Source organism: Sminthopsis crassicaudata, chromosome 2, assembly GCF_048593235.1.
Source record: "Sminthopsis crassicaudata isolate SCR6 chromosome 2, ASM4859323v1, whole genome shotgun sequence".
NCBI classification, from domain to species: Eukaryota; Metazoa; Chordata; class Mammalia; order Dasyuromorphia; family Dasyuridae; genus Sminthopsis; species Sminthopsis crassicaudata.
The window spans coordinates 574,159,723-574,448,080 of record NC_133618.1 but is presented as its reverse complement, the minus strand read 5'-3'; the positions used below and the strand labels follow the sequence as shown (position 1 = coordinate 574,448,080).

General features: G+C 35.9%; 1 protein-coding gene and 2 long non-coding RNA genes across 5 annotated transcripts; 2 read left to right on the top strand and 1 right to left on the bottom strand.

The window, feature by feature from the left end:
- Window positions 1–47,739: 47,739 nt before the first annotated feature.
- Window positions 47,740–56,349, top strand: LOC141553731 (uncharacterized). Its single transcript, XR_012485612.1, has 2 exons — window positions 47,740–48,093; window positions 54,678–56,349. It is a non-coding gene; the product is annotated as an uncharacterized LOC141553731 (long non-coding RNA).
- A 21,532-nt stretch (window positions 56,350–77,881) lies between these two features.
- On the bottom strand, window positions 77,882–241,203 carry BNC1 (basonuclin zinc finger protein 1). Of its 3 annotated transcripts, none has more exons than XM_074295278.1 (5): window positions 241,144–241,203; window positions 87,244–87,343; window positions 86,525–86,760; window positions 83,661–85,573; window positions 77,882–78,636 (listed from the first exon to the last, which is right to left on the bottom strand). In XM_074295278.1, exons 1-5 carry the CDS (start codon window positions 241,186–241,188, stop codon window positions 77,952–77,954), a joined length of 2,979 nt encoding a protein of 992 aa, XP_074151379.1. In that variant the 5' UTR covers window positions 241,189–241,203; the 3' UTR covers window positions 77,882–77,951. The 3 variants fall into 3 exon arrangements, with proteins under 3 accessions (XP_074151379.1, XP_074151378.1, XP_074151380.1); XM_074295277.1 differs by lacking the exon at window positions 241,144–241,203 and adding an exon at window positions 239,727–239,986; XM_074295279.1 differs by lacking the exon at window positions 241,144–241,203 and adding an exon at window positions 101,565–102,460.
- LOC141553730 (uncharacterized) lies at window positions 112,522–122,716 on the top strand. The gene is made up of 3 exons (XR_012485611.1): window positions 112,522–112,609; window positions 113,568–113,686; window positions 122,544–122,716. It is a non-coding gene; the product is annotated as an uncharacterized LOC141553730 (long non-coding RNA).
- Window positions 241,204–288,358: the final 47,155 nt, after the last annotated feature.

The following is a 288,358-nucleotide window of genomic DNA, read 5'->3' as shown; positions in this document are numbered from 1 at the left end:
AGATGTCTTGCTGGGGAGGGAAGAATAAAGGCATATATTCAGAAATGAGGGTGATATGAAAATAAAAGATAGCAATAAAAATTTCAAATAAAAAAGTGAATCTGCTCCTGGCTTAATCAGAATAAAAATAGATCAACTTTTTTTGTTTCTACTTGTGTAACTTTGGATAAATCATTTAAGCCTTCTGGGCTCAAGTTTTTCTCATCTGTAAAATGATGATATTGGACTAGATGATATTTGAGGATTATTTTTAAAATTTCTAAATTCTGTGATACTGTTATTCTGCATACTCTCATAAAAATGAAACTTTTTGTTATTGGAATTTTATTGGAATTTTTTTTGAATTGGAATGTTATTGGAATGTTTTTTGGAATTGGAATGTTATTGGAATTTTCATTGCACTAGTTTTCAAAGAGGCCATACATCTGTTGCTTATAGAATGTAGGCTAATGCATGAATGGATAAATAAATTGTTTCTGACTGATTGCATTATCTTTTTGTACCTTCACTGACAGATCATTTTGGAGTTTGAAAAGAGTAAAGCTACTGTACTCCTTGACAACCATAGAACTCATTTTCAAGAAGCAAGGTTAGTGTCTAGGAATATTTAACCATTTTCCTGTTCCATAAGTATACCTCACTTTCAATCTATGAATCACAGTATTATTCAGAATATGAAATGCCATGGAGGAGATTTAATGAGCTAATTGATGCATTGATCAATTGGTATTGTCAGAGGCACTGAACCTCTGAAACAAGCACACCCTTAGAGAAAAAGAGATAACTAAAACAGTAGGAAATATTAGGTCAGTTTGTTCTCATCTTCTGATCATTGACCAATTTCCATCTGGGTGTTTTTATACAAAATTTTCTGAGCTGTTTGACTTTTCAGCCTGAGATATATACAACTTGATTTGGAAGACATATACAAGACTACCCCTTTAGATAAAAAATGCTGTAATAAAGCTCCAAAACAGACACAGAAGAAAAGACACTTCAGGGAGCCTGGACCACCAAAGACAGCTTTCCATTCCAAAAAGTCTTTTCCAGTCATTGTCTTGTACACAATCCCAGCATGCTGCTGCTGAATAATAGGCCAATTTTAGAAACACAAGGAGCTAGTCATTGCTCACTTTTCCTTAAGTAGTTAATTATACCTTCATAGGCAGAGAAACAAAGATAAACTACCTAGAGCAAGTTTGACTACTTATTCTCAGGTATTTGTGACATTGATTCTCTTGTGTATCTTGATACTAATGATAGGGAATTGTCAATCCTATATAACTCTTATGACATTGTAGACGGAAAACTTAATATTACTAGTTCATTTAATTTTATTCAGAGGCAAACATTAAGGAAAGCTTAAAGAAAAGTGTAGCTTGGTGTCACATTGAAATGATTTCTTTCTTCTTGTGATGAAGACTTTCTAAACTTTAATCCTCCACTAAACACCTTAACACTAGTTTTGAAATAGTATTCTTCATATTCCATCCACAAAAAGAATACATATGAGATAAATGAGTGTACACAAGCTAACAAGGAGGTGACTTTCATCCATTGTATTAATGATATAGAAGTCATAGATGTTTTGAATGTTGCTGACAAGAAAGAAAACATCAGTGGCAGTTTTTCCAGTTCTCCCTGCCTCTAAAACAGATATCAAAGGTATCAAATCAGAGAGAATAGCGAATGACATATCCAATCCTCAGCCCCAGATGAAAGTCATCTATTGTTCCTCAAATTTTAATCATCCTTTCCTTTCTCCCCACCCCTCTTTCCTCCCTTCCTTTCTCCCTCCTTTCCTCCCTCCCTTCCTTACTTCCTCCCTCCCTCCCTTCCTCCTTCCTTCCTTCTTTCCTTCCTTCTCTCCCTCTCTCCCTCCTTCTCCCCCTTCTTCTTTCCCTCTCTCCCTCACTCCCTTCTTTCCTTCTACTTCCCTTTGTCTATATAGGGTATTATACTCTTATCAGCAGATGCTCTTAAGAATTACTCATTTGTATCCAAAAGAGATCAAAGAAAAGAGGGGAAAAATCTATTTATATAAAAGCATTTATAGCAGCTCTTTCTGTGGTAGCAAAGAATGGGAAATTGAAGAGATGTCTATCAATTGGGGAATGGCTGAACAAGTTTTTTATTTTTTAATATATATGATTGTGATGAAATACTATTATGCTATAAGCAATGATGAGCTGATGGATCTCAGAAAACTCTAGAAAAAAATGTACACAAACTAATAATGCAAAGTGAAATGAGAAGAGGCAGGAGAGTATTGTACACAGTAATAGCAATGTTGTTTGATGACCAACAGAGAATAATTTTGCTATTCTCACCAATACAATAAACTAAGACAATTCTAAAGGACTCATGAAGAAAAAATGCTATCAAACTCCAGAGAAAGAACTTAGGGAGTCTGAATGCAGAAAAAACATACTTTTTTAAGCTTTATTTTTCTTGGCAGGGAGAGGGGGTTTAGGGTGAGGAATGTCTGTATTTTGTTTCACAACATGACTAATATGCAAATACGTTTTGCATGACTGCACTTGTAAAATCTAGATCAAATTGCTTCTCTTATCAATGACAAAGGAAGAGAGATAGGGGGAGAATTTTAGACTCACAATTTTTTTTAAATAAATGTTAAAAATTGTCTTTACATGTAATTACAAAAAACAAAATATTTGAAAACAAAAATTAAAATAAAAGAATCTAGAATTTTGAAATAGAGACCTGGGTTTGAATCCTAGCTATATAGTACAGTGGATAGAGTGCTCAATCTATAGTCAAGAAGACCTAAGTTCAAGTCTGACATCACCTATATACTAGTTTATGACCCTGGGTAAATCATTTCACCTATTTCTTTATCTGTAAGAGGGATAATGTCTTCCTCCTAAGATTATTGCGAGGCTAAAATGTGACAATGTTTGTCAAATACTTTGCAAATATTAAAACACAATAGAAATGCTAGCTAGGTACAACACTTACTAAATATGAGATCCTTTTTGAGTCTCCATAATTAATCAGATGTGCATTATTATATCTGTACTACCTACTTCATAAAGTGATTGTGAGAAATGTGCTTTATAAATTTTTAAATGTGAAATATCATAATAAAATTCTGTCTACTCATAACATTCCTCTCCTTTCATCTACCCTTCTCCTTTTCCATTTTATTATTTCTATTTAATAAGCCAGGTAAATTCTACTTAATAAGCCATGTACAATTCCATAACTCACTATCACTTCCTGTCTTCTTACTCCTATCTAATTCAGCCCACTGCCTTCTTATAGGCCTTTCTTTTAACTCCTTCTATTATTCTCTTTGTAAGGGTTCTCTTATAACGAATTACTCCAAATCCATTTAAAATGACTGGAGATAATATAAAATATTTGGGAGTCTGCCTTTTAAGACAAAGCCAGAAACTATATGAACACAATTACAATTACTTTTCACTTCTAACTAAAGTTAGGCCAAAGAATTGGAAGATTATCAAGTGCTCATAGGTAGGCCAAACTAATATAAAAATGAAATTCTATCTAAATTAATCTACTTATTCAGTGTTATACCAATCAAACTGCCAAGAAATTACTAGATAAAATAGAAAAAATAATTTTAAGATATCAGTTAGAGAAATTGTTTAAAACAATCACTCCATATCACTGGAATTCTTTTTGGTTACTCCTTAACTGGAACATATATTTCCCTTGATAATATCACATCACTGGCATCCTTTCTTTCCAATAGTTACTGTCCACTTTCCCAATCAGTTAAATTGGAAGAGATCTCAGGAATGTATCCATTCCATAATTGAGACACTGAAGCCTGCCACACTGCTTTACCACCTTGAATAGTAGGAGACAACCCAGGAACTGAAAAATGGTCACCTTTATCCCAAAGACCATTGGAATGGAATACTCTCTCTTTTGTTAGAAATGAATGCCATGCCCTGAATGAAAGAAAGAAAAACTGGTAGAAGGGAAAGATGGGAAGATGAGTTAGGCAATGCTATTTTAGGTTGTGGAAAGAAGATTTTGGGAAGTCAACATAAATTAAGCTGGAAGTGTCTATCATGTCCCTATCTCCAGCTTGCTGTACTAGAGACTTAGGGATCTTCCCTTTTCAGTTGAGCTGAATTATCTCACTTGCAATATATATTCTCCTATATAGACCTAACCTGATTTCTGTTTGCTACCAATTTGGATAAATGTTTTTTCTTTGCTATTAAAAATTGATTGGGATAAATCAATCAAGCAACAAATAGTTATGAAGCAATTACTTTTTGCCAGACAATGGGTTAGGTATTGAGGATACAAGGATATAAATGAAAGTCTCTCTCCTCAAAGAACTTCTCTCTATTAGGGGAAACAATTCCCCTAATAGAGAATAAAATATATGCAAAATAATAAGTGATCATTTCAAGGGATGAGATATGAGTCAGAAAGTAAAACCAGCAGGCTCCTTGCATCCTAGTGCTTCTTCTAGGTAATTTTTTTTCTGCTACAACATACCTCACAGTGCTTGACACAGTAAATATTTTCTAAATGTTTCTGGATTGATTGATGTCCAGGCCATATGAATATATCACCCTCTCTTCATCTTCTTTACTATTGTCTTTTGATTATCAGGCATCTCCCCAGTTCTCTTCATGTTTTTATGATTTTTTTTCATGATTTTCCTTTTCAATTTGACATAATCTTTAATGGTATTAGGATATTGTGAATATCCCATACAAACATCACAGTTTTTCAACTTTCTCAGTTTTTGGTAACCTGTGTCTACTTCCACTTCCACTATTCACATAGATGTTCCAAATGACCAATCTTCATCTGGAATTACTCTGCTCCTAAGATTTTTAACTCTTAAAATATCTGTCCTTTGTGACTTGAATTCCTTGCCTTCCATATATCCCACTTCTTTGCTATTACTGAACTTGATTTTTAACCTTATCACAATCTCAGTACTGTAATCTTTCCCTAATCTTTCAGTTATTCACAGAATAATTGCTGGCATTTACATAGAATTTTCATGTTTTTCACAAATTACTACAGTTGAGCCTCCCAACATTTCCATGAGTTAGATACTACAAGTCTTAACTTCATTTTACAGATAAGATAACTAAAAGTCCGGAGAGAAAAATTATTTGTTCATGGCCACACAGCTGACAAGTATCAGAGGCAGATTTGAACCTAGCTCTTACTCCAAAAGCAATACTTTATCCACTATAGCATGATGTGCTCTAAACCTGGAAGAGACCTTAGAGTTTACCTTGTTCATTTCAAGCCATTATCACAGTTCTGATTTCCTTTACTTCCCTTCCAACTCTGGTTAAGTATTTCAACTGTGCAGATCTTACAAAAATGAATGTTGAAAACTATATGTAACTGGAAAAATATACTTTTAAATTTTTTAAAAATTAAAATGAAATCCACATTTCCACATTATGAATTTTGACAATGGTAATGAGGAGAAGGTCTCAAAAAACAAAAACAAAAACAACTAGGTGGCATAGTGGATAGAACACTGGGATTAGAATCAGGAAGACCTGAATTCAAATCCAATCTCTGACACTTATTACTTGTGTGACCCTAGCAAGTCACTTAATCTCTGTTTGCCTTAATCCACTGGAGTAGAAAATGGCATTCACTCCAGTACTTTTGCTAAAAAAGATCTCCAGACAGTATGATTCACAGTACCACAAAGAGTTGGAAAGAACTAAATAAGAACAATAAGAGCAAGGCCTCCAAAATACACTCTCAGACATCTTCATCAAGTCTGCCTCACATTTATGGATTCATGAGCAGCTGCAGTGAATTCCTCAATGCTACTTTTTACCTATAGAAGCATGCCAACTAAGCTCCTCCAACCAAAGGAATTAGGTCCCTTCTAGGTACACATGTGCAGGGTTATTTGTCCCAGATCCCAGCTGGCAATGACATGAGCCCATAGGGAGTTACATAAAATTCACACAAATGAAAATCTAGGAAAGATGCTCCCAAATTGCTATAGTTAATAAGGATTCCCTAGAGTTTTAGCTCTGAACAGCTCTCAGGCTGGGCAAATGCACAGCAACAATGCTGCAAATAATTCCCTCTAGCATACAAAGGAGTACATCTGTTATTAATGAATAGTTCATCAGCAAAACAACTAACTCTTCTGGTGACTTTTCGTGTATGTATGCATGTATGTCAATGAATGGGTGCCAGGGAGAGAAACATTGAAAGAAGAGGACAACAGTTGCTAAAAAGAAATGCTATATATAAAAGATAGTTCAAAATACATTTCATGTATTGAAGAAGAAATAAACATTAAATTATTTTTAAATAATAAAATACATTAGTATACTAAATCATATATTTAGAACTGGAACTTGATATCTAGTCTGTAATGTTCTGATTAGTTTTCTGGAGGTTTTTCTGGAGGTCTTGGGACCAGCCTTCATTTCAGCAGAGTAATCACCATGAGAATAGTCAGGGATAAAGTCTAAATTTTTATTATCTCCTTCACAGTCTGTCTCCCTCACCTAGGACTTGGCTAGCTTTCTGGAGATCCTTCAGATGGGACTTGGTCTCAGTGGAGAAATGAAGGAGGACAGGCCAGCCACCATGATGATGGGAAATGGAATATCTCCCTCCCAGTCCTTGTTGAATCTTATATACTCTATTCTAAGTACATCATCATAGGTGTCAATCTTGTAGAATAGGTGTCAATATTGTAGAACTATATTAAGTATTAAGTATATGTAAACTAGAAAATCATATCTTAATTCCACTGAGTTAATACCTTGTTTCAAGTACACTTCTCCAGAGTTCTGCTCTTTACACTAGTCCAATCTGCTAATTTCTTTAATGAGGAAACTGAGGCACAGAGAAACAATGCAATTTCCCTACAGTCACACATATAGTACATAGCTACATCTTCTTACTCAAATACATAGCTACATCTTCTTACTCAAAACTGAACTCTTTTATACCATTTTACTTGTTTTCTGCATATACTTTTCCATTCTCTCTCAGCTTTTTCTAATTTCAGTTCTGTGTAATTCCTGCTATTTTCTCTGCTCCAGCTCTCAGGTTACTGAGAAAGTCACAGCACCATGCTGATTTAGTCTACTAAAAATTCATGCTCTGTAAGCTAAGGTAGGTCCTCACTTCTATTTATCAATCTTTTGATTTGTTCTCATCTCCTTATCACATCCCTCACAGTAATTTTTTCAAAACTTTTCTAACACTCCAAGCCCTGAACCCAACCTTCATCTCCTCTCATAGAAAATTACCCAATTTTCTACTTTAACAAGAAAATCAAGGCCATCTAACATGAGTTATGGTCAAATAGAATTGTGACCAGAATATTATCCTTAGGCTGTGGGATTTTTTTTTGAGTCTATAACTTTACTTATGTTATTTTTTTGTGCTCTCCCAATCTCACTCTATTCTATCTTGTTTTTTATGAAATCCTGCTCATCCTGCAAAGTTCAGTGCAGATGCTATGTTTTTCAGAAAGCCTTCCAATTAGCAAATTTTATTGAATTATTTTTCAAACCTATGTTATAATCTTAGTGCATTCTGCATTATAGTTATGGTACAGTGTATATATTTGCTTATGTGTCAAGTTCCCTCTTCTAAAATGTAAAATCCATGAAAGCTAATCACATGATTTGATGATCTTTGTATCTCTTCCTAATGCCTAGCACAGTGCTATAGTGTATCAGATATTATGTTAAACACTGGGTATACAAAAACAAAAAAGGAAAGAGTTCTTGTCCTCAGGTACTTTCCATCTTGTCAGGGGAGGTGATATGAACACACATAAGTCCATAAAATGCAAACAAGAATATTTTTGTGGAGAGAGGCATGATGGGGATGTTGGGGAATATTTGTTATTCACTTGCATTTTGAACATTTCAAATTAGTTATCCCATGACTATCTTAATGTCAACATGAATTTATTTCCCCCAATCCCACACTTCCAAATGAACTTCCCTATTTTTGTTAAGAACACCATGATCCTCCCAGGTAACCAGATTCATAATTTCATTGTCATTCTCAACTCCTCACCCTCACTGGTCCTACATATCTCACCAATTGTCCAATTATATAAGTTCTTTCTCCACAACATCTCTCAGAATTATTTCCTTTATTCTAATCACAGGGCTTTTCTACCACTCTATTTTAGGACCTTATTTTCTCACTTCTGAATTACTGTGATAACCTTCAAATCTGACTCCTTTTTTCCAGTTTATCCCTACTCCAAGCCATTCTCCACACACCTGACAAAGTGATTTTCTTAAAATATAGGTCTGACCATATCACCTCCTATTCAATACATTCCAAATGGCTCTTTATTGACTTAGGATCAAATGCAAAATTTGGCATTTAAAAGTCTTCATGATTTGACCCCTTCCTATCTTTCCAAACTTTTCATACATTAATTTCTTCCATTATATGATCCAGCCATGCTGTTTATGTTATTTATTTATTGCTATTCTTTACACATGCCACTCTAGCTCTCATCTTCTTGAATTTGTATTAATTTTCTTCCCTGTCTGGAATGCTGTTCTTACTGTTTCCTAGAAACCCTGGTTCTTGTCAAGAAACAGATTTTTATCACTATCTTCTACTGATCCACAAACCTACTTGCCAATGCCTTTCTTGCCTAAGAGTAGCATCTACTACTTTTGTACCTATCTTGTAATTTTCTATTGATATACATTATGTCTCTTCCTTTGGAATGTAAGCTCAAGTGATTGCTTTTTCTTTCCATCTCAAAATCTTGGAACAATGTCTGGCACATAGTAAGTGCTTAAGAAATTTGTTCATTGGTTAATTGATTGATTCATACTCTTTGTCATAATCATTTTAAAATAATAATTTTCAAAATAAAATGTATCAATAAATTTGAAAAAGAAAGATTGGGTGATAAATTTTGATGTGTAAAGAAAGATCAGTATAGGAGCTCATTCATTTTCTCTCTCATACAAAAATAATCTGTTAAATTTCTTTGCCTGGCATTCAAAGCCCCCCTCCACAATCTAGTGCCATCTTATATTTTACAGGCCTACTCTAATTCTATTCCATGAAATGTATATTCCAGACAACTGAATGATTCATTGTTCCCTGAATATAGTTCTCATTTTTCATTCTTTCTTCTCTTTGCCTATGATCTTTGTTCCTGGGTATTTCTACTTTCCCCTTTGCATAGTTAATTCTTACCTATCCTCTAAGGACAAATTCACATTCAACCCTATTCATTCCCCTGTTTGGTAATAAATGACCCCCTTCTCCTTCCCTCTCCCAAAACACTCAAAGTTCATGTAATACTTGCTTATATTTGGTTATAGTTTCTAGGTGATATTTCTCCAGTGATTACTTTTGTGAGATACTCCCCAGAATGAACAAAGTGCAGCCAGTGATGATGATGGATCCCTCAGCATGGCCTAATTAGAGGGAATGATTTGTGGGGTGTCAGTGACACAGGATACCATAGTCTCTAGTGTATGAGGCATGAAGGTTAATTTGGAAAATAAAAGGGAAGGGGAACAAAGGGCCATGGAGCAAAATGGCAGCTGTTGTTCATGTCACCTCCAGTCCAGCCTGTAGATAGTAAGGTTCATTTTTTCTCCTTTCCGAATTATGGCAGTGTGGTGAAATCAGGAGGATAGCTCAGCTGAGCGCAGCCAAGAAAGTGATTCTGAGATCTCTGCTGGCCAATTCTGTGTTGAGTCATGGCCCAAAGCTTCAGGGATTATCAACGAGTCAAGCTCAGCATTCTCCAGTTAGGTTTTGTCTTTAGCAAGTGCCACGATTGACTAAGACAAGCCTTCATTTGAGAACCTAATAAGGAACCAATGAGTTTTATAATTTCTGGGTAAGAGGCAAGAGAATGAGCCAAGAGAAGAAGCTTCACTGTAGGAGACAGAGATTGAACTGTGTTGCTATTTCTACTCTTGTGCTTGCTGTCCCCATTATCGTGCTTTTCCTAATTAAACTGTTTTGCTTTCATCACCATTAAGAGATCTAGGTCCTTTGTCTACAATAGTTGGAATAGGAAGGAAAAATTTCCTAGTGAATGACATTAGAGCCAATAAGAGTATTCTGGATTTAAGAATAATAATAAAAGTGAAATTTCCTATATTATATTTTTAAAATTGTAGATTTTATTTTTTAAAACCTTGTTGAGTACTTCAAATATCTTTCAGTATTCTGAGGTAGTGGTCAGAGTCCTGGACTCTGAATCAGGAAAACCAAAATTCAAATCCAGCCTCAGGTACTTATTAGTTGTGTCATCCTGGACAAATCATTAAATCTCTCCGTCTCAGTTTCCTTATCAGTAAAATGAGGGTAATAATAAAGTATCTACCATATAGGGTTGTTGTGAAGATCAAACTAGATGTCCTCTCTAAAGGCATTTTTCATATTTTAAGGAGTGCAAAGTGGGATCATAGGAGTAGATTCCAAGGTTGTTGAAGGATAAAATGAGATATTTGGAAAGTACTTTTCAAACTTAAAGCATTACATAAATACTATTATTATCATTATTATTGGTGTTATAGTCCTTCCAACTTGAAGATATTTCCCTTTGACACTGCAAGATCCACTGAAGATTTTTCCATTCCCCCATTTTCTCTAGGCTGCAATTGTCAGCTTAAAATTTTTTGTTTCCCACTGCAGCCCTTTCTAGAATGAACCAGTTGCTGTTTTACTAGATCCCATTATGTAAACTTCCAATCTGATAGGCCTAGTGTTTTATATGTTATTGCATGGTGTGACTAAGTATTCACCATGTTGCATAGTCATGTGATTAAAGATTGACATTGTGGAATTGGAACTCTAATTATGATTGGAATTAAAAGCACCAGGACTGTATTGTCCTTGGAAAGATGATACTCAGTATTGGGACTGTGTTCCATTTACTTATGGGAACTTTTAGTTTGTGAAGACAGTTTCCCGTTGATAATGAAGAGAAACTGATGATCTTGTGGACAGTTTGAAGAGATGTCAATATAAAGTATACAAGACAGAAAAACAAAGTACCATTCATATTATGGAAATTCTCTGAAACTAATACGGCCCATCATTGAGGAAAACAAATTCTGAGTAAAGTGTTTGGAAACTAGTTAGAGAGCAGCTTGGTGGTAAAGTAGATGGAGATCTGGACTTTGAAACAGGTTGACCTGTGTTCAGATCCTACCTTAGACACTTAGTTAGGTGACATTTGGTAAGTCCAACTCAGCCCCAGGTTCCTCAAGGACATACTTCACAAATTTTGTGATGATCAAATGAGACCCCTCTATAAAGCTTTTTTTTTAAATCTGAAAGTACTACATATAGGCTAACTATTAATATAATAATGTTTTCCCCTCACTATTCCTTTCCAGCCCACCATGGACATAAAAATAACAAGAAGGATTAAAACTTTGAATTTAGCCTAAATAGGTACATATGCATAAAGTATGAACCAAAGCTAGGTTGAAGCACACATCAGGAAGCAAGATGACACATGCCCTGACTAAGCAGGGATAAGGATCAGCGAGTAACCTGCTAATGAAAATAAAAGAAACTTATTATATAAAATTATGAAAACTCAGAGAGAAAAATCCACACTTCACTGGAAAGAACAGTTCAAGTTCAGGATAGGACATATATGCCAATGAAGTAATAAAATAGAAACATAGGATTGATGTAAGACAAATAGTAAATAGCTTCAGGAAAACTATTTTATCTTATATCCTCATCAATTTGGAAAATAATAATATCTACCTTGCAGGGATGTTGAATAGATTAACATAATATTTGTAAAATACTTTGTAAACTTATTTCTATTATATTTGTTATTATTTTAGTTTGTAATTAGAAAATGCAGAATTCTGAGGTCACAGGTTAAAAATGCTTGCCAAGACCGGATAGGTAAATTGCCCAAGCAGAGACTGCCTCAGCAGGCCTATGTCCAGTTTGTTAATACCAACAAGCTCAGGCAACAAAAGTTGCATTTAGAAATAAAGGGTAAGTGTCAAGATTTAGTCTCTAAATTCTTAAATGAAAGAACTTTAGAATTTTTACCGTAATGTTTCATAATGGAATGAAAGTAGGGAGATACATATTTATTTTGCTTCTTCAGGGCCAACCTTGGTCATTAGCATTTAATTTCCATTTTTATTATTGTTGTTCTTTCCATTAACACTCTTATAGTCATTGCAAATATTTTTTCCTATTTTTGCTTATTTTACTTTACATGAATTCATATAAGTATTCATATCCTTCTCTGAATTCTTCTTATTCATTTTTTCTTACAACACAATAATATTCCATTATTCTTTTGTACTACCACTTAATCACTTCTTTGTTACTACAAAAAATGCTGCTGTGAATACTTTGATATTTATGGGACCTCTTTTTTTCTGGTTTTGAGATTCTTGAGAGTATAAAACTGATAATGAGTTCCCTGGGTCAAAAATATGAACATTTTAGTCAAGTGAAATAATTCCAAACATATAACGGAGCCAAGTCATGTATTACTATATAAATTCTCTAAAGCACAGTTCTGGTCATTTCTATCCTTCCCTCACCATCAGAAACTCAAATTCAAATATCTTTGGTAGTTTACCACTATGTCCTGAATTAAGTTCATATTTCTTAGTGGGTATTCCTAGGTTTCTATGATCTACTCCCAATCTACTTTCCCAGCCTAATGTGTTACTCCTCTAAAACTTTGAACATATTGACTTTTATGTTCCCTGCTTTCCCTGATCCTTGTCTTTGGTTTTGTATTGTTATTTTTTAAATTCTGACTTTATATTATTGTTAGCTTTTCTTTTTTCCTTCAGTCCTCCCAAATTAAGAAGAAAAAGTAAAATAGAATCCTTGTTATAAAAATATAATCATGCAAAACAAATTCATAATTTGCCATCTTGAAAAAATGATGTCCCATTCTGCACTCTGTGTCCAATATTCCTCTATCAGAAGATGGGTAAGATGCTTCAACAATGGTTTTCTGGAGTCATAGTTGGCCATTGCATTAACTAAGAGTTACATTTTTCAAAGCTGTTTTTCTTTATAATGTTGGATTCATGTAAGTTATCCTATTTCTACTCATTTCATTGTGCATCATTTATACATGTCTTCTCAGGCTTCTCTGAAACTCATTTTTACAATGAAGTAATATTAATTACATTTACATACCATAATCTGCTCAGCTATCCCCCAAAACATGGATACCCATTCTGTTTCTAGTTTTTTGCTATAAAAGTTGTTATGAATATTTTTCTTTTTTTTTAGGTGTCTTTAAGGATATAGATTCACACTTAGGAATGGGATTGCTTTATCAAAGGATATGTCCAGTTCAGTAATCTTTTCAGCCGTATTTCAAAATTGATTTGGAGAATAATTGGACCTACTATAGTTCATCAGTGGTATACTAACATCCTTGCCTTCCTGGACCACCTCAGACAATTGTCATTTTCTTCATTTTTTTCCCTAATCTGATAAATGTATAGCACCTCAGAGTAATTATGTGGAGCATTTTTTTCATATGTTAGTGGATAGTTTGGATTTCTTCCTTTGCTTACTCATATCTTTTGATCATTGAGGAATGGTAATCATGTTTATTACTTGAATCAGTACCTTATTTATGTTGGATATCAGACCTTTATCAGTGAAACTTGCTGTAAAGATTCTTCCCAGTTAATTGCTTCCCTTCTAATTTTAACTGCAATGATTTTTTGGTGCTAAAACATCAATTTTATATAATAAAATTATATATTTTATCTTCTGTCATGTTCTCTCCCTTCTCTGGTCATGAAATTTTCCCCTATTTATAGTTGTAAAAGATATTTTCTTCCTTGCTTCTCTATTTTGTTTACAATGCAACCTTTTTATATGTAGGCCAGGTATCCATTTGGATATTGTTGTGGCGTATTGTATTATATACTGGTCTAGGTTTAATTTCTTCCAATCTCTTTTCTAGTTTTCCTAGCAGGTTTTGTCAAATAGTGAATCTTACTACAGGAGCTGCAGTCTTTGGGTTTATTGAACACTAACTTACTATGCTTGTTTTCTTCCTTATGTTTATACAAAAATCTATTTCTTTGTATGACTTCTCTATTTTTTAGTTATTCCAAATCATTTTGATGATTACTGCTTGTAGCAGAGTTTGAAATCAAGTACATTTAATCCCCCTTTCTTCTCTTTTTTTTCATTGTTTCCTTCAAATTCTTGACCTTTTTTGCCTTCCAGGTGAATTTTGTGTTTTTCCCCCCTTAATATTTTATGGCATTGAATAAGCAAGTTAATTTAGGTAGAATGGCCATTTTTAATTATGTTGGTAAGGCCAGACCATGAGTAATTTATAAATCACACTTATTTGTATATTTATTTCTGTTTTGGCAGATGTACATATATATTTTTTTTCTTTGTGTGTCTTGGTAGGTAAACTTCCAATTTTTAAAAATATTCCGTAGTTATTTTGAATGAAAATTCTATTTCTATCTTTTTCTGCTGAATTTTGTTGGCAGTATGTAGGAAAAACATATGATTTGAGTGGGCTTATTTTATATCCTGCTACTTTGCTAAAGTTATTATAGAGGGAGCTGGTAGCACAATGTATAGAGTGTTGCATCTAGAGTCAGGAAGCCGAATTCAGATATAGCCTCAGAAACTTTATAGCTATGTAACTCTGAACCAATTACTTAATCTCTAGTTGCCTCAATTTCTTCAAAAGCAAGATTGTTGTGAGGATCAAATATAATATTTATAAAAAGCACTTAGGAGAGTGTCTAGCACATAGTAGCCACTATGTAAATCTTTATTTCCTCTCCCCTCCCCCTTTCCTTTATTATTTGTTTTGATTTTTTTAGTTGATTCTTGGGTACTCTGTATAGACTTTACTTATGCAAAAAAATTGGTAATTTTGTTTTTTATTGTCTATACTTATTTCCTTGATTTCTTTTTCTTAATGCTATAGTTAGCATTTTTAATATTACTTGTGATAATAATGTAACAATAAACATTTTTACACTTGATCTTATTATAAAGACTTTAATTTTTCTCCACTTCATATATTAGTTTTCCATAAATAATATTTAACACATGAGAGGAAAGGTCCATTTATCTCTGTGCCTTTTAATGATTTTTTTTTAAAAAACAGAAATAGATGTATTTGGTCAAAATCTTCTCTGCTTTTATTTGTTGATATGTTATTTTGATTATTTTTTTTAATATTGTCCATTATGATTATGGTTTTCCTAAAAATGAAGTAATTTTCTATTCTGGTATAAATATTACTTGGTCATAATGTACAATGTTTTTGATGTATTATGATAGTCTTTTTGTCACTATTTTATTTAAAATTTTACATTAATAGTAATTATGTTGGTCTAAAATTTTCTTTCTAGGATTTGTAGGTTTCTGATTTAGACATAAAAACTATGTTTTTATCAAAGGAAGAATTTGTCAGAATATCTTCTCCAAATTAGGAGAAGAATTATTACAGATAGTTTATATAACATCAGAATTAAATTTTGTTTAAATTCACATCAATCTATTCAATATTGAGGTTTCTTTCTTGGTGAATTTCTTTATGGTTTCTTTAATTTCTTTTTCTAAGAATGGATTATAAATTTTCTGTAAATCTTATATTTATTTGAATTTTTTATATTTTTGTAGATATTCATCCATTTCATTTCCATTGACAATTTTGTTGGCATGTAATTGGGCAAAATAGTTTCTAATTTCCTTTATATCTTATTCATTTTTGTTATTTCTCCTTTTTTTCTTTTGATATTAGCGATTTGGATTTTTTTCTCTTTTTTTAAATCAGACTAGGTAATGGTTTATGTATTTTATTTTTTATAATACCAGTATCTCATTTTGTTTATTAATTCAATTGATTTCTTTGCTTTCAATTTTATTAATTTCATCTTTGATTTTTAGAATTTCTATTTTGGTGTTTAGTTAGATTTGTTGATTAACTAATTTAGTTGCATATCCAATTCATTGAACTGTTTTCAAACCTTATTATTCATTTAAGTGTTTAAAACGATAAATTCCCTTCTGGGATACTTGGTTTTTTATGTCTTGTTGCCATGATCTTTGATGAAAATTTCTATTGTTTCTATTATTTGTTCTTTGACACATGAATGCATTATGATATTATTTGGTCTCCAAATAATTTTTCTTTCTTCAAAGTTTCTTTATCGAATATGATATTTACTAAATTTTGGTTAGTAGAGGATTGCTTAATATTTCCTTGTTTCCATATTTGTGAGTTTTCTGTGCCCCAGCTTATGATTAGTAATTGCCAGAATTCTATTATATGCAACTTATCTAAAATTGTATATAGGCTCTTTTGTTTCTCTTTATTTCATAGTTGTCTGAGTCTGAAAGACATAGGCTGAGGCCCCCACATTTATAGTTTTATTGTCATTTCCTGCTATAGACCAATGAACACATCTGTGAGTGTATGGATAGTATTGGTATTAATTCATTGTCTACAGTATCTTTAGGCATAATGTAATTTCTCTGTTTATATCTTTAAATCATGATAGTTTTTACTGTTGCCTTGCCTGAGATCATGATGATTATTCTCTAATCTTTGGAGTTCACCTAAAGCACAATAAATTTTACTCTATTTCTTTGTCCTCTCTTTTCATTCTCTCTGCCCTCTTCATATTACCTGCTTCCCTGTTCAGTTCAATTTTTAAAAATCAAGCTCTGTGAATGTCAACAGATTTTATTCAGTTTAGATGAAAGTGAGGTTCATGTGACCGATGTACATGTCTCCTTATCACTTCTTTATCATTGTGTGAAACAGTAAATTCTGTTCATTTCTTTACCATTCTTCTCTAATACATTTTTCCTCCTTCCTTTTTTTCTTCACCTAAGATCATTAAAAGAGAAAAAAAATCTATAGGCTCTCTGTCTTTAACTTCAACCATGATTTTTGAAGACACTAGGGCCATGAAGTCACATGTTTAAATTCTCCCCATTAGAATGTAAATATATCATTATTATATGGTCAAGATATTTCATATCTTTCTAGCTTTCTCTTGTGTTTGCACTTAAAATCTCTATTCCTCTGTATCTCTCTTTCTCCACTCTGTCTCTGCCTCTGTCTCTTTTTGTCTTTGTCTCTGCCTGCTTCTGTCTCTGTTTCTCTGTCTCTGCTCTCCTCTCTGCTCTCCTTCCCCTCCTTTCTACTCTCCTCCACTCCCTCCCTCTATGTCTCTTTCCCCCTTACTTCCCCCTTCTCCACCCTACTCTCTATTTGCTCTGATCTTTTGTGTCAAGAATATTTGGAAGCCTCTGTTTCATTAATTATCAATTTTTTTCATGTAGGATTATACTCTGTTTTGCTGAGGTTTTAGGGGGTTGTAAGGCCTTACATTTTGCCTTTTGGGATATCATTTTTACTCTCCAGTCCTATAAAGTCATAGCTTCCAAGTGTTGTGTGATCCATTTACTGTGGATCCTTTATACTTGAATTCCCCCCACCCCACCCAGCTGCTTACACTATTTTTGTTTCAGCTGGACTCTAGATTATGGCATTATGGCTCTGACAATTCTGGTAGTTTTCACTTCAGGCATATGCTATGTTTGGGACTCCTGCAAAGAGTGGACTGTACTTTCCCTCTTTTTATAATGGGGGGCTTTTGGTGAAGGGGCCCGTGGGTGAAGTCCCATGTTTTCTCCTGGCTGGTTTGGGCCAGGGTTAGACTTGAATAGAATTCAATGGGTTTTTAGATAAGGAACTGTTTGTGCTGGGGGTGGGGGTTGGGGAAACCTGAGCAGATCATTAGAGTGGGGGCTGGGACAGCCCAAGTTAGCTCAGATCCGGTGGGGGCCGGGAAAGCCCAGATGTCTCCCATTGGGATTCATGGGGGCTGGGAATTAGAAAAGAATCTTTAACCCATATAACTTTCAGTAAGGTAACTGCTGAATTCTTTCCTTTTGTATTTCTTTCTCTGATAACTAATATATCTGGACAGATTTTATTTTTTTTAATATAGTATCCAGAATATTTTTGGTGCTAATTTTATGTTGGTCCAATGATTCTTAGCTTTTCTCCTCTTGACATTTTTTCTAGGTCAGTTATTTGTTCACATGAGATCGCTTATATTTTCTTCAGTTTTCTCAGCCTTTTGATTTTAATATTTCCTGTTATATTATTGAGTCATTTATTACCATTTAGTCCATATTGATTTTCAAAGAGAATGTCATTTGGTTAAAATTTTACATCTTCTGTGTGAAACTATTTAGATCTTTTCCTCTTAAGTTCTCATTTCATTTATATAAAATCCTTTTAAACTTATTTTTCATCTTTTTCATGAATTCTTGTGGGCAAGCCAAATGTTTACCTGAGAGTCTGCTCATAGTAATTGTGCTATCTTCTTCCTTTAGATCTGTGAGAAGCCTCTTTATATATTTCTTTATTATTAGCATCTTTTGTTTGTGCATATTTCAAGACTTCTTTCCTGAATTGGGATTTTCCCCCAAGGGCCATGCTGAGACTTCTACACACTTGGATAGGATGATAGGCCCCTGTTTAGATTCAGTCTGTATTTCCTGAAACTCTGGCTCTGACCCTCCCTTCCTCTGCTGACTGATATAAGCAAAAAGCTGCCTGGTACCAGGCTCATCTGTATCCTGAGCTCTTTAAAGCTGTCAAACATGGATCAGTTCTGGGGCTGCAAACTTTCAGGATGAGTGGATTGATTGTTGCCTTCTCACTAGCTTTGCTGGCTCTCAGGATGCTTAAGCAGCATGAGGCCTTCTCCCTGGAGCATTCTGATGGTAGGGGTGCACTTGATTGCTCTGAGATTCTCTGGCTTTCTAGTCTGTTCCAAGAGCAGGCTAGTTAAGCTACCCCAGGGCTTCCTGACTGGCACATAGTAAAGCTGCAAAAGCTGGAGAGCTTCTTACTGCCTGGTTTGCCTCACCCTAGCTCCTCTGCCTGGATGTTCCTTCTTCAAGCCTGTATGCTCCTAGGTGTCCACGTTCAGGACACAGGTTGGAAGAAGATATTCACTAGAGTTTCTGTTTCCTAATTATTATTCAGTCTGTTCAGTTTGTTTTCTCTTTTTTTCTCAGATACATATGTTTAGACTGTTCTGTTTTTGCTTTCTTGTTTTCCCCTATCATCTTGACTGGAAGCCATTCTTAGCTTTATTCATGCTCTTTCGATCTCAGCCCTATGCCATATTCCTACTGCTTGAAGAAAAGAATGTCCTAGCCATCTTTATTTGTTGAAATTCATGTACCCCAGTTCTAGATGAATCTACTCATTGAAGGCCAGAGTATATCAGAAGAAATGGTTCAGCTGGCCCTGTAGCCCCTCTGATGCGTTCCCAAGTTATTAAATAAAAAGTTGGACATTAAAGATTTGGCATGACAGTAGTCTTGATTGTCATCACCATCCAGGATAAATATCCCTCACTTGATACTTATGGATCAATTGGCTACAGTAGTAATATTCAGCTATGCCATCTGGTCTAGAAACAAAGGAGCAGTAAATAAAGGATGGATTTAAAATTTTTTAGTAAGGCCTGTTTGAATGTTATGTTCTTTGGGCTATGTGATATACCTGTAGTTTTCCAAAGGTTCATGAATTCTGTTTTAAGACCTACTGGTTCACAAGGTGGTGGTTTGTCTTGATTATATCCTCATTTAATCCTGGGATCCTGTCCAATACATTAAATTGGTCTAAGCTGTCCATGCCAGCAACAGTTATTTGCCAAATGAGAATAATACAAATTAGCAAAGATGGAGAGTTCCTGATATAGTTGTTAATGTGCAGTCCATATAAAAAGAAGCATGTAAGGGGGAGTCTACACTATAGCAAGTAAATACCCTCTTCATGAAAACCCTGTAGTGATTCCATGGTTTCCTAGGGTATTGCCAACATTTACTTAATGGTGCCTCCCACCAATTTGTGAAAGTATTTCCAGGCTTTTCACAATTGGATCAAGCTTTTGACTAAAAAACCAGTTCACCTTAACCTTTATTTTGGTAATCCAGAATCATAGTTGGGTGTAGGGACATGTTCAATGTTGCTGTGGGAACTGTCCTCTCATAGAACATTTTCTCCTCTTCCATACCTTGGTTCTTCATATACTATCCCTAAATGCTGATCAAGACAAGATGCTATTTATAGTTAAAGCTATAACTTTAACTTATCACTCAACAAGTTCTTATATAGTCTACAAATTTTATGATCATTATATCTGTATAGTCTTAAATCTCAATCAGAATCTATTAGATATAACTTGCCAATAACAGACTCAGAAGTCCTATACTTAAAACAGTCAATTGCCCTCATCAGTCATTATCTCAGGAAGCATGATTCTCACATCTGAAGGATCAGTTCCCCTTATATTTGTTTATATCTCTTGGTAAGATTCAACAGTCAATATTTTTTTCCTTGGCCTAAATAGCTCAGTTACATGCCATAGGGCTTGATTTTTTAAAAATATAATTGTAAAAAAATTTTTTGTTTTGTTTTCCTGAACTTGAAAAACACCAGTGAACATGAGCATCTCCATATACAAAACAACAAAGGGGAAAGAATGCATATGAAGCCACAAATATTCATTATATACAACTTACCTTTCCTTTCAAAATTATACAATAAAATAAATTCAGTAGTTTCAAAATTATTTTGCTTATTGTCTGTATCCCCCTCCAAGTCTCCTTGGTTTTTTTTTTTCTGGGTATTTAAAATTTTTGTAGGTTTTATTTTTTAAATTCTGAAATTAGTCACATGCACACACAAAAAATTCTTTGCACCTATCATAAAAGTGGCTTCCATTTCATATCATTTGCCTTTTAAAAAGTTTATACCACATGTATATGTTATTTTCTTATCTATACATCCTTCTAAATTTGCTTCTCTTCTCTTCTGTGCATTTTAAATGGATGAGGTTTTTAGAAGTGGAATAGAGAAATGGTAAAGGCCACTGGCAGAAATTGGGGTTTAAATTAAATTTTGAAGAAATGCAGGAAAATTGCAGTGGTAGAGATGAGAAGAATTCATTATCTTTACTTCAAGCTTCTCTATTATTGTTGAAGATAACACCATTCTTTCATCTGCCTTGGGGAGCCATTGTTAATCGTCCTAACCTATCTCTTGCCACTGGACTCTGATGAGTCTGGAGTAGAGAATGAGAATGACTTTACACAGCCTTCTCTCACTTAAACCCAATGGATTTGCAAGTCAAGACATCACCCTCCCAAGGTCATTGTCCTCTTTGAGGATAAAGAACCCTCAACATCAGTTCTTAACTCCTCATTCTCATTGACCCACACTCAAAAACCCATAGTTAAATCTTTTTTTTTCTGGTTTCATATATAATATTTCTCATGTAAATCCCTTTCTCTACAGCCACCATTCTGATTCAGGTTCCTATCACCTCTTATCTAGACTATTGCAATAGCCTTCTAATTGGCCACCTCACCTCAAGCCTTTCCCCACTCTATCATACTACTCAGCTGTCAAAGTAATTCTGCTCTCCTTTTTCCTTACTCCCCTATCTCCTCTCCCATGTTCCAGACTAGGTCCAAGGTTATTTTGTTCAAGCAGTTACTTGATTAGCATAGAAGCTTTAACTGCTTCTAAAACTGGATTTTTCCCCCAAATGGGTCATTTCACCCATCTCTTAGGCAACCTAGTGACTCTTTACTCACTATATTGGTGCATCACTTAATGCAGATACTCAACAGCTTTAGCCCCATTGCCTGAAGTCAAGTACGTTGGCAGTAAACACTGTAGGCATATGCTATCACTTTCAGACCAGGGTGATCTTTCTAAAGTACAACTCTGATCACATCATCCTTACCCCCCTATTCAATAATCTCCAGTGGTTCTTTATGACCTCCAAGATAAAATAGAAAATCTCCTTTTTGGCATTTAACCTGGTCCCTTCCTGGATTCCAGACTTCCTACACTTTATTATTCTTTCAGCATTCTATAATCCAAATACAGTGTCCTTTCAGATGTTTCTCAACTTCATCTTTTGTCTGTATCTTTGCACTGTCTCTTCCCCATAACTTGAGTGCTGTTCTTTTGACTCTTAGTTTCCCTAGCTTTTTTCTAGACTTAGATTTAGACTTATTTAGGTCTAGAAAGAAGTCAAGGAAGCAGAATCAAGAGAATCTTACTTCTTTAGGAGATTTTTCTTGATCTTTCCAGTTGTTAATGCATTTTCCTTTCAGATTGCAGTTCATTCAAAATACTCTGAATATATTTATATATAACTAGTTATTTACATCCTGTTTTCACCATTAAAATATGAGCTCCCTGAGGGCAGAGATAATATATATTTTTAAAATTTTTATTGCATCTCCACTGTTTAGCACATAGCTTAGCATAGAGTAAGAATTTAATAAATTTTTATTGACTGACTGAAAACACAATACATTCCTGCCATGGTGATTGAACTGAAATTTCAGAAAATGTCTCCAGGTCCAAGAACCAGTAATGCTAGATTTATTTTTTTTTCAATTTTAATGATTTTTTTTGTTTTTCTAAATATATTCAACATTCACCTTTGCAAAATCTTGTGTCCAAATTTTTCTCCTTCTCCTCACTCCCAGCAGCATTTCCCCAAGACAGCAAATAATCTGATATAATCTAAATATTTCCATATTTGTCATGCTGTGCAAAAAGAAAAAAAAACACAAAAAGGAAAAAAATGTTAGATATTTTTCAAAGACTTACCTGTGTCCAGGGCCTATGACATCATTTTGTTGGTAGCAGATTCCTTAACTGAGAGACAGTCTAGTTCCTTTCCTGGCTTCGATACTCTACTTTGAATAGTTATCTTCCATTTCCAAAGAAAAATTTTAGACTCCATATCACATCTGATATGGACTTCCAGTTTTATAGCCTTTCAGGTAAATATGCATTTGCCTTTCCACAGCTTATTACCATTAGTCAAATGAAGTTACATAATGCATGAACTGAGACCTGGAACAATATCTTCAGAGCCATGTTTCTATTAGGATAAGTAGGCTACCTGATTATGCACTGTGAAGTTTTAAAAATCTCTATTACCCATTCACATAGAACAGACCCTTCTGTGAAAGGTATGATTTCTACCCACAATTTTTTCTGATGTTCACCCACTCATTGCATTTCCTGTAGTCAATGATTATCTGGGAGGACTGTAGCTCACTTAGATTGACTTGTAGCATAGCCTAGAAATTGTCAAAGCAGTATATAATTAGGGCCTTTGATATTATTATGATAGAGCCCTTGAATATTAGGTATTATCTCTCTCACAAGATAAGCTCTTAATATTTCTTTGTTAAAGGTTGAATCCTCCTGAAGCGTTTGTACCAGTAGACTTCACCATAAATTGATGTAAAACCTAGAACATCCTTCCCTATCATTCAGATGGTTGATCTTGGTGGGGTTACCAACTTTACTTCATATCCATTTATGATTAATTTTTACAATAGGCTTAGCTTTCCCCTAAAATAAAACACATGAGTCATTGTTCACTACTATTGTCTTTTTTAAAATAAGTTTTTTTTTTTACATAGCAAAACTATTCCTCTCTAATATTCCCTCTCCTTTTTCTGAAAGAATCATTCTATGTATCACAGAAAATTTTTTAAAAAGAGGAAGAGGAAAAAAAAAGATAATCAAGGTCAATCAATGTGTAGGGAAAAAAATCTGACAATGTATAAATTATGTTCCATAGTCATAGATCTGCCACATCTATCAAAGCATAGGGGGAAATGTCTTCTCACATCTCTCCTTTGGGGCCAAGCTTGTTCTTTGTAACTTTGTGACATTCATTTTTTTTTAATATTTTGTGATGATTTTTTTCATTTATATGTTGTATGTATTCTTTTCTTGGCTCTCCTTACTTCATGTTTCATTAGTCCATCTAGCTTTTGTTATACTTCTCCATATTTGTTATATTCATGATCTCTTATAGCACAGGAGTATTCTGTGACATTAATGTACTATAGTTTGTTTAACCATTCTCCAATACATGGGAATCTCTGTTATCATAAAAAGTGTTGCTATCCAAGTTATGCGATGTGTGGGACCTTTCTTTTCATCAATGACTTCCTTAGAAGTATGTTCCTACTAGTAAAATCTCTAGGTCAAAGGGCAAAAGCCTTTTAACTAGTTTATTAGTATAATTTTAACTTGCTTTTTAAAATATTTGTACAAATTCATAGCTCTAAGGCATCATGAGTGTGCTTTTCTTGGCACATATCCCTCAACATTTCCCTAAAATAAAACATTTGAGTCATTGTCCATCACCATTAGTTATTAATCCAATTATAAAATCAAATTTTCAATGGTAAGGAACAATATACTGCTCAGAACATCCATGGCACACAGAAGTGGGAGGGTAAATTCTAGTACTAAGTAGACTTGTAAATAAATAGACCCAAAGAAAGGACACAAGACCCAGTACATGGTATGTTGCCATGAGATTTATAGATTCCTTTTATCAACAGCACCCCACAAAATCACAGCTTCAAAGTTCAAGGAAATATCTTGGGGACTGAGATGATATATGATTTCATCATCTACTGAAGGATACAACAAAGCCAGGAGGAACTTTCTGACCCCTGACTATTCCCATGTCAGCCAGAGTAGTAGAAAGGGCTAGAGAACATAATCACTGTAATAAAAGATAGGTGCCTTAGTGAATTGGATTGTATCAGATAATTGATCATCTTTACAAGGTCATAGGATTAAAATCTGGAGGAAACCTGAAAGATCTCCTTTAATCCTTCATTTTAAAAATAAGGAAATATGAAGGGGGCGGAACCAAGATGGTGGAGAAGGCATACTCGACTTTCTAAACTCCTCTCATGCCCTCACCACCAATCTTTGAATTCAGCCTCGAAAATAACACTTGACTGGTGAAATTCATGAAGATTAAAGGTACAACGATTTACCAGCCGAAGATAATTGAGTAAAAAAATCAAAAGGACGATAGATAGCTTATATACAGAAAGAGAGCATGTTTTCAACCCCGAGGAGACTAATAGCAGACAGTCTCCAAACAATTGTTAGTCCCCAACACAAAAGGTTCTCCTAGAAGAGACTATTAAAAATCTTAAAAGAGAGCGAGAAGAAAAATGGGGAAAGGAAAGAGAAGCTATGCAAGACAGTAATAACTCCCTGAAATGTGAATTGAAAAAGGTAAAAAAAAACTCCCAGGAAGTGTAATTTGTGAATTGGAAAAGGTAAAGAACTCCCAGGAAAGCAGGATTTGTGAATTGAAAAAAGAAAATAACTCACTAAAAAAAAATTAGTGAAATGAAAAAAAAAAGACAGCAAAACTATAATAGTGGGAGATCTCAACCTTGCACTCTCAGAATTAGATAAATCAAACCACAAAATAAGAAAGAAATTAAAGAGGTAAATAGAATATTAGAAAAATTAGGTATGATAGATCTTTGGAGAAAACTGAATGGTGATAAAAAAGAGTATACTTTCTTCTCAGCACTTCATGGAACATATACAAAAATTGACCATATATTATGACATAAAAACCTCAAAATTAAATGCAAAAAGGCAGAAATAGTGAATGCTTTCTTTTCAGATCACAATGCAATAAAAACTACATTCAATAAAAAGTTAGGGATAAATAGACCAAAATGTAATTGGAAATTAAATAATCTCATCTTAAAGAATGATGGGGTGAAACATCAAATTATAGACACAATTAATAATTTCACTCAAGATAATGACAATGATGAGATATCATACTAAAATCTGTGGGATACAGCCAAAGCAGTAATAAGGGGAAATTTTATATCTTTAGAGGCTTACTTAAATAAATAGAGAAAGAGAAGATCAATGAATTGGGCTTGCAACTTAAAAAGCTAGAAAAAGACCAAATTAAAAACCCCCAATTAAATACTAAACTTGAAATTCTAAAATTAAAAGGAAAAATTAATAATATTGAAAGTAAAAAAAAAAACTATTGAATTAATGAATAAAACTAAGAGTTGGTTTTATGAAAAAAAAACAATAAAATAGATAAACCTTTGGTAAATCTGATCAGAAAAAGGAAAGAGGAAAATCAAATTGTTAGTCTTAAAAATGAAAAGGGGAAACTTTACACCAATGAAGAGAAAATTAGAGCAATAATAGGAGTTACTTTGCCCAACTTTATGCCAATAAATTTGATAACCTAAGTGAAATGGATGATGACCTCAAAAAATATAGGCTTCCCAGATTAGCAGAGAAGGAAGTAAATTGCTTAAATAATCCCATTTCAGAAAAAGAAATAGAACAAGCTATTAATCAGCTCCCTAAGAAAAAATCCCCAGGACCAGCTGGATTTACATGTGAATTCTACCAAACATTTAAAGAACAATTAGCCCCAATGTTATATAAACTATTTGAAAAAATAGAGAATGAAGGAGTCCTACCAAATTCCTTTTATGACACAGACATGATACTGATACCTAAACCAGTTAGGTTGAAAACTGAGAAAGAAAACTATAGATCAATCTTCTTAATGAATATTGAGGCTAAAATCTTAAATAAGATATTAGCAAAAAAAAAAAAACTACAGAAAATCATCCCCAGCATAATACATCATGACCAAGTAGGATTTATACCAGGAATGTAGGACTGGTTCAATATTAGGAAAACTATTAGTATAATTGGCCATATTAACAACCAAATTAACAAAAAACATATAATCATCTTAATAGATGCAGAAAAAACATTTGATAAAATCCAACATCCATTCCTATTAAAACACTTGAGAGTATAGGAATAAATGGACTTTCCCTTAAAATAATTAGTAGCATCTATCTAAAACCATCAGTAAGCATCATATGTAATGGGGATAAACTTGAACCATTCCCAATAAGATCAGGAGTGAAACAAGGTTGCCCACTTATCACCATTACCATTCAATATTGTATTAGAAATGCTAGCTTTGGCAATAAGAGATGAGAAAGAAATTAAAGGAATTAGAATAGGTAATGAGGAAACCAAACTATCACTCTTTGATGATATGATGGTATACTTAGAGAACCCCATGGATTCTACTAAAAAGCTATTAGAAATAATCCACATCTTTAGCAAAGTTGCAGGATACAAAATAAATGCACATAAATCATCAGCATTCTTATATATTACTAACAAAATCCAACAGTTAGAACTACAAAGAGAAATTCCATTTAAAGTAACTACTGATAATATAAAATATTTAGGAATCTATCTGGCAAAGGAAAATCAGAAACTATATGAGCAAAACTACAAAACACTTTCCATACAAATTAAGTCAGATCTAACCAATTGGAAACATATTAAATGTTCTTGGATTGGGCGAGCAAATATAATAAAGATGACAATAAACTAATCTGTTTATTTAGCGCTATACCAAACTGACTCCCAAAAAACTATTTTAATGACCTAGAAAAAATAACAACAAAGTTCATATGGAAAAACAAAATGTCAAGAATTTCAAGGGAATTAATGAAAAAAAAATCAAATGAAGTTGGCCTAGCTGTACCAGATGTAAAATTATATTATAAAGCAGTGATTACTAAAACCATTTGGTATTGTCTAAGAAATAGACTAGTTGTGTTGATCAATGGAATAGGTTAGGTTCAAAGGTGAAAAACAGCCAATAACTTCAATAATCTAGTGTTTGACAAACCCAGAGACCCCAGCTTTTGGGATAAGAACTCACTGTTTGACAAAAATTGCTGGGAAAATTGGAAATTAGTATGGCAGAAATTAGGCATTGGCCCACACTTAACACCATACACCAAGCTCAGGTCAAAATGGGTTCATGACCTAGGCATAAAAAATGAGATTACAAATAAATTATTAGAAGAGCATAGGATAGTTTACCTCTCAGACCTGTGGAAAAGGAAGAAATTCATGACCAAAGAAGAACTAGAAGTCATTATTGATCACAAAATAGAAAAATTTGATTATATCAAATTTAAAAGTTTTTGTACAAACAAAACTAATGCAGACAAGATTAGAAGGGAAATAATAAACTGGGAAAATATTTTTTACAGTCAAAGGTTCTGATAAAGGCCTTATTTCCAAAATATATAGAGAAGTGACTCTAATTTATAAGAAATCAAGCCAATCTCCAATTGATAAATGGTCAAAGGATATGAACAGACAATTCTCAGATGAAGACATTGAAACTATTTCTAGCCATATGAAAAGATGCTCCAAGTCATTATCAGAGAAATGAAAATTAAGACAACTCTGAGATAGTACTATACACCTGTCAGATTGGCTAGAATGACAGGGAAAGATAATACAGAATGTTGGAGGGGATGTGGGAAAATTGGGGCACTGATGGAGTTGGTGGAGCCATTCTGGAGAGCGATTTGGAACTATGCTCAAACAGTTATCAAACTGTGCATACCCTTTGATCCAGCAGTGTTACTACTGGGCTTATATCCCAAAGAGATTTTAAAGAAGGGAAAGGGACCTGTATATGCCAGAATGTTTGTGGCAGACCTCTTTGTAGTGGCCAGAAACTGGAAACTGAGTGGATGCCCATCAATTGGAGAATGGCTGAATAAATTGTGGTATATGAATATTATGGAATATTATTGTTCTGTAAGAAATGACCAGCAGGATGATTTCAGAAAGGCCTGGAGAGACTTACATGAACTGATGCTGAGTGAAATGAGCAGGACCAGGAGATCATTATATACTTCAACAACAATACTATATGATGATCAATTCTGATGGACAAAGCCCTCTCCAACAATGAGATGAACCAAATCAATTCCAAGAGAGCAGTAATGAACTGAACCAGCTACACCCAGTGAAAGAATTCTGGGAGTTGACTATGAACCACTACATAGAATTCCCAATCCCTCTATTTTTGTCTGCCTACATTTTTGACATCCTTTACAGGCTAATTGTACACTGTTTCAAAGTCCGATTATTTTTGTACAGCAAAATAACTGTTTGGACATGTATTCATATATTGTATTTAACTTATACTTTCACATATTTAACATGTATTGGTTAATCTGCCATCTGGGGGAAGGGGTGGAGGGAAGAAGGGGAAAAGTTGAAACAAAAGGTTTTGCAATTGTCAATGCTGGAAAATTACCTATGCATAAAATTTTTGTAAAAATAAAAAATAAAATAAAATGTTGTTGAAAAAAATAAAGAAATATGAAATATGAGAGCCAAGTCAAAATTTGAATCTAGGTCTTCTGACTCTAAAATCCAAAGCTCTTTCCAGTATTGCCTCTCTAGTACTCTTTTAATTTTGACTCTTAATCTTTGTATTTTCAGCTCCTGAAATTTTGCTTTAGCAACCAATTTTCCCTTCATCTATTAGATTTGTATGCTCTGAACTTACCAACACAGCCATATTTTTTCCCTTGTAAATTGAATCCTGTCTTCTCTATCCTGTGTGAAATTATTCTTCCCCAATGTTCAGGGATTTGTCTAATCAAGCAGGACACAAAAGTGGTACCATATTGTGGCCCATTTAGTTAATTCAAGAAAATACTTGTTTGCAACATCCTTTTAAGAATTCAGGTCTCTTAAAAAATAACAAGGAATTCAGTTCTCTGAATTGCAAAAGTATGGTTCAATTATGGCTGAGTTTTCACAGATTGTACTAATGTCTATGAAATATCTTGTTAGTTTCACAGATCAAACTGTGTAATATAAGTCAATTTGTGACAGTTTTCAGATGGCTACAATATTTGGTAATTAGGATCTAAAGAAAGTGGTATGATCTATACTTTGGTTACAAATTTAATTTTCAGTTTTCATTTTCATTACTTTTGCTTGAAGCTTCATGTGTGGGATTTTAAAAAACAACATGTAGTTGTCAAATATTAAGAAAGAACCTATTTTTTACATACTTATTAATTTCATTTTTAATTTATAGACCCAAACAAGCACTTTTCATAACATAGTATAATCAAAAGATGATTGTACATTAAACTGCAAATCTATTGTATGCCACTTATACTATTCCTTTTAAATATATATAATAAATATGTAGCAAACATATATTTATTATAAATATATATTACATACAATAAAGTTATCATGTAAATAATAATATATTTATTACATATTTAATAAAATATATAATATGTATTAAATATTATTATATATTATAAACATATATAATAAAGTTAACATGTAGATAATAAATATAATAAATATATAAAAATATATAATAAAATTATCATGTAAATTTCTTTCCCTGGCCTTACCCTAGAGATCGCTACTAATAAACGCAATTAGATATATGTGTAAAATTATTCAATATATAAATCTATATATCAGTTCTTTTTCTGGATATGCAGATAGTTTTCTTATCCTTTATCATTTTTTTATCATTAATTTGGATTTTTATAAGTCAAAATAACATATTTGCTCAAAGTTATTCTTAAAATAGTTTTATTACATATCTAATAAATAATGTTAAATTGAGGGATGCCCAAAAAGTAGGGGTTCCTGTCTTTGGGAAGTTTTTATCCTACTTTGGAGAGACAAGACTAAAAATATCTAAACATACTAATCCAATCTAAAGCATTAAGTGCTGCAGATATAGAATGGGGGAAATAATCTTTGTTCTCATGGAGCTTCTCTATTGGAATATACAATATGCACACAGATAATACTATACATGGCAATTTGAAGTTAGAGGAAATAGTAACAGCTGAAGGACCTTCCCAAAGGAGGTTACACATGAGCTAGGCTTTGAAGAAAGCAAAGGATTCTGAGAGATAAAGGTGAGAAAGGAGAATATTCCAAAGAAAGGAGATAAACCATGCAAAGATAAATAGACTAGTGAGTAGAAGATAGAATATTTAAAAACTAGTTACATATAATAAGCCTAGAACACTAAATTGTAGCAAACTGTAAGTCTAAAAATTATAAGCTAAGTAAGGCAGGTATACTTTAATTCTAGCAGTGTCATCCATTGGAATTTCTTGAATAGAGGAAAAAATATGGTCAGACTTGGGCTTTAGGAAGATTGTTTTAATAGCTGCGTGGATGATGAACTGGTGAAAGGAGAGAATAGAAACCAAAAATCTAATTAGAGACTATTGTATTATCCCCGGAAAGAGGTGATCAGGGTCTGAACTAGTGTGGGGCTAGGATTGGAGAGAAAAGGGATAGATTAGGGATAGATCATGGATGTGCAATTGATAAAACCTGGTAATTTCTGATTTATATAATATGGGAGGGCAGTAGGGAGAAGGCCATATCAAGGTGTAACTCCAAGTTTATTAACTTTTAGAAGGATGAGAATACCCTCAATAGAAACAGAAACTTGGAAGAAGAGTAGCTTTATGAAAGAGTAAATACTAAATTATATTTGGGCCTGCTTGGATTTGAGATACTTTCAGAAAATATTGAGATATCTAATAAGCATTTGGTAATGTGTTAAAGAATAGCCTGTATGGTACTTACTGTATAAGTAGTAGAGAAGAAAGAATCAATTGCTCAGAGAAGATATCATAGGAAGAGAGGTAGAACTTTAATTGATCCTTGAAGGATAGATAGGATTTAAATAGGTAAAGGATGAAAATCAGTCATAAGTAAAGGCATCAAGATAAGAATGAACATGGTTACCCCAATAAATGCCCATGGTTGATTGAGGGGAGGGGAGGGGATGAACAAAGTGTTCATAGAAAATACTGAGGAAACTACCCTGAGAGGGAAAGAGGATACATGATGGCAAATAGTAGAACATTAGAATCTTGGTGGCTATGTTTCAGAGAAAAATCTATGCTGTTTGACCACCAAACATTTCCTTATATACTTATCCTTTTTTTCAATAGCCTCCAAACCATCCATCAGAGTATAATTCTCTTATATTTGAATGTCATGTAGACAAAATGGTTCCTAATATCATCAAATTCTAGACTACATGATAAACATTATCTCTTTAGATGGAGAACAACCCTGCTGAGAAAAGAAAAACTTTGCTTCTTTTCATATTTTCTCTGAGGGAATTTTGTAAAGGCATCATCTAAAAGCAAAGCAAAGTAATAGTGAGAGAAACATATTGAGAATTTACAAAAACATAATTTTCTTGTGATAGAGTTCCAAAAAAATTTCATCTCAAAAATACTAAGGAAAAGTATTTTCTCCTTTGTCTTGTATTATATTAATAGAAAAAACTTCTTAGATCAAATTTAATGGAAATATACCTTGAAGTAGACAGCAGAACATATTTATTAAGGAAGCTTTTTAAAATTCATGTTAACTTTTAGTGAATGAGTTAGAAACGAGTTAGGAAAGTAAGTATTGTTTCACATATCTCCTTCTAGTTAGGCATTGCTACTACACTTCTTTGGAAATTTTTCTCTCAAATGTCAGTTTGGGGATTTGAAGTAAGGATGGCTCATCCTTGGAAACAAAGGATAATTCTCCATTTACTAAATGTATTAGAAGAAAGAAGGAAGTAATCCCATAAGCACATTCAAACTCCTTTTTCTTACTTGGAAATGATGTTGAAATGTAACCATGAGTATAAATAGATGCCCATTTTAATGAATTTTTCAGAAAATTTATTATAAAACTGAATTAAAACATTTACTAGGGAAATTATCACCTTAGTTTTTTCACTGGACTGACAGTGGTTGTTAAAGGTACTACTCTGAGGTTGGCAGTAAATGGTCTGAATGCTTTTTTTCTTAATATGATTAAGCAGATTTCTGCCTATCAAAAAAGAAATTGAATTCTGTAATGGAATTAAAAACCCAACATTGAGTACTCATATTTTGCATATGCATGATCTCAAAGGAATCAGTTTCCTTCTTTGTGTTCTAGATGGTGAAAAGAGGGCTTCTGTTTCAAGATTTTTGTACCTGGTCAGAATTGCAATTAAACTCACAACTAATTAAATGATAAAAGGATACTGAAAGAAATGTAAAGATAGGTAGGGCTAGAATAACCTACTGTTTCTGACTCACCAAGCTTCCCTTGGCAAAGGAAGTGAGACTTAGGAGATAACATGGGTTCATTATGCATTAAACATGTCAAATTGACTTCTTTCCCTTTTTGAAAGGATTACCAGATTGCTCCTAGAAACAAAAACTTATCCTTTTAACACTAATATTCCTCTTGTGGTTCTGCTTGACTATGAATCATAATATATCAATTTCCAATAAATCAGAATTGCACGTGACCCAAACTCAGTGCATTGTAGAGTGTGTGGAGGTTGGAGAATATTGCTAGGGAAAACATGTTCAAGAAATATCACAAACAATATCACCCAGGAAATAAGTGATTGGAAAAAAGATGTGGGCAGGTGAAGTGGATAGAGAAAAGGATAAGAGATAGAGACTTCACATGATACATTTGCAATCACAGAACATCATGGATCATTTGGTCACATCTTGAGAAAAACCTCCAGGTTTGAGTGGAAAACTCTAGGAAAAAGTAAAATATCTATCTCCCATACCCCACCCCAAATGCTCGAATCCCAAAATAGAACCCAGGAGGAACTCAGATATGCAAGATTCAAATACATTCCCCAGAACAGAATCTGATACTGGTAAATGGTGTATACATGTAGGTCTAGAGAATAGGCTACAAGCCCTTGCACATATTTGGATGCCTCAGCAGAGGAAAGAGATTTGGAACAAAATCTTAACTCATCAAGGCTTTGTACCCAATCTCTGCACCCACCCCCTCACACTTTCATCTGTCAGGGCACACCCACACCATCTATTTCTCTCTAGCCAATTCCAAACATACAACCACAGAAAAACATCTCTTTCCGACTCACTCTATGTTCTCAGGTGAATGCCCGAGTTTCATGCTCACACCCACCTGTTCTGACTCATATACAAACACACACCCACTACAATACACTTTCTTTGCAACTACTGGCTTTTCTTCCATTCAATTCACAGTTGACAGGCTGGTCTCCCAAACCAGTAGCTGACTTTCTCCAGCAATCAAGCCATTTCTTGGTGTTCCTAAAGACTTGTCCAGTATTCCCATAGGACCATTTCTTGTTTGTAGGGAAGAAAATCTCCATTCCTGGTACACATCTGTATCTTTCTTCCCTCTATGCACATAGCTGCTAAAGTTCCCAATAAATATACTTGGATCTCACGAAGACATCTGACAATCTGTGATGGTATTTTATAGGTGGTTGAATAACTATACCCAAAGAAAACTAATGAATGGAAATCAACATAAAGGGAAGTCTGAAGTACTATGCTAAAGAGCAAAATAAGACTAGATCGCTTTAGGCTTCATATTGACTTACAAAACTACAAATTAACATTATCTATGATTTATTGCATTTTTATTTTGTTAAACATTTCCCAATTACATTTTAATCTGAATTGGGCTGAATTCAGGGAGTTTTGCTGACTACTACACATCTACTGCTGTAAGGTGCTACTTTATTCCTGTCCTGTTTAATATTTTTAGCCTGGCCTTGGTTTAAAAGGTGAAAGTATGTTTATTTAATTTTCAAATAACCCAACATTTGGAGAATGCCTAAAACATTAAATGACAGAATCAGGAATAGAATTGGAGGAGATGTGGGAGAAGCCATGGGGGGCGGGGAAAAACTTGGGAATTTTAGTGAAATTTAGTGAAATTAATTAGGGACAGCTAGGTGGTTCAGTGGGTAAAGTACCAGGAATAGAGTCAGGAAGACCTGAGTTCAAATATGGCCTCAGATACTCATTAGCTTTGTATGACTCTCGGCAAGTCACTTAATTCTGTTTACCTCAGTTTCCTCATTTGTAAATGAGCTGGAGAAGGAAATGGCAAATCACTTTAGTATCTTTGCCAAGAAAACACTAAGTGGAGTCACAAAGAGTCAGACACAACTGAATGACCAAACAACATCAAAATGTTCAGCGAATCAACAGTGGGGTACAGTGACTAAAAACATTACCCCCCAAAACAGAAGTGTCCAGAAAAAGAGACCTCTTATTTCATCATACTCTATGCCTATTGGACTACATTGATAGCAATGTATTTAATTCTGGCTACTTAGGAATTTAATATATTTAGAGGATGACTTGGACAGGATGGATTATGACAGAACTGCATGTTGTCAAATTTGGATACAAAAATTATACTCCAGAGTCACCATGGTGCAATAGACTTGATGTTTTGTTTTGTTTTTTTCTAATGTTGCTGAGAAATTTTAATTAATATCCATCCTTGACATGTTTAGAACAAGAAATGACATTATGGATTATCTGACCAAATTCATTCATTTTACAAATGAGCAAACTGGGGCTCAAAGTAGTCCAGTAATTTGCTCAAATGACACACAGAAAATAGTAGTTGACATAGGGCTGCAACCTAGATCTCTGGGCTTCAAATCCAATGAGATAATATTTGTAAAGCTCTTAGCACAGTGCCTAACAAGTGCTTAATAGATGCTTATTCCCAGTACCCATTCCCTTTTTCCCCCTTCAGAACCAGTGCTCTATCCATCCTGCCATCCTTATCAAAGTTTCTTTAATAACCTTTCTGATTAATGGTAGATATATGACAACATAATGAGTTAAGGTTAGTTATCAGCCATAGAAGAGAAAGACTCTAACTGTTTATATAAATTTTATGTTTATGTTTATGTTCTTCCCCTTCCCAAGTTCACTTTTACTTACTTTGTATAGTCTTTCCCAATAGATCATAAACTACTTGTGAATAGAGATTTTCTTTTTGGTTTTTTTTTTTTCTTTGGAACTCAGTGCTTAGTAAAGTGATTTGCATTTCATAGACACTTAATGAATATCTGTGTAACTTAATTGAAATAATCCACACGGGACTCATGGTGGCAAGGTGAGTTTAATGTAACCCATGGCCTTAGACGTAGGTTTACATGAGCCAAGTTTCATCTTGGGAGTTCTCCTGAAAATCGCATTTCTTTTGTATCCCAAGTAAACAAGAGAAAAATCTCAGAAAATAACTTGTTTAGTTGTCCACAGTGTGGATAAAAGAGCCCTAAATGATAATAATGTATACATAATACAAGGTAGCCTTTGTTGCATCCCATAGAAAATGTAAAATAACAGGAGAAATTTATGGTTGCCAGTAAATAACATAATTCTCAGTCAAATAGTGAGTTTGCGGTGAGTCTTACTTTTACCCAATGAGTTATATAGATTTTAAGACCTGTAGTATATCCTAAAGGTTTGCACCTAAGGTAAAAAAATACCCTTAAGGAAGTGAGAGAAGAACAGTCCCTTCAACACACACACATTCTTTGCCCTCATATACTGGTGAACCCTAAGGTCCTCCATAGTACTATCCTGAGGGTTTCAATTTCCCAAGGAAGGAAAAAGAACTTGGCAATCCTATAGGAAGAAAACCTTGCCTTTGCATTTTCAGGATTTGGGCTTCTCTTGGAATGGAAACAAATAGGCTTGCTAAATAAGTTTTAGTGAGAGAACATCGGCCATTCCCTCTGTGATATAAACAACACCATTTCCGTGGGATCTGTACTATCGGAATAACTCATTGAAATGGTGGAGGTCAAAGGCAGATTTTGTTCCTCTATATCATGATCCAATCCCCGTTTCTCCAACTCCAAATGCTTAAAAATTATTCAAAGAATTTTTCCCACTCCTTCAGAAATTATATATTGAACACCTTTGTTAAAGACTGGGGCTCAATCTCTGCCACTACTCAGATATGTGCTTCCCCTATCTACAGCTTCCAATTCCTGGGCCAAGGAACTCTGCAATTACCTCTAGATAGATGAAAAATGATTGTTGTTCCCAGAGAGGCTATGTTAATAGGCATACTTCATCCTTCCTCTGCACCAATGAACAAAGTTTGCTCTCAGTTCTCTGGTCCTAGCTCTCTGTGGATCTCGCTTTCTGATCCTGGCAGATTTGCTTCTCCCCTTTCATAGATCAATTACAAAGGGGTCTCTGAACCCCAATACTTTGAGTCAACCCAATTATCTCCATGCTGAAATGTAACCGCATCTTTTTTTTTAATTATAGCTTTTTATTTACAAGATATATGCAAGGGTAATTTTATAGCATTGACAATTGCCAAACCTTTTGTTCCAATTTTTCCCCTCCTCCCCATCCCCTCTCCCAGATTGCAGGTTGACCTATATTAAATATGTTAAAGTATAAATTAAATACCATATATGTATACATGTCCAAACAGTTATTTTGCTGTACAAAAAGAGTTGGATTTTGGAACGGTGTACAATTAGCCTGTGAAGGAATCAAAAATGCAGGTGGACAAAAGAGAGGGACTGGGAATTCTATGTAGTGGTTCATAATCATTTCCCAGAGTTCTTTCACTGGGTGTAGCTGGTTCAATTCATTACTGCTCTATTGGAGCTGATTTGGTTCATCTCATTGTTGAAGAGGGCCATGTGCATCAGAATTGATCATCATATAGTATTTGTAACCACATCTTTAATGAAATGTGAATGGATGGCAAGTACTTAAGCCTAAAATGTTTCTCTTCAATATAGTGTTCTCCTTCATTTCAATGTGTAATCATTAGATACGTTCATACCTTTCATAAGATATTTCCAACACTCTTTTATGTACCCAATAAATCTTTTCCTATATAATCAAAGTTTTCATATATATTCTCTCTCTCTCTCTCTCTCTCTCTCTCTCTCTCTCTCTCTCTCTCTCTCTCTCTCTTCTCTCTCTCTCACACATACACACACACACACACGAGACATAAACACACAAAATGGCATTATTCTTCTGATTTATTTAAATTATAAACTCCTCTGATCAATTCTTTTTATTAATTACACAATCTTTGTAGCTGTTCAACTCCAGTGTGCGTAGCAGAGGAGCAAAATAACTCTTTTGAAGCTGTGGCCAATGAAGACTATCAATAAATGAGAGAATTATGTTTTTCTATTGTTTGCTTCCAGACTTTCATGTTGATGACCGTGTATATCAGTATGAATTGCAAACTATTTCTGTTCATTGATATATTAATAGTCATTTCTTAGGTTAAGCCAAATATTTCAGTTCACTATTAAATTACTGACATTATATTATCATATGAACTTGTTTTAAAGTCTGATTTGAATTTAGTACCATTATAAAAATATATTCGTCTGAAAATGCCTGTTTAGATCCTTCATTATGATGTGGAAATGATCCTCCACCCCAGTTTCCTAACAGTAATATATACCAATGAAGAGTAAATTCTATCAGACTCTTCTTATAATGGAAATACTTTTTCCCCCTCCAAGCTGTATTGATTCCATTGGATTTTATATCACATTCATTTCCAAATATCTTCTAGCTTCTCTTACCCAGCAAATCTTCTCTTGAAATAAAGATTAAATAAAAAGCAAAATCAAACAGCACATTTACTGTGTCTGACAATGTATTATATTTCATATCCATAGTGCCTCAAATCTTCAATGAAAGAAATTTAAGTGCATTTTTTCATCTTTTCTCTATCTTGATCATTATAATTATACAACATTCATTTTAGTTTCATTGTTCTTATCATTTACATAGTTGTAGTGATGGTGTATATAATTTTCCCAGTTTTGCTTTCTTCATTCTTCATAATTTGCATGTCATAATAATCTGCTTTCTTCCTATTTACAATTTCTAATAGTGTTACAATAATATTCCATCAAAAGAACTTCAACATAGGCTTGTGACAAACTGAATCTACATCCAAAGACCAACCTAATAAAATATACAGTGGTCTATCATCCTTAGGATATTCTAATACAATGAATTATTTGGCCATGATAACCATGAAACAAAAAAAAATAAAAATATAATCCTATTGATCTTCTCCTGTGTTTACAGTGCTAATGGTAAAATTTTATATATATATATATATAGATATAGATATAGATACAGATATAGATATAGATATAGATATAGATATAGATATAGATATAGATATAGATATATCCAACAGCAACATTATGTGATGATCAACTATGATCCAAGACATTTCCCAAAGATTTATGGTGGAAAATGCATTCATATCTAGAGAAAAAATTATGGAGTCTGAATGCAGGTATAAGCATACTGTTTTCACTTTTTAAAAATTTTGTTTTTTGTTTTTTCTTTCTCACAGGTTTTTTCTATTGTTCTTATTCTTCTTTCACAGCACGACTAATATGGAAATGTGCTTAATATGAGTGTACATGTATAACATATATCAGATTGTTGCTGTCTTAGGGAATGGGGAGGGATGAAGGATGGATGAAAAATGTGGAACTCAGAATCTTACAAAAATGGATCTTTATTGCACAAGTTTAACATATATTGGATTACTTGCTGTCTAGGGGAGTGGATGGGAGAAGGAAGAGAAAAAATTTGGAACACAAGCTTTTTCAAGGTTAAATTTTGAAAAGTATTTGCACATATTTTGAAAATAAAAAGCTATTATTAAAATGGTTCTTTACTTGTAATTGGAAAAAATAAAACACTATTAAGAAAAGAAAAGGATATCTAGACATATGAATTTAGATATTTATTTAGATGAGTCTTCCTAGGAGATTAGACCTGAAAGTGTGAAGAGGTGGTATTTTGATAAAATGGCAGAATCAAGTGAAGGTTTTTAAGGAAATCTTGTAGGTGGCAGGAAAGAGACAATGCATTGGATAAAGAGAGATTGAAGACGAAAGAAAGAAAGAAAGAAAGGGAATGATTGAAGATGGAAACTCCTGAAAGACAGGGAAAGGGATGAGATGAAGAGAACAAATAGAAGGGATAACTTAGTAAAAGAGAAGGGGTTCTTTTTCAGCGCCTGGGACAAATAGAATGGGGAAGATGTGTAGATGAGTATTTGAGAAGAAGAGTGGGAGAGAAGGAGGAGCTCTATATATTCTCAGCAAACAAAGTTATCTTCTGAGGAGTTATAGAAAAGAGCAGGAAAATAGTAAAATAATAAGTTTGTGGTGATAGCTACCGTAAAGAGTGCAACAGAGGCAAGGAACTAGAAATTGACTGGATGTCTGTCAGTTGGGGAATGGTTGAATAAATTATGGTATATGGATGTAATGGAATATTATTGTTCTATAAGAAATGAGCAGGCTGAGTTCAGGAAAGCTTGGGAAGACTTATATGAATTGATGCTAAATGAAGTGAGTAGAACCAAGAGAACACTGTATACATCAACAAGATTATGTGATGATCAACTATAAGGGACTTAGCTCTTTTCAATAATGAGGTTATTTAAGGCAATTCCAATAGAGTTGTGATGGAAAGTGGCATCTGTATCCAGAGAGAGAACTATGGAAACTGAATATAGATAAAAACATAGCATTTTCACCTTTTGTTATTGTTGCTTGCTTGTTTGTTTTTTTCTGGTGTTTTTTTCTTGTCAAATGTGGAAATATGTTTAGAAGAATTGCATGTTTAACCTATATTGGATTACTTGCTGTCTAGGGTAGGGGAAAGGAGGAAGGATGGGGAAAAAATTGAAACATGAGGTTTTGCAAGGTTGAATGTTAAGAGCTATCTTTGCATGTATTTTGAAAAAATTTTAAAAAAACTATTTAAAAGAAAAAGTGTGTGTAGCAGAGGAGCAAAATAACCCCTTTGAAGCTGTGGCCAATGAAGACTATCAATAAACGAGAGAATTATAATGTTTTTCTATTGTTTGCTTCCAGACTTTCATGTCAATGACCATGTATATCAGTATGAATGACACAGAGTCAATCACAAAATATATGTTGTTGTTTTTTCTGTACAGAGAGTTCAGTCAAGCTTAGATTCTCCCCTCCATCATCAGCAGTGACATCTTGTAGAAGAGCGACTCTCCCATTAGAAGATATCACTAAACCCAGCAGAGTTTAGGCCCAGAGAGTCCAGATAAGGAATCATATTGAATTCTAGGGAAACCTCCCCAGAAGAGAGGGGCAAGAGCGTGGAGACACCAAGAGAAAAGTCAGCAGGACCCTAAAACTTCGGAGTTATGATTTGTCTTTCATACTTTCCATAAGTACGCCCATTCTTCTCACAGATGACGTATGCACGTATGGGAGAACTGAGGTACAGAACCGAAGACTCCTCCTAGGTCCAGATCTATGATCCTGCAGTGTGTCACAGGTTTATGTACACGCTACAGCCACTAGATGGTTCCCATGAAGGCAAGTCACCTTCAGGGCTAACCAATCATGTACTTAGCTGATTTAGACATCACTGGGAGGCAACAGGTGGTAACAGGTGTCATCTGAGCTGGGGGAGTGCGCCATCTAGAGTTTAAATGCAGGAAATGTCTTCAAGTAGACCAGCTGATAAGGATTTATCTGTAGGTCCACAAGATCTTCCCTAGTAGTAATATTCATTCCTACAGCATCATCTATGCTCTAATCCCTTCTCCATGGATTTCTAAGATTCCAAACTGAAATGGGACAGGGGAGGAAAAAGACAGAGTTTTGTCTTGGATTGGACAAAGACGCTTAACTCACTAATATCACTGTTGCTTTTGCTGCTGTCTACTGCTACAACAACTACTACCACCATCACCACTACTACTATTACTACTATTACTCCCACCACTACCACCACCACCACCACCACTACTACTACTACTACCATCACCACCACTACCACTACTACTATTACTACTATTCCCACCATTACCACTACTACTACTACAACTACTATTACTACCACCACCACTACGACTACCATCACCACTACAACTATTACTACTACTATACTACTACTACTCCACCACTACTAGCACCACCACCACTACTACTACGACTATTACTACTACGACTATTACTATCACTACTACTACTATCACTACTACTACTACCATCACCACTACTACTATTACCACTACTATACTACTACTACTCCACCACTACCAGCACCACCACCATTACTACTATGACTATTACTACTACCACTATTACTACCACTACTACTACTATTACTACTACTACTACCATCACCACTACTACTATTACTACTACTATACTATTACTACTCCACCACTACCAGCACCACCACCACTACTACTATGACTATTACTACCACTACTACTACTACCACCACCACCACTATCACTACTACTAGTACTACCATCCCTGCCATCTTCAAACTAGTATCACAGCCCCTTCTCATACCAATCCACAAGAAATATGAGATTGGAGATTGCTTGAGAACTCTCTCTGCTCCCTTTTATAATGCAGACCATTAGCCAAACCTCTTATGATCTTTATGCCTCCATTTGGCTATTTGTTAAGTGGAGACAGTGTTTCTGCTTAATAATAGGCTAGATTTTAATCTTACAGACCGTGATAATTACTACGTTGTTATTTACCTCCCTCCAAAAAAAAGGACCTTGCAAAAATAACAGATGCACTTTGGATTTATATAATTGTAGTCATGAAGAATATTTACAAATATTTCTTTCCTGGACAGTTCCTTGGAATTTTCTCTGCATTTAACATGCTAAGATGACTTCTTGGCATAAGGCACTGAGTTAATATAATATAGTCTTAACTACTAACAGCATATCCTCTGCCATGCTATCTACCAGTTACTAGCTAGACTCACTTTTTTAAAAATATGCCATAATTTTAAAAAATGACCATAGGTCTGGATTTTATAGTATGAACAAATGACTGGAAATACTGTGATGCCTAATGCTATTGTGAACTTGAACAGTATCTTACTTCAGAAGACCCCAAAATGCTAATTATACTTGGAAGAAAAGCCTATCAGCATTTAATGAAGAAATCTGTGCATTTCTCCTGCATCTGATCATTTACAACATATTGTTCAATACATCCTGATTACAAACAATATCAATTGTTCCTAAGCAGTACTCCTGAAGACTGGTGATGTTACCCAAAGGTATCAGAATGAGTAGAATACAGGACTAATAACAGAAGCCCTCTTACTCACACACTGGAAATAAAACATTTCCTAAAAAAGGAAACATTTTAGAATGGAAAATGAAATTCTGCCACCATGACTAATTGAAAAAAGTTCTTAGGTGATCAATGTGGCTGATCTGCAAAGATAAGTTTAATGTACAACATGATCATCACTCAACAATATGAAGAGGAAAACTGAATCAATAAATCAATATCTGCTCATTCATTTCTTGGAAGGCAGGATTGCAGAGAAGAATAACTTACTACTTTGGTGATGAGGTAAAAAACAGTGTTTAAAAATACACATGTAGTAAAAGGACCTAAAACAAATTTTACCTCCAATCCTTAATGTATTCCCTACATGACTTTAAGCACGTCATTTTATTTCTCTGGTTCTGTTTCATCAATAAAATAAGATTAACCTGCAGAGCCTTTGAGCTTCCTTCTGCCTTTAGATCTAGGTTGCTACAATACTACCAACCAGAAGTGCTCAGCTGTGCAGTTGAGAGTCCTTCCTTTCCTTTCCTTTCTCTGTTCCAGTCTACCCAAAGCCCAGATCCCACTTGGCATAGAGGGCTCAATGGAACAGAGAGGTATCTGGGAATTCTTCCCTTCAAATTTCCTACCAAATTTTCTTTTCATTTTCCATTTTCAGTAGCACTCTTGAGTCTCATCTCCACCCCTACAGCAAATTACCTAGAGCTCCTACTCCACTCCAATCCTCAAAGTTCCAGCTTTTCCACTAAATATTGAAAAAATGAAAATTTTATTATTTATAAAGAAAAAATAATAATGATGAAAGGATTGTTGAAAGGAAGATCCACACATACATTTACAGATATATTTTGTAAAATGATATTTTGTGGGATGTATTTGTCTTCTAAGTGTTTTTGTCTTACTATGATGAGAATATTTGATAACCCTATAATATTAATTTATAAATTTCAAATATGCAACTTTCACTGCACAGTGTAGTGGATAACTTGACTAAACCTAGATTAAAACCTAGATTATGCAGCACTTAACTGTGTGCATAACCTCAGGCAAGTCACTTCAGTTCTTTGATGAAAATGCTTTGACTTCTCCATCTTTAAAATAAGGGCTCTGACCTAGAACATGGATGTCAAACTCAAATAGAAAGCAAATGGAATCTACATAAGGATACCTGCAGGTTGTATATTGACATAACTTTAAAATCTATTATCTATGTTTATTGTTTTAAAATTTATTTTGTTAAATATTTCTCAATTACATTTTAACTTGGTTCTGGCCACACCTGGGAGTGTTGTGGGCTGCCACCCAATGCATAAATTGAATGTTTGATATCTCTGCTCTAAGGTCTTTTTTTTAGCTATAAACTTATGATCTCAATTCTTAATCCATTTCTTTCTTTCTTTTGTCAAAAATCAAATGATATAATGTATGCAAAAATTTTTGCAAGTCTTATAGAATCCTATAAATGCTAGCTACTATTATTATTGATGCTGGTCCATAAATAAAAACAAATGGCATAGGATTAAAATGAGAAATCATTGGTCCAATCCACCCCACCCCCAATGCCATTTTATAGAAGAAGAAAGGGAAGTCCAGAAAGGGTGAATGGTCCTAGGTAAAAGAGGTACTTAGTGTTAGTGACCATATTCAGCATCCATTAAGCACTTGCTATGTGCTAGGGATATAAAAGGGCAAAAAATAGTTAAAGAGCTTACAATCGAATGGGGGGGGATAACATGCAAGTATGTGTATACATATATTTGCATATGTGTGTATGTACACACACACAAATACACATATGTATATACTTATACATATATATATATATATCTCAAGGTATATACAGGATAAATAGGAAATAATTAACAGAGGAAAGACATTAGAATTAAGAAGGGTTGAGGGATTTTAATAGGAATTTAAAGGAAGCCAGGGAAATTAATAGTCTGAGAGGAGGAGGGAAAGTATTCCAGGAATGGGGTCAACCAGAGAAAGGTATGTTCTAGTCATTAGGGCCAGCTTGTGCAAGGCACAAAGATGGGAGATGGCATATCATGTATGAGGAACAGGAAGTAGGTAGTTTGGTTGAGTAGAATGTGGAGAAAGTTTGTAGACTAACATATCAATGTAATACAGAATAAAGGATGAGAATTAACTTAGTTGTAGACTCCTGTGCGACTCTTTATGACCCCATTTGGGGTTTTCTTGGCAAAGATCCTGGAATGGTTTGCCATTTTCTTCTCTAGCTCATTTTTCAGATACAGAAACTGAGACCAAACAGGGTTAAAATGATTTGCCCAGAATCACATGGCTAATAAGTATCTAAGGCCAGACTTGAACTCAGGAAGATGAATCTTTTTGACTTCAAGCCTGATGCTCTCTATTCACTATGACACATAGCTCACCTATAAATTTTTATTTGTGTTTTTTGGTATATTAATGCCAAATTCTTATTTCTACGCACTCCAGTCATACAGCACCATTTTTCAAGTATGGCATAATTTCTAATTAACAAGTACACTTTCACAATACTACCAAAAACTATAAATTACTTGCCTCTAGTATTTCTCCCCAAAAAATACCAGTTGAAAAACAATGAATGAGTGTCTCCACTCACAAAAATGTTAAAACCTCATTTACTGATTAGAATTTATACCATGAAATCCAAGAATTTGTAAAGACCACCAAAGATGTAAATGTTTAGGAAAAACTTTTGTTTTTTGTTTCCAACCCATGACTTCAACAATGGGGTTAACTCCTAGTAGGTAAACTCTCCATCAACACAGATGAGAATTTCTTCTGTAATATAAAAACTAGGTGAGTTTCCTTCAATACTGAATGGTTAAGTGACATGACCAATGACAAAATTGGTATGTGTGTGAAGTAAGACTTGAACCAAGACAAATCAAATGTCTCTGTCTTCAAAGCAGGCTCATTATTAACTTGCCAACCTGCTTTAGAAGTGATATAGGTATTTAAAATATGCATTGATGAAATGATTATCTTTGTCAATTGGTTGTACTAACAATAGAAAAAAGAAGAAAAAGAGGGGCAAGAACAACAACAAGAAGAAGAAGGACAAGAAGAAGAACAACAACAATAAGGAAGAGGAAATGGGGGGAGGAGAAGAAAAAGAAGAAGAAGATGATGATGATGACAACAAAAATGAAGGTCAAAAGCAAGAGCAAGAAAAAAAGAGGAGGAAGAGGAGGAGGAGAAGAAGGAGGAAGAAAAGGAGGAGGAAGAGGAAGAGAAGAAGAGCAAGAACAACAAGGAAGAGGAGGAGAAAAAGAAAAGAAGGATGAACAGGAGGAGGAGGAGAAGATCAAGAACAAGGAGGAGGAGGAAGAAGAAAAATGATGAGGAAGAAGAGGAAAAGGAGGAGGAGGATGAGGAGAAGAAGAAAAAAATGATGATGATGACAATGAAGGACAAGAGCAAGGCAAGAACAAGGAGGAGGAAGAGGAGAAGGAGGAAGAAAATGGGGAGAAGGAGGAGGAAGAGAAGAAGAGCAAGAACAACAAGGAAGAGGAAGAGGAGGAGAAAGAAAAGAAGGATAAGAAAGAGGAGAAGGAAAAAAAGGAGGAAGAAGAACAAGAATAACAACAAGAACAAGAACAAGAAGGGGAGGAAGAGAAGCATAAAGAGGAAAAAGAAGAGGAGGAGAAGCATTTATATAGTGCTTTAAGGTTTGCAAGATATATATCTTGACTTATCCACAGTGATATAACTAATAAGTATCTGAGTCATGATTTGAACTCAGTTTTTCCTCACCCCAAGGCCAATATTCTAGCAGCCATAAGTAAATAAAGGTGAGGGACTGAGATGGAAATGATAAGACATCCAGACATAGAGGAGTCCCCCTGGGTTCCCCAGCTCAGACAAATTATTTGGTGAATGTTAACACAACTGAAATGATAGATGGGCAGCTTCATTGCACTCCACTATATTCTCTTTTTCCTTGAAGGAAGGATTGTAGCCACAGCATGTTTAGACTCCTTAACCATAGTGATTTTGCAAGAGCAGTAGCCTGTATTCTGCTCATCTCTGTTCATTCTTCCACCTCTCAGCTTGAAATGAAAACAATGAATTGTGTGCATAGGTAGAAAAGAGAGCTGGGCTTGGAGTTAAGAGAACCTGCATTCAAATATGACCTCAAATACTTAATGATTATGTGACCATAAGAAAATCACTTACCCTCTTCCTGCCTCAGTTTTCTTAGCTGTAAAATATGCATAATAATAGCTCCTACCTTGCATAGTTCTTGTGAGGATCAAATGAGATAATTTATAAAGCACTTAACACAATGCTAGTAGGCACTAAATAAATGCTTTTTTTCCTTTCTTCTTAGCCACCTTTATCACAACATTAGATATAGAAATCATTAAAAAAAAAAAAAAAAAAAAAGGAACATGGAATAGTAGAAACCAATAACTTCCTGGGGGTTCAAATCTGATTTCTGATACTTACTACCTGGGGGCCTCAGTTCTCTCATCTATAAAATGAAGAGGGTGGACCAGATGGTTTTTGAAGTCTCCCAACTCAGCATCTGTAAATTATATAGTTCCTTCTTCCCTGCCTCCCAAAGTCTTCCAGAAGTGATCACCATGGACACATTTTTACAAAAATATATTTGGGAAGAAGATATTGCCATCACAAAAAATAATTTACAGAATGTCTGTTGTGGACTACAGGGAGTCAGATTGTATTCAAACCTTCGAAAAATAAAAGGCCAGTGGAGAGTAATCACAAAGCTTTAGAGACTTTGGAGGGAAATGGAAATGCGATGAGAGATTTGGTTCTGGTCTCAGCTCTGCTACTAATGACTTTGTGTGACCATGAGCAAATCATTTAATGTTCCAAGCCCTAGCTGTGAACTCGGCTTGGACTATAAGACCTCTAAGGTCTTTGCAGGCGCTAACATTCTGTGTCAGTTGGTCAGGCCCAGCAGATATAACAGCTACAATAGGAGTGATATTTTAAAAGGCATAAGTTGTTTTTCTTGTTCCCTCAAAAAATTGAAATAATTTCAAGATCCTTCAATCCTTCCATAGACCTTCCTCAATCTCCATTGTCAACTTTGTTTTCTTCCTATTTGAAAGCAAAATGTATGGCCAAGATATGTCTAACAGTGTCCAGAAATAGCAAAGCTAATATATTTACCAGCAGGGGAGGGTTATGGGATTTCAGAGACTCTTGTATTCATTTGAAGAGTTAAACCTCCTGGAGAAGATTCTGATCACCAAGCATTTGACCAACAATTGCCAGTGAGACCAGATTTGGATTTTATGAGATAATTAACAGTTATTTCAAGGTAAAATTGGACTAATTGGCTTAGGGTTAGGTAACTCTGAGTTTGAGTCTTGGTTCTTTGGTATGTGTTTTCCTATATATAAAATGGAAGGGAAATGGAAACGGGAAAATGTAATGATATGGCCTGAGTGATCATTAAGGTCCCAATGATATAATGGATTTTGGGGGGAAGGGAAATCCATCATATAAGTTTTAATTGGCCATTGTGAACATGTCCCTGAGCATGATCAAAATTTCTATTCCTGGTTCAGGTAAATCATGAGGAAGCCTTGGAGCTTGTGTCTGGTCATGTGAGATTTAAGCAGTTCAGCCTATTTTGAGATGATGAAAAATTCCCTTGTTCATAGTAGAACTAGAAGTATTGATGACTTCATGGATGACAACAGAGAGCTATTGACCCCTTTTTTGCTCTTTTCTCTCTGCCTGCCAATTGCATTGGAACTCTTTGAACTATTTCTCATAGGAAGAAGAATGACAGTTTTCCTAAAATTCAGACTCCTTGTTTCTATGCAGACAAGTGAGCCTGAGTCTAGGACTGGGCTACCTCTTTGTCAGCTCTTTCTTGAAGTTAGAGGAAGGGGTACCTCTCCTTGAGTAGAAGATATCCAAGCTCAGAAATTATCTAATGAGTTAAGAGATCTAGAGATTCTATTAGGTTGGGGGGGAATCCTTAACAAGTGCTCCATCACTTTTATAGGATAATCAGGGACAAGAAATGACCCCTGTCTGGCTAATTTACCAGCAAATTGTTTGGTTAGTGCAAAACTGAGTTGAAATATAAAAGGCCTAATTATGTGTTCTACAAACTACTTTATGCTTTGATAAAGTTAAGTACAAGTCTCCCAGAATATTATAACCATAGTTATGTTAATTGAATCTTGTTCAAGTTATTCAAATAATGTGAAATGCATGTCTTTTATGTTTAGCATACCACTTTTGCGTATAGAAATAAATAGCTCTCCCATAGCTAAGGCTAGCTAGCTGATACAATGGATAGAATTGTTGGCCCTAGAATAAGGAAGGCCTGAGTTAAAAATCTTGCCTAACTACTAACTATGTGGCTCTGGGCAGGTCATTTAACCTCTCAATCTCAGTTTCTTCATCTGTAAAATGAAGGTGACAGCACCCCCCAAAATTGTTGTAAAGATAAAATATTTGTAAAGTGCTTTGTAAATTTTAAGAGACTATATAAAGCTAGTGATTATCATTATCATTATTACCTGATTTTTTTTGGTACGTTGAATATTTTTCTGCTCTCCCTTTTGGAGGGAAATGTTGAATATGTCATAAGCTAAGCTATAAATAATTTGTTTCTGCTGTACCAGAGTAACAAGTTTAATGAAGGCCAACCCCTTTCAGGAAAAGTAGGCTCCTCCAGGACAGAATCTGCATGATCTGGAGAAGAGGAGCCCCTCAATAGGAAAGTAGAGAGCATAGTGCCCTAGATCCTCAGGCTAACTATAGGTATAATTATAAATTAGCAGGTAGTTCCTATTATGAAAGACTGTTTTTCCTTTTTCTGTTTCCTCAGCACTTTACATATAGAATCTGTTAAATGGGGAAAGGCAGGGTTGAACTGATGAGCAGGCTGGTTCTAAATCTCTGATCCTAAAACTTAGATGGCCCTTAAAGTCCTAGTCAACTTAAAGTACTTAGGAAGTATTCTGCTCCTAAGAAAAGCACTTTCATTTTAGAGGAAAGAGGGATGGATTTCTTTTGGCCAATGAGATTGAGAATCATTAAGCTACTTCTTTTTAAACTTCCCATATGAAAGAATCATTATCATCCCAAAACATTTGCTGAGCATCCCCACAGGTGGTGTACTGCTACAGGGCTATGTTGTTGTCAAATAACGAGGAGATATAGATCTGGTCCTTGAAAAGTGAACATCTAAGTGCAAGAAATAAGACTTATCAGGCATCCAAATATAGATCCTCACATAGAGCAATGCTCAGGGCATTTGTGTGGGCTCAAAGGTCCCATCACAGTGGTAGAGAAAATAGAAATTGTTGAGGAAAGACTTTGTATTGTTAGAGGGCTGGTAGTGCATGGGGATGATCCTGCTCTGGATCAGGAAAAGGTTTCTGAAGAGTGAGATTTGTCTAAGCTTAATGAACAAGCACCTTCAGACTAGCTCATTAGGATGACTGAAAGGTTTGAGGAGGGAAAAGCAGGAAACCTATAAAATTGATTTTAAAACAAACTTGAGCTTCAAGCATGGGTTCAACAGGTGGATTTTCCAGTTAAAGCTCTTTCCTAATTATTAGCAAGTCCTTAAGGCAGTATAGTAGCTAGTGGAAAGTATACTAAGTCTGAGAGGAAGTTAGGGGAATGTAATGTTAAAGCAGTATAGTAAATAGTGGTGAGTGTACGAGTCTGAGAGGAAATTCATATAATACATTGAACTAAAGAGGTCGGAAGTTAGGGGTCTGATTCCTGTCTCAGCTACTTACTAGATCATATGACCATGAGCATATCATTTAATAAGACCCATGTCTCTTCATCTGTAAAATGGTGACTAATAATAATAGCTGCCTCACAAGATTTTTATGAGGATCATATGAAATAAAGTATATTACATAAGGTGCTTTGCAAATCTTCTAGTTCTAGGTAAAGGTACCTCAGCTCAAAGATTGACTTTCCTTCTTAATTCGTGTGTGACATTAGGCAAATCGCTTCCCCTCTATGGACCTCAGTTTATCACCTATAGAATACAGATGTTATATTAGATGATTTCCAAGGCCTTTTTCTTCCATTAATTTTATGAGCCTAAAAGGTCCAAGTTGAACACCTGTAATATCCAGTGGGATCCAGCAGAGGTCTCTATGCCCTAATAATTAGGCATATAGGTCAGTGTTAATGAGGTCTAGTGAGCTTTTTTTTTTTTTTTTTTTTTAAGAGAAATATTCCAAATTCTCTGAAGATTGTAAAGAAAGTACACAATTAATTTTTCTTAATTCCATAATTACATGATGATTGGGGATGTGGCTTTTGGATCAGCAGGCAGCTGCGGGATGTTTGGTTCCTTTTATGGAGCAGTTTACATTGAAACCATATATCAAGAACTCAGTTGTCATGACAAACCTAGGTATATGAATCATCAAGTTTCTGAATAGTTCCTTTTTAATTTTCCACCAGGTAAGACCAAATTTGTGTGTGTTATAACAGAGAGCCCTATGTAAGGGATTTACCTAATCTCCCAGAATACACCAGACTTCTCCAGCTGATGTCACAGGGAACGTTGTGAATTTGTGATTTGCCCTTGCTGGATGGTGAGGTACATCTTGAAGGTAGTGGACAATAAAGAGAGAAGAATAGGAACCATGACAGGTTCCTCATCTGTGAAAGGAGAAGACTGCACTGAAGGTACTTCCAGCCTAAAACTTATGTGAAAAAAGGGATTGTGAAGAGATGGCTCCACCAGGAGAAGAGACAAATTATCTTCTTTAAATATGTGAAAAGTTGTGATTTGGAAGAAGTGGGGTTGTGGAGGAAGTGGGGGAGCAGTAGAACTGTCCGACGATCAAATGGGCTTGCTTGTAAATGTGGGGTTCTCCAGAAGGGGCTGGGGCAAATGAAGAATAGCACCCTTTCCAACTCTGATCAGCCACCCAAGTCTTCAGCTTGATACACAGACTCTTCTGCCATACTCAAACCCTAACTGGGGACTCGTTCCAAGAGGCCCCAACTGACCCGGGGGCTGTGGCTCTGCTCCAAATGTGGTACAACGAATAGAAATGTTATTAGATTGGTCATTTTAATTGTTTCCCCAAATCTGGAGCAGGGAGCTCTGTTCATTCAATTTCATCAGTAGTTCAGGCTGTGAAAATAGCACAGATATGGGATATGGTAACATTCCCTCTGTAGCTGGGTTCAGAGTAACAAGGCAATTCTCTCTACTTTGACTAATTATAAAGGATTTCTTAGACATTTAATTCAATATCATGCGCCTGACTGTAAAATAAATGCTGTAATGAACAAATTCAAATGTTATTAGAATTAGAAGCTTTAATTCGTTTAAAATAAACATAGCTTACTTTCTCTTAATTCTGTGCCATCAGGCAATGCTTTTATCCTAATGATCTCTAATCTTTACTTCCCATAATTCAGCAGGACCCAGGGATCATTTGGGATTCTCATGGTTATTACCAGGAGAGAGGCAATGTGATTCAGAGGAAAGAGTGCTGCTCTAAGCATCGGATGATTTTGGTTCAAATATTGTCTCTGATGCTCTTACCTATGTAACCATGGACAATTTAACATTTCTGAGTCTGTCTTCTCATCTGAAAAATGGGGATGTTAAAACTTGCTGTGTGGTTTAAAGCTCCCTATAAATGTGAGTTGCTACTATGATTCCTTAATTCTCCATGGTTCATAAGGTCACAGATTTAGAGTTGAAAAGACCTTAGAAGTCAGTGGGTCCAATTCACTTTTTTAACAGCTGAGGCGTACTTGCCAGAGTGACACAGCTAATAAGTGTCCAAAATAGAAACTGAGTCCCGGTCTTCTTAAATCCAGGTCCCATACTTTCTACACTATACTGCCCCTGAATCATCATCATGACAGGGAAAAGACCTTAGTTTCTCAAAGGCAATGCCAACAGAGCACAAGCTCTGGCAGGTCACAGCAAGCTGGAAAGGCTTTGAATATTGGTCTGATGATGTTTGTTGTCCAAAAACTAGCCTAGGTAAGTTTGGACAGGCTCACTGCCAGGCTGGCTAGGAGATGAGGGATTTTTTTTTTTTTTTTGGCTTCAACCCTTCACAACCATTTAATGAAGGGGTTGTAATCTGCATCCGTGAAGAACCTAATCACACCAATGAAACTACAAATCCTTGAAGCAATAAGTTGCTCTTATTATTACCAGTGGCACAGTAGAAAAATATATAGAATTAAATCCAAAATTAATATTATTAATACTGTAAAATCATCAGGTCAAGTTATGTGTAATGTGCTGAGTTAAGGCCAAGTAACAGAAATATATATATATATATATAATATTACTTGATTCTTGCCTTTCTAAATCTACCCTTCCAGGATACCATAGTTCCTCCTGCTTATGTGAAAGTAAAATGTTTAGATTAAGTATGGAATGTTGATCCAGAAAATTTAAACGACAAGTCCCACTTGGTGATGCAAAGAGATGGAACTGGGAGCGGAATTTTTCCAGTGGGAAATTCAAATCATATTTATATCAAAATTTACCCATCCAACGAGAAAGCTCCTCCTAGAAAAGGCTACCATGTTCCCAACTATTAATCCCCCTTCTGCAAGGGAAAAATTGCTTCCTGACTCTAAGGTCCTTTCCTCATTATGAAGCCCCTAAGCAATCTTGCTGTAGGACTGGATTAAGAGGCCCCTCCTTCTGTCTGGGAACTCTAAGGCTGATTCTATGTTGTACAAACCAATGTTTTTGTCTAAATGTAGCTTTGTAATGGAACCCTGAGGGGAAAGGAAGAACTGTTTCTTTTATTAGTTTGAATGCATTAGTCAAGCTCTTGGCTTTCACTTCCTGCAGTAGCTCACTCAAATTGTTTCCTTGATTTTTTTCAATGAAATCAGGATGTTTCCTAACATAGCCAGTCTTGCCTTTAGTTTGGGGTTTGAGTTCTGGTTTAAGATGCTTATGGAAATTGAAATGTCTGAAGGAATAATCAAGTAGAATGTAAGCTCCATAAGGGCAGGAAGTGCCTTTTTTTTCTTGTCTGCCAGAGGCAGAATGATTTGATAGAGAGCCTGTTTCTATGTAGATCAGGACCTCTTAGGTTTCAATGTCATCTGAGAAAAATCTATTGGCTTTGTGAGCATGAGCATAGTTAGTGCCATACGATAGATTGCAGAACAGTTGCCAATCGGCATTAGTTGAGGGAGTTTTCCCTCCTTCCTAAGAGATCCCTACACAGATAAAATCATCGGTCAAGACCCCCCCCAAAAAAATTTCCCAATACCTAATACAGTAGCTGACCCATACGTAGCACAATACAGATTAAATTGAATATAGAGGTTAAGTACTTATCATTAAGATGGTAACCAGTGAGTTCACTGGACAGAGAGAAGAGTCCAGGGCAGCAGGCTGATTTGTCAATAGGTACCAGCATCTCTCCTGGGCCACCCCAAGATATATTATCTATAATAATTTAATGAATTTGGAGCTAGGAGAGATATTAGAGGTTATCTAATCTAACTCACACATTTTACAGATGAATAAAATAAGGCCCAAGGTCACACAAATAGTATACTACATAGTCTAAATTTAATCCTAGGTCCTCAGGTTCTGTAGTGAAAACGCTTTCTACCTCACCATTCACACACTCCATCCTTTTGAGACCTTCCTAGAGTAGTGGCAAAGGAGCCTAATCTCAGATTTCTAGTAAGATTTTGTTAAGGAATCTCTTTGCTTATTTCTTCTTCATTCAATTTTCCACACTTGAGAGGAATTAATTTTTTTTTTTTTAGAATTTCAGCACTGATATGAAAACACTTTTGAAATCTGGTTTATTAATATTGTAGCGTAGAGTTATTATCATAAGTGAAATATAAATATTTCAAATATTTGATTATTTACAACGATACATTTATTTTCAGGATTGCTCAACTATATTTTGCAAAGGAAAAGAGGCAATCTGCACAGCATCTGTTGGAAGGAGGTTGTATGTAAGTAATTCTTTTCTTACTTAGCTATAGAATCAGCCTGAAATTGTGATTTAGCTAGTGCCTTTTAGGTGTGTAATCATCACTGTCAGTAGAATAAACATATTCTCATAAAGCAGAAACGTCCAAAAATTTCCTGCATGGATAGTAACTCACATAATAACTATCTTTTCTATAGACTTATTTGATACTAACTTTTCTAAGAGAGAATAGGGTTTGTTTTCAGAAGGTTTAGAAGTAGGTCTGTGCCAATAGTTGTATTTCAAGTGTTAGCATTTACACCTTAAAAATTGACAAGCTATACAACTCGGGGTTTGATTTGTTGTTTATTGATTATCTAGACTGGTAGTCTCAAGCTCAAGTAGAAAAGGGCAATAAACTAAACCATACTTAAGGATCCCTACTGACTGAATATTGACTTCCAATTAAAACAACTTATTATCTATATTTTATTGGTCACACAAGAGAGTGTTAAGGGCACCTCTGCTCTAGATTTAAGAAAATGTTAAGGAAAATATTAACCATACAAATGAAATTTTAACATGGGTCTTGGGTATATTTGAAGAGCTGATTGTTAAACATTTATCAGCACATTGCTATATAGAAGATAATCTCTACAATGCTTTTCCTATTTTGTTTTGTGAAAAAAAATGATGGATATTATGCTTTAAAAAATCACAAAAGCATTTTACTCTTGACAAATTGCTTTATCTTTCTGGGCCTCAGTTTTCTCCACTAAGTGACATGTAACATTGCTTCTAGCTTTAAATTCTTTGTTCATGAGAACAAAATTTTTTCAGTTATAAGCATATTTTGAGAGGCTGAGCTGGGTAGGGGCTTTGCAAAAGTAAATATAATGGACTCTTTTCTGTATATCTTATTTCCAGAGCAACATTTTCCATATGTGACCTTTGAATTAGGGCATTTGGGTGGCTAAACAGAAACTCAACATCTAGTGAGGTGTTCAGTCATTGTCCAGTCAACATCCTGTCACTGTCCTCACTGCCTTGCCAAAGCTAATTTCATTCTGGATGAAAAAAAAAAATTCAGGGATTTCTCTGCTCTCTTTCTCTGGAACTAAAAGATTTGGTTCCCTCCCTTTCCTCTCATACTTATCCTTCTGGATCTGTGGAAGACAAGATTTGTTCTCTGCCTAAGATACTAGACTTTGGAAAACATAATGGAGAAATGGGGCCAAAATCAGCTGATTCATCATTTATTAAGCATTTATATAGGGCCACTCACTTTGTTAAGTTTTGGGGAAACCAACAAAGATAAAAATAGTCCCTGCTTTCAAGGAGCTCACATTGTAAAGAGAAAGACATACGTGTAAATAACTTGGTAGATACAAGATATATAGAAAGTCATCTTACATCAGAAGGCATCAGCATCTGGGAAAAACAAAAAAGATCACCCACAGGTGGAAAATGAGCTAAAATCTTGAAGAATAGCGGAAATAAAGAGTCAAAAGTGAGGAAGGATAACGCTTTAGGCATGGGAACCAGACAGGGCAAAGGCATAGAGATGGGAAATGCTATGTTCAGTATGAGGAAGAGCAAGTAGGATTGGATTGGAGAGAATAGTTTAACTAAAGAATTAAATAAAATTAAATAAAGAATAAGAAGATGAGAAAATTAGAAGACTATGGGGGTAACAGAAGACTAGAAGGGTAGGAAGGGACCAAGTTATAAAGCACTTTAAATGCCAGATGACTTTACACTTGATCTTGGAGATAATAGGAAGCCATGGGAGTTTATGGAGCTGCCATGGTCAGACATGTATTTTATGAAAATCACTTTGGCATTTGAGTGGGTAGATTGGAGTAGAGAGAGACTTGAGGCAGAGAGAGCCACTGGAAAGCCACTGTAAAAATCTGGGAGAAAGGTAATTGGGACTTGAACCAGGCTGGTGACTGTGTAACTGGGGAGCATTGAGTTAGATGGGAGATAAGTTGTGGAAGTAGAAAGGACAAGTCCACCTCTGTGCCTTCTGCAGAGCAATAATCTGTACTATTCTTGTGGGGACGATGGAAGCATAGCATGTCTTTGGAATTTTCAGAACTGGGGATGACCTGGAAACCAGTCTCTTCTGGCTGAGCAGTGCTGTTGGGGGTGTATGTCTTGGAATGCCTCAGGGCTAGACTGATCTCATCCTGACTACTGAATTGGTCTTGGGAAAACAGTCAATTAAATGTTGTTTGACAGGTTTGTTCTTTGACATATTAAAGCTGCCAAAATTCTTTAGAGTTACATTTAGGGCCAACATTTATTTACTCTGAGCTTTTTTTGTTTTTTTTTACTTCTCCAAATCAAATTCTTGAGGTGTGTGGCCAGTGTGTCCCCTAATGGGGGACATAAAATGAAATCAAAAATTCCTTAACTTGAATTCACAATTCATAATCAGCTTTTATCAATTTAGTGGAATGAAAGCTCCCTGGGGATAGGGATTATTTCATTTTTGTCTTTGTCTCTAGTACTTACCATAGTCTTGTACACATTCAGTGTTTGGTAATTATTTACTGGATTTAATCAACTCTTTGGAAGCTCTGCTCTGAGTGGGATAGCTATGTTAGTTCATGTAGAGTGGCAATTATTTTTTGCTTTGTTAAGCAGATTGGTCAGAGAGAATAATGTGATCTTGTAGTTTCTTCCAGTGACAAGCATTTAGAGCATTTCAGATAGCTGGCTGACTTTTTTTCCCTAAGGCAATTGGGTTAAGTGACTTGCCTAGGGTCACACAGTCAGGAAATGTTAAGTGTCTGAGGCCAAATTTGTTTTTTATTTTTATTATTTTTTTCCTTTTCCTGAGGCTGGGGTTAAGTGACTTGCCCAGGGTCACACAGCTAGGAAGTGTAAAGTGTCTGAGATCAGATTTGAACTCGGGTCCTCCTGAATTCAGGGCTGGTGCTCTATCCACTGTACCCACCTAGCTGCCCTTTTCTAAAGATTTTTTGAGAAGATAGAACTGTGCTAGAACCAGCTCTAAAGGGTTTACCAGAATAGATTGTTATATTTTCAGTTTGAGGATTTACGTCTTATAGGTCATCAAAGCTTAAATTATTGTTTTGTTGGTTATATAGGCTTTAATAAGAAAGTGATAGAGAAAATTTCAATAATGCATCCTTCCTTCACCTGGTTGTTAAGTAATTATTAGCACACCATTGCTTTTTAAAACTTTTCAGACTTCTCTCCCTCTCCCTCTCTCTCCTTCTCTCTCCCTCTCCACCTCTCCCCCCTCCTCCCCCTCTCTCTCTCTCTCTCTCTCTGTCTCTCTCTCTCTCTGTCTCTCTGTCTCTCTCTCTCTCTCTCTCTCTCTCTCTCTCTCTCTCTCTGTCTCTCTCTCTCTCTCTCTCTCTCTCTCTGTCTCTCTCTCTCTCTCTCTCCTCTCTCTCTCTCTGTCTCTCTCTCTGTCTCTGTCTCTCTCTCTGTCTCTCTCTCTCTCTCTCTCTCTCTCTCTCTCTGTCTCTCTCTCTCTCTCTCTCTCTGTCTCTCTCTCTGTCTCTCTCTCTCTCTCTGTCTCTCTCTCTCTCTCTCTCTCTCTCTCTCTCTCTCTCTCTCTCTCTCTCTCTCTCTCTCTGTCTCTCTCTGTCTCTCTCTCTCTCTCTCTCTCTCTCTCTCTCTCTCTCTCTCTCACACACACACACACACACACACACACGTTGTTTTTGGTTAAAATTGAATCAATAACGAATAAATTATTTGATTTCTATTGGACTTCATTTTTCATTAATATAGTTGCTCACATTTATACAGTCCTTTAAGCTTTCTAAAACACTTGACATATGTTATTATCTCATTTGATCCACACAACAACCCTATAAAGTTGCTGCTATTTTTAGTCCCATTTTATAGATGGAAAAAATGGAGATGAAAGAAAAAAATTAAGCGACATCCAGGGTCATATAGCTGGCAAGTTTCTGAGGCAGGATTCAAACTCAGGTTTTCTTGATTATAAGTGTTGGCACAGATTAATTTTCTCACCTAGATGTATAAAATGTAGGGAAAGAGGTAGGCTAAATATTTCTAATTACTTTTCCAGATTTAAAATTCTATTATTCTAAATATCTTTTGAAAAATGTCAAAAAACCACTCTGATAATTTGAAATTTCTAAGATTCCATTCAACTATAAACATGTACTTTTATAGTGGGACTGTTGTAAAAGTGATAGGTGAATTCTACCCTTGCTTCTTTCTACCTAGTAGTTTATTGCTTCTAGCAGTACACTTTTCAAACATCAAATCAAAACATTAAGCACTTTCTGTTTTAAGAGCACTGTGCTGAGGTGGGGGTGGGGTGGGGGTGCATGGGGGTTAAGGCTTACAGGTCTGGTTGCTTGATAACCCACAGATAATATCATTATAATAAAATTACATAAAAACATTCAAGTGGTGCAAAGTGAACTTCATCCCTCACACTCCTGTGCAAAGCACAGCAGATAATGATGCTCTCCCAATACAGATTCCCGTTGCACAGGAGAATTTGCAGTATGTCAGGTAAGAAGTTGAGTGCAGTCACATCAGGGAGAGAATATGAAAGATTTAAATGAAGCAGAGGAGAGAGAAAGAAAAATGGGAAGCAAGACTAGTAGAGCCTTACCCTGGATTGCTTCTAAAATATTATCAAGAATTTTCTCTATTCGTGCTGGTGTTAGATTTCAGCACTGGTTATCTCCTTCTGCTACTAATAGGAGTTCCTCTATATCATGCTGGTATTAGACTTTTGGACAGTGATATGACAGGATTATGTAAAAACTGAGTTTTTATCCCCTTCCATTCAGGACTTGGGGGATCTTAGCAATCTGGTGACAATTCTGTGCCAGGCATCAATCTGTTAGCATTTGTCACTAGGCAAATCATTACATCTTTTCTGTTCCATTGTTTGCACTGCTGAGCTAAGAGATGTTTGGGGTTTGGATATATAAAGGGACACCCACCTAGGACTCAGGGAGAGATAGGATAGTTTGGGGAATTGTATGTTAAGAATGTTGGCAGCTTGAATCATAGATTTAATTCCTTGTTATGTATCTTACAGTTTACTTTATATAAATATTCTGGGTATTACCAGGATGACTCAGGATTTATGTTGGGTGGGTGGGTGGGAGGGTAGGGGAGCAGTATAGATAAATGGAGTCAGTGATTAGTGGTTTAATAAGTGGAAAACTTGGAACAGATTGTAAAAACCTGAATGTAACATTTGAAAATTATAAATATGCCAAGCAAGATTCAATGGAAAAGCTCATTACTGACAGAACAATCAGGTGAAGCTTCCTGGAGGAGATGGTATTTTAATTTGGCTTTAAATTATATTTTGGGATTTGACAAACAAAAGGAAAAAGAGAGGCCTTTCCAAATATGAGCAGTTAGAGCTATAGCTTAGAAAGAACAAAAATGCAGATCTGTTCTGAAGGCCCACAACAAGAATATTGCATTTATATACTGATTTAAGGTTTGCTTAATACTTTGTATACATTATCTCATTTGACTCTCACAACATACTTTTGAGGTACATGCTATTCTGATCCCTATCTTAGAGATGGAGAACTGAGAATCAAGAAAGTTAACGATTAATTTATAGAAAGTTCCATCACTAGGGGTGAGGGAAGGATTCAGGCAGAGAATTTTTAATTTGTTTAGAAGGGATTAATATGAGAGAGGGCTTAGAGAAAAGAACATGCTGCCAAATCCTGGTGAATCTTAAATACCAGGCAAAGCCTTTTGAATTTTATCTGGCAATAAGGAAACTTTGAAGGTTTTTTTCCCCCTGAGGCAATTAGGGTTAAGTGACTTGCCCAGGGTCCCACAGCTACAGTGTTAAGTGTTTGAGGTCAGATTTGAACTCAGGTCTTCCTGACTTCAGGGCCGGTGCTCTACCTACTGCACCACCTAGCTGCCCCAACATTGAAGATTTTGATCATCAGAGTAACATGACAAAATCTAAATATTAAGAAATTAATATAGGAGCAGAATAAAGAATGGATTAGAGATGGAAAGTGAAAGGAGAAAAATTTATAAGAAAACTTTCCACCATATAACCACATGGTAATGACGGACCTATTCTAGGATGTTTATAGTGAGAACAGAGAGGTGGAGAGGGATCAAAAGGTATTATGGAGATGGAATTAAGTCAGTGTCTTCTTGGATATGAGAGATTATATAAAGGAGTCAAAGATAACCTCAACTTTTCCATATTGGGATAGTGATCAAATAATGCTAAATAATTGTAAATGATGAGAGAAGTCAGAAAAAAGCAGATTTCAGGGAAAATATGGTAAGCTTGCCTTTGAGTATTTTGAATTTGATATACTAATAGAATACCTAGCTGAAGATGCCTTGTAGACATTGGAGGATGTGGTTTTGGAACTCAGAAAAATAGACTTGAAGAATGGAGATAAGAAATAGAAGTCACCTGAATGGAGGTGGCAGTTGAGTGTGTGAAAATGAATAAATTTGTCAAGAAAGAATGTAAAAAAAACTGATGATGAGTGAAGTGAGCAGAACCAGGAAAACATTATACAGTATAATGATCAACTATAATAGACTCAAGTTCTTCTCAGCATTACAATGATCCAAAATAATTCCAAAAGACTCATGATAGAAAATACTATCCACATCCAGAGAAAGAAGTCTGGAGCCCAATTAAAGCAGCCATTTTTCACTTTTTGTTTTGTTTTGTTTTCGTGGTTTTCCTCCTTTTGTTCTGTTTTCTTCTTTCACAACATGACTAACGTAGAAATATGTTTAACATGATTGCATATATATAACCTCTATCAGATTGCTTGCCACCTTAGGGAGGAGGGAGTGAACAGAGGGAGGGAGGAAAATTTGGAACTCAGAATCTTGTTTAAAAAGTGAATGTTGAAAATGTAGTTACATGTAGTTGGAAAAAAATAAAATGCTATTTACAGAAAAAAGTTATCTTAAAAAAAGAATGTATAGATATATATATAGAGAGAGAGAAAGAGAGAAAGAGAAGGAGAGAGAGAGAGAGAGAGAGAGAGAGAGAGAGAGAGAGAGAGAGAGAGAGAGAGAGAGAGAGAGAGAGAATCAAGGACAAAGATTCTTAGTTAACACCTATATAAAGGGATAAAGACATGGATGAAGAGCCAGTGGAGACAGACATTGGAGAGATTGCAGAATTGGAAGAATCAGGAAAGTATTATGTTTCTAAAATCAAGAAACAAAAAGCATATTTAGTAGGATGAGGTAGGTCAATGTTGACCAGATTTTAGATTTGTGCAGTGATATAAGATTTGCTTACCTATAACAACCCTGTAGGTAATTCATGTATTAATTTTCCCATTTCATTGAAAAAACATGTCTCAGGTTCAGTGACCTGCCTGTGGTTACATAGCTCATTAATGTTGGAGCCAAGAACCCATGTCTCCCATTTAAATACAGCAAACTTTACTCTAGATATTAAAGTGACTCTGAACTTTGTCAGATGGCTCAGAGAAGTCAAGAAAGATGAACTTTCTTAGCCTAGTAAGGGCCGATGGAATTGATGATTAGGAAGTCATTGATTTGACATAGCAGTTTCAGTGGAGCAGCGTAGTCAAAAGCTATAGTGTAAGAATTTGATGATAGAATTGGAAGTGATGTATCAGAGGCATTAGTTGTAGAGCATTTTAGCAGTTTTGATCCTGAGCAGCATTATTAAATACTAATAAATTATATTGAAATAAGTGTGGCTTATCAGAACAAACATATCATTTGTTGTGGTTTTTTATTAATCCATCCTTCTGTCCTCTGCTGTCTAAATTGAGCAGTATACTACTGTCATCTGTTTTCCTACAGTCCCTCCAACATTTATCACTTTCCTATTTTGTCATCTTTGCTAGTCTGATAGGTATGAATGGGACCCTGAATTGATTTGTTTCCATTTTATATTAGCAATTTAAAGCATTTTTTTTCTTGTAGTTGGTGATAATTTGGATTTCTTTCAGTGAAAATTGTCTATTCATGTCTAAACATTAATCTTTTGGGAATGGCTTAATAATTTTCTTAAGTACTTTGGAGATGAGGTCTATATCAGAGAAACTTGCTGCAATTTTTTTCCTTTGCTGCTTGCTTTCTTTTTAAAAATTTTACATTAAATTCATATTTGCAAAATAATTTTTAATTTTACATAGTGTCAATTTTATTTTGTGTGATTCTATCCCTTCTTTAGTCATGAACTCCAGCTATTTAATGATTTGAAAGGGAATTTTTAACTTGCCCTTATAATTTGAGTATGATAAACTTCTAAATCATATATATATTTTTTTTAACTTATCTTGTTATATTGTGTGATGTTCTGTACTTAGTTTCTATCAGACTTCCTTCATTTTTTTCAGCAGTTTTTATCAAATAGTGAATCCTTCTCTTAGTAACTGGAATCTTTGAGTTTATTGAATGTTATGCTACAGTGTTTGCTTCCTTATGTTCTGCACCTTAACTGTTCCACTGATCAACTAAAATTTGTTTCAACCAGTGCAAAATGATTCTATTTACTTATTTATTTATTATTGGACTGAGGCAATTGGGATTAAGTGACTTGCCCAGGGTCACACAGTTAGGAAGTCTTAAGTGTCTGAGTTTAGATTTGAACTCAGGTCCTCCTGACTTCAAGGCTGGTGCTCTATCCACTGCACCAAGTAGCTACCCTGACAAATGATTTTTAACAATTACTGCTTAATATTCAAGTTAAATCTGATACTGATAGTTCCCCTTTATTTTCTGCCCTTTTTAAAATCATTATCACTGAGATTCCTGATTTTTTGTTTTTCCATATTAATCTCATTCTTTATTCTTGGCCTATGCAATATTTTTTTGGGAATTTGACATAGCAATGAATAAGCAATTTCTATAAATAGTATTGTCTTTTAAAAATTCTATTGTCTTGACCTACCCATGTGTAACAACTATTTCTCTAATTTCTTAAGTCCCTCTTTATTTCTACAAAGTTGGATTCATATAGTCCCTGAATGATTTTTGTCAGATATATTACTGAATATTATGTAGCTTCTGTAGTTATTTTTAGATGAAATATAAACTCAGTTACTGAACCACACTAGCAAAGAGGAATGGGGAAAAATACAATTCATCATTTTATTACCAAAAAAGCATTTTAATTAACTGACTTGAATGGGTAGGACTTTATTAATAATATCATTACTAATAATATATGGAGAATATGTATTGGGAAAATGTGTTAAATGCACAGGATTTAAAGGAGATACATTTGACTTTTTAAATCATTGTATTGCTAAGATATATGCTATGTAAAAATTCAAATCATGTAAAAATGAAATAAAAAATAAAACTTACAGTTCAACCTATGGAAATTAAAACATTATATCTTCATATACACATTCACATAAACATTTTACCATTAAAAAAGAAGAAAAAGAGGAAGATGAAATAGAAGTTGGCTGAAACAGAAGGGTCAAGAAAAAGTACAAAGGAAAGCTTAAAATTTATTGGAGACATTCCGAGATATTTGGAGTTAGAGGAGGAACCAGTGCTAAGAGAGATGAGAGGAGGTGTATGTGGGGAAGGGTGAGGGCAGGGGAAGATGGGGTAGAGAATAGTGACTCTAGAGAAGAGAAGACAGAATAAAAATCTTAGTGAGGAGTAGAGATAACATCTTTTTTTCTATGACAATATGGAAGGAGGGATCTAATGAGGCTTCTCAAACATTTTGGGAAATGTAAGATGGGAGGAAAGGGAGCTTATGTCAGAAAACCTCAATCTTCTGAATGAAATGAGGTTGTCATCTTCTGTCTGGAGAAGATTTCAGTTGAGGGATGAAAAGAAGTAAAATATTGTAAAAGCCACTGTGGGAGGAAAAGATAGGCTTAGAAGGATGATGGAGCAGTAGTGAGCACAATCATAGTGTGTAAAATGAACTTGTTTTCATGATTTTGTCCAAATTTGAACAACTTGGGTTGTGATGGTTGTTCTCAGGAATGAGAAATTGCAGCCTGAACATGATAGAGGAGCAAGAGATTCTCAAGTAGCAGTAGCTAAAGAAACTTTAAGTACCAAACTATCACCTCAAAATTGGATCTGGAGGCAAAAGAAGGCAGAGTGGGAAAGACAAACCTTAGTCTCTTAAGAATAGGAATAAGCAAAGAGACTGGAGGTCACGCCAAAAAATGAGGAGAAGTAGGTTTCATATGAGTGAGAGTAGGCTAACTGAAGGAATAAGAGGTTGTGGTCTTTACAAGTTCCAGATCATGGAGATCATGTGATTTTGAAAGAGGAGAAGGTCAAAGGAAAGGTCTCATTGATGTGAAAATCAAAGTCCCTTAGAATGATGGCTGGGAATAATAAGAAGAAGACTGTGAGCCAGGTGTTAGACATTAAGAATGTGGGGATGTGCCTCAAAGGCTTGTAAATGGCAATCACAAAGATGAGGAAAAGTTGGCAGAAACAGATACTATGCTTAGATCTACATTGTCTCCATAGTTTCCTCTCTGGATGTGGACAGCATTTTCTATCCCAAGTTTATTGAAATTGTCTTTGGTCACAGTACTGCTGAGGAGAGCTAAGTCTATCATAACTGATCATTGTATAATTATGCAGTAATTGTATACAATGTTCTCTAGGTTCTGCTTTATTTATTCAGCATCGGTACATGTGACTTTTTCCATGCTTTTCTGAAATCAATCTGCTCATCATCTTATAGAACAGTAATATTCCCTTACATTCCTATACCATAGCTTATTTAGTCATTCGCCAATCGATAGACACCATTCAATTTTTAATTCTTTACCACCATCAAAAAAAGCTACCACAAACATTTTTTGCACATGTGGATCCTTTTTCTTCTTTTATGATCTCTTTGGAATACAGACCCAGTAGAGACATTGATGGATCAAAGAGCAAACACAGTTTGATACTTGCTCTTAAATTGCTCTAAAAAATGGCTGGATCAGTTCACACTCCCACCAACAATGCCTTAGTGTCCCAGTTTTCCCATTTCCCCTCCATCATTTATCATGATCAAAAATTGGTGTCTTAATATTTGCTATAGTTTAACACATTTAATATGTATGGGAATGCCTGCCATCTAGGGGAGGAGGTGGAGGGAAAGAGGGGAAAATTTGGAACAGAAGGGAGTACAAGGGATAATGTTGTAAAAAATTACCTATGCATATGTACTGTCAAAAAATGTTATAATTATAAAATTAATTAACTTTTCAATAAAATAATTTAAGTTGAAAAATAAAAAAATGGAAAATTCAGTTTTGACCTGGATCACAGATAAGACATTTTAGCACATAAACATACCAAATCATGGCATTCTGCAGCTGGAAGAAACCTTAAAATGTCTCATTCCTAGCCTTTCATTCTAGAGATGAGGATATTAAGGTCAAATCAAATATTTTATTTGCTCAAATCTTGCTCAAGACTGCACAATATTACTTAAAGAACTGCATGATGGCCAAATGGATTACTGTTTAAGTAGTAACTAGAGGAGATATGACATCTCTTCTTAAATAACATCTATTTGGTGACAGGGAAAAAACTTCCATAACTTATTAAGATGAGTAGAATATGTCTACTTCCAGAGATGGTGTTATATTATTATTGTAGCCTATTATTGCTTATTGCCTATCTTACAAAAATAAAACCAGCAAGAAGATGCTTGTCCTCACTTGTATCATTCTAGATACTACTTGAAATAATTACTACTAAAAAAACAATGAAACTACCAACACTGGAACAGAAATTGAAAGATGCATTTGTGTTATGCAAAAAATTAAAGCATTTATTCTCTGCTGATAATGCACTGTCATGGTTGTGATTGAACAAAATCAGAAATTTTTTTCCCCACTTACTCAAGAAGTGCATGAGAAGTGCATGAAGCCGTTTCCAATCCAGGAAGTAAGGGATTTGGTGACAATAGTCTAGACCTGGAGTGTGACATAAAAGAAAGTTCAGAAGAACAGGGCAGATAAATGATCATTGGATATATCTTGTACATTCTATCTGCACAAATGGGTGGACTGGAGGAAATGAGTATGTTCCAGGCAGTGTGTTAAACCCTTTAAAATATTATCTGACATGATCCTCACAACAATCTTGTGATCTATCAGAAGGGATGCTATTATTTCTCCATTTTACAGATGAAGAAAAGGAGGCATACAGAGGTTGTGACACAGCTATCATAGTTGGGAGGCCACATTTGAACTTGGATCCTTGTGATTCCAGGTCCAATACTCTCCTGTGTCATCTAGCTGCTGGATTAGAAAACAAAAAGTAAGTGAAAGGAGTCAAACTTAGATGTAGAAAAGGACCTAGAATTTGAGAGGATAGTTCCTGATATTTATGTTGAAAGAAACTCTCAGAAATTCAGTTGAAATGATCAAAGTAACAGCGAAACTAGGGCTTTGCATATGTTGGTCAGAATTGAATGAAGCACTTAATAAATGTTTACTAAAGACTGGCCTAAGAGATTTGGCTTCCAATTCAGACTCTACTACTACTACATAGATGTCTAAATATGTTGTTTCTGTGCCTTTTTCTTCCTTGAAAAAAGTCTGAGTCTGATCTGGAGCCATTTCTTAAGGTCTTCTTCTAGCTCTAATATTCCGTGCCTCTCAAGATCCATCAGGAAATGATTGAGGACTGGACTAAGGTTGAAACTATAGGAAAAAGAGTGAAAGACAATGCAATTCTCTGGAGTGGGGAAAAGGGATGGATTTGGGATAAGGAGAGATGTGTTTGAATCCTCCCTATGCAAATGTACCTTACATTGTCCCCTTGGGTCTGAGGGCAGTCCTCTAGGAGCCAGAAAACAGGGGTTTTTAATCTTGTTATTTCACTCCTCTGCTTCATGTGACCTTTGAGCTAATCATTTAACCTGAGTCTCAGGTTTCACAGGCTTATTAAGATCCGATAAGCTAAATGTAGGTCAAAGTGGTCTCAAAATGGCAAAAGTACAACATACATGTATATGTATATATCTATATTTACATCCTAAATCAAAGGATATTCTTTGGATTCCTACCATCACCATATCTGAAGGTATCTGAGTGAATAAAGGAAAATGAGGGATCCATATATACACATCTATGTATCTGTCTATACAAATATATATCCTTTGGATCCCCTGCCACCGTCATATTTGGGGTTATCTGAATGAGTTTTTTCCTCTTTTACACACATACACACACACACACAGATACATATTTGTAGATTAAGTACATAGTTATACCTATACTATGTTTTATAAATACTTGTATACACAAGTGTGCATGTATGTATGCATGAGTGTATTGTCCTAAATAAAACCGGCTTCCAGTTCTGCCTCAGACACTTATGGCTGTGTGACTCTTGGACAAGTCACAGGGCATTTTAATACCCCAGACAGCTCTTTGAAATGAATTTGCCTTGCTAAATGAAGTTCCTCACTGGGAGGACATGTGAGATCTATTCTCAGACCTGGGAATGTCTCTGTGTAGGGGATAGCCAGGGAGAAAATTCCCTCTTCAGAGCACTGAGAGTAAAGTAGTACTCTGATAGTCACTGATCCTGGGGGATTGCTTTTCCTTAAGTTTTAATTTGACCAGTGGGAGCTTAATTAATACATGCTATGCTTCTTTCCATAACAGTGAAAAAATTTCAGTTTGTTAAAAAATGTTTTAAAATCTCTTAAAAATTCTCCTCAGATGTCTCCAGGGGACATAGTGGTAACTTTGAGTTCTGGAAGGCTGTCCCAAAGCCGCCAGGTCCTAGCAGGCCCTACTATGCTGGAGAAGCTTTAAGTAGGAGTTAGATAACAAACTGTAGGTTGAAGATTGGCCTAGATAATTTAGGAATTTCATCACAAGGGTGCCTGCTGCTTAATTAGTTATTCTCCCACAGAATCTCACAAAGTCTTGGCTGGGGTTATGGTCTGTTTCAGTGGAGGGACAATCCACACTGATGAAATCACAGCTCTTGGACATTTTGAAGTAAAACTGATAAGTTGGTTTTAATATATTACATGAAAAGAAGAAAAATAAATTCTAATCATTTGGATATTTGTGAAGTAAGATGATTACAATTATATATATTAGTTTCACATGAATATTTATGCTACTTTATATATCAATATAGCCTGGCACATAGTAGGAGCTTGGTAAATGTTGATTGATTGATCATTATCCTAGGACCTTAAAGAAGTCTGAAGATCAATGAGTGAGGATAGTTTTTATTTTCCTAGCCCGCTTATTCCATTAAATGATCTTGTCCACAGAATTAAATATTCAAATAGTTTTATGTAAATCATGTATGTAGTCATTTTCAATGATCAGTCTCATATGATGTAGGAGAAGAGAAATATTTAATCTTGCCTTAGTCCAGAACTTAGTACAGAGTCTGTAGTGCTTAGTGCTATAGTGGCACATAGGTGTCAATAAACGCCAATTGAGGCTAAGATGACAGGAACAAATAATGATGAATGTTGGAGAGGATGTGGGGAAACTGGGACACTAATACATTGCTGGTGGAGTTGCGAAAGAATCCAGCCATTCTGGAGAGCAATCTGGAATTATGCCCCAAAAGTTATCAAACTGTGCATACCCTTTGACCCAGCAGCGCTACTACTGGGATTATATCCCAAAGAAATACTAAAGAGCAAAAAGGGACCTGTATGTGCCAAAATGTTTGTGGCAGCTCTTTTTGTTGTAGCTAGAAACTGGAAGATGAATGGATGTCCATCAGTTGGAGAATGGTTGGGTAAATTATGGTATATGAATGTTATGGAATATTATTGTTCTGTAAGAAATGACCAACAGGAGGAATACAGAGAGGCTTGGAGAGACTTACATGAACTGATGCTGAGTGAAATGAGCAGAACCAGAATATCACTGTACACTTCAACAACAATACTGTATGAGGATGTATTCTGATGGAAGTGGAAATCTTCAACATAAAGAAAAACCAACTCACTTCCAGTTGATCAATGATGGACAGAGGAAGCTACACCCAGAGAAGAAACACTGGGAAGTGAATGTAAATTGTTAGCACTAATATCTGTCTGCCCAGGTTGCATGTACCTTCGGATTCTAATGTTTATTGTGCAACAAGAAAATGATATTCACACACATGTATTGTACCTAGACTATATTGTAACACATGTAAAATGTATGGGATTGCCTGTCATCAGGGGGAGGGAATAGAGGGAGGGGGGGATAATTTGGAAAAATGAATACAAGGGATAATATTATAAAATATATATATATATAATAAAAAAAAAATAAATGCCAATTGACTAAGTAAGACAGTGGTACTTAATCTTTTGGCCATCATAGATTCCTTTTGTATCCTGGGGGTACTATCATCAACCGTTTTTGAGAAAAAAATATTTTAAATACATCAAATAAAGAAACCACTTATTTTGAAATGCAGTTTTCAAAGTATTTTAAAACACAAGTTCACAAACTCCAAGGTAATAACTCCTGGGAAGATACTTTTCTTTCCTTCCTCCTTCCTTCCTTCTTTAAAATTATGTGAGATACCTAACATTTGTGAGCATCAGAAAGTTCAGATATGCCATTAACTGGATCTGACAAAGTCTCATCCCTTGGGATAAGCACTACACTCTTGGGGGAAGAATTTGAAAGTGGGCTACAAGACAGTTTCAGTTGGATAAGGAGAGACTGAATATACAAAGGAAAGGGGCGGGGAAACAGGAACTTCCTAAAGAGTATAGTTTAAATTAAGGATCTGGTACACTAAATGGCAAAGAGGCCATCCCTGGAGGAGAAACAGGTAGGTGCTTAATTGAGTTCACCTTGCCTATGTTCACTATGGACTAATAATTCATGCTAATCTAAGTTGTGAAATAATTAAAGCACTGTCAGTACTCTCTAAATTTTGGCACCCTGAGGCAAAGCCCCAGTCACCTAATACTAGTTATGGCATATAGCTCTGAAGAGATGTAATAATAGTAGAGAGAGTCTTGGCTTTGTAGTTAGAGGACCTGGAGTCAAATACTGGCTCTGTCCTTGCTCCCTGCAAACCCTTGAACAAATCATTCATCTCTCTGGATTTAGCTTCCTTATCTGGAAAAAAATAAAGTTGGACTAGATCAGGTACATGAATTTTAAAAAATAACTTTAATAATTGCATATCAAAACAATTGTTTTCCCTTTATATTTCTTTGTAATTAAAAACATTATTCAAGAAGAAGTCTATAGGCTTTATCAGACTGCAAAAGGGGTCCATGACCCAAAAAGATTAAGAACTCCATTCAAAACCACAACTTTGTACAAAAATTCAACTTGTTTGGGCTCGTCTATTAAATAGCATAATATAAACCTAAGAAAGGTAAACTTTAAAGCAAATATGGAAAAAAGGAGTCTCCCATTTGCCAATGGGATTTTGATCTGAAAGGGACTTTAATACCCTCATTTTATAGAAAAGAAACTGAAATCCAGAGAATGATAATAATAGTTAATATTTACATAGCACTTGCCAAGATCTTTACAATTATTATCTTATTTGATCTTCACAACAATTCTGGGAGAAGTAGGTGTTATTATCATTCCCATTTTACAGAGGAGGAAACTGAAGCAAACAGATTAAATGATTTGTTGAGGATCACTCAGGTAGTTTCTGAGGTAGAATTTGAACTCGGGTTTTCTTGACTCTAGGCCCAAAAACTCTATCCACTGAGCTGTCTGGAATTTCTCAAGATGATATAGGAGGTCACAAATAAGAAATCCAGCTCCTCCATCCCCCTACATCATCTTAACACAGAATGAGAACCTGTTGGATATCATCACAAGACTTCCATTCTCTTGATTAGAAACAGAATTTATATCTGAGACCATCTTCACTCTCATTTAACATATTAAGAAGCTGAGAGACTTTTGTTCAAGGTCACAGAGCTAAGGAGAAGCTAGGTGGCCCAGTGAATAGACTACTAAGTCTGAAGCCAAGAAAACTCATCTCTTCTTCCAACTTCAAATACGGCCTCAGATGCTTACCAGCTCGGTGATACTGGGCAAGTCACTTAACCCTGCTTGCCTCAGTTTGCTCGTATATAAAGTGAATTGGAGAACTCCTCTGGCATTATTGCCAAGAAAATCTCAAAGTGGGTCATGAAGAGTCAGACACAACTTGTCTGATCCAACAATAATAACACGAGTCAGAAAATAGATAAGCTGGATTAGAATCCTTTGTCTTCTGGCTCCCACCCCAATGACTTTTTCTAATACTAAAAATTACTTCTATTTGCAACTCCATACTGCAATTGTGAGCCCTCGATTTCTGCTGGTTCAAGGCATATCTTCCTTTTTCTTCATCTTTATTCCTTTTCTGGTCAACTCTCCCTATTAACCGGGTATTTTAGAAAGTGAGTCATTTAAGAGTTTAAACTTTAATGTTCAAACCTAAAATTTATATTGACAGGCTCTCTTAAAATAGGAACAACTCATAGTGTTCACTTTGACACATCTCTCATATAAGTTGCCATCATTTGCATGGCCACGATCTCAGTATCATCTCTTGTCTGGACTATTGCAAGTCTTCTCTAATCGAAAATCTCTCCCTGCTCCAAACTATCCTTTACATCAGGGGTGGGAAATGTCCAGCCCAGGAGTTGTGAAAGTCCTGAAAAATCATTTAATCTGGTCCTGCCAAGGCAACTGTAGGCAGTGAGTGGAAAGCTAGCTATAATAACCTCCCACTGCTTGAGTTTTTAAGTTGATAATTTTGTATGGCTCAGAAATGATATTATAAATATCCAAATGGCTGTTGGCAAAAAAAAATGTTCCTCATGCCTATTTTACATAGATGCCAAAGTGATTTTCTGAAAGGTCTGACCCTTATCCCTCTCCCTGCTCAATTAACTTATGGTTCCTCCTTAGCTGCAAGATGAGTATGAAGGCTTGTATTTAGCTTTTAAGGCTCCTCATAACCTGATTCCTTCCTACCCTTTTTTGGTCTTCTCACACCTTACTTTTTCTCTAATACATTCTATAGTTCATTTAATACTGATCTGTTTGCAGTTTCTCACATGCAACATTCTATCCATGGGCCTCTGAACAGCTGCTTTTCTTTTAGGTCTTTTTTTTTTGGGGGGGGGGAGGTGGGAAGGGGTGGGTAACCTGACACCTAACATGGTACCTAACATATAGTAAGAACTTAACATCCATTGATAGTAAAAAATTGAACAGTTGGCTAACTAGTTAGACAATAAAAATTATGGGAAGAAAATGTGGAGCAAAAATCCATCATATTTTTACTTGAGTTTAGTGTTTAGTTTTAATTGGATATTGAGAGGCAAAACTTGATAAATGGCTTATTTAGCAGGCAGGAACATCCCATGGAGTTATATTAGAGACTTGGCTAATTCTAATTAGGTTGTAGATATTGCCCACCTGCAATCAATATAAGATCAGCAGAGCAAATGCTGAAGCTAAAGATTGTTAGGCATTCTATGAGCTCTAGGCTTTTCCAAGAGTTCTAGATGTAAAAACAAAATGGTAGCATTAGATTAGATGGGTTATATCTATTCTTATCAATTTATCTCCCTCAAAGTAGACATACTCCTATATTTTTCTCCCTCACCCCTATAAGAATATACTCTTTGAAAGCAAATTTTTTCATTGTATTCCTAACACCTAGAAATAATTGTTTGGCATATAGAATGCACTTGGTAAATGCTTTTTATCCCCTCCTTTCTCAACTCTAATAATCTCATTCACTCATACAGTAAAACTATTCTCTTTAGGCAGAAGAACCTCACATCTATTGATCTATTTATCTATATAGATATCTGCATATAGACCTATACCTATATTTATTGAGTCTCCAGGACCTGATTTCTCAGAGTCCACAGGATATCTGCACTGTTTTCCCACTGAAACCTAAAAGTCCACATCCAAAGCTGAGTATATCATCTACCTCATTAAATCCAGCTCTTTTTCTAGGAACTACACTGTTTCTGTCAGAGGGCAGCAGCATCTATAGTCTCATGTTCAGAACCTAGGTATTCTTCCCTCCCTCCACCCCCGAACACAAATCTGTTATTAAAATCTGATGGATGCTATCTCTGTATTCTCACCATACTCACAGGTCTTTATTACCACCTGTTGGACTATTGCAATAACCTAACAGTTCTTCTCACCTACAGTCCCTTCCCACTCATATTCATCCTTACATCTCTGAGACTCAATCTATAAAAAGAATAAATCTGATCATTTCATTTTCCTATTCAAAAAATCTTGAATGGCTCTTTATTGACCAGGAAGTATATTTCAAACATCTCTGCTTGTTATATATGAGACCATTACAATCTAGCCTCATCCTACAATTTCAGCTTCAACTATTATTCTTTTTTTGTATTCTATGTTCTGATTAAGTTGTACTATTTTGTCCTCTAAACTCACTGTGCCTGCTCTCTCTGAGCTTATGCTAATGCTGTTCCCAATGTCTAGACATTTTAGTCACTTCATCCTCACCATCTGTTTCATTTGTCCATTCTTTAAAGCTTTAAATTACTCAAAAAGCACTTCTTCCAAAATCTTTCCTAAGCTTTCCTACCCCAGGTGGGAAGAACTCTTTCTTCCTATTTGGATCTTATGACGTACTTAGTTTGGGACTAGTATATTTACCATACATTATTTTGTATTATCTTTATTCATATTAACTACTAGAATAGTAAGTTCCAAGATAATAGATGTCTTGACTAAATTTTTTTCTCACCCATTGTCTATTCCAGTGCTCTGTTATATATTTATTTGATAAGTTCATTGATATAAAACTAGGAGGGACATATTTCAGAGGGCATGCCTCACCATTTCAACTTTCCTTTTAATTTTACAAATAATTTATAACCTATGTCTAAATTTGATAGAATACTAAATAGTGGGAACTAAAAAAATCTCAAATACCAAGTAATATTTTATGATGTTCTTTCCTTTATTATATTTTTTCCCTGAGGCAATTGGGGTTAAGTGACTTGCCCAGGATCACACAGCTAGAAAGTGTTAAGTGTCTGAGGTCAGATAAGTCCTCCTAACTTCAAGGTTGGTGCTCTATCCACTGCATCACCTATTTGCCTCCCTTATTACATTTTTTAAAAGCTTCTTTTAAGAATAAAGGTGTCAAAATTCTACATACAATAAGGAAATAAAAGAGCATCTATCTGACACACTACCATCCTCCTTTTGATTCTTCCTCATTTATAATAACTGATTTGAGTAAATCTAGAAGAAGGGTTTGTGAAGCAAATAGCTCTTAGGACCGATTCAGATCACTGTAAAGGAGGAACACATTGGGTAATGAATAGGGCAGGAAAGCAGAAGAATCAAGGGAAATGGCATTTAAGAAAAATGGGCAATAAAATTTGGGAATGAAAATGAAAACAAAAAAGAATTAGTTTCTTTTGTTAGCTGGTCAGGATTTGTGATCCTGGAAAGTAGCATTGTTGCATTTGGAAGCAGAAGACCTGGATATAAATCTTGGTTTTGACACCTAGTACATTGTATAATCTTGGGCAAATATAATTTAACTAAGGCTCTAGGTTTTAGTTTCCTTATCTGTCAAATAAGGGGATAAACTAAGTATCCTACCAAATTCCGTGGCACTAAATCTGTGATCTTGTAGTTACATATAGATGTACCTGATTATTTGTTCACAATCTCACATTTAATTGCTTGGACAGCAGAAATCATCAAAGTCCTGAGTTATTATATTTGGTTTTATACTTATTCTTAAGCACTTGGCTAAAGCTTAACAATCCTTTAAGGCTTTTATTTGATTACTCTAGGAATAAAAGTAGGACCAGAAGAGATAGATTTATGTAGATATGTTTATGGATTAATAAATGGAAGCATGAAGGTAAAGGAAAATAGGAAGTTTCCTGAATTTCCAAGCTCTACAACTAAAAGTTTCCTTTAAAAAAATTCATCTAAAAAATCTTCCACAAAATAAGTGATTGTTTTTAGTATCTGAAATAAAACAAAATGATATGAACTAAAATTACTCTGTATTCATTATGTACCATGATAATATGTAATAGTTGAAAAAATCATTTCAGCTCAAATCTACCTGGGTCAAAAGTCAATATATTAATAAAAATTACATTATTTATATTATAATTAATTTTCATAATTATGTTCTTGCTGTGGTAGCAGTTAACTCTGACAGTATCTGATTCACCATAAACCCAGTGGGCATGCAATGGGATAATCTTAATTGAAAAATGTAGTGTCTAAAACTAAGCTGCAAAATAAGTTTTCTAAAAATGTATTAATTTTGAAGCAAAAGATGTGTCATATATTTTTATTAACTCATAAAAAAATGCAAAGGGTATACAAATTTTGCTCCTTTTTTGAAAAACAGTGAAAAAACAAAATGGTTGTGTATAACAAATATTTGAAAGATAACATCACATTTATCTTGTAAACAGAACCTTAAAGCTTAAGCAATCACACTTTAAAAAAAAAAAAAAAGATTGAAATAGTTGGTAACAAGTTATTGACTTTTTCACCAAAAGGCCAGAGTAATATATTCTTCTTTGGACCAAATGTTCTCTTAATGACGTTTTAATATTACTTTAGTCTTCTGTAAATATGAAAGATTGGTTCAGTTACACTCAGAATATGAAGTTCATTTCTGCCAGACTTGTATAATACTGCCAATCCCAAATTTCATAAGGTCTCATTTCATTGATCTAATTTAGCTTCCTTTCTAAGAATATGAAATGGATAGTATATGGTACTGAATATATCTTAGAATAAGTTAAGCATTTAAACACACAAAATGGCAATAACTTTGCACTATTCTTTCTACCAACTAAATTCAAAAGGTTCAACCTAATCTTAATACATCCAAAAAATGTATCAAGATTAAGAGATACAGTTATGGTGAAAATTCAAACAAATCTTTGAAACCACATACTCTAGAACACTTAAATATATACAAACTGTGCTGTAAGAATCATGCTTGTATACCACAGGTGACCAAAACAAATTGAAATTCAAAAGTTTACAAAGTGAAAATAAGCAGTGGTTTTGCAGAGTCTAGTTTTAGCATTTTTCCTGTTCTCCAGGAAGGCCTCAGTCAAGTATACTGTTGCACAACATATATACACATACAATACTCATAAAACATAACCACAAATTAAATATTATCAAAATGCTTTTAAATAAAATGCAACACCAGTAAGTGCACAGAACACAATGCAGAATACTGTCAATTACAGTGACCAGAAAGAACAAGGTGAATCATCTGTTTTAGAACCAAAAATAAGAAATGCAATGTTTTCCTTAACCATTATTAAGCAAAATTTACCCATTTCCTACCTGGATAACCAAACTGTAAACATCTACCACTGCTCCGTGAGCACATCTTTTGGGTGTCTATATTCTCCATGTGTAGAATTTAAAACTTAAATAACTACCAAGTTGGGAGTGCTTTTTGGGGGGAGGGGAAGAAAAAGTAGGCAGGAAAAAAATGATGATTGCTTCCCAAAAGTAGTTTACAGAAAGTGCACTTTAAAATAGTAATTTTTTTTTCCCATCCTTTTCTAGGATGTGTTTTGCTACAAATCAGGAACCCAAAAGGGGTATTTTATATGTCAACACTTTATGCTCCGAGATCGTTTTCTAAAGCAAAATAGGAAGCCACTCTAGAATAGAAAAAGACCATTCCGCTCACCTAATAGTCTCCAAGTCATTTTCCTAAACCCACATTCTGGCTTTTAAAATTATTCAGGAATTAAGTTCAACGTAGGACTCTTGATAAGGACAGGTCCACTTTCCCCCAGAACATACAAATCTGGTCCTATTTTAATACTGCAAGTCTATCTTACTCTACGAACCTCGGCTGTGAGCCCGAGTTGGGGATCCCCATCTGCCCACTGGTCCCGGCGCTTCACCAAGGTAATATGTAAACAAAACTGGGACCAGCTGGGCCATCTCCAGGCTTCTCTGTTCTCCACAAATAATACTTTAGGCTTAGAGAAATAATACTAGATGGTACCACCACAATACCATCCTTCCATATGGCACACTGTTACTTTTGTGTGTGTCTTTTTAATTTCCATCTGTTTTAACACTACCCAGCCTCTAGGAAAAGTCAAACGAAAGAGTGGTTTAAAGCCAGCTCCCCCTGCGGGCTTGGCCAAAATGCAGGAAAAGAAAATGAGAGACATTTCATTTTACTATTTTTATTATCTGAAATAATTAAAGCCTATCAAAAGAAAACTCAGTCGCCCATCTTGTTACTGGAGATTGCTTGGAGACGCGGTCAAACTTTTGTGCAAGTTGGGATTCTGGCTATGCCTATTTCGACTGCGGACTGATGAAAACATCGTGTTGCAACCGGGCACTTTGCACTTGTGGAGCTGGCGGAGGTGCACAGTTTTGTAGTGGGCCCTGAAGGTTCCTTTATTACTGTATATCTTTTGGCAGAGGTGGCAAGTTATTGGCAAACCAGAGGGAAGGTTTGAAAAGCTGTGATGGGCCTTTTCCATGAGGGCGCAGATGGGGTAGCCGTCTTCCCCGGGGATCAGGCTGGGTCCCTCACAGCTCTCGTCACTGTCCTCCAGAGCGACATTGCCCTCCTCGCTCCCGCCGTCGGAGTCCCAGGAAGAAGGCGTGCTGCTCTCGGACTTCATGCTGGAGGTAGTGCTCAGGTCGAGGACGGTCGCCTCGCTGGTGGGGCCGCAGCCGTAGCTCTCCAAGCAGGACTCGCGGATCTTGGTGATGGGGTAGACCACGCTCCCGGTGCGGTTGGTTCCTTTGAAGATGACAGAAGTCTGGGGAGCGTGCTGTTTGAAAGCTGCGTCCTGATAAACCTCCTTAGCCACATCTTTCAGAAGGTAAGTTGCGCCCAAAGGATTATCGGTGCTTTCCAAGGTATCTTTGGTGATAACTTTCTGATGGAGGTTTAGGTTTGAACTGTGTCTGAAAGAGAGAGAAGGTTAGCGGTTAAACGTTAAATCACTTGGGAAGCCGCCGCTGTGGGTGAAGAATCTCCCAGGGAGGAAGACTACCAGCCCTTCGCAGCCCTAACTGTGCGGAGAGAGGCACACGATAAAAGCACGGGCCTATTACCGGCCGACTGCTTCTTTCGAGACTCTGGCATCTTCATCTAACAGAGGTGGGCTGGAAGGCCCCGTGCAGCTTTAAGACTCCGGACGATGGCAGTCTATGATACTTTGAAGCTTACCAGACTGCCAGTCCCCTTATTGCCTCAGATTTCACTGGACCCAGAAATAAAATGAATGCTAAAAAGGGCTAAAAATTTAAATTTTTCTATTTTACTTCTCTATAAATGGCCCTTCTTTCTATGACCACACATGAAAATGGAAATTACTCATTTTGCAAGTATTTTAATTGCAGCTGTGCTAAATTTTTTCCCATCAAATTTCCAAGCCGAAAGAGGCATATTTCATTGCAAAAAAAGTGGACAGTAGTCTTACACACAGATACAGACTACATACAAGTTGCTCAGCAAGTAGACTGCAACTACTTTAAAAATACCCATGTAGAGAATGTAAACAATAAGTATTCATGATATAACCATTTGACTTCTGAACATCTTGTACGGATTAAAACTAAGACTACCTTGGCTTTTACCCAGAAACCCAAAAATGTTTCCTTAGCCACCACATTTCCTTTTTTCCCCCTTCTAAATATCTTATACATAATGATGTTACACCTATTTCCCTACTGACCCAAAAATGTTTCCTTGATCACCACATTTCCCCCCTCATTGTAACAGAAGTAGAAAGGGAAATGGGTAGAAAATTGGGGGAAGACTGGAAGAGAAATTCCTTTCTCCCTTTTTCTCTAGTCTGATCTCCCTCACCTTATACATGAGAAACTTAGCATTGGAGATATTAAATGATTTTGCCCAAGATCACCCAAGTAGATTCTATTCCCAGGTCCCCTGATTCAAGAGCTTGTGGCCCAAGTACAGACACTCCTGAAAACTGAAGCAAAGGAAAGATGGATTCCAACTTTTAAAGGTGGGGAAAACAGTTAATTTATTTTTAGGTGGGGAAACTTTTGCTAATTTACTGTAACAATTTCACGTAACATATGAAGAAAGTACTATGTGGTATGAGAGAGAGGGTCAGGAAAACTTGGGTTCAAATCCTATACTATATATACTATCTGTGTTGACCTTGCACAATTTAACATTCTCAGATTCCTTATGACTATAATGGGGTTAAAAATACTTTGGTTGTAAGGTTCAACAGAGACAAGGTAAGTAAAACACTTTGAAAACCTAAATGGGCTACATTTATGCCCAATCACTACTCTTTTTTTTGTAATGGGTTGTGTCATGGGTTGAGGATGACACTCATGTGCCTGGAGCATCACTATGTTCCCTTTTCCAATCTCTATGGATTTCATTGTCCATAGAAATAATGTCATATATCATCAATATTACTAGCATAGATCACAGAAGTGGATTTAAGCCAGCGTGTGGCTGATTTAGTAGTTGAAGAAGCTGTTATTGTTCATTCCTTCTTCTTGAAATGGACCATGACATCAGGTTGGTGAAGCCATGACAGGAAAGTGAGTTGGATTTAAGTGAGGGAGGCTGGGCAAGGTCACCTGCCTTGCTTTCCCCTCCAGAGCCATCTGGGTCCAGTGGCCAGAAGAGATCCAAGATGAATGGAGGTGGTCCTGGATGCAGGGGGAGACCTGGGCCCTTAGAAGCTAAAGGGCTGCACTCATTCACTGATTAAGGTGAGGCAGCAATTGAGGCAAAGAATCTTTTCTTTCAGCTAGTTCAAAAAGACAATAATGAATAAATGAATGAATCTGGGAGGGAATACCCTTAGGGTTTCTGGCCAAGGCTACTGCCATTTACATTCAATCTGAGTCAATCAAGACTCAAATAATAATCAAATGGAGTTTGGCCTGGAACCTATTGGTGCCCAATGAGAAGCAGATTGGATTTGGTTTATGGCCTGGTTCTTAAGAGAGAAATCTAGCCAGAAAGCCCCAAGATATCTTGGGAGGATTCAGAGGTACAAAAATAAAGGGGAAAAATGCCTTTAAAAGCATTTGTAGGTAAGGGTATGATACCCTATGTGCACTGGTGGGAGCAGTCTGGAAGACATGGGTTCTATTCTACTTCAGATAGAATACATGGGCCTGGGGGCCACTTCTCCTATCTCAATGTCTCAGTAGGGGCTTCACTATAGTCACCTCACAAGAGTTGTGAGGATTAGATAAAGAAACACACTACCTTAGATACAGCATTATAAGAATGGTCATTATTACTATTATCAATAATAGTCAATCATCATTAAAAAGAGCATTTCGATAGAATAATGTATCCCAAATTCATGTAATCAATGAAGTTGATTAGAGTTGGAGGGACTCCTAAGAGCCACCTTGTCCAGCCAGCTCATTTTATAGGGATGGAAGGTGGACTTGTCTAAGACAAGTGATAACATTGAACATTAATCGAGGTCCTCTGCCTCTAAATCACTCTTTCCACTGCAACACACTTTTGAAACTAGTTCTAATAGAAAATAGTTAATATTTATCTAATGCTAAGGTTATTACTAAAGTGCTTTAAAAATTTTATCTCATTTGAACCCTTCAACAATTCTGGGAGGGAGGTACTATTTATTATTTCTATTTGCATATTTCTATTTGCAAAATCTGTATGATTTGCCCACATTCACATAGCCAGAAGTGTCTGAGGCAGAATTCAAACTCAGATCTTCCCAACTCCATGACGTCCCATCTACATTATAACTATATTAAAAAAGAACTTTCAGAATATATCCTACTTCCAAGAGGGGGTCTGATTATTTTTATAATGAAGCCAAAGCATAAACACATCAAACAAATGAAAATTTTTTAAAAAAGTGAAAAATCAAAAAAAATTGAATGAAGTAGCTATTAAGTTAGCATATATTACCCAAAATAATAATAATGATAGGTAATATGGATTTGAGGCCCCCACAGCACTGTAAGTTACATATGAATAGATACTCAAAGATCTTTATTGAATGATCAAAAGAACCCTTTTCATTTTCTCACTACCTTCTCTATTTTCTTTGTTCTAATTCCACAGTACTTATCCATGAGAATACTTTTGTTTCTACTATCTAAAAATGGAGGGGCTGTGTTGGTGGGAGGGAGCGGGGGTTATCATTAAATCCTATAGTTGGGTTTGTCACAGAGGGAAGATTCAATTTGATACGGACTGGACTAGGTGGTCTTAAGGTCCATTTTAAAACTGAGATCTGGGCATAAGTTTTTTCAACTACTGAAACTCATAAATACAGTACACTTGGATTTGGTGGGGACAGTCATGCTTATGAAATCACAGATTCTTGAATAAAGCATGTGTTTTATTCTTAATAATATATTCTTATATGATCCATTCAAGAGTTTCTTTATGAAATATTTTTAGAGCTTGAACATTTTCCCCTTTAATTTCTCCTTTTAGAAAGCTTTTGTGAAATTCATTTTGAAATCAAATTAAAAGAGGTATCTGGAAATATCATTCTCATTTTATAGATAAGGAAAGTGACATGTTAGTGTATTGTTGGACTGACACTCAAGGTCTGCTAGATTTTGGCCTCAACCTTTCCAATCTTGCCTTTTATTATTGCATGTACTCCATTGCTTCAAATCAAATAGGCAAACTTTGCATTTTCTCACCTTTTCCCCCCCATACTAATCTTTCTGTCTAGAATGTCCTCCTTTTGCCAGCCATTCTTTGAGCCACTAATCAAATGTCTCATTCCTTCATTCAGCCTTCCTCAATTCTCTCAGTCAGATGTGATCTGTTTCTTTTCTCAACACCCATAACATTCAGTTTGTAGTTCTCTTGCAGCACTTACTATGCCATGTCTTTCTTTAGTGTTATCTATATATACTTCTTTCTCTGATTAGACTATACTTGACTTGAGGGCAGGGCCCAGTATCAAAGACAAATAAAACAAAGCTCATCTTTGTATTTCCCATTGTACTTAGAGGTGTTCATTAAAATTTGTTTGTTGAATTAATGGACAAGCTACAACACGGTATAATGATCAGAAAGAAATGTATTTCAAAATCTTCTGATCTTCTCTGAGTTCTCTTAAGGACAATACTTCAGAGCCTAGGAATAGGATCTGAAGACTTGTCAAGTAACTCAACTTTACTGAAAACAAAAAGAACAAGATTATATCTTAGGACACATGACCCTATTAGATTGGTCAGAAATGGTTTATACTGCTTAGTAAAAGGATGATTACATTAAACCTCAGAATCACAAAATATCAGCATGAGATAAGACCTTAAGAGATGATATTATAATACATACAACAATATATATTATACTACAGTCCCTGCATTCTATAAATGAGCAAGTTGATATGTTCATGTATCAGAAATCAAAACTTAAACCTCACAGTCATCAATAGGTTTGCTTTCTTTTAATTGTGACCATAAACCATAAATTAAATTAAAAAAAAAAAATCAACCCTTAGCATCTACTCCATTATTCTCATATTATAGTCTTTTATCAATTAAAATTATTGTTTCTTTTAAAAAAATCTGATCGATTAGAGGAAAATCAGTTTCTATCAATGACAAATCTGTTTCTTCAAGGCTCAGCTTCCTTCATTCTCCTTTCCCTGACTGAAAATAATCTCTCCCTTTTAAAGTTTCACGGGATATCTTTCACAGTGTATTTTCACATTCTACTGTGCACATTGCACATTACATTTTTAGTTCACATGGGACACTAGAGAGAGTAAGCTTCTTTGTGGAAAGATGGTGGACCCTTCAAATAAAGCAGATGTTTATAAAACATTTGGCAAAGTAAATTCAATAATTATATTTCATAAAGGGTATTTGCATGATCCATAGAAAATTAGCTCCTTGGATCCTTTCCTCATGTAATGCAATTTTAAATGAGTTGTTACCATGATTGCATTAAATCAAACCTTTTACAAATGTCTTACCTGTCTCGACTTCTGCGGGAGGGAAAGGTTGCACTGCAGCCCTCGATTGTACAGATATGCATTTCTTTGGCATGCACATTTTTGAAATGAATTTTCACACTATAAGTGTTTTTAAAGGTCTTCTTACAGATATCACAATGAAAGCGAGTTTCTTCCTTCTGTCTTCCTAGCGCATGCTGACTGACCTGCTCTATCTCTCTAGGATCCTCAAAACAAGGTAGTGCCATCCCCCTGTTGGACAAAGCATTCAAAAACCCCCCAGTCAGTAAGTGGTGCTGCAGTTCCACACAGTCAGAATTGGGAAGCTGGTGTCTGGACTGTTCTTTTGCATACATCGGCAGAGGCTCAATCACTGGTTTTAAGACATTGGTGTGTTGTTTGGGATCGCTGAAGGAAGCTTCCCTAGGCACGATGGCCAACCCCGGGCTTTGATCGGTCTCTTTCTTGGAGTTGTTCAAATCCTGCTCGGATATTTTTTTTAAGTGTTTGGTCTCAATCACCGACTCTGTCTTGGGAAGCCTCCCTCCCTCGGAGAGAGATTTCCATAAGTTAGCCGAGGGCAGCTGCTGCTCCACCTGGTCAATGACCTCTTGCTCCATCCTGAGCTCGCACGTCTCTAGCTCTCCATCACTGACAACCTGCAAGGGCATCTCTTCATCTGAACTGAGGGCGTCATTGTTCTCGTTAGCGATTTCCACCGCTTCCTTCTCAATTTTGATGGGCATGCTGGATTTCCGAGATTTTTTCTTGGGAAGAGCATCAAAGGGCAATTCATTGGAGGCCAGCTGCTCAGGTATGGAGGAGGACACCAGAGGCAGGGAGGGGAGCGTTCCTGGGGTGTTAGCGAGCTCAGCAGGTGTGACTGGGTTGCGGTAGAAGGGAAGAACTGGCTGAACTGTCTTTAAGTTGGGAAAAAGCACACCATTTTGCCCAATGCTGGAAAAGGCTGACTGTACTTTGGAGTCGGTGCACGGTCCGAGATAGCTGGGGATGGGCCGGCTGTCTGGGGATGTCACAGGAAAGCCTGTTCTTTTGCTGTCCTCTGGGATGGCCATGTTCAAACTGTTCCTCAGATCTTTATCTCGGTTGTTCCTGTTCATGGGCATGTGAAGCCGTGGGTTTGGGTTGGCACTGTGTCGGTTTCGGCTCCTCAGGGAGCTGAACACCATATTGCATCCTTCGATTGTGCATTTGTGCTTGATCTTCAGGTGGACAGCATTGTAGTGGATTTTCAGCGTCCCTTTATCGTAGAAGGTCTTTTCGCACGCGGTGCAGAAAACCCGGCCTTTCTTGGGCCCAATACCATTTCTCTCAGTAGTTTTCCCTTTGGGTTCTGGGGATAGCCGGGTCATTTCAAGCTTGGCCACTTGGTGTGAACCAGAATCACTGAAATGAGCATCATCTTCACTTTTGGGTAGAATATCCGGACAGTTTATACACTGCTCATTTTCGACTTGAAATGAAGCAGAAGTAGGAGTTAGGAAGCCATTTTCAGAAAAGGGTATCTGGACATCGTGTTTAGTGTCATTATTTCTGTCTTGACCTTGCTCGATCACATGTCTCTCGGGTGGTGAACCTATCAATGGGGGAGGCACTGGGCTGAAAAACTGAAAAGGCAGCATGAAAGCCATGTTATTTATGAGGTTTTCAAAATGATGAAGGTTGCCAGGATTCACCTTGTCCACTGGAACAGAAAGGCTAGGACTCCTCTGATTGCAACTTTCTATAAAGGCCCTAATATCCAAATTAGTTGTTGTAGATGGGATGATAATGGATTGTCCTTCTTTCTCCTGAATTGCCATGAGCTCTACAATGGACTTGGTCTCTCCAAAACGAAGAAATTGCTGCAGGGTGGCCAATTCTTCTTCACTGGTCATAATACTCCAGTGGTCCAAAACCTTTCCTGATGCATCCTAAGTACAAAATTGGAAAAAAAAAAAAAAAATCAGTTGATCATTTTTCCCTTGATTCACCATAGTTACTTAATAAATCGAACTCAGGATAACTCAAGCATCTGGTTTTCCTCTTTGTTCCAACCCAGGGATAAACTACTCGGCTGTCATGACCCAAAGAATAATTACTTATTAGTAACTCTTGTATAATTTCATTACCAAAAGTAAAATATGTACAATCTGAACAACAGTAGCATCTAAAACTGAGGAGAAAAGAGAGCAATCAGCCTAGATATATAACTCGAGTATTATTTCACTGAAAGCTTAATAATCTTCCAAGCAACTAACATCAGAAAACAAATGAACCTGTATTGATCTGCTGCCAGTGTTCACAAAGCACAGCTGTAATTACACTAGAGTGTTGGAGTTCTTTCAAACTCTAGCTATGCCTAACTTTTCCCAATAACTATAATAAATATTTTATCACAGAACATGTATTTGATGGCCTACTGAGATTTTTCACAGTGCATGTAAGAGTTTCTAAGATGATAAGGAATGTAACATCATAAATTTTTCATGTGATAGAAGTTCAAGGTAATTGATTCCATATTTTTAATCTGAACACTAAAAAGCAAGATTATCAAGATCATTAAATATTGATCTATGTCATAATGTAAGATCATAATACTACTTTACATAAAAGGTCATTTCCAGGCAGTTGTAGGTTCTAGTCTATGTGAAGCACATGCTTTTTTTTTTTTTTTTTTTTAATGTCCATACAGGTTAACTTGGGGAGGTTTATTAGTCTGGCAAATGTAGGCCACACCCAGATAAAATTTAATTTTAATTTAAGATCACTATCAAAAGGAAGCTAAATTTATTGCTAGTTAGACTGCAACCAAGTACAAGTGACTTTCCATGAGATGCATTTTCCCCAACATTTCTTAATCTACCTTGTCAGTTCTACAGTACCTGGAGCACATATCCACGAATATAATCCTGAAGAGTCCAGTCCAAGGCATGAAGAATCTGGATTACCTCCTCTTGTTTCAATACACTGAACAGCCGATCTAAAAGAATTTTAAGGCGAATGGGAATAGCTTGGGTCCCGTAGAGCATGAGACTGCTGATATCAAAAACCACATTGGACTGGACTATCTCCACTTGGCTAGTTGGGTACACATTTGGGATCCTTAATTTGCTTAGTGCTGAAAAACAGACATAAGAAGCAATATAAAGAGATATAATTTCAGTTCATACATGCAGTCAAACTATAATCCATACTATAATGCCAACCAAAACAAAGTTATTAATAGTTTTATAATTATTAGACTAATGACTTCCTGTTCATTTCCAATTTTTAAAAAACATAACTATGTTTATATATGTGTATATATAAAACATTATATAATATTAAACATATAACATGTCAAACATAGAAACATTTTTAAACATATAAAATTATATAAAAAGTAGAAGGTCTCAGATTCTTTTCTCCCTTCTTTTCCTCATTTAACTACTGAAGTTCATGAACAGTCAAACTGCCACATACAGGAAGGGAGGGAAACAAACAAAGGACAGAAATAATTCCCCAAATTAGATAACTTGTTACTGAGTAACAGAGTGGATTATACATCATAAGCAAAAAGTCATACAACAAATATTTATTGGGTTTAAAAGAAAATTTTTACCATGTGCCACCCATCCATGTCTGCACTGTTCACACTGACGGTGGTGTATTTTTCCTGGTTTGAAACCTTGACAACTACAGTTGAGAGTGCATCCAATAGCCTGCAAAGTAACAAGCACAATAGTGTATGGCATTTGGAATAAGAACAACAGCCCAAGCAGAAAGACTATGATAATTTCAGAAGCCTAGGAAAATAAACAGTTAATTTGGTGCCTGAAGCCATTAAAGTATCAAAGGAATATTCTCTGCACTCCAAAAAGAAAAAAAGAAAAAGAAAAAGCAGCTCATACATATGACTGTAATAGAAATAAATTTCTTTATTAATAACCTTAGGTTTACATGCAATAAAGAACCTAAAGAGTAAACCTTTCACAATAACTGTTACAGACGCTCCATTAGAGTGAAATGGATAAAGGATTAAAATTGTTGCTTTTAAATGCTAATGCATTTAAGCAGACTGGTTGGATATGATAATTCCCTATCTTTTAGCTGGAGAAAGAGAGGAAGCTGTTTGGCAGGCAGCTGTGTGTAGTTTATGGTAAAGCATCCCTGTGAGAGGTTATGAATCTCCATTTGAATCTGCATTGCAAATCTTGCAGTGATACTTTACCATAAACTACAGCTTTTGGGGGAGTAAACAACATCATTTACATCAATTTACCTGTTTAATTTCACACACCCCACTTTCTATCTTTGCCTGTAATCCCTGTAACTCTCCTTACAGGCCACTCCTGAGAACTATTTTCCTGCAGCCCCTCTTGTTGCAAGCAAGTCTAGTTGTTGTGAATACTTTCCATCATGCTGAGGTGTAATGAAAAAGATCAAGGGAATAGAGATTTTTGTGCGAGGGCAGACAAAAAAAAAAAAAAAAATCAGTCTCTTTTAGTCTAGAAAGACAAAGGTAGGTAAGAAGGGGGTCAGGAAATATGATCAAAGACTATAAAATCGTGAAGGGTACTGATAGGGTAAAGCCCAGACTTGTTTGCCACATCCCAGAATATTAGAGCTAGAGAACATCTAGCTTGAAGCTTTAAGAGAGGTAGTTTTAGAACAAACACAAGGAAATACTACTTAAACAGCGGGTAGTAAACATGTGGAACTCATTACTCAAAGAGGTGGCAAAGGCTGAATACAAATTGTTTCAAGAAGGAGAGATCTATTAAGGGAACCAGGGAAGTTTGGAGGTACAGCCCTTATCTCTTCAGTTAACTTCATGGAGGGTAGGTCTATGATCTTTACTACAACTCAAAAGGAAAACAGTTTTGGGCAGGAGGGAGCCCCAAGAAGATCCACTGTGATTCTGTAACATTCTGTTAATAGTGAGGAATTCGGAGCTTATAAATTTGCTATCAGTAAGAAACATAACAAACTAGCAATAACACTGCTATCTTACAGTAATGACATAAATCTCTTTCTACACATGAGGAAACTGAGGCTTGGAATGGGATCTGTCCAAGGCCTAACCGGTGGTGCTGGAGCTGAGATTTCAAGGATGGTCTTTTGCCATACATCTGGTACACTGCAGTGCAGGGGGCTGGGAGCTCTATAAGAATAAAAGAATGTTTAAGATACAAATCTTGGGGGTCATATCATCCAATCTCCTTGTTTTATGAAGAAAAATAAAATAATCTGGCAAAGGTCACCCAGTTAGAGCTAATGAATGACTGAGCAGTCGTTCCCAGTTCATTGTTCTTTCCAATCCACAATCTACAATGCTTTTTCCACATACAAAAATGTAAAAGAGAGGTATGAGACCAAATTACCTTAGGTAGAGTTCTCATTGACAAAGTTCTAGAAATGTTTGAGTTTAGCTGAATTTCTCAGACCTTCCCTTCATCTCCAATCCTCTAGTGAGGGATAAAGGTCTAAAGAATGAAATGAATTATTAAATAGCCAAAGCCCTCACATGAGACCTGCCTGTCAAATATGAAACAGTATCAGGAACGTTTTTAAAAAGCAAGACGTGGTCTGTTTGGACCCCAGAAAAAAGCATCAATTTGGGAGAATCTCATTCTGTTTGAGTCAAGGATAGAATTAAGGCACTGCTATACAAAACCACTGGGTTCACTTGTGGTACTGGTTAACAGAATGACTAGTTAATTACCTTCTGGGGCCTTTAGTTCTTCCCTCCAGAAATAAGGGGATAGTGCTGATTTCAAAAGTGTTTTGAGATCTTCTGAACATAAAGGAAGAAAGGAATCTGTTATCGGGAATAGGGAAACCTGCCCTTAGAGGATGTATCGGGAGCCACAGCAGTGATAATTAGTGACTCTTTCACTTTAGAAATTCACTTCTCTATGGCTTGCTCATTTCCAGGATTTATTCTGAATGAGGATGACATATTAGCACGCCTGGAGATACAAAGATGGCAGGAACTAGGCAGACATCGGTTTTCATCTGAAGGACTGGAACAAGGGGTAACAGGGTATGCAGCTGACTGGAGTATTTTTGCATAATCCCTCAAAGAAGTCATCCTCAAATGATAAAACTGGCACACACACAAAAAAAGCTTTTAGCTTTTTGTAAAAAGAGGAGAGTCCAAGAGCATGTGGGGTAGTATTAATTAATCACTTTTGCTCCTGTAACATATCTATTTTTAACTTTGCTAAGGAAACATATGGAGAATAGACAAACACATTTAACTCAAAGGTTAAAAAATAATGAACAATGATTGCCTCTACTTAACAAGATGTCAAAACAGAAATATAGTTCAATTAGTTAATATCCTTTTACATTTGATGGATGTTCCAAGAGTTCAGACTTCCATGAAAAGGTTTTGATGTAAGCTGCTAGAGAATCAGAAATCATGCCCTCTGGCTGTTCTGAACAGCACCTAGTGTCCAGTGGTCATTTACAAATAAAAACAGAAGTATTTCACAACTTGCTTCAATTTCAAAGCTCTGGGATTGAGGATATCAGAGGGTATTCCCCTCACCAACACAGATTGTAACCCTGATACAATTTAGTAGACTGTCCTCACAACTTGTCATGATCCACATATTCCATCTTTATAGACCATTTGGGTCTTGTGACCAAACCCAAGCTAAACTGATTCTCAAATGAGAAGGATGTAGTCTATCTAGGTTTATACTTGTTTTGTTTTGTTTTGTTTTCCCCAATTGTTGAGAGCTTGCCAGACCCTATGCTCTATTAGTATGTTACTATGAAGACTAGATCATTCTCGGTTTATAGTTAATAAATTAACCTTTCTGGGATTTCTTCCTTTTTGTAGTCCTTTTTAGAGAAAAAAAAATATAGAAAAACAAGAGATTCAATATTTCAATATTTCCTTTTCCTCTTGCACTCATTTCTCTCAGAATATAATTGACACTTAAAGCAAGATTACAGTTAATTCAAATTTCAATTATTTGCAACTTGGAAAATTATAGTAATGGTAATACTAATGATAACAATAATAATCCTTTGTATTCATATCACACTTTATAAAATACTTTCTGGCACATTTCTCACTTAAAGGGCAGAAATAGAAAGCTATACTTTGAAGCCAGGAAAATCTGGATTCAAATCTTATTAATACTATTGCTTTGTGGCACATTAGGGAAGTCATACAATTTCTCAAGGCTCACTTTCTTCATTTCTGAAATGAGAGGTCTATGACTTTTAATGGTCCTTATCAGTTTTAAGTCTATGCTTTTATGATGTTCATCTGTAAGGTAGGCAAATATTTTATAGATCAGACTGTATCTCAGAAAGGTTAAGGTCAAGGTCAACTGGCCTAGCAAGGGGAAAAAGTCAGAGGAGTATAACTTAGATTATACACGGAGGTAGGCAGATACATGGATTCAGAAAAGAAGGTATGTGTGTACTTTATGTGTACTTCAGCCTTTATACACAAACTTCTCGAGAATAAGGATTGTTCCATTTTTTTGTGTGTGTGAACCCCAGCATCTAGGATAATGCTTGGCACTTACCTGGAAAATATCTTATAAATGCCTATTGATCGATTTAACAACTCTTAGGGATCTTCAAGGGGAACTTTCCATGTATAGAATTCTATGCTATAAAAGAATGGCTCCTATCAACAAATGGAAGGCTTTTATTCACCCCAACCTAAGAGATTCATGTATTCATCTTCAATCATGTACGACTCTTTGTGATTCCATTTGGGATTTTCTAAAGAGACTGGAGTAATTTGCCATTTCCTCCTCTAGTTCTTTGGACAGATGAGGAACTGAGACAAAGAGGGTTAAAGGGACTTGCCCAGGATCTCACAGGTAGTTAAGTGTCTGAGACGAGATTTTAACTCAGGAGAGACCTGACTCCAGACCCAGCGTTCCATTCACTGTGTCACTAAGCTGCCCCAAGATTCATAATTATGAGTGATTAATTCTACTTTTCTTTATGAATATCTTGAATATCATATAATCTGGTCACTTCATTTTTAGAAACTTTCAATTCTCATTCAGGATTTCCAAGAAATTTATCAACAATTCTAATTTCCAAAAGTGTGTTTTATAAGCTATACTCAGATCAATTCTAACTTAAATCATTTTAACAAGAGGTAATACAGCTAATTAAGCATCTAGGGAAATAATCTAATCTGAATCATTTATAAAAATGAATGCTAATTACAGTGGCTAAGAAAGCTTCTAATGTCAGAGTGTTTTTTCAACAAGCAAGAGAGTCACAGACTCCTGCCAGGTGGAAGAACAATAGCATTACATTCGAAAGTAAAACTACAATATCGAAAGCCAGTAAAACTTCAAAATTCTTATTCAAGAACTAGAGGTTCATGTGCAAATTAAGATAATAAACTCTTGAAAGTCAAATCTTTTCATTCAGCATCTTAATATGTGTTCTATTCTTTAAAAACAGAAAGCAGCTATTTAAAACATTCTGGACCTATCAAAGTTATAGTCATTATTGCTTTTTCATCACTCCTCTTCTTAAACTGACAATTTCCAGAATTAATATTAGTCATTCTTATATGATTTAAATTAGTATTAAAACTTTTGGTGTCTATAATGATCCAGTCTTTCTTCATGACAGAACTGGAAGCATCTTTGGGCTACTCAAAAGCCATGCAAGAATATTGATTAGCCTTTGCCTGACAGGAGTGTTTGGACTGTCCGTTAGAATGTAGTGGATGCATCCATTGTTAGGGGGGCATGTACCTAATTTTTTCCCCAGGCTTCACGAATGAGTTTGTGCTGATTGCATGCATATCCATAGCTAACCGGTCATGATGTGCTTCCTTGCAGAAAGGGCCTTCAAGATAGCATTTCTATCTCAAATTTAATTCTGTGACAGGATTTGGATTGTGTTCAAGAAGCAAAAGTACTTGTTTAAAGCAACTACAATCCTTAGCATATGTAACTAGGATCATATTACAAAAAAAGAAATTTAAGAAGATCCTGAATGACTGAAGGCAATGGGGAGAGAGACTTGAGTCCTGTCTACTTCTCTGGGATAGATACTGGACTAAAGGTTCTAACCTGAGTTCTATCATTGATCTGCCACAGAGCCTTGGGCCAGTTAATTAACAGTTCAGATTCCTCATCTATAAAATGGGAATAATACCTGCCACCTATCTATCTCAAAGACATGTTTAAAAGAATTAATGAGGTAATATATATGCAAAGCTTCAGAGAATAATTAACTACAACATGTGGTTGCTATTATTCTTAGTTTATAAATAAACCATGATTTCAGGGTTTTTTTCTAGTACTATCAACTAACTTCTCACCACCAACAGAACTACCAAGAAAAAACAAAAACACAAACAAACCATTAATAAAACATCAATTCATTACGCAAATATTTATCTAGTAACCATGTGAAACATTTGTATTTGAACCTTCAGGGGCCTAATAAAAATGAATTAGAAACTATCCCTGCCCTTCAGCAGCTTACAATTAAGTGAGGTTATTACTTAACACACACACACACTCTTAATTAGACTACAAGGTAGACTGTCAAAAGCCTAAAAAGGGAAATTAAAGATTATTCAGAAGAGACAGAAAAAATCGCCTAGTTTGAGAAGGCAAAGACAAGGAGAAAAGGGACCACAGAAATTTCATGAAGGATCTGGGCCTTGAAAGATGGACAAGTATGTGTTTGAAACCAATTCTAATCCCTCAGTCAACAGTCATTGAATGAAATAATAAGAAGATAATAAAATGGTGCATTTTGTTGTCATTGTTATTATGGTTATCACATGAACCTGGAGTCTGCAAGATCACAGGATCTAAATCTACAGATTTAGAGCAAAGAAGGAGCCAAAAGGCTGCAGAATTATCTCTTTACTGCCAAATCTGATGTTTCCTTGTTGGCTTTTTTTGTTCCAGTTCTCATCCTACTTGATCACTCTCTGCAACATCTGACATTGTTAGAGACTCTTTCCTTTTGGACAGTTTGTCTTGAGTTTTTTGTGTCACTGTTTTCTCCTCCTGTCTTGACCATACCTTCTCAGTCTCCTGGACCATCACTGATCAATAATCCATAACCAAGCCCCCTAAATGGTGACAGTAGCAGAGGAGTGTGGCAATAAATGTTTGACAATCTGCTCTCTGGTCTCTGCTACCCCAAATGTTCACAAGATAGCTTAAAAGCTTAACAATCATACCTCTGTCTCTGTCTCTGTTCCTCCACCCCCAATGTAGAAAGGACATCCTTTTAAGTTAAATCTGCATTTTTAACATTTTTCTCCATCACTTTCTGCAGTCTAAATGATCAAGAAAACAATACATAAAGTCCTGATCTGAAGCATTTGCCAATTTCTGAGATATAAATACAATGAAAATTTAATGATCAGCCCTTGTGAGCCCCTTCAGGCTGTCTCCAGCACACATCTAGAATGGTCCAAGTCACTTTCCCTTGCCTTCTTTTCCCCCTCTCTGCTCTGGTGATCTCATCAACTTCCATGATTTTAATTATCATTTCTATGCAGATGGCTCTCAACCCAAATTTTCCTCTGATCTCCAGGAGTCATTCACTGCTTTACTGAATTTTCTAAACTGGTTATCAAATAGACAGCTCAAATTCAATATGTCCAAACAGAACTTATATCATTCCCACACCTGCATACTCACCTTTCTGAATACCCCTATTTCTTTTGAGGGCCTTTTTTAGACTCCCACTTTTGCAATCTCATCATTATACTCAACTGCTCCCTCATATCTACTTCCACAATCTATCTCGAATCCATTGTTTCAGACCCTGCCTGACTCTTGGCTATCCTACTACAGTGGCCTTGTAAATGATCCTCCTGCCTTAATTCTCTCCTCCAATTCATCTTACACAGCGATTTTCCTCCAACACCAAAGTGACAAAACTACTCCCCTATTCAATAAATTTCAGTGACTCCCTATTGCCCCTAGCTCATCTTTAAAGCAGGAATGTTTTCCTTTTTTGTCTTCGTGTTCTCAATGCCTCACACAGGGCTGGTAAGTAATAAGCTCACTGATAAATCTAGTCCAATCCCTTAAATTTTACCAATTTGGAAAGTGAAGCCCAGAGAGATTAGATCACTTGCATGGAGTAAATACAGACATATTTCAAAATATTAGTAGCCTCCATTCATCTCCTTACATAAAGAGCTGACTAAAAAGTTTGAACTTTCCTATTTTTGTTTTTAAAATATTCATTCATAACTACACCCAGCGAAGGAACACTGGGAAGCAAATGTAAATTGTTAGAACTACTGTCTATCTACCCAGGTTACTTATACCTTCGGAATCTAATACTTAATGTGCAACAAGAAAATGTATTTACACACATATATTGTATCTAGGTTATATTGTAACACATGTAAAATGTATGGGATTACCTGTCACCTAGGGGAGGGAGTAGAGGGAGGGAAGGGAAAATTTGGAAAAATGAATACAAGGGATAATATTATTTAAAAAAATTACTCATGCATATATACTGTGGGAAAAAAATTCTAAATAAAATAAAAAATAAATAAATAAAATATTCATTCATTCTTGGAAGTATTTTCAAGCCCCTAATATATAAAGGTTACAAAGGAAGCATAAAAGATGGTCCCTCCCCTTTGAGGTGTCTACAACTTCACTATAAAGACAAGCAATATGGGTGTAGAGTGAAAAAACAAGGCAGTACCAAACATACCCTACATGTCCAGCAATGAATTCTAAAATGACTTTATGACCAGAGTTCATGGAAGGGATTCATGAAAAGGTATTGCAGAGGTTAGGACTTTTTTTGGATACAATCAATAAGAGAATTTGTTTTGCTTGACTATACGTTTTAACAGAGGTTTTTGATTTTTTTTTTTTTTTTGGTTTCTCAACTGGGGGTGGGAAAGAAGTCAGATCCCAAAACATAATGTAATTCAATAAAAAGAAAAAAAGGGGGGTGGAGTGGGGAAAACACAACATGAGAAAAGGCACAGAAGTGAAAATTAGGATGAAATGGATGAAGGGAAGGGGAAGAAGACTGGCCTGACTAATTGACAGATTTACCCAGAAGCTCTGATTGGTTAGGCACTATGGGATCTGATAAATACCTGAATGAAAAGTTTGGATTTAAACCTATTAGTAATAGGAAAACTTGAAGTTTTTTGTTTTTGTTTTTTTAAATCAAGGAAGTGATGATATAATTTACTAGGAAACAAGATAACTAATTAGAAGGTAATAATCAAGATGTGAAGTGATGATGGCCTACAATAGATTGGTAGCACTAGGCAGAAAAAAAAAAAAAAAAAAAAGATGGCTTGATACAAGAGACATTAAAAAAAAAAAAAAGAAAAAAAAAACTCTTGGAAAGCAACAGAATAAATGTCAAAGAAGGATGAAGAGAAAAGTGGGGTGAGGGGGAAAGGGAATGACATAAGAGATGGTGGTGGAATCAATAATAGCTTGAAGATTCCAATCTGGATTACTGGAGGGCATGGTGGTACCACTAAGAAAGGCAGTTGTTGTGAGACATGATAATTTGACAGAGTTGTGGGTGATATGTTTGTGTGAATCTCCGAGTAGCTACTTCTATAGCGGTCTAGTTCAAAGACAGGTGACTAGTAAAATCTTTGTTCTTTGATCTCTCTATAAATACAGGTACAAACATCCCACCCCCCCCCCCCCATCACATCCATGTCTTCTTTTTATTTTCAAAGTTAATAACTTCAGTGGCAAAGAAGAAAAGAAATATAAAGAAAATCAGTTTTAAATAGGGTATTTAAAACAAATCAAAGCAAAACACAACATTCCTGTATCTTTTCAAAACATACTACATAGAGCTTAAAATGTTTTCACCAAAGTCCTCCATTTGATAAAGTAAAATTAGGAATCTAAAGTAGCACTCTTCAGGCAACTTGGAAAAGTCAATGGGCAGGAACTAACTGCACTTTTGGATTAATAATTTGAATTTTACTCAGTTCAGAAGAGAGAATTAAGGCTCAATTCTTGCACTTTGAGATGTCTTCATTTGTATGCCATTGTCCATCACCCAAAGAGGCAGGAACTTAGCAACACTATAAACGACTACTTTGGGATCTGAACTTTGCTGAGGAAGATCCAAAAACAACTTTCTGCCAATTAAAAAGAAAACCAAAAGCAACAGCATGAGCTGTGCCGTCCTGTGTTAAATTCTCTTTAAGCTCCGTTTCAGTTTAATTCCCCAAATGCCCCCTAAGTGAAAGAGGAATGCCATTTCAAACAAACTATTCATGCACCAGTATGTATATCACAAGATGTCAAAAGCACCAGAGTAAGAATTTATCCTTCAATGAAAAATGGAAGTGACAAGGCAGAATCTCTGGTTCTCTGGAATTAGACGCTTATCTCTGAAAGCATAGGGGAAATGATTCTGAAATATGGTGGACTTTTTTTTTCTGTGTTTTGTTTTTCTTTTTTAAGCTGCTGGTATGAAGCAGAAAAATCACCAGATGCTTATTTTCTTACACAGCTGGATAGCAAAAACAATCCACATGGGATAAAGAATTAGAATCGTTATAACTATCCTCTTTAAAAAAACAAAACAAAACAAAAAAACACCTATTGTTAGATCTAGTTGAGCCAAAACATACATGTGACAACCGTTTTCCACATGGTGTTATTTTGACAGGGTTTTCTCTGTCTGCTGTGGACAGAGTTCTCTTTCTTCATTTGTGTTGTGGCCCACATTGATTGAACAAGACTATTACCACCCTGAGGCGATGTTAGCACAGTTTACAATAATTAGTCCATGTGTGGACCCGAATGGCGTTGCATGTTTGACTATAACTGTGAAGAGTTTGGGGAGGTCAGACATTGGACACTAAAAAGGTATTTATTTTTTTAAAAGACTTTCTTGTTTTGGCTAAAATGGGAGTATATCTTGGGTGGAGAAGTACCACCACACTCCAACTGCAATAATCTCCCGGAAAAAAAGAAAACGGAATTAGGAAAGCTACAAAGATTAACAGAGTAATGGGAAATAACTGCTTTTAAGTCAATCTCCATTTGTAAAAACTTTAAGAGGACTAGTTCCAACGATACTAGCTCCATACAGTGGCCTGACAGTTCTTTTAAACTGCTAAATAATCTCTCAAAAAACCCAGGTTATCTGCCATGTAGAATTCGCAAAAATTTCCCAACTTAAAAAAAAAAAAAAAAATTAAAAAAAAAAAAGAATCTTCTCCCTAAAAACAATGACCTGCGGCACTGAAAAGAAGGGAGTTCTGGACGTTAAAGACAATAGGAAAATTTAAGATAAAAAAAAAACGATATTTTTAAAGAAGCTAGCTTATTATAAAAACCATCTCTAAATGAAAATGTTTACTTGGGGTGGGGGGAAGATTAAAGAAAAAAACAACATCTCACCACCACTACTGTTCTTCTGGCAAGTCATTTACCCTACAGGGCCCCTCAGGGCAACTTTTGTTAATGAGCACTGTCAAAATAATTACTAAGGCCATAGACAACTGCTGAGTTTTTTTGTTTTTGTTTTTTTAACATCAGCAAATACTGTAGTTCAATTTTACATCAAACTATGTGGTAGACCCATTATATCATGTATGTTTAATTCCACGCATTTATAAATTACAAGCATGTTGAGGCTCAGTTACATACTTCCCTGGATCACGGGGTTATGACTTCTTGCACCTCTAAGTAAGAAATCAGGAAGGAATCCTTCCTTTCACTGGACATTTTACAACTGCTGGGCTATCCAGCTTAGACCAACCTCAATAACAAGCTGCCAATCCTCACCGGACTGAAACACATGCAAGGCTGGAATGTATCTTCTACTACAGAGAGAAAGAAATGTTTTGGGAGCTTATCTGCAAGTCATTTCGGTGCAGAACTTCTCAAAATTTACAAGGAAAGCCATTTCTAAAGGAGATTACAACAGATCATGGTTGGCTATCTATTGAGCACTAATTAGTCACTTCAAGGTACTAGCTTTCTGTTCAAGATTTAAAAGGCGGTTTGTCCCTGAATCCTTATCAGTTTAAATATACTAAATGCTTCCAGATGATATTACCAATTACTTAACGGATGATGCCTCATCACAATTACATGATGATTACACGTATGAACTATACATGCTACTGTCTATTTTCTTGTCTACATGTTCAATACTTTAGATCATTTAGCTTCTTGAATGAAGGGATAATATCCATTATTCAACAACAGCTTGGATGAATTATTCGCCTTTATTAGTGAAATCAGACTTACCAGACTTTCCCAGTCTTTCATTTAACATTAGGTAGCAAAAGTAATGGTAATCAGCATCCTTTGTGATTATTTTTAAGAAACTTAGTCGTATGTTGTTTTTTTTTTTTTCATAGAGAATCCAATTTTTAAAAACCAAACTTCTTAATAGTAAAGATTTGTAGTTTTTCTTTTCTTTAAAAATCTACACTTATGAATCCATTTAAGTGACACACATTCCTACAATGTGCAAAAATTATTTTAACATTTAAAATATGTGGGATTTGTTTTTTTGTTTTTGTTTTGGTCAAATACATTGTAATGCTTAGACATTCTTTTGGTTAATTCCCCCCAAAATTCTCAGTTTGTTGCTGTTTTAAGATTCCTTTCACTTTAAATATAAGAGTGTATGGGTTCTTTTTCGATGCATGTTCACTAACCCTTGAGCTAAAACTTTCCCAGAAAACTTTGTAATTACTCTGCAAAAATCTAATAAGTGAAAATAGTAAGACTCAACATTTGTTATGGGGAAAGGGCTTACATGGTATACTAGGGAGGAAAAATGACAATCTTTTACACTATTCCAATCCATTGAATAATTTACAAATTTAACTGTGGTTAAATATACAAAAATCCATTTCAAAAAAATCCATGCTATCCTCCTTTGTCCACCAAATGGCAGTCATTCTTACATAAACACACACATATGCACACACAAATAACTCGGAAATGTCCCTTCTGCAACCCACCTCCAACAGTCTCCCAGAAAACTAGTGGGCCCCTCCTTCTTAGGATTCCTAAATAACTAATAGGAAAGCTGGTTCTGACCATGAATTGAAGAGAGATATTCTAGGAGCCTGGTCTTATTTAAAGTGTTCCCATCCTCAGAGGACTCTAGTGCATATAACTATAAAATCTGGAGGAAATATAAAAAAAATACAAAGTGTGATTCCCACCTTCTCCCCTCCCCCCACCCCCCAGTAGAATTTTATTCATACAATTAAAGGCTGTTAGTTGGCATCCCATTTAACCGTCAAACTTAGACCAGTGGCAGCTCCAGAGCCACAAAGAGAGGCACTAAATGAGAAGAACATGTTACTACACAGCATTTGAGAAAGTTTGGCTCGGAGCTATGCACTGATTAATATCAGATCTCCTCCTTTACTTGCCTCTTGACAATCTTGTCACATCTGGCTGACAAATCCTTACAAGCTTATCCAAACCAAGGCAGTCCGGATCATGCTCCAGGACTAGCTGGAAGGAAATGGCAACACCAGCCATGCATGGGATGTGCCATCGTGAGACTAATGAAGCTGACTCCGTTTGCAGGCTGCAGGAACACTAAGAAACCCAGCCCGCCTCCAGGTTTTGCAACACAGAGCAGAGTCAGCTCACCCAAAGATAAGACAAACACTCAGCTCCCCAGGTTTGAGAAGTCAAGCAATTATATGAATTTAAAAGGGAAGGGGGGGATTTATTACAAACTTGAGCAGCTCTCACAACCCAATGAATATAGTATAACAAGTAGTGTCACTGTCTGGCCAATTTATTAAGCTACTTTCCTATAAATTCCAAATCTGTGGGTTTGTTTTTTGTTTTTTTTTAAAGTGACAAGTGACCATTTTATCAGGCTTTCACTCAACGTTAATGCTCAGCTTTAACTAACCTCAAGGAGATTTTTCAAAAACACAGTCCAGCTTTTTCAAACTATTCTGAAACCTGACAATCCAGATGGAAAGTAATTGTACATTTTCCTTCCCGGAAACTCTAAAAAGACACTTCTCTCTTTCCTCCCCTCTGCGTTCCAGAAACTATTTGGGAACCAGTGGGTACATGGTGGGGGTGTAGGGGTAGGGGGAAAGACAGTAATTGCCACTCTGTTTTCTGTAGAATTCTGCCGAGCAAAATGATAATGGATTTAAGTTTACATTTGAGTCCATGTTTAGTTTTCCACAGACAACCAAATCTAGCCAGAAAAAATAGCCTGTCTTAAATGTCAGCTATTTAGCTGCTTAATTACTTCAAAGAAAAACACTCCACGGAACCAAACAACGCTAAGTAGATGCCTACCTCATTTGGAAAAAAAGTATTACTGGCTTTAGTTTTCGAGAGGCAAGGGAGAATCAGCAATGAAACGCGTCTAAAATGCAGACATGGGGCTTCGATTGCTGCACACTTAGATGTGCATTCCCAGAGAATTCCAGAGAGAAAGCTGTATGTAGGGTTTTCTGGTCTCCCGGTGCATTTATAGATCACAATAACTCTAATGTATTTGCTTAAAGCACTTGGCCTTGGAATACATTTAGGTCACAAATGAGAGATTTTTATTGTGATTAATGTATATCCCAGACTTGTACAATTAGACACCATCAAGTTCTCTGGGTTTGCAGAGCCTGACCACTTATTTCAGTCTGAAAACAATTACCCAACTGGTGTTTATACCTGGGTGCAGTAAGCTAACATTTCAGCTCTTCCCTCTGTGCCGACAGCTAAGGAGCACACAGACTATACCTAGCAGCCCAGGTATGGCAGCTCTTTGGAAATTAACTCGTCAAATGCCTCAACACGCAGCATTGGAGCCCATTAAAGCCCAAACCCACAAGAGTCCTCTCATCCTTCCAGCCACAAGACACACACACAGTCCCCCAGAGAGAGAAAAGTTGGCCACTGCACTCAGGCTTCCAGTGTCCAGAAGGGGAACTTTTCTTACCTCAGCCATGGTGTGGGCGCTTAGGTTTCCTGAGCTTTAAAAGAATTTCCCATTCCTCGGTGAGCTCTTAGAAGAAGTGCTGGAAACACTCGTGTCTGTACAAGTACTGAGAAGGCAGGACCATCACCCACCCCTTTCCTCTCGTCTGAATCCAAGCACCTCAAGGTCTGATGTACACTCAGCCCGCAGACGGGAATGAAATAGGATCCTCCCCCTCGGTGCTCTCCAGTGCGAAGTTGTGTCTGCCTCTCTCACCTTTGTAGCGAGCTCGTCTCTGTGCCCGGTGCGCTGTGTTCCGGCATGCCCCACGAGTCCCAGAGCAGTCCCTCTCACAGCTGGCTCGGAGAGGCCGTGACACTCATCATTCACAGAAATTTGATCAAAAGGAGTCAGAGAGGCTCGAGGCACTTCTAATGCGCTCAGAGAAGATTCTCCCCCTGCTCGGGCAGCCTGAGTAATGCATTAAATCAATGCAGCTGACCCGAGGCCCATTACACTTTCCCGGAGAACACAGACCTATCTGCAAATAAGCTGAAGACTTTAAGTCCCTCTTCTTCTTCTTCTTTTTTTTTTTTTAAAGCACAAATGCACTCCTTTTAATCTCCAGTTTAAAACAGCAAACGCTGTGGAGTTTCTCTTGCACACTTGTACTTTAGTAGAGGGATGCACATGCAATCATGCTTCTGTCTGAGGGTGCATTCTACTGTCCCACACACTCATCTGCAAAAGGCGAATTTTCTGGGTGTCAGAGGAGAGGAAAGATGATGAAGGAAATATTGTTAAGATTATAACTAAAATAATGTGGTCAGATTGCTGAAGGGCATAATAAGGGCCTCCTGGAGCAGAAGGAGGTTAAGGGAGAGGTTATGTGGGGGGAAAAGTCCAACCTGTGCTTAACAAAGGGAGGGGAAAGGGAGAAGCTGGGGTCGGGTCCAGGGGGAGGGGGTGGGCTAGGCCAGCGGCAGGCTAGCTCAAGGTCTTAAAAGAAGTAAGAAACATTGTTAAGTCAGATTGTAGCCTAAACCTAACCAGACCCAGCTTGTTGATCCCAGTGGAGCTGGAGGCCACAGAGGGAAAGCCAGCGCCAGCAGAACTGGAGGAGGGGGCAGGGAGAGAAAGGGGGAGACAGCCCATTCATCTCTTAAGATGCATCTACAGTCATCCTGTATCCCAAATCCTAAAAAAAGATCTAGTTCTGGAAGGCACCTTAGAGATCTGGTCCAAAGCCTTTACTTGTGAGGATGCTGAAGACCAGAAAGACCACACAGATAGTAAATAGGATAAGTTGGGGGTTATTTTATTCAGGGATGTACCTGAAGTATGACTTTGGACCTCCCCTATCCAAAAACACGTCTCCTCATCTGTTAGCCAATGCCTAAAATTCCTTTAAGGAGAGACAAAGCCTTTTATAAGATGATGAGAGATAAGGGACTTAAAAGGTAAATGCCTCCTTGACAGAAAACATTATAACTACAGTTCAAATGAGTGTCAATCAAGCAACAAGTGCACATGGCATCGGATCATTTTAGTTCTAAGAGGAAGAAGAGGCTTGGGGAGCAGAAGGGCATTGAGTGGCCAAAGGTGGGGGAAAGAAGAAAGGGGAAGATGAGTTGCCCTGGAAGAAGTAGTTCACACAAAGGGTAGGCCAGGGTGTCTCCCAAGAAAACCTTTGTTAACCTCAATGTTTTATGGAAGGCTGGGCTGTCTGCATTCAACTATAATCATCATTCTCATCTTCATTACTATCACTGTATATTCTTATACTGCTTTAACCTGACACAAATTGGGCATAAAAGTTTGGCTTTGTTCAGTGCTGCTGCTATTCCACCTGAAGAAAAAATACATTTGAGCAGTAATGATGTAGGTTGATTCAACTTTGTATGCTGCTATGAAAAATGTTTAAAAATGTTCATATGTCTAACTTTAATATGGCCAGCAAAAGAACTCAATTACCAGAGAAACCGTTGTATCCCCACACACCATGGGCTATTTGTAGAGATGTGTTCAATTCCTTTAAATATCATCCTGGTAGGAACATACACATAGTGTCTAAGCCCCAAACAAGGATCCATTTAAATCAGATAATATTCAATTTGACAAGAGTTCAACTTAACTAAAAGAAACTGGACAAATGTCTAGAATGCGCTAGAACTGAATTGTACTTGTATGTTTGCTTTAGTTAAATGTCTTACTTCCCACAAATTAAACCTTAATTAAAATCAAGGTTTAACTAATTAATAGAACTAATCTAAATCAAGTTTTGTTAACTTATCTGTACTAGGTTTTAAAAGATTTGGGTGATGCACGACATTGGGAACTTCCTGTGGATTAAAGCAAATAGGAGTGACATAACTTTAGCAGTTGTGCTCTCCAGCAGCCTCCTTCCAGGAGGAGGACTCAAAGATAATCTTTTTGAAAGTGAGATCTCAACATCTTATATGAGTTGTCCAGGGCTATGCAGTCAGGCCTTAAGTCTTCTCTACTTAAGCTCTTTCTAACACACTACACTGGGTACTAATCATCTCACATATGATTCCACATGAGAGATAAGAGCAAAAGGAGTGGCTAGTACTTTAACCATGTATGTGCAGAGCCTTAAAGTGGCTTTAAACAGAAAAACCAAATTTATAGTGCATTTGTGTTTTTCAAATAAACAAGCCTAATTCTTTGTACATCTGGGACCTATTTTGCCCCTTCACCACCTAAAAGAGACTTCAAGAAGGTATTCAATGAATTGTTTGAAAAAGAGGAAAAGATGAGTTTAAGATTAGGAGTCAAGAGGGATGATCAGTGGAATTCTATGACATTTTCTTCCTATTTGGCTTCAAATCTGAAATATTCAGCTTATGATAAAAAGAGAAACTGACTTCTCCTCCCATTGTATTACCCCCAAGGATGCTTTAGGAAAACAGATGATTTTTTTATTCACTCACCATCCAGGAAGTTCCCTTTCTCCTGGTACTCTGGTAGTTTTTCTGGCTTACAGTGATGTAACTTTGTTCACCATAAGGAAGCAGCGATGCCTCAGTTTGTTAGGCAAATCATTTTTAGTTGGGGTCAAATACAAATACCTGCTGAAACCTTCTGCTGCAGCATGTTATATCTGCACCCTCTAACTAGACAAAGGCAGAAAGTTGGGGCAGCTAGGTGGTGCAGTGGATAGAGCACCAGAAGACTTGAATTCAGGAGGACCCGAGTTCAAATGTGGTCTCAGACACAACACTTCCTAGCTGTGTGACCCTGGGCAAGTCACTTAACCCCAGCCTGGGGGGTGGGGGTGGGGAATAAAGTCAGGAAGTGCCAATGTTAAGAATTCCTACAGTTATAAGAACTCAACCAAAGCAGAACATTCCAAACAAAAATCCAAAATGTAAAGTCAATTTATGCTGTACTGAGAACCTAACTCTTCTTGCATCTTCTCAGCTGGGGGATTTTGAATTTCCACTTGCATTATTATTGCATTATCAATTTCTTTTTTAAAAGGGGGGAGGGAAGAATAGACTTAACAGGGAAACAAAAAAGCCAACAATAAATAAACCCACTAAGGGACCACTGCAATGAAGACTTTAGAATCAGAGAAAATTAAGACTAGAAAGGACCTTAGAGGTCATTTAATCCAATTTGTTATTTTATAGATGAGGAAATGATGATCCAGAGAAGGAAAATGACTTGCTTCAAGTCAAACAGCTGGTTAGTACCACAGCTAAGACTTGAATAAGAATCAACTATCCCATGCACTAATGTCTTTAGGAAAACAGCATTTTCCAAGCAGCATTTCTCTCTCTTCTTGGAGTAATATAGAGAAAAGAGTATAAAAGCAAGAGTTTACAACCTTTTTTGAATCTGTATGTATGTTTTGCATCTGCCACAGAAGCCAAATGTCATGAATGTCAGTAAACTTTACTGTTCACATGCCCCAAATAAAATAATCAATTAAACTATCAAGTACTGATTAGGCACTTAATATGTCTCAGATTTCTAAGCACTGAGAATACAAATAGCAAAAATAGGACTTACCCTCAAAGAACGTTCTAATGGGAAGACAACATACACAAATCAGAATATACAAAAGACAAATAGAGAAAATTTACAGAGTAATTTCAACAGGATCATATATTTGACAAGGATCCTCATACTCCTCAATAAACCTCTTGTATCCATCCCCTAGGGGTTCATATATTCCAGGTTGAGAACTTCTGGAGAGAAGAAACAAAATCTTCAAAATCTACACACTGACATAATAACATACTCAACTCTTTTTTTTTTTTTAATTAAACAACTTGGGTAAAAACTGTCCCATGTCCATGGTAACAGGTTGCAAAATGGTAGTTTCCAAAGGAAAAATGGGTTTTGTGGTTTTGTTTTCTGTTTTTAAAATAGATTAACACTCTCATTCAGGAGTGTAAATGGTTTCCCCCCCCAAAAAAAAGAGAAAAAAAGGCCACAGACTTTTGGAAGAGAAATCACTAAGCAGTAGAAATGGCATCAAGGACTGAATTTCTGGGCATGTATACTTTTTGACTAATAATTCCCAAAAACCAGGAGGGAAGCTTTTCTGCTTTAGTCAGAGGAGGCTCTGCTACCTGAACACTTTGACAGTGTGGTAGAAAGTAACTCAACTATTTGTTGATAGCTGGCAGGAAGCACTATGCCAGCAATGGGTCTGCTGATATTGGGTAAAAACCAAAACCAAATCTCTTATGAGATGAAAGAATGCGTAGAATAACTTGTCTCTCCTTCAGAGAGTTTCTGAGGATCAATACAAGGAGACTATGCACATTCCTCAGAAGACTGTGTGTCAGGAAACACCAAGAGAGAGGATGAACCCTTCTACCTTCACCCCACTGCCAAGAGACATCTATCCAGGGGCAGCAGGTCTGGGCACATCTGGGGCATGAAATGGTGTCAGGACCTGACTAAGAGCAAGAAGTAGGAGCCAAAGCTCCCCCCTACGCAACAAACACCCTGGGTACAGATCATACTGCCACAGAGGCCAAATGTTGCAATTTCTATAGACTAGCCCAGAAACAGACTTCTGTTGAGAGAGAAGGATGATAACGTCTAGCCAAGAGGTTGGCTGCAAGTTCTGCTGCCAAAATACTATCTTGTCTGTGATTCCCTTCTTGCTGGTCCATTCCACTTTCCACTCTTCTACTTTACCTTGCATGTTAGAGAAAACTAAATTTCCACGACTAAAGAAGCTCCATTCAGTGTTTTCAGGTTTCAAAAAGGAGGGATCAAAGTGCCCATTGGGCATGTGTAATTCTACCTAGAGTGAATGCATAGATGACTGGACTTTAAACAAAAAGAAAAGAATAAGAGAAATGGGAGAGAAGTCTAAGGAATCTAATGTTCAAAGAAAAAAAAAAAAAAAAGACAAAATGTAAGTCCTAGTGTGGTTCCTAAATCATCTTCTCTCATTTATCTGTGTTCAGCAGACACAGAAGTTGGAAGATTTTGCCCCAATGTAATAAAAATAAAACAGGCATAAACAATGAAATGAAATCCCTACAGACTTGGGAAGAACATTTAGTAGTGGCTTTTAAGGTATGTTTTGTTTGAGGCAAAGACACATTTTGATTGGGGTGGGGGGGGGGGGAAAGATTGCATCAATGGTTATCACCATTCAGATCTGCTTAGTATGTGAAACTGACCTTTCTTTTTGCCAGTTATTTCATGTGAACCTTTATATCAGTTGCCAGCTCTAGTCTTGGTTTTGCCACTGGCTTGCTACGTAACCTTTGGAAAGTCACGGGAACTCTCATAGCCTTAGTTTCTTCATTAAAATCAGCCTCTATTAGACTGATGCCTCAAGGTCCCTTCTAGCTTCAACATATGACAATCTCTTGCATCATACTAACCTCACAATGTGAGCAAAGGAACCAAAAATGTACATAAATTAGGCTCACCTCTCGGAACTTTTGGCTCTAGAGTAGTTGTTGCTTGACTCAAGACTTTTTAACTCAAGAAACCAGAGGAATGGAGTGAGAATTAGTTGTACAGAAATCAGGAGCAAATAAATAAATAAATACTTAATATAATCTATGTAAGTTGTTCAAATTTTGCCTCATTTCCCCCCATCCCTTCCCAGTTTCTTGGTCTATTTGCCTTCAAAGAGAACTCCTTTTGCCAGTCTCTTAAGGTGACACTGGTTTGTGGTCTGTGCACCTATGACAAAAAAGCTATTTATTCTTAATAGTAACTTAGACAAATATCACAAAAATGGAAACAGTTAATACTGGAGAAGCTATGGGAAGATGGACACACTAGTACATTATTGGTGGAGCTGGTAATCGGTACAACCATTTTGAAAACCAATTTGAAATTCCACCAAGTGACTCAAATGTCAATTTGAACCTTCTGAACCAGAGATACTATTACTATATACATAAATCCCAAGAAGTCACTGATAAAGAAAGCAAGCCCTCGTACCAAAAATATTTCTCTAGGCACTTTTTGTAGTAACACAGAACTGGAAACAAAGTAGATGTTCAATGAATGAGTAATAGCTAAACAAATCGTGGTACATGAAGATAATGGAATATTGGAATGAAATAAACTGAGTCATGAAAACAGTATACATAGTGACTACAACAATGTAAATGGAAAGAACCACAAAACAATCCAAAGTGAATGTTGTGAATTTACAAACAAAAAAGCAAAATTACAAAAGAGAGAGAGAGAGAGAGAAATATGAGAAGACACACCTTTTCACTTCATAGAGATGAGAGGTTCATAGAATGAAATTGTTGTTTATATTGTTGGACATTCTCAATGTATATTGGCTTTTGCTTGTGTGGGGGGGTGTTCTTAAATCTTTTGGGAGATATGAGATGGTTCTGGGAAATGGAAGGCGACTAACACTAGGAAAAATATTGGCCATATAAAAATGAGATAAATAAAAACAATTTTAAAATAGGATTACCTGCTTTTCTTCACATACTGAAAAAAATACATAATACTTTGTAGTAAATAATTGTGACGTTTATGAATTTCTGCCCCCAGTAAAATGGAAAACTAGCTTTTGGCTCCAAGAGCATCTTGCTTCATGTCAAAATAGGCAAATTACTGAAATACAAGAAGGTAGTGCTGGTCCTGGCTGGGATATAATTCTGAATACAAAGCCATTATCATCATGAATATAGGTGATACAGAGGCAGCTGAGTGGCCCAAAGGATAGAGCAATGGCCCTGGAGTCAGGAGAACCTGAGTTCAAATCTAACCTCAGACACTTAACACTTACTAGCTGTGTGACCTTGGGTAAGTCACTTAACACCCCCCCAAAAAAGGAAGATTGCCAAGAAATAAAAAATCAATTCCTTCATGAAAATTTATAACCACAACCACTTCATGTCTACCAGATATATGAGAACATTTCATTGGACATATCCTTCCATGTGTCAGTACTAAAATAAAATGTAAGGCTCAGAGGGAAGTCAAAGTCAAGTTTAGGGAGAGGTACAAGAAAGGCTTAAAAACGAGTGGTTTTTCCAGAAGCTACAGTAAGAGAATTACCCAGCTGTTCAACAAATAAAATGTTTACTTTTTAAAAATGAAAAACTGTCCCTAATCTTCTACCATCGCATCTTCAAAAGAAGAAATATAACCTATGTTTAGAGTATCACTTCTATCCAGTGATTTTCTCTAAGTGCTTTTTAGGGCAATCTTGATGTTTTTTATGAAGGAAAATAGCTTAGCACAAGGGTGAAATGAGACCTCCAAAGGCTGGTCTTTATTTGGGTCTATTTCTCTCAGACATGGGGGATGATGAGGGTCTCCTTTCTGAAAGATCTCTAGCTAAGGAAATTTCATAACTTTAGTTGTAACAATAAATCTTATAGCCATGGCCAAATTTTCCAAATTATGTCTTCTGGTGCTGTCTAAATCTGCTTGTGCTTTCCTTATTCTTAATGTTTTCTTCAGTAACAATCCCCTTCACTATCTTTTAGTCCTGCTCCTATTTTCTGGATCTCCCCATCAATTTTGCTGCTTCTCCATGAACAATTGTTAAATTTCTTCATGTACCTTTGAAACATAAGACTTCCATATGTAATAGAATATTACTGTGCCATAAAAATGATGAATATATGGAATTCATGAGAAGACAATGAATTGAAGCAAAGTATAAAGAAGAAAACAAAATATACACCAACTTCAACAACATAAAAGGAAAAGAACAATAACAACAACAAAAACAGGAACCAAACACCATCTATTTATTATGACCAAGGCTGGCCCCTAAGGAGAGATGAGAAAATTAATCTCCCTTCCCCCCCCCCTTTTTTTTGAAGTTAAATGACCAGGGGGTATTGAATACAGCATATTGTCAAACTCTATCAATGTGTATTGGATTTGCTGAACTGATTCTCTGCTTCTTTCTATTAAAAAAAATGTTATAAGAATTTTTTTAAATAAGGAGGAAGATATAGTCGAAAATGAGGGTGATTTAGACACAAAAGATAACAAGAATACTTTTTTGAAAAGCAAGAAGAATAAAAAGCCCCCAACTAGGTGGAATATACTAGAATTGATATGTTCACTACATTGGGAGAATTATTTTTTAGAAAAACTTTACGTACCGTTTGAAAGAACATATTGCTAGATTACTTTAAATATAATCAAATACTACTGACACACAGATGCTTTTCAGTATACTCTTATCTCAAACTCTTGATCACCTTACCTCTTTTTATCCTTCACTTTTTTCAAATAGGCTTTGTCTGGGGCAGCTAGGTGGTGCAGTGGATAGAGCATCAGCCTTAAATTCAGGAGGACCCGAGTTCAAATTTGGTCTCAGACACTTAACACTTCCTAGCTGTGTGACCCTGGGCAAATCACTTAACCCCAGCCTCAGAAAGAAAAAAAAATAGGCCTTGTCTTATTTGATACAAGTCACATTTCTAGCTCATAAGAGCCATTAAGTAGTAGGTCTAAAATAAATTCAAGTGCTACATTTTCTTTTTTTCCCCCCAATAGACTGCCACTAACATTTGGTTTAGTAGGGTTTAGTATTGACGCTCATTATAATATCAGCTATGACTATCAGGAAATAGGACTGATCTCTAAAATAAATTATACCATCCAAATGAGAAATGTTCTTCTCAGAGTAATTACTTTGGAAAAAACATCTGTATAATCCAGAAAAACATTCACTGGTCAGCATGCACATGGAAACCTGTTATTAGCTGACTCCCATACTTGTGATAGTTTTCTAAATAGCTTCACAGGTAGCCAGTCTTCAGATTTTTTGGGAGTAGGCTTGATTTTTTTTTTAAACTACTCAAGAGTTTTGGCTGATGAATATAATAAGTTATTAAGCTGGTTAATACTATTTGGGTGAAAATATAGGTGTGGTAATAAAACAATGAGACTAGATTTCCTGAGTGGCTCATCTATTATTTCTGAAAACAATTCCAAACTGGAATCCTGAGCATTGGTAGCATAGTTGAAATCAAGATCTCATCTCCTAAGGTGACTTCTTTGAAATGCTTCTCATTTGGAAGTAAAAGTTTTCATATGTTTGCTAACTTGACTTTTAAATTTCTTTTCTGTCATGTATATTTCTTAGGATAATTCAACATTCAACAAACATTAGGAAATGAGCAGCTGGTTAATAAAGTAATGGTTGAGAATCAGATTTGGATTTCTTGAATATAACTTACAATATTAAGAATGACCTGATTTCTGGATTGGAAGTGTTAGATATAGTAGTAATAGGAGGTCTTCAATTATGCAGACATCTGTATAAGTGTGCACTCTGCCTAAAGCACAGAAATGAATAATTTCCTGATTTGCTTTGATAATTTTATCCTCTGAAAAGTAGTAGAAGCAGTGAGAAATTCTATTTTGGATGCTAATGTCAACAATAAGAAGGAATGAGCTGCTGCAGTGGGAATGATGAGAAATTTCAGTGAAGAGAGTGTTCTATCTAAAAGAGAAAGTCTGACATGCTCTCCAGATTTTGAGAGATCAGATTTCAAAGTATCCAAAGAAAAGATGGGTGGGATCATATGGCCTGAAATTCTACAGGGGAACCAGTGCAGGAGGATTTAGAAGCTCTCAGTAAAGAAATTCTGAAAAACACAAAGAAAATCCTTTTGATAAATAAAAGGAGAAGCTGTCTAATGACACTAGTGTGGATACACAGGGAACTCCCCCCTCCAAAGTAAAAGACACAAACTAGAATTGGAAGCTAGAACAAATAACAAAGGATGAATGTTAAAAACATGCCATGGTCTTCTAAGACTCACGGCAGGATTTCTAAAACTGAATCAGCTGCACCTGGGGTTTCCTTCTTACCTACATAGGGAAAAGATAAGAAGGTCAAAGAAAAGAGAGGACTACTGCTAGAGATGAATGGCATGACGATAACTGATGAGGTGGAAAATTGTAGAGCTGCTCAACTTAATTTTGTCAGTCTTCTCTCCCAGGGAAAATGTTGTGTTGTAGTGTTTGTTTGTTTTTTGAAGTGGAAACATCAGGAAAAAAATGGCTATGGGGAAGGTGATAACTCAGAAAAGTCAGCAGATAGTAAGAGAACATGTCACTATACTTGCTAATATTTCCAGTGTAGATCACCAGAAGAGGGTGACCCGAACTGAGAACTGGAATAGTGAAGGAACTGGTAGATGTAAAACATGGGCAATGGAAGAATCATTTTAAGTCTAGGGAGCACCCCTGATTTCTGACTTTTTCTACCAAAGGTGTATCCTCCCCTCCCCCAAAAGTTTTCAGCTTTTTAAGTGCTGTCCTCCTCCATTAGAATCCCAGTTCCTTGAGGGCAGGGACAAATTTTCTTCTTGATTGTATTTGCATGCCCAGCCCACTGCACTGTATGGCACAAGTTCTTTGTTTTTGTTGTTCAGTAGTTTCAGTCATTTCTGATTATCTGTGATCCTATTTCTTGGCTAAGATACTGGAGTGATTTGCCGTTTCCTTCTCCAACTCATTTTTACAGATGAGGAAACTGAGGCAAACAGTGTGAAGTGACTTGCCCAGGGTCACACAGCTAGTAAGTGTCTGAGGCAAGATTTTAACTCAGCAAGGTAAGTCTTCCTGACTTCAGGTCCAGTGCTCTATTCACTGTGCCACCTCACTGCCCCTGAAGCTTAATAAATGCTTGCTGACTTGACTTGAAGAACTACTACTAAGGATTTGGGAAGAATAAATGCTGTACTGGTTTTCAAAAAGAAAAAAAAAAAGGATAGAAATAAAATTTACAAAGTGAAGGCCAATGAGTCTGAATTCACTTCTTGGAAAAATTCTGGAATGTATCAGCAAGTGATGACTAGTAACACATGGGAAAAAAAATTAGTGATCACAATGACTTAGTATGGTTTCTTCAGTATCAGTTTAAACTGGACTGATCTCCAGTCCTTTTGACTGGTACACCAAGAAGAGGATATAATGAATGAATAAATAAATGAATGAAAAAGTATGCTGTAGTATCAAGGACTTTTACACTGTGTTAAGAACTGGACAAAAAACAAAACAAACAAACAACAAAAAAAACAAACAAACAAGGAGCTTACTCTAATTAAGGGAGAAAACCCATAAAAGAAAATTTAGTTCAGGGTAGATGCAAAGTCTCAAAAAGTCTTAAGAGCTCACTAGAAGGGACAAGTGGCAAGACCCAGGGATTCTTAGGTTGTCAGCATGTAAGACATATGATATAGGGAAAATTATAAGGCCTTGTAGTTTAATACATCTCACCAGGAAAAGCAGAATTAGTGATTCTCATTTCATCTGAGTTTTGTGAGTAGTTAGATAGCCCATAGGCTTTGACTAAGGGATTGAAAGGAAGGGAAAGCTTAAGGGGAAAGGGGAGGGTCTTTTTGGTTGGGGGTGGCTGGTCTTTCAACTACACAGTGAAAAGGAACTAATGATAGACAAATGAAGTAGCAACTGCCTCTCCTTGACTGGAATCATTCCTATGGTTGTTAATAATCTGTATTTCTTTTTTTTTTTTTTTTTTTTTTTGGTTCCTTTAAAATTTTTACCTAGATTTTACTGGAGAGGTGATAGTGGATTTTGACGGATTAGGATCTAGCTGAATGACCCAAAGAGTAGTCAGCAATGATTTGACATCAATTTCTAGGCGGTCTATGATAAAAGTGCCACAGGTATCTATCTGTACTCAATTTTGTTCTTATTTAACATTTTTTATGAAGGCTGACACATATGGCATAAAATTTGGAGGTGTGAGAAAGCTGAACGAATTCAGCTTTATATGCTGAATAAATCTAATAAGAAATTTAAAACATAAATAAAAACACGGGTTTAAAAAATCAACTTCAAACATACAAGCTGGGGATGAGGTGACAGAATAACAAATTGTCTGAAAATATCTGGGGCTTTTTTTTTTTTTTTTCTTAAAGCAGACTACAAGTACAACATGAGTCAACAGTGTGATGTGGCAGCCAAAGAAATGCTTATATGATGTTTGATTGCATTAAGAGAAGAACACAGTCAAGTCCCAATTAGCATAAACAAATGAATTCATATTGTTTATTTCCATTGGGTCAAAACCAGCTACCATACATATCTTACATAATTATAACTTCAAATATTTGTATAAATCTGAATACATGCAAGCAGAACTCATTCACAAGATTCAGTACCTAGCTATGATAGTAGTCATGCTATATTTTGCCCCTGTATCTGAAATACTATGTCAGTTCTTGTTATTACAGTATAGGCAGGAAACTAATAAGCTAGAGAGTGTCCAAAAGAGGATAAAAAAAGATGAGGATGTTGGGATGCACTGGGATGAACCACAGGTGGATGTAAATGAAGATGTTTCACCTATATGAGAGAAAACCTGGGGAGGGAGAATCAACATGATGACTACCTTCAAATATCTCAAGGTCATCCCGGGGAAATAGAATTCAATTTGTTTTGTTTGGCTGTAGAAGCTAGAACTAATAAGTTGCAGAGAGGCAAATTTAAGCTTGGTATAAAACAAACCAACAAATTGGTAAACTGTGGGAAACTGTCCCAGTGTAGAATGACCTGCATTGAGAGATAATGGCTCTCCCTCATTAGAGGACTTCAAACAATGGAGAGAGGGCAGTGAGGATTCTTATTCAGGTCTAGGCTGGGCTTTATATATGATGTACTGTGAAATGTTTATTAAAATCCTTACTAGGTGCAATGTAGTGAACTAAGTAAACTTTAAAAGACTTCTTCCCTTGTGTTGAATGTATATAAAAGAACTTGGAAGGAAGAGTTATAATGAGTAAGATTTGGTGAATATACACAACAAAATAAAAATCTTATGGCTCTAGTTTTTTTTTTAACTATGACAACATAACTATACATAATTATAACATGGGCTTTGTTTTTTATTTTCTGGAGGGGGTAGGAGGTAGGAGAGGGAGAAGGCTGATCTTGAAAATAAAACAAAATAGTGGCCTTTTTTAAGTTTAGAAAAGCAAAACTAAAAGAAAAAACCCAACATCAGTAATATAGTATAGTAGATATAGGATTAGGAAGACCAAGATTCAAATTCTGCCTCTGACACTAGCCATATAGTCTTAGAAAAGTCACCCAATATTCACAAGCCAGAAGTTGTCATAACGCACAGATAGGTTTCAATCTGCACTGGGAGAAGAAGTTTCCCTTCTTTGGAAAAGTACACTTCCCGTATCACAAAGCTTCCTTTTCAAATTTAGTATCATTTGCAAATTTAAAGGCCATTTAGTTCTTCAAGTCTCAAAAATGTGGAGCTTTTGCCTTCATAAACAACATGAGTGGTATAATGACCAGTGAATATATATAATTGAGAATTTGGAATGTGACTACTACATTAATCTAGTAATATTTCAAAAGTAAGGAAAAAAGATTTCCAAGAAAATGAAAGAGAAGGCTAAGGTAATAGGCAGACCTGAAGTCTGGAGGGGACCAAATCCAAATCCCCTACTTTATAGAATACTGAGGTTATCCTTTTCAAAAAGGAAAGAAAATAAAGACGATTAACTACAATTCTAAACCTTTGAAAACACTTCTTAAGGACTATATACCCCAAGGGAAGAAGGAACTATAAAAATCATATGGCAGTTTGAATTACTTATTATTTTGTTGTCTACAAAGCCACATGACCCTGAACAAGTCTAAACTTCTCTGAACCTCAGTTTCCTTACCTGAAAGATGAAGGGGTTGAACCTAATCTATAAAAAAGAGGAGTTGGATTTAGAGTGGTTTTCAAACTATATGCTGTAGGAAAACCCTTGAAGTAAAACCTTTCAAAGGATGTTTTTTAAAGATGCCTTCTAATAATGATACCAAAAAACTACAAGGTTTATCTTACCTAGTTTTTGATAATTTTACCCCCCAATTTGTCTTACTCAACAAAAGCTTTATAACTGGGAACATCATTAGATATGCCAGTTTTGCTTTTTTAAGATGCTTCACAATTTTCACTTCCCCTTTCCTTTTATAAGTCAGCATTTTGAGGTGATGTTTTGTTTTTTGGGTTATTTTAAAACATAGGATTTTTTGTTTTTTAAGTTCTTTGTAGTTTGTTAATAAATGCCTCTGGTAATTTTCATGACATTTTACTAACACTAACACATACATTAAGATCACCAGAAATGAATCCTAATTCCCTATTGTTATAATCATATATGTGTTTAGGGATTTGTTACTTAATTTATAAATTATTGGGTTTTTTAAAAAATGCTTTTGCCTTCTTGCATCTTCCAATTACTCAAAATGCGTATTTTGTACAAAAACAATGAGAAATACATATCTATATGTATACATTTATATATAAAAAGGGAAAGAGGGAAGGGGGAGGAGACAGAAAGTTTGAGAGTTGGAAGAGAGAGAGAGAAGGGAGGCAGGGAAAGGAAGAAGAGTAGGAGAATAGAGAAGGGAAAGGAAGAGAAAATACCCTTAGGCTAGAATGCTACAGACATTCAGGCTACAGGAATTTTGGTATGAGGCTTCCAGTGGTCTTGAAGAAGTAACTTCTGCCAAAGTTTTGGGTCATCACATAGGGAAGCAGACAGACAAAAAGAAGTTGCTCAAGGGTAAGAAACAGAAGAAAAAGAACTGAAGCTGACACCAGCCTCATATACCAATTGTGATGGTTGAAGGTGAAGTCCAGTGAACAACTCTTCTCATTAACTTATTTTCCTAGAGCACAGTGTAAGGGAAATATCTCAGTCCCTCTCTTTGCCATAAACTCCTCTGAAGCTTGTTCCAGATACAAACATTTATTTGTTTCTTTTTTACTTTATATTCATTAATATCCATTAATTATGATTTTTTTTCTATAAGTTCTTGGTTTAAGACAGAGAGGAGAAGCTAAATTAGGGAAGACAAGATTTGTCTAATATGCTTTAAGCAAGAGGATCAAGCTAATTAGACAGAATTTCTGAGATTCTGGAAATTTTTGGAAATATTCCAGAGCATATCAGTAAATTATTTTTGAACCCTGAGAAAAAGAGAGGAAGGATAAGGAGACAGAAACTGCTGATTTCATGTATTGCCTCCTCACACCTTACAATGTTCCAAAGACGTAGGTATGGTTGAATAAAGTGATTATCTTACATAATAAAATGCTAAAACAATGACAAATGACTGGTTATTCATTACTGGACACAATCAGTTATTAATTCAAGAGCAATAAGAAAACACCTTTCAATTAATTTCTACTAGTCAATAAATAGTTCTCTATCCTAAGTGAATGCAGTTGTCCATGAGATACCACAGAACACAAAACAAATAGATGTATGCTTGCCTACCATTGCAACATTTTTTCTTTGTATCCCTCTCATTTATCACAGTGCCTAAATCAACAATTGTTGACTGACAGATTCTCTTAGACTACTTCACATTAAGATATAGTTTAATAAATGAAGAACAAGATAATCTCTGTACCATTTTAAGTCTCTAAAATGATACATCCAAATGTATTATTTTATAATTTAAGGTTTTATTAGGGAATGCTTGCAATCAACAGTTTTATTGTACTCATAACTGATTTGGGGACTTTCAGATGATGGATCAGATTAGTGACCAACTAAAGGAAGCAGTGTATTTAAAGTTTTCTGTTAATTTTATTGGCTAATCATCTGGGTAAAAGAAGGGAAAAATTAATTGAATAAAGGCTTCTTTAAAAGACAGGCTTCAAAGTTAAAGGACATTTATGCACAAGTGTATGTATGTGCAAAAAATAATACTAATTATAAGTCATCTTAGTCATATATAGTCGTCATCTTAGATTTTATACAAAAGAGTTGGGAGAATCCTATCTATATTTAGATTGATGCACAATAAAATATATCAGTCACATACTTGCATTAGCTAAGTGCCATCTAAAAAAGGCATATTTGTATCCCAGGTTTTAAAACCTAAAATCACTGTTAATGACTTTACCATGCAGGGAAAAAAAATTATTTTTTGGCAAAAAACCTGTATAGTTTACTTTTACATTTGAAGAAAAATAAATGAGATTTGACTCATAGCTTCTGAAAAAAGTCCCATGTTAGAAATGTTATAGTTGAAGCTATAGTTGAAGAAGGAAGAAAGGAAAGGAGGGAAGGAGAGAAGGAGGAAGGAAAGGGAGAGAGGGAGAAAGGAAGGGAGGGAGGGAGGGAAGAAGAGAAGAAAGGAAAGAGGAAGGGAGTAAGGGAGGAAAGAAGAAAAGAAAAAAAGGGAAGGAAAAGAAAAAAGGAAAGGAAAGAAAGAGAAGAGAAAGGAAGAGAGAAAGAAAGAAGAAAAAGAGAAAGAAAGAAAGAGAAAGAAAGAGAGAGAGAGAGAGAGAGACAGAGAGAGAGAGAGAGAGAGAGAGAGAGAGAGAGAGAGAGAGAGAGAGAGAGAGAGAGAGAGAGAGAGAGAGAGAGAGAGAGAAGAAAAGAATAATTGCTAACTATGCTAACTGCTTTTAGGAATCTCCTTTGTCAAACTGTGGCTTCCAACAACATATGTCTCCTGTAACCAGATCAGTTGTGATAGTGATGCATCCCAGAGGTGTGCTTTTAATCCTCAAATTATAATGCAAGTTGAAACAAGCAAGTTTTGTCTATCACCAGGAGTTTAGTAATTAACCAAAGATCCCCAACTAATGGTTTATCAAAACGCTAGCAAGTGAGTTAAAAGACTGCGCAGTAAATCAGACCGGCAGCTCCTAGGTAACCTAGGACAAAAGTGATGGACCCCATGTGTCACATCCGTAAGAGGGCTGGTAAGGAGAATTTGTCTTCGAGGTCCTCTCTGTTACAGAAATCAAAGGCAGACCTTTCAGACAGAGCCAGCAACAATCCAGAAGAAACTGTCCACCCACAGCCCACCCCTCCTGGAGTTCGTGGCTTTTCTCCCTCACTTTCTTCCCCTCTCAGAGAGAGTCATAAGCTTTGCAGTCATCCTCACAGCCCCCGGCATCAGTGTGCAGGAATCCCTGCTTGATCTTTAATAAAAGCTAGTGGTTTTCTCAGGAGTTGAAAGATAAAACATAACAGCCCATGAGTAACCTGGAAGTAATGCCCAAGTACTCCGAAAAATTGCCAGTGGTGACAATTTTCCTTTGTTTGTTCCATGGGAGTGTAAGCAGCAGAGGTATTAGCTGGGGTGACTCTCACCAAGTAGTAGGGAAGGCTGGCACACTGAAAGAAAGGTGTATTCTATTTACCAGACAGGCTTGCCAAACCTTAAATGCTCAAATGCTTAGGTATGCTTAGTTAGCTAAGATTCTTTTGAACAACCTGACCAGGGAAAGAAAAAGAATAACTTGATTACTGCCCAAGCTTTGTTTTAAAGTTTTATGTCAGGGGAAAAGGTGTTTTTTTTTGGGGGGGGGGTGTTGTTTTGTTTTAAAGGCCACCATGTCCTCAAACCATGATGAAATGGTTCCCACACATGCTAATTCTTGTATTTCTCCAGAACTGGTTTCCTGCTTGAAGCTCCCCTCTCTCACTTTCTCTCCTGACAGGACATCACTAATGGATTACAGGCTTCCCACTTGGTCAGGCACAGATTTCAGACACATCTGCTTTCAGAGCTTTCATTACAAAAACACCTGCAAACCTTTAGCTCTGGTGAGCTTTACAGCACATTTTGAGCTTTGAAAATTTTTTTGTCTGGTAGAGAAGAAAGAGGAGGCCATCTGCCCTTGGAGTATCATTGTCCACTTTCTTAGTTTGGAGTCTGTGATAGACACCAGTCCACAGGATGCTCTGCTGTTCCTGTTAGGCAGTGACCACGTGGGTGGGTTCAATATCATACTTATTCAACTAAAGATTGGCCAATCTAGAGTCAACTAAAGCCTGCAGGAGAGAAATACAAGGTGGAAGTTGTGGGGGGAAATTTGATTTTTTTTTTATTATATTTGAATCTTCAAAAAAGATTACTAGGCTTTCCTCTCCTCCTTTATTTTTAGGTCTTTTAAAGAAAGTGTTTTAAACACCTTAGTGAAGTCAGCCTGGGTTTTAATCTAGGTGCAGCCTCATACTAGCTGTGTAATGCACCAAACTTTTCCTGGATCTATTTTCCAAGTCAGTTGTTTTGCCAGTGAAATATTTCACAATGGTTTCTAATTTTTCATTCTTTTGGCTTTGTTTTATTGCTTTTTTATTTCTTACAAAGTCGTTAGCTTCCATTTGCTTAATTTTGCTTTTTAAGACAGTATTTTCCTCATTAGCATTTTGTATTTCCTTTTGCATCACTTTCATTTCTCTTCCCAATTTTATCTCTACCTCTATTACTTGCTGCTGACCTCCCTACAATGGTAGGGCTGAGACCTATGGAAGCTACCTGCTGGAGTGCCAGTTCAGTGGCTCTCAAGGTCCACTCCCATTTTGCTGAGACTCTCCTCTCAACATAGTGCAACAAAATTTTCTAGCCAACCTTCCAAGTCACCTTTGGTGTCTGTGGGCTAAGAGAACTGGAAATTACCACTGAGTCAGCAGCCCCAAAGCCTGCTCCTGCTTTGCTGGGACCAAGACTGTGCTGGTGCAGTCTGTGCTAGGATGTGCTTTAATCCCACTCTGATGGAATAGACCTTTGCTGCTGGCCTTCTAAGTTGTCTTTGGCTGAAATTTTGTTCCACTCTCTCTCTATTTTTGTGGGTTCCGACATTTTTAAACTTTAATTTAGAGTCATTATTTAAAGGTAGTGGAGGAGAACTCAGGAAGTCCTTGTCTATATCTTGGTTCCACCCTTGAGATAACCCAGCATCAATCTTTTGTAAGCTTGTTTTTTCAGGAGAGAAAAAAAAATGGAGATAATACACATCCTACTTATTGGTACTTAATAATGTTATTGTGAGAAGTGGGATCAATCAACAAAATCAACAAGTATTTATTTATTAAATGTACACTATGTGTCAGGAGCCATGTAAAGTCCTGGGGATACAATGACAAATGAAATCGTTCCTGCCAAAAGAGCTCATATCTATAGGGGCAGACAATGTGTACATATCTAATTCTAGACTTTATGCAATGTAAAGAATTTGGCAATCTGTAAAGTTGTATATAAATGTAAGTTGCTGCCAACTGATATTGTTAACTACCTGAAGACTCCAAATATAAAACAATGGAAAGTTTGTTATGATAGATCATAAGATATTTTGTTGACACGCTGAAATTCCTCCAGATGAGGAACAGGTACATTACTGGTGTGGGGATAGGGGAGAGGAAGATGGCAAGTAGAGTTTGAACAATTTCCTGTCCAATTTGGCTGGATTCAAACTTGCTTCAACTGCCTAATTTACTTCTATGCTTCAAGATTTTCTATGTCCATTTTCCATAAACACAAAGGATTTAGGATGTCATTTAAAGGGATCTGAGTAATTAAAAAATTAAATTGTATATCTTTAGTACTTCCAGAAAAAAAAACAACTGAAAAAGATGTATATTTTCAGGGTGGTATAGAAAGAATATTGAGCTGGGCAGCAAGAACTTGTACAAAAAAGCACTATGACTTTGGGCAAATTATTTAATTAATCTGCTCCTTAACTGCCTCATTTATAAAAGAAGAATGGGCTCTTCTTGGTATAGAAGTAGTATGGACTACAGTATAGAATGTTATTTCTATTGTCAGTCAAGTTCTCTGCGTCAATTGACTTTGCTTAACTGTTTTTTGCTTTTTTACAAAGGACAGTTCTTTTAAGTGATTATAGTGTTCTAAAAAAAAAAAGACATTGCTAATAAAATTTCAAATGTAAACAAATAAACTTACAGCATAAAGAATACATAAAGGCAGGGGAGGCCTTGCTAAGATTTTATATGATGATCTCCAGCTTATAAAAATGATGTTAAAAACAAAATGGAACATTATGATTTACACGTCTTTTATCGGGAAAACTAAATTCCTAAGTTGGCTCCTAGAACTTCATCTGAATCTTTATGTTAAACATCTGTAACCATTTCTGTTTGCCACGTATTCTACCATCATTTAAAATACAGAATTTCTTATGACCACTTTTTGTCTTTATAGATAATACTTACATCTTCTGTATTTAAACAGTAGTATTTAATACTATTGTATTTATAACTACTTTATTCAAAGAGGCAGATAAGAGTCAGTTAGATGGCTCAGTGGAGAGAACACCAGCCCTGAGTGAAATCAGGAGGACCTAAATTCAATCTGGTCTTTGACTCTACTTGTGTGAGTGGGCAATTCATTTAACTCTGATTGCCTCCCTCTTGCCTCTCCCCTTCCTTCTCTCCACTCCCCCCCATCCCCCCACCCCCACCAAAACAATGCAGCCAGATTTAAGTTCAGTTTTTGTCCTCTATAAGGAATTCATTGGGAGAAGTTCAGTACTCTACCCTTTATTTCCAATAAGAGAGTGGAGGAGGTTAGAGATGGTGTCAATCAAAGCTTAAATTAAGCATCCTGGTGATGAGATTTGAAGTGATGTACTTGTCCTGGGAGGAGCATCTTGTTCTTTGGAACCATGGAGGTCAGCAGATACAGTGGAGATGGCTGAGAAAATTTTTAAAGTTGTTTTACATTTAAGGTTTTTCTTTCAAGTTTTAGGATTGGGGATCAAGTACCTATCATACAAGTTGTTTTTCTGATAACTACGGCAGCTCCAATTCACTGCTTCCACAGTGAGGAACATGGATGCTCAGAGTCATTATGACACATCTCAGAAAAGTAGGAGGAAGAAAGAGATAAGAAGATAAGAGGAACGGATGGTAGCCAGAGGTGAGTTACTACAGATAGAGGAGGGAGTACAAAAAACTATAGACAGTTCCTTTAATTTATCCCCTTGTTATGATCAGACTTAGAGAAATGTCTATTGGTTGGACAATTTTAAAGAAAAAAATCAAATTAAGTCTTGGCGATGAAATAAAATTATGCAAGGAAAGGTTTTTGTGATGTTTTCAATTTTGAAGGGAGGAGGTTTACTGATAACCTCTCTCAGCCTTCATTAGAAACCCTCTAGGGAATCTACAATATCTTGTAGAAGTCCCATTTCATTTTTTTGCATATTCCTAATTGTCAGAAAATTTTCTTTTTTTGACATCAAATCAAAATATTCTTCTTTTAGGCTTTTACCTACCTAATTCTGCCCTCTAAGTCAAATCTTTCTTCCACATGAGAGCCCTTTAAACCCCAACTGCAAGGCATTTTGCTATTATGGCTGTCCTCTCTCAAGGATTCTCCCAATTTTATCAATATCTTTTCTCAATATGTTTAATTTAAAGATGAATTCTATATTCCAGAAATGGTGTGACTAGTGAACAGTATGGGGAACTTTTGTCTCCTTTATTCTGGACATTACACTTTTCTTAATTTGGTGTCAGATCACATTATGACTGCCATATCTTAATCTGGACCCCTATGTGGTACCGGAAGGATTCCTCAAATCTCTTTCCAAACGAACTGCTTTCTAGCTGCTCTTTCGCTGATTTGTGCTACTGATACTGGTTTTTGAAATACAGGATAGGAATTTATATTTATTCCTCTCAAATTTTACTTAACTAAGATTAAGCCTAAAGTTGAAATATTTATAAAGCCTTTCATGTAACATATCAGTGACTCTCCTTATCATTTGATAAATAGGTAAGCATATTGTCTTCATTTTACATCCTTGACAAAAATGTAAAAAACAAAACAAAACAATACACCAGAGCCAAGCACAGAACCCTAGGATAGCCTATTAAAAATCTCTCCTATAGATCATTATACACTTCAACAACAATACTATATGATGATCAGTTCTGATGGATGTGGCCATTTTCAACAATGAATGAACCAAATCAGTTCCAATAGAGCAGTAATGAACTGAACCAGCTACACCCAGCGAAAGAACTCTGGGAGATGATTATGAACCACTACATAGAATTCCCAATCCCTCTAATTTTGACTGCCTGCATTTCTGATTTCCTTCACAGGCTAATTGTACACTGTTTCGAAGTCCAATTCTTTTGTACATCAAAATAACTGTTTGGACATGTAGACATATATTGCATTTAACTTACACTTTAACATATTTAACATGTATTGGTCAACCTTCCATCTGGGGGAAGGGGTGTTGGGAAGGAGGGGAAAAGTTGAAACAAAGGTTTTGCAATTGTCAATGCTGGAAAATTACCTATGCATAAATTTTTTGCAAAAATCAATTAAAAATGAAATAAAAATATCTCCTATGATATTCTAATGATTAGTTTTGGGGTTTCACAATTATCTAGTTCCAAATTATGTATCTCTATCATGTAAGGCCCACATTTCGCTAGTCCTACTCACTTGATAATTCTGGGTCCCTATTTCCTTATCTTAAAATTTTTCACATAAAGACCATTTAAAATTTAATTCTGCGTAATTATGATAAAATATGGTCCCTGAGAGATACCTCCCATTATTCCTTGCTGGGGTGAGTGAAACATTGCATATATTGTTTGTTAGATACTGTTGAAATGTTTAGTTTTGCTGAGCTGCCTCTTTCCTCTTTCTTTCTTAGAATGGCTTGCTGAGTAGAAAAGAAGGGAGGGACATATTTGCAAATAAAGGTGATATAAAAATAGAAGATGTTAATAAAAAAAATTTTAAATTTAAATATTTCACAGAATTTCATATTTGGAAAGGACTTAAGAAATCTTCTAATCAATTCATACCTGAAAAAAACATTCCCCCCTCCCTTTGCATTGACAAATTCAGCCTTTACTTAAAAGATTTCCAATAAGGAAAAAACCTACTTGCCAGGATTGTTGATTTATCTTCAGAGTGGTAGAGGAAAAAAAATTGTTAAATTTGAAATCAGCAGACACAGTTTCAACTTCCAATTTTGCCACTAGGTATATGATAACCAAACAAAGCACTTAATCCTTCTAAACCTGTTTACTTATCTATAAAATGGGGATATTTCACTAGTTCACTTATAGGGTTGATATAAAGATTAAATAACAAATACTTTGTAACTGGTAAATGCTATAAAAATATATATAATTCTTATCACAACCAGACCTTCTGAGACTGTTAGGTCACAGGACTTTTTTACTGTCAACATTCTCTTATTTAAGAAGAAAGCAATATCACAGGGGAAATATAATTGAACAGATGATCTAGTCTCACCACTTTCTCCCAGTGTCTGTTATATACGGAAGATCGCTATTACCCTGCTACCTCATCATTCCAATGTCTTACCATCTGCTCTCCTCCTTTAGGTCCAATAATCACTTAGTACACAAATGGGCTGTTCTGACAAATTATGCTACTGCTGCCTTCCAGGAGGTTAATGTTACCTGAAACACCAAAACTATTACCCTGATGCTTACTTAACTGAAACAGAGTAAGTTCCCTTGAAGCCATGTTCACAAATCAGTCAGAAAACATTTTTCCTGGTACATGTTTAAGCTTTGTTCAATACTCCTAGTTTGAGGAAAAAAATTTCCCCCCAACTTTATATCAGAGTTGTATTTACAGCATTTTTATCTGAGTTTATTAAAGGTTATCACAAAAGTAAAAAAAAAAAATGCCTCTTGCTATTGGATGCCTTCCTAATGCACAGGTTTCATTATACCCTTTCTCTTGCTCAAAAGCACTCATTAGCTTCCTATTGCTTCTAGGACACAATAATATAAGTGCCTCCACTTGTCACATAAGAATTCCCAGAGTCTTCCAACCTTATTTAACACCATTCCCCTTCACTTTCCTTGTCCTTCCCCAAAGAGGTGACTAGCTTTTCCATGATCTCATCCTGTAATGAATTTATGCATTATTTATAGGGAGGTTCCTATGCTTAAATGCTTCCATCAAGGCTCAGGAAGGGTGCTCTCTTCTCCTTGATACTTTTCCTGATCCTTTTATCTAAAAGGGATTACTTTCCCCTCAGATTTCCTCCAGAAGTTACCCTTAATTCCTATCCCATTCTACCTTTTATCACAACATACTCATGTGCATGTTGCTTTGCTTTTTTAGATTGTAAACTCTGTGAAAACTAGAACAATCCCCTTATATTTTTATATGCCCACTTTATATTCCAGTGTCTTGAATGGAGCGGGCACTGGTGTTTGTGGAACCACATCAGTCATTATGACCAAGAATATAAGGACACATGTATCTTTGTATATTAGGACAAAAAGTATTTTCAAGAAATATATATGTAGAATTTATATTCTATGATATTACAGGAAAAAACTCAATCACATGAACTTTTGAGGAATGAGTTATTTTATATAGTTGAATTTTCCCAACAGCTTAAGGTTTACTCCTTGAGAACCAGATTGTAAAAGGCAGCATGAATAAGTGAAAGAACTACTAAATTTAAAGATAGCTAATCTGGGTTCAAATCCCATCCTTGCTACCTGTGTGATCTTGGACAAGCCTTTCAAATTCTTTATCAATAAAAATTTGAGGGACGTGCTTGTTGGCTTGAACTAGCTGGCTTCCAAGAGTCCAGCTCTAAATTTATGATCCTAGATCCTGGAGTTGGGTTTTTTCATTATGACCATTAGTGACTTTATTGTGTTGAAATGGTGTTTTCCTTAGGTTTTGATAAAGCCAGCAGGGCTGTTTGCTACTATACTAAATGGGCCCAGACTACAGCTAGGTCCTGACTACTATAAAACAAGAAATCCCATGATGTGGTTATAAGAATTTGAATTTTCATGATTAAAACTTATATTTATGTAAAATATGACAACTTTCCTTAGTCCCATGGAAACATAAAGGGTGACTAATCAGGACCTAGCTCTCTTTTGTTCCTGTTTGCAACAGCTTTTCTCAAGGTCACACTAGTAATAAGCACCCAAACCCAAATATAAACCTAGGTGCTATAATGCCCAAGACACAGATCTGTATGTTATATGACATTGCTGTGGACTTAGAGAACATAAACAAGCTTGTTAGAACTTTGTACAGGGCTATCTGTGAGTAACGTCTCTGAGCATGCATGAATTTGCAGTTATATTTACTCAGATGTTTTTATCTATTTCCTGCCAGTCGGTCAGTCAATAAACATTTATTAAGAGATGACGTGCCAGGCACCGTGGACTTAAAGGGGTGAAAGACAGTTCCTGTCCTCAAGTAGTTCATAAGCTAACAGCAAAGACAAAGAAGCAGACTAATATGGGCAAGCGAGCTATAGACGGAATGAAAAGGAAATAATTAAAAGAGGAAAAGCAGAATAAGGGGAGTTCCTGTAGAAGGTAGGATTTTATCTGGGATGTGAAGGAAGCCGGGGAAGTCGGTAGACAGAGTTGAGGATGGGGAGACCATTCCATGCAAGGGGGACACTCAGAGAAAGTAGAGATCTCATATTTAATATGTATGGGAATGCCTGCCATCTAGGGGAGGGGGTGGAGGGAAGGAGGGGAAAAACTCGGAACAGAAGGGAGTACAAGGGATAATGTTGTTAAAAAAAAAAAAAAATTACCTATGCATATGTACTGTCAAAGAAAATGTTATAATTATAAAAATTAATAAAAAAATAAATAAATAAAACGAAAGTAGAGATCTCCCATCACTGAATCGAGAAAACTGGAAAGATTGGAGGGAGCTGGGTTATGAACAATAAATGGAATTTTGCTGGTTTTGAAGGCGACAGAAGCCAAGGGAGTTTACTGAGTGGAGAAGGGGGCAGCGAGTGTGTTTTTGGATGCATAGAAATGGGGAAGGGTCTTGAGGCAGGTAAGTGGAAAGGAGGTGGTGAGGGTCTGCACCAAAGAGTGTCAGCATCAAATGAGGAAAGGGATATCTTCCAGAGAAGCCTTCCCTATGTCTTGGTTCCCTAATGTTTCTCCCTAAAGGAGATGGTTAGAAAGTTCCATTCCAGTTCAATGATCTACACAGAGCAGAGACAGAAGAGACTTACTCTAAAGAGTTTATCTGACCAACTCCCTCATTTTAGAGATAAGACTAGATGCAGAAATGAAGTAACTTGCCTGAATGTCTCACATATAGAGTGGGAATAGGGACTAGATAAATGAGTCCAGACAGAAAAAGCAAAATGTTCATTATGGGTTGCTTTATATAAATACAGAATATGAAGTTGCATCCCTATCCCCTTGAGGGATAAGGGAATGGAGTTTAGCCATCATGGGCAATCAGCAATCCTGGAGGAGGGAACAAGGTAGGAGTGGGTGAGTGAAACAATGGTTGGCACCCAAGCCATGGTACAGAAAAGTAAACAGGACACTGTGCCAAAGGCCAAGGTCAGGAGGAGTTCGCCAAGTTAACAAGTATGGAAGCACAGCTAGCCAGAGATGTGGAAAAGGGGGAACCAAAAGGAGGCCTTGGGGGGAAGGGTTTGGAGGGAGGAAGGATGAAAAGGGAGAGTCCGGAGGTGTTGGCGAATGACTGTTGGCTTAAAGGGTACTTGTCCATTTATCGCAGTGTTAATCACCAATTCTTCTCAACACCACCATGAGTCCGGATACATAGGGAAGTGCCATGTTGGAGCCAGAAGATTCCATATGCAGAAGTTTGAACCTTGGCGCTACCACTGATTTCACTTAACCATTCTGGGCCTCAGTTTCCCCATGTAAAAAAAGAAAGGAATTGGACTTGGAAAACCTACTTCCTTCCATTGCAATGTAATTTTATATCTATAGTATCTATGATACTATGAAACCCTGGGTCTTGATCAGAAATGTGGTAAAGGGAAATTAGTGAGTTTTGTGATTCTTTTCATAGGAAAAAAACTGTTTTACTTGATATGTTGTTTTTGTATCACCTTTCCATGGGTCTTATTGAAAGATCCTTTTCTTTAGGGGAAAAAAAAAAAGAAAGGAAAAAAATATCAACTTTATCCTCTACAAATCCTATTTGTACCTTAATATTTTAAAACTCAATAGTAATATACTCCTGGAAAAGCAGCATGGCTTTGTGATGAGACCAGACCACTTTATCACATCTGAAGAATACTTAGGACAAATGGATGAAGTCCTCGGGCTTTTTGATTCCAAATATTTTACCTCATTTTATTTTCATGGATAGTAGGAAGGTTAAATATTATGCTCCATCTCTGCGTCTCAGTTTCCTCAGTATTAGAATGCTGAGAATGGGACCGGTTCTTAAGATGGGAGGAAGGGGGATAAGCACTTATTAAATGCCTACTGTATGTCAGGTTCTGTGGCAAAACAAATATGATCTCACAAGAGCCTCACAATAAAGCTTTGAGGTGTGTACTATTGTGATCTGTAATTTGGGGTTTAGGAAACAGGCAGAGAGAGGTTCTGAGACTGGGTTTGAACTCAGATATTCCCAAATACAGACCTAGCATTAGACCTCTGAGGATTTGTAAGAGATCTCAAAGTAAGCTCTCTCCTCCTTTGATTCTATAGTGCTCACAGTCTTTAAAAAAAAAAAAAAAAAAAAAAAAAAAAAAAAAAAAGTAGACTTATGTGTGCACAAACACTGGTCTAAGAGGAAAATATAAGGTCCCATCAGATGAGCCGAAGACACTATTTACTAGTCGTTTCTTTCTCATTCCTGCCAGAATATCCTTCTAGTTCTGAAAGACAAGGTTCAGGAACTATGACTATACCCTTTTTAAACTTTCAAAATCAAACATTATTTTAGCTTACCTTGAACTGACTGAATGACTGACTGACTGACTAAATGAATGAATGAATGAATGAATGGAGATCAGAATGCTTGCCAGACAGGGATGGTCAGTCAGGGCTTGTCTTCCCACTCCTCTCAGAGGTCTCATTGTCTCTCACCATTACCAATGTCCCTGAAGAGTGGTTCTGTGGTTGGCTACTTATTGGGCTTCTTTAATGTACTAGAAGATGATGGTAGGTGCTAGTTAAATAAAGAGAAGTAGCAAGGTATAATGGGGGGGGGGGGAGGACCATATTCATGCCATTGGCTTTCCAGTCATTAAGCTCTTAGGAAAACATCACTTCTCATTTTGGGGGGGTTGAGTTTTTCATCTGTAAAATGAAGGGGCTGATGAATTTTAGGGAACTTTCCAGTTTAAACATTCTGTGGTGCTTGAAAAAGTTTGATCATTGCCCTCATCTGGTAGGCATCTAACCTCTTCATTGAATTCCCCCTTGCATTTGGAGAGGAAAAAATAAAGAGGAGGCCATAATGGTTAACTGGCAGGTAACATTTACTTCATTTTAATGACAAAGATCTGTTCTTAAATATAGTGAATCTGAAAAATAGCAACTCTAAGGTCTTCATCTCATTTCAGACAGATTTGTGTTTTGGCTAGAATCTGCCGGGATGTCTTATTCTACCATTTGCTACCCTCTCCTACCTCTCACCACTGCTGCTGCAGAGGACCAGCCAATTATTTGGCATTTGTTGCAGTTCCTTCTCAGTATCTTAGAATTGTGGGGGGAGGTCTCTGGGCCCTGTGACCATTCATCTGAGGTTTGGCCACTTTCTCTCCCATTCTTTTCCTTCTCCAATCTAAATAGCTGTCTTTGGGAACATTCTAAGGATATTTTCTAAATCTTTAATATAAAGAGTCCTAATTTTCCCAAAGATAACTGCTACTTAAAATTTTTAAAGCAATTCTAGCAATCTGTCTTTTAAAAAACTGGTTGTAAGGAGTATCATCCCTAGGGTTTCATCTTTTCCTAAAAACTCTTCCCTGTGGCTAGGTTGAAAAAAAAAAATCACACTAAACCAGTAAGATTTCAAAGTACATACTTTCAATCGTGGGAAAAATAAATGGCATTACTGTTTTGTAATGCTTTGACTAGACATGATTTATATAGCCTTTCACTTTTCACTGAAAACCACATACTAGAGCATTCCACTTCTCCAAGTTGGAGACCTTACTTAAGTCAGCTGTATTCTACCTCCCCCCTTCACCCTGCAGGCAGTCAAAATGTCTCACAACAGTCTCTGCATCTCCAGCTCCATAGTCACTCCCCAAATCCAAGCTTTCATGACCTCATGTTTGGATTACTGCCTGGCCTGATCAAGTCACTCCACCTTTATAACTTCTAGTTTCTTCATCTGCAAAGTGAAGGCATTGCACTAACTGGTCTTTGACTGTCCAGCCTTGCTTTCTCTTACTTCCCAATGTCCAACTTCAATTCTGGCCATGATGTTCTCCACTCTGTCTTAAACAAGCCAGGCTCACACCCATCCCATTATCTTCGCTCATGTCCTCCTACCTTGGGTTCCTTTCCCATCTCTCATGTTCTGATCCAAATCCCATCTTCTAACATCCATCAACTTCCAAGTCAGAAGTCTTGACTGGCCCCTTATTATTGCCTCGGAGATAAAGTAGAAACTCCTAAAGAAGGTTGAAAGTCTTCTACAAGCTGGCTTCTTCCTGATTCCCTTTTAGTATCATTCCAGATTGTTGCTCTTCTCATATTCCAAATCAAACTGGCCTACTAGTTAACCCCCCCATAGGAGATGGTCTTACCTCTCATTTCTGTGTCTGTGCATAAATTATACTCCACATTTGAAATATTCTCCCCCTTCCTCACTTTTACCTCATAACTTCCTCTTTAGTTCAAGTGACACCTCCTATACAAAACCTTTCCAAATCTCCCAAGTTCTAGCAATCTCTCTCGAAACTACTTTGTAAGTAGTTTGTCTATATATTGTTTGTTTTCTATAGGTTTGTGACCATAGACAACTCATTTAATCTCTCTCAGCCTCAAATAATAATAGCACCTATCTCACAGAATTGTTACAAAAAAAGGTCAAACAAGATAATAGCATCCGTAAAGTGCTTTGCAAACTTTAGAGCATTATAAAGGGTGTCCTCAAAGCCTTAGCACAATTTTCAGGGTATACCCTTTACAATGCTCTGTACAGTACATATGTAAAGTTTGCAAAACGCTATAATCTCTCGTTTGATCTTTACTTACAATAATTCTATGATATGCTATTGCTATTTAGGCCATTAAATCTTAAAACTGGGCTTAGAGTCTTGGTTATTATTATTAGTAGTATTAAAAACCATTTGAGGTCAATAACTGTGCCCTGAATACTTTTTGACACATTTCCCTCATCCTCTCAGCTGGTAATTCAGTGTGCTTCTTAATGTTTCTTTTATTATATTTATTTGTGGATATTTGTGTCCAGTCTAATAGAATATAAAATCCTCAAGAGCAAGAACTAGTCGAGGGTTGGGAGTGGGAGAGGGGGCATTGGTAGCCCTAGCATCTAATTTAAAGATAGTAGGCACTTAATAAATGTTTGTTGAGTATTTCCCTTACTTCTGATAACATCTCACTGTATGTTTCACATGACTGAGTTGGAACATAAAGCAGATGAATCAAGGTCTTCAGTCTGGAGAAGCAGGATGTTCTCATTTAGTTTTCAGTGAAAAGCAAAAGACTAAATAAATCATCTTTAGTTATAGCATTAAAAAGCAATAATGACACTTATTTTTCCCATGAATAATGGTAGACATTTTAATTACTCAACACAACGCATAAAGAACATTTGTTTGAGAACACTGATAAAATCAACTTGTGAAGAAAAAGAGAACATCAAATGTAAATGTTTAAGGAGACAATCTACTCCTTCATGAAGATAGGAGGAGGTCCACAGGTGCTATACACCATATGTTTACAGATTCTTCAATGTACCGATCATTTGTACTGTTATTTTTCCTCATTAAAAATATACTACTTAGTATATGAAGTGACTGGGGAGAGGAAGGGACAGCTACTAAGTAAAACTTTTTTGATATAATAAAACATTAAAAATTATTTTTAAAAAGTGTTTGAAGAGACAGTTGAGAGAGAATTCTCTCTCAGAGAAAAAAAATTCTTGACTAAAAGTGGTAATGGCTAAAAGGCTCTGTTGTCCATCAGCCCTTTTATGAATGACTGTTTTCAGCATTTGGAAAATAGCTGAAAAAATAAAAATGAAGTAACTGTTAGAGGGTTATGGGACAATTATTTATAAGTTGATGATTACATCTGAAAGAAAGGAGGGCTTTTTGAGTTTTATAAGATCTGATTTGAGAAAATGATAAAAACAGAAGATAGAAATCAGTAAACTAGCATGTATTAAAGCATCAATTATGTGCTAAGTGCCATGAAGGAAAAGGTGTCAAAATATGAGGACAGACTGAAGGTGGACCAGATGAGAAATAGAAAGATTAGAGGGAGAGGTGAAGCCATGTTTGTATAAACATACATACATATACACACACAATGGATTGTCAATAAATACTTGTTAATATGCTTGGGGATATGATTCTCCATAACTATCTAGAAAATAATCTAGAATTAATAAAATCTTTAGATCTCCAGTGTAAACAAAAAAAATAGAGCAAAAGATGCAGAGGATTCCAGGAAATTAAACATAACCAGCCAATTTAACAACCAGAAACATACACCCTTTGGCAGGTGTTATGTGAGACAATTTAAGTCCCAGTAGCCCCAAAGCTGAGAACATGGGAGAAAAAAAAATATAATGGAGAAAAAATAAAGCTGATAAAGATAAAGATCCAATGAGAAGAGGGGACAGAAAAACACAGGACTAAAGAAATCGGATCTTAAAGCAGTGCAAGCTTTGGTGTCCAATGGTCCAAATCTAATCTTGGGAACCCCTGAGCGAAGTTGTTCTCCATGTTAGGCACCTACTTATTGAGGAGACTTACTTACCTACTTACTTTCCAGGCTCCTTTACCCAGAAACCTCCTTGACCAGCTTATAAATTTGTTCTATTCTATTAGAATTTAGAATATTAAGAATTCTAGCCATCTTGAAATTAAGGAATTGCATCTTTAAAAGCTACTGAAATTAAAATACTCCTGAATAAGAGATACTTAGTATGATCCACAATGTCCTCCTACCCATTTAAAAGGAAAGAAACAAATGGCCATTATTAAATCCCAGATAATCTGTTCATGAGGAGTAGAGGTGATCTGAAGTCTGTGGAATTTTTTTTTTATTCATAATTGTATTTTGACATACAAAGCTTTCCTTTATAGTCTTGTTTATTTTTTATGTATTAAAATATCATTTTGAGAAGGGATCTACAGGATTCACAAAACTGTCCAAGGAGTTTATGACAAAAAATGTTAAGGAGCCTTTTTGTAGAATCTATGTAGTTAAGGACCTCTATAATCTGGCCCTACCTAATCTTCCTTTCTAGTTTTATTAATTGTGTGGCTCCAGCTAAAGCAGAATACTCAATGTTCAAAATAATGCTCTTGGCCTGTTCTGGTCCAACTTGGCTCTGCCCACCTTTTGGGCTGCCCCTTTCCATGAAACTTTCAGACACTAAGTCTCTTCTAAACACTGATAACCCTTCTTTGTATTTGTTAAAGGAACACTTATCACATCCTGGCATCTACCTCTCCTCTCACAGACTGAAAGCTCCAGAGATTAGGGATGAGTTCCTGATGACTTTTATAGCCCTTTCTACATCCAATGTAGGGGTTTTTTTGCACAAAGTACTCAAACATGGACAGCAAGGAAAAAGGTCAGTTTCATCTCATTTGTTGTGGGACATTCAATACAAGCACAGAATATTAGTACTCGGAGATCATCCTGTCCAACTGTCTCATTTTACAAATAAGGAAACTGAGGCAAAGGGTGAAATTAGTTTTTAAGCCATAGAGTGAGTGAATGCCTGGGCTCCTGACTCCCAGGGCAATGCTCTTCCCACTACACTCCACATTTCTGTACAGAGGCTAGTAGGTGGGGGTAAGGGAGAAGCCTGCAAACAGATTCTGTGAAAGTGCTACCATTTACCATCACTTAAAGCTAATTAGTAGCTGCAGTACACCACTCCACCCTTAGCAGTTACATATGCTGCTGGTTTTACTTACCAATTAAGCCAGATTACGTCACAGATTACACACAGTGCGACTAGCCACTCATAATTAGGCAGACCAGCCCTAACACAGTGAATGTGAGTAAACATAAGGTACCAGAGGGGGTTTTTATCATGAACTCACTGGATTATATCAAGATTAAATAAGCACAAATCTGAAGGAGCAGACATCTCTCAGAGTGCCATACTATGTAATAGTCTCACTAGTTATATAGATCTAGTCTTTAAAATTACAAACCGCCTGTTATCACCTACTACTTGTCTCTTGGGGAAGCTTAGTGGCCCCATTGGACAAGAGCACTGGCCTGGAGTCGGGAAGATTCATCTTCCTGAGTTCAAATCTGCCCTTATACAACTTACTAGGTATTTGAACATGGGCAATTCATTTCACTCTATTTGCCTTAGTTTCTTCATCAGCAAATGAGCAAATTATACAATTATTAGTTATGTTATACTAGTATCTTTGCTAAAAAACCCAAATGAGGGTATAAAAAGTTGGACAAGACTGAGCAAACTTGTCTCTGAAAGCTGTGAAACCCAATGTAAAGAGGGAAGCTCCCTGGTCTGAGCAAGTAAGAGATATACTAGAGAAGGAGAGATTTAAGATAAAATCTCATTCAAGTCACATGGCACTAATACCAAGAAACAGTCAAATGAACTTTCTGTGGTGAAATCAACAAACACTCATTTTTTAGATTTCTAAACAGCATGCTATTTTCTAGAGAATTATTAAATGAGCTCTTTCATCATTAAATCAACACTTGGAAAATGAAAATCATTTTGGTTTTCTACAAATATGATTTCAACCTGGCAAACTTTAGTAGATCCATAGTTTGGGAGCTAGAAGGTTACAATACAGATCACCTAGGCACCCCTCCAAGCCCAATCCACCTACACCAGCATAGGTGCTCCTCCTTACCTACTTGTTGGCTCTAGGTCTGGAATCCATTCCCTCTGCATCTTTGCCTCTTATTTCCCTGACTTCATTCAAGGCTCAGCTCAAAAGCCACCTTTTGCAGGCTCTCCCTACTCCCTAACCCCAGGCACTAGTGTCTTCCCCTCTGAAATTACCTCCATAGATCTGCATAGATTTTATACATACCTAGTTATTTCTATTTCTTCTTTCTCACTGGAATGTGAGCTCTTCAAAGGAAGAGATGGATAGTTTGTATGTATGTTTTTGTTTTTTTTGTATCCCCAATGTACTTAGCTCAATTCCTAGCACTTAGTAAATGCTTTAATGAATGCTTGTTGATTGTTTGGTTCTATAAAAAATGAAGAAAGTTTATCAAACTGATTTGAAAAATATATAAATTTTTCATTTCTGACAAGAGTCCCATGATCATCTATGACAATTTAGTAGGAAAAAGAGTATTAGAGGGCAGCTAGATGGCATAGTCGATTGAGAACTAGCTGTGTGACCCCGGATAAATCACACAATCCCAAATGCCTCACCAAAAAGAAAGTAGGAGAATATTTGGAAGACTAAGATATAATATGGAATAATTCAAAGTTCATCTAAAATAAAGCAAACCTAGTTTATTCTTTGCCATGCTCTCCCCTCAAGTAAAGGTTTATCATGCTCAATTCAAACACTTTCAAAGGTTATTAAAGAGCACATCAATGTGCTCTTTTACTGTGTCATATCAGGTTATTGTTCTGAAATCATTTTTTAAAGTTGTATTGATGCCTTTTGCTTTTTAAAACCCCAGATATTTCCCAGCACTTTTATATCATTAGAATTTTCCTGGTGACATAGAAAAACAGGTAAGGAAACTTGAGGATTCAAATTGTCCTGTCTTTACTATCTGATATTGTGTACCCATAGACCCCCATCTCCCTAGTATGTGACTTAGAGGTATGGTTTTTTTCCATCTCTTCTCTGGATAATTAGTTGGAAATCTTTTAGTGATAAAATTTGTTTCAATAAAATGCATACAAACTTTGGACACTGACACCTGTCTTCTAGTGGAATACAGCCATCTCAATTCAGTCTTAATAGAGAAACTGGCATCTAAGATGAGACTTGAAATTCAGAAGCAGAGATGAGGAGAAAGTGAATTATAAACCCTGCGAATACATGGAGGTGGGTGATGGAATGTCAAATTTGGCTACAACATGAAGGGAGTCATGTATAAAAAGTCTTGGAAGGTAGTTGGAGCCAGATTGTGTGGGTGGCCTTAAATGCCAGGAGGAGAAGTCTGTATTTTAAACTAGGTAATAGAAATCCACTGAAGTTTGAACAGGCAAGTGACATAGTAATATGTGTGAAATGAAAAATCATTTTGCTTGCTATAAAGCTGAACGGGAAAAGAGAAACACTAGATTAAAAAAAAAAATTGAGAGGCTATTTTTTAGTAGTCCATAAGAGGGGTGATTAGAACCTGTATGAGTAAATGTAGTAATTGTGTAGGAGTTGTGTGAATGGAGACGGGGGTACAGGATTGAGGGAGATTTAGTTTGGATTAAAATCAGCAGGATTTAGCAAAAAATTGGATGTGAAGGGTAAACTCTGAGATTTAAGACCTAAGTAACTCAGGCTGGTAGTATCATCAATAGTTGGAAGAATGATTTAGGGGGAAAGATTAAAAGATCAGTTTGGGAAATATTGAGTTTACACTGATGAGGGAAGATCTTTTGAAGGCCCAAGACTGGAAATCATGGAAGAATTTGGACGGAATATATGGAAATACATGGTATCTGAGGAGAGTTGATATTAAAACTTGGATGGGGATCAGATGGGATCTCCAAAGTAGACTGTCCCAGTGGGTTTGTATCCCAAAGAAATGATTTTAAAAAGGGAAAAGGACCCACATGTGCAAAAATTATCATAGTAGCTCTTTTTATAGTGGCAAAGAACTTGAAATTAAATAAATGTTCATCAGTTGGGGAATGGCTGAATAAATTATAATATGTATGTATGTATGTATGTATTTGTAATGGAATATTATTGTTCTATACGAAATGATGAGCAGGATAATTTCAGAAAAGCCTGGGAAAGACTTAGATAAATTGAAGCTGAGTAAAGTGAGCAGAACCAAGGGAACATTGTACACGAAAACAAGATGATGTGACGATCAACTTTAATGGAAATGGCTCTTTTCAACAAAGAGGTGATTCACAGCAATTTCAATAGGCTTGGGAGGGAAAGTGCCACCTGCACCTGAGAGAAAACTATGGAGAGTGAATGTGGATCAAAGCATAGTATTTTCACTTTTTGTTTTTTTTTCTCTCTCACCTTTTTTCCCCTTTTGATCTGATTTTTTCTGTGCTACATGATGAATGTAGAAATATGTTTAGAAGAAATGCACATGTTTTACTGATATTGGATTATATGCTGTCTTTGGGAAGGAGGAAGGAAGGGAGGAAATTATTATTGTTTTTGTTTTAAGGCATTTCGGGTTAAGTGAGTTGCCCAGGATCACACAGCTAGAAAGTGTAAAGTGTCTATTTTGAACTCAAGGCTAGTGCTCTATCCACTGTAGCATCTAGCTGCTTCCTTCCCTCCCCCCAATTAAATTTTTTATTCCAACCTGTGATATATTGAAACTTGTGATGGGGAAAATCAAAAACAGAAAAACAAATTAAATGGGAATTTTGGGGAGTTTTGCAGAAACCAAGCATGACAGAAAATGTTTAGAAATTCAGAAATGCATAAAATATATGCACAGTATAGTGTAATATCAACATATTTTATCTCTTAATACAATAATAATTCCATTTATGTGGATTTTCCATATTGGAGGCAATATTCCCCTAACACACAATATAATAGAAGATATAACTGTTCTTTTTTTAAGTGTTTAGCAATCAGAGGAGAAGCTTGATGATGAAAGAATACCTTGAGAGGAAAATAGTCCAAGAGATTTTGTTTTTTACTGAGGCAATTGGGATTAAGTAACTTGCTCAGGGTCACACAGCTAGGGAAGTGTTAAGTGTCTGAGGCCAGATTTGAGCTTAAGTCCTCCTGACTTCAGGGCTGGTGCTCTATCCACTGAACTAACTACCTAGCTGCCCTGATTTTTTTTTTTTTTTTTTTTTTTTTTAAGGATAAGGGAATGCTGAGCATGTTTGTAGGTAGCAGGGAGGGAGTTAATAGTAAGGGAAAGAGTGAAATTTGAACAAGAGAAAATGACTGATGTAGAAAAGCTCATAAGGCATAAATAAAAGAAGGGAATTAAGAGAGAAAGTAAAAGGGCTAGATTCACAGAGAAGGAAGCTCACCTCATCCCACGACACAAAAGAAGGGTAAAAGAGGGGACAATTGAAGATTAAGCTTCCTAATCAGCCTCTCCATCTCCAGTCATTTCCTTCAGTAATCTTTTCATCTTCCTTAAGCATGGATCAGAACACTTCACTCATCAGCTCAAAAATCATTAATTGCTTTCTTACTACAGTCCAAACTGCTTAGTCTGTCATTCAAGGCTTTCCATGGTCTGTTACCATGTTACCTTTCTAACCTTAACTTCAGTAACATTAGCCTTAATTCTGTGGTACACACTTTCTTGCTAAAGCTCTTCCCTGTAACTGGAATGGTTTTCCACCTCTGCACTCCAGCCCTATTGCATTTCTGCAGATCTTTTAAGGATACCATCTACTGCTTTATTTAAACCTTAGACATATGCCTTAGGAGTATGGAAGATGCTGTCCAACAGTGACTGTAAGCAACTTCATTTTCACGGGTCCCAAATCATAGAATCATAGAGTTAGAGCTGGAAAGGACTTAATTCATTTAGTTCACCCCCCTCTTTTTGCCATTGAAGAGACAAACTCCCAGTGAGTGTTTTTGACACTCTATTTTATGTGGCAGTCTTAAGAGGCAAAACTCAAATTTAAACTCTTCTTTATTCTAAATTCAGTGCTCTTTCCCATGCTATGATACCTCTCCCATGATCCTTGTCTTAGAATCCATACTTTATTTCAATAAATCATGAATCTGCGATTTTATTGGCAAGGGTGCACCCTCCACCAATGATCACTGGAAATCTATGTAGTTTCACTAATTTAATGCCATAGTTAGCAAAACTACCAAACGATCATTTTATAATGTTAGGAAAAAAGAAAACAAAATTCATCTGAAAGAACAAAAGGTCAAGAGTATCAAAGCAATCAATTGGGAAAAAATGAAGATGGCATAACAGTACCAGATCTCAAACTTGACTCCAAAATGGTAATCTTCAAAACTATCTGGTATTCATTTTTTAAAAAGTGTGATTGCAATAGTCAATGATTACTGTAATCTAGAGTTTGATATTAAAAAAAAAAAAAGACTAGCTTCTGGGATAAGAAATCACTACTTGATAAAAGTTGCTGGGAAACTAGAAAATAGCATGGCAGAAACTAGACACTGACCAACACCTAACACCTTCTAACAAGAAAAGGTGGAAATGGATTCATGATTTAGACATAAAGGGTGATAAGCACAGGAGAACAAGGGATAGTCTACCTCTCAGATCTGTGGAGAAGGAAGGAATTTATAGCCAAAAAAGAATTAGAGAACATTATAAAATGCAAAATGGATACTTTTGTCTATGTTAAGTTAAAAAGGTTTTGTACAAACAAAACCAATGCAGCCACATTTAGAAGAGAAGCAGAAAGCAGAAAGACAAATTTTATACCCAGTTTCTGATAAAGGTCTCATTTCTAAAATATATAGAGAATTGACTCAGAGTTATACGAATACAAGCCACTCCCCAATTGATAAATGGTCAAATGATATGATTTTCAGATGAAGAAATTCTCTTTTTTCCCCTCTTTCTCCCCTCCTCTAGATAGCAAATAATCCACTATAGATTAAACATATTCGTATAGTCATCATGCTGCACAAGAAAAAATCAGATCAAAAAGGGAAAAACATAATTCTCTCTCTCAACGCAGATAGAGAAAAATTTGAAACTGAGGTTTTGCAAAGGTGAATGTTGAAAACTATTTGCATATATTTGGAAAAATAAAAAGCAAGTAAAAAATTAAAAAGAGTGACTGATTAATAGATTAAGTATCCAATAAATAAATGACCACAATATCATAGTGTTTGACACAATCAAAGAACCAAGCTACTGGAACAAGAGCTTATTATTTCCCAATGTAATGGTCCTCTTTGACAACAAAAGTAAAACAACATTTGACAAAAACTGTTGGGAAATCTGGCAGAAATTAGACACAGAACAACATCTCAAATCACATACCAAGATAAACTCAAAAGGAATATATGATTTAGATGGAAAGGACAGTATCAAAAGCAAATTATGGGAACATGGAAAAAATTATTTGTCAGATCTCTGAATAAGGGAAGAGTTCAAAACCAAATAAGAGACAGAAAGGATCATGGGAGGCAAGATGAATTTTTATTACATTAAATTAAAAAGTGCCTGCATAAACAAAACCAATACAGTGAAAATTAAAAGGAAAACGGGAAACTTGGCAGAAAGGGGAGAAATTTTATAGAAAGTTTCTCTCATAAAGTTCTCATTTCTCAAATACACAAGGGATTGCAGACAACTTATAAAAAATCAAGAGCCATTTCCCCAATCGATAAATGGCTAAAGAATTGAACAAACTATTTTCAGAAGAAGAAATCAAAGCTATAAAAATAATATGAAAATGTTCTAAAACTTTATTTTAAAGTACAAATTAAAACAATCTTGAGATACCATCTCATATCCATCAGATATGCCAGAAAAGGAAAATAACAAATGCTGGAGGGGGTGTAGAAAAACTTGAGACACTCATACATTGCTGTTGATAGAATAGTGACTTGATCCAACCATTTTGGAGAACTTGGAATTATGCCCAAAGGGCTATAAAACAGACCTAATAGTCTGTTACCCCAAAAAATTAATATAAAAGGAAAAGGACAAATGTGTATAAAAGTATCTATTGCAGCTCTTTTTGTGGTGGCAAAGAATTGAAAACTGATGAGATACCCATTATTTGGTAAACATCTAAACAAGTTGTTGTATATGGTTGTGATGACTACTATTTTGTTAAAAGAAATGACAAGGGAGTTAATTTCAGAAAAATTTGGGAAGATTTATGGGAATTGATACAAAATGAAGTGAGCAAAAGTAGAACAACGAATAAATAACTGCAATATTAAATCAACTATGAAAGAATTAGTTGTTCCTCCACAATTCTGTTCTTCATCTCAGAAAAACAATGGACCCAAGTGCAGATTGTAGCAATTTTAAAAAAATTTTTCTTGCATCTGTCCTCCCTCAATATGGATTAAGTGAAAATATTTTTCATGATTCCATATATACATGTATCTTTTCAATGAGTAGAGGAGGCTGTGGAGAGAGAAAGAAAATTTGGGACTGAAAATAAAAAATAAAAATACCATACGATGATGATAATAATAATAATAATAATAATAATAATAATAATAATAATAATAATAATAAAAGAAACACAGATTGTATCAATTGCTTTGGATGAAGGGGGAAAATGACTTTCCTTGTTAAATGACTGATCTAAAAGCCTCTGCAAATTTAGCTAGGCTAGTGCTTGGTAATAGATATGTGACTCATAACTAGACCCAAATTGGAAGCCACTCCAGCTTGATAGAATGTGACCTCAAGGGCAATGGCTGTCATATTTGATATCCAAAATCCTGGATCCTAGGACAGTGCTTTGAACATAATATTGCTTAATGAACAGTGAATGAATGAATGGCAATAGGACCCACTTTAACTTGCTCCCTACTGACATAATATTTGAGAATACAGAACTACCTCTATGCCATGATGATGTAGCAAAAAAGGATGTGTCTTCTTTATATTTTTTCCTACCTCAAATCTAACAATGTACTCTCACTGGAATGCCTTTTCTTCATTAACAGAGACATTACAGATTTGTATACAGTAAATATTAGAAGCTTCCTATAACACCATCTCCTGGCATCTATCCAATGAGACTATCTTGTCAAAATCAACTTAGGATCATTTTATTTTTCCAGCAATGAAATCTTGCTGTATAATTATTTGTTCAAGAAGATCATGACATCAGGGAGATGATGCTATGACATGCAAGGGAATGGATTTAAGTAAGGGAGGCTGGGCAAGGTCACCTGCCTCACTTTATACTTTATTCATCTGGGTCCAGTAGCAAGATAAAGATTCGGATGACTGGAGACACCCCTGAATGATGACAGCAGTGAGGTAGGGGAAGAGTCTAAGATATGTAACAAGAATCCTGGTAATTCTAGCCACAGACACAAGTTCCCTTCTTCTATCTAACTTTATTTCTCACCACACTTCAATGTTCTTTTTAAGCAGGAAATTAATGCAATGACACTGGATTCAAGCTCCAAGTACCAAGAAAGTGTGTCTGCCCACTTTTTGTCCATTTGCTGACCATGGGACATTGGTTAGACAGATTATTCAGTTTCCTTTTCAGCCAGTTCCTAACCTTCCCATCACAGGCTGCAGATTTAGAGCTGGAAGGACCTGAGAGGGCATCTAGTTCCAAGCTGCTCTTTTTGCAACAAGAGAAACTGAGACCCAGACAGATTAAGTGATTTGTTGTAACTCACTATAGGTAGGATTGAAATTCATAGTGTTTGATCCCAAACCAAGCACATTTTTTACTGTGTTGCTGTTCAGTTGTTTTCTGACATACACTTCTTCATGATCCTATTTAGGTGGTTGTTGTTACTTAGTTGGATTTCCTTGGAAGGGAGAGGGGAGGCAGAGATGGAATGTCTGATCATATCCTTCTTTACTTCATTTTTACAGATGAGGAAACTGAGGCAAACAAGCTAAGTGACTTCCCCAGGGTGACATAGCTAGTAAGTGTCTGAAGCCATAATTGTCTTTTTTTTTTTTTTAAAGCTGCTTATTTTCAAAACATATGCATAGATAATTTTCAACATTCACCTTTGCAAAACCTTGTGTTTCCAATTTTTTCTCTTTCCTTCCCTCCATCCTCTTCACTAAATGACAAATGATCAAACATGTTAAACATGTGAAATACTTCTATATGTATTTTGACAATTATCATGATGCAAAAGAAAAATCAGAACAAAAAGGAAAAAATATGAAAAAAAAAAAAACACAAACAAAAAAAAAGTGAAATTACTATGTTGTGATCCACATTCAGTCCAAAAAAGGGGAAAAAATGATAAAGAAAACAAAATGAAAGCAAAAAACAACAAAAAAGGTGAAAATACTATGTTGTGATCCACACTCAGCCCCCCCCCAGTCCTCTCTCTGGGTGCACAAGATCACTGGAACTAGCGAGACCATATTTGAAACTCAGGTGAATGAGTTTTCCTAACTTCAGGTCCAGCACTCTAACCTGTTTTCCACTGTACTTCCCTCTCTTCCTAAGACCTTCTAAAGCAATTCATTTCCTGCCTTGCTTTTTGGTATTATCTCATCCAGACTCTCTCTCATAGCTACTTTCACATGCACATCCCTTACAAAAAGTCTTGAAGTTGGACAGCATTAAGATATAAAGAAAGGTCGGGATCTTATTATCACTTTCCCAAGAATATCCAATGAGTTACCCTATTGGCAGTCACAGGAACAGAAGAGAATCAATGGCATCCAAGAATTTCAGAGTCAGAAGGGATCTCATCAATCATCTAGTCCAATCTATGCTTTAGAAAACAATCCCACTTAAGCATACTAAGTAAGTGGTTGTCCAATCTTGCTTAAAGGCATCCATTAAAGGGAAGCCTGCAACCTCCAGAGGTAGCCCTTTCGGCTGCTCTATCACACTATTAACTCTTGAGCTCGCAGGCTACAAGCAGCCCCAGATCTTTTTGGAAGCTGCTGCCTAAACATGCTTCTTCCCTCCTGGACTTGGAAAGCTGATTTTATGAACCCCGCACGGAAGCGTCCATATTTATCCTTATTAAATCTCATTGCATGAGATTCAGCCCAGTTTTCTAATATGTCAAAATCTTTTTTTTAGATCCTGACACTGCTGTGCATTATGATGTTAGCCATTCCTCCTGGTTCTCCATCATCTGCAAATATGCTAAAGAAGCCATCTATGCTTCATTGATTGGAACAAATGTTAACCAAGGCAGGACCAAGCGCAGGTCCCTGGGCTGAGCTTTGGATAGACCCCCTGCCCCAAGAAGTTTGTTCTGAGACTGACTGCTCATCCATTTTGGAATGTGTGCAATTGCACTATAATTTAGCCCACATCTCTGCAACTTGTTGTAACAGCCTGTTACACTTTATCAAATACTTTGCAAAAACATAATATTTGTATCTATATCAATTCTCTTCCCACTCCCACTGCATATACCCATCCTGGCAAAAATGAAATCAAATTAGGCGATTTTGATGATCAGCATTTCCTTTTCTAGGTGTTCACTAATAATCTCCTTAATTTTTCTTAGAATTTAAAATTTTTTTCCAGGAATCCAAGTCAAGATTCCTGGGCTGAAGTTTGCATGTTCCATTCTCTTCCCTTTTTTGGGATGTGTGTGTGTAAAATGAAGGCATTTGTCCTTTTTAGTCCCTCACCTGCTCTCCACAATTCTTCAAATATCGCTGACAACAGTTCAGCAATTACATCTGTGAGATGGTTTTCCCCCCTCCCATCTAAAGATATAGTTCACTTGGACCAAAGTTGCTTAGTGGTGCAGCAGACGAGAGCTAGGAGTTAGGAAGATCCAAATTTAACTCCCACCTCTGACACTGATTAGCTACACTGACCTTGGGCAAGTTAATATCTGCCTCAGATGAGAAAACTGGGGATAATAATTCGACCTACCTCTCAAAGCTGTTGGAGATAAGATTTGTAAAGCACTTTGCAAACCTTAATTTATTGTTGCTTTGTTGTGCAGCCCTCTGAGGCATCATAACCCCATCTGGGGTTTTCCTGGCAAAGTCACTGGAATGGTTTGCCATTTTCTTCTCCAGCTCATTTTACAGGTGAAGATACTGAGACAAATAGGATTAAGTGACTTGCCCATGATCACATAGCTAGTGTTCAGGACAAGAGTTGAAGAAGTCTTCTCTGGTACTTTACCCACTTTGCAACCTAGCTGCCTATTTGCAAACCTTAAAGGACTACATAAATGCCAGTTGTTGTCGCTATTATCATGATCAGCAGCAGCCTGTATCCACAGATCCCCTGACTTGAATTGCTCCAATCGCCATTACTCACCCTTACCAACCAAAAACAACAGGTTTTTAAAAATAGTCTGAAAAGTATTGCAAACAACTGTTCCAAATCTTATCTATACCCAGGCTCTCTAGCTCATCTCCTGACAAATCCCGTTCTCAAAAACCAGCCCCGTCTTCTATTTGGCGTGCATTCTCTTATCTTCCTGTCTGTCTCTCTCTCAAAATATTTGTCTCCATACTGACCTATCTCAAAACATTGGCACCTTTACCCAGTGTCCAAATACCTAGCCTACATGGTTCTGCTTTTTGTTTGTCATACGAGTGCCATGAACTCAGAACATCCGAAACTGAGCTTTGTCATTTATTATACTTCTACTCTGTACCCCTGGAGATACAATCCATGGCTAAAGCTGAACCCCCAAATTAGCCTTCTTTCATAACTTTCCTCTTGGGGCAAATACTCATTTTCACTGGTTCAAGATCTTCATTTTACTGATGAGGCACATTTGTAAAATGGCTTGCTTAATGTTATAAATAGCAAGTGGCAGAGTCAGGATTTGAACCCACAGGATCCAATTCCAAATCCAGTTCTCTTTTAATTCCCTACATTGCACAAAAGCCCATCTGCAATCAGCCACCAAGTCTAAATCACACAAATATCCATTCAAATATCCATTATACATCTACTTTTTCTTCAAAATCTCTCAAATATACACTTAGCTTCATTTCCATTGTTGTTACCGTTAGTCCTGCCCCTTTAGCTAACTTAGATAATAATATTTTAAGTTTCTTTAATGCAGAGTTTGTTTTATGCCTCTTAGCAATTTTTTTTGCCCCTTGGCTGTTGGACACGCTCATGGATATCCATCAGCATATATACCAACAAATAGTTAAGATGTATGGATAAACATCATGTGGGTACCAAATATATTGGGAAACTAAAATTCATACAGAATGACACATATTTCAACAAGCCTAGAAATACTTTCTTCTTCCCCTGACCTTGATACAAAATGTCTATCTTCCACCTTTCCTATATTTCCTAGCCGCCAATTCCACTTCAACAGTAGCAAGTACACATCATTAAACAATGATGTTTCAGAGTTTACACGCTATGAAATAATTATTTAAAAAATTTTTAAAACCACTTGTTTATTTCCTCTTATTTCCCTTAGCTAATGAAAAACAAATTATTTCAAAACTGTCTGCTTATTTTTGTCATTTTTATTAGATTGCTACCAAACATGTTTTACAGAATTTATCAAATTTCTGTTAAGCACCTACTGGTATACAGAGCTAGGCAATGAGAATGATAAAAAAACGTATATAATACTAATGGTTTACAGTCTAAAAAACTAAAATCCAGTTTTAAGTAGGAGTCATAGAGGAGGGAGAAAATGGTACTACTCTAAACAAGATACCAACCTGGGTTCCAGGAAGTAGGTGGGGTTCAATAAATGTTTGGTGTTTATGAAGATAATACATTTGTTAGTTAAAGGAGGAAATGATTTGTTGCTAGTGATAGCTAAATACTATCTTCCCTGCCTTCAGGGAACTTATAATCTTCTGGTCAATCTACTTTACCACTTAAAATTATCCTCTACAAAAGGGTATGCTCCATAGCAACCCTAATAATAAAGTTCATCAAAAGTGACCTCATTGTAAGATTCCCCCAGGGATGCAATAAGGACCCATTAATCTCTGCTTGATACACATAAAGGAAAAAACATAGTAAATAAAAAGTCAGGTCAGGAGACCTTACCAAGACACTAGAAATATGATTTTTTTTTTTCCATTTACTCTGTAGTCAGAAAACAAATCAACTAATGTAAAGAAAAAAAAAAAAAAATACTGCTCTTCCTGGTCTTTTTGTACCAAGGATCTAGTGTTTAACTTTTTGACTGGCAAACATATACCTCAGCCTTCAAAAAAAATGTGGGGGAGTAGTGAGAAGAGGAAAGGGGGTGGGGGGGGGTTGGGAAATCCACCTGGATGCTATCAGTCTTGTCCAAGTAAACAGTACTGACATTAGTGCTAGCCTGCTGACTGGTACAGGTTAGGAGGGGTCAGAGAAGCGAAATGGTGACCCAAGTTGCCCCAAGGTAGAGATGCTCTGGAATTTGTCACAGAGGACAGAGCTAAAAGTTCATTCCTCTTTAAATGAGCTTTGTTTTTTCAGCGTTCCACAGCATGTTGGGGACAAACTTTAGAAATGTCTAGAATGTAAATTATGGCAGGAATCAAATATACAGTTAAAAAAAAAAAAAAAGCTACATAAAACTGCTCAGTAAGAAACTAGAAAAAGCATCAAAAAAGGTTCCCTGTTAGCACTGTCCAGTTTGAGAGTTCAAAGAATAGAAAGACTTACAAGGAGAAAAATGGACCCTTGAAACACAAAGGTTTTGACCTACTTGACATCACAGAAAACAAAACAAAACAGCTGAAAAATCTCTCTCCATAACAAATTCAGTTCTACCCTAAATGCAAAGATAAAGTGGCAATAAGGAAAGGTTTCAAATACTCCACAGCTGATTCCTCTGTGGGCTAAAGAGCTGAGGCAAATAAAATAATAAATAGTAAATAAAACTAACTCTCAAGGCAGGAATCATTGAAGTACTTAATCACTGCTGTAATAAGGTGAATCATCCATTTGTTGAACCTATAGGTCTTAGCATTCACTATGGGCAACTCTCTGCCCTTTCCCTCCAATTTCTCACAGCACTGTGTTTTTTATTTTCCCACCATTATCTTGTTCTATTTTGTACTATATTTGTCTATATGTCGTAGCTTTCTTAAAGACTGTAAAATCCATGAACACAGTGGGTCATTCATCTTTGGATGCTATCCAGCACACGGTATAATGCATTACTCGGTAGCTACATGAATAAATGAATGCATGGACCTGTTCAGAGCATGAACAGGATGCAGAAATATTGCAAGACATAGTCCCTCCCTTTTAGGAGCTTAAATTCCATGAAGGTAAGATATAACCATGCTTCCTATTAAACTGGAGGGGGGAAAAAAAAGCACCTTGTAAGCTTGGTTTCTTGATTACATACTAGGCCAGATCCTTATTTAATTTTATTAAAGTCAAATCAATCAACTGATATGTGACCATTGGTAATGACTTTATCACTCGTCAATCTGCTTTTCCTTATCTATAATAAAGCAGAGATGGTAAAAACACACATTCCTTCCAGGAATAGTGTTTGTGTTTTATATGAATCCTTGTAAAGTGCTTTGAGATCCATGAATCTCATGGAAGCACAGAGCATGATGATTGTAGTATAAATTTGATCATTCCCATGAAAACCCTGATCATCCTTTACCATCTCTCAGAGAAGACTTAATAGCAAGATTATGGCATGTTCACCACATAGGAGAATTCCATTACTTGTACAAAACAGACTGCAGCATATTGACTAGTATCCTAAAGACTATTATCATAAATAATTAAGGCTAAATTCTACTTACAGCTTAATGAACTAAGTATATTTTGTGATGCAGGAGATTTTTATTGTGGCTTCCCCCAACTTGCTAATGTCACAAAATTTAATTATTCTAGGCAGACCCTATCATTGGCTTGAATTAGCAAAGGTTCCACTTTTTGTATTAGGTGAGCAATGCTTTTATATTACACTTTGGAGAGATATTTCTATCTCTACTTAAGAAAAATAAACCCAATTAGAGGTTTCTTCTCTCAGTACACATAGATAACATTCATTAATGTTAATGAGAGGTTAGGCAATGTGTGCTTTGCTAAGAAAATGGGCCTCTCCAACTTTATAATTAATCTTGTATAAACCTTTCAGCTTGAAAATATTGAAAACCCGTTACAAAATGAAGTCATACTAATTGCCAATCTAGAATGTATGCATTTGTGCATTAATAGGTATATACAATGAATGTTTTACGTGTGTGTGTATAAAAACATTCCTTGTTTGATCTCAGTGCACCTTCTATTCTCTTTTTTTTTTTTTTTTTTTTGAGGCTGGGGTTAAGTGACTTGCCCAGGGTCACACAGCTAGGAAGTGTTAAGTGTCTGAAATCAGATTTGAACTCGGGTCCTCCTGCATTCAAGGCTGGTGCTCTATCCACTGCACCACCTAGCCGCCCCTGTGCACCTTCTATTCTACATTCATATAAAGCATATTCTAGTTTCTATTATTTGTTTAAATGTTTTAATTCCCCCAATTAGACTATACACTCCTTGAGGTCAGGAACAATGTCTTAGTTATCTTTGTATCTCTCAAAGTCTATATGTTTTCCACCTAAGAGAACCATATAGAATTCATAGCTTTAGAGATGGCAGGGACCTCTCACAGGACCTCTAGTCTAATCCTTTCATTTTATATATAGAGAAACTGAGTCTACAGAGATGTAAAATCAATGTGTTAATTTTAAAATGTTAAACTTCGGATTTTGTTTGGAAAAATGCCCCTTCCAATAGTACATTTACTTATGGAACTGTCTCATGATAAAGATCAATAAGACATTTTTAAAACACTTACTTGCTTCCAGATATGCCCACCCAGCCTCTTTAAAAAGCAATCCAAAAAAAACAACAAATATAAATGTGAAAGACAAAGTTAAGATGTTGAAAAAACATTCAAATATAGGGCTGTTGATATGCAATGCTTTTAGAATTGAGATAGTGACACACGGTTAAAAATAAATGTTTAATTTTTTAAAAGATATGCAATGCTTAAAATCTGTCATTTTGTGAAATTACTACCCCATAATATTATTTTAAACTGATACCCAATTGATCAGAATTACTTTTTTTTTTTTTTTTTTTAAATAGGATTTTTCACTAATTCCTTAATTTCAATTGTGCTGTTTTTTGGAACCTATCAGTGAGGCAACTGATAAAACAATAGGCTCATGTTTACATATAATGAAAAAGAAAAGCAATTATGCTTTCTGCCACTGAGGTTCCTCTTTAACATTTGAAGTGCTATTTGAAAATAATTATAGCTCTCATTTATGCGGTGCTTAAAGTGATAGAGGTGGTTGTGGTATAGTGGTAAAGCATATGGGTCTTAGAGTCAGGAGACCTGAGTTTCTACATAGTATCTGACATTTACAGGCTATATGAGCCTGGACATGTCACTTTGTTTCTCCCAGGGGTTCTCAAACTGAAGCCCACTGAGGACGTTTATGCGGTCCACTGGGTTATGGCACATGGGCTGAGGGGCAGAGATAGAATATGAGCTTTTGTTTTTACTATAGTCTGGCCCTCCAACAGTCTGAGGGACAGTGAACTGAACCCCTATTTAAAAAGTTTGAGGACCACTGATAGATCTTAGTTTCTTTATCTATAAAATGCAGACAGCAACAAGTGGGTAATACCTCACAAGCCTATGACAAAGAATCAACTTCTCAGTTCACTCTCTCATCTGGTCTGCCCCATCTCCAAACCAGCTGCCTTACACACTGAAGATGACTCCAATCTGAGGGCAAGGTGATGGCTCATTGGAGAGTCCTTGTGCAGAACTGTCCTAGCATCAGAAGTTGTAGCCACACCGCTCAATTTCCTCTGTTCATTCTCAGATGTGCTCCAGCTCCACACTGACCGCCTTGCCTTGCTCTCCACTTCTTCATGTGCTGCCCTCCCCCATTAGAATTTAAATCTCCTTCAAAGTGGGGTTCATTTTCTTGGGTTTTTCTAAAGCTCAGCACAGTGGTTATCCCCATTTATTATTGTTCTGCTGTCTTAGTCTTGTCTGACTCTTCAGGACCCCATTTGGGATTTTCTTAGCATAGATACTGGAGCAGCTTTGCCATTTCCTTCTCCAGCTCATTTTACAGATGAGGAAACTGAGGCAAACAAGGTGAAATGATTTGCGCAGGGTCACAGCGCTAGTCATTGCCTGAGGTCTTATCTCAACTCAGGAAGATGAATCTTCTTCACTCTAGTCCAGCATTCTATCCACTATGCCATATATATATACTACCCAACCTACAGTGAGTGTTAAATAAATGTTCCCTCTTCCTCTTTATCTAGTTTTGAAAAACATAAAGCACTAAAGGACTAAGTTCATAAGAATAATAAAAAAGCCTTTACGTATGTTATTCTTCTCGTTTGGTGCCCACAAGAACCTTAAGAAATAACAGAAATATCCTTAATTCATGGAGGCATGAAGGTATTTACCCATGATCCTTAGGTTTGGGTCAAACCTTCAAGGTTAGATTCACATGTCACATTTTATGAGTCCTTTCTTGATCTCATCTATTAGTTGTTCTCTTCCTAATCATCTTCTATCTCTTTTCAACATACCTATATATGCACATGTGTTCATGACTCCCTTACCCTCAGTGCCCAGCACAGGGTCTGGCAAAGAACAAGAACATAACAAATTTGTACTGACTGTCTAATCATATAACTAGTAAGTCACATAGAAAAGACTCAAAGCAAGTTCTTACTCCTAAGCCCACAGCTATAAATTTATTAGCTGCCTCTGTGGGAAAAAAAAATGCTTTGGGACAAAAATGTAACTCTTTTTGAAGTCAGGATTATAGCTTTTCTATCTACATACAATTTTCCCAAGTTTTGGGAAAAAATGCAAACATTAGAACCATTTGGAAACATTACTCTAACCTCAGACCAACAGAATCAATAAGAACTTGCCCAAGTATATAATTTACTAAATATTCCCGAGATGCACTGTGCTTATTACAAAAGTTTATGTGACTCTGGAGGAAGGTTTTTGAGCAGAACCAATACAAAATGTTGACATTTCACAGTTTGTTTTAAGCATTAACATTTATTGGTGACTATAAAACCATGTGATTGATTTATTAATACACACACCCAAATGTATAGAACCAAATGAATGCTGCTTTCTTCAAACTAATCATTTTAAGATGTTAAGCATTTAATCCAGTGACGCTGTCATGGCTCAAAGCATTTTTGGAACTCTTTTTCTGGAAATGCGTCCTGAGCCTACAGCACCTTCTTTGAAAACCCTTCAGAGATGGCATTTTTTTGTCCTTTGACAGTTGAGTTAATTTCTGGAAACTACCAAGAGTAATTTGGAGCTATGTCTGGGAAATAAGGTGGGACAACAACTGGAGTTAACTATAAAGAGAGAGTTTCTTAGGTGGCCTAGATACTTCCACCAAAGCCATCCTCAAAGTGGTTTGAGAAATGGTAGTATTTAACTGAGTGACCTGAGGGGATGAGGAGGAAAACCATATTTCATCAGTAAGATGAGAGTAGAAACTGGACTAGATGGATTAGGAATCCTTCCTTTCCAACTGCAGATCTGTATTTTAAAGATCCAAGGTAATTTCTGCATTATATTCTAGTTCTACTTTTCTATGATGTAAATATATGACTTTCCCCAAGACGATTACTTTAAAGAAACCACTCACTTGAAAGAATACTTTCTGATCATTTTACTTGTGTGTTTTTGGTCCAAGTGCTCTATGATCGCACATATATTTCACTATTTTAAAAATAAAATATCAAAGAATCTTAAATGGCCTGGTTTAAGTGGGGGAAACATTGATCTAGTATTCAAAGTACTTTATTTGGTTCTATGAATAAGTCCTTATTTCTCAGTCTATTAAATAAGAGTGATAATCGGTCAGTCAAATAAACATTTATTAAGCATCAAGAGGGGCACGTGTCACACAAGTAGGGGTAATTAGGTGGATCTCTGAATAAGTCAGTTACCCTGTTTGCCTCAGTTGCTCAACTGTAAAACAAGTCAGAGAAGAAAATGGCAAACCACTGTGGTATCTTTGCCAAGAAAAATCCAAATAGAATTACAAAGAGTCAGACACGACTGAAAATGGCTGAGTTATAACAATGATGTCAAAAGCCCTCAAGTTGCTCATAGTCTCATGTGGAAAACAACATACCAACAACTTTGTGACACACGAGGTGCAAATAGGATAAATTGTAAATATTCAGTGGAGGGAAGACAATTAAGAAGGATTGGAAAAGGCTGCCTGTGGAAGGTGGGATTTTCACTCAATACTTGAAGGAAGCTGGGGAAGCCAAAAGATGGAGATGAGGAAGAAGAAGATTCTAGACAGGAGACACAGCCAATGAAAACAGCTGGAAAACAGAAGCATCTTGTTAAGGAGGTCAGTGTCGCTGGATCTCCAAGTACATGGAAGCAGATGAGATGTATGAAGGCTGGAATGGGAGTCGGGAGGCAAGTTAAGAAGCTTTGAATGAAAGCAGAAGCTTTTATATTTGATCCCAGAGGTAACAGGGAGCCCCTGGCATTCATGGAATAGGTGAGTGACATGATCAGACCTGCACTTTACAAAGATCAGGGTTGACAGCTGAGTAAAGGATGGTCTGGAATAAGAAGCAGACAGACTAACTGGCAGACTAATAGCAAGAGTCCAAGCATGAGGTGGGGAAGGAAAGCCTGCACTAGGATGATGGCAGTGTTAGGACGAATAAGAGGACATCTATGAGATTTGTTATAAAGGTAAAACCATCAGGATCTGGTGGGTGAGGGAATTACTCTTCCCAATGTTAAAGAAACCGACATAAAGCATGCATCAGTTAGATTATTTCACAGACTTTGTTTAAAAAAAACTGATGTTTCTAAAATATCTAGTATAGATCTGATTTTTGTAAAATTCTATTTCAAATGCACTAAGGAAAGATTGCTATTTAAAAGCATGAACTTGCAGTGAAGTTAATCCTTTTATAAACCTAAAGAACCCTTTTTAATGAAAAATTTCTTTGACCTAATTTTTATTTTGTAGGTTTGTATTTTCCTATGCTATATTCAGACAGTGAGACATACCTACACATGAAAGTGTTCCAAGTTCTTTGAAAGGTAAGTATCACATATATCTAAGCTGGTATTTGTTTTTCTTAAGAGGAAATAAATTCCCATCTATCTAGGAAGGGATGAATTAAATGACCTCTTAAAGTCCCAGCCAGACCCAAGCTTCAATTGTGTCATTGTTCTGCTGTACTTATAGCTCCCTAGTACCTGCAGGATCAAATAAAGACTCCTCTGGCTGACATTTAAATCTCAGAGGTTGGCCCCTCCTACCTTTTCTACTGTACCTTCCTCAAATTCCGCTCTAGCCATCCTGGCCAAATAGCTGTTCCATGCACATAATACTTCATCTTCCCCTCCACGTCCTCCTAATATTTAGCTGATTCCCATACCAGGAATGCAACAATATTTCCTTACCTTTGCTTTTTAGAATCCTTGGTTTCCTAAAACACTATTCAAATGTGACCTTCTAAATGAAGCCAGTGACCCTGGGCAAGTCACTTAACTATTTGCCTCAGTTTCCTCATCTGTAAAATGAGCTGGAGAAGAAAATGACAAACCATTCCAGTATCTTTGCCAAGAAAACCCCAAATAGGGTCACAAAGAGTTGGACACAACTGAAATAACTCAACAACAATAACGAAATGAGGCTTTTCCTGCCCCTTCAGCTGCTAATGTATCCCAACAATGACCTGTTTAGCATCCCAGCAAGATGAGATTTGAGCTGTCCCCTCAAGGCCAACTCTGTGAAGCTGCAAAGGAGACAGGTAGGCAGACAGACAGTGAGAGTGAGAAAGAACAAGAGACAAAGAGTGAGAGTAAAACTGAGACTTTGAATAGCAGAAGAGAAGTCCCAGAGCCTCAGGCACAAGGGAAAGAGCCAGCATCCCAAAAGATTCCTTAATCCCCAGCACTTGTGTCTCAGAAACTTCTAGGAGGGTGAGATTGTTCCCATCACTGAGGTATTGAGTCCCCTGACACTGACATGTTCCGCAGGCTAAATTGATCTGGTAAAGCTTTCCCAAACACTATTTTGCTGCCTGTTTTGATAACTATATTTGCTTGCCATATACGATTGTCTTTTGGGTAATCAGCATTGGGGGGAAGGAAGCTAAACTGAATGAGCTGAAAACTGGCATTCTTGTGAACCAGGGAAAACACTTTTTCTTCCTGAACCACAAAAGAGCATCTTAACCCTAGACTGGAAATCTCTGATATGTAATAGACTTAGATGTAATTCTACCTCATGTCTTGTTGAAGACAGGTGAAGAGAGTAACTTCCCAGTTATTTTTACTCTGTACTAAGATAGAAATTGTAGTTTTACTTAGAGATGTAGAATGGGTTATGTCTATTTACAAATCACACCACATGCTAGTTCTTCTCCATATGCCTATGGCTTTATGGCTTTCCATCTTCTATGTAAAGTTTACATCTCTCTCTTTTTTCTCTCTGTGTATATCATAGCTCATCAGGAGTTATACCTTTCTGTGCACACAGAGAAGCATGAAGATGTCCCTGAAGAGACTACCTAGGTTGGATCTTCTAAGTATAATTACAAACATGCATATTTTATACATACATATATATATGTGTGTGTGTGTGTGTGCAAATAAAAAATAATATGTGCAAACACATATACGTAAGTGTTAACTCTGCCCACTAGGATATAAATAATTTGAGGGTAAGGACTGTTTTATTTTTGGTTTTATGTTCCCAACACCTGGCATATAACTATTGCTTAATAAATGCCTGTTAGTGATTGAATTAGCAAATAATTTAATTCCAACTGTCCTGTAGCCTCCAACAGTTGATTTCACTTCTCAAACCTTTTAAGATTTTCCATTCCTCAGAGAGAAATATAAACTTTTCTAAAGAGATATCTAAGAATAGATTATGTTTGTAAAGTGTTTTCAAATTCACAGATAAAAGGTATTCTTAGAATCCAAGAAGACTCAAGTTTGAAAAGAGCTCAGAGGTCACTTTAGTCAAATCTATCTCCTGATGCAGGAATTCTCTTTTAGAAGACATGGCAAGGGGCAAGTAGGTGGTGCAGTGGACAGAGCATCAGGCCTGAAGCCAGGAAGACCTAAGTTCAAATCTGGTTTCAGCCACTTAACACTTCCTAGCTGTGTGACCCTGGGCAAGTTACTTAACCCCAACTGCCTTGGCAAAATAAATAAATGATGATAAAATTTTAAAAAGAAGACATGGCAGATGAGCACAAAACTTCGGTTTGAGTACCTGCAGCAATGGGGCACTCATTACTTTACCAAGTTATTCATTATTACAAATCTCTTTAACTATTTGTCTTTATATTGAGCAGAATTCTGAGTGTCTGAAACTTGTTTCCTTTGGATGGAACTATCATCTGGGGTCCCACAGAATAAGTCACATTTTAGAATCTCTGAGTGAAAAGATATTTCAAAGGTCATCTAAGAAAACCAAAATCCCAAATTCAAAAATTCCAAATTCAACATACCTGACAGATGGAGCCATTGGGATTTTGTCTTAAGACTTCAAGTGATGAGGTTTCTACTACTTCTCAAATTAAGTAACTTGATCTATTTTATGTCAGAGGTATTAATCTGAATCCAAATCTTTCTGATCGTAGCCACTATTACCCATTACACCACATTGTCCCTCCACATTCCAGTCTGTCAATGTTGCTTCTAAAATACCCAGAACTAAACACAATCCTCCCAATGTGGTTCAAGTACCATAGAATACAATGAGATAATAGACTCCTAAAATCTGGATACTGTTTTTCTATTAAGATACCCTAACTTTGTGCTATTGTTTTTAAAGCAACCACCTCATTATTTATTAGAAGCATTCTTATTTTGGTCCAATATTTTTATAAAATATGTTAAGATGCATTTCTTTTAGTTATTCAAATATAATATCATTATTTCCATATAATTCAGTCTACTGGTTAGTAATAGCCAATTTATTATCAGCTAACTAAATCCCTGAAGATCTTGATAAGATTATGAATGTTTACTAGGCTGTTATTTATTCTAGCAGTTACCAAAAGGAATGGCAGGAGATGAGCAAATCATTCTGTCAATGTGGAGAAATAGAAATAACAAGTGACAAAAGCCAGGCTTTTCCTCCTCCATAGAAGTTCATCTCTTCCCTATATGACAGAAGACAAAGGCAATGAAAGAGAGCAGATATATATGGAAGGCCATTTTAACAGGAAAAATAGTTGCTGGATTCACAGCAGGTAGAAAAGGTATGCCTTGTTTAAGGTATTTAGATCTGAGTTCTATTTGTTTACAGCTATTTTTTTTTTTCTAAAATCTCTTTCAAAGTGAATTGATAAATGGCTTAAAAGTATGAAACATGGGCCTGAAAATGGAATCATCTCACTCCTCACTCTCTCACCTCAAAGATTCAATGAATTGCAAAGTGATGATTCTATCCTTGCATCTATTGTGGTGTCTCTTGTTTCCATTCCCTTCTTTTTTGCCCTTATCTCCAGCCCTTTTTTTCAAGCTTTCCTTACCACTCATCTAAACTACTAGTCTCTTTCTACTCTAATTTGTCCTCTAAGTTCTGGCCAAACATCACTTTCTTTTTTTTCTTTTAAAAATTTTATTTAAAATTGTGAGTTTCCCCTCTATTCCTCCCCCCTTCTCAGATAGAGCTTATTCGTGTCTAATAATGTAAAATTTTTTCATATTAGTAATTTTGTACAAGAAGGTTAGAATAAAAAAAAGAGAAAGTAAAAATAGCATGCTTTAGTTTGTATTCAATATCAGTTCTTTCTCTGAAGACAAATAGCTTGCTACATTATTATCTTGGATCATTGTATTGCTGAGAAGAGCTAAGTCATTCACAGTATTTCATCAAACAATATTGCTATTATTACATACGATATTCATTTCACTGTGCATCAGTTCCTGTAAGTTTTTTCAGGTTTTTCTGAAATCATCCCGCTTGTCATTTTTTATAGCACAATAATCCATTATTTTCACACACCACAACTTGTTCAGTGATTCCCCATTTGATGGGCATCCCTTTGATGTCCAATTATTAGCCATCACAAAAAGACCTGCTATAAATAATTTTGTGCAAATATATATCTCTTTCCTTTTTTAAAAATGTGATTGGGATAGAGACCTAGCAGTGGTATTGCTGGACTAAAGGGTATACAAAGTTTTATAGCCCTTTGAAACTACGTGTTCCAAATTTCTCTCCTCATGTCTCAATTTTCCCACATCCCCTGAACATACAGATTTTTCCTTTTCTGTCAAAATAGCCAACCCAATAGGAGTAAGATGGTACCTCAAAGTTGTTTTAATTTGCTTTTTCTAATCAACAGTGATTTAGAGCATTTTTTTCCACATAGCTATAGATAACTTTTTTTGTCTGAAAATTGCCTTTTCATATTCTTTAATCCTTTATGACTTGTGTTTTTATAAATCTGACTCAATTCTCTAATTTAGGTACATTTGCCATTTTTATTATATTGGCTCAGCCCACATGTGAGCAATTAATATGTTTCCAATTGTTTGGATCTGACTTTATATGTTGAAAAGTGTTTTATAATTGTGTTCATATAGCTCTTGGATTTCTGTTGTCTACGGTTATTTTAATGAAATGTCTCTGTCTTACTGCTGGACTTTGTTGGTAATATATAGAAATGCTGATGATTTATGTGATTTTATTTTGTATCCTTCAACTTTGCTAAAGTTATTAACAATTTCAAGTAATTTTTAGTTGATTCTCTAGGATTATCTAAGTGTAAATTCGTATCATCTGGAAGGAATAATAGTTTTGTTCCCTCATTGCCTGCTCTATTTCCTTTCTTTTTTCTTCTCATTGGATTAACTAACATTTCTAGTACAACATTAAATAGTAAAGGTGTTAAGGATTGTTTCATCCCTGACTGTAATGGGAAGGCTTCTAACTTATCCCTATCACCAATAATGCTTGCTGATGGTTTTAGATAAATATTATTTATCTTTTAATGAAAAGGAATTCAGTTGGTTTTATTACTAATATGATCAATTATGCTGCATTCCTGGTATAAATACCAACTGGTCTTAGTATAGGACACTTGTGATAGATTGTCATAATCTCTTTGTTAGTATACCATTCTATTTAAAAGTTTTGCAGTGATATTCGTTAGGGAAAATTTTATTTCTATGTTTGGGTATTAACATATTTGTTTCATAAAAAATTTGGTAGGATTCTACCTAGTTTTCTAAACAGTTTGTATAGTATTTGAATTGTTCTTTAAATATTTGGTAGAATTTGCTTTTGAATCCATCTAGTCCTGGGTTTTGTTGTTGTTGTTTTTTTTTTCTTAAGAAGTTCATTGATAACTTGTTCAATTTCTTTTTCTAAGGCTGGGTTATTTAAGTACTTTATTTCTTCTTCTGTTAACTTAGGCAATTTATATTTTTGTCCATATTCATCTATTTCATTTAGATTGTCAAATTTATTGGCATATAATTGGGTAAAATAGCTCCTACCAATTGTTTTAATTTCCTTTTCATGGGTGGTAAATTCACTCCATTCATTTTTGATAGTAGTAAAATCAAATTTAAAATGTTTATTTTATTGGGTTTTTTTCCATTAAACCAGTTTCTAGTTTTATTTATTCATTCAATGATCTCTTTACTTTTCAATTTTATAAATCTCTGCTTTGATTTTCAATTTGGGATTTAATTGGAGATTCTAAATTTGTTCTTTTTCTTTTTCTTTTTTTTTTTAATTGCATGTCCAGGTTCATTAGAGATATAAATTTCCCCTAAGCACTATTTTGGTTGCATCTCACGAATTCTGTTTGTCTCATTGTCATTTTCTTTATGAAATTATCTATTGCTCCTATGATTTGTTCTTTGATGTACCTGTGTTTTAGTATTAGATTAATTTCTAATGAATTTTTAATCTCTTTTTCCATTGTCCATTATTGGATGTAATTACTATTGTACTGTTATCTGAAAAGATATGTTTACTATTTTTGCTTTTCTGCCTTAATACATAATCAGTTTTTGTCTAGGTGTTATATTCTGCTGAGGAAGATCTATTTCTTTCTATTCTTATTAAGTAATTCTGACTAGTTCCATTATATTTGAACTGTTTCTTTTGATTGCTTGCAATATTTTCTTCTTGATCTGCGAGTTTTGGAATTTGGTTATGATATTCCTGGGAGTTTTCATTTGGGATCTCTTTAAGGTGATGATCAGTAGAATCTATTCATTTCTTTTTTGCCCACTGATTCTAATATATCAAGGTGGGTTTGGGGGTTTAATTTTTTTTTGATAATTTCTTTAAAGACGGTGACCAGCCTTTTTGGGGGGGAGGGGAGAGGGTGATGACACATTTAATCCAATGGTTCTTATATTATCTCTCCTGCACCTATTTTTAAAGTCAGTTGTTTTTCCAATGAGAAATGTAATATTTTCTTCTATTTTTTTTTTTTTTTTTTTTTGCTTTTAAAAAATTTTAAATCATATCTTGGTGTCTCATTGAGTTAGTAAAAACCTGATTTTTTAAGGAATTCTTTAAAGTGAGCTTTTGTACTTCTTTTTCCATTTGACCAATTCTATTTTTTTACGGAGTATTTTTCTTGGTAAATTTTTGCACTTCTTTACCCATGGTATTGACTCTTTTTTTATGATTCTCTTGTATTACATTTATTTCTTTTCCCAATTTTTCTTCTACTTTTTTCTTTTGCTTCTTAAAATCTTTTTTAGGCTTTTTTTTGGAACCTGAGACCAAATTACATTTTTCTTTGAGGATTCACCCATCGCCATTTTGACATTATTACCCTTTTCTAAGTTTCTCTAGTCAAGCTCTTTGTTTCTTGCTCATTTTTTCCAGCCTTGTTCTGAGAGTTGGTGTTTTTATGTAAGAATCGGGCTCTGGTCCGGCACTGTCCCAAACTTGTTGTACCACAGCTCTGGATCTTCTGATTCTCACTGGATTTCAGAGCTTAGCACCTTGCTTTTTCTGGAGGGCAAACTTCCCTTCTGGTAAGTCCTGGGAAAGGTTAGGGGAGTAGGAGGAGATGTTGGGCTCCCCAATGCTATAAAAATAGGGTCTCTCTGCTGGCAGACTCCATGGGAGGGGATTTGCTGTTGTCCATCTCTGGGGTAGGGCTTTCCCACTGGTCAGCAATGAGGTCAAGGTCTTGCTATTAGTTTGTGCTGGGGTAGGATCCCTGGGTGTGTGCCTAGGAGGTGGGGCTGGTCTATAGGACAGGGAAGCATTCCTGATCAACTCCCCCAGGCTTGGAGCCTTGCAGCAGGACCCCTTCTGTTCTGGAACCTTATTCCCCTCTGGCCCCAGTGAGACAGAGCTTTCCTCCTATGCTGGTTAGCTGCTCCCCGTTCCTACACCAATTCCGAGGCAGTTTTCTAGTTGTTTGGAGGGGAATCTGGGGGGGCTTCAGTGGATTCCTTCCTCATTCCACCAACTTGGCACCAGAAGCAATTTTCTTAATATATAACTGCTTATACCAATTTTATTTTATTTGACCAAGAGCTTTTGCTAACTCCTGACCACTTCTAAGATGAAATACGGACCTCAGAAGCACATTCAAGGTCTTCTGTCTTTGGTTCTCTCCTGTCTTTCCTAACTGCTTTCCCTACTCCCCTTTGCTCATTCTGCATTATGGCATAATTGGACTATTTGCTGTTCCTTGAACTTGTCCTGCCCTTTCCTGTCTCTACTCAGGATGTCCCCCAAGCATGAAATGCATTCCATCCCCACCCTCCAGGTGTCCTTGCCGATAACTTTCCTATCCTGCTGGGCCAGTTTTAAGTGTGTTCGTAGCCCCTTCCTGGATCCCAGCTGCCTTAAGTAGCTTATACTATTTTGTGTCTCTTCTATAGACTTATCACATTCAAATTTCTATTAAATAAAGTAATAATCTGGCTGTCCCATGTTGGAATTCTAAAAAAGGTAAGCGACTACACTGGGTGTGGACTAGACAAGGCTGGACAAGTCACATCAGATTTTTCTACCAACTCATCTCCACCTATTTATTAGTAATTCCCTCATTGCACTGCGAAGCTTGACAAAAATGTTATCATATTGTGAGAGCGTTGGGTTCTCTCTCCCTACCTCACCTGACGTCCCATAGACTGAACGCTGCTTCCTGTGGACTGCACATTCAGCTGGCACTGGTGCCTGACACTATTCCTGGGCTTACTGCTGCTGAATGACAGCTCCCATCAGCAAGCTCCTAATGAAGGAAAGCAATCCAAAGAAGGATAAAATGGGACTAATTTATAGTTCCCTTTCATTCTTTTGAGCAGGTCTCTACACACCCAACAATACTGAAGTAATGTTATATCAGAATCATTTTTTTTAAACTGGGTGAATTTCTTTAAAAGTTGTTTCTTTGTATTCTTTCTATAGCTAAAGTCCCGCCTATCCACTCTGTAGTTTGAAATTCCAAATTCCAAAGAAATAAAAATCTAGACTAGTAATTTTTAAAAAAGGGATGTCACAACAAGTCTATCCAGAGGCTAATGCTGCATACTCTAGCTCTTGGGATGTCAGAGTTAGAAAGAGCTTTAGGGATCATCCAATCCAAATTTTACTGAGAAGAAACTGGCAAGTAAACTGTCCTGTAAAGTTCTTTTTTCCACAACCATCAAGCTCTGACACTACTTTTATTTTACTTTTAATTTCTGTTATCCCAAATCCAATATGATCATTTCCATTCACAAAGAACAGAAAAGATTGTATATAAAGCCTGAATGCAGCTTTAATTTTTTTTTTCAAGAGAATATACTAAATTCAACAGGTTAGTGTCAAAATTGTCCCTCTGAACATCCCTCTGTTTTGGGACTTTAAAAAAACTGTTCACAATGATGTTTCTTTATTAATATTTTCCAGCTTCCTATCGTTAGTCCCCCTAATTAGTCTCCCCTCTAAACCCTGCCTCTTGTAACAAATAAGCACAGTCAAATAAAAATCCACACATTGGACAGAATAAAAATGTATCTTTCATTCTGAGCCTCTAGTCCATGGCCTGTCAGGAGATGAGCAACATGCTTCATGATTGCTCCTGGAGGATCTCTCATTGCTCATTACATTAATCATAGTTCTTAAGTTTTTCAAAGTTTGTTTTCCTTTACAATGTTCTTGTTATCCTATAAATTATGCCTATTGTTCTGGTCACTGCATACTGAATCAGCTTATAAAAGTCTTCCTAGTTTTTTTTTTTCTTCAATCCACTACTTGTGTCATTTCTTCCAGTTCAATAACATTCCATTACAGTCATATACCATAATTTGCTCCATCATTTCTCAATTGATGGGCACCTCCCTAGTTTCCAGTTATTCGCTAGAACAAAAAGTGTTATAAATATCTCTGATTATCATATGAGTGTTTTTCCTATTTGTTTGATCTCTTCGCAGATTTCTAGCAGGAGTATTACCTGGTTAAAGTTTTCTGCCTTTTGGGGCAGAATTCCAAATTTTTTTCCAGAATGATTGTATAAATTCAAAACTCTACATAACTCTTTAATAACTGTATTTTCCTTTTTTATCATCTTTGCCACTGATAGATATAAAGTAGACTCAGACTTGTTTTAATTGGCATTTTCTTATTATGAAAGTGATATGGGCTAATTTTTCCACATGGTTCTGATAATTTGTATTTGTTCCCTGTTATTTTCAACCATTTTTCTATTGAGGAATGGGGCTTTTGTTTTTGTTTTTAAATATTTTAATCAGTTCCCTTTAAAAGAGAAACTTACGGTAAAAATTTGTTTTCACTGTTAACTGATCCCCTTCTATTTTAACCATACGGATTTGATTTGTACTTGTTATTGTTGTTGAGTCATATTCTATCCCTCCAACTGTCTGAAACCCTGTTTGGGGTTTTTTGGGTACAGATTGTCATTTCTTTCTTCAGTTTATTTTACAGATGAGGCAATGTCTCTCTCACCTGGCTGTTCTTGTATGTGCTTATATTATATTTTATCTCTAGGTCTTGTGTCTATTCAGAAATTATTGTAGTACGTGTTTATATACGTAGATACAGATATATATATATCTGTATCTATCTATCTATATCTATATGTATATTTGTATCTACGTATATAAACTTGTTTCACTGATAACCTTTTCTCTATTTTTTTAATCAGCACCAAATCATTTTGATGATTAATGCTTTAGCTTGACATCAGGTACTGCTAGATCCCCTCCCCATTTCCCCCCCATTATTTCCCTTAAATTTCTTGATTGCTTCTCTATAGTGCTATTACTTTTATCTGAAGTTATTTTTAAAATAATTTTTTTCTATTTTGTTAATAGTATAAAGAAAAGTTGATGATTTGTTATCAATCGGTTTAATAATTATTAGTCAAACTACAAGGATTCTCCTTAAATAGTCCTGATCCATAACACTGATAAAAAACAGTAATTTTGTTTCCTCCTTTCTTCTGTTTATTCCCTCATTTCCCTCTCTTACCTACCATTATATATAATATTTCTAGAACTAAAGTAAATAAGAATACTCACTTTATCCCTGATATGACTAGGAAAGGCTTTGGTATTTCATTACATAAAATGCTGACACTTTGTTTTAGATTGATAATATTTATCATCTTAAGGAAATATTCATTTATTTTTATTACTTTTTTGTATTTTCTTACTTAAACTAATGTTTTGCCTAAACATTGATTAATCATGTAATTTTACTGTTTTTGTTGTTAACATTCTCTATTACATTTATAGTTTTTCTTATATGAAACCAATCTTAAATTCTTGGGATAAATTCAGACTCATCATAGTCTATTATCTTCCTGATATTTTAGTCAATTCTTTTAAATGAATATCCGTTAGAAATGTTAGTCTTTAGGTCTTTTTTTCTTTACTTTTTTTTTTTAGTTAAGGCATTCAAGATCACCTTTGTATAATATAAGGAATATGGCAAGATGTCTTCTTTTCCTATTTTTTACAAATAATTTATGTAATGTTAGAATTATTCTTTAAATGATTGAGATAAATCATTTGTAATTTTCTCTAGTAAAAATCTAGTCATAGATAAGAAACATGTATATTTCTTTCTATTCCCACTAAATAATTAACAAAGAATCATTACATCAAAATCTAAATTTTCTGAATCCTTATCCAAGTCCATAACTTCTTTATTGTTTATTTTGTTGTTGTTGTCAGAATGAGGTCAATAACTATTGTAACTCTGCTATCTACTTCTTCTTGTAGTTTGATTAACTTTTAAGTATTACTCATTATGCAATTTCATGCACACACACTGAGTACTGATATTATTTCCTTTTCTGTAGTGCCTTTGAGCATAACGTGATTTCCATGCTTCTACACCCTCCCTACCCCTTCCACTTCAATGATCACCAGACACTGATTGCTGTTTCATATACTTTTTTTCCTTTTAGCTCTCTTTTTATTATTCAGTCTCTGACTTCAAACTTAATTTTGTGTCTATTCCCTTTCTAACTCCTCCCTCCTTCTTAAACATTCCTCTCAGCTTTTTCCTCTGTGCCTGGCTGCTTCTCTGTTGAGTTTAGTATGTTTCTAAACAAAATCCTGGTTTTTTTATGTGTCTTTTGTATGATTTAAACTACCTTGTTTTTATATGTTAATATTTATTAATAAATTTATGGTACATATGTTATCATATGTACACGTTTCCTTGTCCATTAGAATACAAACTTACTTTAAGAAGTGATTGTTTCATTCTTTATAGTTGTATCCTAGGAGCAGAAAATGAGAAGTGCTTAATAAATACTTGCTGATTGATTTATGTAAGAATCAGGTTTATGAGATGATGCTATACATCTCTATGTTCTTTCCTCTGTATTGGGATAATCTTCTTTTCATATATCCCAATTAGTAGAAATACGTTCCACTTCTTTGTTCATTTCTTCCCTAATGCATTACTTTTTAAAGTCTTTTTCTTTTTCCTTTTAATATCATTAAAACATAACAAAATCACCCCTGGCCCTCCATGTTAATTCTTTCTGCAACCCCTGGACTTTGAAAGAACACTTGTCTTTTCTCCCCATAAGAAGGTAAGCATTTTATCATTTAGCTCTTTCCAGTTACTCAAATTTATTTACTTTTCTGAGTTTCTCTGGATTCTTGTGTTGGCATTTCTTAGTATCTGTTCAGCTCTGGTCTTTTCATCAGGAATGATGAAAATCTTCTATTCCTTTAAAAGATTGATGCAGTGGTCTTCACAGACATCTGGAGATCTCAGTTCAGTTTGCTGTGAACTTCTGGCCCCAGTACTGGCAGGCTGGCTAGCTTATTTACTTGCATTCAGATAAGGTTCCCCAGAGCAAGGGTCCTTCAGGATTTGGGCTCTCTTCTTGTACAGTTTTAAGTTAGTTGAAAATAAGCTAATTTATAGTTTCTCTTTAGATTTCTTGATCATTATTTAGTCCAGTCTTATTTTTTTTTAATATTTGCTAGTGTAGTTGGGCCCATCTGATACCTTTCGCACCACCATCTTAATTAGAAGTTCTGTCACTGCTTATTAAAAATGTATTTTCATAAAGTACATAAGTGTGATATATCTACTTCCCCTTCTAAGGCCAAATTAACCACATGCTTCTAAAGGGTAAGCATATTTCACACACTAAAAAAGGGTTTCTTATTGGGTAATGAAAGCCATGGTTAGGTATCTCTATGTAAATTTCCCAGTTCCATCTCTGTGCTGTAAGGCTCTCTATTATTCTATATATAAAGTATTAAAAATTAAAGTATATAAAGTAGGAAAGAAATGGTGCTTAAAAAAGTTGGGAAGGGACAGTGAGATTCTCCTTTCAATGTCATCTCAAAGGATCAAAAGTACATATCTATATAGAACCTTAGGAGACTATTTAGTCCAACATCTTCATTTCACAAATCAAGAAATGGAGATACACTAGGGTCAAGCAACTTGTCCAAGCTTAGAGTTACAAGTGACAGAAACAGGATTAAACTCAGGAACCATGATTCCTTTCTCCCAAGTATATTCAATACAGATATTCCCTTTCCTCAGACTCCAAATTTCCTAAGTCAAACCCTTTTTTCTTATACACCTCACTTAAAAGTAATTGCTTGCAAATTAATTGTTCTTGGCAGTTACTGAAAAGATAAAGAAATACAATCGTCCTAAAATCAGTAATCTGCCCTATGAAGGCAGTTGGGAGAAAGTGTTATTTGGATTAGTAAAATAAAAAATAAACAAACTAACATACTTCAGAGTACTTGAAGGATATACATGGAAGAAGTATAAGAAAGAAAACAAGACCATTTTCTAAGCACACTAATAGTGATTCTAGAGCACAAAATATATTCACTCTATATAATACTAGGGGTATGCATTTATCAAAATACCCAATCACTGGAAGCTGGCAAAGTTAACTTCACCAAAAAAGTCTCTGAACTCCCAGGATTTACAGCTCCAGAATATTTTATGGCAATGAGTCCAAGAGAAACTGGAATATACGGAAAGAAGAACAAGGCTCTTCTTCATGTTCTTATGTTCAGACTATCCTTTCAAACTAGGAAGCAAAGGAGATAAGTAGTATGAAAGCATTATCAATTAGGCCCTATTCTCCTACTTCATCCTAGGCAAAAGCTACTAAAAGTAAATTAGGAAGTAAATCCTTTATGGCATAGGAGGGAAAAGAGGCAGACAGAGAGAGAAGAGAGAGGGAGAAGTGAGGGAGTGGGGGAGGAGAATTAGTTCTAGTTCCTGGAACTTCCTAGGATTGGGAATGCCAGTGGATCATTCTAATGTAGAATGGCAGATAGTAAGATTGCACTAAACAAAACTTGTTCAGCTTATTGGAAAGGTTACCCATACAGAGAAACAATATGCAATAGGAGATCACTGTGACACCAAAAATAACAAACAAATAATTAAATAAAATGCAATAAGCTTTATTTTAGACAGATCTAAGAACAAAATGGAATTAGCAGGTAATTTGACTGAGCTTTTGAAAACTAAATGTAAAGTTTCCACTAAAGTACAAGGATGGATTTCCACATCACAAACTCACTTTTATCCTCCTTAGCAAAATGGAATCTGTCTGATTTTTTTTTTTAATAGGAGGACCATATGCCAAAATAAAGTAACTGGGGCAAAATAACTCTGAGCTCTTTTTAAAATTTCATGCTGGACCTTAGCCCATGAAATCATATAAACAATACATTCTCAGATGATTCTGGGATAATCTTTGTTAACAAGTCTGGTCTGAAAAGCCTCACAAATCAGAGAACTGAAAAGGACATTAAAGAATCCAACTCTAATCTCTCATTATAGAGATGAGGAAAAAGAGATCAAAATTTACTTGACCAAGTCAACTCCTAGTCAACTACTCTATCTCTGTATTCCTAGTCTGCGATTCCCCCAATGAAAAGCAACAATGTCATTTTCCTACCCCTCCCTCACTCCTAATTCATGTCTGCTTGTTTCTCTATGAATCTGCCCTTCAATGAGGCAAAGGCAAGAGACCCACAAAACCCCACCTGTCTAGGCTTTTAGATACTTCAGATATCCTTCATCAGGAGAGAGGAATAGCTTCTTTGTATCATTTTCCTTTTTTTTCCGGGAAAGGAGGAAATGACTCATGAAGAGCACAGTTTCCGAAGTGGTACAAAAACGAATGAAATGCTTTCAAATTTCTTTGTACAGTTAGGAAATAGGAATTATTTGAGAAAGTAGAATTATAACTGTACTGCCAAAATTAAAGTTACAATGAATATAAATAATAATTGTCATTTGTATTATGCTTTAAGGTTTACTTATTTTATGAGACAAATATCACAGCCATTTTTATTCCCATTTTATAGATTAGGAAACTAATGGCCAAGAGTTGAGAGCAGCAGGAAATAAGAGCAGAAAGCTAAAATGAGATTGTAAAAGTACCTTGAATACTAGTTTATGATAACTGGACTTTATTCATAATGCTCTAAAACTAGTGGCAAGAACACCTAAGTTGAGGCTAGTAAGGAGTATCTAAGGTTAGACAATCATCCCTCAATGCAGCTTTTATAAACAGTTACTGTTGATTGAAAAGGAGATAAGAACATTATTTGTGTTAAATGGGACAATGAGAATAGATGATGGAAAGAGAGCTAGCCAATTTATTTTGCTTCTGTTTAGAACAACAAATGGAACTTGAAGCCCCAAATCAATAAGAAGATAATAAGACAGCACTCTGTTTTCTTTAAAGAGACCAAGTTGCTAGGACTAGATTATGTCCCAGGATTCCGAAACAAGAGGATACAAGTGGTAGGATACTGTCAATGATCTTGAACAATCATGGAGAAGAGTATTTCATTAAAGTACTGAGAAGAAGCAAATATTCCACTTATCTAAAGAGGGAGTTAAAATCTCCACAATTTAGGTCAGTCAATAAGCTTGACTTGGATTCTTGTTAAAATTCTAGAATGTTATCAAAGACACAACTAACGAACATCTAGAAAAAGAAACAATGTCCATAAGGAGTTAACATGGCTTTTTCAAGAATCAATCACATCAGACTTTTGTCATACTAAATATATATCAGGTAGATAGATCAATGGAATATTATAAATATAATTTGCTAAGATTTTAGCAAAGTATTTAATTGAGTGCTTCTTGCAAAAGAGATGGAGGCTTGCAGTTAGGTAATTTAAGACCGTTTTAACCATTAATTAGACCTCAAAAGTACTGAGTACTATGTTAATGTTCTGATGTGAACTTTCAAGATTTCTAACTCCTAAATTTCCTTGCCTCTGTGCTAACATTTTAATAAATGCCTTAAGAGAAGAATAGATCTCACTTATCAAATTATCAGATAACACCAAATTAGAAGTATAGATAAGATACAGGATGATAGAGGATTCAAAAAGACCCTGACAGATTAGAATGCTGGGTTAAATCTAACAAAATAATATTTAATAGAATAAATTTGAAGTCCTGTGTTTAGGCTCTAAAAATATAACTATAAGTACGTTTGGTTAGGTAACAATTTATCTGAAAAAAAGATATTAAGCATTAAGTGGACCATAAGTTCATTCTGAGATAACAGCTCAATATGGCATCCCCCAAAAGCTAATACAATCTTGAGCTGCAGTATGAAAGTCACAGGTCTGTAGTGGGAAGGGTCATATTCTCATGATAAAAATTATACTTTAACTACAACTTGAGTACTATGTTCAGTGTTGAGGAACATATTATAGAAGGGTTTCAAGATAATGTCATGTAAGGACTGGCTAAAAGAATCAAGAATATATAATCTTTGGAAGAGAAAACTTAAAGGAATACCAGAATTGTTTCAAAAGTTTAACGTATGGAAGAGGGATTAGAACTTCTTATGCTTAGAAACAATGGTTAGAAGGGAGAGTAGTGGTTTCAATTTGACATTAAGCAAACTTTCACACATTTAAAATTATCCAAAAGTAGAGAGGGCTTTGTCAGGAAGTAATGGTTTCCTCATAAAAAAGTTTTTGAACTAGGGTGTTAAGAATAATTTTATTCAGGTGTAACTTGGTCTGGATGGCTTCAGAAGTCCTTTCCAAATCATATTCTCAGGTCCTACCTTTATTATGTTAAGTCCTTAGATTTAGGAATGGGAAAAGGACACCAAAAGGAATGCTTTAAGAGATCAACTTGGCAGGATAGATTAGAAAAGCTGGGGGAAAACTAGATACAGGAATACTACTTAGGAGGTTTCTATGTCGTACAGGAATGAGATGAAAGACTCAAAATAGATTGGCTAACAGGAATGGAAAAACAAATGCAAAATATTTTAGACAAAGGACTGATTGAACTTGGGGAGAACTTGAATATAGAGACTTAAAGATAGGAAGGAGTCAAATATAACTCCTAAATTTCTAGCTAAGGTAACTGAGATGATGTTGGAACTTTTATCAAAAATGGGGATGTCAGAAAATGAAAATGACTTGGAAAGGAAGATGATGAATTTGGTTTTAAATTTGTTCAGTTTATGGTATTGGCACAATAAAATGAGAGCTGTGAAAAGAAGCTAGGACTGATAGGAATGTATCTAAATCATTCCAGAAACAGTCATGTCTCTACATTTCTTAAAGATAATCAAAGAGATTCCATAATATCCCTAGGTATTCCATTAAAACACCTCTCTATCCCCAGAAATACTCATTATAATAAATTTCAAGAAAAAACATGTTCAGAACTATGGGCACCCAATAATTAGAGATACAATCCCATTTTAATATATTCTATTATATTGTCCAAGTCCACATAACAATACAATTTTCATTTCCCTGTGAGGGGCCTGTATTAGCATTAGCTTTGCTGATGTTATTATTAAGAAATTTTTTAAATGAAAAAATTGGTCCCCATCCAAATAGGAGTAAATTTTTATAATAAAGATATTGTCTTGTTATTTTGCTTTCTAACATAACCACATTTTAATGAAATAAAATTAAATTGTTTTTCAAATGTTAAGTTGAAATGTTTCTATGATTATACTGGGATAAAGGTGATGGAAAGCATTTCACTTGAGGTCTAAAGATAAGACAATTCCAAAACAGATGATGGGATAGAAAATGCTGAATTAAAAAAAAAAAAAAAAGTCACAGGGAAGGACAAGAAATGACATGGACCACATCCTGAGCCAGGCTCTATGAATAGGGAGGATAATTATTAATCAGGAAGATGGCAGCATGAAAATGAGACAGATGAAAAACCAGGGTGTCTTAGTCGCATAAAAGAAAGGGCTGGGTAAGTAACAAAGCAAAGGAATGGAGTAAGAGAAAGGAGCATATAACATCCATTTATTCATTCGTTATATCTATTGAGCAGCTACTCTATGCAAAACAATATATGCTAGGTGCAATGAGAGATAATATGGATTGTCAATCATTGTATATACCCACAAAGAGTATAACACACGAACACACGTGAGTAAATAACAAGAGTATAAGACGAAGTACTAAATAAGAACTATTTTCAAAAGGTGATTCCCAATCTTTTAATTATATGGACTCTTGCATGAAAATAATTGTGATATCAAGAAACTATATGATGACCGAAAACTTCTGTCTGCACATTCCTAGCACCTACCAGTGCCTGACACATAATAGATATATAATAGACGCTTGTTAATCAATGAATCCAGTACTCCAATGGAAGTATCATGATCAATTTAGGACTTCTCTCCCATGCTAGAGATCATGATTCATCCACATCAGCTAACTAGGGCTGCTGCTTCTTCTTGTCTGTGTCCTTCTATAGGTTTATTTCAAGGGCTCTATCCAACATGTTGAAAGCCTTCCTCACTTTTTCTTGACATCAAACAGGTACCAGTGGGAAATTCTGGCTGTTCAACTGTCATCCATTTTATCTTCCTATTATACATTTTATTGATGACATCTTTACTCTTATTTTTCTAATTTGGTTATATATTCATTCATTAGTTTCCCCAAAGTTTTTGATTTGGGTATATGTTGCAATCTGCTCACAACCCACTATGTGCCTTTTCCATTAATACAGAACTGCTTTTAAAGTTTTAAATATAATACTATTATATCTGAGACATTATTCAGTTAACAGAAAGTATTGTTTGCGTTTTGTGGTTTTTTTCTGATCTTAGCACTTTTGCACTCCCTTCCCCCCCAAAAAAAAATTAGTCCAAAGGCATCATACATGTTTGCAAATCATTAGTAATTGGTAAGTTTGAAAGGAAATCCAGAGGACTAAGAGTTATTTTGAATCGTAAAAGAAGGCTTCATGGAGATAAAGATTTTGGTCAGATGAATATATAGGAGTTATGGTAGACAAAGAAATGTATTACAGACAATAGGAAAGATATTAGGAAAGGCAAACAGGAAGAAAGTCCGGGGGACAATAAGTAAACTAGACTTGTAGTAGTAAAACATATCTTGCATTCATGGTAAGAAACAGTGAAATAAGTTTGGGCAGGTAGACTGGGGCAAGATTATAGAGTGTGCTGAATGCTAGGTCAAGGCACAAGGACTTTATCCTGTTATTAGGAGGCAAGTTGATGAGGGAAGTGTCAGGTAGAGTGATGTTTATTCTGCCAAGTCTTTTCTTCCTCTCCTTCCCCCTCTCTCTCCTGATCTTCCCAGTAGCTATCATGTTACCCCCATAATTTTCTTTTATTTATATATTTTGTATTTACACATACACACACACACACACACACACACACACACACTCCTCTCTTAAGTTCCTTGAGGACAGGGACTATTCTTTTTCACGTTCTGTATTCTCAGTGCCTAATATAATGCCTGTCATATGGAAGGTAATTAATACTTCTTAACTGATCAGCTCCATATAGGGGCTCTCTATAGATAATTCATCTGGTGGTTCTTTCAGAATGATTGAGACTATCACTATTCTGTGGCTTCCTGTCTATTATTAATGTATTATTGTTTTGTTTTGGTTTTGTGGGGCAGTTGGGGGTGAAGTAACTTGCCCAGAGTCACACAGCTAAATAGTGTTTAGTGACTGACATCACATTTGAACTCAGGTCCTCCTGACTTTAGGGCTGGTGCTCTATCTACTGCGCCACCTAGCTGCCCTTGTCTTATTGGGTGTTTTTTTTAAATTTTTCTTTTTGACATTATCATACATAAATCCCTGGTATTAGACACATATATTTAATGAGTTTATTTTGGGTAAAGCAAGTGGCAAGCATGGACCATATTATTCATGGCACATATTATTTTATCCAATGACCAGCAGTTAAGGTTAAGGAGGTGTATCACTAAATTAGCTGCAGGGAAGCTTTTTTTTTTTTTTTTTTTTGCCAAGGAACTCTCCAAGACTGATCATCTACTACAGTATAGAAAGGAAGTAACTTAAACTGGTAGTAGGAGTGCCCAACTGAAAAAAAAAAAAAACAAAACCCTCAGATTCTTATGTTACTGAAGGATCTAGCAGCATTAGAATGCTAATTCACTACTTTGCTGAAATTAAGATTAAAATGGAAGCCAAGTACAACACTCCTCATGATTTTTTCTGCTTTCTATTTCAAAATCCCAATCATTAAGAGTCCCATAGATTCATTCCTAGTTAATATATTCTAAATCAAGGACTTCAGGATTTACAATGTTATTTTAGACTAAAACTCAGAAAAAGTAGTAATGTCATCTCGATGTCTCTTATTTAATAGAGTGCGCGCGCGCACACACACACACACACACACACACACACACACACAAAACAACAAAAACCACTTTTTTTTTTTTTTTTAAAGTGTGATTAGCAGAGTTGTACTTTGGTTGCCTCAAGAAGTTCCCTAGTTTAAGAGTCATGTCATATGACACAGTGCTTTGTCTGAACCATTTCCTGCAGAATGAATCAAGGCCACAGGAGCCTTTCATATTTCATGATTCTTTTCCACATATACAGAAGTTCCTAAGAGCACAATAAGGGACCTGAGGAAACTTGACATCACTATTTGTATGTATCTTATAAATATTCCATTCACTAAGTCATGAAGATCATCTAAAGTCCTAGAAACAGTCACCCTGGAATGGCTGCATGCCAGGACTGTGCTCACAAAACACTAATAAAGGAAGACAGAGCTGACCAAACACAGATTCGTAGGATCCATTTAAGTGCTAGAAATCCAGAAGCCTAAGATTATAAATGTAACAGCCTGTACCAAGAAAAAATTGGACTGCATGTAGGATTTAACTAAAATTCTTATTGAATTCTCAGTTCTTAATTCAAAGAAACTTTCAACCCAGCATTCTAGGAAAAGCATCATAATCAGGAGTTATACAGACAGCTAGAGTGCTACCCACTCTGGCTGACCACGCTGCAGGAATTCAGGTAGGAGCAGAGCCTCCAGGACACTTGCAGGGTGTCACAGCACCATGGCACCAAGTTCTGGCATCAAGCTGGGAGACATGAACCAACCATGGGGGTCCCTCTCCTCATTTCTAAGAGCATTTGACCAATATCACCTAAAAGCCTTAATTAAGTCCTAGAACACAAGCATTAGAACAGGGCTCATGGCACGTAAGTGCCCTATACATATGCTGGAAATGCACAGAGGATAGATGACAATAGGAATACCCCAAGATGCTGGCTGGTATGATTATACCATATGGGATTCCATAAAGTAAGATTGTGGAAAGAATACTAACTTTTAAAGATTCATGAAACACAGCCTCAAGCAATATGACATGACTAGTCATGATATTCAAAGTGCTGCTGAGACAAGTGGTGATGTAGCATGGAATTGCTCGTTTTTGAGCAAAGGTCCAAAAAACTTGCTCATGTTAACCATAAGTCTAAAGAGGATGCCTCACGACTAGTGACTAAGAGCATGGCTCTACTATAGCTACTCATCAAAAGACAAATTTCATTTGTAGAAAGGGTGGAAATAACTGTTGCCCAATATTGGTGTTTTCAGCCACATCAACATTCTAATTCAACTACCAAGAAATGTCATCTTTGACAAATGAAAGGATGAGACTGTTTATTTTTTGAAAATCCAAGCAACTGATCCATTTTAATTGACAAAACAATTCTGATGTCCTGTCAAAATGAGGTTCATCTAGAAAACTCTTCTGTTAACTCGCACATTAAATAAATACTAATAGTGATTTTGAATTAAAAACTCCAGATATTTAATCTCCTTTATCAAATTATGTTTTTTAAAATTATTATTAACATTTGCCAGTAGTAAATCATCAAAATCATTTTAGAGGAACTTTAACTTCAAAATCAATAAGCATTCATTAACCAATCCTATCACTTGGATTAGCAGACTATACTTCCAGAACATATACCTCTGGTCCTTTGGGTTTGGCTATCTTGATTGGTGAGCAATAGTGTAAACTCATCCATTCTACTTTATCTAGCTCTCCTCAGACTAAACTGTGTTTCATATTCCTTCCAGCTACTCAGCCTATTCATCATCTTTCAGCTTCACACTTTCTTCTCCCCATCTCCAAGCTGCTTCCCATTAGGCACAACAAATAAGTATTTCATTGTTTCTGAAAAGGACATGTCAGTTGAACTTGCCCTGCAGTTCAACTTATAATCTTTCCCCCAAATTCCAGACCAATACTCCTTTTTCCTGACTACCATTCTGCAAAACATCTTACATCTATAATGCATTTGAAGGACTGCAAAGCACTTTTTACATATATTATTTTACTTGAATCTCATAATTTAGGAAGTATTAATAATCCAATATTACAAATGAGGAAACCGAAGGAAATCACATGCTTTGTCTAAAGTAACATTGCTAGTAAGCATGGGCATGGTATTCAAATTCAATTCTTCCTGATTTTAAGTCCAGCTCTTCAGGGTTGTCTTTCCTATTGTGATATCAGCTCCTTAAGAAAATGGACTATCTCAATGTTGTATGTTTTCTCCTGTGCTTAAACAGTGTCTGTAAATGCTTAATAGGTTTCACTTATGCATGCATTCAATCAATAAGAACCTATTCTGCCAGGGACTGAACAGGGCACTGAAGATACAAAAGACAAAGATGTACAGTGAAAAGAGCCCTAGAAGGTAAGATCCCAGGGGGTTCCTACCCATCCTAGCTCTATTATGAATTAGCTGGGTCATCTTAAAAAACTTAACCTTCAAAATGAAGCATCAGAGACAAAGCTGGAAGAGAGATGGATTGATGAATTTTTATGTCCCTGCAAGACCTAACATTCTACAATCTTTAACTCCAAAAAATTTCCCAAATTTAAAGAGGGGGGCAACATTTTTATTGCTCACTTTATCAATTTCACAACTTTGTTCTTCCTTTCCCACTTCTGCCAAACAAATTGTGGTTTGTTTTTTTCTCCTATTTTAATTAAATACATAGGATTTCATTTTCTTAATGTCACTGTAGTTGGACAAATTCTTATAAGTTAAAAGACCCAACACCTAGAGAGATAAAATGTAATTATGCAGATTAAGAATGAGTAGTCTCATTAAGCATTTTCTATTTTGACCCTATTACCAGCTTTTCTGTCCTATCATCTTGTGGTCTGTGAGATCTATCCAATATAGGATTTGGGATGGAATGCTCTTGAGAGTTACAAATTATTCAAGATGGGAATCATCTTAGAAATCATTAATAAGACAAAGACAAATTGAAACAAGACTGAGCTTTCATCTACAACCAGCAAATTGTCAAAGGTGATAAAAGAAGGGAATAATAAATGTTGGTGAGGTTGAGGAAACATAAGCAAACTCATGCACTGTGGATAGAACTTTTAACTGATCTAACTATTCTGGAAATCAATATGAAATTACATTTTTAAATGTGATTTTTTTATTCAGAGGTTATAGTGACAAGACAGTCAATGATATGACATGAAAAAAGGGCCAATAAACACAAAAAAAATTCACAGTAGTCCTTGTGATAGCAAAGAAGCCTTCTGAAGAATGGAAAACAAGTTGTGACATGTGAATGTAATGAAATAGTACTGTACTATATAAAATGATTGTGATGAATTCAAAGAAGTATAGGTAAGACTTGGATGAATTGAAGCAAAATAATAAAAACTAGGAAAACAATATGCCCAATAATTATAGCAATATCAACATTAAGAATAACAACACCCAAAGACTCTAGCTTCTGGGATAAGAACTCATTCTTTAACAAAAATTTCTGGGAAAACTGGAAAATAGTATAGAAAAACCAAGTATAGACCAACATCTCCTACCCTTTATCAAGATAAGGTCAAAATGGGTACATGATTTAGACATACAGGATGATACCATAGGCAAATTAAGAGAGCCAGGGATCATTTATCGGTCAGATCTTTAGAGAATGGAGGAATTTGTGACTAAACAAGAAATAGAGAACATTATGAAATATAAAAGTAAATTTTGATTACATTAAATTAAAAAGGTTTTGTACAACAAAGTCAATGCAGCCAAGATGAGAAGGGAAGCAGAAATCTGGGAAATAATTTTTACTACGTTTCAGACAAAGGCCTCATTTCTAAAATAGAGAACTGAGTCAAATTTATAAGAATATAAGTCATTCCCCAAATGGCAAATATCCCCAAAAGGATATGAGCAGACAATTTTCAGATGAAGAAATTAAAAACATCTATAATCTTAGGGGAAAATACTCTATATCACTATTGATTAGAGAGATGCATATTAAAAACAACTTTGAGGTACCACCTCATACCTCTCAGATTGACTAAGATGACATGGAAAAGATAATGATAAATGTTGCAAGTGATGTGGGGAAATTGGTGGAGTTGAGAACTGACCCAGTCATTCTGAACAGCGATCTGAACTATGTCCATAGGGCTATAAAATTGTGCATACCCTTTGATCCAACAGTGCCACTCCTGGGTCTGTGACCCAAAGAAATCACAAAAGAAGAGAAAGGACCCACATGTGCCAAAATGTTTACAGCAATTCTTTTTGTGATGGCAAGGAAATGGATACTGCCCATTGGGGAATGGCTGAATAAGTTGTGGTATGTGAATATAATGGAATACTATAGTTCTATAAGAAATGACAAACAGATTGATTTCAAGAGAAGCCTGCAAAGACATACTCAAACTGATGCTGACTAAAGTAAGCAAAACAGGAAACCATTGTGCACAGTAACAAGACTGTACGATGATTAATTATTAAAGACTTTGCTTTCTCAGCAACGATCCAAGATGTGATCCAAGACAATTCCAATGGACTTTGCATGTAAAATGCCATATGCATCCAGAGAAAGAACTGTGGGGACTGAATGCAGATCAAACATACTAGCTTTTTTTCCTTTCTCATAGTTTTAAATTTTGTTGTGATTTTTTTCTTTCCCAACATGACTCATACGGAAATATGTTAAGAATGATTGTACAAGTATAACCTATACCAGATTGCTTAATGTCTTGGGAAGGGGGAAGGTAAGGGAAGAAAGGAAAAAAAAAAATTGGAACTCAAAAACTTACAAAAGTGAATATTGAAAAAATATACATTAAAAAAATTTTTTTAAAGAATAACAACAGTAAATAATAATGGTACCTATATGCTGTGAAAACATAATGACCAGGTTTGGCACCAAAGAAAAGATATGCGAAAGTACTAATTCCTCCCCCTTTTTTGCAGGGATATATATGGGGATGGGGTAAATATTGAACAATGCATACAGAATTAGGCTTTCTTGATATGTTTGTAGGTTTTATTGAATCCTGCCCTCCACTTTTTAAATTTTTTGCTGTGAAGGAAGGGTTATTAGGATATATTTTCGGAAATGTGGGTAAAATACAACAAAAAATATCAATGAAGTGGTAAAAATCATAACTTATATTTCAGAAGTTCAGACTTAACAAACATTTGAATATTAGCAGATCATACTTCCCTTTTTAACTACCTGCAACATAATACCATATAGCAGATATATTTAAAGGATACTGTATTGTACAAGTGGAAAGAATAACGTAACAAACAGGATTTGAATTCTAGTGACCTGGGACAAGTCACTTAAACTAACTCTGGGTTTCAATTTCCTGTTTTGAGAACATCCCCAGCTCTTACTCAATTGGATCATGAATTTATTGATGTTTGATTCCGAAGACAAAACAGGAATATTTGAGCTACTTTAGTTTGGAAACTGAAAAAAAAAAAAAAAAAAAAAAGTGTTTAGGGCTAGTTAGCAAGAATGTTATAGTTAATAAAGGATCGTTTTACTATCTTAGAAAAGAACTTGGAGATTTGGGATTTGATGGCAAACAAACAGATGGATTAGGGAAAAACTCCTGCAAATATGACTTCCTTCCAGACATAATTGGGTAATACAGTAAGCAGAGAGGTAGATAATGGTGAAAGGCCAGGAAAATCTTCTGGTCAAACTGTGTGAATCAGAATGTTGGGCAGTATTGTTTCAAAGTATGTTAAAAGAACCAGGTGTCAGAGACAGCTCCTATCACAGCTGCAGCATGTTAAGCAGGAAGAGAAGGGTAAAAAGCATGACAATGTACCCCAACTACAAACAGACAGACGCTGAGCCAAGCTGAAAACCAGTCAGTCAAATCATTGGTTCTGGTGACTGTGATTCTATGGATCACAGCCCTCGGGTTGCACAGGGCTCCCCCTTCAAGCTCACTTTCCTGGAACTTGACTTCTGCCTCTATCTTGGACTTAACTCCTGGATTTGCCCCCAGTAGTTTTTACATCTCTGTGGTCTACACTCCTGGCCTGGATTCATATGGTCTCCATGTTTATCTCAAGTACCAGGCTCTGACCTGCTTATCTCCTACACCGACAAGTAGGAATCTGTTCTACTCTTCTTTCCCCCAACCCCCATCCCCAGCTGCCTCAGCCGCCTTGGGTTAGATATTGCCATTTCCACCTGGCCTTGGAGCTGGCAGCCCCTCTTTTTTCCAGGACCAGGGCACTCCCTTGCATAATTGTAGAACTGACAATCAAAATTCTGTCCATTTTATAACAACCTATAAAGTAATCAAAAGATAAGAACAATTCCTAAAAGAATTGCAAACTATTATCAACCATATGAAAAACTGACCTAAATCACTAAAAATAAAAGAAACACAAATCCCAAATAATACTGAAATTTCATTTTAACATCCACCAAACTGGTCAACATGACAAAAGAAGGGATAGCCAATAACGGGGGAGAAGGGAAAGGAAGTCACAGACATGTATATGGATACTCGGCTGAAGGAACTATGAATTAGGAGAATCATTTTGGAAAATGATTTGGAATCATGTCAATAAAGCAGTTAAAATGTCCATATCATTAAACCCAGAAATTCCACTGGTAGGCATATACCTCAAAGTCACTGGTGAAAAGAATGGCTACAGGTACATCAAAATATCTAGAGCAAAACTTTTTATAGTAGCAAAGAACTGGAAACAAAGTAGATATCCTTGATTTGAAAAAAGCTCAAAAACTATGTGGATGTTTTAGGATACCGTGCTGTAAGAAATAACAAACATGATGAATCCAGAGAAGCATGAAAAATCTTGTGAATGGATGCAGAGAAAGCAAGCAGAGCCAAAATATGTTATATACAACAACAATGAATTTTCAATTTTAAAAAATGTGCTAAATTACAAAGAATAAATATATCTCCAAAAAAGAGATAACATGGCTCCCAACTTCTTTGGAGAGGTAAGAAGTACACAGGTAATAACAGTGATAATTTGCATAATGTTTTGAAATTTGTAAAGCACTTTACAAATATCTCACCTTGCAAAAAACTCTAGGTGCTATTAGTATCCTCATTCTAGAGATGAGGAATCTGAGGCAAACATAGGGAAAGTGGCTCCTAAGCCTACATATCTAGAAAGTGTCTAAGGCTGGATTTGAACTCTTCTTCCTGTCCAGCATTCTATCTATCCACTATGCTACTTGGGTTTTCTTTAAGTTTGGGACATTATATTCTTATATTGCATTAATCAGTTTTTCAGAATTTTTTCTCTTATTTTCCTTTGGGGGAGAAGAAGAGGGATTTAGGGGAAAGCCTAGATAATATAAAACCAAAACAGCAATAAAAACTGATTAAAACAAAAAACATTGCTCTATCTAAATGCTACTTTTGTGATTCTGGGCAAGTCCCTTAATTTCTCCAGACACCTCATCTACAAAATGAAGAGGTAGCGCTAGATGACCTAAGATCCTTTCCAGCTCTATATGGATGAACCTATGAATTCCCCCCAAAATTTTTAAAACAAAAATTAATCATTTCATCTTTAAACTTCTTAGCAAGTATCTTTTTGATGTCCAAGGGCTCCTGTGATGTTTAACTATAGATCAGTATGTAGTAACTGTTTTGTATACTGGACAGTATGGAATGCAAGGAATGAAAGAAAAAAGGGAAATAAAGGGAAAAAATGGGAACTGGGAAGAGGGAAAAAAAGAGAAAGAAAAAGAAAAAACAGGGATGGAAAAACCCTTTCTAGACGTTCTCTTGTCATAATTTTGCCCAAAAGGAAGAAGTCTTCCCTGTATCTACTATCCTGAGGCCTACATCCATGGAAAGGATTCTCATTTGCCTTTATTTCAAGTGATGCTGGGATACCACCCACATTCAGCACATATTTATTTACCATTAATCTAGGAGTCACTCACAAAACCTGGAATTTTAGACCTAGAAGAGATCTTAGAAATCATCTACCTAGCCCTCACATTTTATAGTGTTTAAACTTAGGCCCAGAGTTTCTGAATAAGAAGGGAGGAAGAGAGGGATAGAGGGAAGAAGGCAAGGATTGTGTTTGTCTTAATTTTAAAAGTGAAAAAATGACAGTATTTGTCTTCATATTCAGAAACAAAATGAGGAGGGGAGAAGAGGGACAATATTTCTTTTGTCAAGAGGTATCCATAATATAGAGATGATAATCTATCTTCAGGAATGTTACAAGAATCAAATAATATTTGTAGAGTGCTTTATAAACTGTAAAAAAAAAGCCTATATAAATGTGAAATATTAGTATATTAACATTAATAACAATTGTTGCTTTGCCTTGTTTGAATAAATATTGCTTTCTTGCTATTTAAAAAAAAAAAAAAAGAGGTATCCATGATTTGTGTTATATATCAGAATTCAATCTAATCCTCAGAAATCCAGTCTGTGAAAGAAAACAACTTATCTTGCTTCTAACTATTGCTACTGGTGAATTCAGATACTGGGCATCAAGGATACATAAAAGGGACTAATATCCCTTACCGTTTGCCCTTCCTTTCAGTGTTTCCTGAGGACAGTGCCAGACTTGTAGAAACTAGCTTTTGGTCTGACTAAACATTTTCTCTGAGACGAGCAAGCTACAACGACAGCCCCATTCTTGGAATAGAGTAAGGCCTGGGGAGAGGCAGAACCAAGCAGAGCAGAGAGCACCATGGTGGCCCAACTATTTCACATTATCACTGTTATATCCCAATTGAAGGAGAGAAGGACTCTAATGGGTCTTTGAAAACCTACCTTTAAAAAAAAAAAAGTGTGTGAGCTTCAGTATTTACAATTAACTCAGAGAAAAGAATTCCATGTCATAAAATTTCTCTTGGACATATGCTGTGTAATAAGGACAGCAGCAGAAGCTATGTACACATTGTGACCCAGTAATATTACAAACCCTTTACTTGTGATTTTTGAATACCTGCTCCGAGTTAACTAAAACTTACCCAGTAAGTTCATGCCCCCATAAGATGCTTGTTACAAAGGAAAAGGAGGGAAGAAGAGGGAGAGGGAGGAAAATGCAGTTTTCCCTGATGTTTACAATCCAGTAATTTAAAAAGGGTGTGGGGGTGGGGAGATAAAAGAAACTAGAGTGAATTTATTCCCCAAAGAAGTCATTACTCAAGGTATTTCCAAGGCCTTTCATATAATACTTATTTCACCCAAGTTATTACCACCTTAAAGCAGGACAGATTTTTAAGGGTCACAGACCATTTTTATCCATCAGCCCTCCTTTGTCTTTGGCAGATGTAGACATGTCATTTGGAATGTAGTGCAAGGGGCCCTGATGAAATTGGAAAAGCATGTGGAGATAAAAATCACTCTCAGATGAATTCAGACACTTCCTGCCACTCTACAGATGCCACAGTGCTGCAAGCCACCCTCCCAGGAGAGATGATTCACCTGGAAGGAGGGCCAGGCTCTGCCAGATGTGTAGGAAGCTGCCTGGGACCCACACGCTAACACTGTCTTGATTGTATGAAGCATATGCTTTCAGTCAAGGGTGAAAAATGCAGGCACCAGCACATGCCAGAAGTCTTTCAAGCATGGCCCACCAGTCAGCCTGAAGCTGAATGCACTGATCCATCGAGTCAGCAGATGTATGTCACCACCGTGCAAGTTGAGGCTGGCTAAACTATAAAAGAGCTAAGTGACCTAATCCAGACATTCAGATGGTACAAAGAAAACCATGTCAATGTCATTTGGTGTGCTTCCTGTCAACCTGATTCAAAGATCACCTGAAATATCTGTGCTTAAAACAGCAAAAAGTGGCCAAATGCACTTTTTCGCAGCCAGTGGGACATTTTGTTCACTTACAACCCCAGGGTCACACACTGCTGACAAATAGTTTAGAATCAATTCTGAAACTCTACATGCTTTAAAGTTTTCTTAATGTAGAACATAACTTGGGAATATATTTGAATTAAAGGCTGGTTTTCAGCATATCTGTTATGTTAGGAAGCTTTATGTGTGTGTGTATATATAATATATATACACACGCACACATGTAGACACGTAGCATATATGTGTATATGTATATATTTATGTCCTTCCAGGTTGTTTGCCCATTGACTATCCAGCAGCAGGAGTTGGCTAGTTAATGCCCCAAGGCATCTCTTCTCACCTCATTCATGAATATTTAATGAGAGTTGTCCAAATGGTATCCAAAGATAGAAAAACAGGCTTTACAACTTCTCCATTTAGATTATCCGAAGATTAAATGAAGCAACTAACAGAATTTCAGAGTTGGAAGGGATTTTAGACAATCACCTAATCTATTTTTCATCATTTCACAGAGGAGGGAAACTGATGTCCCAGAGAAGTAACTTGCCCTACTAGAGAACTAAGGAACCTGGGGTCCAAATTTGGATATGTTTGTACACACACACACACACACACACACACACACACACACACACCCCTTCATTTAAAAACAAACCAAAAAAAAAAAAAAAAAAAACCTGATAGAAAAGCTGGGATAAGTACCATGTATACACACATGAGCAGAGCCACTTTCTAGTTCAGACATAAGTGAAAAGATACAGTTCTAAATATGTACACATATATTGTATTTAAGATATACTTTAACATGTTTAACATGTATAAGACTGCCTGCCATCTAGGGGAGGGAGTGGAGGGAAGGAAGGAAAAAGTTGGAACAGAAGTGAGTGCAAAGGACAATGTTGAAAAATTATCCATGCATATGTTTTGTCAATTAAAAGCTATAATATTAAAAAAAAAGAGAGAGAACAGTTCTTACTGGGCAAACACAATTAAGTAGATATAAGCAGATGTAAAGCCTTCTCTTGATAGAAAATCTTTCCCACCTATTCTACCGAAATCCAGTTCACACAGAGCTTTCTCAAGTGTTCTCTGTAAATATCCCAGCCATTGGAAGAATATTGATGTTGCACAATGATTTCATTATGCTTGGATACGGCCTGCTTAATCTGTAGTGTGTGGCAAACACACATATATACCACCTGTTTTATCCATGCCAAAAGACCACAAAAGCCAAATTGACTGAAATCATCATTTGGGCTCATCAAATAAAGTAGGGCTCTTCTGTCTTACTGGCTTGATATATCTTCTCTTATGATAATTTCTCCAAGAAAGACTATCCAATCACTTAAAAATTCAATCTCTATATTTTAAAATATAGAGAAAAAATTAATATAAACAGAGGCACATTTCCCATGAATTTAACAGTATTCTAGTTTTATGTCTTAAATCTTTTTCTGTTACCTTTTATAACACTCAATAAGTGAATAAACCTAAAAATGAATAAACAAAGTTTTAAAATCCTAACATTTCATGATTGGCAGCTACATAAGAACATGAAGATCAAGTCCCATCCCTTTATTTATAAATGAGTTGAAAAGAGAGTTTAATTGCTCAGATAGGGTCATTCACTCTCCCCTACTTCATTCCAAATCTGCTGCAAAATACAGAATAGCAAAACAAAAAACAGACCACAAAAATTCTGAGGAGCTTATATATGAATATAGTAGACAACATGTACACAAAACAGGTATATATATGAGATTTGTGTGTGTGTGTGTATCCATTTCCCATGTCTGTGGCTTTACATTGGTTGCCCTCATTGAAAAATTCCTATCTGAATAAACCAGTTTATTCAATAAAACCTTCACAAGAAGTGCTAAAAAAAAAAAAAAAAAAAAAAAAAAAACTAGCCTGTCTGGCATTGGCAGAAAGAGACAGCTAGATACAAATACAGAGAGAGAGACAGAGAGACAAATAGAAAAATGCAAAGAATAAGATTTCAACTCTGACTTCAGTACTAACCCAGTATGTTACATGAGTAAGTCATCAGAGATAATGAGATATTTATATAAATACAATTATAAAATCCTCTGCAAAGAAATTAAGAATGATTTAAATAATTGGAGTGTTATTTATTGTTCATAACTGAGCCATGTTAATATAATAAAATGATACCACCTAGATTAATGTGCCAAATTACTGCTATGGCAAATTACCTACCTAAGAGAATTTCATAGAGGCACAAAAAAAAAAAAAAAAATCATAAAATTCACTCTGAACACAAGTCCAGAATTTCAAGGGAAATGATGAAAAAAGTAGAAATGAAAGGGAACATTATTCCTAGAGCTCAAATTATAATTTAAAGCTGTAATCAAGATTATTTGGTTCTGATGAAAAAAAATAGGAAATTAGATAATTGAATCACATCAAGGAAAAAAGAACCAGAATCAACATATTTCAATAACCCCAAACAGAACAGCAACATAAATTAATGAAATTGAAAAGCTTTTCTACTGAGAAAATTAATTCAGCAAAGAAAAGAAGTAAAACTATCAATTGGGGAAACTTTTGTATTAAATATCTTTTAAAATATTCAAGATGTATGGAGAATTTCCACAAATATGTAAGATTGAAATCTGTTCTCTAGTAAACCAAATATTTCAAAAGATATGAACAGTTTTCAAAAGAACTGAAAAGTACTGCTCCAGATCATTAATATGAGAAGTGCAAATCAAATGGACTTTGAAGTTTTGCCCCAGACTCAGCAAATTGGCAAAAATGATACAATATAGAAATAGTTTGTGTTGTAGGAATTGCAGGAAGACAGGAACATTAATGTATAGTTGGTAATGATAGGAATTGATTCAACTTTTTTGAAATCCACTTAGTATTTTACTTTTGAAAAAGTGACTACAATTCCATTCCCTTTAACCTAGACATCCTGTTATTACTCAGTGCATACCCCAAGAAAGTCGAAGACAGACAGAAACATTCTACCTACACCAAAGTATTTATGGAAGCATTTGGTATGGTAGCAAAGATTTTGAAACAAAATATAAGCTCATTGTCTAGGGAACTAGAGAACAAACTCTAGTATGTAAATAAAAATGGAATAATCGCTACCTTATAAAAATTATGAAATATATAATTCCACAAAGCACAGAAGACTCTTATTAACTGATGAAAAGCAAAGCAAGCAGAACCAAGAAAACTGTATACACCACTACAATAATTTTAATATAAATAATGTGAAGGTTCTGAAGTTTTAATGGTAAAATTTAACCCAGGAGAAGAAACAGGGAGACATTTCTTCCTCACTGAGGAAGTGAAGGGTAGAGAGATTATGGTCACAGATTACTGCACAAACTGTCAAACATAGTATATTGGATACTTTTGCTGATTTGCTCTCTCTTTTTTTTATTTAAACCACTCTTACAAGGAATAGCTTATGGATAGGGTTTAGGGGCAGACCTGTATATTCAGAAGTTAATGGATATAAAAACAAAAGCTATCATTAAAAATAAGGAAATTTGAAATAAAATTAAATTGACACTTGTGCTATCTACTTCACAAGGTCTTTTTGAGGGAAATACATCATGCATCACATGAACATAACTGGTCATACATGGTCAGAAAACAATTTTTTTGAAAAATTAGTTCAATATGACAGAAGACTAATAATAGATCTTGGACTGAGAAGGGTCCTTAAAAGCCATGTTATCCAGCTCATATTACAGGTGATGAATCCAAAGTTTAGAGAGGTTACAGGGCTCTGCTACATTAACAGAGCTTATAAGTGCCAGAATCAAGCTAAGACTGGTTTTTCTTTTTGTTCAGTAGGCAAAAGCTCACCCCTCTGGATAACCCTGCCTCCTGTGGATACTCTTCTCTCATCTTCTGTTCTCCTCTTCCTTCCTCTCTCCTCCTCTCCATCCCCATCCACTAAGGGAAGAACTAAGTAGCTAAAGGTCCAGCAGCTAGCTGTAAGGGAAGGGAAAAGGGAAGGGCTCCCCAAAGTTGACTATATTTGCTCATTTCAACCAGGTCCATGTGAAAACAATCATTAATTATGTGGTTACACCAGTATGGTAAGCTCCAAGAGAGCCAAGGTCACATTGTTTAATTTTCTTTCCTTACACTTAGCAAAATGCCATTTGTATGTGGGTGCTTAATAAACACCAGTTGGTGTTATGATAGACACTTTTTGAGATTAAAAAGTAACTGTTCTTAAATGTGTGTGTATGTGTGTGTGTGTGTGCATGTGTTAAAAACCTGCTTCTTGTTAATTGCTATGAAGTGAAAGGTGCCAGCATATCTCCTACTAAATCTTACCTCACTGTGCCATGGGTCTCTTGTTGTTTTAAGTCAGGATGCTACTTAGTTCCAAAAAGAAAATTAAAGACTCCTCTTTAGACAAGTACAGTCATTTGGAGGAGAGAAAACGCATGGTTGCATTTAGAGATCAGATCTGAACATGAAAAGACACCCCTCGAGCCCACATAGGAACAGGTCATATGATACAAATCTGGAATTTATATGAGAATATTTTGCCCTTATTATAGCAACTTTTATCAGAAGATCTTGACAACATTTTTAGGCATTAATTAGTTCTTGCTACCTTTCCTGGAAGAGCCCATTTTACAGATAGGAGACTAGACATAGGGCATGCACATACCCTAAGAGTAGAAAACAAGAATATGTTATGTGCTAATTGTTAGCTTTGACCCCTTGCCTCCTTATCATGCTTAGAATTAAATATTGCATGGATATAAGAATTAAATATAGAGCTCTATAGAATTAAAATTGAATTGATAAAACTTAGTGAAAAAACCTACCAGAGTGCAATAGGACATGTTATGTCTCATTTTCTATTTTTCCCCATGCCAGCTTTAAGCTACAGAGACTATCTATAGTTTTCTTATCTCATGTTGCTTTGATCTGACCTATTCTGTAGGTGGCTCTATTCAAACTATCTAAAGTTTAGAAAGGAAATTGAGGTAAAGAAGACAAAGCACAACCCCCCCCCCCATGGTGAAAAATTTGATAAGGCTTAAAAAAAAAAAAAAAAACCAGCATATAGCAAATGGGCTTTTCATAATCTATCCTCTAAGCGCACAGAAAAGTACAGTATGTTCCTTACTTGCTTACTACCACCCAAGGGCATGGACCTTCCGGCTATGAAAATGTTGGCTCTCCTTGTCCCCTGTGCCTTCTATCACAGTAAGATGTTCTCAACACCATCTCAAACACACACTGCTTACACAAATGAGTAAGGAAGAGGCTATAAGGTTTAGTACAAATCCATCATTAAGGGCTCATGATTAAAATCTGATTTGGAGTTGGAAAAGTTTTTAGGGTTATCACATCCAACCACCTTCCCCATTTTACTGATGAGGAAATGGAGAGCTTAAGTAACTAGCCAAGGGTCGCAAACTTAATAAGATTATAATATGAAATTTAAACAAAGATTTATTTAATTCTAACTGTAGAATTAAAGTGTAGAATTCATGCATACTGCCTCTTTAGAAAATGCTTTTAACACTATCATTTTTCTACTTGAAATAGACCAAAATTATTCCTATTAAAGAATTATTAATTTATTTAAAATATAAATTCAGAAAAATTGAGAAAATGATTTTTAATAAACAACAGAATTTACCTAACAAAATCTTAAGAAATTAAAAAAAACAAAAACAAGTCTATAAAAAAATTTTAACATGATAAAGCATTTTTTCCAATCCCTTCCAATGTTTCCCAGAACCACAGGGCATCTGATTGATAGAAGAAAACAACAATGCCCTAATGTTGACAAATAATAGCTTTAGGAGTAGTTTTAAAGCCTTGAGATAAAGAATGCCATCTTGGGAGAAAAAAAAAAAAAAGTATGACTCAAGGAAAAATAGTCTAGAAGTCACAATCTAGGCCCAACTTTATCTGACCAAGGACAAGTCACTTCATCTCAGGGCCCGTTTTCTCACTGGCAAATGAGGGCTGAAACTATCTCATATGTCCTTTGTAATGGCCAGTACTCTGGCATCAGGGAACATGGCTCAACAGTGGGATTCCAACAACTGACTCATTAATAACTTCTGCAAGTCTGATGACTGAGTGCTGTAACTTAGGAAGTTAGCTCCCTAACCCAACTTGCTGCCCATTGAAGCACTTCACTTCAGAATGGAGATCTAGGGGCAGCTAGGGCACAGGGGATAGAGCAGTGGCCCTGGAGTCAGGAGGGCCTGAGTTCAAAAGTGGCCTCAGATACTTAACACTTCCTACGTGACCTGGGGCAAGTCACTTAACCCCAATTGCCTTGCAAAAAAAAAAAGTTAAAAATACAATTGGCCAAATGAAAAAATAAGTTAAAAAAAAAAAAGAAAAGAGGAACAGAATGGAGAGCTGACTTTTTTTTTCTTTCTCTAATAGAGTTTAAAATTCATGCATATCCTATTAGGTAAAAACAAGTAGGTTGACTAGATTGACTCCTTAAAGTGTCTCTTTAAATATACAGATAGTTAGTATGAACACAATTTACAAGTAAGAGTAATAATGAAAGTACATGCCTTATTTAAAATAAAAAATTCATGATGAAAAAGAGTTACTGGATTTTACCATTACATTTGGAATTTATTTTTCACTCTAAAGGAGTGTCAACTTCTTTAGGGGAACGTAAATTAATTTCAGTTAACAAAATTTTTGTAATCTACAGTCCGAGAGAAAGAAAGAAAAAGAAAGGCAGATATAAAAAGAGGTGGAGGGAGGAAGGGAAGAAGAGATAGAAGAGAAGAAGAAAAAATTAAGAAAAACAGTATAAAGAGCATATAGATGGGTAAACAATACTAAAACACATAGAACAAGATGGAACATAAGAGGCAATTAAGTGGAACATGGATAGAGTGCTGCTGGACCTAAGAAGATTCACAGAACTACAAGTTCAAATCCAACCTAAGATATTTAATTATATAACTCTGGGCAAGTCACTTTGTTGGCCTTGGTTTTCTCTCTGTAAAATGGGGGAAATAATAGCTTTCATCTTCTGTAATTGTTGAAAGGATAAAATAATTGTGAAATGTTTTGCAAATCAATGAAGGTATACTAGCTGTATCAGACCTAAAACTATATTATAAAGCAGTGGTGATCAAAACCATTTGGTACTAGCTAAAAAACAGAGGATTCAATCAATGAAATAGGTTAGGTTCACAAGACACAATAATCAATGACTACAGCAATCATGTTTTATAAATCCAAAGACCCAAGCTTCTGAGATAAGAACTCGCTATTTGACAAAAATTTCTGGGAAAATTAGAAATGGCATGGCAGAAACTAGGCAGTGACCCACACCTAATACCATATAACAAGGTAAGATTAAAATGGGTTCATGATTTAGACATAAAGAGGGATATTACAAGCAAAATTCAAAGACAAAAAATAGTTTACCTCTCAAATCTGTGGAGAAAGAAGGAATTTGTGGCCAAAGAAGAACTAGAGTATCTTATGGAATGCAAAATAGATCATTTTGATTATATTAAGTTAAAAAGGCCACTATGATAGATTTTGTTCTTCTCAGTGACTCAGTGATCCAAGGCAATCCCAATAAACTTTGGATGGAAAATGCCATTTGCATTTAGAACTATAGAGACTAAATGTAGATCAACATATACTATTTTCACCTTTTTTTTCTTCTATTTTTTCTTCTTGTGGTTTTTCCCCTTTTGTTTTGATTTTTCATCTCCAACATTACTCATGGAAATATGTAAAAAAAAATGAATGCACATATATAACCTAAATTTTTTAAAATAAAAAGACAAATTTTAAAAACTGTTTTTACATGTAATTGAAGGGAAGTGATAAAGCATTATTTTTTTTTAAATGCGTGTTGATACACAATTATGGGCTAACTGCATTATGTGATTAAAGTAAATCATATTATGGCTGAAGGAATCTTAAATCTCTAGGCAGTTGTTTGCAGTGTAAAATCAAAAGTTAGGAATCCAAATAAAATTCTAGTTGATGAGATGTATGAGAAAAATGATATGGAAAACCCTTCCTAGCGCAGTACTCTTAAACCAAACACAACTGAACTTATAAAACATATCAGCAAGAATGATCATTTCAAAATAGCAAATTACCAACTAGATGGCTTCCTCTTCCTTCCGCCCGCCCCCCCACACACTTCAAGACAGCAGCAACTTGAATACCCAGAAAGTATGTCTCCCCTTACACACACACACACACACACACACACACACACACACACACACACACAGAGAGACAGAGCAAGCCAGAGAGAATCTGGTATCAGATACTTAACTGCCATATGACCCTGGGCAAGTCACTTAACCCTGTTTACCTCATTTTCCTCATCTGTAACATGTGTGGGAGAAGGAAATGGCAAACCACTGCACTTTGTCAAAAAAAAAAAAAAAAGCCCCCCCCCAAAAAGAACCCCAAAAAATGTCACAAAGATTTGGATATGACTAAAAAAAAAAAATCAACAGAATACACTAGAATATTAGAGCTTGGAACAATTGAGACTTTTTAGGTCAATGATAACAATGAAAACTATGCATATCATCACATTAAATTATAAAGCAGATTTAGAGAACAATCCTTTATTGAAATAAGCTGCTCCATAAATTTTGGCAGTTATTTCCTTTTTTAAATTTACATAATCTTTTAATCTGTTTGAGGACCTCAGAGAAATAAATTTTAACCTTTTTCACTGATTCTCTAATTCAGAATTAAAAGCTCTGAACTCCCTAACACTGAAAGTTCACATGGGAGTTAATTCTTCATATCTTTCTTCAGTGAAGATGTTAAAAAAAAAAAAAAAAAAATTGTTTTTCCCACTAGAACATTCTAAATGACACTGGAAGCCACAGAAATTTATAAGGGATTATCAAATGTGTGCTCTTAGGACACTATAGGACTGAAAGTTCTGGAGAATTCTGCTATTGCAAAGAAGGTACCCAATATGGAATTGATTCATAAGCTCTCAGTATTTTCACTATCTGAACCAAAGTCTTATACCAATGTTATAAGAACTTGAAGTTCTTTCAAGCAATCCCAAGGATCCTTTTGAAACTTCTCTTCTAGGACACACTGTTTAAGAACAAAGATGAAATATAGCCATAGGGACACAATTAGACACAGTAAATCAGGAGTGAAATTATAAACTCCTTAAGGGAATCCATCCAAAAACTATTTTTCACCCCTATCAGGACTATTTTTCCAAACTCATCTCTCAGACGCATGAAATCCACCACTTATTTTAAACAAATAAAAAAATTAGCCTCCCTACTAGATTTTCAATTCAAAAGCGTATCGTATTGTAATTTCAACTGGAAGGAAATAAGCATTTACGAAGCACTATGTGGTAGGTGCTTTACAAATATTATCTTATTTGATCTCCACAACAACCCTGGGAGGTGGGTGCTATTATTATTCCCATTTTACAACTGAGAAAAACTGAGGCATGAGAGGCAATGTTACTTGCCCCAAATCACACAGCTAGTAAACATTTGAAGCTGGATTTAAACTCTCTGGTCTTCCTGACCAGAACTCTATATTCACTGTGTCACCTAGCTCCCAACTGGTCCATTTAGCATAGTAATAATTAAAATGGTTTTATAGTTACATTTACAATAGAAAAAGATAGAAGATAGAGCTCAGCTGAGCTCAAATAGCTATGTTCTCGCCAACTTCAGGTTTGCTTGTTTTTTTGGCAAGTCGGCAGAGTTGATACCTTAGAGTTCTTATCTGGACATTGGAGGCAGCTAGGTGGTTTCCTCCAGTGGATCTCCACTCTGGTCTCTGGTCTCTGCTGGGTCTCCAGTCAGGAAGACTCGTCTTGAGTTCAAAACTGCCCTCACAACTATTAGGGCAAGTCACTTAACTCTATTATTTGCCCTAATTTCCTCCACTATAAAATGAGTTAGAGAAAGAAATGACAAACCATCCCAATCTCTCTGCCTAGAAAACCCCAAATGGGGTCACAACGAATCTACAACTGAAGAACAACAAAAAACAAAGGCCAAAGCCAGAGAGATCGGGACACTAAATAAGTACATTGGCTGAAGGAATCCTTCAGAGTTGCTTGAAAGAGCTTCAGGTTCTTAGAATAATGGCCACAGAGCCTCAAGGCAGACAGTGAGAATCCTGGGGACTTAGCTTGCATTGGTGTGAATTTTTCTCAAGTATGTGTTAGGAACATTTGTGTTTAATATGTAGTAAAATTTATTAAAGTAAAATTGTATGGCTTTGAAATGAAAACGTGGAATGGAAGTGTCTAGCAAGCATGTTCATTAATTGACTAGCTTTAGTTTTATTAGAACCTGAAACCAAATGAAGACAATGACTATATAAATATCCACAATTGAGGCACAAGGCTTTCCCCCCTCCCCCCTCAAGACAATTGGGGTTAAGTGACTTATCCAAGGTCACACAGCTAAAAAGTATTAAGTGTCTGAGACCAGATTTGAACTCGGGTCCTCCTGACTTCAGGGCTGGTGCTCTAACCACTGCGCCACCTAGCTGCCCCAAGGTATTTTTAATAATCTAAATGCTGGGGGAAGGGAAAGGGGACATGACTAAGGCTCCCAAAGGAGATGTAGTATTACTCCAAACCAATGAATTTCCTAATTGTCTTTCTCCTAACACAATAATTTTTGAACCATATTCCACAGAAGCCTATGAATCTTTAAAACTTCTCTAAATAGTGATAGTGGACATGTCTGTTTCAGTGTCAGAGATTCAAACGTAATCAAAGAAAAGTTAAGTTTCATTAATTTAGGGAATTTAACACATTCTTTCTTGGAGTTAAGGGCCTTTTCCTCCCTTGGTTTAGATCCAAAACTGCTCCTAAAAATGAAAAACAAAAACAAACAAATGTCTTTGCCCCCAAATCTGCTCCTAACAGCAGGCAGAACATTCTTTTAAAGTCCTTCCTGGTTTATGCATTTATGAATGCTAAAAATTTGTTGTCTCCCTAAGGCAAATTGAAATGTGGCCTTCACATGGCCTCACGAAAATAATTTATTCAATTTTATTTTCTAGATCCAGGAAAATATCTGCTACCATTTTAAATAGAGTAAGAAATATACTTCCTTGAATTTTCCTTTTAAATCATCCTATAATTTTAACTAGCATATATAATGCCACAACTTAAAGCTCCTAGGTTCCCCAAATACTAAATTAATTTACTTTGCTTCTAATTATTCCCTAAAGTGGTTAAATTGACCTATGGTAAAATAATCATATTTCAAATAGTCCAATGGAAGATTAAAAAAAAGGGGAGACTGAGATGGACAGAGGAGGAGGAGGAATCTGGGCAATCATTCAATAAGTTAAATATAACCATGTAATTCTAAGATAAAATATAAACTCCTTGCTTAGTTAGGCTTTTAAAGTCTTACAAGATCTGGCCCTCACCTATCTCTTCAGCTTCACTGGACTTCCCCCATCCCCCTGAATTCTTTGGGCCAATGAAACAGGCCTTCTCTAAGACCCTCACACACGACATTCCAACTTCTGTCTCTGTGCTTTTTCAGTGGTCGTTCCACATACTTGGAATGTCTTCTCTCCTCTGTGCCTAATAGAGTCAATCTCTCCCTTTAAGATACAGCTCAATCACCATCTTGTATGTGAAGCCTTTCTTAATTCCTCCCCCCAACTGCTGGTGGTCTTCATCCTAAACTATTTTATATTTTATTTATTAGCTTTACACAGCGTACCGCCAAAGTCTTAATGCCCCTTTAAACTACTAAAGCTAGGAAAGCTCTGTCTCTGTCTGTCTCCCCTCCCCCTCTTTCTCTCCCTCTCCACCCTTCCCTCTCTTTTTTCTCTGTGTGTACTGTTTCTTTTGTGAGTTTTTCTGTCTTTTCCTTTACTGCTTTTTGATGTCCCTACCCATATCACACTGCTGATTTACCCATCTATCTACACTAATCAAGTTAGTTTTTATTCTTTTAAAATAAGAATAATGTCTTCTAGGATAGGGTCCTTAAACTTTTCTGTGCTGTGGACCCAGGGCTGTGCTGGGAGCAACTCATTCTGTCTACCAGAATTGATTGTTACACTTTCAGAAGGAGCTTTTACACCCCAGAAATGGACTAACCAAAAATCAGGACATGTCTTATTGTTTTGTTGTGTGATTAAAGAAAGCAAAAAAGAAAAATGTGAATAATGCAGATTAAAAAGCCCCCCCTCCCCCAATCACACCACACACACACACACACACACACACACACACACACACACACACACATTTTAAAGTCTCCTGCTGGAGCTATAATGTCTTCCAAGTTGAAGGCCAAACCTGTCAGGACACGTAACAGCCATAGAATAGACTTCAGGCAAGATTTCCCATAGACAATTTAGCCAAATTCATAATTTATATATAAAATTTAAGCTTAAGTTATTGCCAAGCAGGGCCAATTAATTTCTGTACAAACTGATGAACAGGAAGCATGTTGTTCACATTATTTCATCAACAATTAATTCAATAAGCTCAGATTCATTAGTTTCCTGGCATTCGTCTAAATGGTGTTTGAAAGGTGTTTATAGAGGGAGCCTCATCTATTTTAAGCCTGCTAGTGAACACGTTAGGCTGTTACCTCTCTGGCAGGTGACTTCATTCTCCTCAGGAGAGGATTCGTTAAGGTCTGTTTTGCATGCCCCAGGAATCATGTCTGGATAGTTGGTGCTTCCTTCTTTCCCAGGATATTCTGGAACTGCATTGCCTCTTTGGCAACAAGAGAGAAGTGTTCACTCCTCTATAGTCAGAAGTTCCCTAATAAGCAAAGTTTTTTCAGACAAAAGCACTATACCCTAGATGAGAAAAAATAAACCACTCAAACAGATCTCCATGTCAATTCTGCTCCCTGCCATCCTCCGGTTGCCCGGTCATTTTTGACATCAGAGCTAAGAGTGAGACCAGAGACAGGTCTCATCCATCCTGATACCCAAAGGGCAAGTGTTTAAAATCACTTAACCTGATCATCTTCTGTCTATAACTTTCCCATCTGTTTAAAAAAAGGGAGAAGGGGAAATTATTCGTTGTGCTTTTATGCTAAACAATTGAATCAAAAACATTCCGCATCTTTAACCTGAACATCTGTACTTAGGGGTAAATGGATTATCAGCTTCTGGGACAAAGGCTAATTGCTGCCCCTTTGAAGACTTTCAGAGGAAAGGGTGGTGAAGATGAAGAATGAACTACAGCCTAAAAGCAATTTCTGACTGAAAGTCTTCTGCATTCTCCTTTAACAGCAAAAGACAAGGGATTTATCTACCTGTCTGCAGTAGGAAGGACTATTGTGGTACTGTCATCACCATTATGAAAATTAAACATCCAAACCCACAGCTTGGATTATTTACTATATTCTGATGGAAATAAAACAAACTGGAACTTAAGGCAAGAGCTAAAACGCACCCAAACTCATTCTGCATATTCATCAACGCTACTGCTTGGCTCCACATGAAAGACAGAAGCCTCTGTTCCCAAGAGTTTCCTGATGGTGTAAGACATGCAATCTGAGTCACATTAACCACCAAAATTATTCCCCTTCAGAAATAAACCTCCTTTGTGCACCGGAGTCTATGTAATGTAGGCTCACCTGTTCTTTGTTGAAGAGGACACTAACAGTATCTGATATTGGAAAGACTGGAAAACCAGCATCCACTTGGGAAAGAAACCTACCTACTGTGTTCTACATGTATATGCCAGTGGCTTATAATCACCCTTAGTATATATTCATAGCTTTAGTAGCCTTAGAGATCATCTGGTACAAATCTCTCATTTTAGCGATACAGAAACTGGGACATTATAATGATGAGACTGTTGATGATCCCCATGCACTGTTGAGTATGGCATTTTCCTTCCCCCTTTTTTGCTGCAAGTACCAGAATGCACAAAGGTGCCTGCTTTCCCAAACCAATTTCAGGTACATTTAGGGGGAGAAGCACTGCATTTAAAGCTGACATATCAGTTCACCTGGCTTGGATCCACATTCATAAATGAGAGCATGGCAAAGAAGAGGAGCCTCACCAGTGAGGATATTTTGGCATTACTTCTTGGCAGTCACTCGAATTTTTACATACTTTATCACTTTATGAATTTCCTTTTTTGTACGTGTATAGTAAACTCCTTGCAGCTCGACTTCAGTCTTGGCTCATCAAGGCAAGTTATATCCCTTGGCTGCCATCCGCTTTCAGAAGTTCTGACTTGCTCAGGACTATGGAGAAAAATCTCCACCATTTATCTTCCAGTATTCTCTCTTTTCTTTACTTGAGTGTTGTTCCAGGTTTCCCTTGGGTATTGCCAGAAACACTGGTTTTTACTAAGCCCTCAACATTTGCAGCAGCTTTGTGGGGGGAAAAAAAAAAATTTAATAGTTTTTTTTTTTTTTTAGTTCTGTGGGTGAGGACAGCAAGAAAAGTTGTTTCAAGACAGAAATATTTCACTTAAGAAATTCCTCAGTTGGCCCAGAAAGAATTATATGCTGAGCACAGTTGTAGCCAGGAAGAAGGTAGGAAAAGTAAAAACAGCTGTCAATTTCCCCTCAATATAAGGGTAGTTGGGGAGATCTGTGGTCCTTAACAGACTTAAATCCTCTAGGATGAAGAGACAATGTCTTCGACCTGTTCCTTTGATATCAGGGAAAGTAAGACTTCTTATAATATCCTTCCTACTAATATTTCCCACTACTGTATTTTAGAATTATTCTGGAAACTTAATTCCCATTAATCATGTTACCACAAAGAAACCATCATTATTACCTTCACCATTTAATTGTCCTTTTTTTTTTTTTTTTTTTTTTTTGAATTGAGAAAAAGATGGCTAGAAGTTATGTGGTTATTGGCTTCTAGCACATGATGAATCTTCAAAATTCAAGTTAAGTAAACATTTGTTGAGTACTTATCTTATGAAAGGTACTGCAAGACACTGTTCCTAACCTCAAAGAAGTTATAATCTGACCTCAAAGAAGTTGTAATCTGACCTCAAAGAAGTTGTAATCTAATAGAGGGGGGAAATAAAAGAAATTATAATGCAAGGTATTACATGTTACACACAACATGCAAACAAAATGCTATGGGGAAATAAGGAATCACATGGGATAAGGAATCACAAGTGATCAGTTTGGATGAGGGAAGGCTTTATTGATGAAGTGTTCAGTTATTTCTGAATGTAGTTTATCTTCCCCTTTAGACTGTCAGCTTTTTAATGCCTGTTTTTTGTTTTGTTCATGTCTATACCACACACCCCCTCAATGATACATGAGTGTTCAGTCCACCAATGTTTGCTGAATTAAATTAATGAAATAAATAAATGAAATGTCAGGAAAACTTTCTTAAGTTTTCAGATTTGTGGGCTTTTGTAGTATATATTCCCTCTTTATAAGCTTATAGCATTTAAAAGGATTGTTTTTGTAGAATATTAAATAATATCGTTTTCTTCCTATTATTATCTAGCATTCAGTACAAGAGGAACTTAAATTCTTATTAACTAATAAGTGAATAGCAATTATTCTGTACTTCATCCTCCACTCTGTCAGGCATATGAATAAAACAGAACCACAGGTCTTGATACTCCACAAACATTTAATTCAAGGCTCTCTCACATTATGCTTCTATTTAAACAGGAATGTTTCAAAGTTTCATCCATCAAGGTAAAAAAGTCTTTTCTGAGAATATTTATTGGGCCAACCACCTGGCAGGCACTTGGAGTGGGGAGGAGGGGGGAAGGAAGAGGAGAACTGTTTAAAAAAAATAAGCCCTTCCCTCAAGAAGCTTAAAATCTAGGTATGAAGACAACAATGAATAGGTGGTTTTATTATTAATAATAATGACAGTATTTATATAGTACCTAATATGTTCCAGGCACTGTTCTAAGTACTTTATAAATATCTCATTTAACAACAATAACAACAAACATTTATTTATCTTATTATGTGCCAGATACTGTGCTAAATATTTTACAATTATCACATTTGATCCTGTGAAGTAGGTGCAGTTATTATCCCTATTTTAGAATTTGAGCACAGAAAGGCAATCAGAGGTTAAATAACAAGGAAATATGAAAAGAAATGATGGCAGGCTGAAGTCACAAGAAACTCCATCCCAGGAAGGCCTTGAGGGGTGCTTGGAAGGATGGGCAGGATTTGGATAATTGAAGGAAAAAAGTGAGTGCTTCAGACAAAATGGATTAAAGTATGTTGAGATCACTCTCTTGTGTGCATGTGCACACATGGGGACAGTGAGAACAGTGTCAGGGCAAGGGGAAGAATGTTAGGAAATAGGGAGATAAGTTTGGAAAGGAAGGGTGGGGCCAAATAATGGAGAACATTGAATATCCCTCAGAAGAATTTTACTTTGATTCAAAATTCAATAGGAAGCATCACTGTGGATGCTTGAGTGATAAAGTGAAAGCAATGTTTTTAGGAAAGATTAATATTCCTCAGGATGAAATGAAAATGAAAGCCATCAGACAAGGACACTTTAAGGAAGCTGTTACTGTAGAGCAGGGATGAGATGACAAAGATTTAGACAATGGTGGTGGCAATAGGGATCAGGAAGAAAAGCCCATATGAGAGCAATTTCAGGAAGAAACAACAAAACTTGATGATGATCTAAGTTAAGGGTGACTTCCAAGTTTTTTGTTTGTGAGGATGGAAGAACAGTAATACTGCTGATAGAAATGGGATAGAAGGGGAACAGAAATGAGAGTGAAAAAAAAACTCCCAAGTTTAAGATTGAGAATTTAAAAGGTGCTTAGTGATCAATTAATTTAGTACAATCCTCTTTCTGAAAGGAGAGGAAAATGTAGATTTTTGACTTACCCAAGGCTTCACAAGTTAAAAAAAATTAGTTCAGGCAAGATTTTAATCCAAGCTTTGATTCCAAATCTAGTATTCTTTCAAATATCCTAACAAGTTCTAAGTTATAAAAATTTATAATTTAAAAAAATTTTAATTTAATTAATTTTAAAAATCAATTAAAAAAAAAAAAAAGGAATGTGTGGATAACATTAAGCTTTCAAGTTCCATCCCCATTTGGGCCACCAAGTGATTGAAGGAATTTTTACATTGTTAGTACATGAAAATACTGCAAAGGCGAGTGTGATTCTTATGATTCCCCAATCTGTGACACTTAACAATAATCATTCATTCAACAATTAAGAAATGTTCTCATTAAAACAACTTGTTCATCTATGCCATTATATTTAAGAAAAAAATATATTTTAAAAACTATATACAAGGGGCAGCTAGGTGGTACAGTGGATAATATGCTGGCCCTGAAGTCAGGAAGAACTGAGTTCAAATTTGGCCTCAGACACTTCACACTTCCTAGCTGGGTGACCTTGGGCAAGTTACTTAACCCCAATTGCCTCAGCAATATAAGTGTGTGTGTGTGTGTGTGTGTGTGTGTGTGTGTGTATACATATATATGTATATATATATATATACATATGTATATGTATGTATGTATGTATGTATGTATATATACACACACATAAAAAGAAATTATAAAGAATATTTTTGAAGAAAGAATAAATATTTTTGAAGCTTCTCACCAGGTTTTTACAGTGATGCTGAATGTAATTTTATTAGTGAAACCAAAAAAAAGACAAAATAAGGAGAAAATCATTGATGGGAAAAAACAGAGAATTCTTAACTTTTCCAAGTGTTTGACTCTATTAACAAGAAATCATAGCAAGGATCCTAAAGTATTTATGTAAACTCTGACAGGTGCTTGGCAATAAAAAGAAATAGAAAGGCTGATCATCTACAATAGGGTGGCTTCCAAGTTTTTTACCATATTAAATAGATTCGTATTTCAATAAATAGTATTAAATGGTCAATCTCATTAAGCAAACCAGTCTGGCAAAACTAGATAAATGGATGATTTCAGAATATCTTCAAGGTCACAGAATGGGATATTCTTTGGAAGAAAAACAGGGGCCTTCCCAGTGAATGTAGAGCAACAAATAAAGTTTGTGGTGTGGATAGAGCACTGGATTTGGAGTAAAGAATTGAGTTGGAACTCTGCCCTTGCACACTCAATAACTGTGTGGCTATGAACAAGACAGTTAACCTTCTCAGCCTCAGTTTCTTCATCTGTAAAGGGAGCTATTAAAGTAAATACCAAACTGCTTTTGCCAAGAAAAATCCAAATGGGGTGACAAAGACCCGGCCATGATGAAAGAAATGAGCTGATCATTACTGAATAAGATCTACAGTATTGTTACATGCAAGAAATGACACCTGGTAGCATAAATGCCTTGTAATGTAGAGATAACAAAAAAATCTCTTCATCAAAGGAGAGTTATAAGACTTTAATGAAAAGCCAAACAAACATATTATGATTTCCAGTGTCTTGTCCCCTCCATTAATGGTAGATAAATAGGATGAAGGGACCTTGGAGATCAAGCAGACCAGTATTCATTTATCTCCTTGAGGAAATTTCACACAGTATATTAATAATTAATAAAAGCTAACATTGTGCCAAATATTGTGCTAAATAAGTACTTTACAATTATTATCTCAATAGCCATGGCAGATAGAACTATTTTACAAATGGGGAAAATGAGGTAAACAAGTTAAATGACTTTCCCAGGAATACACAGCTCATAAGTGTCTGAAGTTGTTAGAACTCAGGTCTGACTCCAGGCCTAGTACTCCATCCACAGCCACCTAGATACCCCAGGTAGAGGTAATAATAAGAGAGGAAATGATAATTAAACATTTATACCTACTCTGTGTCAGGCAATGTACTAAGTGCAGGGATATTAAAAAGAGGCAAAGACAGTTCCTAACCTCAAAGAGTTTACAATCTAATGGGAGAGACACATGCAAACAAATATATGTAAATAAGCTTCATACAGGATAAATAAGAAATAATTAACAGAGAAAGGCATTAGAATAGGCTTCCTGTAAAAGATGAGATTTTAGTTTTAGATTAAAGAATGCCTAGGATAACAAATATAAAGAGGTAGAAAAGGTTACAATTGGAAATACCCGAAACAACATGGTCAAATAGTAACTTGATTTCACGATGGCATGTGATACAATTGACTTTTCCAGAAAACTATTTGAAACACATAAAAGAATTTAAATTGCACATATTATTTTTCCCTTCCCAAAGTGGCTGTTAGGCAGATTCTACCTAAGGAAATGTATCCCTAAAAAATTTCAGCAAAGCAGGACACCGCTATAATTTAGCACAAGGTTTAGTAAACTATGATTTTTTGTATGTGGAAAAAATGACCAGAAATAAACATAGGAAAATATATTAATTCACAGACTCCCATTTATACTGAAAAAAAAAAAAAAAAAAAAAAAAAGGAAAGCTTGGAGAAAAAAAAAAAAAAAAAAAACACACTTTTTTGAACATAGTCTGATATTCTAATCGATCTTCATCAATGTTATTACTCCCTCCAATGATGCAATCCAGACATGCCCTTCATTCTGTGCATGTTTTGTCCACATGTTTCATCGAGCTATAGATTCTCCACGAAGGGTCTACTCAATGTGTTAAGGGTTTGCTTTGGCTTCTCTTGCCATTGCCTACATACCAAAGGGCAATGGTGGCAAATGAGTGTAAACAAATTGCTACACAATACCAACTAAAAACTACACCAAAAAAAAAAAAAACTGTTGTAGAGCAGATATATCAAACATGTGATGAGAAACACTGCTAGAACTTAATTAAAATGTAATTAGGAAATATTTAACAAAAGAAATAAAAATACAACAGAATATAAATCACATCACTATGTGGTTTTCTAAGTTGATATGGAGCCCAAAGGGATCCTTATGAACAGTTTAGTGGCCTCTAGTTATATTTTAATCTGAAACTACTACTGTAAAGGACATTAGAAAAAAAGTGGGCCAGTCATATGGTAAGAAAGAGGGATAACTGATAGACAGCCTATTTGCATACAACAGTTGCTTAATAGCTGTTGAAAAAATGAAAGAATCAGTGGATAAGTAATGGGAAATAAGGGGGGAATTAATTAGATGACTTTTAAGATCATTTTCTTCCCTAATCCTAGATGGATGAAAAAATTTAATTCTCTCATATGTAGGAAACAGAAACAAAATCAAATTAAAATAATAACGCTTTCCACCATTCTAACACAAAATGGTGCAAAAAGCAAATAAAAATTTGAAGATGTAATCTATGGCTGACCTAAAAGAGAAATATTAAAAAGATACCAAAAAGATACTGAAATATTAGAACTATAATTGCTAAAAGATACAATAGCATATCACAGTCAAAAAGATTATATTCACTGCATACACTCATGATACGGTCATTTTGAAGTTCATCTAGTTTACAGTATGTGATTATGAAATGAGTAGATTAAGAAATTTGTAATGTTTTAAGTCTATGTAATGAAAAAACAAAAAGGTAAAAGATTATGTCCTTTGAGGAAATGTCAATGGAACCAGAGACTATGAAGTCCAGAGAAGCTAAGGAATAATTTGGAAATCTTCTGGTATCAATTGTATCCTTACAGAGTAGTGATCTATTGTTCCTGGTCCTCATTATGAGCAGACTATAGAGAAATGAGCATAAATATCAGCCCTAAATATTTGGGTCAGATAAAAGAAAGGAGAATTAAGGAGGATTTAAAAACCATCAGAATGCTGAGGGAGGCCACAGAAATGTCTTCTTTGGGGGCATTTGCAAATTTTCATCCATCTGGAATCATTCCCATTTGTCCCTGCATAAAAGTAGAGACACAAACTAGTGATTTCTAAAGGGTTCTTCCAGCCTTGTAATTGCATGTGCCTCCCTTTTCCTTGGTACATGGAATAGATCCTGTTAAAAGTTCACTTTGAGTGCTTGAATGAATACACATCACAATGTATAGATAATATTTATCAGGAAATTGGCCGATATAGCATTAACATTAGTACACAGTGAAATATTCTGACATCATGAGATACTTTTTTAAAAAGGTACAGGAGGAAAATCAATAAACTAGTTGAATGCTATGATATAGCAGGACCTAACCCACTCTGCAATCACATAAACTTCTAATACACTCCAGTGATGCCTTAATTACTTGTTTGCTAGCTCCCAGGCTATAAAGGCTGAAGGGGTTGGGGGGGGGGGTAGAAGGATACCTGATGAATTGTCACAGTGTGCATGTGGGAGTGGGTTGGTCCATATGCTGTGAGATTCTCATTTCCAAACAGATCTGCCTATTTACAACTGGACTTCTGAGCAACCCACCAAGCTGATCTATCTTCTGGACAGCTTTCCTACAGCTCTGTTAAGGTAAAAATCAATTCCGTTCAACTGTTAGGTACCTGCTATATACCTAGGTATATAGGAGGTAAAAGGAAGAATATATAACACAGAGCCCATCTTCAGTTTCCTTTTGGAGGTCAAGGGTAGGGCTGTTTCTAAAAGAAAGGCCCGAGAAATAAGGAAGGAAAGATTTGGAATGTAACCTGAGGTAACTGATTTAATAGCTACCCATGGTTGATTGTTTGAATTTTGGTAATCTGAAATGTATGATTTCCCTTCTCTAGTTATTCCCCAATGTCCAGAGACTCCCTAATCTAATACCCTCTCTACAACATGTCACCCCAAATCCAAGTTGATGATTATGAATCAGTTCCTGCCCTCCTAAATGTAAAGTTACATTCGATTTATTCAGTTTGTAAAATTAGAAGAGTCTATAATGCACACAAAAATGATTTTAACCATTTTGGATGAAATCAAATATGGTAATGATAATAATAATAATAATATCTAACATTTATATAACACCTACTATGTGCCAGACACCATTCTAAGTGCTTTACTATTATCTTATTTGATCCTCACAACAACCTTGTGAGGTAGGTGCCATTATTATACCCTTTTTACAGTTGAGGAAACTGAGGCAAAGAGTTTGAATAATTTCCCCAAGACGACACAATTAGTATTCAAGGCTGAATTTGAATTCACGTCTTCTTGATTCCAAGGCCAGTGCTCTATCTACTAAACCACCAAATTGTCAAGGAAATTTTGGTGTCTGAAGTGGCACGTTTCCACTAAATAGAAAAGATAGTTTATATGTAGCATCTCACTCATCAAAGATGATAAGTCCTCCTCTTAAATGCCTCTTCATGTTACAGAGGTGGTTTCTAAAATATTTCACGCACTAGAAGACTTCACAAGCTCTGGCAAAACCTAGCTAAGGTTCATGCCCAGTGACAGCAGGCTTATCTCTTAATCTCAGGACCAACCAAGCTCATCTTGGACAGACTTACTGGCTGAAGACTGGTCATCAGATAGAAATTTTTTGATCCATAGAAGGCACCAGATGGTAGAGTGGATGATTCTAGAGTCCCAGATACTTCCTAGCTGCATAGTCATGGGCAAGTCATGTCATTCCCAGCTTCACTTTTCTCAAGGAATACAAACAGCACACCTACCTCACAAGGTTATTATGAGGATCAACACATTAAAAAAAAAAAAAAAAAAAAAAAAAAAGGCGCTTAGCACAATTCCTGACACATAGTAGGTTTTATGTAAATGCTTATTCCTTTCCCTTTCTCAGTACCAAGGGGGCATGATATGAAGGGCTGGAAAAAGTAATCATAATAACAAAATTAAATCTTCTTGAAGTATTGCAACATACACCAATATACCTGTACTCATATTTGTATGTATACATGTACGCACATAGCTTTCCATTTAAGTTCATCTAAAGAAGCCCCACTGCCTATGTAGCTTTAATTAGCATTCTCTGCAGCATACTGATGTCAAGAGGCCAATCAATAAAACCCATATTTTAGATTCAACCAGTGACAGTTATTTAGGCTACATTTCATTGTGCAGGAAAGAAGTTTAAAATTCAGTCAAAGGTTGAAATCCTTGATTACTAGCATCACTTTACAATCCCAAACTTCACTTCCTTCCACATATATTTGCTCATAATTGAAATGAAGAAAAAGTAGAAATAATAATGTGAAAATAAAATTTTGTAAAAGAGGTGAACTCCACAGCCAACGATAACTGAATGTATAGCAGAAGAGAAGCTAAATTGCATCATCTAGATGAAAAATAATTTTTAAAAAATCATTTGTTCAAGTCATTTCAGTCATGTCTAAGTCTTTGTGATCCCATTTGGGATTTTCTTGGTAAAGAGTGGTTTGCCATTTCCTTCTCCAGTTAATTTTTGAGGAAACTGAGCTAAAAAGTATTAAGTGACTTACACAGGGTCACATAACTAGTTTGTGTCTGAAGTCACAGGTGAACTCAAGTTTTCCTGACTCCAGACTTGGGTTTTTATTATTTTATTTATCCACTATGCCAGCCTAGCTGCTGTTAACAATATAATAGTTTAAACTCATTCTCACCTTTAAGGTTGGCAAAGTGTTTTTACATATATTATTTTGTACTAGTAGAAAGTTGAAAAAACTGCTCAGAAGTGGAAATAATCCAAACAGTTAGAACACATGTTTAAATCCTGCCTCAGACACTAGCTATGTGTTCCTGGATAAAATGTACCTCAGTTTCTTCATCTTTTATAAAAACAAGAGATGGATCCAACAGTCTTTAAGGGTTATTCCAACTCCTTAAACCCATGATTTCTCCGAACTTTTAATCTGCCAAGCTGATTAAAAACAAATAAAAATACCACATGCCAGGTTTACTTTTTTCACATCACCTTTTCCCTCCAATAACTTTTCCCTAAAATAAGGCATCTCACAGTTACTTGGTTCCTTCTTTTGATTCAAATGGAAGAATTTCTTTAATAGTTCTGAATAAGCACTGAGGGAAACCCTGCATATTTCTGACACCATTCCTACTCTATAAATTTTCCAGGAAGCACCTAATATCAGGACATTAACTTGTGAATCGCTTATTGAAACGGCTTCCCCTGTAGGTTCTTTTAGTTTAACTTTCAGTTCCAGTTCCTATTTAATTAAACTGTACTTGTGGGTCTCACACGGACATCTAGATTATCACTAACGTGGTAATGAATGTTTGTCTCTGAAATTGTTACCCTCTGGGCTTTGCACTAACATGGGTAACACGCCGACTGCCAGAAGACCATAGCTTTTTTGTGCTGCATACCAGACTCTGCAAACCACACGGGGCTGCCTCCAATGCTGAGCTTTTACAAGTTGTATACAGAGGCCAACAATGATCCTCCCCAGACGCTAAATCATAATCTTCATGTTTTTCGTATTTCACATTCTAGCCACAATTTCAACATCCCATACCCCGTGACATTAGAGAATGATAAATCTACAGGCATGACAGCTCCCTTGTAGAGACTGGTACGGACCTAGGTCCTACCACAGCCAACACCCACAGCCCCTGCCAGATGTCTTTAAGAGAGGATGATATTAACCCCTTCAAACTGAGTGGGGTTTTCTTTTCCTTCTAAACTAATACCAAAAGCAATTTAAAAAAAAAAATTCTTAGGGCTCTTTCTGGCTTTCTTAGGTCAGGCAGCATAGAAGGTATCTCCAAAGATAAAATTAACAATGAATTTAAATACTGTGATATTCCATCGAGAAGAATTTAAATTTTACTGAACCACCTCGATATGAATGTATTTTCTTTAACCAAGTTCATTTCATTTAAAAAGAATCTTTCCTCAATGCTAGTGCATAAAATTATGAAATAAAGGCAAATAAAAGTTCATTTTTAAATTGAAAAAATAACACAAGCAAATCATTTACCTCATAATGTACATCTTGTCTCCTAAACTGGTCTGGATGTGACTATACATATGCATCTGTCATGTGTCCTGACAAATTATCACAATCTACAAATACACAGATAGGTTGTATGCATAATTAAGTATTATAGAGCTACATATCTGAGACAATATGGCATAGTTGATAGTAACCCCACAGCCTGCCAAATGCTAGCTTATTTCTTCCTAGTGTACTTATCTTTCTAGTGCTCCCAGGCAAGTCTCTAAAACTATAATTGGCAGAAGAGTTACTTCATTTCCTACACTGACTGGTACAGGTCTACAAAAATAAACACACGGATAAATCTGTTTAACTTCCAGTCAAGAGCCACAGGTGTATGAGAAGGTAGGAGATCCAGTCAAAAGACTTTACACAAATAAAATTACTGTTAATAATTTGCTCTGTCCTTGGCAAAAAATACAAAATATTCAACTTCAATTCAAGGTTCACAAGGGTGAGGTGGAGGGAGGGATATTTGTCTTTTCTAGTGCGAACAGAAATCCATTCGTAACCATTTTATAACTTCCCATGTAAACCTTTCCCAAAAACATTTTTAACTACTTTTTAAATGTCATTAAACTACTTCAATAACTAAAAAAATAAAATTTTAAATCCTTGAGTTTCAAAGTAAATCAGTCAACAAATATTTATTAAGCATTTAATATCGGTTGGGGACAGTGAATAGAGTGCTAGGCCTGGAATTGGGAAGATTTATCTTCCCAAGTTCAAATCTAGCCTCTGATGCCAGCTATATAACCCTGGGCAAGTGATAGCTAATACTACTTGCTTCAGTTTCTTCATCTGTAAAATAAGCTGTAGAAAGAAATGGCAAACCACTCTAACACCACTGTCAAGAAAACTCCAAATGGGATCACAAAGTCAAAAATGCAACAATATCTACCCTTGAGAAGCTTATACTCTATTGGAAGGAAATAAACACATACCTATACAAATATAGAAAAAATATAGATATAAAAAAATTCCAAATTAAAATGAGAAGAAAAGAAGACACTTTCAGCTAAAGGGAGGATGTCATGTAGGGGGGTGGACTTAGTTTAGTTTGAAGGAAGTTAGGGATCCTTAGGAGCAAGGAGGGAAACTACTTGGGAATAGGGTAGACCTATGAGAAAAAAGATGGAATCTCACACACACACACAAAAAAAAAAAAAAAAAAAAAAAAAAAAAAAAAAAAAAAAAAAAAAAACTTGAAAGCCAGGTTCTTGGTATCACAGACCACATAACAGGGAAATCAGACATCATAACCTTCAAGTAGGTTAAACTGTTAAGGGAATTTATTACAGGGAGTTGCAGGAGAAAAAAAAGAGGTAAAGGAAAAAGACAGTTATGAGAAAGAAGAAATGTAAGAGAAACAAAAGAGGGCGAATGGAGACATGGGTAGAAAAAGAGACATTTGACAAAGGATAATAGCTTTGGCCTATTCTTCAAAGTCTTAGAAAGTCAGTCTAAGAATTTTTGAAAAAGTCCCCCCATTTCTCTACCTAGATTGTGGTCTTCAGCTTTTTGGCTCTTTAGCTATTAACTGCTGTTCACAACTTTACAACTATTGTGATCAAATCTCCTGAATAGAACAGTCCATAATATTTAGCAGGAGGAAAACATTTTTTCCCCTCACCTTGTTCCCTTGAGATAGTCAAGCCAGAAGAATATTACCTTGTGTGAAAATTTAACGTTAATGAAACTGAGGGCCAAATGTAACCTTCATTACATTTAGATTAAAGTTTCCCACTTCTGATCTAATATATGTGTGCATCATCAACATATACCTGTGTTTATATACATATATGCATGCATACTGTATATATGCCATGTATACAGCAACATGCAAATATCTATGTAACAATACAGAAATAAAAAAACACATTCAAGTGTTTAAAAGAACATTTATTCACTCAAATTTTATTTGAAAAATGACATAAGTAATTGTTTCTATTATTTTATGCTTTTTTGGAACAGCTTAGTTAATATTAAAGACACTTTCCTTTTAAAAATAAGTGCTAACAAAATATTTGAAACTCTATTAATTAGGATCATTATAATTGTTCTATTCAAGAACACACAGAAAAGCTGAAATGCTCAGAATTGCTTTCAGACAGAGAAGATCACATGATACAATGGGAAAAACTTGGGGCTGGGAGTCAGGAATTCTGGGTTCTAGCTCCATTTCTGTCATTGATTGCCCAACTTTCATTAAGTTTTAGCATTCAAAGTCTTCCTTACCTTAGCTATAAAATTAGGGGCTTGAAATCACTGTTATCTCTTCCAGTTCAAACTTTTTACAGTTTCATTTTTGGTCAACTAAATGAAAAGTCAGTCTTCCTAAAATTAATATTTTCAAGAAAAAAAAAGAAACTCAGATGTGTTCTATAATTTAAAAATTCTTTATTTTCTGCTAAGGGTTAAGCAGCTATTATGTTTTAGAGTAAACTGTTTGCCTCAGAGCCATCTCCTCCTTGCTCCTGACGAATTACCTGACACTTCACATATCATGCACTACTTTTTCATTAGGAAATAACATTTGGTTCTAGTCATGGCAGAAGACCTGGCTTTGGTGATTTAAGGCCATGAGGAATGTGGCAGAAAATTAAAATACTTTTATATCTCCAAAAGAGACAGATTCTAAAATACAAATGTTCATTTAAAATAAAGCAAGTTACTTCTTTAAGAATAATACAAGGTTTATACTAAATCATTAAAGATTCACTGTTACTACTTTTCTCTCTTTTTTAAAAAGAACTTTAAAAAATAAAGTCTAGCTATAGTGCTGTGCTCTATCAAAACCCCATTGTGGTCTGGCTGGACTGTGTTAAAGAATGTACTGTGGTTTAAGGCAACAGATTTAAGGAGAGAGATTTTGTGTGTTTAAAAAAAAATCAGAGAAAAATATAAAGATTTGGCCCTTTTAACCAATTAATCCACAGCAAGATATAAATTATGTAAACTAGAATTAGTTAATACATTATATTTATTTTATGATAAAAGGTCCTAATTTTTTAAAAAACGAAAAAGCCTTTGCAAATATTCCCTTCCCTTTTCCTTCTCTCCCCAACAAAGGCAATGTTAGTATAGTGTAAGATAGCCTGGAGTATAGGCTCAAATCTGCCATAGTCCCAGCTTAGGCATGTCATTAATAACAAGGACTCAATTTCCTCATCTGCAAAATGTGCATGTTAGACTAGATGCTCTCTTAGATGCCTTTCAACTCAGATGTTATATGAAAAAATTTTCTTTCTTTGTAACAAGAACACATCTTGAAAAAGCAAGGAAAGCAATTAGAAGTAGACAAATGCCAGTAAGTTTGGGCTTCAGTTGAACTTCTTTTTCCTCCTCAGAATTCCATTTAATACAATTCTTTCTCTCCCTGCCGCCCCAACTGGAGAGAGAAAATATCTTAGTCTATGTACTAATCTCTTTAGTTTATTCCATAAATTGTCATTATATAAAGAAAAAAATATTCAAAATATTCTCATGATAAAAAAAAAAATTTAGGACCTTAAATTTAAAAGTTAATGTGAAGTCACTGTGTTAAAGTATGGGTAGTAAAGGGTTCAGAAATCCTTTTAGTCATCTCTTGTTGAGTCATAGAATCACAGATCTGTTGGCAGAAGCCATTTAGTCTGACCCCTTCATTTTTATCAGTAAAGAAGCTGAAGTTGCACCTGGCCACACAGGTGGTAAACATCAGAGGTGGATTTTGAACTCCTTTCCCTCCAAATTTGGTCCTTTAACATCACATACTACCTTTATTTCTGCTCTGCTCACCATTCTACTCAAGATTTCTATCCCTACCACTCTAAAAAAAATGAATTGATCAATAGTCTTTGTTTAATCTATCACTGACCCCTTTCTTGGATCCCACCAAACTAGACTATACGCTTAGTCATCTCTTTGTTTTGGCTACTGTTAATAATGAATAATTAATAAAAATAATGGTTAACATCTACTCTGTAAGGCTCACAAAATGCTTCAACTTAATTTATCTCATTTCCTATTGCCTATATATGAGATAACATCATTCTTTACCTACAGAATTCTTACCTGTCTTTCAAAGTCCATCTCAAATGCTATGTCTTCATGAAGTGTTTCTTGAACTCCTGCAGGTGATACTGACCTTTCTTCTCTTATATTATAAACAATACTGCTTGTACTTCTTTTATCATGTAATATTTGGTATTATAAGTTATTTATGAACATCTTTTCCTTCTAAAACCCCCTCTGCCACTCCCCATCCCCAAGTTTCATAAGGGCTAGGAATATATATAATCTGATTCAAAAAGTATGGACATTTTAGCCACTTAATTTGCATAGTTCTAAGTTTGTTTTCTGAAATGATCATACCATTTACTGATGAAGTCTCACAATGTATTAGTATGCTTATATATAGTATGCTTCTTTGGAGTATGTATTATAAACTATTGTAACTTTGTAGCTCTCCCAATATCTAACAATACTGTGGAACAGGGTGCCAATATTATTAAATATTTGGTGAACTGAATTGAATGCTAAGGTTTTCTTACTTCTCTAACTTCTCTTATTTATTTTCCTTAAATGTAGAATACCATACATTTCATCCTCCTCTGCTGTTTGACATAGTTTCTCACTGAAACAACTTATCTCTTCTTATGGCCCAAAATATAAATGGGACATTGATGTCTCCTAAATCTGAATTTCAAGCTTTGATACTCTTTCTGACTTTCAATCTCATATCTGTAATAAACTTGATTAGCAAATTTCCACATTAGCTCAAACCTAATATGCCAGAATCTAAGTTTAACCATCATTTTTTCCAAACCTTCTAGACTTTCCTATTTCTTCCAATGGTACCTCTATTCTACCAATTTCAAAGTGGTACAATTATTTCTTTTCCTCTCTCCCTCATCCTCAAAGGGAAAAAAAATTCAAGGAATAAATAAATCAATAACCAAGTCCTCTCAGTTCTTCCTTCAAAATGTCTTTCCCAAAAGTCTCTTCCACTGATACAATCTAGTTCAAAATCCTCATCACTTTACCAGAAGATGACCTCAAAAGCTTCTCAATCAACTTCCCTGACTCTTTTTCAAAGAATTACATTAACAGAAATAACTCCAATTAATGCAAGAAGTAAGAAGATAGAGGAACAGCTCTGTCCCTTCACTGGTATTCCCTAGAACTTATATGCCCTGCTAAAAAATGTTAAGAGTTATACCTCCCCATTCCAGGTCTAACACCTTCACCCAATTAAGCTTCCTAATATGCTATTTTGATAGGACCCCCTTCTCAAAAATTTTTAAGTCATCCTTACTGCCCACTATCTCCAGTGCCCACAAGCCTCTCCTGCTCTTTAAAAGAATGCCTTAACCCTAGGCAAGTCACTTAACCCCAATTGCCTCAAGGGAAAAAAAAAAAAAAAAGAATGCTCTGCCTCCTTAATTGATTCAGGAGATTATCCCAAACCAGTAAATATACAATACCAACTGAGCCCCAAATCTACCTAAGGCCTCAAGGTAGAGAATTACACGTTAGGGACAGTTTCCCAGAATCTAATGAAACTAAATTACCTGACCAAGAATCTAGTCCCAACCAGAATAATTAGCCACACCAACACTTGTGCTCTAGCACTTTCATCAAATGTGGGCCAACTAGGATCACCTTGCTTCAGTAGTCAAATTCGTGGCTTCATCCTGGTAAAGTTTAGGAAAAGTCTGTCCATTCTAAGCACTATTCATGTGAAAAACACACCTACTAATTTATTAGTATCAATTTTAGATAAATTTGGAAAATATATATGATAAAAAGTACAAAGGAAAAGGAGGGAGGTAAGAGATTTAGTTGCAAATTTAGGGTCTAAATGATCAAAGGTTATTCATTTCTTTTTTGTTGTTACCTGTATTGATATATTTTGCTTAATTAACACAGCAGACATATGCAACAAAGACCCAGATCCTCTTCCACCCTTAAAGTACATTCCCTGAAGCAAAACTACCTAATGATGTAATTGCCACTGGCTTTCCCTATGTCTTATGTAGTTCAAAAGTATAACCTCCTCTATTTTACAATGCAAAAAAGAATTCTGGCACAATTAGCATGTTATATTTACTGTTTGCTGTAGCCACTAAAAATGGAGCATCTTTAAAGTCTGATAAAACTACAGAAACGAATATGGGATTTTCCAGCTAACAGCATTCAAGGATTTAAAAATTAAGATTTGAAAATGGCCTGTCCTGCATAAAGTATCACTGACTGACATAACTGTCATAGTTGTCATCATACAGATTGCAGCTAGAGCAAAGGGATGTAAGTCAGTTTTACATGGGTACTGGGTAGGGACTCCAAAAGTATCATGTCAACCTTGGGCTAGATGGATCTGGATAGGTAGGAATTTTAGAAATAACTATTTTTTTCACTGTGGTTTTGTTTATATGGTATCAAAACAACCATTCAATTCATTCAAACAAAATCAAACCAACCATTTGGCACTATACAGACAAAAACAACCATTCAATGGAATTTTCCATATCTCTACCACTAGTTTTAGTGTCAGATAAACATGGTTTCAAAGCAGCGGGAGAGACTGAAGGCAATCTGAGACCAAGAAAACCTTTCTCCTTAAAAGTCTAAAAGCCTTCTATCTATGAGCAAATTTTAAGAATATAAGTCATTCCCCAACTGATTTGGTCAAACTATATGAACAGGCAGTTTTCAGATGAAGAAATTAAAACCATCAGTAGTCATATGAAAAAAAAAATGTTCTAAATCATTATTGATTGGAGAAAAGCAAGTTAAAACAACACTTAAGTATCACCTCATATCTATCAAATTGGCTAAAATGACAGAAAAGAAAAATTATAAAGTGGAGAAGATATGGGAACATTGGAACACAAATTCACTGTTGGAGTCCTGAATTACTCCAACAAATCTGGAAAGCAATATGGAACTATGCCTAAAGGGCTATAAAACTGTGTATACCCTTTGATCCAACAATACCTATAGAAGATCTATACTCTATATAATCAGTTTCTTACCCCAAAGGGAAAATGACCCATGTGAACAAAAATATTTAGAGCAAATCTTTTTGCAATGTCAAAGAACTGGAAACTGAGGGGATGCCCATAATTAAGGAATGGCTGAACAAATTGTACTATATGGATAAAATGGAATATTATTGGTCTATAAGAAATAATGAGCAGGCAGACTCACATGAATGGATGCTGAATAAAGTGAGCAAAACCAGGAGAACATTGTACTTACTAATAATAACAATGTGCAATGATCAGCTATGATACATTTAATATTTCTCAGCAATACAATAATCCAAGACAATTCCAAAAGACTCATTATGGAGAATGCTGCCCACATCCAGAGAAAGAACTATGGAGACTAAATGCAGATCTAAGTATATCAATTTCACTTCCCCACACACACACACTTTCTGGGGAATTTATTTGTGGTTTTTCCCTTTTTGTGATTTGTTGTGATTCTTCTTTCACAACATGATTAATGTGGAAATATGTTTTACATGAATGTACGTGTATAACCTATATCAGACTGCTTCCTGTCTTGGAGAGGAAGGAAGGAACTCAAAATCTTATAAAAATGAATACTGAAAACTATTTTTACACATAATTGAAAAAAATAAAATACTATTAAGAAAAAAAAATTTTAAATAAACTGAAAGCTACCTGAAAGCAGGAGCTTATCTCACTGTTTCCTCCACAAGTCCACAAAGCACCTGGTGCAATGTACCTTATTAGGTGGACATTTAAAAAAATCTAACTATAAAATTAATCATTTTAAGTAGAAGGCAATTATTTTAAAGATTATGCCTTTAAAACAAGGCATACAAAGGGCTCAATAACTTGTGGGGAAAAATTAACACAAAGTTCATTAATCTGGATGGGGGAAAATTACATTTTCATTCAATATCATTGGGCGTGTTTTTGTATTTCTATGTGTTTTCTTTTATGCCGTTGAAAACATTATTCTGAGATGGGGCTCAAAGCTTCACCAGAATGCCAGTGAGGTTCATGATACAATAAATGTTCTAGAGCTAAAACTACAGAATAACAGCAATGAAAAAGATCTTAAGATCTCAGACTTTGAGGCCTTAAGATAGTTGTATTCAAATATCTGACACAACCAACTGGGAAGGCTACCAAACCTATCTATTCAGTTCCCTGCAGGCAAGTCTAGGAATTATAACTGAAAGATACAAGGATGCAAATTAGGTTTTATATGGAACTGTAATTTTATCCAATCATTTAAAAAAACAGATAATTTTAAAATACTTAGACCTATATCCAATTGAGAACTAATTGCCTTGTAATAGATTTCCAATCATTAGCATTCTTCAATTAAGGGAAATGATCACTTATCAAGTAGGATGTTGGTAAAGGAGATAAATCTGTGTTTATGTGTTTCCTCTGGGGTGTTTCTCCATACAGGGTCTTAAGACTTTAGTCCACTTACAGATGAGGAAAACAAGATTCAGAGATGAAATGTTACTTGAATACATCCCCTAATTTTCCACCCAGAGCTCTTTGGACCACCCCAAGCTGCTTCTCTGTTTATTAACTTTAAAGCCCTGACAGAATGCCTTGTAATTATTGATACCATGTGCTAATCAGAACTTGAGTGGCAAGAAATAACCATATACCTTCACAAGGTGAATGATTTACCTCTCTCCTCAGGAAAGAAGTCTGTCAAGTCTTTTTAAAAAGGCTGAAGAACTGCTTTTTGAGACTCTCTTACTAAACACGCTTAGTAAAGCCAACAACAAAAAAAGTGATGTTCATTTAAGAAATAAATTGTTATTCACACACCTGTTTTTAATCATTACCTGCCATATTTTCTCTTCCATTTACTTCTATCTCTTGGAAATTGAGGAGTTAGGGCTATTAAATATAATAACTGTAGCTTTCCAATATCCTATCTGACACTTCCAGCCCCTGACATATACCTTGATGCAGGCCTCCATGAGTACTATTAGATAACTTAAAAATGGCCTACCTCCAAGGTATAAGGATCTAAGGAAATGTGGTAAGCAGAAACACTTTGAAAAGTACAAAGTACTGGCTCCATTATTGACAGTAAGCAATAAAAGATGAAAAATAGATCAAAACTCTGTGTTTAAAAACATCAGAGTATGTTCTTAGAGGCAGAAAAAAAAATGAAACAATTCTGGGCTTTTAATATTACCTCTACCACAAAATAGCTATAAAAATTAAGGGAGTCACCTTCCTGGGTCTTAGTTTCTCCATCTGTAATATGAAAAGAGATGTTTTTTTGAGCTTCCTCCTGGCAGATTCTCTAACCATGAATGACAACCTATCAAAAGAGAACCATGGAAACTATCCTATTCTAGCAACAGTAACAAAAAGTTTAATTAAATTGCTCTTCCCTAACCAAGAAACAAAACAAATGTAATCACATTTCAAATTAAAATGCTGTCAAGACGAACCTCAGGTTACACAGAAGATATTTCTGAATAACATCAATATATAAAATATATATATATATATATATATATATATATATATATATATATATGTATAATTATATATAACACTATGTAATCAATAACACAATGAGTAACAATTCACATTTCCTAAAGTCTACGCTTCACAAGGCATTATCTTCACTATAGCCCTGTGAGGCAGAAAGTGTTAAGTACAATTATCCCTTTTACATCTCAATCTTCCCCATCTCAGTTTCATATATCAAGGATCAACATAAGAAATTTAATAGAATTTGGGGGGAGTTTTGTGGAAGAGACAAAGCCAAAAGTCCAGAAGATGAGATGACCAAATAAATACCTTACCCAAACTTGACATAAAGGCATCATAAATACCTCATAAAAGAAAAATAAAAAATTCAGACTTCTTCTCTGGTAGGAAGGGAGAACCCAAAAAATTTATGAGGATTTTTCATCCCCAAGAGCTTGGGTTATCATCCCTATTTTACAGATAAAGGAACAGGAATCTCAGGGAAGGTGGAAGGAACCTGAAATTCACTCTTGCTTCCTTTGTGATACTGGGCAAGTCACTTCATCTATTTGGGATTCAGTTTTCTTTGTCTGAAAAAAGATAACTTCTAATTTCCCTTCCAGCTTTAAATCTATAACTTTTAACAGGATTTTGCATCTTGGCCAAAATCCCATAGCTAGTTTAAGTGTGAAAGGAAAGATTCACACAGATTTCTCCTGATTGTAATCCCTCCATTCTTTCAATTGTCTTGTGTTCCTCAGTGTCTGATTAAAAAAAAAAAAAAAAAAAAAAAAAAAAAAAAAACTGTAAGTGGGAGCATTAAGACTATTAAAAAGCAAAAAGTGCTGGGACATATCTCACTAAAATCTAACAAACTGAATCCACAGAAACCTTGATTCCAGTCCCACACTCTGAGGCTCAATATATGTAGCAATGATCCTGAGTTTTCAAAAGGTTATGCTAGTGAAATTAAAATTGTAGCAGACTCTACCATTTACCAAGCATCTCTGCTAAACTATGGGGGTGAAAAGAAAAGCAAAAAACATGGTATCTTAAGGATAATCAAGGCTCCCTTACATATTAATATGTAAGGAGCTTACATATCCCCCCACCCCCCCAGGCTGGGGTTAAATGACTTGCCCAGGGTCACACAGCTAGGAAGTGTTAAGTGTCTGAGATCACATTTGAACTCGGGTCCTCCTGAATTCAAGGCTGGTGCTCTACCCACTGCACCACCTGGCTGCCCCAACAGCTTACATATTAAAAAGATGCCATGCAAATATCTAAACATACAAATAGAAAATGGAAGAGCCTTAAAGAGAAGGTACTGGGGGGTAGGGGGAGAGAAAAGGGGGAAGGAGGAAAGTGCTTTCTGCAGAAGGCAGTATTTGAGGGAATCTTGGAGGCAGTCAAGGAAGCCAGAAGATAGACATGAGAGAGAACATTCCATGCATGAGGCAAAGTTATTACAAAGTCATTCAACTGGGAGACAGAGGTAAATTTCATCAGATTGGAGTCTAAAGGGGAATAAAGTGTAAGACGAATGGAAAGCTAAGGAGAGGCCAGGTAATGAATGATTTTAACTACACAACAGAAGATTTTTATATTTCATTCCAGAGGTAACAGAGAGTCCCTAGAATTTGTTGGGGGGGGGGTAGGGGAGTGAAATGGTCAAACGTGCTCTTTACAAAAATTACTTTGACAGCTGTGTAGAGAATGGATTTGAATGGGAAGAGACTTGAAGCAGGGAGACTAATTAGACTATTGTGAAATATTCCAGCTGTTCCTTGGTAATGACCTATACCTGGTTGGGAACTGTATGAGTAAGGGGAGCTGTGTAAAGAGAAGGGGAGCTATATAAAGATATATAAAAACACACACACACACACACACACACACACACACACACACCAGATGATCAAAGTAGGAATGACAAGATAGCAACATATTATCTATGTGGAATGAAGGCAAAAGAAAAGTCAAGAATGACAACAAGGTTAGGAAACCGGATACCAGCAGGACAGAAATTCCCTTGAGAACAGGGAATTTGGGAAGAGTAAAGAAAATGAGTTCTGTTTTAGCCATAGCAAGTTTGAGATGCCTGTACACCATGCAGTTTGAGATGTCACAAAAACCTCTTGGGGGATAGGATTGGAAAAGTTAAGGCTGGACATGTAGATGTCCATCTTCTTCTTACATCTTCTTCATGGATAACTGAACCCATGGAAGCTAAGATCATGAAATGAAAGATGGAAATGAAAGGGGGTAAAAGGGAAAGAGTTTTTAATTCCGTTGCAATCTGCTCCTTCCCACCTTTCCAGTCTTCTTGCACTTTACTCCTCCTTCACATACCCTACAATCCAAAATCACTCATCTCCTTTCTGTTCCTCATACCCAACACCCCATCTCCTGACTCTGTGCTGACTACAGATTGTTCTTCATGTTTGGAATGTTCTCCTTCCTCATCTCTTGCCTTTTGGTTTCCTTCAAGTCTCAGCTAAAATCCTACTGTCAGCCTCTGCCTTTCCCTCGACTACTAATTTACCCTGCCTTGTATACTTGTTTATGACTCTCTCTTTCACCCTACTCCATTAGAATGGGAGTTCCTAGAAAGCAGGGACTATTTTTGCCTTTCTTCATATCCCCAGGTGCTTAGCTCATGGAACATAAGAGTCTAATAAATGTTTGTTGATGACTTGACACCCACTTTTCGTGGGTGTGACCTAGGTAAAGATCCAGCAAAGAAAACCAGGAGCTTAAAAAAAAAAAAAAAAAAAAAATCAAGAGATCAGTGACATGAAAACCTATATAGAAAGGAGGATACCTGATGGAATGAAAGGCTTACAGCAAGAACAAGGATGAGGATTAAGAAAAGACTATTAGATTTGGCAATTAAGAGATCATTAGTGATTTGCACAGAGTAGTTTTCATTAAATTATGAAAGTCACAAGTCAGATTGTAGTTTAGAATCACGTGAGAGGAGAAAACAGAGGCAGTAAGTGTAGATGGCTTTCTCAAAGAATTTAGTCAAGAAAGGGAAGAGAGATATAAGAAAACAGCTAGCAGAAACATTAGAATCAAGGCTTGTTATTTATTTGTTTGTTTTTTTTAAGGTTATAAAAGTTTTAATGCAAGTCAAGTCTAGTGGAGAATTTTATGTTTGTTTAATGAGGACCAGACTAGTTAAATTTGAAGACTCTCTTTACTGAAGTGAGAAATTTCTCAACTATAGCAATAAAATGTCCTTCCTAGCTCTAAATCAATGGTTTATGAAATAGTAAGTTGTGAATGCATATGCATCAGACTAAGAAATTACTTACAATGACTTTTTAGATCCTTGGAGAATTAAGGTATTTTTTTAAATAGCTTTTAATATCCCGATATGCTTGGTACTAGATGGATGGGGGGGTTGGAAGTAGGAGTGAGAGAAATGTCAAAGAAAAAGAAGAGGGAAGGAGAGAGAGAAAATGAGAGAGGGGGGGATGTAAGGGCATATACAGACCACTGTTTCTTTACATTATGCCATATGAGCATAAATCCTGGCAGGTCCCACCAAAATAGAACAGCTTTGCATCCAGGCAGGGTGACAGATTCTCTATGTCTTGGGCACTAGAGCTTAGCAAGGTCTATCACCAAGTTAATTAAAAAAGTAAAGAAATTTTTAGTTATAACTGTTTATGAAGATCATCTAAGGTTACAATCTATATTGGTGGAAGAAATGAACATAATTATGGGTTCTTAAAATATTAAAATAAATTTATTTTAAAATATAAACACAAAACATGTCATGGGTATTTTTTTTCCCTTTTTTTTTTTTTTTGTCCAGACTTATGATTTCTTCTATGTGGGAATTTCTCTGGCATAGAGAACTCTCTCCACTGACATAACAACTCATCTGAAACTTATAATCTCAGAGTTTCTTGGGTCACTGAAATGTTTCTCAGCTTGCTCATAGCTACCTACCACAGTATCAAATGGTTGAACTTGAATTTAGGTTTCTGATTCCAAGGTTGGTCTTCATATTCATTACACCAAAGTACTTCTCAAAAGTCATTTAATCACACATTTTAATGAAAATGTTAAGGTTTTTTTTTTAACTCCCATAAATTTTTTAACGAACATAACAATGTGACAAAGTAGAAAAAACACAGGGCTAGGATCAAGGAGACAAAGTTCTGGCTATGCCAAATGCTGGCCTTGTGATCCTGAGAAAATTACTTTCTCTCTGAATTTGCTTCCTTTTCTTGTATGCAAGCACAAAAATTTGTTCCGAGATAGCAGCTACTTTGCACAGGCATTAAGAGTGGCAAGACAGAATAGGAGTAAGAGAAGGCAGTATGTTCATATGCCTCCCAGAAATGGGTCTCCTCAATGTGTAATCTCTATATAAATCAGCAGATGGCATTCCAAGCACAAGCTGCTCTAGCTCCCCTCCAATGCTTCATACATGAGTACAAACGGACTTATTGAGTTTCCCCTCTTTCCAACTTCCATTTTATTGACTTGATTCAGAGTCTTTCCCATCTCATTTAGTCTAATCTTAAAAATGCAAAGGTTATGATAATTTATTCCTATTATAAGATTCTCATCTCCTCAATTGATCATTATCTGTAAAGACTCTACACATTTGCATTGTGAATTAGCATACATTTACTGAATGGAATAGAAAATAAAAGATATAACATTAAAACTACTAAGTAGTGTTGAACAGCTCTGATAAAAGTTCTAAGATCTCCACTCCCTAGTGATTGCAACTGCTGCCATTAAAACCCAAGTTTTCAACTTCACCTTCCACCAAGGGAATAGATGCACTCAGACAGTTTTGCTGAAAAGAGTTTTCAAGCATCCCCCCTCACAATATCTAAGTCATAAAAAGAGGTAATGGAAGTCTTATTACAAGCTGGGTGTAAACCTCATTCCAACTCCTGGAGAGACAGCAGCCACTTTCCTGATTCATCACCCAGATGAACCCTGAAGTCTAACAATCTCTAGTTCTTCTCTCTGATGTCTACCATTATTCTATCCTGCCCCATTAGCACGGGATCCCAGGAACTCAGGCTGAAAGCTCACTCTCGATGTTATATCTAGTTTGTTTTTACCTTATAGGGCTCTTTCTGGTGTGAGAACAATCTTCCAATTTTGTTTTTAAATGTCCAATTACTAGATGTTACATGACCCTTGAATGTCTCATTTTAAGATAATCTTCTGAGGATACATGAAACACACTTCCCATTTCTTTAGAGCCTTGGGGTGGGGAAAAATGATGGGTCATTTTTGGGAAATGAATGGGGGGAAAAGGGGTCAAATACAAAGAAAAGGAAACTGTTCAAACCCAAGTTGGCTCAAACACGGGCTATCTATAAAATGAGAGAGTAAGATCTCTTAAATTCCATTCAGTTCTAATACTCTGCTTTTATCTGTTGGTTTAATTGGGTAATATGGTTCCTACTTGAAAGAAGTAAGCTGAATTTTAAAGATGATCTTCTCTCTTCAGTCTCTTTGACACCAGAAGCCAAAGGGTTCAAAGGTCTGGCTGTTCTTATTCTCTGGAAGAACACCTGTAAAGGCCACCACATTTTCCAAATTACCTTCACAGGACTTCTGGACAAGGGGCAATGAAAAGCAATTACTGGAAGATGGGAAAATGAAAAGAACTGTTTCCTTAACTTCAAAACCATATGGAGGACCATCCTTGTTCTTTCCCATCCTTGCGGAAATCAGACAGGAGGCTGTTTCTAATGAAGTTCAATTCAAAATCTAGACAAAACTGCTTTCATCTAATGTTTCCCTTATGAACAGATATTTTAAAGAAAATGAGTCTAAAAAGAAGAGGAGCCCCAAAGCCTTCGCTCCAATTTTTGATATTCTCATGATCCTGAAATGGTAGATTAGGGGAAGTTGGTAGAGCTTTGATACTGAGGCAGTTTGTCTAATCCCAAAACAAAAATCTTCCTTCTGCAGCCTCTTTTGTACCCAACCCCTACAAGAATTGCCTAATTCTACATGAGAAAGCCTCTCCTCTTTACTTCCAACAAAAAACTAACTCTTGGATAGATTTCCAAGAGATGTTTGCAATTTAATCGTACAGGTCTAAGTGAAGCTGTGTGGAGATATTCTAGCTGGTGGGCAACTGGGTATCAATGCATCTTACAAGCAAAGAAAATATGAAAGCAATAAAATTAGTCCGTGCAACATAACTAGTTTCCTTGGTGGGACAGGAAGCTGGGTAAAGGGAGGTGCCCTCAGTCCTCTTTGACTTTTCTTCCTTCCCCTAAACACCAAAGAAACAGCAGCTCCTCCCACAAAATTATGCCAAAGAGAGATTCATTTTGGTTAATAAGCCCTGCTTTTTAAATGCAAATATCCTCTGGGAAAATTAAGCTATTAGTCATTCATACCTTACAGTAAATGACTTCAATTAGATAATCAGATTGCCTGAAAGCTAACTGAGATCTTCAGGAATGGAAACTTTGATTGAAGGGACAGGTTGGAAGGAGGGAAGTGCTTAGTATATTGCACAAATAAGAAGCAGGATGTAAGTTGGAATATTGTTCACACTTATTAAAGGACATCAACACATATTTATATTGATTATGGTTGTCACTGGTGAACATTTATGCTAGGCACGTTTGTTGAATCAAGGAAACATGATTCAGTGTAATTCAAACTTCATATCTGGGGGGTCTGGCTTTAATTAAAACAACACATTCCACAGATAATCGGCTCAATTTTTTAATGACTAACCCTATCTAGCTGGAGCAATATATGCAGATACTCAAGTTAAGTCTCAGAAAACATTCCAAGGGAAAATGTAATTATACTTATTGGAGCTGGGGGAAGATAGCCTTGGCATCTATTTTGCAAAGAACCCATCACAGACTGTCACTGCCCACCAGAAGGGTGATATCTTAAAAAAAAGAAAGAAAGAAAGAAAGAAAGAAAGAAAGAAGAAAGAAAGAAAGAGAAAGAAAGAAAGAAAGAAAGAAAGAAAGAAAGAAAGAAAGAAAAGAAAGAAAGAAAGAAAGAAAGAAAAGAAGAAAGAAAGAAAGAAAGAAAGAAAGAAAGAAAGAAAGGAAAGAAAGAAAGAAGAAAGAAAGAAAGAAAGAAAAGAAAGAAAGAAAGAAAGAAAAGAAAGAAAGAAAGAAAGAAAGAAAGAAAGAAAGAAAGAAAGAAAGAAAGAAAGAAAGAAAGAAAGAAAGAAAGAAAGAAAGAAAGAAAGAAAGAAAGAAAGAAAGAAAGAAAGAAAGAAAGAAAAAAAAAAGGAAGAGAGAAGAGAAGAAGAGAGGAGAAGAAGAGAAGTAAGACTGAAGGAGATACCTCTTGGCAAGAAGGTGGTCATCATCTTACATAATCTCCTTGGAATTCTATAAGACAGGAAGTAAAAGAGTAGGGAAAAATAGGGAAGACCTAGGCAGACCTGAAAGAAATAAGAAAATATAGAACCTCTCTCATAAGAGTCTAACAATTCTACATACCATTGTTAGTTTTATAAATTCATGAGGTATTGATCAGATGATGGACAACCTTCCGCCCTTTCCAAAGTAGGCTTTTATTTGGGAAGCAGGATAGATTTCCTTATATTGCATTTACTAGTACTACTCCTGTCTTCCAAAGTAATCCAGGCATCTACCTTCTTCTACAACTGATATAGTCAAGTATTTGACCAGAGCTATAAAGACTTTTCTTTTTGGGGGTTTATTCTCCCTTTTTCTTTTTACTTCTGTGTAGGATGCTTTCCTCATCATACTAATTATCTTTATAAAATGTTGTACCTTGGATTAAACACAATCCTTCAGATGGGATAATAAACAGTTCAATGGAATGATTTAAATTAAACCTAAGACTATATTACTAGAGACTTCTGGTAGCGATCTAGACATTTTCTCTTACCTTCACCATCTCTCAAACCTCTCCAAAACAGAAATTATATGCCAAAGATAAAACAATTTCTGCTGTCTCTACAGTCTAGGACAACCAGAATCTAAAAGAAGGTAATAAATACTCAAGAACTAATCTGCACTAACCCTGAATTCACTCAATAAACATCCATTATCTTCCACACTAGTGATAGGGAGACTTCACTAGTAGACCAAAGGATTCAACACAGACTTTCATCAAAACACACTTCTTTTTATTCCAGTCACTCTTTTGTAAGCCTGAGGGACAGAACCCAGCACTTGTTGAGGGTAAGCCTCCCAAAGTCAGCGGCACCAGAGGCTTAAGCTGGTCAAACTTGAATTACCCAATATGGAAGAGGCTGAAGCATTTTGAGATCCAGTTCCCAAGAAAATAAAAATAAAAAAGAAGGGAGTCAGTGATAAGATTCTCTGTGGAATTTTAGAACATAAAACCACAATGTTCCTGAGTGGTTTAAAAGAGAAATGAGAATTATTAGAGTATATTTATGTCTAGGATAGTAAAAATATATATATAAATAAGATAAATAAGTAGAATAGAAAAGTTTGAATTTGCAATAGCAAGCGTCACCCAAGAAATAAAAGAGAGGACAAAAGATTGAGGAATGCAAATACATGAAAATGAAGAACAACCTATAAGAAGAGAAGTGAAAAACAAGAATATATATTCACTCTGTGACCAAAACATATGAATTTTTAAGAGTAGATGCATAGAAATAACCTAAGGGATCATAAGTTTCACAGAAGAACTTGACTGGGCAAAAAATCTTCATAGAACAAGGAAGGAAATAGAAGAAAACTATCCAGAACTTCTAGAACAAAGAAAATAAAATTTCCAATTGAAAAAAATTCACAAATGACCTCCAGAAAAAAAGCTCAAGGGCACAAAGACACAGAGAATGTGGTTAAATTTAATGATGCAATTCAGTAACAAGGAGTTCTGCAAGCCACCAGGAGAAAAGACCTTCAAATACAAAGTGAAGTATATAAGATTATTCTATCCCTACTAGAAAAAGGAGGAAGGAATGGAATAATGTATCCCAAAGAACACTTGAGCTTAGGGTGCACTTCAAGGCAACTTATTCTGTAACTATAAGCTTAACCATACAGGAAAAATGATGGATGTTCTTTAGAGTTTGAAACATTTTTAGAGATAAAAAAGAAACTGGGGAGTTTATTTTACTCTCAAACACCCAAGAAAAACAAATGCAAGAAGAATGAATAAACACAATAGGCAAGGACTGAAACAGCAACAGAGTAAGAAATGAAAGATTAGTAAGACATCTAATGTGGACATATATGTAAGTAAAAATAATGTTACATATATATGATATATATGCATGTATATATGTATATATGAAAGCACACCAATACATTGTTGGTAGAACTTCACATGTAAATGGTATCATTGGAAAAATGGATCATTTTGGAAAGCAATTTAGAATTATGCAAGTTAATTCTCCATTAAGATGTTCATACTTTATGAACCAGAGACTCCATTATAGGATTTATTTTAATCCATGGAAGCCAGTGATTTTTTTAAAAAGTTCCTATATATTCCAAAATATTTATAGCAGCCCTTTGGGTGATAGCTAAGAATTAGAAGGGGTAGTCAAATAGTGTACTGGGTAGAATGTCAGGCCTGGAGTCAGAAAGATTTATCTTCAAAATTGACCTCTAATATTAACTGTGTGAGACCCTGGGCAAGTCATTTAACCCTGTCTGAATTCGTTTTCTCATTTGTAAAATGAGCTGGAGAAGGAAATGGTAAACTACTCCAGTATCTTAGCCAATAAAACCCCAAATGAAGTCACAAAGAGTCAGATATGACTGGAAAAAAAATAAATAAATAAACAACCACAAGAATTAGAAATTAAGTAAATGCCATCAATTGGGAACGACTATACAAATGATGGTACAGAAATTAATAGTGCTTTAAGAAATGAATAAAATGATTATGTAGAAGCATGGAAAGATTATAGGAGATACTGGAAATGAGGGAGAGGGAAATAAGCAAGAACAAAGAAAATAATGTAAATAGTAACTACAATAATGGAAATGGAAATTTCAAATCAAAACTATAGGTAAAATTATAAAGATCAGTTAAGATTCAAATGAAGAGATATGAGGTGGGAGGTACACAAATGTTACATATTGAACACATTTTTTGAATTTTTTCAATATTAAAAAAGTAAAGCATTTGTTAATTTAAAAAAAAAAATCATTGGTTTTTTTTTTCCTTTATAAGCAGCCACAACATATCATTAGCTTATATTTAGCTCATGGTCAGCTAAAATCATCAGATCTTTTTCCACATGAAAATAGGTCTTCCTTATTCTGTACTTTTAATTTAAACAGATTGAATCAAAGAAAGAGTGCAATAGTTCTACCTTCTTCCTATCATTTATCTATCAGCAGGCCCCGTCTCCAATAGATGACAATTCAATGAGCTGTTTGCCCTTCCCATTGCATGTCATAATTTTGACAATATTCACTCCTGAACAATTTCTCCTAAATGGATTGCTGATCTGATCTCTCCTGAAATAACCAAATAACCCCATAATTTCTGAGGCTTACTGTAATCAGTACATTGTCATCTGCCAACAGAATCATCTGGGGATTCCAAGGATCTATTGTGTCCCCCTCTTCTTCCCGGACTCTACATAGACTCTACATTCATCTCTTTAACAGTGGTGAAAACCTGCACTCCCCCTGTTTTATATCTCCCTTAATATTGATAACTAAAGGATCATTAAACAAAATTATCTCTGTGGTTTTTCCTCTCAAAGAATCTTATTTGAATAAATGCATGAGAGATAATAATAGAATCCTTCAGCCAGGTTCACTCTACAATTAAATGCTTTTTAAAATTAAACAATAGACAAAGCATCATTTTATATTCCCTACACCTCCTATTAATACAGATCAGATCATATTCACCATTGTGTTTTATAGTTTCAAGTTCCCTTTGTTATTGTTACATAGATACCTAAGGCCATAGGTAATGCCCCTGACCAGCTTCCCTGTTATTTTTACTTGAGAATTACTAAGCACCCACCTGCATTATGTTGTTTCTTGCTTTGCCTTACAAGTACAAAGAAGAGTCAAAGACAGCCATGTGTGTGGTCTATCATGTACAATTCAGCCATTTTTATGCTCGAACTAGTCCTAATACCTGGCTCAGCAACAAAATCAGGTCCAAAGAAGATTTCCTCTCCTTAAAGGGAGAGCCCAGAGTGGTGCTATTCAGGAAAAATTGGGAAAGGGCAAACTAGAAAATATGCAACTACTTTGCATATATTTGGCACTAGAAAGTAAATATCATTATGGTTTAAGGATATTAAAATTTATATCACAAACCACAAAAGTGTCATTATCAGCTTCTGTCATTATTAGCCATGACAAGGGCATTTGGTCAACTCTAGGAATTTTCACTTGTGCCTTTTCTAAGTGAACAAGTGCTGTATAACACTAACTTGAATGCCAGTCTTGATTCATGGGAGCAAAAACAAAAACAAACTGCAGGTTGGGGGAAGTAAAAGAAATGTTGTTGAATTAAAATAAGGAAAGGAAAAATCCAGACCCACCAATTCTGTTTAGCTGCTGTTTTCTTTAATCCTCATCACTGATGCATTGATATGGGAATAAGCACCAAAACTGCCTTAAAAAAACAAAAAAACAAAAAACAAAACTAGTAGGGAGAAAGGGGTTAACAGTTGAACTACCTTATCCACAATCTCTTGCTGGTCTCTATATCCCGTTAGTAGTAAAAGATAATAGCTGGATCACACACTATATGTTTTTTCGATACTGGTTAAATGAAAAGGGGGAGAGGAAAGAAGCACCCCCAAATACCCTCAGTCCTCATGGCAGTTTGCCAGCTGTACCTTCTCTGCATTCTCTGGGTGTGACTGTGCATCTATTCTTTGTGTAGGTATTATGAAATCCAGGGATGGAGGGATGGAAATGGATGACTTCTGAAAGTCTCCAATCCCATCCTTCAATCTGACCCTTCTAGTTAAAAAGAAACCACTTACTTGTACTATCATTCAAGCAGAGGGAACACAAAGAATAAGTTGTTACAGAATTCCACTTTCCATTCCCCTCTGCCAAGAATATCAGTACTATAATGGCTTAGGTGCAATTATACTCTTTCCATATAAATCCCCAAGTCTTCCCTCCAAAATGAAATAACTGCATTTTTTGGAAAGTATAATATTTCAAGACTACTAAAGATTAAGACTGAAAAACTCACAAATAGAAAATAGCTTCATACTTAGAATGAATTACTTACTTCCTTTCCAAACTCTCCTGTATCCTCCCTCCTCACCTCTGCCTCTTGAAATATGTATTCCTTTAAGGCTCCCACAGTGAAACCATTTCCAGATAACTGATTCTTCATGCTCTCTCCCTCCTCAAATGATGGCGGGTCTACTTATCTTTTTTACATATTGTATTTCTACATTATAAAGTTGCTCTTCAAGGACAAGGGCTATTCAACACAGTCTCTTTATCCTTGATGTTTGGCTTGTAACAAATACTTGGTCAATTCAATCAATGCACTAGGATGTGGCTCACTTGCAAATAGAAAGACTTAGTCTATCAGAGAGAAAATCTTCCTGAGCCAATAGTAGATTTGTCTGTCATGGGACATAACCAAATGGGCCAAATCTCCCTCTCTCTCTGGGAAAGTTTTGTTTGTATCATTAAATACAACACACAGAACAGGACCTGTGATTACATTAATTTGCTTCTAGAATTCTGCTTATAATTTATAATAGTTTTTTCCGCATGTTTTCTTCTCCATTAGTTCTCTGGGCTAAATTTTTTAAACTTTCTTTATCTCCAAGACTCTGTGCCTGGCACAGAGCAGACATTTAATAAGTGCTTAATGACTGGACCGTACAAAACTTTCAAGTAAAAAAAAGGTTCACTTACCAATGGAAGTCAGTACCTTTTCTGCATCTTATAAGTGACTTAGAGAGTTTCCTAGCACATTGATTTGTCCAAGATCTCTCAGTCAGTACGTGTCAGAGATGGGACTTGAGTCTAGGATTCTCTATCTTTAAGAACTGTTTCTCTACCTATGAAGTAGAGTGATATCACTCTACCTCATGTGTGTTTTATGTCATTGTTTTTTAAGTTTGAGCTTAAGTATATGTGTTTTCTAAAAAGTAGAATTATTTCTTATAAAAATAATTTTATAAACATATAAATTTTAAATATAAAAATATTTTCAAATTTCAAATAAAAGGATGACATTTTGTTCATTTTTTTATTATTTTTTTAAAATTAACTTAAAAAGAGAGGAAGTAATGGCCCAGGGGCTTACCTTTGTTAAATTTTAGAAAATAAAGATAATCTTTTTCTTCTCTTAATAATAGTATTTAATAATAGTAATTTTCCTGGTAAAAACAAACATTCTAACTTTTAAATCTCTTCTTTCTAGAAGATAGGGAATAAAAAGAATTACTACCCTAGAGTATGATTTGAGATAAACTAGCAAAGATAATTTCCAGAAACTTTTCAATGAACACAAAAACTATCATTTCCTCCATACAAAACAACATTTATTAAATGCCTACTGTGTGTAGGAACAAGCTTTGGATAAGACCCATTCCCAATTTTCAAGAAGCTTTCTTGAACTCTAATAGGAGGAATAATTCACAACCACAGGTAATGATATTATATTATAAAGAATTACAGTACAAAATGTTGGTTTTAGGGGGAAAACCTTACCAAACATAGGAGACATCCGGAAAGAGACACCCTTTGAGATGGTCCTTAAAGGATGGATGAGAGAATCCCACCTACTATACTGAAGGTTTCTTGAGGTCAGGACCTATTATTTCTTTTAGCATCCCCCATCAAAGTTAATCAACTGCTAGGTGGCGCCATAGTGCAGTTTTGGATGTGAAGTCAGGAAATCTCATCCACCCCAGTTCAAATCTAGCTCCAGACACTTATTAGTTGTGTAATCGTGGGCAAGTCACTTAAACCTGTTTGCCTTAGTTTCTTCATCTGTAAAACGGGCTGGAGAAGGAAATGGGCAAGAAAATCCCAAATGGGATGGCAAAGATCCAAGCACAACTGAAAAAAACTAAACAAAGTTAATGCCTTTCCTTAGTAACAGTGCTCCACAATAAACGTCAGTAGCAAGGAAAGAAATGGCTTTGGTAAACTAACTGGTTTTATTTTGCAAAAAGCAAAATGGGGAGGGGGGGGGAATGCAGGGATGATGTACTATACTTTAGTATACTGGTTTTAATTTTCATTTTTAAGGTGTTCATTGAGAGAGGCATTAGATAGTTTGTACAAACTAAGGGAACTTATTTGCCTGGAGCCTACAGCGGTTCTGATGTAAATTTCCTACATTTAAGCTGTTTATTTCAAATCATAGTTTAGGAAAGGAGTTCTGTTCCATTCCCTACCTCCCAGAAAAGAGAAATTACAATTGTAGGGGTTTAAAAATTCCACAGCATTATCAGCATCTGATCCAAGAATAAAACAAACCTCTGTGTATATGTGTGTACTTTTGTGTTAGTGGTGTGGGTTGTAAATTCTTACTTTCCACTGTGTGCAGGGGATGTGGAAAGTCAGAAAGGGTAGAAACTTGTTAACCTGGGTTCAAATTGGGATAATTTGTAAACTGAGAATTAACTCTTTCCCAACTCCCACTGAAAAAAAATTTATAACCAAAGCTAGCCTCCAGCAACTTCTCAATGAAGAACAAAGAAGTAACAAAAACCCTCAAACTTTTAATAGGTTTACAAAAGCTTACAAAGGCTAGTGCTCTTCTTTCCTTTCTTTAAGGACTCCTTTGCCTGGCCACTAAAACCCTAAACTGGCAAACAAGATGACAACGAGAACCTGGACTTCTCTCTGATTCTCTTCCTCCAAAATGCAAAGAAGTTTTGGTGAAATGTGGCTTTAGGGCAGCTGGATTCTCATCCAGAGACTTAGGAGTTTCTCTTCCAAAGATCCTGGAGTTTAAAGCTGGGGAGACATGGACTTCTCTGGATGAAGAAGGGAGAGGAGACCTACCCTTGCCTCACAGCATCCAGGGCAGGGTCTGTTGCACACATAGAACAGCAATTGCTTTGCTCAAATTATGTGTGGATTGAGGGATGTATATATATATATATACCTTGCATGAGAAAGTAATTAATTGCAAGCATGGTCTTGTTATCTGAGCTCAGTATAACTTAACACAATAATTATGAGAAAGGATATTAAAGAATAAGAAAAATAAGAACCCTTAGATATCATTCAGTACAAACTTTATAAATGGAAAAACTGAGGTCCAAAAAAATAAACATTTAAGGTTATGACAAACTAGATGGATCAGATCTAGAACTGGAAGGTGCTCTGGAGTCCTGGGTCATGAATTACTATACTTTCCAGAACTAAATCCTAAAAATCCATTGCTTTTATCCCTAAAATTTATTACAGTTAATTTTATGTTCTTGGTGAGTCATAGCATCTTTAGCAGATAAGGATTGATCATTAGCATTCAAAAAATAAGGAAGACAGTTTGAAATTCATTAGTGTTTCTTTAAATGCCTAAAAATGAATTCGATTGGTAGGTAAGTATATATATATATGTACACATACACATAATTTTTTTACATGCCTCAACTTCCTCCAAATTTCAACAGTTAAAAATTGGATTCTATTTACAACACTATTATTAAAATTTTATATTAACATGTTGCCTTAGATAATATTTAACTAAAAATTATAAACCCCATTCCATGATGCTTCTATATTTGAGTTTTACTGTATCTTAAATAAAAACTATCTAGGCTTTAAACAAAATAATTCAACAAATGTTAAATATATATACATGTATATATATTTGGTCTTGAAAAATTGTTCAAAACTCCTTGATTATTCTGATCAAAGGATTCTATTTAAAAGATTCTTGGCAGTGAAAAATAAGTGCTGACCACATCAAGAACAGAATCCTCATTCCTAACTTTCAGTTTAATAATCATCAATGCAATTGGTTCAATATAATAATGCCATTCTCAAGGAATTTTAAGATTTTTGTCTAAATTTCTATATTCTCTCATAAGCTTAGTTTCTACCAACTGTATTTACAAGACAGTTTTTCTACATATTTAAGGCCTAGGAAACAAATGAGGTCTTTAAGCTCTAAACAGAGAAGTAATATGGCCTTTATGATTCCAATTTTCCTTGATAGGATTGTTATTCATCTGAGTTAGCACAGGGTCCTTAGAGAACTAGGCTATTCACAAAACTGAATTAAAATTTTCTTTGAGAGAAAGAGTGTGTGTGTGTGTGTGTGTGAGAGAGAGAGAGAGAGAGAGAGAGAGAGAGAGAGAGAGAGAGAGAGAGAGAGAGAGAGAGAGAGAGTGTGTGTGTGTGTGTGTGTGTGTGTGTGTGTGTGTGTGTGTGTGTGTGTGTGTGTATAAATATTCTTAAACATACCTGATTAAGAAAAGCAACTTTGAAATAAGGAAAATGGTAAAGTCCCACCTCAGGCATCTATTGACTGCTTGACTTTAGCCAAGTCACTTGAGCTTATAACACTAACATTGTAAATAAAGTACCTTGCTTCAGGAGAAGGAATTCCTTACTGCACTGGAAAAAGGAATGGATTTGGAACCAGAGACTCTGGGTTTAAATCCTAGCTATTCATTCGGGACACCTTGGGTCTCCGGAATTTACACTCTGGGTCTCAGTTTTTCTCATTTGTAAAATCACAAGGTTAGAAGAGGTGACTTCTAGCTTTTAGTCATTTTTTTGAGTTACCAGTACTAGTGACATCACAAATTAAGATCTAACTAAAAAAATGTGGCAATACATACTTGTGTATGTAAATGTGGATATACATGTATTTTTCATATATACATGAAATACACACATATAAGCTAACACTCATATATAGTCACCATATACATTTTATATATGTGTATATGTATATATGTAATATATATGTGTATATGTACATATATAATATGTACATATTATGTATGTGTATATATATATATATATATATATATATATATATGTATGTGTGTGTATGTATATATATGTTGGTGGAGTGATCTAATCCAACAATTCCTGGAGAGCAATTTAGAACCATGCCCAACGGGTGATAAAATTGTGCATACCCTCTGTGATCCAGCAATGTTACTACTGGGTCTATATCCCAAAGACATTATAAAAAAGGGAAAAGGACCCCCATGTGCAAAAATGTTTGTGGCAGCCCTTTTTGTAATGACAAGAAACTGGAGACTGAGTGGATGCCCATCAATTGGGGAATAGCTGAATAAGTTATAGTATATGGTAATGGAAGAAGTGATAAGCATTATGATTTCAGAAAAGCCTGGAAAGACTTACATGAGCTGATACTAAGTGAAGCGAGTAGAACCAAGGGAACATTGTACACAGCAACAAAAAGATCATGTGAAGATCGACTGTGAAGCATTTGGACCTTTTTAACAATGCTGTGATTCAAGGTGATTCTAAAAGACTTGGGATGGAAAGTACTGTCAGCATCCAGAGAGAATTATGGAGACTGAAGGTGGATCAAAGCATAGTATTTTCACCTTTTGTTTTTTTGTTGCTTGGTTTCTCTGCTGGTTTGTCCCTTTTGATCTGCTTTTTCTTGCACAGCATGATGAATAAGGAAATATTGAATTGAACATGTTTAATCTACATTGGATTTCTTGCTGTCTTGGGAAGGAGGGAGGTGGGCAGGAAGTAGAAAAATTGGGTACACAAGGTTTTGCAAGTAAATGCTGAAAACTATCCATGCATGTATTTAGAAAAAATAAAATATTAATGGGGGGAGAGGGAGGAGACTGCCAAATCTTTTTGAGGGGGATAACAGGATTTTCCATTCTCGTGATAATGGAAAGGTAAAAACAACACTGAATTACCAATTGGGAAGGAAAAGTGAGGGAAAAGCATCTGAACTAGGAGGGGGGAGAGAGACCAGTAGAAAATTAATACAGGGTAACAAAATAAATAGCAATAGTAAGACTGATTGATTCCAAAGTGAGAGGAAGATAGTCCCGAAGTCAGTGTCTATTATTGAAAAACAGCCCTCCAATCATCCTTTCATCTGCCTATCTGTAACTTCTCTAAACTTATTAAATACTTAATTCCATGCAATGCACTGTGCTAAATAGATTAGGTAAGATGCAAGGATAAGGTGTACATGGTCCTTGCAAATTTCAAAAATCTCTGAAGAAAATATTTTGTATGGTCAAATGACCTCCTAAAATGCCTATACATTTTCACAGCAGCACATAGAGAGCCAAGCAAAACTATTCCATCCCCAAATAGCTATTTTTGCTAAGACTTTTACCAAGCCAACTATGTCCTTAACTTGGAAATTTACACATAAATTTTATGAAAATTCTATGGCAGTTTCTAAAGTACTGTACTTTCTCTCTGAATCCTTATACACATCACTGCTTTGGTACTACATATTATAATACTTAATTATATGCTATCTTGGATTGTTTGCTGTTGTTTCATGCCCCCATGAGTCTTGTCTTCCCAACAAGGCAATAAACTCTTCAGAAAGCAGGGCCCTCCAGGGTATCCCACAGCATCTAGTTGGGACAGATATGTATGATTACATGTTGACTGCTCTAGCACTGGGCAGTGAACATTTTTAATAAATCCCAAGGACCCAATCACCTTTTTAAAGCTCACAGCTTCACAGTACAACCATCTTAAAAACCATTATTCTTCTTTCACAGTACATGTGCCAAGTACTAAGGAACAAAACAAGACATGTAATCACAGGCTTTTTCTGGGCACCTGAGGTCATCAGTAAATGAGTCCCTCCCTCAGAACTATCTTGGCTTGCCAGGTGCTTAAAGGGCACTAATGAGGGTATTGGCTTATGCCACTATAATATTTTGTTTAATGAGATTCAACAATCAGGTTTTACAAATATTTATTCAACACCTACTGTGTGAAGGGCAAAAGGTAATTAATATAAGTCTATAGAAGACTGACCTAAGGGTTTAGGAGACCAGAGTTCAGTGGATTCTAACAGTAGAATCACTGAAAAGTCATTTAAACTCTTACTGCCTCTATATAGCACTCTACACTTATTAGTCATAGGAGTTATTAAAAAGTAGCCAATTTGCATTCACAGAGGAGGTTTCCCTAAAAATCTGTTCACTTAACCAGGGTAATAACTGGACCAGCTCTCACTCCCCTCCCTAAACTTCGAGGCATTGTGCAATAGAGGTAAAAAGATCAAACTAAAGTAGTACTTGCCTCCAAAAGGCTTAAATTCTACTAGGGAAATATAACATGTGCCTAAATAAATACAAGATATATAATAAAGGGAGTCAAAGGATCATGAGATCATGAATTAAGACATGGAGGGGACTTTGGAGGCCAGAGGTCATTTCACAGATGCGAAAAGTAATACAAAGAGATTAAGTAATCACACTGAAAAAGTTAAGAATTACACACTCGTTGTTACAGACAAAATATTGTAGGAATAATTTGAGGAGAGAGAGAACACAAACAGCTGAGGGCATCTGGGAAGACTAGGGACAGGAGGCAGCACCTGAAGTATATGAAAAAAGTAGGAATCTGAAAGGCTGATACAAGGAAGAAGTATACTCTGTGCGTAGAGAACAGTCTGTGGGAATGCTTGGACACCTAAAAAAAAGCAATGGATAGTGATTAGATCATTGCAGTGATTCAGATGAAAAATTGGAGGATGATTATTTTGTTCATAACCTTTCAAAATCTCCGTCATCAAAAAGATCTTGTGGAGAATGAGGAAAAGACAGGTTCATCAGCACCATTAAGTATTTCCGTGTATTGCCTGGGTGGTAGGTAACATATTGACCACCGAGAACATCAGCCAACACTATAGTCAAGATTTATAATTAAAAGAGAAGAGGTTAAATCTGATGAATTAGCAATCAACACGTACATTAACATAGATATGTATAGCATACCCACTTTTATTCCTTAAATAAGCCTCAGTTAGTACAAATATGCTAAAACGAAGCATCTGTATATAGTTATTATTAATCAAGAAAATGTCTTGGCAGTGGTGTCTACCGAAGCCTTGAATTGTATTAGGAGTTTTCTCTAATGCTAATTTGAGGCGGGTCTGCCCTTCCCTTTGTCTCTTTATTCCTATTTATTTTTAAAATGTGGACCATTTATAGTTGCGCACGGTGACAGTTACAGATGCAAATTGTGTCCTGTAATCGGTGCAGCACTCACAGCTACTCTAAAAACCAAATCGACAAAAGTAACTTGAAGAAAATATGGAGCTAAAAGTGCATCCCTCCAAGATGCGTTCTCCAATTTGGTAGGAGCTCCTTGCAGTTTTATTCTGCCTGGCCAGTGCACTTAATGCACGGTTTGCATTGTTAGTAAAGAAGTCTGGTAGTTTCTCGCCGATGCTAGGGCGAGGGAGAAGACCCTCGGCGCAGAACCAGGGCATCCCCGGAGGCCGTCTCCCCCACCAGACCTTTGGTTCTTGGGCACGTCCTGCGCCCACCTCCCCGTGCTTGCAAAGGCAGAAAACTCGGAGGTGAGGGTGAGATTCACCGGAGCCCGCCTTTGGCAGCTCTCCGTGGGACTTGGAAGCAGCAGCACAGGGATGCTCGCTCGCGCTCTCCCCGTCACTTACTACTGCAAAGAACTGCAAGAATCCACTAAAAAGCAAAACTGCTTCTTTTTCGGGGGCCTCGCTTTCCCAAGAAGCGAGAAAGTAGTTACAGTCGCCAGGGCTAAGGCGAAAGCGAAAAGTCCGATTCAAATGCCGGAGCCCAGGAAGTTTAAGGGGCTCCCGGGTTCCCGCGTCCCCAGACGCGCGCGTTGCAGGCTCGGTCCCTTTCACCCGCGCCCCCGTTTGGGGGCTAGAGCTCGGCCGGACCCAGCAGGCGACCCCCGCCGCACCAGCACGAGGGGGCCTCCGGCCGCAGAGCCCGAACGGGGCCGGACCGGAGCGGCCGCTCATCCCGCTTCCCTCACGGATGCGTGTCCCGCCCCGGGCCGGATAAGCCGGGCCCGGAGGTGTCCTGGCCAGCGGCCCAGGCTGCCCAAGGACCCGCAGCGCCTTCTCGCTTCCCCAAAGCTGGGAGCTCGGGACGCGCGCCCGCGGCACCTACACTTACCCACTCCATCCCTCTAGCCCGGAGGGGCGGTGTCGCTCCGCCCGAGTTTGGGACTCGGCCGCGGCTGCCCGGAGCTATCTTCCTCCTGGGACTCCTCCCTGGGAGCCTGAGGCTGAGGCGGAAGAAGTTTAAATGGGACCGCGCCCGAGCGCGCACGGGGAAGGGTGGGACCGGCCGGCTGTCACCCCCCCCTGCGGCATGTCCCCGGCTGCGCCGCATCCGGACGGGAGGGGCCCGCCTCCTCCCTCAGGCCGGGCCGGGCAGAACTCGCGGCGCACCTGGGACTCATTTGTAGGCTGCCCTAGGGGCCGCCGCCCGCCCCGGGCCCTCCACCTGTCCCCCGGGCCGAGTTCCTACAAGTTCCGAGGAAACCAGTGCGTTTCGGGAGGTGCCTCCGCACAGCTGGGGCAAGTCCAGGGCTGTGACCTTGGCGTTTGCAGACTTGCCACGGGGCAGGAAGCTGCAGTCTGGAAGCACGGCCTCGAGGAGGTCGCCTGAGGTTGCACCTCGTGCCCTTTCTCCCCAAACCTAGATAATTGAGGTCTCTGAAAGAGAGACTTCATGTGTGCGTCCTTTCTCTTTAGAAGGCCGGCGAATTAAAAAAAAAGAAAAAAAACTTTATTGGTAGCAACTGGCCAGTTATTATTTGCTAGCTCTAGGTTTCTTGCACAGCTATCCGCGTACACCCCCATCTCCCTTCTCAGCTCCGTTTCTCGGGGTATATCAGCCAGACTCCTCAAAATCCCTCCCACCCCTGGGGCCCGAGAGAGCCCGCGGCCCCGGGCGGAAAGCTGACCGCTAGGTTCGGGGAGGGGAAGAGCAAGCGCGGCCAGGGCAGGTAGGAGGCCGGCGCACCCAGGCACATCTCATCAGCTGAACCTGTTGGCCTAGCTGCCTAGTGATAATGTCCCCCTGGCCTCATTCCCTTAAAGTGGCCGGCTCTGGGGCCAGTGGCCGGCTGCTCTCTGAGACTTGCACAGCCCCGAGGACTCTTGGAAGGTGCTGTGATTACATCCGGCAGCGTTTCCAAGCGGAGAAGAAAAGCCCCAAATTAAGTAACCATCGGAGTAGTGTGCGGTCCCCTGAAGAACTCGGAGCTGTGGAGCTAATTACCTTATAAAACAAACTGATACTCTATCTTCTTTCAGTACTTTAGTGAGTTTATGAGGGTCTGCTTCAGATGCACGATCTCAGCCTAGAACGTTAGGCAATTAAGTAATATCTACCAGTAAGAATTTCCGGTCACTTAAAGACTGACCGGAGGAGTGGTGGACCAAGGGGCAACAGAGAAGCTCCAAGTTCCACCTAATACCTAAGGCGTTTACTGCCATGAAGTGCTCCGCCCGGAGAGTCATTATCCCTGTCACAAACAAAGAAAACATTTTCATATCAGAAGAGTGAAAAGTGTAGTTACTACCTTTTTAGGGATTGAGAAGGTAAGCATGGAGCTGCCTGTTGCCATGGATATGGTGTTCTGTTTACAGGACTGTTCTTTTCCTAGCAGTTAAAGGGTTTAGGAACCAATAGGAAACTATTTTCCCACAACATTCCACTAGGTTTATAATGGGTAAGTAAGTTAATTGGACGTGTTTCGGTGCTTGAAAAAAGTTAGGGAGAAAAAGCTCTGAAGCATTTCAGGTGACTTATCATAGGGGTTAAAACGAGGAAAAAAAAAAAATCAAAGCAAAGAACATGTTCTCTTTATTGTCTATGGCAGGAAAAGCATTGTGTTCCCTGTGGGGGGAGGTGGGGAGGACAAAGGAGTATAAAAACCTAATACCTGTCCTCAAGAAGCTTACAGTCTAGTAAAGACAAGACATAAATATGTAAAAAGTTAAGTAATAAAAATTTAGTGACTATTGAATTATATGTGACTTTCATTCGATTGTGAATACACAATGTTGAAAAGTTTTTCTTCTAAATTAAACTGTTGAAACTTAATTGGGATTTGGAACAAACAAAATGAGTTTTGAAAACTATCTTTACATACATTTAAAAAAATAAAATACTATTGAGGAAAAAAAAACTTAATTGGGTATGTAGTAATAATTCATTATATTTTAATTGTACCTTATTAGGGGACAGAATACTTTCATATTCGTTTTCATATTCAGTCTGCACACCAACCCTTCAATTCTAGAGATGAAAATTTTTTCACTTAAGATTACACAGTAAGAGGTAGAAATAGGACTAAGAACCCAGGTTTCTAACATCTTAGACTAAAGAGTGTTCTTGCTAATTAATAAAGCTGCCTTTCTCTCTTCTAATACAAGTCATAAGATTTTCCTGGACATTCATAAAAATAGGTGGAATAGTTTGCATAGAATTAGGTGGAATAGGTTAATTAATCCTCCCTGTTTGTGAGAGGGGGAAGGTAGTCTACCTGATTCCAGTTATCTTCGACTTCTCCAACATTCCCACCATAAGTCCCTAAGGCTACAATGAAAAAAAAAAATGCACTTTTTCTTTAGTCTCTATTATCACTAATGAGTTTGTCAGATTTACTAGCCAATACCCAGGGGCTTGAAAAATGAAAGATAGGATAGGCAAATTTCAGTGGAAAAGAAGAAGGCAATGACCAATCTTGATTTCAGGGCACTGTCATGGATAGGATCCTAAGTAGCAATGAGGGGAAAACCAAGGTAATGAAGGATAATGGAGGACACCTAGAATACTTCATGAATGTGCCTGAGGGTGATCTATGCCTCTAGCATTTTCTGCATTTAAAATCGAATCAACTAAAATATTTTTAATGAGAATTTATTTTGTGCAGAGAATTTTGCTAATTATGAGGTGGTCAAAAAAGGAAAAAGTCCCTGCCATAATGCGCTTACAGTTTAGCTGGAAACAGAAGTCATATACACAAGATAAAACTATAAGATAGCCAAAAATGCTTAGGTCCAAAAGCATAAATTGTTATATGACTTAAAGGGAAAAAGAAATCACTCAACTTCTACTCAAAAGTCTAGTTTCGGCTATTTGATTAGTAGTATGACCTTAGGAAAATCATTTTTTCAGCTTCAGTTTCCTTAAATTTAAAACTTATTTGTTTCTTAAGATTAAGAATCCAATTCAATTTTATGTTTGGCCTCATTACTTAGCACAGTGCCAGCACATAGTAAGTATATAATAAATGCTTGTTGATTGACTGATGAGGAAACTGAATTAGATTATTTTCAAGGCAACTTCCAATTTTAGAATTCTTATGGATGAGTGTTCCAAATATAGCAAGTTTATGTCTGTGCTTCAAATACTTAATTTCTCATTCAAAAGAAATTTATTATAAACCTACTATGTGCAACTTGGTTTTTGTTGTTGTTGTTGTTTCAATGGCACTTGGAAATACCAAGACAACAAAATGAAACTATCCCTACCTTCAAGGAATTTAAATTCTAGTAGGATTTGTCTTTGTGTATCCATAGATCTCCTAAATGAACGTTCATTATAATCCTATGTATAACAGATAACTATTGCTTGACTATTCAAGGTCATTATGAATGTTGTGAATTATAGATGCATAAGACAGGATTTTGACTTCTCATTCATTGCATTATAATGATTCCTCTCCATCCTCACCCCCCCTACTGCTATCCCCTCAACTAGCTATTGATTAGTTGTCTGTAATGTTGAAGAAACTTTTTGAGAAACTGGCAATTAACCGGGAAAAAGAAACGCTAAATGTGGCTCATCTTTTTCCCCCTCAAACCCAGCAGGTATGGCATTTGACGACTTTCATTCATGATCTGGCTATCTTTGCCCTTACAGGGTCTTTGGATACTGTTTTGACGGGTTTCGTCAAACTTTCATTTCTCCATCAACCCTTCTATGATTCTTAACTAGAGATTAGATAGATAGATAGATAGATAGATAGATAGATAGATAGATAGATAGATAGATAATCTCCAGATAAGGAATTTAGACATTATATATACACATATATATTAAATGAGCATTTATGAAACTATCCTGTAGACCCACTGTATGTAACAAAGTATATGTAACCAGTACTTGACACCTTGGTGCTTAATAAATGCTTATTGATTTGACTAAGTACTGGGGGATATATAAATGTAGGACACTCTGGGATACTCTTTCCTTTGCCTCACTCTGGAAAGGTTGCATTTCCTAGAAGACAACTACCCCTGCTACAAAGTATTCTCTGGATCCCTGTTCCTAAAATTATAGTTCACAAGTTTCTAGTCAGATGACACAATTTGATTAGCATAAAGTAATTTAATAGAGTAGCACAAGTTTATATTAGAATATTTCTCCCAAAATCTCTCCAGAAAATATAGGCACTATCAATGGGGAGAGAGGGAGCAAGTATAGGAATCACTCGTTAGGACTTCCCCAAGTGGAGGATCAACTTACACCTCCAAGTGCTATAGAGCTTCTCAAGTCTTAAGGTATCCCATCACTAGGGAGTAAAACCAAGAGAACATTGGACACAGCAACAACTAGATTATGCAATGATCAATTCTGATGCAGGTGATTCTTTTCAACAATGAGGTAATTCAGGCCAGTTACAACTATCTTGTGATGGACAGAGGCATCTACACCCAGAGAGAGTACTATGAGAACTGAGTGTGGATCACAACATAGTATTTTCACTTTTTGCTGTTGTTTGCTTGCATTTTGTTTTCTTTCATTTTTGATCTGATTTTTCTTGTGCAGCACGATAAATGTAGAAATATGTATAAAAGAATTGCACATATTTAATATATATTGGATTACTTGCTGTGGAAGGGAGGGGTGGGGGGAAGGGAGAGAGAAAAAATTTGGAACACAGAGTTTTGTAAGGATGAATATTGAGAACTATCTATGCATATATTTTGAAAATAACAAAAAAGATATCCCATCACTCTCCTTCACTGGGTTCCATAAGTCTATGGAGTGTGGTCTGGGATCTTTGGGCTTGCCCTCAGAGAATTTTTGGTCATCATGTCCACTGCCATCCAGGTTCAATTCATTGCTTGGTTATGGTTAATACTTCATCTAGCTCCAGTTTCATTTTCAGTCCTTTACCTAGGGTTCTGATCTTTTAAGGAGAATTAGAATAGAGAATCTAACCTGAGGGCAGGAAGACCAGAATTCAAGTATGCATGAGTTTAAACAAGTCAGTTCACCTCTATTGCCTTAGAGGTTCATTTATAAATCTGGGACATTAACAGCATTTACCTATTAGGGTCACTGTGAGTATCATGAGATATTTGCAGTTTAGAACAGAGCCTGGCAAAAAGTGGGCAATATTAAAATGCTAGTTCTTATTATTGGGATCATTAGGAAGCCTCCCCTGTTCTCCTTCAGAGTCTCAACAACATCCCAGCTCTAGGAACAAAGCTGTTTCTCTCTTCAGATGTCTCAATGGCTAAATGTAAGCAAGGTTCCTCCTCTTCCTACTGTGTTACCTTTGTAAGAAGCCATTGCTGATGAAAGAAGATGAGGGAAGAGAGTAATTCCCTCCCTGAATTATTATACTATTCTAAAGTCACTTTTTAAGAACTAAAGGTCTCCATTCTGATTCTACTGGGACTGGCTCCCTCCCTTTTAAAATCAGAGTCTTCCATTCAGCCATGTAAATGAATGAGCTGAGAGGAAGCTCAGATATGCCAGAAGCGGGAATAAATCCATTATCTCTTGGCAGCTATTCAGCAAAATTCCTGACCAGTCTGTATACAAATGTGGACACTCAGACATTGAGAGGTAACAAGAACATCAACAACTAACATTTAAATAGCTAATTCTATGCCATACTATGATAAGTGCTTTACAATCATTATCTCATTGGTTTCTCACAATAACCTTGAAGATAGGTGCTGCTATTATCCTCATTTTACAGATAAGGAAACTGAGGCAGAGATTAAGTGACTTGCCTGAGTTCACACAGGATATGACAAGGCCACATTTAAACTCAGGTTTCCTGATTCCAGGTTAATTCTGCCCTCTCCCCTTCTCACTACATAAAGATTAGATAAGAAAGCAAGCCTGAATTGAACTTTTAGTCTAGTTCAGATATACACACACATATACACATGCACATCTACATATGTGGTCTATATGCTCCTGTATATGTTCACATGCATATTCACATTGTCTTACATATTTGTATTTATGTATTTCTATATTTACAATCATACAATAAATAATACATGTTAAAAGCAGAAATATTCCAAGTACTAACTACCCTGTTCATTAATGATCCAGTGCTAACTGATGAATAACTTAATCCCATCAGGAAAAATGGGAATCTAATAGCTATATTTCTTGTCTGTAAAGGGCTTGCTGCTAGTTGAGATCCTTTGGGATAAAAAGGCATTGCCAATTGGTAGAGGAGCATAGCTCAAGATTTTATGGAAGAGAAAAAATTTGGGTGGAGCTTTAAAAGATGATGGGTAGTGAGGAAAGGGCAAAGGCATTTCAGGCATAGGAAATTTATGAGCAGAGAAATTTGGATATTATCTACTTAGGCATGATAGTTGAAACCATAAAAGTAGGAGTTCAAATAGGGAGGAAATGAAGAACTTTTACATACATCTACATTTAAAGTCAGGAGGATATTAAAACAGAAAAGTAGGTAGGGAAAGGACAGCCAGAGGAATAAGACCAGAATAAGGACAGCAGTCAAGGAAGAAATTAGTCAGCAAGCTTCAAATAATGCAAGGAGATCAAGGCATCTATAAATTGAGAAGAGAGCTTTGGTTTTAGAAAGTGAGAAGTCACCCTGACTCTAGAGAAAGCACTATCTTTAAAGGAGTGGGGGGTAGAGAGAAGAAACCAACTTTCAGGTGTTTGAAGAATGAGTGGGAGGTAAAACAAAGAAAGCAGCTTGAATGACCACTCATCTGAGAAATTTAGCCAGGAATAGAAGGAATAAAATTGGGTGAAGGAGGAGTGATTGGGTTTTTCTTTGATGTAGTCACAGAATGTAATCACAGATCAAAGAATTAACTCTTATTTCTTTACTAAATATGACTTCATTCTTTGAATCTGTTAGAAAGACTAAATATTGTATAAACAATCATTGGCCACATTGTAGGGTGACTCTTAAAAGACACAATCCACTCAGTGAGAGTCAGTAAAGGCAGAAGCAAGCAATTGGGAGGGGAAAACTAATTCTTGACCTCTTAGAAGAGGAATAAGAAGAAAAATGGATTCTCTGTTCCACTTCTTTGCTCCTTCACCATTGAACAATAAAGCTTCTTGTCTAGAAGATACCCCATCTGATAGTTCTATAGCTATAGGTATAAAGAATTAGTCATTTAAGGTTGGAAATAGCTTCAAGTAATTTGACCAAAGATGAGCAGAGAAAAGAGGCTGCTATGGAATCACAAGAGAGTTGGGAGGCACGTGAAACCCAAGGCCTTGAAATTTATTGTAGAAGAAGCCAGAACAAGGATAAAAGGATTTGGGGGCCAATTAGTACTAGAAGGAGTAGCCTTGTCTACATTAGTCACTAGATTTTACAACCTCTAATTGTGGCTTTTTCCCCCTGATAGAGAAACACCCAGCATGAATTTGCTCATTTTTAAAATGAAAAGACAATAAACTCTCTTTTCCATACAAATGTATCCAAGAATGTGTCCATAAGCCCAGGAGAAATGGGATCATGATACCACATCTTGGGCATCAGTGGATCAAGGGTACCAAGTAGACCAGGGAGACCATAAAAGAAGTTATAAGCATGAAATTCAAGAGAAATGAGCCACAAAGAAAAATATATTTGGTAGAATTTGGAGCCAAAGGACCCTATTTCAAATCTCACTTTTAATGGTGAGTATTTTTAACATCCTAGGAAAACCACTTAACATCCTTAAACTTGGAACAGCTAAGTGGTGCAGTGGATAGTTTTAGGATTGGAGTTAGGAAAGTTTATCTTCCAAAGTTTAAATCTGGCCACAGATATTTAATATCTGTGTGACTCTGGGTGAGTCACTTAAAACTGCCTCTGTTTCCTCATCTGTAAAATGACAAGGAAATGTCAAATCACTCCAGTAACTCTGACAAGAAAACTCCACTGGAGTTCCCAAACGGAGTTGGACACAACTGAAAAATAATTGAACAACACAAATGAAGAAGCTAGAATAGATAACCACTGTGCTCTCTACTAGCTTGAAATCTGTAGCCACCAGATCACATCAATACCAGAGGGTAAACCCAAATATTCAAGATGTAAGTCTTTTGAGTTTAAGTCCAGTCAGAAAGAGACCTAAAAGTTCTGGAGCTGCAGGGGCACACTCAAAGCAACTAAATTTGATGGTGAGGGAGGCTGCCTTCTTCAGCACTGCTGCCTTCTTCAGCACTGCTTCCTTTATATGGCTTTGATGGTGGCTAACTACAAACAGCTGACTGGCTAGAAAGGTGGTGCAAAAGCAAAGAGCAGAGGCAATTCTCTGGCAGGAGACATTTCCAAAGAAAGGAGGTTCCAGCAAAGAGAGAGTGAGTCTCTTTCCTGCCTCCATCAACCCCTTTGTGAACAGTATTTCAGCAGACTCAGGAAATTCATATTATTGGAAGCTATGATATCTAATTTTTTTTTATTTTCTGTGATATCTGAATATCTGATATTCAATAATAATTTAGGGAAACCCATTGGTACTCAGAAAGTACTTATAAATTGAAAAGTAAGCAAATGATCATTTTAGGAAAGCCCTGTTTCTTAAAGAGAAACCAATGAGTTTTCTCATATCTAAAGTGAGTGAGTTAAACTATAGAAAAAAAACAAGAGTATCTACCTCAGTGCCAATGTGGAGATGAGTGAAATGATGATCAGTGAGAACTTATTGAGTAAAATTAAAACTAAAATTTAAGCATTAAAACTTTTGGGACACACCATATATGTAAAGTGCATTGCAAACCTTAAACCCAGAATAAATGCTTGGTATAATAATGATGATGATGATGATAGTGATCTCTAAAGGACATATACATCTAAAATCCTATGATTTCTCCTAATCTCAGAGATAAATCATAATAGAAAGTCCTCATTATTCCATTAAAGCCTTTGGGAGAAGAAAGAAGATATATTCTTTATCATTTTCTAGTTCACATATAGAATGAATTTGCTCTATATAAATTGGTTTCATGATTGAAAAAGGAGTTAGGTCAATTGAATTCACCATTTATTATTTACCTACTATATGCAAATAACACTAAACATCAAGAATATAAATACAAAATTGAGATTGTTCATTCTTGTCTGACTTTATGACCCCATTGGATGTTTTTCTTGGTAAATTTACTGGAATAGTTTGCCATTTTCTTCTCCAACTCATTTTATAGGTAAATAACTCAGGTAGACAGTGTTAAGTGAGTTACCGAGGACCATAAAACTAATAGGTATCTGGGCTTGGATTTGAACTCACGAAGATAAGTTTGCCTGACTCCAGGCCTGGCATTCTATCTCCTGTACTATCTAGCTGCCTTCAAGAAACTTTCATTCTAAAGAATTTGGTCGGAATGCAATATATACACAGGGAAGTAAATATATATACATTTATATTTACAAATAAATATAAAATAATTTATAGATAGGGAGAATATTTATAATTGGAGGTTGTTTGGGTATCAAGAAGACTTCATAGAGGAGGTACACTTGAGATGAATCTAAGATGAATCTATTAAGGAAAGTGAAGGATAATTGAGAGACAATGAAAGTGTTTCTCTGATTTTCCAAACTCGGTAGAATAAAGTTATAAAAACACCTGAACTAACAGGAACCTTTCAACATGATTGGCTTCAATCCCTCACTGAAGCAGGAATTCCCAGTAAAACATATATGAAAAATGATAACAAAATTTGAAAAATGAGTTGAATTTTAGGATGTCTTCCAACACATTAGATAGACAAGTAGGATTCATGAAAAAATATGAACAAGAATCACCCTGGATGAAATGTGGATTGATTGTAATATCTGGAGATAGTGATTTTAGAGATGACCTAAATAAAGAGCCTTATTTTATTTTTTTTATTATAGCTTTTTATTTACAAGATATACATATGGGTAATTTTTCAGCATTGACAATTGCAAATTGTTCCAATTTTTGTTCCAATTTTTCTTCTCCTTCCCCCCCACCAGATGGCAGGTAGACCAATATATGTTAAATATGTTAAAGAATATGTTAAATACAATATATGTATACATGTCCATACACTTATTTTGCTGTACAAAATGAATTGGATTTTAAAATAGTCTACAATTAACCTGTGAAGGAAATAAAAAATGCAGGCAGACAAAAATAGAGGGGTTGAGAATTCTATGTAGTGGTTCATACTCATTTCCCAGAGTTCTTTACCTGGGTGTAGTTGGTTCAATTCATTATTGAAGAGCTTTGTTTTAGATGAGGAAACTAAGGACCAAAATGGGTATTGGAGGTGACTCTAATGACAGCACTCCCTTCAGGTTTGATGTTAGGATGAAATAAAGTACTTTCAAGTTTTTGAATAATAAACAAAAAGAGGTTAACTGTTACCTCCTAATATAGCAAAGATATGAAACCAAGATATAGTGGTATTCACTTCTCTAATATGAAACCTTCATATGAAAAGGTGTCTGGTCATCAGTGCAGGCGATGCTATAGGACATGTTGACTTGTGTATTCTTCAGAAATCCAGCAAATCATGGGACTTCAACTTCAGATTCCTAAAAGTATTAGACCCAAAGTGGAGTTCTATTAGGGTATTAAAGGCATGGGCTAGGGTGGTCTGTAAAATAAAGTGATTGATAGAGCCAGGCTGACATGTGTATCAATAAAATAACCAGAAAATAAGAGTCTCCTTTTATGGGACTTTATAACTTATAAAAAACTTTCATATTTGTGTGGAATTTGAGCATCATAATTACATTATGACATAGGTAGCCTATTTATTATCATTTCCAGTTTATGGCTAAGAAAAATTGCAATTTTTCCAAATATCTCTTGGATTTTCAGTGACTGGACTCAGATTCAGACAGATTATTTGTCTTTCCTGGCTAAATAAACTTATTCACATTTTGAGCCTTGTGAACTCATGTATTTATAGAAGTTTGAAATTATACCTCAGATAATATAGTTTTCAATTTACCTGTGTGACTTCAATGACATTGAATTGTAAGTCATCTAATTCAATAGGCAACATTTTGTCTTCCTCCACATGAAGAAAATTCCAGATCTGTCTGGATGTTATATTGGTTAGTTTTCCAAAAAGATTATTGAGGTTTTAAATAAACCAGTTTTGAAAAGACCTCAATGATAGCCAAATTGATTGACAGTTTGTAATTATCCAGAAACAGAGAGTATCAAATCAGTTCTATTGCTTCATAATCAATTGGATTGTAACTATAGGATATGGAAAGAGAGAAATTTTGAACAAATGGAAGAAATGGCAGAGTGAGCAGGCTCACCAATTAAACATATGCTGTCTCTTTCCCTTTTCTCATGTCTCTGCCTCTGTGATTGGAGAGGAGTCACAGAGCTAACAATAACAAAAAAAATTTTCCTGTTTGCAAGGCAGTTTTTAAAGGTATTTTAATTTTATTTTTCTAAATGCATGAAAAGATAGTTTTCAACATTAACTTTTGCAAAAATTTGTTTTCCAAATTTTTTTTCCCTCTTTCCCTCTTTCTTCCCTCTCCAGGATATCAAGCAATCCAATATAGGGTAAACAGGAAATTCTTGTAACCATATTTCCATATTGGCTCTATTCCACAAGAAAAATCAGGCAAAAAGGGGGAAAACACAAGAAAGAAAGAAAAAAAAAAAACAACAAACAACAAAAAAGGTGAAAATAATGTGTTTTGGTCCACATTCAGTCTCCATAGTTCCTTCTGTGGATGTAGATGGCACTTTCCATCACAAGTCTATTGGAATTGCCTTGAATTACCTCATTGTTGATCATCACATAATCTTGTTGTTACTATATACAATGTTCTCCTGGTTCTGCTTACTTCACTCAGCATCAGTTCATGTAAGTTTTTCCAGACTTTTTGGAAATCAGTCTGCTCATCATTTCTTATAGAATAATAATATTCCATTATTTTCATATACCATTACTTATTCAACAATTCCTCAATTGATGGGCATCCACTCAATTTTCAGTTCCTTGCCATTACAAAAAAAAAAAAAAAAAGGGCTGTGCAAGGCAGTTTTTTAAAACTCCAAAGTTAAGGTGAGGAAAAAAGTGAATATTACTGATGACTACTTACACAGAAACAGGGACCAGACTTGTGATTTCATTGGTCTATGTAACTCCAAGGTAAGCAAGCATGCAAGTACTCTGTAATTTAGAGAATTTCCTGGGAGTGCAGAGAGATTAAAGGTCTTTCACAAGGTCGCAAAGCCAATATGTATCAAGGGGAAACTTTTTCTGATTTTCCTGCCTTGAGGTCAGTTCTCTATCCATTGTCTTGTATGATAAAGAAAAGAAAGGTTTTATTTGGAATATGAACTTGAAATGAACCAGGTTTCTTCCTACTGAAAGAAGGCATCAATTAAAAACAATACCGTTGTACAGTTTATGAAAGATTGAGAAGAGAAAATAAAATCTATTTTCTTCCATTTGCTCCAAAAGGGTCTTTGGAAAGAACAGACACACAAAACTTAAGTAAAATTGTATCCCAGACATACAGAAGTTGAAATTATATTTTATTTTAGTTAGATAGGCAACTATCATATTTATAATAACTTGCAAATATAATAATCACCTATTATTTAGAAGTATATTAGGAATGGAAGTACTCCTGTTTGAGTTGTAAGTTTTCCTTCATTTAGCTTATTGTTGCATGATTATCAGTATTTGCATTTTAATACTTATAAATTACATTCTTCATTCATAAGTAGTTGATCAAGAAAAAGGATATATATTAAAATTTGTCTTATGCATCCTATTCAAAGGAACCCTACTTATAAATAACTGTTTTTGAAGAGCTAACCTATTATAGTGGAAACAATTAGGAGAGTCATCAAGGGACCAAACAGGAAAAAAAAATGCTCTTGAACTGAATGAAAGTATGTGTGTGTGTGTGTGTGTGTATGTGTGTGTATTTTGTAGGAAAAGAACATGTATAATTGTATAGAATATATATAATTGTATAGAAAATATAGATACAAAGTAATTTCTAAAGGTTTGTCCTAGAAGCAGTAAGAGTGGAATATTCAGGAAAGCCTTCGTGAAAAAGGTAGTGCTTGATTATAGTCATAGGCTTAGAGCTGAAAGGGACCAGAGGCCATCCAGCTCAGAGAATTTAAGTGATTTACACAAGATTACCTTGCAAGTAAGGGATCAAAGTGAGATTTGTATTCATGTTTATCTGATACTCACTGTACTTCACTGCCTCTTGACTAGAATGTAGAAGTAAACAAGAGACTCTAAGAAAAATATATGAAAAACATTAACAGTATCATGTAGGTAGTGGTATAGTATGTTTAAGGATCAAAGGCCAGTTTGACTGAACCATAGAGAGTAATAAATAATAAGGCTAGAAAAGTAGACTGAGGTCAGCTTGTAAAAAAGGTTTTAAACTCCCATCTACTATAATATAAAGGGATTGTGATTTGTGTAAGTGAAGAAAAATCCTCATCAATGGAAAAAAACAACAAATTTTTTTGATGCATTAACTTTTTTATTGAGTTCATCCATAAAAAAGATATGTTGAGAAATCCTAAGTTCTAGTCACTAATTAGTTGTATGATTTCCTATGTAGAAAAGTAGAAACTGGAGTTGTAATCAGAGGACCGCTTTCACTTCTAAATCTGTGATTCGATTATATGAATCTAAGCCTCAGTTTTCTCATATAGAAAATGAAGAGATTGGAAAATACAGTCTAAAAGGGCTTTCCCTGCTCTAAATTTCTATAATCTAAGATGCAAAAGAAGTTTCAGCAATCATAGAATCAGAGAATCCCAGAACTGGAAGAGATTTCAGAGGTCATAAAGTCCACTGTCTATCCTCCTGTATTATGTATCTGACAAGTGACCATCTAGGTTCTGCTTATCAGTGATTTTGCATTTGTGGAATGAGTATCAGGCCTGAAGTCAGGAAGATTCACCTTCCTGAATTCAAATCTGGACTCAAACACTTATTAGCTATGTGACTCTGAGCAGGTCACTTAATCCTGTGTGCCTCAGTTTCCTCATCTGTAAAATGAGATAGAAAAGGAAATGGCAGAACAAGCATCTTTGTAAAGAAAATCCCAAAGGGAGTCACGGAAAGTTGGGCATGACTGAAAATGATTGAACAACAACATCTTGTGAAATGACTATTTAATTTCTGGTTGGTCACCACCTTTAATCTGTTTTCAGAGGAGCAACCCCAAATTATCTTCTGTTGTACAGTTGCCTCACATCCAGCACTAATCTAACATTTAGAACACTGTCTAAACATTTAGAACATTGTGAACAAACCTATTCTGATGAAAATAGCATAATAGATAAGTCATGATAGAACAGACTCTACTCTGATGTCTCCTCCATCCATTGCCTTTACAATGGTTGTTTCAAAACAGTTCAAAAAATTATTGAAGCATGTCTTGTCTTTCCTGGGCTCTGCTGGTAATCCTTAATCAGGCTCAAGGAGGTTTTTCTGGGTACTTCTCCATTTAATCCATGAAAATACTTTCTAATGGTTTTCTGCAGCTGAAGGGAACCTTGCAGTTCTCTAGCCTTTTGTTTTTGTTTATAAGCCCTGTTTAAATGAGCAAAGAAAAAGATGATGGTACTTTCAAATTGTACTATCTGGAAAAGCCTGGAAATATGCTTTCACTGTCTTTAAGGAAAGTCTTTACTTAAGAGAAACATGAAATGAATGGGATTAAATCAGTCAACTTCTGCCATCTTGCTTGGGATTCTGTTAACCAGACACTGAACTTCAATGGAAATTGGAAGACATCCAATGTATGTTTTTCTCCCACTATATATCTTGGTTTTGGTTTTAGCATTATTGCTATGTTGCCCCACCTTTTCCCCTTCTTTTTTTTTAATCCAGATCTATTTTCAGATTTTATTAGTATAGCAAATATCCCTTATTAACACAGAATGGCACTGATATATTAATGGAGTTGCATAGGTCATGCATTTAATATATACCAGATGTGGGATGTGAGCCATGTCTCTCTGATTCATTGTTAGTCTTTTAACTATTGTACCATGTTATTTTATATTGTTAAAAAAAAATAAAAACAAAAAACATCTTGCATTCCATTCTCTATGTACCTTTTCTAGGTGTTCTTCAGGAGGACTACCTCTTACTCTGGCTCTTAAGGGGTCCAATCAACCCTTATAATATACAAGGCAGTGAAAGTTGCCTTTTCCCTTCTCTTACCATCCCACTGGTTCAGTGGATTCCCACCCAAGTGGGATGTGAAGGAAGAGCAAAGAGTCTAGCGGCCTAGTTAAACTCAATCAAATAGAGATCTAGAGGCCGTGAAACCCCCTTACTTTCCCTTAGGTTTCTTAAGCCTCTGCCAAGAATCAACTTGCAGGATTCTTTTGTACACAGATGTGGGTTGTGGTTCCATATTGGCCATTAAGAACTGTGGCTTTGATCAAATCACTGATCCTTTCAGTTGCTAACCTCTTCTAATCCCCTTTTCCAAAAAAAAAAAAAAAATTATATATGCTTTCTAAACACATTTTAATATACATGCTATCTCCTTCAATCTTCTTTAAGGATAAGGACTTTTTATTTTTGTCTATATTCCTAACACTTAACAAAGGTGCTTAATAAATGCTTGATGATTGATTGATTTCTCTTCTCTGGCCCTCAGTTTCTTCATCTGTAAAATGAAATGATTCTCATTCTCTTAGAACAAAATTGAGATCATCTAAAATGTATTATTTCCAAAGATGAAGAAGTAGGTGAGATCTGTTCCAAAGATTTGGCTGTCAGTCATGGTTAATCATCCCTATCATTCCTTCCTAGTCTGTATGAAAAATGAGGTATCTGATTTGCTCTGTTTATGATAACCTTTGGAAACTAGCTCTCATCAAGGATCCATCACGGTTCTGGTTGGCTACACTAAAGATCATAAGACTCACATTTGGAAGAAATCTTAGAGACCATCTAGTCAAGGGGTTCTTAACTTTTTTTTTTTTTTTTTTAGTGGACAGTTGGGACATCTTGGTGAAATCTGGGGGCCTGTTCTTAGAATAATCATTTGAAATAGCTAAAGGAAATGCTAAATTCCATTTAGAGGTTAGTGGGGGGGAAGGTATAAATTTTTCCCCCTATGAATTTATAGACCCTCTGAAACCTATCCATGGATTCTTTAGGGATATATGTACCTCAAATAAGACCCCACAATTTAGTTCAACCTCCTCATTTTACAAATGAGAAAACTGAGGTTGAGACGGAGAAATGATTTGTTCAGAATTCACAGTTAGTGGCAGAGTAGGCTATAAAATCTGATCCTCAGAGTCCAGATGAATCTTGTGTTTTCTCCTCTCTATCATATTATCCCTAATTTGAAAGAGGGACTCCTGACAGGGCCAGAAAGTCAAAAATTATGTTCTTCATGGATGACTGTCCTCTTCATACTTTCAGCTTTTATTGAAACACAGATAACTTGGCTTATTTTCATGAACCATGGACACCAGAATTATAGAGATGAGGAAAACCAAAGAAAGTTAAGTAAATGACTTGTATAAGGTCACATAAGGTAATAAGTGGCAGAACCAAGATTTGAACTCAGCTCCTCTATACCACAGTGTTCTAAAATAAATTTAAAGTAAATGTCAAGGAAAATGTGAAATATACTAGCATTAAACATATGTGATATGTTTGTTTTTGTTCTGAACCTCTGATTTCATCAATATAAAGAATATCTTCTACTGAGACATATAAGTGACTCATCCACAAAGTTGTCGGGGGTCACTGAGAAATTAATGGAGTTGCTTAGTATCACATCAAAGGTGAGTGTCATAGTCCATGCTTGAGGCTGGGTCATCTCATGCAAAGAATGGTCCTTTATCTATTATGTCACACTGCTTCTCAAAAAAAAAAATAATAATATAAATTCTTCCTATTTGTCCCCATAGATGACTATTTATTAGATCAACTCCTTGTCCTGACTCTTCCCCAGATGACCACACCTATTTGTCAATAGTCAAAATAAGGTGTGCTAAATTCAGAAAATCTCTGTGGAAGTGCTATTGACTTTTGATAAGCCATAGATCCTCTAGTATTTAAAAACCAGGTCTTGGTGGAATTCAGTCTGCATTCAAGGACTGTATGCAAGGATATCATTTAGGAAGTATTACTAAAAAGTCAACTTACAAAGTAAATAAGTAATGTTATTTCTGCAAAACTGGTCCCTGGAAGAAGGTAGCATGATCACACTCATAAATATAGAGATATATCATCTAGGTCAACCTCTAATTTATCAGTTCAGTAAATAGATAGTTTCAGTGGCTTTTCTGAGTCATATAGAAAAGGTGAGGTTTAAAACCAGGTCTTCTGGGGACCAACTCAGTTGTTCTTTACAGCTTCTGTTTGTGGAGGAAAGAAAACTATTCTTGTAGTCAGAAGACCTGGGGTTGGCATTCTGGCTTTCCCTCTTAGTAGCTATGTGACTATGAACAAGTTAATAAATCACTATGAACTTCAGGTTCTGTATTTTAAAAGGAGGGTAATACTTGCAGAAGATTGCTGGGGTAAAAGCAATTTGTAAAATTCAAAGTTCTTTAGAAATTTGAAGTATCATTCACTGATTCTCCAATGCTCATTCTGTACCTGTGCTTATATTATAGCTCTCCAGAAAAAATGCAAGTTCCTTGAGAACAGGGACTTCTTTATTCTTTTCTTTGTATCTCTAGCACTTAATACAATGTTGGCAGATAGCAGGTGCTTCATGTTTAAGTGAAGAATATCTTGTTAGGAGGCATGTATGAGGGGGGCGGAAATGCAAATTGCAGAAAAGATATGAGCTCATGGTGTTCTCAGTGTAGCAAACAAAAACTTCAACTAGGTGTATAGAACTTTAAAGGTTGCAATGCTTTTTTATAGCAGCTCTCTAATGTAGATGGTACCTTCCCCCATTCTACAGATAAAAAATAAAGCTCAGAGATTTTTAAATTATTTAGGACTGCACAACTGGTAACAATCAGAGTAGATAATAAGACAAAGACTCTTCTGACCCTAAGTCCAGTGCTTGTTTCTTTACCTCACAAATTCTTCTATGTTTAATGTTTAGGGTTGATAGAGCTCTAAATTGGCTTCCTATTTCCCTGAGGAACAGAACAATTGGTTGAACTATAGAAGGTATAAAAAGTGATAATATATATCTGAGAAAATAGGTTGGTGCTGGGTTGTAAGGGACTCTAAATAATCAATAGAAAAGTTTGTATTTGACACTAGAGGAAATTGTTAGGTGATAGACTAGACAGAGTACTGTGCCTGGAAGAGAGATTTCACTTCAAATCTACACTCAGATTACCAGCTTGACTTTTCTTTCCAAATCTATCCAAAGATAGTTTTCAATAATCTTGTATTCCATATTTTCTTCTTCCCTTCTCACTCTCCAGAAAACAAGCAACAGATTACCAGCTGTTTGACTTTAGCAAATAATTCAACTTCTGTCTAACTCAGTTTAAGTGGAAAAGGGGAGTAATAACAGTACCTACCTTATAAAGCTATTGTGAGCATCAAATGGAATAACATTTCTGAAAAACCTCTTAGTATGGCCCTTTGGCAAGTATGATTAGTAAATTCTCCCCACTTTCCCTCATTGAGCAGGGAAGTGATAGGACTAGACCTATAGTTCAATGGCAGTTGTGTGGAGGGTAAATCAAAGAAAGGAGAGACTTGAGACAGAAAAAGCAATTATTTCAACAGTCCAGAAGAGAAGTGGTAAGGGTCTGAATTAGGATAGTATCCAGGTAAGAAGGGAAGAGATGAGTTTAAGAGAGGTTAAGTTAGTAGAATTGGCTATATTTAGCAACTTGATTGTGCATAGAGGATGAGAAAGAATGAGATTTATAATGATTATGGAATTATGAGCCTAGGTGACTTTGGAGGATGATGGTATTCTTATCCTTTATTATGGAAATTTAATTCTGTGATTTAAAAAGAAAAATCCTGTTCCCTGAGGAACAGAACAATTGGTTGAATTATAAAATATATAAAAAGCAATAATATATGTCTGAGAAATAGGTTGGTACTGGTTTGTAAGGGACTCTAAATAATCAGTGAGAAGAGTTTGTGTTTGACGCTAGAGGTAAATTGCTAGATGATACAGTAGACAGAGCATTTTGCCTATAGGCACAGTGAGTTTGGAATGCAGACCCTCAAGAAAAACCAAAAATGAAATTTTGTAGATGTAATAAAGGAGCTAAGCAAGATCAAGACTAGTTCCTTTCATAGTCCAAGGAAGATTAGCATTTTAAAATTTTAAAAAGTTTTTTTTCAATTACATTTTAAGACAATTAGTTTGTAAAAATTTTTGTTTCAAATTCTGACTATCCTTCCTTTTCCTGCTTCCCTCACACTGAGAAGGCAAGCAATTTGATATAGGCTATACATGTATAAAACTAATATCTTTATTTATTTTTGCTTAATAGCTTTTTCCAATAGATTTTCCAAATCTGTCAGATTTGGAATAGGCTTGAATCACTTCATTGTTGAAAAAAGCCAAGTCCATCATAGTTGATTATAACATAATCTTGTTATTACTGTGTAAAATGTTCCCTTGGTTCTATTCACTTCACTTCATATAAAGACTAGAATTTTTTATAAAAAGGTTTTTATCAATATGTTTTGTTTCTTTATTTCCTACATTTCCTATTATATACCTCATCTCAGAAAAGCAAATTTTATGATAATAAAAATAAAAAAATCAACAAAACTAATAAACGAAAATAGTGGCATTATATTCTGTTCCATACCTATGACTCCAAACTCTGGAAACAGAATTGACTCTGAGAATTGGTATATCTTCAACACTGCCCCATAGTAGGTATTTTTATTATATATCCAGTTCCCCAAAGCTATTGGCAGTAAAAATCTTTCAAAAATTTCCAAAAAGATTAAATGATCATTTAGGGATAGGGAGATGAGGAAGAAAGTTGGAAAACTTAGTCCCAATCCACTGGGATGTGAAAAAAATCTGACAGAAAAACATATTGTTGAGACCAGATCAGGGAGTAGGGATGCCAAATCATAAGAAAACAACCAAGTGTGACTTGATTCTAAAAGTTTCTTTTAGGGCTTTATACAAGCAAAAGATTTCAGTACCCCTGCAATATATTAGTTCATGTGGCCATAAATTAGTCCGCTGGAAGAGATTTTCAAGTGAATTTGTTTTAGCATTTAAACATCTAAAAAATCAGAGACTCTGTGGCTAATTTTCCCCATATTGAACAATATTGCCAGCAGAAGAAATCTATCCTGTCTTTATCAAATGACATTTTATTAGGACTTTATCTGTAACTATTTTTATGCTAAACCATTTCCTCACTAATCAAGAATAGTCTATCTTTCTTATTCTCAACTTGACCAACACCAATAAATTTGACCATTTACATAGGTAAAGAACAAAAAAAAAAAAAAAAGATGATATATGAAAGTTAATTTTATTACAGGCAGCTTTCTTTTTAAAAAATAAAGTTTGTGAAAAAATTTACATCAAGTTTATTTGATAAAGAACTCATTTCTCAAATATATAGAGAACTGAGTCAAATTTATAGAAATAAAAGCTATTCCTCAGTTGATAAATTATCAAAGACTATAAACAGGCAATTTTTAAATAAATAATCAAAGCTATCTATAGTCATATAAAAATGCTCTAAATCACTACTGATTAGAAAAATTAAATTAAAACACTCTGAGCTAGCACCCCACATCTCTCAGATTGGCTAATATGACAGAAAAGGAAAATGATAAGTGTTAGAGGGAATGTGGGAAAATAGAGACACAAATATGTTGTTGAAGTATAATCTTTCAACCATTCTGTAGAGCAATTTGGAAATATGCATAAAAGACTATAAAACCATGCATATAAAATCTCTCACATAGCAATACTACTTACTGTCTTTAACCTAAAAAAGATTTTTTTAAAAGTTTGAAAAGGACCCGTATGGCAAAGAATTGGAAATTGAGGGGATGTCCATCAACTGGGGAATGACTGAATACATTGTTGGATATGACTGTGATAGAACACTGTTAAGCTATAAGACAGGATGAACAAGCAGATTTCAGAAAAAAGCTGGAAAGACTTACATGAACTGATGTTGAATGAAGTGAGCAGAACCAGGAAAACATTAAACATAGTAACAGCAATATTGTATGATGATGAATTGTGGATAACTTAGCTATTCTCAGCAATACAATGATTCAAAACAATTCTGAAGGACTTAAGATGAAAAATACTATCCATCTCTAGAAAAAGAACTGATGGAGTCTGAATATAGATTGAAGATACTTTTTCTTTACTATTTTCTTGGGGTTTTTTGGTCTGTTTTCTTATAAAGCATGACTAACATGGAAATATGTTTTACATGACTGCACATGTATAACATAAATAAAATTTGTTGCCTTCTCAGCAAAGGAGTGAGGGAAGAGCAGGCAGGAGAGAATTTGGAATTCAAGGACTTGTTAAAAAGAATGTTAAAATTGTTTTTACATGTGATGTGATGGAACAGTAAATTTTAAAAAAGAAAAGAAAAAAATTTTGATCAACTGTGCTGGACTTGGATCTTTTCAACAATGTGATGATTCAAAGCAATAGTGTTGGAATGGAAAATGCCATCCACATCCAGAGAGCCAACTATGGAGATTGAATGTGGACAATATATTCATTTTTTATTGTTGTTAATATTCTTCATATGCATGTGGTTGTTTTTTCTTTCTCCTGGTTTTTCCTTTTTGATATGATTTTTCTTTTATAACTGACAAATATGAAAATATTTTAAAAGAATTGTGCATATTTAACCTATCAGATTGCTTTGCTGTGTTGGGAAGGGGAGAGGTAAGAGAGGGAGGGAAAAACATTTGTAATACAAATTTTTTACAAAAATGAATGCTGAGAACTATCTATACATGTATTTGGAAAAATGAAATACTATTAAAAAAGAAAAAAGTATCTTTAAAAAAATTTAGAGAAAATAAAATATTAGTTTCAAAGCTTTCCATGGTTTTATTACATCTACCTTGGATCTTCTGTTCCCTTCTGCATATTGAAAAATGCATAAGTGACACGTTCTTTTGTAGGGAGTGGGGGTAGGGGAAATAAATTATTATTACTGCTGTTCCTTTCTCCTTACAAGTCCCCTTCTCATAAAAAAAATAATTCTCCCTTATAATTAAAAGCATTGCTAACTGGCAGCATGTAGTACAGTGGATAGAGCATTTAACTTGAGTTCAGCCCCAAGTCACTTCATCACTATCTGCTTCAGTTTTTTCTTCATTAAAGTGGAGTTAATAGCACCTGCTTTTCAGAATGGTTATGAAGATGAGATAACATTGGCAAGGAGCCTTTCAAATCTTAAAGCACTATATTAAAGCTAGCCATTATTAGTTAGACAAAATAAATCCATGAATTGACCATATTTGAACATGTGTATCTTATCCAAAGTTCTTCCATTCTTAAGGGAAATAATATTTCCTGGGATCATATTCAATTAAATCCAATAAGCACTTACTAAATGCCTATTATGTTCTAAGCATTGTACCCTTAGGCTGTGGTAAGTCAAAGACAGAAATTATATAAGAAACCTCCACTCCCCATATATCTCCAAGGAGCTTATATTCTACTCAAGGGCAGAGAACAATGTGTTCACAAACAAATAATATGCAAATAATTATAGAGATAGGATATTTGGGAAAGACTGACATCAGAGAATATTAGGGAAAGCCTCTATAGGCAAAGACAAAGAATTAGGGCTTCTCTGAGAGAGAAAAGTGATCAATAGTACTCTAAGAAAGGAAGACAGAGTGTGCAACAATCCAGGAGACTAGAGATGCAGTGGTGGAGAAAAAAAAATGAAAATAGTATGCTTCAATATGCATTCAGATGCCATAATTATTTTTCTGGATGTGGATAGCATTTTCTATCATTAGTCTTTTGGAATAGTTTTAAATCATATTTTTGAGAAGAGCTAAGTCTATCAAAACTGATCATTACACAATGCTGCTTTTACTGTATACAATGTTTTCCTGGTTCTGCTCACTTTACTCAGCAACAGTTCAAGTAAGTCCAGATTTTTTCTGAAACCTGCCTGCTCATCATTTCTTATAGCACTACAGTATTCTATCACAATAGTATACTAGAATTTAAACCCACATAAAAAAATCAACATTTCTATATATTAATAAAGCCCAGCAACAAGAAATAAAAAGAAAAATTCCATTTAAAATAACTGTAAACAATATAAAACATTTGGAGTCCACCTGCCAAGACAGATCCAAGAATTGTATGAACATAATTTACAAAATATTTTTCACACAGATGAAGTCAGATCTAAACAAATGGAAAAATATCAATTACTCATGGGTAGACCAAGCTAATATAATAAAAATGATAATTCTACCTAAATAAATTTAGTTACTCAGTGCCATACCAATCGAACTACCAAAAATTATTTTAGAGAGCTAGAAAAAATAATAACAAAATTAATCTGAAAGAACAAAAAGTCAAGAATATCAAGGGAAATAATGGTGGCAGGGGCAGCAAAGGAAGATAGCCTAGCCATATCAGATCTAAAACTGTATTATAAGGGAACAATCATTAAAACTATTTGGTCTGATTGGGAAATAGAACGGTACATCAGTGAAATAGGTTAGGTTAAACGAGACATAGTAGGCATTGACTATAGTAATCTACTATTTGACAAACCTAAGAGTCCAGCTTCTGGGAGAAGAACTCACTATTTGATAAAAACCGGTAAAACTGGAAAATAATATGGCAGAAACTGGGCCAGACCAATATCTTATACCAAAATAATGTCAAAATGGGTACATGATTAGACATAAGGGGTGATACCATAAACAAATTAGAAGAGTAAGGAATAATTGTCAGATCTATGGAGAAGGGAAGAACTTATATTTAAACACAAGATAGAGAATATTGTGAAATGAAAAATGGATAATTTTAATTACTAATGTACTTTTGCTTAGCAAGTCAAATCATATTCCAAAATTACTGAGAATTTTCTCTATAAAAGAATTCCAAGGCAAATCTTATTGCAAATTGGAAGTCTCTTTGTAAAGTGAATAATCAATTTCTTAACTATTTTGCAAATTCTGATTTTTTTTTTGTACTGGGTTTGCTTCAGGGGAAGGAGGATACAACTTGACTGACCCCTACCCCATCAACAAAATGAAAGGTTTGGACTAGATGACCCTTAATGTTACAAGCAGCTCAAGATTTGTCTTGCTGGTTTCTAGGTCTTCCAAAAGGCTATTTAAATTATTTTAATTATGAAAACAATAAGCATCTTTTCGTGTCTGACTTTGTTTAAAAAAAAAAAAAAAAAGAATTTCCACCTCTTACCTTCTGAAATAATCAAAAAATAAAACACAAATTCTGCAGCCCAATCCCAGAAAAGAGAAAAGAAAAACCCAGAACAGCAGTGGGAAATCCACTTTACTCATCAATTCCTTTTCTGTTTTTTTGTTGTTACTTTAAAAATTACCTTGGATGCTCTAGTTTACACTTGAGGAGTCTGCTGGGTTCTTTAACAAGGGAGTTGGTGTATAAATTACACCGTGTGGGCAATGTGTATACAAGAATAAGGGAAGGCATCTTAAGGGATTTAGGTGAGCAGTCCATGGTAGGCATTCTGAGACATCAGTCATCATTTCTGGCTAAGACTGTAGGCAAGTCTGAAAAAGAGCAGACCTATCACTGCTAGTACAAGATTGAACTTGATGGGAAATCAAGGAGATTGCTATGGCAATTCTAAACATTGGAACTAATTACTGTTGTTTACCTGTAGAGTCAAGTCCTTTAACATCACAGGGCTCAGAAAAAACTTTTCTCCTTCTTCTGTCCCTTCTCAGGACCCCACCCAGTCTCCTCAGTCATTTATTCATTCATTCATTCAACTTTCAACAAATACTCTTTGAATACCTTTTATGTGAGAGGTACTGTGCCCTTCTATATATGGAAGGCACCCTTAATTAAGCATTATGGAGGCTGAGTGGACATTTTAATTTATTTGAAGTGAAAGACATGGGCTTTGTTCATTAAGTGACATTCTTTGATTCCCCTTCATGTCTCTCTCTGTCTTACACGAAATGTTACCTCAACCTTGCTGGTGACCAAACACCACAAGCGTTCCTATGGTTTTAGACATGTCCTCTGGGTCTGGTTAGAACACAAGAGGTCTTTTTATTTAACAAGTGATTGATACTTTTAGAGTTGAGACTTCTGTGGTCATCAAGTTCAATTTCTCACTCATTTCCTTTTGACAAATGGCTATCCAAGCCTCTTTTCAATCACTTTTAGGGATGAAGAGCTTTTTGCCTCACAGGACAGTCCATTCCATTTTGGAACTCTATTTGTTAGAAAAATCTGCTTTAGATTGGCCTCCTTATAATGTCCTATAAAACCCTATAATTTCCTCCCATTAACATCGTATTTCATCCAAAGTTGCATGGAATATCTAATATTTCTTCCATATAATGGTCTTGAATTAGCTCTCTTTCTCTTTCTTTTAAACAAAGGAAAAGTTCTAATCTTTAGGGTATTAAAGGGGGATTGGTATCTTCACTATTGCCTTAAATCATTTGACAATGATTCATTAATGTCTACTACATGCAGGAAATATAAGCAATTAAGATAAAATCTTTTTGATCATGGAGTTTATAATCTTTTGGGATAGAAGGTAGTCAAGGGAGATTACAGGATACAACATTAACAAATACATATAACTATAACTATTGCCGTGTGGAAAATGATAAAATTTTAATAGAAGTATAAAGATGAGATCTAAAGAAGGAGAGATCACTTCTTCTGATGCTTGAGTGTCCGGTCACTTCAATCTCTTCTTTATTGTCCTCACAGAGGCCTTCATCTTCTAGAGTATTTAAGTAGTGCTCAAATTTCAAAAGTAGAAAAGCACAGGACCTATCTAAGGAAGAGTGAGTTTCACAAAATTATAGGATACCTTAGAGATCAATTAAAAGCTATTAGCTTATAGATAAGGAAACTGAAGCTCAGAGAGCTTAAATGATCTGTTCATGGTCAGAAAATAGAGTCAGCTTTTGAAAGAACCCATATCCTCTGATGTCTAAGCCAATACACCAGCTATCTATTTTTCTATATGTCTCTATCTCTTTATCTATCTAACTATCTATATCTATATCTATATATATCTTTATCTATATTTATGTTTATATCTATAGTTATAGCTATCTATCTATCTATATCTATCTATCTATCTTTCTACTCTTTAATGCTCCCAGTTTGGCTAAGATGTAGTATAGAAGAGGGAGAGAAGCAAGGAATGGTTTATATGCAGATTTGTGTAGTATCCAAAGCACAGCTTCCAGCATGATATGATTGAAGGGATTCATGGATATTTATTTTCTTTTAGTTCAGAAATAAAGGTTCTTTTTGAAAAAGTCTAACTCTTATTATGGTTGTGATGGAATACTACCATGCTATAAGAAATAATGAGCTAGATGCTCTCAAAAAAACCTGAAAGATTTACATGAACTCATATAAAAGTGAAGGGAGCAGAACCAGGAGAACATTGACACAGTAACAGCAAAACTGAATGATTATTAACTGTGAATGGTTTAGTTATTCTCAGCAATACAAAGATTTAAGACAATTCTGAAAAAAACTAATGAAAAATGCCACCTTCAGAGAAAGAATTGATGGAGACTGACTGCAGATCAAAGCATACTCTGTGTGTGTGTCTTGCCTGAAGGAAGGGGATAAAGGAGACTAAACCCTAAGAAAGTTTCCTTTTTCCTCCCCTATACTTAGAGTCCTTGAAATCTGATCATACATTGTCGCCTACCTGTTTGTATGTCCTAGTCAGTAAAAATGGGGGCCTGAGGAATTACCAACATCTGGGGATTAACTGCTACCCTGAGGGTATTTGCCTTAAACTACTTGAAGATTCCCAGTAATTTGGGCTTCTGTAGTAGTGTTCACCTAAAGCAAAAAAATACCTGGCTCCTTAACATTAAAAATCACAAGTATCAGTGCCAATTACTGGCTTTAGGCCATTGCTGAAGCACTACCCAGTCTAATTCAGGCTGGCTCAAAGGTCTTCCTGATTTAGGTGGGCTTTCTATTCTTTTCCACTGTACGATGCTACCCCCTCTTCAACAGCAATCAATAGAACATGTTTAAACTATATCAAGTTCTACTACTGACATACACTATGGTTAAGTCACTTAACTTCACAATCCTCTGGGTCAGTAGTATCCAACACAAATGGAAAGGGGACAAATAATTCATAGCATAAGGGTTTTGAAAACCCACATGTTGACTTTGTTTTAAAATGCAATAGTATCTGTTTTATTATAATTTTATTTATTTTGTTAGATATTTCCCAGTTGCATTTTTAATCTTTTTCAGGTTTGACACTCCTGCTCTAGACAACTCTAAGATTACAAGATGAAGAAAAAAATGCCTACTTGCATAGGTGGGCAAAGGGAGTTCTTCATCTAGTGACATAGGAATAGGCTCCATTCTTCATTTCAGGGAATTTTGCTAAACCATTAACATTGCCCTTCCATCATCTCTACCCCAAACTTGCAAGAAATGCTTGTAGAAAGCAGCTTGTGGAAAGTTTATTAACAAACAAACAAACAACAACAACAACAAACAACAAGAAAACAAAAACAACAAGAAAAGCCACATTTCCATTTAATAAAGTACAAGTGAAAATGTTTTGTAATTGTACTATTTTATTAGCACCCAGGCTCTTCAAAGTTAGGATGGATATACTATAGCAGAAAGAGTAACTAATTTAGTCAGATCAGGTTTTAATTCAGGCTCTAACACTTATTACTTAACAAAAAAGACATCTATCTTTGGCCATGACACTATGTGGATTTGTATTGTTTGACTGATTATTTCTTCTTTTTTAATTGGGTTGTGTGTAGTAAGAGTTTCAGGGAAGAACTACTGATAAGGTTACCAAAAACAAGATGAAACAAAACTATGAGAAAATAAAGGGGAAAAAAAGAGTCTTTGAAGCATTTTTTAAAATGTACGGAAAAAAACAGAAGGAAATTCATAATAGACATGTATGACAGCTTTGCAAGTAACATGTTGAATTTACTATATACTTTTTCAAAAAGTTAAGGTGTACATATTAAAAGATTCACATTTTCACATATTATATAAATGTGAATGTGAACTTTTTTGTTCTACTGTGCATATGGAAAAGCTCTTTTTGAAGGTAGTCATTAATGTCAGAATTAAAATGTCTTTAAATTAGAGCATTTGACTGACTCCTTCCAACACTATATTTAAGATTCTATGAGGATTTTGAATTAAATTATGACTTCCAGCTTTAAATATTTATCAAGTTTACTTGGAAAATAATATATTTATAGTTATACCCCCATGAATTATAATGAATACATATAATCTCCATATATGTGCATACATATTTATGTAAAATCTTGTAATGGAAATTTAAAATTTTTTGACTTCTTAATCTTACTTGACCAAAACTTGACTCATGGAATAATAATGTCAGAGGAAGATCAGGGACATTTCTCCTAATTGAAAGGTTGTTGAGTTGGCCAAAGTTTGGCCCACAGAGTATGAAAATTTACTTAAAGCCTTAATCATTCCTTCTGAATCTCAACTATCGCTATTTGGTGGCATTTCTTTTTTAATCAATGAACCTTCTAAATGTAGTTTAATCTTTAACCTGAAGTAGTTTACCTACAGAATGTGTTTGATGAAGTTTATTTCTTTAAGGGATGTATGAAATTATACCTAAATTGTTTTCAACTTGTATGACATTGAAGCAAGCATAGATTTATGAATCTATCTTCTTTTAAAATTTATGTTTTAAGAGGAATGTACATAATAGCAATATGTAAAAGAATTAATTCTCTGTCATTCTGATATAATTTCAGCTATAAGAAATCTGATTAGAACCTAATTACAGATATATAAAAATATGTAATTATAGATAGAACATAAATGAACCTCAGAGTCCATGTAACCCATTCCTAACCCATATAATCCTCCCCTGCCCTATTTGATAAAACTGAGGCCTAAATTGATTATGACTTGTTGAAAGTCATTTGTGGAGGTTGAATTTAAGTCCTTTCACTCCTGATTTGATGATCATTCCATTGTACATCATTCATTGTGTCTCCCTTAATGTCATAGATTCTCAGAGTTCTAAGGTGAACTTTGAAATCATTTAATCCAATCTTACTCAGTACAGAAACCCACCTTATAACATCCCTTGTAGGTTTGGCATTTGCTTGATTATTTCCAGTTATAGGGAACTCAATCCACCTATCAAGTAAGGTCATTTCATTATTAGAGAGATCTTTTTGTTGGGAAGCTTTTCCTTAGAGTGCTCTAAAATTTGACTCCCTTGGTTTACTCATTGGTCCTATTTTTTCCCTCTTGTGCTATAAAAAATAAGTTTAGTCCCTCTTTTAGATGATAGTCCTTTAAATATTTAGACAGATATCACATTCTCCTCCCCATCATGTCATCTGGTCTGCAGTTCACACAGCCTTTCCTCATATGAAATGATTTCTAACTCCTCCACTCTCCTATTGCCCTCCTTTAGATGCAAACTAATTTTTCAATGTTCCTTATGGAATGAGATGCTTAAAACCAGCACATAAAATTTCAAATGTGATCGAATCAATACAGAGTTCATTGTGTCTATTGTCTCTTTTCTTCTGTTAACACAGTTTAAGATTACATTAGCTTTTGGCAGTTGTACCAAGTCATTGACTCATATTGAGCTTACAGTCAACTAAAACCCTTTAAGTCTTTCTCAAATGAACTACTGTCTAGCCATATCTTCTTTATCCTGTACTTTTGTACTACTGTTCTTGATTTTTTTTAAGCCTAAGCATGCGAAGGTTTTTTTCTTTTTCTTTTCTTTTCTTTTTTTTTTTTTTTTGGGGGGGGGGGCAGACATGTGATTGTATCTCTTTGGGGAATTCCTGGTGTGGAAACTACCTCTGCCTGACAGACTGGCAACGAAGCTGTAACTTAATTTAGAACATTTCTGGGAGCAATAAAAAGTTAAGTGATTTGCCTTTGGACACATAGCTAGGAAGTGTTAGGAACAAGACTTTTACACAGGACTTCTCGAATTTAAGGCCAATTCTCTGTACTCTGATACTGTAATGTTTTACATTTAGCCTTACTAAATCTCCCACTTTTAGATTAATTGACCATGAATTGGGAATAAGAATGGAACAGAAGGAGTAAATGACAGGAAGAAGGAAAGAGGGATAATATGAGATAATATATGTAAAATGTTTTGTCAGTTTAAAAGTGCTATATAACTATTAGCTATTATTATTACTAATAGTTATATTTCTGGGAGGCATTTTAGAATACAAAACTTCAGATTTCATAGTCTTGCTGGACGCTTGAACATTCTACTCAAAATGATCTCACATGCCATTCTGACATACACTACATGCCATATTTCTGTCAATTTTTGATTTAAAATAGGAGTTCTTAACCTTCTTTGTATCCAGACTTCTTGGCAGTCTGGTGAAACCCATGTCTTCCTCTCAGAATAGTGTTTTAAATGTAAAAAATTAGCTGCATAGAACTGCAAAGAAAAATAATTACATTGAAATATAGTTATATATATTATAGTTATATATATAGTTATATATAGTTATATACTTCAACAGCAGCCCTGGCTAAAAAGCCAAAGTGCTTATTTGTAATCCTATCTGCTGTAAAATGTCTCTTCCCCACAGATTGATGGGGAGTAAAAACTCCTGTTTCTCCTTCAAATATCCATCTCAAAAGCCTAGCACTAACTTCTGCTGCTATGGTGCTAGGTGGTATAATGGGGCCTGGAATCTTAGACACTTAGCATCTGTGTGATGTGGGGCAAGCCACTTTACCCTCTTTCCCTCAATTTCTTCATCTATGAAATGAGCTGGAGAAGAAAATGGCAAACTACTTTAGTATCTTTACCAAAACAAACAAGCCAATCAAATCAGGACACAAAGAGTTGGACACAACTGGAAAAATTCATCAACAACAATATAGTTATTAACTGTTTTCTTTAAAAAAGAAGAAGAAGAAGAAGAAGAAGAAGAAGAAGAAGAAGAAGAAGAAGAAGAAGAAGAAGAAGTAGAAGAAGAAGAAGAAGAAGAAGAAGAAGAAGAAGAAGAAGAAGAAGAAGTAGAAGAAGAAGAAGAAGAAGAAGAAGAAGAAGAAGAAGAAGAAGAAGAAGAAGAAGAAGAAGAAGAAGAAGAAGAAGAAGAAGAAGAAGAAAGAAGGAGAAGAAGAAAGAAGAACAAGAAGAAGAAAGAAGAAGAAGAAGAAGTAGTAGTAGTAGTTCATGGACCCCAGGTTAAGAATTTCTTGCTGGAAGATGAACTTCCACATTTTTATATTGTGGAAGACAAAAGAGATGCAAGATACCAAATATCTTTCATAAATAAGAAGTCAATGAGGAGAAAGTCAGAGAGAAGTAGCAGATAGTCTTCTCTGACCTTGTGGTAAATCCAGAATGCATCAGAACCTTTGTACATGTTAAAAAAAAAAACCCACAGTTATAATGATGCTTCTGGCCTCTGAGAGCTTGCATGGGCTGTGGGATGCAGAGCAGAGAGGATTCTGCTATAGTAACTTAAGTTAATGCTTGTCCTGTGATGACTATGTCACAGTAAGACAGTTTTCTGGCATTCAGTCTAGCCACTCCAGCAAGATATCACTGAGCAAACAGTTCTAGATGAAAGAATTATGGCAAATGCATTAGCCCAGCCTGACTATAGATTCCATGCCCTAATGATTCTTCTGGGATGTATAAATTGCTCCTAAGTTCCTAGAAAATGTGAAGGGATACCCTGCAGGATCACCTCTACTTCCATTGATTTTCATTATAGGCTAGTTTATCTAAGAGCTCTCTTAGAATTTGCATTAACTGTTTGGGGCAAGATTTATCTGTCCATAGGCACACTCATTTTACCTGCAGCATCATGCTATGTTTTAGGAAGTGAGGGTTTGCAGGCCTGGTTTGCCAGTTTGGGCAGGCTTGTTTGCACATGCAAAGAGTGAGGTTCAAAGGCATACCAATTGTGCTAGAATGCCAACTCCAGGACCTAAGGAAAGGAAGAATTGGTTCACATTCTCTTGCTTGCACTGAATATTCCAAAAGGTGCTGACTCTACTGTTCTGCTCCGGAACCCTTTTTCTGAATCTCATGATTCTCTTTTTAATTCTTTCTTTTGATTCTTTGGCTTCTCTACCACATAATTTAGCATTTTTTCAATTTCTCTATCTCTAGATAGATCTTTTCCCTCTGCCTGCAAATTTCATAAAGTTTTTCCTATCTTTAAAAACAAGTAAACACTTCCTTTAATCTTGCCACCCTCTCTATGCACTGTGCCCTTTCTTTCTCCATCACTAAATTTCTTGAAAGAGTAGTCTTTACTGGCTGTCATCACTTCTCACCTTCTACTCACTCTTGCCCTCTGGTAACCTAGCTTCTAGCCCGACCCTTCTACTCACACCATTCCCTTGAAAGTTACTGTTTACATCCAGATTGTCAAACACAGGACCCTTTTATCAGGTTGTATTGCTCTTGACCCTGCTGTAAAAGTTGACATTTTTGCCTATTGCCTTTTTCTAAATACATTTCCCTTCCCTTCTAGTTTTCTTCCCTTCTAGTTTGTGTAAATGTTCTAATTTTTTCTGAGGCCCCTCCATTACTACTTTCACCCCTTCCTAAATTATATGGTCTTTATTTTAAATATATTCTCTATGTACATATACATACATGTGATCTCTCTAGATAGAAAGCATGCTTTTAGAAGGCAGATTTTTTATCTCATTTCTGTCTTCATATCCTCATGCACTTAATTCAGTGTCCTGTACCTAGTAGGTAGTTAATAAATGTCTATTCATTGTTTGGTTGATTTTTTTCACTCTGGGCCTATAGTTTCATCACCTATAAAATGAAATGGTTCACCTCCTTTGGGATAAAATTGTGACTATTTACAACTGCAGGATTCCAAACATGAAGAAAAAGGTAAGGCCTTCCCTAACTTGGGCAGTATCAGTTATGGTTAATTTCCTTTACTACACGCTTCCAATGTCTATGCAAGATTAGTCTGTCATTAATTCTGTTAAGTCACCAATTGGAAACCAGTTCTTATCACCAGCCATTTGTACCTGTGCTTATTGATTGGTTGATTTGTTGGCTTTTCTTTCTATTTTCCTTAACTCAGCAATATAAGTATTTCCCAAGGTTTTTTCCTTGTCTCTCTCTTCTCTTTATATATTCCTTTGGTCACCTTATCTACTCTTAACAATTTCACCTTTTTTTTCTAATAATAATTATGATGAGGATGGCTAACATTTATATAGCAGCTACTATGTGCCAGGTACTAAGTACTTTACAAATATTACTTCATCAGATCTTTACAATCCTGTAAGGGAGGTGTTGTAATTCCCGTTTTATATTTGAGGAAACTGAGAGAAAGGGAGTTTAAATGTGACTTGCCCAGAGTAACCCAGTTAGTAACTACCTGAGGTGACATTTGAATTCAGATCTTCCTGATCCAGCACAATGCTGTAGCCATTCTACCGCTCTGCTATGTAATTGATTCCCAAATCCAATAGATTATAAGCATATTGAAGGCAAAAAAACCCATAATTTGTTTGTCCTCAATAGTGCCTCACACATATCAGGTTTGCTTTGAATGTATGATCAGATTGAATTGAATTGTATCTATATCATTAAGTTTTAACATGAGGGCTCAGTGAATTTGGATGGAATAAAATATTGGTTTCCTTTGAATTTCTATGTATTTAATTTTATTTATTTTATTAAAAAAGATTTAGACTCCCTCTTTAAACCTCCAGTCTTATCTCCTTCTCTTAGGGCTCCAGATATTCCTTCCTTACTGTCTTCTGCACATCTTGAGTGTCTGCACCCTGAAATCAAAATGTTCACAATGAAAGCTCCTCACATACTTGCTCCTCCTCTCTAATACTCCTCTATCTTTGAATGGCTCCATCATTCTCTAAATTACCTCCTCAGTGGCTTAAAGCCTATGACTCAGATTATACTCTTCTCTTTCCTCCATACATACCCAATTAATTGATTGCTAAATTGAGCTGTTCCTTTCCCCACAGTTTGTCCTTGCATCTGTTCCCTCTTTGCTATTCTGTCATGCTCACCTTAATTCAGACCCTCATTGTAATCACTCTTCTAAGTGACATCCTTACATCCAATCTCTTCCTCCTCCACAATCCATGTGACATGCAACTATCAGATTAATCTTTCTCTTACTGAATTTGATGGTCAAAAACCATCCTTTAATGGCTCACTTCTAACCACAATCTATCAAATGAATCCAAACGTGCAATAGTAGAGCATTTGAGGCACTCACTACAATTCCAACTTTCTCATTCTACTCCCCCTTATCTATTCTATACTTTAGCTGTCCCTTTACTGTACTTTTAACATCTTTTATGCTTTCCTGACTCTGTGCTTTTGCTTATGCTTTTCCCTGACCTAGAATGATGTCCTCCAACATTTCTACCTGTTGAACAATTTTACTCATTCAGTTTATGATGAAAAATGCTATCCATAGCAAGAGAAAGAACTGATTGTATCTGAATATAGATTGGAGGGTACTTTTTTCTTTAATTTTCTTGAGTTTTTTTTTGGGGGGGGAGAGGAAGAAGGAGAAGAATCTATGTCTTCTTTCATACCCATGACTTTTATGGAAATGTTTTGCATAACTTCACATGCACCTTCTCAATGGAGGAAGGGATAGGAAGAGAGAAAGGGAGAAAATCTGGAATTCAAAGTTTTTTTAATTAAAACTTTTTATTTTCAAAACATACGCATGAATAATTTTTCAACACTGGCCCTTGCAAAACCTTGTGTTCCAATTTTTCTGCCCCTTTCCCCCATCCCTTCCCTTAGATGGCAAGTAATCCAATATATGTTAAACATGATAAAAATATATGTCAAATCCAATATATGAATATATATTTATACCATTATCATGCTACACAAGAAAAATCAGATCAAAAAGGAAAAAAATGAGAAAGAAAATAAAATGTAAGCAAACAACAACAAAAAGAGAAAAAATTCTGTGTTGTGATCCACACTCAGTCCCCACCACAGTCCTCTCTCTGGGTGCAGATGGCTGTCTTCATCACAAGATCATTGGAAATGGCATGAATCATCTCATTGTTGAAAAGAGCGATGTCCATCAGAATTGATCATTATATAATCTTGTTGTTGCCGTGTACAATGATCTCCTGGTTCTGTTCATTTCACTCAGCATTAGTTCATGTAAGTCTCTCCAGGCCTCTCTGAAGTCATCCTGCTGATTGTTTCTTACAGAAAAATAATATTCCATAACATTCACATACCATAACTTATTCAGACATTCCCCAACTGATGGGCATCCTCTCAGTTTCCAGTTTCTTGCCACTACAAAAAGGGCTGCTACAAACATTTTTGCACATGTGAGTCCTTTTCCCTCCTTTAAGATCTCATTGGATTATAAGCCCAGTAGAAGCACTGCTGGATCAAAGGGTATACATATTTTGATAGCCCTTTGGGCATAGCGGAACTTAAAAACAAATGTTAAGAAATGTTTTACATGTAACTGGTAAAAAATAAACTATTAAATAAATTTTATATATATATATATATATATATATATATATATATATATATATATATATATATATCCCATTCTTAAGGACCTAGCAAAAATGCAGCTTCTTCTAGAAACTATTCCTGATCATCCCATTCCAATTTAATTATTCCTTCCTTTGTGTTTCCATAATATATTTCTCTTTCACATCACTTATAAGATACATGACTTAGAATCCAAAGAGACTTGAGGGATCATCTGATCTAAAGCCTTCATTTTTATATGAGGTTACTTGACTTGCCCATATTCACAGAGACAGAAAGCAGCAGAAATAAGTGATTGTTGATATGATGTTTTAATATTTACAAAGTGCTCTACCTATATTTTCTTATTTAAATCCCATGACAAATCTGTGAGGTATTGATATTTTCACTTTATAGTTACAGAAACAGAGAGGTGAGTTGCATGGCGTCATATAGCTAGCAAATGGAAGAGCTAGGAATTGAATCCAGATCACAGATTGAGAAGTGAAAAGACTTTAGAGGTTATTTTACACATAAGGAAACTGAAACCAAAAAGATAAGTGACTTGCCAAGAGGAAAAAATTTGAACTTAGATTGTCGGAATCCAAATTTAGCAAACTTTCTAGTGTATCCTTTCTCCATTCTCTTCTTTCACCTATCAGTTTTTTCTCCTTCCTTCCCTCTTTCCTTCCTTCCTTCCTTCCCTCTTTCCTTCCTTCCTTCCTTCCTTCCTTCCTTCCTTCCTTCCTTCCTTCCTTCCTTCCTTCCTTCCTTCCTTCCTTCCTTCCTTCCTTCCTTCCTTCCTTCCTTCCTTCCTTCCTTCCTTCCTTCTTTCCTTCCTTCCTTCCTTCCTTCCTTCCTTCCTTCCTTCCTTCCTTCCTTCCTTCCTTCCTTCCTTCCTTCCTTCCTTCCTTCCTTCCTTCCTTCCTTCCTTCCTTCCTTCCTTCCTTCCTTCCTTCCTTCCTTCCTTCCTTCCTTCCTTCTTTCCATCCAACATGATTTGCCTAGGGTCAGATAGCTAGTAAGTATCTGAAAATTTGAACTCAGGTCCTCTAGGGTCAGTTTTTTTTTTACCACTGCCTACTTAGCTACCCTACCTATCAATTTTCTAATAACTACCAAAGTTGATATTCCTAAAGCATTGGCCTGACAATGTCACTCTTCTGCTCAAGGAATTCCAGTGGCTTTTTATTACTCTGGAGATAAAATATAGATTTCTCAACCTGGACATCTAAAGTCTGTCACAGCCTGGTCTACAGCATACCTTTCTAGATTCTCTGAACCTTACTTACTTGTACAGTCTATGTTAAGCCAAGCTAGTCTGGACTTGGAATCCCATCTCATGCCTCCTTAATGCCTTGCACAAGGACCTTCATATCTAGAATGCACATTATCTCTACCACTTAGAATCCTTAGCTTTCTTCTAGGTACCTCTAAAATCTCTAAAACTCCTAGTTTACATTTTCCCTCCTCAAATTATTTTGCACTTCTCTGTGTAAATGTTATATGCCACAGTGGAAGGTAAACTTCTTAAGGAGAGATTTTTTTCATTTTGTTTTGTATTTGTATCTGGTGGTATAGTGTTAAATGTTTAATAATCAGCTCTCAAAAAATTCCCAAAACAAAACACGGAAGCTTGATATCTTTTTAAGTTTAATCTGCATCATTAAAATTTTTCTCCGTTACTTTCTTATGTTTAGGTAATCATGAATATTAAATCAAGCACTTATTTATAGCATTTATTGATTTCAGAGGTATAAATGATGACCCTGAAAATTTAACAGTCTCTTTTGATCTGGCCTCTGTAAACCTCTGTATAAATCTCTGGTACTTAGCATGTAGTAGGTGCTTAATAGATGCTTACAGATTTAAATTTAGAATGATCTAACTGAATTAAAGCTAACTAATTGAATTAAATTTAACATAATCTAATTTAACATGCACTTTTCAACTCTTTTACAGTGTTCATTACTTTATAGTTTCTGTAGATCAGATCCATACTGAATCTTTGCTCCTATACCTTATTATCATAGTTGAGATATATTTGATAATGTTCTTGATCAGAAACATATTTTCTAATTATATAATATTTTCTCTAGGAAAAAATACAATACCCCAATGATGGCGCTGCCAAGAGTACACTGTGCCCCGAAAATGGGAAGTATCTAGAATAATTTTTTTTGTTCCAAGTAAATTTTCTCCACACACCACACCCATTCCCAGATACCAGACAGAAGGAAACAACTTTCTTTTAGAAAACCTCTTACAATTTCCTTAACTACTTTAAACTAATGAATAGTTTTAAATAATTTTGATCAATAATTAATTGTTCTGTAAACAAACGGAATAAAACTGGACTATCCCAAAAGCATTCGTTTATTTACTCCCTTCTCAGTGGCTGAGGATTTTAATTCTTCCTCCTTTTCATTCTGTTCTCAAAAAAAAAAAAAAGCAGAGATGAGCGGCAGGTGTCTGCCCAGAAGAGGGAAGAAATTAAAGCATCAAGTGCTTTAGGCATTTATGGTAAAACAACCGGAAAGTCAGACTTGGGAAATTGAAGATCTCTTGACTCATTATCACCCAAGCTTTTTAGAAAACAAATATGTAATCAACAAAAGAGACGCTTTCCACTGTCATACAAAAGGTAGAGGTGGGAAAGCAGACTGAAAACCAAATATGATCACAGAGTCAGTGGCATATAAATATAGTCCCCTCCCCAATCTCCCAAAAGCACACATATATGTATATATAAAGAGCATGGAGGTATCATTATAAATAGAGAGCTACACCTGGTGTTAAAAGGATTCCTTTTCTTTAATTCAAATTGGTCTCAGACATTCACTAGGAAAGTCACTTAATCTTGACTCTCTTTCCTCATCTGTAAAATAAGCTGGAGGAGGAAATGGCAGTATCTTTGCCCCCCCACAAAAAAAACCCCAAATGGAGTCAGATGCACAGAAGTTTGAAAGCAAGACTTAGAACTTCAAAGATTTGACTACTAGTCCAGCTTCTGACACATCCTGGCTTGTAACTTCTATGCAAGTCATTTTACTTTTTTGGAGCCTCTTGCAACAAGAGAGTTTAAGATATTGATAGAATGACATCAGAAAAGAGAATCTATCTTTGTGCTATGATTTCTTCATGCTGATGTGGATGTCTCCTAAAGACTATCTGTCTCACAGTATTGTTATGAAGAAAGTGCTTTTAATGCCATGTGAATGTGAGATTTATATGTGTGTATATTTGCACATGTGTGTGTATGATATATACATATATGTGTATTTTTAAAATGTTGGTGGAGGATTGAGTTAATAAAATAATAATAAAGGATGTTACTCACTAAAATATCCTCTTATGTTGCCTCATGGGTGGGGAAAGTTCTTTTCCCTAGGCCAAGGGAGTAACCTCTATCTTTAACAAAGTCACACATCAAGCTTTTTACAGCCCAGGTGTCTCACATCAGAAGATAATCCTGGTGGGCCCGGAATTTCCAGGAACAAGTAGTTCAGCAAAGTTGGGAGTTGGGAGCTCTGATTAATGAGCCTATCTTCAACCAGGAAACTTAGTGTCACAATATAAGAGTCGTGGGGAAAGGAGAATTGGTAAATGATAAGTGCAGAAGCCAGTAGTTCTGGAAATGGGAAAAAATACAACAGAAAACAGTATTTTGATTAAAATGTTTTAAAAGGAAATTATTGTCTTGGGCAGACTTGCAATTCAGAAACAAATGCTCTTCATTAGTCATTGATTAAAGGGAAAATAATTTCTTAATCTAGATCTATTTACTAAATAGCTGGACAAATCCCAGTACTTTTTTTAGATAAATTACTGCCAAATGTTTCCAAATACCCCATCCTTATGGCTTTTAAGGATTCGGTTGGAATTCTGTCTTATTGGAAGACTTTGGTTGTGGTTCATTTGTATTTGGGACAGGTTGCAGTTTCGAAGAATCCTTTGCCCCAATCTGTCCTGCAGTCCCTGGGACTGATTTATAATTAATGCTCTAACCACCACTTACAGACACTTTTTCCAAATTATGACTCATTACCCTAAGCCATCTCTTCATGAAAGGCTGCTTAACTGTACATGTACCAATCGCTCTCTTTGTCATCTGACTTTCAGACTCGTTCCTGATCTCCTTTGATATACTGTACATGACAGTCTAACAAAACCAAGTCTTTAATCAGAGTGATGAAGATTCAGCTCTGTGCCACTGTCAGAAGTTTGGGGAACGCTAACATGTAGCAGATGTGTTCTTGCAGGTCAGATGGAATGAACGGATTTAGAACCTCTACTCAGCATAATCTTTAAATTAACCCTAAGATCTAATTTTAAAAGAAAATCCCACTTTTTTTCCACAAGGCAGAGATGCACTAGCCAGCAGGTCACTTTTTAACAACAGTCAACCCCCAAAAGGCCTGAGACAAACTTTTCATAAATGTATAGGAATAAAGGATTAAAAAGAAGTATCTTAAATAAGAGAAACTTAGCTTTTAAAAATCTTTCAAAAAAGTACTTGAGGTAATAGAATTAAGCTGTAAGGCCCTTTAGCACCCCCCCCAATCTAATCCATTTTATAGATATGGAAATAAGGTCCACAGAAATTTAGTAATTTGTCCAAAATCTGACAGGAAGCCAAAGGGACATGTATTTTAGTGTGTCAAACAGCAAAAATCACAGTTGATGATTAAAAAAAAAACCAAAACAATCTGCCTTCATTTCTGCAGGGACATTAGTCATAATATGAATTAATTGAGTGAACTTCTCCAATTGTTCAATATGCTTAATTAGATCAAATAGGAGGCTAGCTAGGTATCACTCTTTGAATGGTGTGAAATATATAATTTAGTCAGTTCAGTTGTTCAGTTGTTACATTTTATTCTTCATGAGTGTATTGAGGGTTTTCTTGGTAGAGATACTGGAGTGTTTGTTTTGCCATTCCCTTCTCAGCTCATTTTACAGATGAGGAAACTGAGGCAAACAGGATTAAGTGACTTGCCCAGGATCTCAGAGGTAGTAAATGTATGAGGTCAGGTTGGAACTCTGAAAGATGAGTCTTTCTGACTCTAGGCCCGGCATTCTAATCACTGGGCTAATTACCTGGCCCCAAATATAGTACCCTGAGCAATCAGAGTCTTAATCCTTTTTGAGGATGTGGATGACCAAGGTTAATCTGCTGAATAAGTAGAAAGAGTCACTTCCTATGTAGCACAGTTGGAGAAATGCCAGCAAGGCCTCCTTGCTCCGGGATAGTTCTTCCACAGGTCTGCCGTGGATGCCTTGAAAGCCTGCCCTTACAGATTAGTTTCTTTGGCTTGGGGCATCATCTCCTATTAAATACAAATAGTCCTGGGGGGGTCTTTGTGGGAACCAGGATGTCATTTCCCCCCAAAATGACAGCTGGCTTGAAGTAGGGTTTGATGGGAAGAGAATAAAGACACAGGATGCTGAGGGAAGAGGGGCCAACAAATGGGGAACAGGGGCAGCTCAGAGCAGAGGTGGGATCCTGCCAAAGACCAATGTCAGAATGTTGCCAAAGGCGGTCCTTGACAGCAGTGATGGTGATGATTGTTGATTGCTAGTTCAATATCCAGAGAAACCCAGTGGAGTTGCAGAAGCAAAGGGGAAAAGCTAAAGGGCTTAGAAATAATTGTGCTTCCCTTCCAGCTTTTGGAGTACAGGGCTTAGCTGAGATAAAGAAAAGAGGAAAACAGTTACTATTACTGATACAAGTTAGATACATCACAACCCTACTATCTCTGGTCAAATTTGGACTAAGAGCTGAAAAAAGAATAGACCTAAGTAGGTATGGAGTGAGTGGGAAGGGGCAAAGGGACTATGTGAACAACTCAAAGAGCTTTCTTTTTTTTATAAGTACTTTAAACATTCCCCCGGTGAATGGATGAAAAAGCATTTATTAAGGACTTCTTATGTGCCAGGCCTAGGGGATACAAATTGATAAAACTAGATACCTTAGTCTGATAGTAAACAAACATTTGTTAAGTGCTTATCATTGGTCAGGCACTGTGCTAAATGCTGGAGAGACAAAGAAAGGTAAAAGAAGACAATCCCTGCTAAAAGAATTTACACTCTAATTTGGGGAGACAACAAAGAAAAGAAAATCCAGCTGTATGGTAGATGAAAAGGCTTGCACGGCCTAAGAATACTGTGATGTGGCCCATGGCAAGATCCAAGAATCCTTAGTTTGTTGTTTTTTTTTTTTTGTAGTTAACATATAATATATAATAACATATTATATATTATAATATATAATTATATAATAATAATAATAATAATATTATAGTTAATATCTGAGAGGCTGCAAAGTATATAGGCAGGAAGGATAGTAAAGTTTGCAGGAGCTTACATGCAGGAGCAGGGCAGATGGTCAGACCTGCTACTTCTCTGTTTCCCCAAAAGGAATGGAATTGTTGATTTCCATCTCAGGCAAACCTCGTGAGCTGTCAGGAAGCCCAGGTGAGGGAGTAAGGTATCTCTGACGTTGTCTAACTGGAAAATTATATTGGGCATGGGAGTCAGTGAAGTATGTTATGTATAGCCCCAATGTCTCACATACTGTCACTGAATTTGACATCTCCCCCAGAATACATAAGGATCAATTTCTAATCTTTTCTTTTTTTTTTACAAATCAAATATAAGAATACTTTGAGGTGATATTAAGAACACATGCATGATTTTCCCCCCACAATGGAGCAGGTACTAGGCATTTACAGCATCCCCTCTTATCAAAAGTGCCTGAAGATGTCATTGGCAAGAATAATTGAGAACATAGATTAATGCCCAGCTTCTTAAACCGTGGTTCGAAACCCCATATAGGATCTCATAATTGAATGTGGGGGTTGCAAAATTATGATTTATTATCAGTAAATGTTTGATTTGTATATCCATTTTATGTACCTTTATACCTGGGGTCATGTAAAAATTTCTCAGGTGAAAAGAGTACATGAATGGGAAAAGTTTAAGAAGTTCTGGTTAGTGCACAATTCTTCCATTAAAAGAAATTCTTTTCAAATAGTAAAACATAAAAGTTAATTAACCTCTTTGAACCAAATAACACACAACTTGGACCAAGATTTAAAGAAATACAACTATAATGTCACATCCAATGAGACCATTGCTGTGGAATGGGAGTAGAGTGGAATGTTGAGTCTTAGCTATCATTTGACCAGGACATTTGCTTATAAGAGAGTGGAATGGAATGGAAATACAAACATGAAGTATGCAAGAAAGATTTGAATCGGGGCAGTATCAAGTCCCCAAATAAGGTTTTTTGTCAGGATTCACAAAGCGTGTTGTTGTTTGTCTTTCATTTTCAAAGAGGACCATGATATTAGGAAGGTGATGCTATGTATATCATACAAGTAAATTGTAAGGGAAGGCTGTGCAAAGTCACCTGCCTCATTTTCCCCTCCAGAGCCATCTGAATCCAGTGGCAAGATATAGCTCAACTTATTCAGGCATTTGGCACAGAGCAGGAACACTGGTACACTATTCTGAGAGTAAAAGACCAGAATTATTTATGTAGCACCTGATCAAGACTATTCCCTACTCCCAATTTGGGACTTTCATTTGAAGTTTAGGTTTTCCAGGAGGTAGCTACCTCAGGTTCATGGTTTGTATCTATTGGTTTGTATCTCTAAAACTGTTGTTCAAAAGCTCCCACTGGTGCATTTGCCTTTATAGTCAGCCAGGAGATACACTTGGCTCGATGCACTGATTTACTGAAAAGTAAAGTAAGGATAGTGTCTATAAAACATTTCCTAATAAATCTTGGATATATTCTCCTAAAAATACACATAATATCAGTAGGATGATTGAACTCATGTAAAGAGTATTAAAAGAAACAAACAAAGGGAATCAATACATAGAGTTTGAATACAGAAAAATATACAAGGAAATTGTTATATAATGTGGTCAAGGAAGTTTGTATCTGCAGGTCCCCAATATCTTTTATCTCTCATACCACTCCCCCTAGACACATTGTCTTTGTTGGTCTGGCTGTTCAGTTGAGTTTCTTGGGATTATTCTTCTCAAAAATTCAATGCCCAATTAATGGTCATAGCCAACTTTTGTTTCAGCTCATGAAGCTCACTTCTCAAAGATAAAATCTGCCTCTACACTCCATTTGAGAACCTTTATTTTCCAAGTGTAGATGGAATTAGAAAGCAGCTTGCTATTGGCTAGAGGCAGCAAGATGGCTCAAGGACTAGAGCCTGAGCCTAGAGTCAGGAAGATTTGAATTCAAACCTGACCTTAGACACTAATTAGTTATGTGATCTTGAGCAAGGTATTAAACCTCTGTTTGCTTTAATCATTGGAGAAGGAAATGACAAACTACTGGGCACTGGACCCTGATGGCTCTGGAGGGAAAATGAGGTCAGATGTATATCAGGACCACTGGAAATGACCCTGGAGGCAGTGGGAAACAACCCTTTTAAGCTAAGGTCTTCAACAGTTCTCAGTGTGACTGAGGCCATACCCATTCAGTGATTAACATCCACAGGACAAGTCCAACAAACTATTCATTGGACAAAGCAATATGAAAGGCACCCTCACATCAACATTTTAAGACAAATTCAGTTTGGTAGGGGAGGGGTTAGGGCAGGGAAAGAATTTGAGGAGAAACCTTAGATTTTGAAACATTAAAAAGGTAGAGATCTCACAGGCCAGTGCCCTGCTATAGTAATCAGGGATTCTGAGACATTGAGAGGACCTTGAAGGGAAAGCTACCATGTCAAAGAGTGAGAAGGACAAGGCTTGTCCAAAGTAGAGCTCACTGGATACACAACTGCTAGGAGAGGAGGGAGGAAATCTGTAACCTTCGAAGTTCTTGCCAACTAAGTGCTACTAAATTCAGCAGTTTCTAAACTTTCCAGATGAATACTATCAGAACCCATCACATATTGTTACTATAAGACAAATCTCTGATCTTTTGCCCTAGTAACAACTCTGCAAAGAATTGACAAGGAAATAAACCCTCTAAGCAATTGCATTGAAAAATACTCTCAGAGGGCTTCACTTGTGGATGACACCTGAAGATGAGGCAAATATTAACCATGCTCTTGAAAGAGCAATTTATTCTCTGGAAATATTATCATTAGTAATTATAAATGCATACTGACAGGAAGCTTCAAATGACTAATCCATCCTCCCATTTGTCCAGAAGATATTCTTTAGGTGAGCCAGAGTCAGAATGTGCACGAATAATAGAATCCATGTATAGAAGATCAATAAGGAAATGCCTTATAGGTTTTTTTTTTCCTTTGGTGTGGAAAAGTGCCTTCTATTTATTGGGTTAAATAAATAAATCACAAATCATGTTATTGCAGAAGTTTAAAGCTAGAAGAATTTCCCCTGCCAACAATCTCCTAACATTTGATCATATCTGTTAGACAGAAATGTTTAGTTCCCAAAATATGCCAAGTCTTGTCTGGACCAGTATCAAAGATTTGACTTTAGGTGGAAGAAGAGAAGAAGATAGATAGATTAGCCCTCAGAACCAGATGCCACCACTTCCTCAGATCACTGGAATTCTGATTCTTGTTTGAAGAAGATTGTCAAGTCCTTTAGTCTAAGTCTGTTTGGAGAACACCCAGGACAATCTAATGGACATGGTATCAAAAACTATCTATATATGCATAGGATTCTGTAAAAATAAATTTCCCTTCACATGAAACAAAATCAATCCATCAGGATCAGCTAAAACATCTTCCTATTTGGGGATTCCCTGAGTCCTCTGTACAATAATAGGTTCCCAGGAAATGTTCTTTCAATTGAATTGGACACAGCCATTTGAACTCTTAAGGTTGTACTTTTCAACAACCTAGTGGGCACTTATTATCAGTAAAATGAGTAAACCTTCTGTACTTAAATTGTGCCCTTTTCTTATAATTAATTTCTGACAACTATATACATGAACAATATTGGCTTTTGAGATCCGGGTTCATTAACCCAGGAATCCCTGGTCACAGGGAAAGTAAATTCCACCGCTTACTCATAGAGTCCTCGAAAACCCAAAGATCCTTTGAGATCTTGGGAAACCTGAGTGAGAATCCTTTCTAAAATCTGACAAATAGACATTCAACCTTCAAAGGAAGATCTCCAGAAGTGGAAATCTGTTCACACTACCCCTCTTAGTACTTTGAGATAGGTCTATCTTTGAGATAATTGCCAGATTCTACTTCATGACAACTTCCATCATTTTCTTAGTTCTGTCCTTGAGGGGAAAAATAGAAGCAATTTAAGTCTTTCAGAAACTTGAAAAGACCTATGATATCCCTCTGAAGTCTTTTAAAACTAGTCTTACAAAGCATCATCCTGCTTGTCTACCTTAGATGGAGGAAGTCTAGTTTATCAATATTTTATCTATAATACAAGGTGTAGAACTACTGAGCAGAGCTTAGTATGTGCTAAGGAGTGTTACAAAGTTCTGAAGATATGAAGAAAGGAGAGGGGGCGGAGAGGAGAGAAGAAGAAGAAGAAGAAGAAGAAGAAGAAGAAGAAGAAGAAGAAGAAGAAGAAGAAGAAGAAGAAGAAGAAGAAGAAGAAGAAGAAGAAGAAGAAGAAGAAGAAGAAGAAGAAGAAGAAGAAGGAGGAGGAGGAGGAGGAGGAGGAGGAGGAGGAGGAGGAGGAGGAGGAGGAGGAGGAGGAGGAGGAGGAGGAGAAAAGGAGGAGGAGGAGGAGAAAAGGAGGAGGAGGAGGAGAAAAGGAGGAGGAAGAGGAGAAAAGGAGGAGGAGGAGAAAAGGAGGAGGAGGAGGAGGAAACCCCTGTCTTCATGGAGATTATAGTCTAAATGTATTTATCTAAATATATTCTAAATTTACAACATGTAAATTATTAGGTATATTCAAACATATTAGCATAATAGATGAAAGGGAATAAGGTAAGGAAAATGACTAGCGGATAGGGAATCAGGAAAGGCCTCTTGCAACATGTGGTAATTGGGCCAAGTCTTGAAGGAATCCAGGGAAACTAGGAGGCAGAAATGAAGATAAGAGAGGGGAGATGGAGTGTGTGTTTGAGGAGGTAGGACAAGATAGCTGAATCATTGAGTGCTTTGAGGAAAAAGAAGTATAGTAAAAAAAAAAAAAAAAAAAGGTGAGAAGGGACCAGGTTAAGATTTATTTATTTATTCATTCATTCATTTATTTATTTATTAAGCTATGTTCATTTATTTATTCAAAAACTTTTGATGAGAGTTAGGCAACATACACAGTTAATTTCATTTTTTTTCTTTTATTATTTTTTTAATTTTATAATTATAAAATTTTTTGACAGTATATATGCATGAGTAATTTTTTATACCACTATCCCTTGTATTCATTTTTCCAAATTTTCCCCTCCCTCCCTCTACTCCCTCCCCTAGATGACAGGCAATCCCATACATTTTACATGTGTTACAGTATATTTTACATGTGTTACAGTATACAGGTTAAGATTTCAATGGAAAACATAGGGGTTTATGTTTGATTCTGTAGAAAAGAGAGATACAGGAGTTTATTGATTGGGAAAGGGGGGTGATGTTAAATTACATTTTAGAAAAATCAACTTTGCAGCAGATTGAAGGATGGATTGGAGTGGAAAGTGCAACCAACATACTATTGCAATAGTTTAGGTAAGAAGGGCAGGAATTAAGGTTATAGCTATATGATTGGAGAGGTGATATAAGTAGTTATCTAGATAGAAAAAATATTTTGAAATGATTATGACACTGAAGTTATAAACCTGGTGAATGGGAGGGTGACAGAAACAGGGAAGTTCAGAAGGTAGAATGGTTTGAAGAAAAAGATGAGGGGGGTTTTGGAAATGTTGAGTATGATATGCCTTAAGAACAGCTGGTTAAAGATATTTGTAAGAGGCAAATGATGATGCATGACTGTAGGTAAGAAGGGAGATTAATGTGGAATATGCAGATATAGGAATCATTTTCAAAGAGATGATGATTGAATTCATGTGAAGTGATAAGATCACCAAGTGAGCTTGGTTTATTAATCTTTTTGTGTGTCATGAGCTCTTGGCAGTCTGGTGAATCTTTTGGATCCTTTCTTAAAATAGTATTTGTTGCCTACTTTCATAATATAAGGAAGTGATAGATTTCAGTGAGAGGTTAGTGAAAATTAAAATGTACTTTTTTTCCCAGTCAAATTCATGGATTCTCTTGAAATTTATCCAAGATTACCTTGGGGCCATGGATTTCATGTTAAGAAGACCTGTTACATAGAAAAAAAGAAAAGAGCATCAAGAATGGCAGTATGGGGGAACAGTCCCAGCTAGCAGATATGTCATAGATGAAAAACAAGGAAAGGAGATTGAGAAAGAATGGTCAGATGAGTAGAGGGAACATCAAAAAAAAAAAAAAAAAAAAAAAGAAAGAAAAGAAAAGAAAAGAAAAGAAAAAAAAAAGTATCACAGAAATCCAGAGAGGAGAAAGTATCCAGGAAGGAAAGTTGACCAACAGTGCCAAATGCTGCAGAGACCTCATGAAATGAAGGATTAGGAAGGCCATTAGATTTCTGAATTAAGAGATCATTGGTAATTTTGGGAAGAATAGTTTCAACTGAAGAAGGTCACAAGCCAGATTTCAAAAAGCTGAGAGGTAAGTGAGAAAAGGGGAAGTATAGCTACTTAATAGTGTTAATTTTCTCAAGGAATTTAAGAATGAAAAAAAGGAAAATATGGGTTGATAACTAGCAGAGATAACTAGATCAAGTGAGGGGTTTTTAAAGATAAAAAAGATATAGGTATGTTTATGGCCATCAGAGTAATCATAACAATATTTTCATTATTGTTATCAATAGTGCCCTCTATTTTTCAATTCTCAAACTCTTCCTTGGTTTGCTGCTCTTTCAACA

Excerpts from the sequence above, each read along its gene's own strand:
- BNC1 (XM_074295277.1), bottom strand. The coding sequence starts at position 239,945 with ATGCGGCGCAGCCGGGGACATGCCGCAGGGGGGGGTGACAGCCGGCCG. Across the intron at positions 85,574-86,524 it reads TTCGTGGATATGTGCTCCAG|GATGCATCAGGAAAGGTTTT; the intron begins GTACTGTAGAAC and ends TTTTGTACTTAG. Across the intron at positions 78,637-83,660 it reads TCCCGCAGAAGTCGAGACAG|ACACAGTTCAAACCTAAACC; the intron begins GTAAGACATTTG and ends TCTCTCTTTCAG.